The sequence below is a fragment of the Caenorhabditis remanei genome, chromosome X (genome assembly GCF_010183535.1).
Source record: "Caenorhabditis remanei strain PX506 chromosome X, whole genome shotgun sequence".
Taxonomy (NCBI): Eukaryota; Metazoa; Nematoda; class Chromadorea; order Rhabditida; family Rhabditidae; genus Caenorhabditis; species Caenorhabditis remanei.
Window position 1 is genome coordinate 15,925,005 of NC_071333.1, and position 271,412 is coordinate 16,196,416.

The 271,412-nt window shown below is 37.8% G+C and overlaps 65 protein-coding genes across 65 annotated transcripts; 33 read left to right on the forward strand and 32 right to left on the reverse strand.

Annotated features, from left to right (window-relative positions):
- Positions 1 to 5,181: 5,181 nt before the first annotated feature.
- On the reverse strand, positions 5,182 to 6,805 carry GCK72_025181 (uncharacterized protein; the record flags this gene model as incomplete). The annotated part of the gene is made up of 5 exons (XM_003098430.2): positions 5,182 to 5,537; positions 5,587 to 5,736; positions 5,783 to 6,177; positions 6,545 to 6,657; positions 6,713 to 6,805. The coding sequence occupies 5 exons, from the start codon at positions 6,803 to 6,805 to the stop codon at positions 5,182 to 5,184; spliced, it is 1,107 nt and encodes a 368-aa protein (XP_003098478.2).
- A 455-nt stretch (positions 6,806 to 7,260) lies between these two features.
- On the reverse strand, positions 7,261 to 10,971 carry GCK72_025182 (uncharacterized protein; the record flags this gene model as incomplete). Its single annotated transcript, XM_003098416.2, has 13 exons — positions 7,261 to 7,541; positions 7,598 to 7,708; positions 7,755 to 8,038; positions 8,097 to 8,390; positions 8,438 to 8,515; positions 8,639 to 8,857; positions 9,042 to 9,266; positions 9,313 to 9,438; positions 9,488 to 9,604; positions 9,892 to 9,984; positions 10,031 to 10,680; positions 10,729 to 10,857; positions 10,903 to 10,971. The coding sequence occupies 13 exons, from the start codon at positions 10,969 to 10,971 to the stop codon at positions 7,261 to 7,263; spliced, it is 2,676 nt and encodes an 891-aa protein (XP_003098464.2).
- A 1,514-nt stretch (positions 10,972 to 12,485) lies between these two features.
- GCK72_025183 (uncharacterized protein) lies at positions 12,486 to 15,939 on the reverse strand (the record flags this gene model as incomplete). Its single annotated transcript, XM_053736226.1, has 9 exons — positions 12,486 to 12,662; positions 12,730 to 12,849; positions 13,179 to 13,730; positions 13,785 to 13,910; positions 14,277 to 14,541; positions 15,064 to 15,374; positions 15,424 to 15,525; positions 15,577 to 15,669; positions 15,718 to 15,939. The coding sequence occupies 9 exons, from the start codon at positions 15,937 to 15,939 to the stop codon at positions 12,486 to 12,488; spliced, it is 1,968 nt and encodes a 655-aa protein (XP_053579792.1).
- A 3,572-nt stretch (positions 15,940 to 19,511) lies between these two features.
- GCK72_025184 (uncharacterized protein) lies at positions 19,512 to 21,498 on the forward strand (the record flags this gene model as incomplete). Its single annotated transcript, XM_053736227.1, has 10 exons — positions 19,512 to 19,562; positions 19,615 to 19,683; positions 19,733 to 19,780; positions 19,830 to 19,887; positions 20,143 to 20,239; positions 20,294 to 20,482; positions 20,535 to 20,681; positions 20,733 to 20,828; positions 20,881 to 20,958; positions 21,015 to 21,498. 10 exons carry the CDS (start codon positions 19,512 to 19,514, stop codon positions 21,496 to 21,498), a joined length of 1,317 nt encoding a protein of 438 aa, XP_053579793.1.
- A 3,261-nt stretch (positions 21,499 to 24,759) lies between these two features.
- On the forward strand, positions 24,760 to 25,750 carry GCK72_025185 (uncharacterized protein; the record flags this gene model as incomplete). Its single annotated transcript, XM_003098407.2, has 4 exons — positions 24,760 to 24,887; positions 24,941 to 25,055; positions 25,279 to 25,474; positions 25,524 to 25,750. 4 exons carry the CDS (start codon positions 24,760 to 24,762, stop codon positions 25,748 to 25,750), a joined length of 666 nt encoding a protein of 221 aa, XP_003098455.1.
- Positions 25,751 to 30,371: 4,621 nt separating this feature from the next.
- Positions 30,372 to 31,061, forward strand: GCK72_025186 (uncharacterized protein; the record flags this gene model as incomplete). Its single annotated transcript, XM_053736228.1, has 4 exons — positions 30,372 to 30,385; positions 30,433 to 30,534; positions 30,631 to 30,708; positions 30,800 to 31,061. The coding sequence occupies 4 exons, from the start codon at positions 30,372 to 30,374 to the stop codon at positions 31,059 to 31,061; spliced, it is 456 nt and encodes a 151-aa protein (XP_053579794.1).
- A 437-nt stretch (positions 31,062 to 31,498) lies between these two features.
- On the forward strand, positions 31,499 to 35,494 carry GCK72_025187 (uncharacterized protein; the record flags this gene model as incomplete). The annotated part of the gene is made up of 9 exons (XM_053736229.1): positions 31,499 to 31,550; positions 32,788 to 33,293; positions 33,406 to 33,674; positions 34,074 to 34,275; positions 34,325 to 34,504; positions 34,566 to 34,767; positions 34,834 to 35,171; positions 35,220 to 35,369; positions 35,420 to 35,494. 9 exons carry the CDS (start codon positions 31,499 to 31,501, stop codon positions 35,492 to 35,494), a joined length of 1,974 nt encoding a protein of 657 aa, XP_053579795.1.
- A 359-nt stretch (positions 35,495 to 35,853) lies between these two features.
- GCK72_025188 (uncharacterized protein) lies at positions 35,854 to 36,729 on the forward strand (the record flags this gene model as incomplete). Its single annotated transcript, XM_003098422.2, has 3 exons — positions 35,854 to 35,925; positions 35,978 to 36,341; positions 36,404 to 36,729. The coding sequence occupies 3 exons, from the start codon at positions 35,854 to 35,856 to the stop codon at positions 36,727 to 36,729; spliced, it is 762 nt and encodes a 253-aa protein (XP_003098470.2).
- A 4,547-nt stretch (positions 36,730 to 41,276) lies between these two features.
- Positions 41,277 to 41,901, forward strand: GCK72_025189 (uncharacterized protein; the record flags this gene model as incomplete). The annotated part of the gene is made up of 4 exons (XM_003098417.2): positions 41,277 to 41,388; positions 41,436 to 41,537; positions 41,620 to 41,690; positions 41,737 to 41,901. The coding sequence occupies 4 exons, from the start codon at positions 41,277 to 41,279 to the stop codon at positions 41,899 to 41,901; spliced, it is 450 nt and encodes a 149-aa protein (XP_003098465.2).
- Positions 41,902 to 45,068: 3,167 nt separating this feature from the next.
- GCK72_025190 (uncharacterized protein) lies at positions 45,069 to 45,701 on the forward strand (the record flags this gene model as incomplete). The annotated part of the gene is made up of 4 exons (XM_053736230.1): positions 45,069 to 45,252; positions 45,306 to 45,371; positions 45,446 to 45,507; positions 45,642 to 45,701. The coding sequence occupies 4 exons, from the start codon at positions 45,069 to 45,071 to the stop codon at positions 45,699 to 45,701; spliced, it is 372 nt and encodes a 123-aa protein (XP_053579796.1).
- Positions 45,702 to 47,160: 1,459 nt separating this feature from the next.
- Positions 47,161 to 48,807, forward strand: GCK72_025191 (uncharacterized protein; the record flags this gene model as incomplete). Its single annotated transcript, XM_053736231.1, has 6 exons — positions 47,161 to 47,378; positions 47,425 to 47,634; positions 47,681 to 47,936; positions 47,982 to 48,377; positions 48,422 to 48,679; positions 48,730 to 48,807. The coding sequence occupies 6 exons, from the start codon at positions 47,161 to 47,163 to the stop codon at positions 48,805 to 48,807; spliced, it is 1,416 nt and encodes a 471-aa protein (XP_053579797.1).
- A 166-nt stretch (positions 48,808 to 48,973) lies between these two features.
- Positions 48,974 to 50,527, reverse strand: GCK72_025192 (uncharacterized protein; the record flags this gene model as incomplete). Its single annotated transcript, XM_003098442.2, has 6 exons — positions 48,974 to 49,027; positions 49,077 to 49,363; positions 49,409 to 49,919; positions 49,963 to 50,142; positions 50,192 to 50,380; positions 50,432 to 50,527. The coding sequence occupies 6 exons, from the start codon at positions 50,525 to 50,527 to the stop codon at positions 48,974 to 48,976; spliced, it is 1,317 nt and encodes a 438-aa protein (XP_003098490.2).
- Positions 50,528 to 52,786: 2,259 nt separating this feature from the next.
- Positions 52,787 to 55,012, forward strand: GCK72_025193 (uncharacterized protein; the record flags this gene model as incomplete). The annotated part of the gene is made up of 3 exons (XM_053736232.1): positions 52,787 to 52,843; positions 54,742 to 54,795; positions 54,851 to 55,012. 3 exons carry the CDS (start codon positions 52,787 to 52,789, stop codon positions 55,010 to 55,012), a joined length of 273 nt encoding a protein of 90 aa, XP_053579798.1.
- Positions 53,013 to 53,668, reverse strand: GCK72_025194 (uncharacterized protein; the record flags this gene model as incomplete). Its single annotated transcript, XM_003098425.1, has 6 exons — positions 53,013 to 53,050; positions 53,098 to 53,224; positions 53,274 to 53,333; positions 53,381 to 53,446; positions 53,492 to 53,548; positions 53,597 to 53,668. 6 exons carry the CDS (start codon positions 53,666 to 53,668, stop codon positions 53,013 to 53,015), a joined length of 420 nt encoding a protein of 139 aa, XP_003098473.1.
- A 5,381-nt stretch (positions 55,013 to 60,393) lies between the features above and the next one.
- GCK72_025195 (uncharacterized protein) lies at positions 60,394 to 62,067 on the forward strand (the record flags this gene model as incomplete). Its single annotated transcript, XM_053736233.1, has 4 exons — positions 60,394 to 60,564; positions 61,334 to 61,462; positions 61,818 to 61,871; positions 61,927 to 62,067. 4 exons carry the CDS (start codon positions 60,394 to 60,396, stop codon positions 62,065 to 62,067), a joined length of 495 nt encoding a protein of 164 aa, XP_053579799.1.
- A 2,104-nt stretch (positions 62,068 to 64,171) lies between these two features.
- On the reverse strand, positions 64,172 to 65,100 carry GCK72_025196 (uncharacterized protein; the record flags this gene model as incomplete). Its single annotated transcript, XM_003093354.2, has 5 exons — positions 64,172 to 64,217; positions 64,275 to 64,471; positions 64,516 to 64,566; positions 64,610 to 64,750; positions 64,843 to 65,100. The coding sequence occupies 5 exons, from the start codon at positions 65,098 to 65,100 to the stop codon at positions 64,172 to 64,174; spliced, it is 693 nt and encodes a 230-aa protein (XP_003093402.2).
- An 8,461-nt stretch (positions 65,101 to 73,561) lies between these two features.
- GCK72_025197 (uncharacterized protein) lies at positions 73,562 to 74,463 on the reverse strand (the record flags this gene model as incomplete). Its single annotated transcript, XM_003093333.2, has 3 exons — positions 73,562 to 73,708; positions 73,939 to 74,103; positions 74,407 to 74,463. 3 exons carry the CDS (start codon positions 74,461 to 74,463, stop codon positions 73,562 to 73,564), a joined length of 369 nt encoding a protein of 122 aa, XP_003093381.2.
- A 1,692-nt stretch (positions 74,464 to 76,155) lies between these two features.
- Positions 76,156 to 77,814, forward strand: GCK72_025198 (uncharacterized protein; the record flags this gene model as incomplete). The annotated part of the gene is made up of 6 exons (XM_053736234.1): positions 76,156 to 76,239; positions 76,625 to 76,749; positions 76,801 to 77,057; positions 77,100 to 77,220; positions 77,264 to 77,689; positions 77,748 to 77,814. 6 exons carry the CDS (start codon positions 76,156 to 76,158, stop codon positions 77,812 to 77,814), a joined length of 1,080 nt encoding a protein of 359 aa, XP_053579800.1.
- Positions 77,815 to 80,913: 3,099 nt separating this feature from the next.
- Positions 80,914 to 81,991, reverse strand: GCK72_025199 (uncharacterized protein; the record flags this gene model as incomplete). The annotated part of the gene is made up of 2 exons (XM_003093349.2): positions 80,914 to 81,009; positions 81,725 to 81,991. The coding sequence occupies 2 exons, from the start codon at positions 81,989 to 81,991 to the stop codon at positions 80,914 to 80,916; spliced, it is 363 nt and encodes a 120-aa protein (XP_003093397.2).
- A 427-nt stretch (positions 81,992 to 82,418) lies between these two features.
- Positions 82,419 to 82,821, reverse strand: GCK72_025200 (uncharacterized protein; the record flags this gene model as incomplete). The annotated part of the gene is made up of 2 exons (XM_003093358.2): positions 82,419 to 82,508; positions 82,564 to 82,821. 2 exons carry the CDS (start codon positions 82,819 to 82,821, stop codon positions 82,419 to 82,421), a joined length of 348 nt encoding a protein of 115 aa, XP_003093406.2.
- A 941-nt stretch (positions 82,822 to 83,762) lies between these two features.
- On the reverse strand, positions 83,763 to 86,323 carry GCK72_025201 (uncharacterized protein; the record flags this gene model as incomplete). The annotated part of the gene is made up of 7 exons (XM_053736235.1): positions 83,763 to 83,894; positions 83,971 to 84,173; positions 85,518 to 85,602; positions 85,654 to 85,716; positions 85,764 to 86,075; positions 86,123 to 86,242; positions 86,294 to 86,323. 7 exons carry the CDS (start codon positions 86,321 to 86,323, stop codon positions 83,763 to 83,765), a joined length of 945 nt encoding a protein of 314 aa, XP_053579801.1.
- A 768-nt stretch (positions 86,324 to 87,091) lies between these two features.
- Positions 87,092 to 87,444, reverse strand: GCK72_025202 (uncharacterized protein; the record flags this gene model as incomplete). The annotated part of the gene is made up of 2 exons (XM_003093329.2): positions 87,092 to 87,205; positions 87,253 to 87,444. 2 exons carry the CDS (start codon positions 87,442 to 87,444, stop codon positions 87,092 to 87,094), a joined length of 306 nt encoding a protein of 101 aa, XP_003093377.2.
- Positions 87,445 to 88,354: 910 nt separating this feature from the next.
- On the forward strand, positions 88,355 to 88,732 carry GCK72_025203 (uncharacterized protein; the record flags this gene model as incomplete). Its single annotated transcript, XM_003093359.2, has 2 exons — positions 88,355 to 88,402; positions 88,553 to 88,732. The coding sequence occupies 2 exons, from the start codon at positions 88,355 to 88,357 to the stop codon at positions 88,730 to 88,732; spliced, it is 228 nt and encodes a 75-aa protein (XP_003093407.2).
- Positions 88,733 to 90,460: 1,728 nt separating this feature from the next.
- On the reverse strand, positions 90,461 to 90,875 carry GCK72_025204 (uncharacterized protein; the record flags this gene model as incomplete). Its single annotated transcript, XM_053736236.1, has 2 exons — positions 90,461 to 90,635; positions 90,808 to 90,875. 2 exons carry the CDS (start codon positions 90,873 to 90,875, stop codon positions 90,461 to 90,463), a joined length of 243 nt encoding a protein of 80 aa, XP_053579802.1.
- A 1,020-nt stretch (positions 90,876 to 91,895) lies between these two features.
- On the reverse strand, positions 91,896 to 94,199 carry GCK72_025205 (uncharacterized protein; the record flags this gene model as incomplete). Its single annotated transcript, XM_053736237.1, has 10 exons — positions 91,896 to 92,000; positions 92,052 to 92,114; positions 92,163 to 92,447; positions 92,496 to 92,612; positions 92,660 to 92,716; positions 92,769 to 92,879; positions 92,926 to 93,219; positions 93,266 to 93,556; positions 93,604 to 93,914; positions 93,962 to 94,199. 10 exons carry the CDS (start codon positions 94,197 to 94,199, stop codon positions 91,896 to 91,898), a joined length of 1,872 nt encoding a protein of 623 aa, XP_053579803.1.
- Positions 94,200 to 94,948: 749 nt separating this feature from the next.
- Positions 94,949 to 95,291, reverse strand: GCK72_025206 (uncharacterized protein; the record flags this gene model as incomplete). Its single annotated transcript, XM_003093357.2, has 2 exons — positions 94,949 to 95,053; positions 95,100 to 95,291. 2 exons carry the CDS (start codon positions 95,289 to 95,291, stop codon positions 94,949 to 94,951), a joined length of 297 nt encoding a protein of 98 aa, XP_003093405.2.
- Positions 95,292 to 96,313: 1,022 nt separating this feature from the next.
- On the forward strand, positions 96,314 to 96,691 carry GCK72_025207 (uncharacterized protein; the record flags this gene model as incomplete). Its single annotated transcript, XM_053736238.1, has 3 exons — positions 96,314 to 96,361; positions 96,407 to 96,457; positions 96,512 to 96,691. The coding sequence occupies 3 exons, from the start codon at positions 96,314 to 96,316 to the stop codon at positions 96,689 to 96,691; spliced, it is 279 nt and encodes a 92-aa protein (XP_053579804.1).
- A 2,298-nt stretch (positions 96,692 to 98,989) lies between these two features.
- GCK72_025208 (uncharacterized protein) lies at positions 98,990 to 99,346 on the forward strand (the record flags this gene model as incomplete). Its single annotated transcript, XM_053736239.1, has 3 exons — positions 98,990 to 99,034; positions 99,088 to 99,138; positions 99,191 to 99,346. 3 exons carry the CDS (start codon positions 98,990 to 98,992, stop codon positions 99,344 to 99,346), a joined length of 252 nt encoding a protein of 83 aa, XP_053579805.1.
- A 3,326-nt stretch (positions 99,347 to 102,672) lies between these two features.
- Positions 102,673 to 102,940, forward strand: GCK72_025209 (uncharacterized protein; the record flags this gene model as incomplete). Its single annotated transcript, XM_053736240.1, has 2 exons — positions 102,673 to 102,708; positions 102,761 to 102,940. 2 exons carry the CDS (start codon positions 102,673 to 102,675, stop codon positions 102,938 to 102,940), a joined length of 216 nt encoding a protein of 71 aa, XP_053579806.1.
- Positions 102,941 to 104,066: 1,126 nt separating this feature from the next.
- Positions 104,067 to 105,393, reverse strand: GCK72_025210 (uncharacterized protein; the record flags this gene model as incomplete). Its single annotated transcript, XM_003093324.2, has 6 exons — positions 104,067 to 104,231; positions 104,286 to 104,360; positions 104,410 to 104,547; positions 104,597 to 104,734; positions 104,878 to 105,167; positions 105,213 to 105,393. 6 exons carry the CDS (start codon positions 105,391 to 105,393, stop codon positions 104,067 to 104,069), a joined length of 987 nt encoding a protein of 328 aa, XP_003093372.2.
- Positions 105,394 to 106,830: 1,437 nt separating this feature from the next.
- GCK72_025211 (uncharacterized protein) lies at positions 106,831 to 107,211 on the forward strand (the record flags this gene model as incomplete). Its single annotated transcript, XM_053736241.1, has 3 exons — positions 106,831 to 106,878; positions 106,926 to 106,976; positions 107,032 to 107,211. The coding sequence occupies 3 exons, from the start codon at positions 106,831 to 106,833 to the stop codon at positions 107,209 to 107,211; spliced, it is 279 nt and encodes a 92-aa protein (XP_053579807.1).
- Positions 107,212 to 108,334: 1,123 nt separating this feature from the next.
- GCK72_025212 (uncharacterized protein) lies at positions 108,335 to 108,869 on the reverse strand (the record flags this gene model as incomplete). The annotated part of the gene is made up of 2 exons (XM_003093327.2): positions 108,335 to 108,433; positions 108,531 to 108,869. The coding sequence occupies 2 exons, from the start codon at positions 108,867 to 108,869 to the stop codon at positions 108,335 to 108,337; spliced, it is 438 nt and encodes a 145-aa protein (XP_003093375.2).
- Positions 108,870 to 109,545: 676 nt separating this feature from the next.
- On the forward strand, positions 109,546 to 110,713 carry GCK72_025213 (uncharacterized protein; the record flags this gene model as incomplete). Its single annotated transcript, XM_003093353.2, has 3 exons — positions 109,546 to 109,620; positions 109,669 to 109,719; positions 110,537 to 110,713. 3 exons carry the CDS (start codon positions 109,546 to 109,548, stop codon positions 110,711 to 110,713), a joined length of 303 nt encoding a protein of 100 aa, XP_003093401.2.
- Positions 110,714 to 111,395: 682 nt separating this feature from the next.
- On the forward strand, positions 111,396 to 111,805 carry GCK72_025214 (uncharacterized protein; the record flags this gene model as incomplete). The annotated part of the gene is made up of 2 exons (XM_053736242.1): positions 111,396 to 111,627; positions 111,717 to 111,805. The coding sequence occupies 2 exons, from the start codon at positions 111,396 to 111,398 to the stop codon at positions 111,803 to 111,805; spliced, it is 321 nt and encodes a 106-aa protein (XP_053579808.1).
- Positions 111,806 to 113,900: 2,095 nt separating this feature from the next.
- GCK72_025215 (uncharacterized protein) lies at positions 113,901 to 115,157 on the reverse strand (the record flags this gene model as incomplete). The annotated part of the gene is made up of 7 exons (XM_003093345.2): positions 113,901 to 114,074; positions 114,117 to 114,281; positions 114,335 to 114,433; positions 114,482 to 114,667; positions 114,714 to 114,828; positions 114,899 to 115,014; positions 115,065 to 115,157. The coding sequence occupies 7 exons, from the start codon at positions 115,155 to 115,157 to the stop codon at positions 113,901 to 113,903; spliced, it is 948 nt and encodes a 315-aa protein (XP_003093393.2).
- Positions 115,158 to 116,172: 1,015 nt separating this feature from the next.
- On the reverse strand, positions 116,173 to 116,647 carry GCK72_025216 (uncharacterized protein; the record flags this gene model as incomplete). The annotated part of the gene is made up of 3 exons (XM_053736243.1): positions 116,173 to 116,343; positions 116,486 to 116,536; positions 116,585 to 116,647. 3 exons carry the CDS (start codon positions 116,645 to 116,647, stop codon positions 116,173 to 116,175), a joined length of 285 nt encoding a protein of 94 aa, XP_053579809.1.
- Positions 116,648 to 118,199: 1,552 nt separating this feature from the next.
- Positions 118,200 to 119,934, reverse strand: GCK72_025217 (uncharacterized protein; the record flags this gene model as incomplete). The annotated part of the gene is made up of 7 exons (XM_003093335.2): positions 118,200 to 118,439; positions 118,492 to 118,575; positions 118,631 to 118,737; positions 119,124 to 119,357; positions 119,478 to 119,608; positions 119,657 to 119,709; positions 119,854 to 119,934. The coding sequence occupies 7 exons, from the start codon at positions 119,932 to 119,934 to the stop codon at positions 118,200 to 118,202; spliced, it is 930 nt and encodes a 309-aa protein (XP_003093383.2).
- Positions 119,935 to 122,769: 2,835 nt separating this feature from the next.
- On the reverse strand, positions 122,770 to 125,082 carry GCK72_025218 (uncharacterized protein; the record flags this gene model as incomplete). Its single annotated transcript, XM_053736244.1, has 6 exons — positions 122,770 to 122,844; positions 122,892 to 122,996; positions 123,548 to 123,674; positions 123,735 to 123,817; positions 123,863 to 123,958; positions 124,963 to 125,082. The coding sequence occupies 6 exons, from the start codon at positions 125,080 to 125,082 to the stop codon at positions 122,770 to 122,772; spliced, it is 606 nt and encodes a 201-aa protein (XP_053579810.1).
- Positions 125,083 to 125,640: 558 nt separating this feature from the next.
- Positions 125,641 to 127,153, forward strand: GCK72_025219 (uncharacterized protein; the record flags this gene model as incomplete). Its single annotated transcript, XM_003093336.2, has 5 exons — positions 125,641 to 125,742; positions 126,442 to 126,537; positions 126,586 to 126,741; positions 126,795 to 126,902; positions 127,064 to 127,153. The coding sequence occupies 5 exons, from the start codon at positions 125,641 to 125,643 to the stop codon at positions 127,151 to 127,153; spliced, it is 552 nt and encodes a 183-aa protein (XP_003093384.2).
- A 4,140-nt stretch (positions 127,154 to 131,293) lies between these two features.
- Positions 131,294 to 132,173, forward strand: GCK72_025220 (uncharacterized protein; the record flags this gene model as incomplete). Its single annotated transcript, XM_003093328.2, has 3 exons — positions 131,294 to 131,359; positions 131,419 to 131,794; positions 131,851 to 132,173. 3 exons carry the CDS (start codon positions 131,294 to 131,296, stop codon positions 132,171 to 132,173), a joined length of 765 nt encoding a protein of 254 aa, XP_003093376.2.
- Positions 132,174 to 135,324: 3,151 nt separating this feature from the next.
- GCK72_025221 (uncharacterized protein) lies at positions 135,325 to 135,842 on the forward strand (the record flags this gene model as incomplete). The annotated part of the gene is made up of 3 exons (XM_003093348.2): positions 135,325 to 135,549; positions 135,601 to 135,694; positions 135,742 to 135,842. The coding sequence occupies 3 exons, from the start codon at positions 135,325 to 135,327 to the stop codon at positions 135,840 to 135,842; spliced, it is 420 nt and encodes a 139-aa protein (XP_003093396.2).
- A 5,988-nt stretch (positions 135,843 to 141,830) lies between these two features.
- GCK72_025222 (uncharacterized protein) lies at positions 141,831 to 143,805 on the forward strand (the record flags this gene model as incomplete). The annotated part of the gene is made up of 7 exons (XM_003093323.2): positions 141,831 to 141,881; positions 141,960 to 142,072; positions 142,831 to 143,059; positions 143,108 to 143,308; positions 143,353 to 143,495; positions 143,549 to 143,731; positions 143,781 to 143,805. The coding sequence occupies 7 exons, from the start codon at positions 141,831 to 141,833 to the stop codon at positions 143,803 to 143,805; spliced, it is 945 nt and encodes a 314-aa protein (XP_003093371.2).
- Positions 143,806 to 144,378: 573 nt separating this feature from the next.
- Positions 144,379 to 145,154, reverse strand: GCK72_025223 (uncharacterized protein; the record flags this gene model as incomplete). The annotated part of the gene is made up of 4 exons (XM_003093343.2): positions 144,379 to 144,564; positions 144,618 to 144,830; positions 144,873 to 144,968; positions 145,017 to 145,154. The coding sequence occupies 4 exons, from the start codon at positions 145,152 to 145,154 to the stop codon at positions 144,379 to 144,381; spliced, it is 633 nt and encodes a 210-aa protein (XP_003093391.2).
- A 925-nt stretch (positions 145,155 to 146,079) lies between these two features.
- Positions 146,080 to 147,641, reverse strand: GCK72_025224 (uncharacterized protein; the record flags this gene model as incomplete). Its single annotated transcript, XM_003093337.2, has 5 exons — positions 146,080 to 146,280; positions 146,329 to 146,875; positions 146,921 to 147,231; positions 147,279 to 147,533; positions 147,585 to 147,641. 5 exons carry the CDS (start codon positions 147,639 to 147,641, stop codon positions 146,080 to 146,082), a joined length of 1,371 nt encoding a protein of 456 aa, XP_003093385.2.
- A 428-nt stretch (positions 147,642 to 148,069) lies between these two features.
- GCK72_025225 (uncharacterized protein) lies at positions 148,070 to 149,061 on the reverse strand (the record flags this gene model as incomplete). The annotated part of the gene is made up of 5 exons (XM_003093321.2): positions 148,070 to 148,201; positions 148,258 to 148,410; positions 148,462 to 148,548; positions 148,596 to 148,742; positions 148,789 to 149,061. 5 exons carry the CDS (start codon positions 149,059 to 149,061, stop codon positions 148,070 to 148,072), a joined length of 792 nt encoding a protein of 263 aa, XP_003093369.2.
- A 1,922-nt stretch (positions 149,062 to 150,983) lies between these two features.
- Positions 150,984 to 155,986, forward strand: GCK72_025226 (uncharacterized protein; the record flags this gene model as incomplete). Its single annotated transcript, XM_003093325.2, has 12 exons — positions 150,984 to 151,056; positions 151,187 to 151,517; positions 151,989 to 152,295; positions 152,348 to 152,418; positions 152,468 to 152,561; positions 152,894 to 153,220; positions 153,277 to 153,398; positions 153,638 to 153,791; positions 154,228 to 154,367; positions 154,417 to 155,025; positions 155,712 to 155,828; positions 155,875 to 155,986. 12 exons carry the CDS (start codon positions 150,984 to 150,986, stop codon positions 155,984 to 155,986), a joined length of 2,457 nt encoding a protein of 818 aa, XP_003093373.2.
- A 354-nt stretch (positions 155,987 to 156,340) lies between these two features.
- On the forward strand, positions 156,341 to 157,552 carry GCK72_025227 (uncharacterized protein; the record flags this gene model as incomplete). The annotated part of the gene is made up of 7 exons (XM_003093340.2): positions 156,341 to 156,416; positions 156,462 to 156,634; positions 156,684 to 156,752; positions 156,805 to 156,992; positions 157,040 to 157,094; positions 157,160 to 157,409; positions 157,473 to 157,552. The coding sequence occupies 7 exons, from the start codon at positions 156,341 to 156,343 to the stop codon at positions 157,550 to 157,552; spliced, it is 891 nt and encodes a 296-aa protein (XP_003093388.2).
- A 188-nt stretch (positions 157,553 to 157,740) lies between these two features.
- GCK72_025228 (uncharacterized protein) lies at positions 157,741 to 159,240 on the reverse strand (the record flags this gene model as incomplete). Its single annotated transcript, XM_053736245.1, has 4 exons — positions 157,741 to 157,847; positions 157,892 to 158,069; positions 158,117 to 158,437; positions 159,037 to 159,240. The coding sequence occupies 4 exons, from the start codon at positions 159,238 to 159,240 to the stop codon at positions 157,741 to 157,743; spliced, it is 810 nt and encodes a 269-aa protein (XP_053579811.1).
- Positions 159,241 to 159,753: 513 nt separating this feature from the next.
- GCK72_025229 (uncharacterized protein) lies at positions 159,754 to 160,083 on the forward strand (the record flags this gene model as incomplete). Its single annotated transcript, XM_003093339.2, has 2 exons — positions 159,754 to 159,933; positions 159,985 to 160,083. 2 exons carry the CDS (start codon positions 159,754 to 159,756, stop codon positions 160,081 to 160,083), a joined length of 279 nt encoding a protein of 92 aa, XP_003093387.2.
- Positions 160,084 to 163,861: 3,778 nt separating this feature from the next.
- GCK72_025230 (uncharacterized protein) lies at positions 163,862 to 166,084 on the forward strand (the record flags this gene model as incomplete). Its single annotated transcript, XM_053736246.1, has 11 exons — positions 163,862 to 164,077; positions 164,124 to 164,237; positions 164,280 to 164,377; positions 164,423 to 164,924; positions 164,975 to 165,043; positions 165,093 to 165,257; positions 165,304 to 165,469; positions 165,516 to 165,616; positions 165,665 to 165,820; positions 165,865 to 165,975; positions 166,046 to 166,084. The coding sequence occupies 11 exons, from the start codon at positions 163,862 to 163,864 to the stop codon at positions 166,082 to 166,084; spliced, it is 1,737 nt and encodes a 578-aa protein (XP_053579812.1).
- Positions 166,085 to 167,518: 1,434 nt separating this feature from the next.
- On the reverse strand, positions 167,519 to 171,162 carry GCK72_025231 (uncharacterized protein; the record flags this gene model as incomplete). Its single annotated transcript, XM_053736247.1, has 19 exons — positions 167,519 to 167,656; positions 167,703 to 167,757; positions 167,805 to 167,863; positions 167,914 to 167,984; positions 168,040 to 168,127; positions 168,178 to 168,300; positions 168,347 to 168,439; positions 168,898 to 169,155; positions 169,214 to 169,459; positions 169,516 to 169,626; positions 169,670 to 169,750; positions 169,796 to 169,894; positions 169,957 to 170,044; positions 170,087 to 170,208; positions 170,258 to 170,366; positions 170,551 to 170,682; positions 170,727 to 170,842; positions 170,905 to 171,042; positions 171,094 to 171,162. 19 exons carry the CDS (start codon positions 171,160 to 171,162, stop codon positions 167,519 to 167,521), a joined length of 2,196 nt encoding a protein of 731 aa, XP_053579813.1.
- A 1,410-nt stretch (positions 171,163 to 172,572) lies between these two features.
- Positions 172,573 to 182,992, forward strand: GCK72_025232 (uncharacterized protein; the record flags this gene model as incomplete). Its single annotated transcript, XM_003093356.2, has 13 exons — positions 172,573 to 172,580; positions 172,631 to 172,753; positions 172,806 to 173,036; positions 177,155 to 177,232; positions 177,345 to 177,501; positions 178,428 to 179,360; positions 180,144 to 180,197; positions 180,247 to 180,308; positions 180,352 to 180,500; positions 180,545 to 181,182; positions 181,395 to 181,544; positions 181,592 to 182,577; positions 182,917 to 182,992. The coding sequence occupies 13 exons, from the start codon at positions 172,573 to 172,575 to the stop codon at positions 182,990 to 182,992; spliced, it is 3,645 nt and encodes a 1,214-aa protein (XP_003093404.2).
- A 4,958-nt stretch (positions 182,993 to 187,950) lies between these two features.
- On the forward strand, positions 187,951 to 188,696 carry GCK72_025233 (uncharacterized protein; the record flags this gene model as incomplete). Its single annotated transcript, XM_003093338.2, has 3 exons — positions 187,951 to 188,052; positions 188,359 to 188,473; positions 188,536 to 188,696. 3 exons carry the CDS (start codon positions 187,951 to 187,953, stop codon positions 188,694 to 188,696), a joined length of 378 nt encoding a protein of 125 aa, XP_003093386.1.
- A 1,993-nt stretch (positions 188,697 to 190,689) lies between these two features.
- GCK72_025234 (uncharacterized protein) lies at positions 190,690 to 195,067 on the reverse strand (the record flags this gene model as incomplete). The annotated part of the gene is made up of 16 exons (XM_053736248.1): positions 190,690 to 190,866; positions 191,184 to 191,294; positions 191,340 to 191,445; positions 191,493 to 191,722; positions 191,769 to 191,905; positions 191,961 to 192,078; positions 192,701 to 192,803; positions 192,849 to 193,010; positions 193,058 to 193,131; positions 193,196 to 193,314; positions 193,367 to 193,504; positions 193,665 to 193,752; positions 194,167 to 194,395; positions 194,449 to 194,609; positions 194,753 to 194,851; positions 194,912 to 195,067. 16 exons carry the CDS (start codon positions 195,065 to 195,067, stop codon positions 190,690 to 190,692), a joined length of 2,208 nt encoding a protein of 735 aa, XP_053579814.1.
- Positions 195,068 to 196,492: 1,425 nt separating this feature from the next.
- GCK72_025235 (uncharacterized protein) lies at positions 196,493 to 198,087 on the reverse strand (the record flags this gene model as incomplete). The annotated part of the gene is made up of 6 exons (XM_003093342.2): positions 196,493 to 196,527; positions 196,576 to 196,705; positions 196,752 to 196,893; positions 196,941 to 197,212; positions 197,264 to 197,413; positions 198,028 to 198,087. The coding sequence occupies 6 exons, from the start codon at positions 198,085 to 198,087 to the stop codon at positions 196,493 to 196,495; spliced, it is 789 nt and encodes a 262-aa protein (XP_003093390.2).
- Positions 198,088 to 199,936: 1,849 nt separating this feature from the next.
- Positions 199,937 to 204,886, reverse strand: GCK72_025236 (uncharacterized protein; the record flags this gene model as incomplete). Its single annotated transcript, XM_003093347.2, has 15 exons — positions 199,937 to 200,060; positions 200,532 to 200,630; positions 200,674 to 200,742; positions 200,814 to 200,986; positions 201,039 to 201,151; positions 201,272 to 201,384; positions 201,484 to 201,552; positions 201,605 to 201,706; positions 201,759 to 201,934; positions 201,983 to 202,100; positions 203,060 to 203,131; positions 203,487 to 203,616; positions 203,719 to 203,933; positions 204,089 to 204,283; positions 204,741 to 204,886. The coding sequence occupies 15 exons, from the start codon at positions 204,884 to 204,886 to the stop codon at positions 199,937 to 199,939; spliced, it is 1,914 nt and encodes a 637-aa protein (XP_003093395.2).
- Positions 204,887 to 211,996: 7,110 nt separating this feature from the next.
- On the reverse strand, positions 211,997 to 213,570 carry GCK72_025237 (uncharacterized protein; the record flags this gene model as incomplete). The annotated part of the gene is made up of 4 exons (XM_003093331.2): positions 211,997 to 212,185; positions 212,776 to 212,888; positions 212,933 to 213,023; positions 213,370 to 213,570. 4 exons carry the CDS (start codon positions 213,568 to 213,570, stop codon positions 211,997 to 211,999), a joined length of 594 nt encoding a protein of 197 aa, XP_003093379.1.
- A 2,678-nt stretch (positions 213,571 to 216,248) lies between these two features.
- GCK72_025238 (uncharacterized protein) lies at positions 216,249 to 220,307 on the forward strand (the record flags this gene model as incomplete). The annotated part of the gene is made up of 16 exons (XM_053736249.1): positions 216,249 to 216,372; positions 216,422 to 216,581; positions 216,710 to 216,840; positions 216,883 to 217,047; positions 217,095 to 217,159; positions 217,214 to 217,337; positions 217,382 to 217,759; positions 218,159 to 218,280; positions 218,326 to 218,417; positions 218,485 to 218,719; positions 218,778 to 218,899; positions 218,947 to 219,050; positions 219,104 to 219,213; positions 219,259 to 219,362; positions 220,045 to 220,157; positions 220,228 to 220,307. 16 exons carry the CDS (start codon positions 216,249 to 216,251, stop codon positions 220,305 to 220,307), a joined length of 2,229 nt encoding a protein of 742 aa, XP_053579815.1.
- Positions 220,308 to 223,509: 3,202 nt separating this feature from the next.
- GCK72_025239 (uncharacterized protein) lies at positions 223,510 to 225,891 on the forward strand (the record flags this gene model as incomplete). Its single annotated transcript, XM_053736250.1, has 6 exons — positions 223,510 to 223,592; positions 223,643 to 223,781; positions 224,251 to 224,340; positions 224,389 to 224,964; positions 225,021 to 225,723; positions 225,779 to 225,891. 6 exons carry the CDS (start codon positions 223,510 to 223,512, stop codon positions 225,889 to 225,891), a joined length of 1,704 nt encoding a protein of 567 aa, XP_053579816.1.
- Positions 225,892 to 228,828: 2,937 nt separating this feature from the next.
- GCK72_025240 (uncharacterized protein) lies at positions 228,829 to 231,049 on the forward strand (the record flags this gene model as incomplete). The annotated part of the gene is made up of 4 exons (XM_053736251.1): positions 228,829 to 230,199; positions 230,477 to 230,641; positions 230,698 to 230,793; positions 230,843 to 231,049. The coding sequence occupies 4 exons, from the start codon at positions 228,829 to 228,831 to the stop codon at positions 231,047 to 231,049; spliced, it is 1,839 nt and encodes a 612-aa protein (XP_053579817.1).
- A 1,100-nt stretch (positions 231,050 to 232,149) lies between these two features.
- GCK72_025241 (uncharacterized protein) lies at positions 232,150 to 232,688 on the reverse strand (the record flags this gene model as incomplete). The annotated part of the gene is made up of 2 exons (XM_003100190.2): positions 232,150 to 232,324; positions 232,492 to 232,688. 2 exons carry the CDS (start codon positions 232,686 to 232,688, stop codon positions 232,150 to 232,152), a joined length of 372 nt encoding a protein of 123 aa, XP_003100238.2.
- A 4,428-nt stretch (positions 232,689 to 237,116) lies between these two features.
- Positions 237,117 to 242,048, forward strand: GCK72_025242 (uncharacterized protein; the record flags this gene model as incomplete). The annotated part of the gene is made up of 9 exons (XM_053736252.1): positions 237,117 to 237,211; positions 237,577 to 237,717; positions 238,073 to 238,192; positions 238,243 to 238,329; positions 239,022 to 240,065; positions 240,144 to 240,943; positions 240,992 to 241,211; positions 241,297 to 241,574; positions 241,627 to 242,048. 9 exons carry the CDS (start codon positions 237,117 to 237,119, stop codon positions 242,046 to 242,048), a joined length of 3,207 nt encoding a protein of 1,068 aa, XP_053579818.1.
- A 5,326-nt stretch (positions 242,049 to 247,374) lies between these two features.
- Positions 247,375 to 247,779, forward strand: GCK72_025243 (uncharacterized protein; the record flags this gene model as incomplete). Its single annotated transcript, XM_053736253.1, has 3 exons — positions 247,375 to 247,429; positions 247,543 to 247,686; positions 247,760 to 247,779. 3 exons carry the CDS (start codon positions 247,375 to 247,377, stop codon positions 247,777 to 247,779), a joined length of 219 nt encoding a protein of 72 aa, XP_053579819.1.
- A 500-nt stretch (positions 247,780 to 248,279) lies between these two features.
- Positions 248,280 to 251,709, reverse strand: GCK72_025244 (uncharacterized protein; the record flags this gene model as incomplete). The annotated part of the gene is made up of 10 exons (XM_053736254.1): positions 248,280 to 248,426; positions 249,055 to 249,162; positions 249,213 to 249,312; positions 249,358 to 249,524; positions 249,570 to 249,692; positions 249,742 to 250,116; positions 250,289 to 250,393; positions 250,437 to 250,525; positions 251,421 to 251,546; positions 251,616 to 251,709. 10 exons carry the CDS (start codon positions 251,707 to 251,709, stop codon positions 248,280 to 248,282), a joined length of 1,434 nt encoding a protein of 477 aa, XP_053579820.1.
- Positions 251,710 to 261,181: 9,472 nt separating this feature from the next.
- Positions 261,182 to 262,700, reverse strand: GCK72_025245 (uncharacterized protein; the record flags this gene model as incomplete). Its single annotated transcript, XM_053736255.1, has 8 exons — positions 261,182 to 261,360; positions 261,409 to 261,543; positions 261,589 to 261,702; positions 261,749 to 261,883; positions 261,964 to 262,053; positions 262,102 to 262,198; positions 262,279 to 262,443; positions 262,542 to 262,700. 8 exons carry the CDS (start codon positions 262,698 to 262,700, stop codon positions 261,182 to 261,184), a joined length of 1,074 nt encoding a protein of 357 aa, XP_053579821.1.
- Positions 262,701 to 271,412: the final 8,712 nt, after the last annotated feature.

A 271,412-nucleotide genomic window follows, 5' to 3' on the forward strand; every position in this document is an offset into this window, starting at 1 on the left:
ACGCTTAACGTATTTTCTATATCAGCACAATTTCTTCACCACTTCTCTCCCAGTTCCGCAATATTTCCCCCCACACAGCTTCAACTCTGATGCGACCTCTGTTTTCTTTTACTTCACTGATGAATTGAGTTTCTTTCTGGAACATTCTTCACCAGTAACGTTTTTGTATTCTTGCAAGTCCTCCCGGTATCCGCCTAGTAGCTGAGCTGTAATGACTTTTTTAAAAATATTAATACCATCTCAAAAAACACAGCAAAAAGCACAACAAAAAATTAAATTAGTTCAACCGATGTCGACCAGTTCTAGTGATCGACTCCTTCATGTAACCACTTTCTATCATATTAAATATTAGTTCCCACTTATTTTTGTTACAAATCTCCGACTAATTATTCTCTCGAACTGCCACCTGAGTGGTATCGAATGTTCTCCAATCATCTCACTTCTCATTTATAACACTTTTCAATTGTATTTTTCTGGTGGCAGTACACCGTTCTTTTCCTTCTTATGTATTCCATTCTTCTATTGAAAATAAAGTTTTAAAATGTAACTTCCTTCTCTTCCTTTTGAAAAACTGAAAAATCAAACGCGAAATATCATCAAGAAGATGATCTTTATCTTTCCTTTCTTGCAAGATAAGAATCATTTGAGAAAGTCGTAAAACACACTCTCGCAATCGTAAAAATAATCGAGAAGAGTAATTCGGCATTGAAACGATATAAAAAAGATGGAAGTTTTCTACAATGAAACTTATTAGGGGGAAGATAATTGTTAGCTAACAAGAAAACAAATTTTGTCGGATCATTCCGGTTCCTGATACTGATCTTGTTTTGTGAAATGAGGGAAACATCGTGCTTATCCCAAATTCCCAAAATCTTGCATAATATCTTTTGTATGGAATCTCGAAATTTCGATTTCTATCTTTCATCTATCAAACACAAAAAACCCGCTTCCATAATACATTCTATTCTCCGTATGCGAGAGACAGCAGGATATATTGATGTTTTCATATAACAATTATCACCTGAGGGGATAGACAGAGACATGAAAGGAGGAAAAATAGAGTTTGTTAGGTATATAAGACTGCTGTCGAGAAAAAGCAGAGCAGTTTCTCAAAAATATTCTTAAATGATAGCGAAAATAAAATTCTGCCTGTCCCGTTTGCTTCAATGCGCAAAAAGAGCCAGTGGAATTATGAGATATCTGAACTTTTGCTCGAATAGCTCCAAGTCAAGATTGGTTATTAACAGGTGGGCGATTCTTTAAAACTTTTTTTTTGAACAACCTTTGAAAAAATACGAGTATTTGAAAATGTGAATTATTTTCATAATTTCTATTCAGAGCACGAATCAGGACCATATGAATAGTTCAAGCAGCTTCAGCTACGAAATGTGTATAAATTGTTTGTTTTGTTGTATTCCTCTCTCTTAGATTTTATGAAATTATTGGAAAAAGAACTTGAATAAAGATTGTATCGGAAATCTATTTTTCTAGGTTCTGAGAAAATGTACTTTTCCAAGAATTTTGAATTGACAAAACCTTAGTTCTTTTGAATCAGCATATACAACAAATTGTTCAAATTAGATTCTATTCGAGATTGACTCGAGCATCAACATACATGAGTATCGGTCGCACCTTCCCTAATGCACAAAGGACCATGGCCACACACAGAACGTCTTCCGCAAGAGTGGACCACCCAACGCATTCATTACAAGATACGCAGGGGTAGAAACTAAAACGTTTGTGTGTGTTCAGGTCGAACCGATTACACCAAGGAGAAACCACCCTCCTGCATTGGAATGAAGGGTGCAACGGCATCGACCAACATATTTTTTGCTTCGGTACTTTGATGCTATTCAGTTTTCTACAGATTGGCATATTTGGACTTTATCCAATTAACGGTCTAAACATGTTTAGCCAAAAATAATTTGAAATGAATACCATTCTACAATATCTTAGAAAAATCACCGTTTCCTTTCCTCAACTTCTTGTTTTTGCATTTTCTATCATGTTTGACAAAAAGCTCGCTTATAATTTGTCAAGTATGACTAGACCGAATTAATTTCAGAGTTACCCAAATCGACTGCATACAACATTGAATACTATCGACAAGGGAGAGAGTCAATCCAATCGGACGCACGATAAAATCGGGAATGATGGAAAAGACGAACAAAAGAAACGATAGGATCCCGAAGAAAATGACGAAGAGCACAAAGGACGAATTGCAATTCCAGTTATAGTGAGTATTTTATTGAAAACTAAAAACAGAAAAAAGAAAGAAAATACATTGCTTTCCTCAGTTTACAGTCATATATCCCACTCCCAAACTCTCTAAGAATGAGGCAAAAACTATTGAAATAGAACCTCTTACACCAGAATCGTTCAATTTTTCCGAATTCTTATAAAGTTTTTTTTCCAAAAGCTACTCTGGCCGCTAAAAAACGATCCGAAATATTGATGATGGGCGAATTTTTGGTTCCCCAGTTTCTGCCAACAGCATCGTTGACATTTTTCCGACTTTCAATGAAATTTTCTCTCCAAAGGCAACTTTATGCCCTGAAACACGATCTGGAATAATGGTGATGGGCGAATTTTCGGTTCCCCAGCTTCTGGCACCAGAATCGATCACATTCTTCCAACTTTCGATAAAGTTTTCTCTTCAAAAGCTAGTCTTCTATCAAAACGGTCCGGAAGAAAATCAAATCAGTATCTGTATTTTCACTTAATACACTTCTTAATCTTACTGTAGAAAAAAGCACTGTACTTCTCTTCATTAGATTTTTTTGCTTCGTTCGTGTTGTTAATTCTATGCTAAATTCTGTGGCCGAGAAAGAGAGGGACGAGAAAATCAACCGTTGCCGGCCATGATATTTCCATTAGTTCACTTTGGTTTTTCAGATAGATGTATATGTAAACATCCTGTAAAAACACAATTAAAGTTATGAAATAACTAATTATTTTTCAGAGTCACTGGTATCGTGGAAATCATTTGAACTATTGAAGAATGAGCGGGCCAATCAATTTCAAAGTGCGAGAAGAACGGGAAAAGAATAGGGAAAACTCGAAATGCAGAAAGAAGATTTCGAAAAACATGATGAGGTCCAAAAAGCTGCATGACCAGTTGTACTGAGTAAAAGTAGAACAAAAATCGAGCGATATTAAAATTTGGAAGTGTGAAACAGTTGAGTCTATCGGTTCGTTCTCCCAAATAATATCCGAAGCAACTTACCTATTTTTTAAAGAATAAAAATAGCAATAATTTCAGGTCACATGCCTTAATCTTCTCTTCAAGATCTTCAATCGAATCTGGAGCATGCAGAGGACTGATGATGTCAGCTACAACGATTATTGAAAACAAACTGTTCTTGGTGAGTATTTGGTTTGAAATTTTTCAGATGATGGAGATGAAAAAAAAAACCAGAACAAAACCAACCTTGCTACACTTTAACACAACACTTATAAGTTTTAACTACATAATTTGAGAATTAAGAAAGGCAATGTTTAAATTATGAATTCCGCCTAATCTTTTGATTTTTCTAAATTTTAGCATCTTTAGTCAAAAATGAGAAATTCGAGAAAATAGAGTAACTATTTGAGAAAAAACTTCATCCAGCTTCAAAAAAGAAGCAACGATTCGGGTGTGAGAAAATGAGGAATCGTCGAATCGCTTATGAATCTCCTCCAAATCGTTCGTATAGGCCCTACAGTATCTTTTTGAGAAAAAACTTTGTCCAACTTCGGAAAAAAAGCAACGGTTCGGGTGTGAGAAGGTAAAGAACCGTCGATTTGCTCATTAATCAACTCCAAATCGTCCGTATAGGTCCTACAGTATCTTTTCGAGAAAAAACTTTGTCCAGCTTCGGAAAAAAGCAACGATTCGGGTATGAGAAGGTGAAGAACCGTCGATTTGCTCATTAATCAACTCCAAATCGTTCGTATAGGTCCTACAGTATCTTTTCGAAAAAAAACTTCATCCAGCTTCGGAAAAAAAGCAACGGTTCGGGTGTGAGAAGGTAAAGAACCGTCGATTCGCTCATGAATCTCCTTCAAATCGTTCAAATATAGACTAGATTCTACCGGCTTACTCTCCCAAAAATGATCGGAGCAAAATACTTTTTTTCGAAAATAAAAATAGAAATCATTTCAGGTCACGTTATGTTATCTTCTCATCAAGATTATGTGGATCTTCAATCAAGTCTGGAGCATACAAAGAACTGCTGATGTCAGTTAGAACCATCATTGCAAACGATCTGGAGCAATGATTTTTGTAAGTATTTGATTTGAAAACATTCAGATGAAGAAGATGAAGAAAAATCCAGCGAAAAAAATCATACCCTGCTAAATCTCGATCATACACAACACATATATTTACTACGTTTATATTATTAGATTTGAGTATGAATAGATTTGAAAGAACAATTTTTAAATTATGAACTCCGCCTAAAATTTTCGACTTTCATCTCACGTTATCATTCAGTCTAGATTTTCCCTTCGATCTCAACAATGACTGGCTTTATTGAGATTCCGTGTCCGCTCTTTGTCAGATAACTGCTTTTTCAATTTTCAATTGAAAATAGCTGAATATTAGTTCAAATGAAACATTCCTTTAAAAAAAATTATCTAGAGTTTTTTTTTTTCGATCTCAATAAAAACCATTTCAGTCAGATCCCGTATGCGCTATCTGCCACTTGACTAAATTTTTTATTTTCAATCGAAACTAACTGAATATCAGTTCAAATGAAAGATTAGTTCGCAAGATTTTATATAGAGTTATCTTTCAATCTCAACAATGACACACTTGGCTCAGATACCGTATCCGCCATCTGTCAGACAACTATTTTCCAATTATCGATCAAAAATCGCTAAGAATCAATCCAAATGAAAAATTCTTAGAAATGAACTGGGCTTGATTATGTTTTTAGCTCACCAGTGGTACACGCTGCTCAGATACAAAAGGAATGCTCGTTACTGATGAGGCCGCGGCATTCCCTTTATTCTCCTTCACTTTGTACTTCTCTCGTCTAACGTAGCGGCCGAAACGAATTAAAAATGCTGTTCTTTTTCTCAATACCCTGATTACTCTGTTCTCTCAAGAATGAATGTACGGGGAGTTTTTTCTCAGCTTTGTTTCATATGATAACAAACTGAAACGATCAAGATTTATTTAAACTAGAAACATCAGTTTCAATTATCTTTGAAAACACCCAAATCTTCACATACAGACCAGTGTTGTGCCATCACCACCTTCAGAAATTCTCTCTCTTTTTGTTGGAATCCGGGACTTCCGTCATGTTGAACCAAATGTTCCATCGTTGGTATAACGATCCGTTTGTCCTTATCGCACAGTTCGAGAAAGAACAAATAGGCAAAGCAACACATCCGTTGATAGTTGTTTTCTGATGCGAAGTATGTTTGTCCGTGTTTCCAGTAAAAGTCATCTACAAAACGCTTTCGTGCATCTATTCCTTTTGATCCGTCTGCCCGATCATGTAAATCAACCAGTGCTTTGAATCCAGCAAAGTTTGTATTCTGGACGTTCTCTGGAAAATATGAATTGGTTTTTCAAACTATTGCGAGCAGAGTCATTACTTGGTCTCATTCCTTTTTTCATGACTGATTTGATATCGGCTACAAACATTCTGACGCAATGCTTCACAGAGTTGAGAAGGACGTCTCCCATGTTTTGGCTGGAAATCATTGAGGTATCAATCTTACTTGCAGTCTCCAGTTGCATGATTCCTAAAAACAATTGTTTCTTCTATTTTATTTTGTTTTGGGTTCTTACTAGACTCCAACATTTTCTGAATGCTTTGGTTCTCTAAAGTTTTCTTATCTTCCTCTTCTTTCGCAGCTGATTTTTGACCCATCACTACATCGATAATCTTCAATATTTCTTCTCGTTTTTCCTTACTGAATGCTGTTTTCAGCGTCAAATCCACTTCTTTTTCTATGTTTGGCTGAAGAACTTCATCATTCTTTTTAATACACTGTTCCAGCATATCTTCTTCCTCTTTTTCACTTTCTTCTGAATCATATTGTTCCTCAGTGTCATTTTCATTTTCATTGACTTTCACTTTGTTTGAATCACGTAGTTTTAGCAATATATTTTCAAATTGGAGTGCTACCTCAGCGCTCCTGCGAGATTTCAAGTCCACTGATTTCACTTGGCTTGTACTCGCTCTGAAAATCAAAACTTTGTGAAATCTCATCCATTTCGCTTCAATGCAAACCAAAAACTCTTCTCGATTTGTATTATAGATCTTTGTCCTACTATTTTCCAACACTGATACTCAAAAGTCACAACCAAAAAGTTATTTCTGGTTGGATTGACTCTATCAGAAGAGTACATTCCAGAATAATCTGTCAGTCAGCTAGATGAATTCTGGGGATACTAGGGCAACGGAAATCAAGAGAGCAGAAAGAAATAATGAGTGAAAGTGTATGAATAATATGGAAAGGGGGGAATGGGTATGGATATGGGTTAAGCCGTTTCCGGTGTTTCATTTCCTTTCTAGCTATATCTTATACCTCAGAATGGAAAACTCACTGGGATGATTCGGAATCTTCTGTATCAGAACTTTCTGGAGATTGCTGATGATAAATGTGCCAGGATGGAATTGGGACTTGCATTAACGGAAATAAAGATTCTGTCAGTATATTCTGAAAAATAGCGGTTAAGAATATTAAGAAATAGTTGGTTCAATAAGTTTCTTACCAGTTCAGTGGCTCTTGCGAGCAAAAGTTTTATCTCTTCCTTAGTTTGCTCTTTTTCTTCTTCATCTTCACTACCGCTTTCCCAACCAAACATTCTGATTGATTTCTAGAATAAATAGCAATTAAACCTCTGAAACTACACAACGTGTTCTTTTATGAGAGAAATAATAAGAAAACTGAGAGCGAAAAACAACTGCATTAATCAACACCAGCGAGCGTATAATGCGAAGTGAACTCATGCGCCGTTAGTACCCAAATGTGGCGGTTAACACATACGCATGACCCTCGTAGATGAAACGAAAAAGGAGGCGGGGAGTGAAGAAGCAATCACACGTGCATTGGAAACGATGTCTCGTTATTCTATTTTGAGGTGAATAATTGTTGTCACCCAGATTATCAAAAAGGAGTGTTTCTGCTTCTGAAAAAAGGGAGAGAGTACATTTGATGTCATTGAAATCGAGATATGCAATATACTTTATTAAGGCAACATTTAGATTGAGATAACAATCAAAAAATACCAGTGGGGGACAGGCACATAGAACAAAATAATTAAACAGCATTCAAAAAGTCTTTAACTCCACCTTCTTCATGGAATACATCAATGAAGACCATTTTCTCCTTCGCAGAAAGTTCTTCTTTCTTACATTTTGTGAGATCAAAAAATATAGGTACTAGATTTGAATTATAATTTAAAAGAAGACAATTGTAGGCTTCTGTGAGAAAACGGGAATAGTTATTCCTGCTCGGTTTTGTTGCCTCTCTCCTATCCTTGAAGAATGCTTTCACCGCTTGTTTTTGGATCCTGGCGTCTTGTTTTTTGACTGGTTTCTCTGAAAAAAAAAATATTGTGTTGTAGAAATTACTGTTAAATCACCACTACCCTCACCTTTTCCCACCGGTGGACGGCTGGACAAGTCTTTGATGACTTGCCGAATGTTGTTGGTCATATACTCCAACAACGGTCCATCTTTTCTTATTTTTTCGAGCGCGTTGATCCCTGAATTATAAAAATGAGAACGTAACTAGATTTTCTAGAGACTCACTGGAAAAAACACTGGAGACACAATTTTCCACTTTCTCTTCTTCTTCTTTCACGTCGGATGGTTCTTCCATCACATATTCAAAGACGGAATCCGTATCTGAATCAGTTGAAACTCCATCTAACCGATTCATCAGTTCGTCCATATCCTCAGTGTCCTCGACGTTGACTTTCTGGGACCGTGGGAGTGAACTGGACCCTTCATGTGCTGCTTCGACTTCAACTTCATCTTCATTAGGCACAAAAGAGTAGAATCCTTCTTTTTGCGTGGAGTCCAAGATTTGCTTCCTGCAAACGATTTTTGTCTTTATGCTTCTCCACTAGAAAATTGTAAAATTATTATTACCTTCGAGTTTCAAAGACATCATTCTCATTGTCGGGAATGGGCGATGGAGGAGTTTTCTTCTTTTCATTCTCCTCTTTATCCATTATAATTTTCTCCAACATCTTATCGTCCTCCTCCGTAAACTCCACACCGTTCCTTTTCTTGATTTTCTTTTGCTGTTTCCCGGTCTTCTTCTTTCCTTTTCCATCTTTTTTTGATTGGGATGGTGTTGGTTGTTGGGACGAGGACGAGGAAGATGTTATCTCTTCTCCATCATTCTCCGTTTTTTGTTTCTCTTGTTCCATCACAAGAATTCTGAAAAATTGTTATTGAACAACGCATTAACCTAAAATTCTTCTTACTCAGTTGGAAAAGACGCAGTTGTTTCAAGTGGCGTTGGAGATAGTGGTGGAATTGGTGTGAATGGAGAAGACAGTTTCCTGAAATAGACGAGAATAATGTTGTATTACAAGGGAAGATAAAAGCAAAATCAAGTCATCGGTATATTACTAGGCTTTTCACAAATTAAAAACCTCAAAATATCTATTCTATAGGTTACTCACTTTTCCGATTTCTCCTCCTTTTCTTTCAAGAGAATTGGTTGTGGAACATGAGAAGGTGAGAACGTAGTCTTGGAGGCAAATGGAGTCTCTTCTCTTTTCTTTGGTGGACTCTTGGTCTTGGTTGCACAAGAATCTTTTCCATTGCGATTTGTGACGATTGGAAGAATGTCACTGTAGACCACAGAAGCCTTTTTCACAACAATTGTTTTATGCTCCTTTCTGGAATTTTGTTCTTATTTCTTTTGATAACAATGTAGATTTTGAACACAGCCCCCGTTTCAAAACATGAAGTGGAGACACACACACACATATACTTCCCGTTTTTAGAAAGGAAGGAAGAACCAGGTAGGATTATTTAGTATGTTTGAAGTTTGGGGAAAATTGAAATTTGTCTTATTCTCACCTCTCCTGTTTATCTGACGTCCTCGGTTGTTTTTTTTTTGGAACAGGGAGAACTGCCGCAGATTTTTTCTGCACATCCTTAGGAGGAGAACTTTTAGGTGCAGACTTCACAGCATTGGCGTATGAAGATCGTGGACTCTGCTCCGAAGTCAGCGAGGGAAGTGGTTGGACAGTTGTGGTCACATTGATTGTTTTCTGTGTGGCTTCAGGAGTGACTTTTTGTGTCCTAAAATGTCTGATAAATATTTCAGTCATTGAAAACCAGAGTGTACCTGTGTTGCTGTCTGCCATCTGGTTTTTCGAGAAGTGGATTGATTGCCTGTTCTAATTTCTGTCTTGCTGATTGGCAGATTGGTTCACTTCTCAAAAGTGGAAACTCCACAAGCTCGATTACTGTTCTAAAATAATGAAAATGATAAATTGTCCACCGAAAACGAAAATGTTCACATTTCTTGTTTCACAACGGTTTCTTGAATTACATCTGGCACTTCTTCTTCCTTTTCTTCATTTGCTTCGATGGTTGTTGGCAAAGGAACACTTTGTTTCTCCTCACACTCTTCGATTCTAAAATTTCAAACTCATGATATTTCTGTTGAAAATTAAAAAAATTTATGTAAACAATGCACGAACACCCATCCCATTTAACGCGCAAGGTGTGTTTGTCTACCAACTTTCATTTTCTATAAATTGTCAATTAATGACTGCTGAACATTATTTTCAAAGGTCAATTGTTTAATGTTGTTTAATTTGCCGCTAGAGTAGCGCAATAGGTTGAGAGGCAGTATTCCCATTAGAAAAGGATTGGGTTCGACTTTTGGTGGGTGATATTTGATTTTTATTGCCATACTCACTCTTTTGGGCAGTTGTAGTCTTGTTGGTTGATTTCGGAAGAGGCGTTTGGAGTGTTTGGAGAAGATTGGATGTTTTTCGCAATTGTCAAGCTGCTGAAACATTAAAATACAGGATTTTTCTAGAAACATCAGAATTTACCTTGATCCGACAAAACTTTTCGATCCCGATTGTACATTTGTGTTCTGGATTGCATTTTCCGATGGAAGAAGAGTAGCCAATGGGGTGTCCCGGTACCCCGATTCGTAGGTACCATACGTTTGCGAATTGGTGTCTGGGATACGGAACGGCAGTTGAATATGGAGATTTGCAGAATTGTTCGATTCGACTGCATTTTCAATTTTTTCAGGAATGGCTGGATGGACTTCGTTGATACTTTGCTGAGTTTGGTGGCACACGACCATTGGGTTCACAACATGCTGTGGATATTGTTGGAAGTTGTCTTGTGGGATTTGTTGTTGTGGTGGTGCAGTTTCTTGGTAACCGATCGGTGGTTGCGTTGCCGTGTAGAACCCAGGTTGCTGGCAGTATATGGATTGGTAGCCAGGAGGTATTGAGACCCATTGCTGCGGACCAACCTGTTGGACCCAAACCGCCTGTTGTCCAACCTGTGGAAATCCTGCGTGTTGACTTCCATTCGGTGCTCCAGACAATCCAGCTTCGTGATTCAGATCCAGTTGAACTTCAGATGGGTACATCACAGGTTGGTTACCTCCCTCGTAGTATTCCTCGTAGTGTCCGTTTTTCCAATCATGATTGACTTGATCACTTGAGCCTTGAGAGAGGAAGTTCTGAAAAATAAGATTATTCCAAAACAACAGGTACTATAGTAAACATACCACGGATTTTCCTCGTCTGGTGAGAAGAGCATTATGCTCGAACACATGAATTCCTTTTTCCTTTCCTTTGATAATCGAGTTTTGAGTCGACTGGTCCCTCATATTCAGCTGTCTCCAGCTGTTGGCGATCTACAAAGCCAGATTATGGAAAAGGAAAGAGAAGTTTTAGTTTACCGCCTCATGATAGGCGATTCGGTGACGTTGGATATCCACGGCTTGTTGATACTTCGTTTGGAACGGCATTCGGCTAGAGTACGATTTTGTCTGAAATTGTAATAGATGGTAATTCGACCGTTTTTTAAATATAAAAAGCTATCATGGCTCCAAAGTTTCCCATTTTGGGAGCGTGTCACGGTTACTTTGATTGTTTCACAAAATAAACTCCTCATGGATCGCACAGAATGAAAATAGGGCTCCATTTTTGTAGTTGAGAAGTTTTTTGTACGGGCACTGTTTAACAAGTTACGGTTCAGCAAAGTAAGCGCAAAAATTGAGCGATTTTTGGCACTATACGTCTTAAAATGACCATAACACTTAGGGAAATGTCCGTAGAAATAAGTTGTCAACTACAAAAACGGAGCTCTGCTTTTGGCCTATATGAGTCATTAAGAATTTACTTGGTGGGACTATAAGTTATACCATGACACCATCTCAAACTTGACCATTTTCAACTGAAAACGACCAAAATTTTTGGAATAATGGTCGCTACTGTTGTTCAATTTGAAAATTACTAGAAACTGAGAACTATTAAAAAACCAAAAAAATTGCATAAACAGAAAGAAAAGGAAAAAATGCATTCGTGGAGTCGAGAAGCAGTGGAGCGGTCGACAGTCTCCTCCCCCAAGCTATATGGAGTCCCACCATGCATTCCCTTTGCAATGACTCACTTCTCGAGTCGTCCAGAATTTCTGTTAATCATCAGTGAATGGTCAATTTTAATGTGCAAAATGTTGTCGTTTTCCTGATGAGTAAGGGATACTGTTGAATGATAATGGACGGAGACTGGAACGGAGCTACGGAATGGAGTCATTTGAGATTTCTTGATTGTTTCGAGGGACCAGGACCTGAGTGGTGAATTTTGAGATAAGAACACATTTATTATAACGGCACCTTTCTATAATCAGATATAATGACTGTTGAACTCTTGAAGTGACAGTCGCATGACATTTTCGATTTTTAAATCTTGTTTTGCAACCTAAATCTCTTAAATTCCTTCTGAAAATTGAAAACGTATTAATCAAAAACAACACTTGGAGAAAGGTTGGTACTCCAGAGACTATAATCTTTTGGTTCGCCGTGCCATGTTGGTCTGAGTTTAAAAAAAGTTTCCTGAAGCCTCCTGACTGAAAATCTGAAAATCTATTTCCAATTGATTACTTTAGAACCGCGTCAAATCCGTGAAGTTAGAAAAGTCTGAAATTACCACGTCTGAAAGTGACTGCTTCATAAATTATAAACTTCTGATACCTAAACATCAGTTTTTAATTTGAAAAACTTTCCAAAAAAATTTATTTTGAAAAAAAAACGTTATCCGTTTTTATAACACCTCAGAAAAAAAATGCATATAAAAAAGAAACCCGTGGAATTAAGGCAGACATAACAATAGTAAAGTGATACTTGGAACCGGAAAATTATATAAAATACATTAATAATAACAATTGAGAACCTATCAGCAAAATTGGATAATTTTTAACACAAAATACAACAGGTTAATTAGTTGAACAGGGTGGGGGAATGAAAAAAAAGGAGAAATGGGTTCACATCAACTGCTCTGGTAATGGGTAGTCATCATTGCCATATTTATAAAGTAATCGGTCATCTCGTAGTTGGAGCACGAGTTCTACATGACGGTAGTAATTTTCATCCCAATGTTCGATCAGCTTGTCGTAATCCTCATTTTCCCGTTGCATTATTTCTTCGAAACACCTTCTGATCTGAAAATGATTTGACGTTTGTTTTTGAAATAAAAGTTCCCAAGGCAGAAACTGTAGAAAAACTTACAGTGGCATAATTGAGTTTGTTGAAAATGTGGAAGTCCATTCCATTTCTACAAGCGAACGTCCCACATGCACACCATCCTTCTCGAAGCCCTTTGTAGTTGGGCCCGTAGTCGATGGTCAGCTGTAATACGAATAATTTTGGAGAGTATAATGGGGTTATTCAGGTCATGTAAAAATGTATTTTAATACATATTTTACCTTATTCACGAACGGTGAAAAATGCATTCTTTTACACATTTCTCCCCCATTTTTCTACATTTCTCCCCCTTTTTTGACAGTTTTTCTACATGCGCATGTCGAAAAATGCAAAAAAATGGGAAAAACGTCATTAGACCAACGCTAAACTGAGATTTGTGAAAAATAGTTTCTCGACGGTCGTGAATAAGGAAAAAATGTATTAAAATACATTTTTACATGACCTGAGTAACCCCATAATTAAGATTCACTTACTCTCTCTCCTGGCATGATCGATTTCACTGAGAAGAGGACCAATGAGACGTGGCCAGGGGTGAAGTTCTTCTGGTACACCCGGAATGGCTCCAAATTTGGAATACACGAGTGGTTCAGGTGTCTGCCCACATTTCCTTGCCATTTGCAGTCGATGTGCCACTCCTTTTTGTTTATCATTTTCAACACTTTCAGATATTCCGGAGTGAAGTTCAACGACTCGATGATTGGATGCAGGGCTTTGCGGTCTTCCGCGGGATCCGTCAGCTGCATACTGTAGTCCTTCAGGTTTTCCTCGAGCCGGTCAGAATTCATGATCTCTCCTCTGAACTCCATCACGGGTGTTCCAGCAGGAATGTAGTTGAGTGTCCGAACTTCAAAACCAGTGGCGATGTCTGCCCGAAAGACTTCGAGTTGGAAAAGATTTTTTTGCAGAGTGAACAGTACATTGTTGTTGCACCTTCCTTTGCAGGCACACTCCTCCGAACATGCAAATGCGGCATATCGGTAGAATGCTGCAGAGCCAGTTCGGAAGTTGACCGGCTTGAAGGAGGTCTACAAAATGTCTTCACCTTATTAAATTAAACAATCTTGTGAAAAAAAACTTACGAATGACGTCCGACCATCGTTCCCTTGCAAACTCTCTAATCGCTGATTCACCATGGAGCATCGGCAATCTGGGTTGTTAAAACAATTGACTGGACCATTTTCACTTTTACAGCAGGAGCATATTATCTGAAATTCAAAATCCAATGTCTTGATAATAAGATCTCATTATTGTCAAGGCCCAGCTTCAAAAAATATAAACTTTTAAAATAAAATTTTTCATTTCAATTTTTTATCGAAAAGATGCATTTTTTATGGTTTTTCAGAATTTTTATAAATTCTAAATCACAGTTGAAAATTTGAATTTTCCACGTGAATTTGAAAAATTTCGAAGAAAAATTGAATTTTGAATTTAGCCGCCAAACATCCGGACCTTGATTTTTCTATCAATTTTTTTTGATCATCTTATTATAAAAATGTACATTTTGATGATTTTTCAGATAAAATTTGATATTTTCGCAGAAAAAAAGGAAAAAAAACCATATCAAAACTCACTTTGTTTTTTTCTTGCTCCGCCATCCCGATCGCTTCCTCCAGTTTCGGCTCACTCGCTCTATCGATGACGTTCGCACTTATGTAGTCGTAACACAACGACTCCGGAATGTGCACCTCTCTATGGTCCGTTTCGGCGCAATCAGAGTAAACTGGTATCTTCATTCCATCAGAGCCTAAATCTGTATTGCTCAAATTTTCTGTTATCCGCATTCTGTCTCTTGGCGGATGGTATGCCAGTTTGGAGAGGTAAAACATTTCGAATTCTCTGAAAATAACAAGAAATTGTGACTTGAAAATGATGACTCTAATAGAAAAGGTTTTTAAAGGAAGACTGAAGTTTTATTTTTTCATAGTTTTAGAAACCGGCAGAATATTTTCAAGGCCCGACCCGGCCCGAAGGCCCGGTTTCAAAAAATGACCCTTTTTCCCATTTTTTTTTCAAAATTTTTCTAATTTTTCATCGAAAATTTGACCATTTTTGACTATTTTTAAGATTTTCTTCTAATTCCGAATTCAAAAAATTTCAAAATTTTACTCTCGCGCCAATTTGCCCGGGCCTTCGGGCGTGGCCTTGACAACTATGATTTTTCAAAACTTAAGATTACATCTACTGAGAAATATTCGTCATTGGAGCATATGCAAAAATAGCTCTAAATGCTACAATTCGTCTTCTTCTGGCTCAAAATGCGCTTAGATGGAAAAGTTTTTCCCTACTTTAAACGATACCGCTCAAAAGTTTCACCAATTTTGGCTAGATGGGATAGCAAACAAAATACAAAATTCTTACTCTGGCAGTGCACGAGGAGTCAGGCTTTTATCATTCTCCACAAATTTCTTCTTGTTGAATTCCAAAAATTTTACAGCGAGATGGTGACATCTTTCGACGTTTTGTGATGGGGTCTCGCTGTTCATCTTGAAATATTTTTTCAAGTCCTTGCAAAACTCAATTTTCCTTTTCTGTCGAATGGATTCATCGAACAGCAGCCTGTCCTCTGCGTGCCACCAGATTCGTTGTGCTTGGTTTTTCCAGAATTCGAGTCTTTCGTCGATTGTCATCCTCAAGTACTTTTTTTGCATCGCACTGTTTTTTTCGACACTCTGAAAATGTTTTCGTTCAGATTTCTCTTATGCCTTGTTTCCAACGTACTTTAGCGGGATGGCAGTTCCTGTACTCCCTTATAATATCCCAATAATGTGGCTCCAGAGAGGACAATTTTGAGAAGTTGACATTTTTGGATTTTGCTGTGAACTGTAAATTATTTTCTTCAAATTTTTAATCGGGTATGACAGAAGACTCAACCTCATTCCAGTTTCTTTTTATCATTTTGATTTTTGGCGCCGGGAAACATGCATATGCTCGTGTTCTCCAGGTGCGAGAGATTAACTCAATCTCCTGAAAAAAATTTGAAAATTTTTTGCTGCCTGAATTAGTAATCATTACAATGTTTTCTTCCAGAACAACCAGCTCATCATCTTCAACAACTTCATTGATGCGTTGTCTTTCTTCAATGACAACTTTCTCTGCTTTTTTCTTCTTTTCCTGACTCGATGTATAGGACTGTCTGGATGTAGACGGGGCATCAGCATTTTCACATGTTTTCCGAATTTTTCGGGATGAAGAAGCGTTTTCATTGTTATTCGAGCGTTTCATGCCTGTAACCATTGTTTTGTAGTGAAATCAAGAAAAAACCAACAAAAAAAAATCAAAAGAAAATCAGAAGAGAATAACTCGGAAACACACCTACATGCCAGTTTCTCTTTTTCAGGACAACTGCGACTAGTGAAAGTTGCAACAGTAGAGAAATAACGGATACGTCGAGAGAGCAGAATTCCTTGGAGAGAATTCTACACTCTCCGAGTGGTCCGCAAGTGACCGAACCGAAAAAGAAATAGCCTCTGTGAAAAAGAGGCCCAGAAAAGAAACTTATATACTTTGCATTATTTGCTCCGTAAAATGTGTAAAAGATAAGACTTTAAATCTCATTTACGATTGAAAAACGCGTTTAAAAAAAATTCAATTTGAAAGACACTTGACCTAACTTTATTGTCATTAAAGGCTATTAATCTATTCGAGGTCACATTTGATAGCTACAACTAAAGATGGACACTTTTTAGATGTTATCAGCACTCTCTCATTTACGGTTGTTAGACAGATAGTCAGTTTTCACTCTTCCAAGCGAACTAGTAATGAAAGTTAAAATGGAAAAGAATACCCGATCCAATAAACAAGATAAATTGTTCGGAAAGAGTTCATTCAATCACGGTCGCGTCAGTTGTCAGAAAACAACGAATTGACTTGAGTGTTTCTTTCGTCAATACAATTTGACAGAAGGCATCTACAGAAAAGTATGAAAACCAAAAGTCTGTTTGGTTTGGAAAAAAGAACATGTTGAATTCAAAGGTTTTGACAACCATCTGCGATCAATCACATCCTGGACAAACACACTACAAACTGAACTCTGAACGAAAACACCTTCTACAAAATATTCACTTTTGTAGGAGTTTAAATTCAAATTCGGGAAAAAGAGGATCGGAAAGTTAGAAATTATAAGCACTACTGAAGATTTATGAACCTATTCACAAGGTAGCATAAAAACATATAACTAGTTCATTCTACTAACAGAAAACGGTTGTTTTCCTTTTATGATGCCTTGTGAATAGGTCCATTAGTAAAATAATCTTTCAGAGCCATCTGGAAGTGGTCGGGAAGACTCCAACTTCCTGTGTATTAATTTTCGATGAAGTTTCTCTGCTTTCACGCTGACTTCCGGAAAAATTATGAGGGTCACTTGGTTTATATAAACATTTTGCAGATAGCTTCTGAAGAAAATTGATACTTCTGATCAAACAATTATAATTTATATAGAAAATTGTTTCAGGTTGAGATTTTCCAAGAGTTAGATGGTTTTTTTTCAGAAAAAAAAGCATTACAGTTTTTCCTTTCTCAAAAAGTGAAAGATGCTCTTTCCCATTCTATTTTTATCATTTTCCCGTGTTCTCCTCTTCCAAGTATATTCCATTTTTGAATTTCAATTTGATACATTCGTGGCGAGACCCAAAATGTATTTCCACGATGTTCCTTTGACCTGCTCTCTGGCACGTGTTCGTTCTCACATTTTCTTTTCCCTCTCTTTTCTCTTGTCTTCCAAACGGAAAGCGAGCGCAATCGAACCGTCGGTGGCTGCCCCGCAATCGTCTGCTTCTCTGTCTCTAGTCTATAGTAGCGCACACATCATTCGATGGTTTGGCAGTGGCGAGAAAATAGCATGAGGCACAATAGAGGCACCAGACAACGAGAGACAACGGGTTTCATTCACTCACTATGGTTTGGACGAGGAGGGCACACATACACTACGCTCATTCACCACCGCCCGTTGCCTCGAGGCCGTCCGCCGTCGTTTTCTCGTCGATGCGCTGCGCTTGTGTTTCTTTGTTTCTCTGCCATGATCTCTCATCATGTGTGAGCGTACGTGTATGCGTGAAGAAGTGTCAATGAAGTCGAAAACGACTAGCATGACGAAAACGAAAAGGGTTCTAACCGAGGAGACGGAGACAGCGAGAGAGAAGTTATAGAGTGTGCTGGGCCGCGGAGACAGAAAAGAAACTGGATGGAAAGTGAGAGATTGGAAGAAAAGAAAGAAATGAGAAGAAGCGAATAGATGAGCAAACACCACGGAACACTTTTAGACTTTGAACGATACCATCAAAACATCATCAAAACAGAAGGTCACAAATAACTCGTCACAATTGAGTCATAGTTTCTTGACCAGAAGGAACATTCAACAATGAAAACTTGAAAAGAGAAAAAGCAAACACAAAAAAGAAGACTCCCCCTTTTTTATACAGTCTCGCCGTGTCTAGAAACGTCGAAAATTATCTTCATTCACTTAAGAAGTGAAGAAGAAGCGTAAAATCGGGAGACACCAGCTTCTCGTAATGAAGTGCAGATGGAGATCCGGAAAATAGATGCCCAATCGGATTAATATATATTCTTGACGAGGAGCAAACATGGCGAGGCTAATTATGTTGATGCGTTCACGCATGATTGGTCAAAGGTGTTCCTGAAAGAGTCCTGAATCCTGAAAGAACCCTGAAAGAGACCCACGAAGACAATCTGACTACCTGCAAAGAGCTAATCTAACATGTTGTACTCATAGATTAGAGGATTTGGAGTTAACATCCAGGAAACCGCTGCCCCCTCTTCCCTTGCCGGTGTTGTATTATGCAAACAAATTTCACAAATTTCTGGGTTCAGGCATCTCAACAAAACTCAATACGAATGAGTGATGGCTGAGACACAATGTGTTATGCATACGAGAAAATTAGTTTCGAGTATATTTTAGTTGTTTCGAGTATATCGCAATATCTATTCCACTTGTTTGATATGTTTCATATTTGACCTTCTAGGTTTTCAACATTCAAGCAGTTTTGTTGAAATTCGAAATATTCAGATTTTCGATATAATCACATGATCAGATTCAATTTGACCAAACACACATTTCGTATGAAACAAACACACATTGCGTATGAGTACGCACCACGAAATTCTATTTTTGCATTAGGTGTTCTCCAATTCTCAAATTTTACACTCCACCTCCAGAGTACTGTAAAACTGACACAATCTTTCCCGGTAGTATAAAGGTGTACACAACGGGGAGATGCGAAATTTCTCGTCACCATTTTTTAGTTCTATTTGCATCTATCTAGAACAATCTATACTGTTTCTGATACAAAAAGAAAATTTGTCAATTCGACACCTCTCGAATCTTTGAAAAACCATTCCTTTCCCTTCCTTCAGTTCTTTCCCCTTTCCTTCTTCTTCTGGTAGCGTACTACAATATTTTCGAATGTTTCGCTCTTTCATACCACGAGATATCATCTTTATGCTTTTTCCTCTCTGACAGTCCTTCTGATTTCTAGGGACGCGAATGCGCGAGTTATGAGTCAATCCTCTTTTTCCTTTCTCTCTCTCCAGCTCTCTCTCTTTTCATTCAAATTCTCATTCCGTTACATGTCATCCAATCAGTTTCTGTTTACCATTCGTTTACAATCGTTATTTTCTTCTCATTCTTTTCAATTTTTTTCAAATTTAGCAACATCTGGGTAAATCACTGTGTTGGAGGAAGAAGGGCTCACCATGGAGCGTGTTGTGCTCCACAGGTTTCCGAGCAAGAAGGACTGGAGCTATGAGGTAAACAACGGCTATATATTTTTAAAACTTTTAATTTTCAGGGAATGCAGGACACCAGAGTTTTCGACGCGTCGATGCCGATCCTGAGGAAAGCAGTGAGTTTTAAAACTACATAAATTTTTCTTTCCACCCAACTGAATTTTTCAGGTCAAAGAAAAAATCTTTAAGCTGCACCCTGAAGTTGCTGTCCTCCTCAATCAAGGTCACGTCGTTCAAGTGAGTTTATCTTTGTTCCAGATTTTTTCGCATACATATCTATTTTCAGATCAGGGACACGCGCTTCATCGTCAGGTGTGGACGTGCGCAGTGGGCGGTGAGTTGTGAAGAAAAAAAAAGTCGATCAAACTGTTCATCCATTGCAGGTAAAGCACATTCACATCAGCAAGAGGTCGTGCCACGTAAAAATCTTCTGGCCAGAAGGTAAGTGAACTTGTATTCGTTCTTAAGAGAAGGTTGACGGAAATGAGAAAACGGGGGAAAGAGAGGGAGAGAGAGAGAGAAATAGAGGACTAAAGAAATGCTAGAAGCATAGCTCGGGGCATTACCGATAAAAGGTAGTTTTATAAAAGTTGTGCAAATTTCGATTCTTCATCTTTACGCTATTTAATTTTAGGTGCAGCTTTTCTGTTCTAAAAATAACTGATGAAGTCACTTCTTCAAAAAGTTACATTTCAGACAACAATGAGCTGCCGTCCTCAGTTCTCGAGACGAACTGCACTATTGTGGAGGAACCGCCCGCAGCAAACGAAGAAGTTCAAGAAAATGAAGATCAGTGAGTGTTCAATTTCCTAAAATATATGTTCACCAAGGCTACAATTATTTCCAGACCAGCACCACCACATAAGGCCGCCACTCCACCCGTCATGAGCAGCCCTCAAGTTGCCCAGAGCAACTTGAGAGATGGCCAGAGCACCGCTCCAAGGATGCTGGCTTCAACTCCAACTGTGTCATTAGCCGAGGTTGTTGGAAGCGGTGCAAAAAAGGAGAAGTCGAAGAGACGTCAGGAAATCGAGGAGTAAGTGTTCATTATCTTCATATGGCATTTTATTTTGAACGGTTATTTTCAGAGAGAAGACGTCTGCTTCTACTTCAGTGGCCGAGCCAATTGGCCAGATCACAACTCCGATCGGCCAAGATCGAGCTGCAGACGTCGCCGAGACCAGCGCTCCAGTCGAGCAGAAAGCCATGCTCTCTCAAAACTCCACTGAGCAAGAGTAAGTCTTTATATCTTTGCGCTCCATGTTTTACGAATGAATCATTTTTAGGTCCAATGGAAATCACGCCACTCCCAGCTGTTCAGCACCCGTCAATGTTATCCTCACCCCAAAGAGGAAGTACGAAAAGAAAAAGCCGGCTATGAAGTAAGCGTTAAGATTTTTCCTTCATTTTTTCTAAGAAATTTTTAATTTTCAGCATGGAAGCGTTCAACGGCGCGCCAGCTGCAGTGGATTCCACCAAAAAAAAGAGGAAGTACGAGAAGAAGGTCAAGGAGTAAGTGATAACCTTTTAGATTATGTTTTTTAAGAGGTAATAGAGATAATTTTCAGGACGAAACAAAACAGTACTTCTCCAACCGTCCGGGATGTGGTCAGTGCCCGAATCGCAGCATTCCCCCAATCGGTCGCCCACCCAACGGCACCAACTGCTCCAATTCGTCATCCTTTCGCAGCCGCCTTGGCTCCAACCGCTTCATTCGCACCGCCATTATTCTACCGTCCAACCACTCATCCTCATCCATTCATGCCCACTCCCTACGTTCAACATGCTCATCATGCTCATCACGCAGTGTACCGTGCGCACACCGTACCGCTCCCACCTCCGATGGTCCATCAAACTGTACCGGTCCATCAAACTGTACCAGTCCACCAAACGGTACCGGTCCCATCTGTGATTATCCCGCCACAAGCTAATCGAGCTGCTCAAGCCACCGTCCAGGAGCTTCCAACCGTCCAGGAGCCAATTGGAGTCGACAGCTGGGCGAAAACAGTGGATGTGATTCATGAGGCTCACCGAATCCTCCATGAGATCTAGAAGGTGATAATTTTCTTAAATTAGGAAAAAATATCTCAAAGCTTCAAATTAATACTTTCATCAATCCCCCTCCCTCTCTTCCTACCATACTTACAAACCGGGCGAAAATAGGCCGACACATGCCCCGTAAATCGGTAAATTGCTCAAAACGCGATATTATGATCTGCAAATTGATACAAAATAGAGAATCTTAGCGAGGTCTATGTCTGTGACCTACTATGGGTTGGATGGCAAATTGTTATTAGACCGGGGTCAAGAAAAAAAATGCCAAAAACGCAAAACATGACCAAAAATTCATTCTAGCACCGCCAGCAGCACATTGGCAAATGGCTACGTGGCCCGTAGTAGGTCAAGGAAATAAAACTCGCTGAGATCTACACTTTGGTATATTTTTTAGCATATAATATTGTGTTCTAAGCGAGTTACGCCAGCCCTGGTTGCAAGTATGCTTTATACTTTCTCTCCCACATTCCATTCTACTTCTTTAATGTGTTTCTCCTTTCCTCCTTCTTGTTTCTATTCTTCCCTCTTCGAATTATGATAAGTTTATTATCCCAGTACATTTCTACACTTTCCAAGGATTACAATGTGTATTATGAATATCCCTAATTTTGTTTTAAATTGATTTCTTTGATTTTTCTCTCCCGATCCCTGTTTCTTTATATGTTTTGAAACATTCTGCCCTTTTTTCAACATTTACTTTTTGAAAGCAATATACCTTACCCTGTTCATTTTTTTTCTTCTCTCAACCCCGTTTCCCTCTCAATTCTCTCAATCGTGCCTTGTGGACATTTTTCATTTTTTTTTGTATTAATTCCTTTGATTTTACTTTTTTCATTTCCTGTCTCTTTCCATTTTTCGATCAATTATACCCCCGTTCCTCAACCTTTACCCTTTGAAATCATTTCCCTTAACCCCGTTTCCCTTTCAATCCCCATGTCCCGACCCTCAAGCAACTTTACCTCTTTTCCTCAAACTGGTGCAACTAACTTTGTGTGTTGATAGTATTTTTCAATCATTTTCAAAGCGAGTAACCCACATTCCTTCATTTGTCAGGTGTCGTAAGATTTGCTTTCATTTCCGTTCCTCCGTTCCCCTTTTCCCTCCGTTGGTATGTGTACTTATTTCTTCTGGTTCTTTTTTCTTATGATATTCTTCCAATAAAGCGTTCACAGATTATTATTTCATTGTCGGTATCATCAATGTCACGGATACAATGTATTTCTATGTTTGTCATAGTTGTGCAATGTGGAATAGTAGATCCTACACTAATTGGATAGACCAGACAATCCTCTTTATGTTTCCGCTTAGGTAAATAGGATGTCTAAGTTTAGAAGAATTCTCTTCCTGGGAGTGAGAACTTTTCTTAATTGGATAATCCTCCAAACATTATCCTTACGCCGGTACAAACATCTGTGTTGCGAGATTTTCCGAGTCTCATGGTGTCTCAACTAATAAATTGTCGACCATACCCAATATTACATGACAAGTTACCAGACGGCTGTTTTTACAACTGCTCTCTCCGGTATTTTATGAGTGTTTTGCTTGTTTTTCAGGTTTTCACCACGAGCAACTGTTTAGTGTCAATGTTTCCCATGTAGATAGGAGGATTCAAGTTGTCCTGTAAAATAGAATCTCATTCAAATATTTCCCACTCCCCAAATCCGTCACTCACTCAATTTTACAACTAACGTATGGGGTTTGAATGTTTACGAACCCTATAAATGACAAGTCTTTTTGTACCTTCCCAGAAGGAAAGCGGATTCCTTTCAAATTCTCTCCGAAAAGGAGTGCGGTAACCTACTGAACTCTTCCCGACAGATGCATATTGCCGGTGACGGCTCAATTCTCAGAAGTGACAAAAGAAATACGGCGGGGCGGGTGAATGAGACGAGGGTTGCGCCATCACTGGCGGGCGGTTTGAAACGAGAACTAAAACGGGAGGAGGAAGAGGAAAAGTTATGCAATTAGCTAGATGTCGGTATAAAGTTAACAGGCGTGAGTAACGTTTTGAAGAACGCCGACGAATGATAGTCAATGGAGACAGAGTTGCAGGTCGATTTGAGTTTTTGAAAACACGGATATTTTCAAAGAATACGTGTTCGGTTTAGGAATGTTTGAAATGGAAGAAAATTATTTTTATTAGACACAATTGTGCAGCATGGCCAACATACTGGACATTAAAAATGTAACAAATGCAGTTTTCATCTGAAAACTCTCTACTTTGTGAGTGTGAGACGGCTTTCATGATATTCTCACAGTACATTTTTATGGAGTGTATAGATCACAAGTAGAGCTTTATTTTTGTAGTTACCAATTTTTTTGTACGGGCACAGAAATTACACGCAGTCAATGTAGACAGCTAAAAAAAACTCTCCTTTTATCAATTTAGCAATGAAAAAGCGCAACAATTGCGAAAAACTACTTTGACGATTGACAACTTCTTGGGATGTGCCCCTAAAAAAATTGTCAACTACAAAAATAAAGTTCTATTTATGATTTATACACTTCATAAACTATTGACAATATGATACTATCAGGGAAACCATCTCACACTCAAAAATGTGATGACCATTTTCACCTAAAAACTGCAAGTGTCGCATTCTTTATGACCCCGTATAAATTGTACTCTATACGGTATACTGTATGAATTCTACTAGCACATTGCAGTGGGATAAATAAGCTATGGCTTAGTATGGAACTCCCTGGCAAACATTCGAAGTTTCCACATAAAACTGGATACTTCAGATTCTTCAGTATTGTGGAACACGTAGTACCTAGTATGAAAATTTTCTTCAAATATTCTTTTTTCAGATACTGATGAAAGTTATCCAGCTCCTACTGTCACCATCACTACATCACATTTTTCTATCGAGAATCCACCATTTCTCAATCACACATTGTTTTCTGTCACTAAAGGTGATATTCAAAAAAATATCTTCACATATTTGAATTTACAACCTCGACCTATCTCTATGACATCTCCACATTCCAGACCTCTCCCAATGTGACCTATTCACACCTGAAATTCAAATTTTCGCTCGTAAAAAAGCTGTATACTCCCTGATAAGTCTTCTCATCTACGATGTTATTTGGACCCGGCTGTCTTCTGTGGTCCGCGGTCTGCTCATCGCCCTCCCACCGTTATCCCATTGCTCCGCCCACTCGAGACTGGAGGAACTCCTAGACTCCCTCAGAGAACATATCATTCACTTTACCTTGGTTATTGTAACCTGTTGCCTTCATTTATTTTCCTCAATCATGACTAAGATCAAGGAAGAAACTGTTTCTAATGCGATCGAAGCTCGTCGTGTGAAGAAAGAGAAGTCTCGTGAAAAGGAGTTTCATCGCTCCCGGAATATCAACTCCGCTTTTGATACTCTTCAACAGTAAGTAACATATTTGAATTAGGTTTTCCAATCTAATTCATTATTTTTTTCAGACGGATTCCATATTTGAGAGCAGAAGAGAGAAAAAACTTGCCGAAGATTAAGACACTCCGTCTAGCAATGCAGTATATCAACCATCTGAAGAAACTGGTCGATGGAAATGAGATTGTAAGTGAAAAGATGCATGTTCATTATTTCAAATGATGAACTTACCAAGTTTTTAAGTCTGATTTTATATAGGTTACCAGTTGAGAGGTCCGCCGAAAAAAATCCAAAAATATTGAATTTCGGTATCAAACTTCCGGTCCTTGACAACATGGCAAACTCTTTCTTTGAATTCAGCATAAATCCAAATTGGTTAAAATTCAAACTAACATACAATTCATTCCAGACCGAGACTGAATCCAACGAAACTCGTCCCCTGTGCCACACGGATTTCCGAACTACCGTAACCAACGAAATGCGCCTCCGCAACAGCTACCGGGAGAGAGCCCACAAACAAGAAATGGATCCAGTCACTGTACAAAGGATTTTGGCGAGAGAAGAGAACCGCCGTCGTTGCGTGCCTCAACTTGACGAAAGACATGGTGAGGAGTACAAATTTCAAAATCAAAAATTATATGTTGTGTTTTCCAGGAACTCACTTCCAACCAGCACGCCAATTTGGTCCAATCTCCAACAATGTGTACAACTTCCGTCAGATGAATATGAACCAGTTCCATGCCAACTACATGACTTTCCAACTTCCACTGATGGTACCATTCCACCCTTCGATGGAGAACATCCAAAATCAACAAGTCAACTACATGATGCCAATGGCTGACCATTATATGATGGAAAACACCTATCCTTCACCTCAATAAATTTCCTGACTCATGTAACCACTTTTTGTTTACTCTTATTGTGATCTCTTAATAATTCCTTCTCTATTTATACATATTATTGTATAGCTACTTTGCTATTGGAGAGAGACGATACACGTGGTTCTTTACTCTTTACTTTATTAAGAACTGAATTCTAAGGGAAATGAATACTTAGAATAACCGGGGCACGTGACTAGGGTTTCACGTAGGCGTTCCTATACAACACCTCCCCCACAATATGAAAAGTTCGCTCTGTTCGACTTTTCTTCCAAAATCCAGCGAAGCTTCCGACCCGACATGTAAAACCATCCGTCATTGTCGTGACTCGGCAACCAGTAGTTGTTTCTCATTGAAGGTCCGCGTGGTCTCATTCTCCCGACTCCATATCCAATATCACGCCAACTTTGATTGCCCGCTGCTGATCTGTTGTTCCAGGCCGAGCCTGGAATATTAACTTTTAGTGGACACACTCCATGAAAGTTCTCTCCGTTAGCTTCTCTTCTACCGAACTTCTCCTTCTCTTCATGGCTCAGTCGACCTCTCATTCTCATATTCGCACCATTCCAGAACATCTTCTCCGACTGGCATCTTTTCGCAATGTGACCTTTCTCTCCGCACTGGTAACATCCTTTCTTTTCAGCCCAACCTCTTTCTGGAACGTGTCTTCCACCACAACGAAAACATCCTTTTCTTTCGACTATCTTCGAATTCTTCTCACTCTCGGACATCTCTCTTACTTGATTAACTCTTTGACTCGACTGACTCGTCCACGACGTCTGCTCTCCTTCTTCAACTTCCTCAATCTTACTATTCGCAACCATATCCTTAAGTACTGCTTCTATTTCGGGTGACTTACATAACCAACTCATTCCAATCAAATTCATATCGCGATTTGTCACGTACACATAGTCACAGTATGTAACTCCTTTCAACTCAAACTTCACACTCACTCTTCCTTTCACAACCAACTCCGTTCTATTAGCACATGCCACTTTAAAAGGAACCTCGCTCAACGATGGACTTCCCAACTCTTTCCAACTCTTTTCACTAATCAACGTAATCTGACTTCCCGTATCCAAATGGAACTCCAACATCTTGTCTTCAACCTTCACCATCATTCTCGGGCGAGTCTGACCCTCGGTGGTCACTCCATCAACTTGTATTGTTTGAATCGTAATCGTGTTCACTTTCCTACTCTCTGGTTCATTCCGGTTCACATACCGATTATCACTTCGATTCCGCTCACTTGTTCTCTTAGGACAGTCATATACAAAGTGTCCAGGTTCTCCGCATCCATAACATGTCAGGACTCGATTTCCAAAATGTTCTCTTCTTCCTCTGAAGCCACCTCTATAACTACTCGTCCTGTGATCACTTCTTCTCTCGTCTCGCTTTTCGATGGCACAAACATTCACTTCCTCGTGAGGGTTCGCGGTGGTGCTTGACACTACCTCAGTTTGCACTTTCAGTTGCATATAGCGACACCACTCATCATGTACATCTGCCAATTTCAACTTCTGACCATTTTTCTCACTTTGTTCCACGAACTGCATCAACCAAACTTTTGCTTTAGCATCACCAGGCATATCTAATCCACGAAGAAACAGAAAAATCGACCAATCATCACTCGTCATACTCGACAACTTCGCCTCCATAACGGCCTCTCCAACACTATTAGTATATTCCAAAGGGTCTCCATACATTCCACTCGAACGGCTCATCTCCAAGCACTTCTGTCTTCTTATCATCATACTTCTATGTCCTCCAAAAACTTTGTGCAACGCTTTCACAGTGTTCTCATATCCAATATCGAATACATCCGTCTCATCTCTTTGCGCATCTATATATCTCTGGTATGTTGCTTCCTCCAAACATCCAATCAACAATCTCGTACGTTCTCTCTCCGTCAAATCTGCTCCATCTTCCGTAAAAATCAACTCATTTCGCGCTATCCACCTCTTGAAGGAGTCTGGCTCCGACAAGGAATACGAGAATTTTGGAATTCTTTTCGATAACTCGGCCATTAGGCGAGCATTACTCTTCTCACTCGATCTACCTGCTACGGCTCGTTGCTCTGCTCTCAACTCACGATTCTCCTCCATTAACTGTTCTGATCTCTCATTCAACAACGTCAACTGCTGCATTATTCCTCCCAACACATCTTCTGTCTTCACTTCTTTACCTCCACTTGGTTTTCCCATATTGCTCACTGCGTCTTGTTCTTTTGATTCCTGATCGCCAATATTGTATAGCTACTTTGCTATTGGAGAGAGACGATACACGTGGTTCTTTACTCTTTACTTTATTAAGAACTGAATTCTAAGGGAAATGAATACTTAGAATAACCGGGGCACGTGACTAGGGTTTCACGTAGGCGTTCCTATACAACACATATATTTCTCTAGTCCTTGTCCGGCCATAAACTTCCGAGCTCGATGCCATAAAAAGTTGTTACCTAATAAACAGTGTACTTGAGTAAGAAAGGAAAATGTTTATGAAATACGATGCGCTGATCCCTGGTGACCCTCTTAATACCCATTGACATGTGAGGAGAGTTTAGAATTGGAAGATGAGGAGGAATGAACACCAAATTGATATCTGACCAAGTTTGGGGTTGTCCGTAGCGGAGAAGTTAAAGAGAAGATTTTTTTTTTCACAAAAAATTAAGAAGTTTTTTAATCCGGGTAAATCATTCACTAGAGTTCACTGCACAATTCAGATTCTTTTCAAAAATTGATTTTAGTGAAAAAACTTCAGGTTCATGTTAAGCTGGCTCAAGTCAAAAATCAAGGTTCTTAATAAAAAACGTTGTAATTATCACGATCAATGATTTTCCGATATTTTCGACAATTTCTTCACATAAATCGGTTGCCTTGTAGATTCTTTGTTCTTTTTTGTTATTCATGATTAGTTGCAAAATAAATTGGTATACATACATTAGTATACTAAATGACATCCAAAAATAAGATTACATTACAAGATATAGACAAGTTATATACTACAGGAGATGTTTTACAGTCATGATCATATACTGATGTTATTTAACAAGGTGCATATATAGTGATGTCATTTCGCCAAGAAGTACACCGGAAAGCAAAACGAAGTGTAGGTAATCCTCTTCCCGTCTCAGAAGAGAGACGCATGATAGCTATTGCGCAATACCAATTTGTGCCCCTCCTCGCTCTTCCATACAGTATCCTTCTTGGGTGGCTCAGAAAAGTGTATTGGAGATGTACATAGAACTTGATGGAACAAGAATGACAAAATAGGCACCTCACATCTCAATTGTCGAATTTAAGAAATACGAAAGAAATTAAGAACAATTCCTGAAAATAAAAGATGGTTGATTCTGGTAATAAAAACAACTTCATGTTTCGGGTTTTATGACGATTGGCTCCCAGGGTAATAAAATCGTTTCAATAAAATGTTTCACGCTTAATGTTCGCGAAGGCATCTGTAGGGAGCGAAGAAACCATTTTCATGCCTTTCTCCCCGTGCGTGCCTGAACAGCTTCTTTTTTCTCATACAGCTAACGATGCCTCCAAACTCTCAGGTGTGACCTTTCGTGCATCTAGTGCACCCGTGGCTGTTCATTGGCTAGTAGAGGTGATGTCAGCAATGATATTCTTGCATAGTCAGTAAGAAAATGTATATGGGTAGTTTATCTTCATTCCCTCATAAGCAAGTGTTATATTAGCGCGGTTCTTATCCATTTATGCCTTTATTTTTTTCAGTTAGCACATTTGAATGATTTCATACTTGTCAAGGCACGGGCCGGGCCTTGTCAGCAAAGCCCGGATATTTTGGCGCCAAAGTTTATATTTTCTTCGCGAAGAAGTCAAACTTTGGACTGTCATTCAGAACTAGAACAAATTCTGAGAAATCATCAGAAATGGTCTCAATTTCGATGAAAATTTTCCTAATTTTTAAAAAAAAATTGGAAAAGGGTCATTTTTTGAAAAAAAAAAAAATTTAAAGCCCGGCCTGGGCCGGGCTATGACAAGTGTGACTGATTTGAATTGTTTTCTTGTCTCAAAATCTGCCAGCCGATTTTTATATTTACTGAGGACTTCCTTATCTATATATTGAACCATTTCTTGTAACCACGTCAAAAGACTAAATTTCCATATTCTTGGGGGAACCTACCTACCTCTCGCTTCTATGGTTCCTCTGATCCTCTATAATTAAGCGCTGTTTTCATTTCGGACGTGAGTCAAAACGTGTGCCAGTACGTTTCGAGTCGCTCGTTGCCAGGGATTGAACATCGCTGCTCCCTGAGCGCAGATGTTAAACGTCCAAGTAAAAGCTCTCATTAGACAAAATTTTCCTCATTCACTCATTACTCACATATTACTCTCAGGAGAATATAGTCGAATTTTGTGTTTACCAAATCCTTTCTCTTTTCCTCCGCTCACTACTTTTTGGCACCTGGTTAGTTCACGAGTTCTATCTCAAATAATTCTTCATTTTGTTTCTGATTTTCTGTTTTCTTTCTGTTCTAATTCAGAATACTACCAGAAACTCTTATGATCCTGTGAAAAACTTTCCAACATGTTACCTTTGTGTTTTCAGGTTTCTCAAAGTACTCCCATCAAGTCTCCGTTTGATATAACAGGAAGAAATGGAGCACAAGAAGTGAGTAAAGCTTTCTCGAACATCTCAAAACTTTATTTGTGTTACAGTTCTCGTCGAGAATCTTCATCGTCGTCATCGTCAAAGGATTCAGGTCAACCGTCGAATCAATACGATCCCAGAGAGGCGGCGCAAAAAATTGTCCCAAGAAGGTGAACCTCAAATCATAATACAATCAAGAGCAGATATTTTGATGTGTAGAGAGTAGATCACTAATAACAATCAGTCAATTTAATTGAAATGTTTAGACACATCCCAGCAAGAAGTGTTCCCGAAAGACCTCATACCAGCGGACCGAAAGTCGTGAATTGGGATACTAAGGCCAAGTGAGTTCTGGCTTTGATTAGAAGATCTATGTATAACGAATTCCAAAAAATTCATGTGGAAAACATATCTATAAACTTCGTCTTGTTACAGCTCAAAGTACAATGGAATCTCGGAGAGCTACCTACGCGAGAAGTACAACTTCACACGTTTCACTAAAGAAGAAGAGCGGAAAAGAAATGCCGAGGCACAAAAATTGTTCGACATGAGGAAAAAGAGAAAACAGCTCGAGGAGAGCTATCGCAAAAGGAAGAGAGAGGAAGAAGAACAAAAGAAGTGGGAACGATATATGGAACAACTAGAAGAAGAAGCAAAATTTTGGGAAAATTCCGTTATAAGGAGTCTTGACGAGTAAGTTTTTTTGTTGATATTTGAATGACCGTTGAACTACAGTAATGGCCATGATTTAGCAATGTTGGCCGTTTTCAATAGAAAATGTCCATCTTTGTTTTAATGAAGTACTCTGTTAATTAGACAGTCTTCCACATTTGCTCAAATGGAATGTTCCCAAAAACACAATTCAAAAAATCCCGCGCATTTCGACAGTCCCATCTGTCTGTTCTCTACGAGGTATACGGTAGTGACCTAATGACTCTTCTCATTATGGACTCTCTCGCTATGACACAACATCTATCTACCTACTCACACTAGCATGCATACACCTTACATATCCTCTTTTCTACTTTCTTTTTGTCATTGGTTCATAGGATCGTCAATGAATACATCTTTCCTCTTTGTTTTCCACCTATACTTTAGTTTTCAGGAAGCTTAGTAACTGTTCTTCTACTAGTGATGTTTGGATTTCTCCCCAATTTTTTAAACTTTAATAAGGATGATGGTTCTGGTAAGTGTTTATGTTTTCTCAAAACCAATGTTAAAAAGTAGTGCACATTTAGAATAATTAGGTTGGGAAGGTAGAAAAGCATTCGAAAAATTGAATTTCAATATCTTCTTTTTGTGGTGTAGTTGATATGTAAGCAAGAAAACTTGATACGATACATCCAGCGAACCAAAACTCTCAAAAATAGAAGAATTTTTGGTTAAAAAGTGAGATATTTGAGAAAAAAATCAAACTAACCTACTGTATCGTGCAGAACGACCTGAAAATTTCCTTTTTCTGCATAGTTTTCACCATTTTTTCGGTTACGAGAATAGTGCGAGACGTTTTGGCCAAAACATATTTCTCCAAGTGTCAGCATCAATGTGTTCCAACATTGCAGTAAAAGTCCAGAAGTGAATATCACCACTCGGCTGAATCACTGTTGTCAGATACATGTTCATTATCGTTAAAGTCGTCAAATGATATACGAAGAGACTCAAAAGAACACTTTTAAATACTCAAAATCGACAATTTTTTGCAACATTTAGCTGAAAATTGGCGCTATCCAGGTGGCGTGCGACAGGCAACAGAGATGAGCTAGAAATAGATTAGTATGCCGGTAAACTCTGGTTTCCTATAAGACGCTCCATGTTTTCACAATCTAGATTGCTCGACACAACAAAGCATAAAAGAGTTAAAACGATTTGATGTGAAAAATGGGTGAAAATCAAAGCTGAGAATAGCTAACTCACCAAATTTTCTTATATAGTACGGCAAGTCGGTCGATTTTTCGACTCTTCATTTTTATTGCCGGTGTAAGAGAGCCTGCCAGTTTATCAGAGAAAGTACGACGAATCTTGTTACAGTCTCTAAGAACAAATTAACTGTTCAAGAATATCATTTTTACGGTCCTGATAACTTTTCATAAAGTATGTATTTGCGTGTGCCTTTGATCGCCACCGGCTGTTTTACTTGTATTACATCTAAAGTGACAACAATCTTTGGAATTTTCATAAGAACGCAGCTAAACACGCCGAAGGGAGCATGGGTTTCAAAATAATCTCATTCCGACAGACAAAAGTTTACTGAAAACTGAAAACTAATTTTTTAAAATTGGAAGATCTGGCAAGTTATGACAAAAATTAATTGGGAACAATGATATCAAACGCATTTTTTGCTGCAAAAGTTATATAATAAAATACGATAATCTTTTATCTGTGCTCTGCTGTGAATAGTATTTGTTATCTATTGATTATTGCAGGATCATCAAATCCACCACCAGCTAAGAGAGCTAGAACTGACAAAGAAAATGTTCCGGAAAATGACGAAGAAGAGACTATAATTCAAAAGACAGAAGAAGTGCAAGAGGAGGAGGATGCAATAGAGGCAGAAGGGGAAGAACAGAGATTTTTGAGATTTGACCCAGTTGAATACGTTGAATTCGAAGACAATCCCAGAATTCAAGAAGATGATGGAGACGAAGAAGAGCAACAAGTTGATGCTGACATCCCACTTGTCAAGGATGATGACGAAGATATGGAAGATATTGGAACTGATGAACATCAAGAAGGTTCAACTGAAAATTCGTCTGAACTCCCAAAAAGAAGTATGCGAGGAACGACTGTACAGCTAAGAGAGCAAAAACAGAAGGAGTGGAAAAAACAGGATGAATTGGAGAAAAATAAAGAATCAGCACGCGACAGAGAAATGAGAAGAATGCAAGAAAAAGAAGAAGATGCTATGCATGTGGATACCGTCCAGAAACCTGTAAGTTCAACATTGAAATTGAAATAGTTAGAAATAGAGTGAATTCGGTGTAAAAGACATTGATGGATGTTTTTTTTTCAGAACTACGAGTTAGACGAAAATAATGACCCAGTTGATCAAAGAAAGTGTTCAAACAGTTGATTATGATGAGAATGCAACATTTGTTGCCGCAGAAACTCGCCGTCGTCAGATGATTGAAGATGATCCAATGCTGAAGGAACACTTGGAATTTAAAATGCCAGAAACTATTGAACAAGACGTCATTGAGTATAAAACGCATCATGTTATTAAAAATTTGGAAGAAAATTTTGAAAATCAGAAGAAAAAAGTAGCAAAACGGATGAGCACTCAAAAGCCAGGATCATCAAAAACCAACAAAAAGTGAGTGAATCTAAAGTACAGTAATAGCCATAATTCAAACAACTTTGACCGTTTTCTCTAAGAAGCTTTCCAACTTTGAGATTGTGTCATGGTATCAATGATTGTCCTACCAAGTAAAATTTTCATGGATGTACAGATCAAGAGTTGAACTTCATTTTTGTAGTTGACGAGTTTCTAGTATGGGCACTCCTAGTATGGGCACTCCATCAACAAAAATTTCTCTTACAAATATACTATTTTCAGTGCAAAATAGAGCTATTTGTAAATTGTCGTCCTAAAATGATCATAATAGACAGGAAAGTGTCCTTACAAAAAGTTGTATACTACAAAGATGGTGTAGAAAACAAGGAGAAATAATTTTCTTTTGTTTTTAAAAACTTCAGTTAATACTATTTCCAGATTATCGAAAAAGAGAATCAGAATTATGCAAAATATCACTGGAAATAGGAAAGAAGTGATTCCAGTCTACTGTGACATTTCAAGAAATGTCAACGAAGTTGATATTCCACCTTCGTTGACTTACAAATACTCGGACACAAATGTCACCAGAAGAGCAAAACTGGATGAATTGGACAAACAGATTGAAGAGGAAATGAAAAATGTAAGGCAAATTACAAAAATTTCCAATGTGAAATGTATCACACTTTCAGATAAAATGTGATTGCCACGATCAAACGCCAGTAGTGAAATGTTGGGAAAATCCGAGTTGCCCGTGTTATCAGACTAACTTGAAACTAAGGGAAGAATTTCAAATTGGAAAGAAGAAAGATGGAAAGAAAGTGGACAACAAAAAAGATTTTTTGGAGTATGATTACAAACCAACAGAATTTGTAAGTTAGATAGAACATGTTTCCAAGTAAAACGTTTTAGTATATTCAATAAAGTTTTCAGGCCACACACAAGCCAGTCTACCTAAAACCAGGATCTTTCGATAATGTCATTGGGTTTGCGTGCTCTGAGTTATGCCACTGCAAAGGTCACTGCACCAACAATGTGACTCTTCTGGTAGACAAGAAGCTGAATTCCTTTGAACTTGAGAGAAAAAACAAAAATCTTGGATTTCAAGTAAAGTCTCAAAATTGCATACCAGCAGGTTAGTAAGCTTTTCCATAGTTGTAAACTTCAAAGTTCTCGCAGTGGTTTATTGTCTCTTTTTCAGGAACAGTTATCGCAGAGTTCACTGGCGAAGCAGTAAAATCCCATGATCTTGTGGAAAGAGATTATGCGTATCAAGTAGTAAACCCATACCGTAGTGATGTTGTTACAAAGCTGCTGAAGGTCATGGGACATTGCCCAGAAGAATTGGAGAAGTCAATGCGAAAAGCGTACAGGACATGTTTGTACATCGATCCAAAACATATTGGCAACGTGGCAAGGACCTTCAACACAAAATGCGAGTCGAATGTGGAAGTTTTGAGAGTTTATCAAAAAAGCTTTTCGCCCTCCAACATCAGGTTACTGGTTGTGACCACCGAAAGCATATTTCCAGGAGACGAGGTATTTCTAGATTAGAACTTTTAAATCGTTCATCAAACTAATTTTCAGCTAAATCTGGATTATGGCTCAGAATATTCGAAGTATTTACCTGGTGGCTGCAACTGCGGAGCGGTCAGTTGTAAGAATAACGTTGTGGCTTCGTTCCCAAACAAAAAAGACAAAGCATACAAGAAAAATATGATTGCATTGAAGAATAAGGTAAAAATGCATCGATTTTTCACAAATTTTCTTATAAGTGAATATTTCAGATCGCTAAAGAAATCCAAGACAAGCACTCTGCAAAATTCAACATTTACAAGTCACAAGTGTTGGACAAAATCTAAAATATCAGTTTTTTTAAAATTATTGTCACCTAATTTTCAAATCATATCTCATATCTTCTCCTGTAATTTTTTGTCCTCTTCTTGTTATTCTTTTTAATAATTTAATAAAGTTTTTTTTTTCATTTATTTGTTTGTTGATCTTCTAAGGTTTTCGATGCTCTCATGTACCACTGGGCTCCGCCTCTTAGAAAGAATGCAACAAAACGAAGAGAACATGAAATTAGCTCCGCCCACTGAGAAACGGCTCCCACCAGAGGCTCATCCGAAATTCATTCTTCTACAAAAGAGAAGACTCCTCTGGTTGCTTCCGGAGAAACTCCCATCCGACTATTCTCGTTGACGATTGCTGGTTCAAGAAAATGAAGATATTTCTTGCGATTCTTACCTTGGTTGCCGGTCATGTTGCTGCCCAAAAGGCCAAAATAAACGAGGTTAGTTCAATGAAATAGTAGTAAAACTATGCAGCATTTTTCAATTTTTCAGCCTCTCTGGTGGAACCCGAAAATGTTGGAAAAACTTGACAATGACTGGATTAAAAACAATCACATAATTGGTGTAGCTGTCCCGCTTGAGAACAAGACTGTTGCTGTCGAAGAGAAAATGGTTCTTCACTGTGAGATTGGTGGTACCCCAACTCCAATTATACAGTGGACTTACAACGGCCGCCTACTTCAAGCTGATGGCTATATTAATATGGAGGAGAAACTTTTGAATCGTGGACTTGAACCTACTGAGACCGGAGTCTTGGCTTCTTCTCTTCATGTCGGATGCCCGAAATCCGGAGTTTTCAAGTGTGTTGGATACAACGGTTACGATGTTATTGAGAGCACTGCCGAAATCACTGTTGGTAAGTACTGTGGAAACTAAACTAAACTAAAATTAGACTCATTTCTAACTTCTAATTCTCAGAAGGTCAACTCAAGCCTTGTCATATCAACACCGATATCATCGATTCCGCTCCGATCATCACTACCTGGACCGAGTCTCGTGCTGAGAACTTCGGTAACACCGCCACCCTGATTTGCCGTTCCGACCGTCCCAGCGTCTGGACTTGGACCTTCGAAGACCGAGAGATCACCAACCAAGAGGGACGCTATCAGATCAAGAAACGAGGAGACCTGTTCATTCATAACATTACTTTTACTGATTTGGGAGCTTACTACTGTACCGCTAGCAATGAGTTCGGCAATTCTACCGCTGAAACTTATCTTCATATTACCAGAAGTCACTCTTAGATTCCTTTTCTTACTGATGGAAATCTTGTCTTATTATGTACCCTTTTTTTTTTATCTCGCTGTTTTTCTTACCTCAATAACCTACCTCTATGACGTTTGATGCTCATTCCTGGGGGCATTGTTTTTATTTATTGATTCAATACGATCCAGTTAATATTACCTCAAGTTCTGTTGTTTTATGGTCCAATTACTCTATAGATGATTGCTTTTAAATAGACAATAAAGATTCCACTTGTTACTCCGTGGTTCTCTTTTTTATACAGAAAATCTTGACAACACAACGGAAGTCTTGAGTTACAGTAGGAGAACTTTGCTCATTCTCCGGTGGCAGCGCCCATTTGGACGTGATTGACTGATTTGGCGACATTTTGCGGAACTTTTTTGCCGAACATTTGAGGCAAATAAATTGAGTTTCATGCATTCTAACGAGCACACAAAAAGACGTCAAATCAGTCAAAAAGAACTCGTCAAGAAATGTCAAATTTTCCGTTAGAAAATTCACAATTCAATTGCAGTGAAACATTCTTGTTCCGTTTTCGCAAGTTAGCAACATTCAAAAAAGTTGAACCTTTTTTGGGATTTTGAATGAAAATGAGCTAGAAATAACACAAAAGACAAGAAAAACAAATAATACAAGAAATTTTCAGAAAAGCAATCAAATGAAACAAAAATTTGGGACTGAGAAACAATTAAAAAATTAGAAAATATCAAAGATCAAAAACCAAATGGTAGGAGACTCCACCAGTTCTTGACTGACTGTTTATCTTCAAAATTTTTTTAAAAAAATAATCACTCGCGTGTATTGAATAGTGCGAGTTGCACACTTCTTCCCTGATACCCCAGAACCATCTGTCCATATATCCATGTTTCATGAGATCACAGGTAACACGGCGTCTAGAATGACCTGTTCAATAGTTCACTGCACAAATACCACATCCTATCATCAGCTCTCTTATACCTATAATGACCTATTTTATAGCTATCATATAGATATACACCAATCATGGCTGGACAGTAACAACACGATCCTATAACATTGAACATTTAGCCATTGAAGAAATATTAATTCAGTTGTAGCCACTTCAAGATGAGAATTTCAGAGTCAAACATTTCATTAGTGATTACGATTAAATTGAGAAATTCAAATATCAAAAACCGCTAAACCAAAAAGGCTGTCATTATATTTACATAATTTTATTTTTGCACTAACTTCAAATTTGTAGCACTGTAAGCTTATTGGCTTCACAGCTCTTCAATTTTTGTCAACTGATGAAATTTTTCATGAATATAGTTGAAAATTTTTTGATACCTTTCTTCGAAATGAAGATATTGAGTTTTGAACTCATACCTGTTCTTGCTCATCCTTCTCCACCATGTCAGTCTTTATGAGGAAAATAAATCCCTACTCAGAGTAGGATATTTGAGGTTGTTAACAGTTATTGTCGGTTTGTGAACTTTTTCCGGGTGTGTTGAAGGCGCATGGAATTTGTTCGGATGGGCCTCATAGTTGAAATGGGTTGACAACTCTATTTTATGACAATTTTAAACATTTTTACTACGCTTTTTCATGCTTTCAACTACGAGACCCATTGCGACGAATTCTTTGCGTCTTTAAGACCCCCGGCAAGTGTTCGTGAACCGATAATACGTTTTTTTTTCTGTTTCAGAACTGTAATTACACAAAATCATCTCAGACAACATTCTATTTCGCAACTTCTTTTCAGTTTGACCTGATGACCGGTCATTCTTTGGTTTCGAGGGAAGCATCTATTCGTTAGCCAGGAAGAACTCTGAACAGAAACCAACAGAATAGCTTTGTGCCCACAAAAACCGGATTATCTTCCAATTTAAAACAAGAAACAATTTTCTACAACTCAATTCGTTTATCGGAAAAAATGTTCCAACAAGCACGACAAATTGAAAAAAGAAGAAAGAAGAAGCAGCAAAGAAGACAATTTGTTCAAATTGGGTTTCGGACGCATTTGGCCAAAGTTCAAAAACGTTTCAAGTCTGGAACACATAGACCGAATTTTGAGATGGGTGAGGGGAGAGAGAAGGTGGGGAAGAATTCGACCCACTTGAAATCTGAAATTTGATGAGAACATAGGAATCTTGAAAGTTTTTCAAGAATAGAATTTCAGTCATTTGTTCAGGTAACAGGTCAAATCGCACTGCTCTTATAATGGGGTGGAAGAAACATCATTTCTGAATACCGAACGACCTTTTCGAAATAATTTCAGCCAATATAATTGTCATAATTAACATATACAGAACTATACTTCACCATATCCCAAATTTCAGATCTTCGTTCGAATGGTCAAATTGAATACAGTATGCCTATAAATAACTTCTGTTTTCTATATATCCCGATCAAGAAATTTCTCAGTCTCGGTGTTTTGATTTTTTCCTAAAATGCCCCTACCGATGCAATTCTACTTTTTTCCAAGTTTTTTCTTAATCAAACACGAATTCGAAACGCGAGAAATTCAAATTTTTGATAGTCACCCCTGTACTGCTCATTTTGATAGATTTATCATAGTCGGTACCTTTTTGTGACCCATCTGCACTCTTATGCTGATGCACCCCTCACCTCCTCTTTCTCATTATCATGTCTTCCCCTTATTCTAAAAGTGCAACAGTATTTGAATATCTCCCATTCCCTCTCTTTCTTCTCCTCTTATTCTTCCTGCATTTTAATGTCACACTTCTTCTTTTTTTCAATTTTACTCATTCTGAATAAAATAATATGATCACTAGTAATGTCAGAGTCCGTCCAATTTTTGTTTTTGCGAACGTTTCCGTTCTCCCCTAAAAGGCACAACTCTTATGAAAAATCATGACCACACTTGAACTATTTGTTATTAATGAAACATTTTGGAAAAAAAGGTAGACTTCTTGAAAAACAATTAGACTTGAGCTTGGTGGAAAGGGTGGTGGGTTGTAAATCAAGGTTGCGCACAAGAGGCTGACGACACCGATCTCTTCAAAGTTTCTTATAGCCGTCTGATCTTCAAAGTTTTCGTGCTGACGAATGAATTCTCTCCAATTAACGAAAATTTGGGTCGTTGTATTAGCTTAGTCTGAAAAAATTGATACCTGGAAAACCTTCTTGACACAACAACACAAAGTTAAGTCATTAAATTCAAAGTTTTAAGAATAATGAACTCTAATTAGTCATTTCATGAATCCTAATTGAATTATGAAACTGATCTCTTCTCTAGATAAACATTTCACCAGCAATGTTGTAATCATTACCATGGTTTTTTTCCCGAGAAAGTGTCCTTGCCTGAGGAAGTGGCGGACAGAAAATTGTTGTGTAATTTTTAGATGTTATCTCAGAATGTTAGCAATTCAATTAGCAATTTTCACACTCTATAATTGAATTATTATACCATGACCGTGCGTTTTTTCCGAAAACTATAAAACTATAAAACCCCATCGTTTTCATAGTTTTCTCCACCTTCTTTTTTCCGATTCCCATGATACTAAACTGCATTCCCAATTTTGATGGAACCGCACACTGGAATTCTCCCGATTTGTGATCGTGGCGTGATCGGTACTCTCTTTGCAGGGTATCGGCTCTTGTTCTACTTTTTTCCAGCGGTTTGCTTGACTGTTGCCATTGTTACTCTAATGTTCTTATTTTGTGATTTGTTGTGTAACCGGATAAATACGAGAATTTTGTAGGAATTTTACAGTTTTTAGTAACTTTTTTTCAAAAAAAAGGAACGTTTTGACAGACAGTACCGGTTTGATTTTGAAAAAGCAACATCTTTGAATTTGGGATTTTCTTGAACTCTATGTTTTTGTAGTTGGCTACTTTTAGCCAGTTACTGTAGAATCTGAGTTATGCACTATTAAACTCTAGCTTGTTTGACTGCAAGAGACGCAAAGAATTGAGAGTGCCTGACTTCTCTACAATTAACAGTTTTATCAAATGATTACTTAGCGTCAATTACATTTTGTATTTCTGTTTCCGTGCAACTTCAAGATTTTTTTATTTGCTAGTTCAAAAATACAATTTGACTTATTTTGTAGTCATTCACTCGGAGTGTAGATTTCATTTGTTCGGTGTGAATGCAAAAAGAAGAATTGTATTGTAAATTCAAAAATTGGAGTTATCAAGGATAAGAAAACCACAATTTCCCAAAGATTCGTTTAGCGCACGCCCCCCTCTTTGACTGTTTCTGCATTTTCCATCATCCTGAGAAATGAGAATTCAAATCCACTCGTGAGCCATCTGTTCCTTACTTTGCATTTTTGTTCCTCCTTTTTTACTCACTCCATTCAACAGCTTTTTCTAATATATATCTGATTTTCATACCATTTTGCAGGTTTGTTTTGCTAATATTCATTCATTCCAGAAATTTCTCTTTTGTCTTTTGATCATTCAGTTTTTTTCTTCTGTATTTCACAATTTGCCCGTGTTCTCTTGTTGCGTTCTGAATATATTATACCATTCTTTCTGTGCACAATTTGATTTTGGAATTTTCAATAAACGTTGTTTCTCTTACGACATTTCACCAAGCAGAACATCCATATTCCAGATGCCACCAGTCTATTGTGAAGGGGAAATGGCCGAACTCTGCCAACATGCGTACTGCTTCCGTGGTGCACCAACTATTTTGGATTCTTACTTACTCGGTCCTATTGATGCATGTAAGTGAGAATGTTAATTAGTTCTGTTATATATTGCTCTTTTTCAGATGTCATTGCCGGATTGATTCATCATAACAAAAAGTTTCACGGACGCCACTTGGTGGGGCAAATGGATCGCTTGAAGGACATGCTGGAGGAGAAGAACACGTGTGAGTTATATATTTCAGTGTAACCATAGAGTTTCCAACTGTTCCTGAGTATCGTAAAACCTGATAAATAGAAGTTTTTCAGTGTTGCACATTCCATACAGCAGAAAGTTCCTCTCCTCTTTGAGAAATAAAATCTTGCATATTGAACACCAGGTAAGTGCAAACAATAGGGATCACTCAATTTTTTCAACTTTTCCAGATGGAACACAGAGAAGCCGACATGGAACGCTCTGCTCGCAAGAAGGAGGAGGACCGAGGAAATCAGGTCAAGACATTGAACTCGAAGAGAATAGAGCCAGCAGAGGAAAAGAAAGCAACGCCAAAAAAAGCGAAGAAGGCGAAGCAATCAAAGAAGATAAATTAGAATTATTTGTGTGATGTTGAAGGTTTATATTGGTATACTCACATGGAATGTATTTTGACTGCCCCCCCTAAAATACTGATTTTTTTTGCTCATTCGATGAGTTTTCCCAAGACAAAATAACCCGTAAAGGGTTTTCCTGTGACGTGACCTCGTTTTTGAAAAATTGAAATTTTTCGAAAATGCAATTTTTTCGAAAAATTTTTTTCATTAATTTTTTTCATTGTTTTACCGGATTGTTGAGAAAATGGGCTTTGCACATAGTTGTAGCAAATTTTATGTAGTTTTTGACAAAAATATGAAACATATGAAAAAACAATTTTTGGTCCTGAATTAGGTGAAAATGTGACACCCTCCAAAAAAAAATTTTTTTTTTCGAGAATACCGGGGGTTTTGAATGTTTGGTGAAAAAGTACAACTTATTTGGATTATTTTGGTATATAGCAGTATAGCGACTCCCGATCGAAAATTAAGGAAAAAATTGCTCTGAAAATTTTCATTTTTCGAAAAAAGTGACATGTCGGAAATGAGTTCAAATTTCTGACATTGACTAAGTTCTTAGTAAAATTTGATAAGAACAATAATTTTCAGATTATTTTCCACCATTTTCGAAAAAAAATGGACATCCCTGTTAACTTCTCTTGTCATAACACTCGTTCAAATATTGCAAGTTTTCTCATGTGGAGAAACTTCGACTGCTCATAACTCCTCTGAAACTGAAGGAAACAATTTCAAAAACACAGAGCAATTTAAAAATAATTATTGATTTTCAAAAATCATATTTGGAATGTTTTTAGAAAAAATAATTTTTTTCGATTTTTGATAAGGGGGGACCACATGAAATTTTTTTCAAAAACTTGAAAAAATTTTTTTCGAAAATAAACAGAATTGATAGTTTTTAGCTTTTTTTGTAGCTGGATAACTAGTTTTGAGTTGTTTTCGAAAAAAATTTTTTTCAAGTTTTTGAAAAAAATTTCATGTGGTACCCCCTTATCAAAAATCGAAAAAAATTATTTTTTCTAAAAACATTCCAAATATGATTTTTGAAAATCAATAATTATTTTTAAATTGCTCTGTGTTTTTGAAATTGTTTCCTTCAGTTTCAGAGGAGTTATGAGCAGTCGAAGTTTCTCCACATGAGAAAACTTGCAATATTTGAACGAGTGTTATGACAAGAGAAGTTAACAGGGATGTCCATTTTTTTTCGAAAATGGTGGAAAATAATCTGAAAATTATTGTTCTTATCAAATTTTACTAAGAACTTAGTCAATGTCAGAAATTTGAACTCATTTCCGACATGTCACTTTTTTCGAAAAATGAAAATTTTCAGAGCAATTTTTTCCTTAATTTTCGATCGGGAGTCGCTATACTGCTATATACCAAAATAATCCAAATAAGTTGTACTTTTTCACCAAACATTCAAAACCCCCGGTATTCTCAAAAAAAAAATTTTTTTTTTGGAGGGTGTCACATTTTCACCTAATTCAGGACCAAAAATTGTTTTTTCATATGTTTCATATTTTTGTCAAAAACTACATAAAATTTGCTACAACTATGTGCAAAGCCCATTTTCTCAACAATCCGGTAAAACAATGAAAAAAATTAATGAAAAAAATTTTTCGAAAAAATTGCATTTTCGAAAAATCTCAATTTTTCAAAAACGAGGTCACGTCACAGGAAAACCCTTTACGGGTTATTTTGTCTTGGGAAAACTCATCGAATGAGCAAAAAAAATCAGTATTTTAGGGGGGGCAGTCAAAATACATTCCATGTCAGAGTTACGAAATTTTAGAAAAGTCAGTCAAATTTTGAATTATCTTATTACATTAATTTAGACATTTCATCAAAATCCAATATTTAAAAACTCTGACTACACCAATATAAACATATTTGTAAACCGTGCAAAAACGGGCCTATATTCCTGAAATTCAAAGTTATGAGCAGAAAAAACATATTGAAATGTAGATCTTGGATATTTCCAGGGTGGTGATTTACCATGGGCCCGATTTTCAATTTATCGGCCAAAAAGCGACTAAAATATCATACATAGTAAATCATCATAGCCTCTCGGTTTTCTGGTCATAGTTTTAAATTTCAAGCGGAGTCGACCCGTCCTGTCCCGCTTTGCAAGTATGAAGACAATCCCTTTCATTTTTTCCGTGCTCTTACATGATTATATTCAAAAACTGACCAACTGCCGGATCAGACTAAAAAACCAATGTTGTCATGAAATCTAAATCCAAACATCCATTTGGTCGGAACAATTCGAGCAGAAGGTTACGTATTTGAATATAATCTTTTGAAAAGGGTACATTTCACGGTCTGCACTTTATTCTCATCTATTCTATCATACTCTTCTCCCGCTTACTTTTGTGGCTCATTCTTTGTGGTTTTTTCATGCGCTTATTTTTATTTTGTCTAAGAGCTCTTTCAAGTTTTTTGTGATACTCGCTTAACGTTGTTTACTGTAGCTGGTTGTTTTCCATTCTTATTTTATAATTAATAAAGCTCAAGGGATATTATGAAAGTGAATGTTTTTGATTTCACATACCAGGCACCTGCACAATAATATAAAATGGGAGTGCTATCAACATCAAAATGTATTTTTCATTTGAAAACTTGAAAATTCGGCTCTAAAATGTCTTTTAAAGAAGTTTTGAAACATCTTATATATTTTTTAAACAGATTAAATCAAAATTCTATGTACGTACTTTTAGAAACCTTCAAATGTTGTTAATGACAATTACTGAGCACAAAATGTGGAAACAAAAATGAAAGGTTTCCCAAGAAACCTTCTCCAAGCTTCCAATTATAATCCATCCCTCAGTACCTTGTACCTTCTGCAGCCGTCTTAGAGTGCAAGCGTGATCAATCTTTCTCTGCATCTGTTTAACCCTCCTCATCCTGCTTCGCTTCATTTTCGAAATGCAGAACGACATCTTTACAAGGTTCCGACTACATCGGATTGTGCTCACACATGTTTTGTACATATTAGTACATATGACGTTTTTTGGTTGATAGAGAGAAACGTATTTATGGAAACAAATGAAATTGCTAGGTTTCCGTTCTCTTCCGACCACTCTTATTTCATTCATTTCATTTTTCGTTAGCTTTTTGTCTACTTGTTTTTTTTGTCGTTTTTTAAACTTTGAACCCTTGTTGTTTTAAGAATGGGTGCTAAACGATCTTCTAGCGAAGAAAAAGGCAAAAATTATGCTCGCCAGCAATCCAGTCACTACCCACCACCTGAATACCAACAATCACTATGTGACACCGCTCAAGCGTTCCGTAAACCAAAGAATCGTATGTTTGACTCCGAGATGAGTATGTACCTCCTCGGAACATTGAACATTGGTAGGTGTCATTTTCAATTTCTTTGCTTTCAAAAATTTAAATAAAAATTTCAGATAAAATCTCCCAACTCATTCATCACAACAATACCAATCATCAAGGAAGCACAGTTGAACAATGCGGTCGTTTGGTAATTATATTGGATGCTCGGAAGAGTAAGATTTCATATTGTATTTCAAAAATGTTATTTTTTCAGTTTATGGAGAGTATTACAAGAAAAGTAGTGTTCTTAAAGAAGTCATCGAAGCGGTCGAGCAGGTAGGTCAAGTTATTTTCGAAACCAAAAGAACAATAAAAATAACTTTTCCATGTTGTTTTGAACTTTCATCATAAGTTTTTGTACTTTACTTTAGTTCTATTTCTAGTGATGAATGACACTCTTTTATTTTTAGCTCGAAGTGATGGACCAAGTAATCCCTCCACCCATATGCAAATGTGCGGGTGAAGATTAGACAGCTTTCCTCACCTTCTCATCCTACGCGTTTTTATTTATCCGATTATCCGTTCATATTTTCTTTTCTCTTGAATATTTCGAAATTTCAAACAAACTTTTTTGACATTTTAAAACTAATATCTCCGTAAAAGCCTTTTACATATTTTTTCTTGTTTTTCAAATCTTTCTCCTTCATATCTTTCCTGTCTAGCATTTCGAATTCTAAATGTTAACGAAAACAAATCCGTTTTAATCAAAGTTATATTTGGTGTCTCTTTTTGTCTAATTATTATTATTTCCGCTGCGATAAACCTCATAATTGGTAGAGTTCTTGGAACGAATGTAATATGATACTCTTTTCTTCAGACTGATAGGAAACGAGTCAACAGATTCTGGTGCACTATTAATTAAGGTTGAGTAATACTTAGAAAATATTGAGCATAACTTATGATGAACATATTTGGAATAGAGGAGTTATGAAACATAATGGTCTTGTAATAAAATAATTTCTAAAAACAAGAGATACTGTAGTTTCGGGCTGGGCGACTGCTAGATCAGTGACTTTGAACTTAGATTTTCAAAAAATAGTAATTTAAACTTAACAAAAGCACATCAAAAAGTAAGAGGAAAAATTGATAATTAAAAGGGGACTTCGGTATTCTAATAATCAAGATATTTTATATAGATCGACTCAGAATTTTGTAGAAAAGAGAAAAGTCTCTTGGAGCCAGGTCCGAAAATTCGTCTGAAACGAGTTATGAGGCCTCAAAGTGTCAAAAAGGGCTTCTCGCAGTGAAGATTTGCCTTATATTTCAACATTTTTCATGTTCACGGCGAGTGAATTTTACTTTGAAAAATAAGGCAAATCTTCACGGCGAGAAGCCCTTTTTTGACACTTTGAGGCCTCATAACTCGTTTCAGACGAATTTTCGGACCTGGCTCCAAGAGACTTTTCTCTTTTTTACAAAATTCTGAATGTGAGTCGATCCATATCAAAAAAGCTCGATTTTTGGAACACAGCAGTCCTCCTTTAAATAGCTCACAGTTCGAAATCAAAGCCCGGAACAAAAAATAAATTTATCATGTTCACTCTAAATCGTGTTATGTCAAAAACCTGCAACTCAACCAAGAGGGTCAATATTAGTTACTTTGAAAAAAATTTCGACCACGGCAGGATTCGAACCTACAATCTTCTGCTCCGTAGGCAGACGCGTTATCCATTGCGCCACGCGGCCACATTTCGCACTCCGCATTCATGTCACTAATAATCTCAACGCGCCTGAAATAATCTTCTACGGTTATCAATATTCTTCAACACACAATTGGTTCTTTGAACTTGACAGTTGTAGTTTCTGAAACACTACTCTCATTGCAACAGATCGAATGATAACAGAGAAAAACCAGGTTAGTCAATCAATGTATCTTTTTCTCGTCTCTTGAAAGTTCACTCTAAAGATTCTCTTCTCATCAACTAAAAAATGTTTTACGATGTCAACCGATTTCATTTATGCGCTTTCATTACTTGGCAACTCGTCAATTTTGCTGTAGGTCAATATATTTTCAACATTTTTTCAATTCACGTCCCAAAATGGAAATGTGGAGACGGACCGGTGACCAACAACTGCACTATTTATCAGAATTGTCCTAAAAATGATCTATCTTTTGTGGATCCCGTATTCATCTCTGTAGCGATGGAGTAAGTGGTCATTCAGACTATTCTGCAAAAAATTGCAAATTTTTAGTTTTGATTGGGTATGCGGTTCGTCAGTCTATTATCAATCATTCTTCTCATTGATTCAATATTTGGGTGTACTTGTGGGTACTGTCCTGTTTGGAACATTATCAGATAGTTTTGGAAGGAAACCAATTGGAATACTTGTCATATTTATAGCAATTTTTTCAATTCTTGGCACAGGTTTTGCTCGGAGTCGACATGTGTTATTCACAGCAAGGTGAGACTTTGTATCAATTGTTAATCGGTCTGTATTTTGTTTTCAGATTCTTCTCCGGTCTGTCAATTGCTGGAGTTCTTGTTGTCATCTGTGCATGGATCATGGAATCTATATTATCACACCAAAGAATGGTGATCCGTGGATTTTTCAACTGGGGATGGACCAGAGTATTCATAACGGCAGTATGCTTTTTGACTAGAGAGTGGAGATCCGCGTCCTACGTGTGCGCGGCTTGCCTTCTGCCTGCACTTCTTATGATTGTATTCATTATTCCGGAGTCGGCTATTTGGTTGCATAGCAAGGTGAAACGAGTCTTCTGACAGCAAATTCTTAGGTGAGAATTTTAGGGACGAAACACTGAAATGATTGAAAGCGAGATCTTCATGGCTAGAATCGCAGGTGTCATTTATGAACCAAAGGAACACAAGATAATACAATCCAAGACGTTCATGGAGACAATCAAAACCAAGGGACTGTTCCGTAAACTCTCTGTTCTATGGATCATGTGGTTTTTCGTTGCAATTTGTGGGTTTGCAAATGATCTGAATTCAAATACACTGGCAGGAAATTTATATTTGAATCAAGTCTTGTTCGGAATCCTCTTGGTCTTCTCCAAAATAGTTTTGTTGTTCGTGGATTCCAAATATGAAAATTTCAAAAGAAGATCCCTTCATCAAGGATCGCAAGCCGGAATGATACTATGTTTCGCAATATTGGCCATGTTTCTGTACAATGACTACCATGTGAGTATTGACACAATTTTACTTAACCTATTCAGTTTTTTCAGGGAGTTGGCTTCCTTATTGTATACCTTCTGGGTACCATGTTCATTGAATACACCTGGGATGCTGTCTACCTATGTGCTATTGAGTCAATGGAGACATCTTCAAGAGCAAGCGCCACTGGATCTTGTTCTTTAATGGCCAGAATTGGAAGCTTGTTGGCTCCTTTCCTTACTTATGCTAACACCTGGTGGCCACCAGCTGTTTACATCACTGTTATTGTTCTAGGAACCATCAATCTATCTATTTCTTACTTTTTCTTGGTGAGTTGCATTAATTTTTTTAAACACTCAAAACGAGAGACTTATTGCAGCAAGAGACAAAAAATGTGAACTTGGACGAAGTTCATGTAGATGATGATGAAGAAAAAGTCCCCATGATGAGAAGATAGAAATTTCGTCGCTGTTGTAGATTTTGGTGAAGATTAGAAGAATGTTTCGGCCAACGTGTTGTGATAATACTGGTGAACTTGTACTAAATGTGGTTGAGTAGTTTTGAAAATAAAATTTATTTGCGAATTTTCTACTTTGTCTAATAATTATATACATACATACTTATTATTGTCTTCTGATCAGCTTAACAGGAATTCCATTTGATGGTCTTGCAACGGGCTGAAAATGAAAACTCATGTTTTCAGACACGATTTTGAAAAATTCTTACCTCAAACATTGGTTTAGTAGCGCTGAATCCACCCATTGGCTCCAAACGGAAGTTTTTCATAATATAGATTAACATTACTTTCTCATTCATCTGTGCAAACTTTTGACCAATGCAGTTACGGAGTCCAGCAGAGAATGGAATGTAGTCATAAGCATTTCTCTTTGCAATCTCATCCGGCAAGAAACGGTCTGGGTCAAATTTGTCAGGGTTCGGGAAGACTTCAGCGTTTTTGTGAAGAGCCAGTGGAGCAATAGCAACGTTCGCTCCGGACGGAATTGTGATTCCATCTGGAATTGAATTTTTATCACTATTTCATTAAAGTTAATACTCACCAATTTCCATCTCATTGATCAATTTTCGTTGAACAGCTGGGACCGGCGAGATTTGACGTTTGGACTCTTTCAGCACTCTTTCGGTATACTCCAGTTTGTTCAATTTCTCTGATGTCACGTCTTCATTTGGATCCTCTCCGAAAATATTCACCAATTCTTCGTAAACTTTTTCCTGGACGTCAGGATTATGAGCTAAATTCCAGCATGCCCATGACAGAGAAGTGGTAGTTGTATCGTGTCCAGCAAACATGAAAGTATCAACTTCTTGACGAATATCTTCTGCTGACAAGACATTGGACTCTCCACTGTTTAGAAGAATGTCCAAAAAGTTCATCTTTCTTTTCGAAGTTTCTTTCTCAATTTCACCAGAATCAATCGCATTCTTTCTCTCATTGATGACGTCTCCAGTGAATGTTTTCATCGTGTGTAGGTACTCTTCTTTCTGTTTCTTCAGTCCAAGCGCCCAGAAGATTGGCTCAAATTGGTAAAGTGGGTTGATAGCGTGAGCAATCTAAAACAATTATCACAATTTAGAAGTTTAGAAGAAAACTTACAGCCAAACTATTGAACCCCTCCACAGCTTTCGCATAAGGATGCTCATGATAGGATTGGGCATCGACTTTGGTTCCCATTGCAGCACCACAAATGATATCAAGAGCACAGCGTTTGATAAATGGGAACAAATCAACGGTTTCTCCAGAATCCGCGTACTTTTCGAGGCATTCGATCAGAATCTGAAAAAACTCATTTTAGATAACTTTTGACTTTAATCAGTTGACTCACTTTCGATTCACTGTTGAAAACTTCCAGGTATCCCTCAAGCTTAGCAAAATGGAATGTTGGAGTTAAAAGTTTTCTGTGAGTTCTCCATCTTTCTCCAAATCCTTCCACCAAAACACCTCCTCCCAACCATGGCAAGAAGAACTCGTAGTCGTCTCCCTTGTTCAATTCAGTGGTAGATTCCACGACTTTCTGAAAAGCTCAAAACTTTTTTTGAACTATTGGCAAATAACAGAAACATACCGAGATAGCTTTTCCGGTCAATGGCCAAACGTAGAGTTTCCCAAGGATACGGAATTTCATCACACTTTTTCCTTGACTGCGACATTCATCAGCCATTTTCCGGAAGATTTCGAAAACTTCTGAAAAATGAATTCGAAAACAGAAAGAAAAAAGAAATCCGTCGAGCCGGATTCGAACCAGCGACCTAAGGATACCCACTGACTCTACAGTCCTCCGCTCTACCAACTGAGCTATCGACGGTATGTTGCCAGACATCATGTTTCAATATAAAAATGATAACGTTTCACTTCCCCAACTCAAACCTGCAGTGGTCTTGTCCTTGAAAATTGAAGCATTCCCGAGAATAGGGTGGGTAGGGGGTCCTGGTATTTTGTCGTCATATTTTCTGAACTTTCGAATAGTAATAATTGTTTTCCAAAAGGAAACAATAATGATCAGGACCAGTGTGACAAGGATAGGAATGATTAGCGGCATTTTCACAGATGTGATTCCAGTTTTTTCAAGAAACCAGTGTTGACTTATATACACTGGAAGTATCACGTAAACAACGCTCCTCCTCTGCCCACTACACGTGTAGTTTGCCTTAAGTATAAACTGATCAGAGGGTAAACTCTAGGCTGTTCAACAGACAAATGATGCGAAATGGACAGTTATCAGTAATCAGTCATCAGTTCATTCTTATCAACTTTAAAACGAGTTTTCCTGATTCACGTTTTCTGTTTTGACGGGATCATTGGTCTTAGACTAGTCAGAGATTTAATTGAGAAACTGTTTCAAAAAATAATTCTATGCGACAAAAACGGATAGTTTCAGTTACCATTCGAGCGAAACTTGTTGTCCTGATTGCAATCAATTTGAAATTTCTTTAAAATGGTCTATGTATCAAGAATTTCAAGGTTAGATGAAATGTTATACTGTCAGAACCTGACGGACAAACATCAGAATAGACAATAGCCTTGAAGCTAACTGTGTTCTTCGGTCTGAGAAAAATTTTGAAGATTTCTGATGTATTTCACTGATTTGTTGGACAGTTTCTGTTTCTTGAAGACTTATATTTGAGAAATTGAGCGATTCGATCAGAAACCTAGAGTAATTTGAAAAACAACAATAAAATATCTTCTGAAAGTTGTCTAGAGTGTTTTCTGCCATAAGCTTGTTTATTAATGATTTCGATGGATCTAAGCAAATTTCAGCATGTTTATATGTATTCAACAACAACCATTCACCATTTCTAGCTAAAATAATAGCCATCAGTTGTAATTTGCGGTTTTATTAGATTATTTAACTATCCTTGGCTATTCTAGCCCTCCTACAAAATATTCTGATCAACTACAAAAACCAAGTATTACGTTGTTAAAGTGTAACATATAAAACATTTTTTTTATAAAACTATTAATTTCTTCGCCATTACTTTGAAAACAGTAATTTTCAACAGACATAAGCCAATATTAAGATCGCTATAACTATTACTATACTTAATCATCTCCTCCCTGTCCCCATTCGGTGACGTCACACATAGCGCAGATGGTAATCTCACCAATGAGGATAGTCAGGAAAAGTAAGAAGAAATGTAAACTGTTTTAAATGCACTTCGAATGAAATTTTCAAAAATTTATAGAAGAAAAATGAATAGACTTCAAAGCAGCTCAAAATCTGACAATCTGATGCGGTTTTCAACAATAAATTTTGTATTTCAGTGAAATTGCTTTGTGTGTAGATCTCATAGTTTCTTCAGATTAAATTTTTTGCAAATTTTCTCGTGATTATTTATCTCAACCAAATTCAGTAGCAATGTTTGTGCAATTTTCCCCAATCTTCCACTAATTTTCTCTGCCACACAAATCAATCATAATCTGACAGTACCCATTGTATGTCTCTACAATCCTCTCCTCCTTTTTTGTTGTCTGGGTGGCGATATTGATTCTTGCCGTGTGCCGAGGAGATGACGTAATGTGAGGTCTGAGCGCGCGACGATCCACCCGAGGAGGGACTCTTTCTCGCTCGCGCACACCATCGTTCGCATCCGTTCTGTCGGAGAGAGAGAGGCCCACGGAGCGCGACGTCGCCTCCGTCGACGCGTGTTGTGTTCAACACACTCCTCATCTCCTCCGCGGCGTTTTTCCGTCGCAGCCTTTTTCCCCCACACCAGATGCCAATAGTGAAGATTAGAAAGAGATGAGAGAGATACGGGTCTTCTCCCCACAAGATTGGTCGTCGAGAAGAAAAGACGGGCCCTCCGAAGGCAAAAGAAACGCAGAGTAGAGAAAATATCTTCTTCTTCTGTTTAGCCCACACAGATTAGCAGTGTTAAAGGAAAATGGGACAGCAGAAGACTGCGGCGCGGCGGCATAGAGGATGCGCGCACTGCTGGCACCGCATTGCGTTTTGGATGCAACATTCGAGAGGAAAAAGGTGCCCAGTGTAATGTGATAAAAGAGATATAAGAAGTAGAGAAACGGAACTTTATAGAAATTGACAAAAAAGTACAAAACAGCGATAAAATTGGGAAACCGGAAGAGAATTTTTGAGAGTTTCAGGGATATACCGACTATTCATCTGAATGTTATGTAATGCTTTTGGATTATGGAGTAACACATTTGCCGCTGAAGAAATTTGCAACTGAAACAAACAAAAATAGGGAAAATAACAACTTTGAAATTACATACTCCGCTTCGAATTTATGGGAATCTTTACAGTATTCGTTTCCGACGGAGTGGTTTCCAAATTCCGTATTGGTTTCCAGTAGAACTTCACCACCATGTTCTCAATATCGCATACTTTTAATGATGTCACCTAAAAAATTTTAATTTCATCTCTTGGTTGTTTTTATCTGTACACTTACATGCAAGAATCTTGGCTCCTGTTCTTTATTCATGACTCGGACTCGATATTCTCTTACAGTCTGAAATGAAGGGTTGTAAAAATTAAGTATACAAAAATATAAGTTACCTTTGGTGTACGTCCAGACCTAATAAGCATTCGGATGGCTGTCAAGTTCAAAATCTTTTCCATATCCTGAAATTGTGATGTTTATTAGTTTTTTTGCTATTCACAACTTACTTTTTTATCCAGAAAATGCATAGTTGGGTTGAATTGAGTGTATCCTGAGATATTTTGCTGGAAAAATAAAGTAACTCAAAATTTGAAAATTTTATATTAGCTCACTTGATAGCTGGCTTCCAAATAACCGAAATCATACAAAGTGGCAATAATACACGGCATACATCTTGATTCCATGTTGATGTACCTTAACGAAAGAAATATGAAAAAATATCAACAACCAGATCTGCAACAACACGAATATGAGAAAAATTGAATCAGGAGAAGAAAAAGAAAAAGCGCAAGGTGAATTCTCGGAATGGTAATAATGACCAGACATCTCATGAATGTCAGTATCGGAAAACCAAGACAAACGATCTGGTTAGCGTAGAAAAACATCTGTTGCACCGTGGTTCATTCAAATTAGAGTTTCTGACAGCCGAAAAGGGGGGAGACAGAAAAACGAGGAGACTCGTCGAATAATCTTCCATGGAATCGACAATTATAGTATTAGCTGCACCTGGTACCAAATGAAGACGTTGTTTTTGTGATACAGTGTTATTCTAACAAGGGAAGTCTTTGGAGACGCGGCTTCCAAACATTCTATACATCTATTCATAGGTACTGTCGACTAGGGGGGAGTATATTTCTACTATCAAAACCTGCTGGACCCGACTTATAAGCTCTCAAACTTTTCATATGGTTAAGCTTTTTCTCATTGAATTCCAAATCTTCCCCAGCGGTTTACCTGTGCTCGCACGTTGCAAAAATGAGAACATCTTGCGTATACTATTTGCCGATTCGAAAATCCATGTGAAAAAGCTTAACCATTTGGCAAGTTTTGGAGCTCATAACTCGGACCGAAAAGACACATTTAGCCGGTTTTGATGGCAAAAATGCACTCCCTGTAGTCAAATGTACAACTGTGAGTTGCTTGATATTGTTTTTCATTTTCACTTCCAGCTAACTTGTTTTCCATAAAAATTGAAAGAGGTACCAATAAAAAACTAGATTTTTAGTGCAGTAGGATGTCATAAAACAATACACTTTTAATTTGTCGAGAGGCTGCCTGTTCTATCTAGAAATCATTCGCTTGTGGTTTAAATCTTCTTTTCGGAAAACAAGAAACTAAAGTTTAGATTCTCATGCGTTGTTTTCTGACTTCTGCTTAAGGCATTGTAGATACTTATAAATAATGTACCTTAACTACTAACACTGAATATGTTAAAGTAAATTTTAGAAAATATATAGCAAAAACTGTTTTTTTTCAGATTGTGGGAAACAATTTCTATGCACAAGAAGAAGGAACTGAACGATTGTTTAAAGTGAGTTTTAACAGAATAACTCTAAAATGGTAATACTTTAAAAACTTATGTTCAGATACAATCGTTCCGGATTCTTGATCCCGGTCGCACTGTATTGGTGGAATGGGCGTTAAGAAAAAAATCCAAAGCAATGATGGACGCTGAACAAAAGGAGGAGGAGGAGGCGGAGGCAAAGGAAAACAGACGAAAAAAGAAGGCCCCAGTCAATAAAGAATAAAAATGGAATGCAAAAATTGAGTTCTCTGAATTTTTTCTGCGGTTGCTTTCTATGAGCAGCCCACCTGTCTTACAACTGCGCCCCATTGCAAATGAGAGAGTATCGCATATTTCGCGCCGTCACATATTTTTGTCATTTTTGATCTATTATCGTTGGTTTTCATAGTTTTTTCGTGAATTGTTTTGAAAATCAGGGTTAATACATCAAAGTCGCGAAAAATACATATCAGCGCGAAAAATATTACTATGAGTTTCTTGCCGATACTCTCTTGTTTGCGGTGGGGCGCAATTGTAAGACAGGTGGGCTGCTCATAGAAGGCTAATATTACACTTCTAATTTTTCCTGTTCCTCCTCCTCCTCTTTCTGATTTTGCAAGGGAACTCGGTAGAACTACGCAATCAACTTTCGATACATTTTTTTTTTCCATAGTTTTGCAAAAATTTATTCCAAACTTCCCGAATTTCAAAATGATTCCGTAGCACCACCGAGCTCCTTTGTAAAGTAAGAAATCGCTTCACTTTTCTTCCCATCAATTCGCCGTTCATCCCCCATTCAACTTTTATGCCCATTCCACTTTTTCACTCCTCAAAATCGAATCCATTCCCCATATTCACATTCACTTCCAAATCAAATGCATAATTGAAAATTTCAAGAGAGATTTTCAAAATTTTTCGAAAATCTCCGAAAACACCAAAAAAATTTTAAATGAAAATATTTTCGCACAACCCTGATCCAAATATTCCTATCCGCATTCTCATTTCGTTGTCTTTCGAAAACCGTGGCTAATGCAATAATTGTTTCATAGACTTTCTCGCTAGTGTCAAACCCATCTCGCTAATGTCAAATATTTTTTTCCGTTTTCATCGCTTTCTTGTTTTTCAAATATATTATCATTTACCTCTTCCTTTTCTGTAAAGTTGTTTCGATAATTCTGTTTTCATTTCACTGCTTTCTTTGTTAATAATTTATCAGTTGAAACAATAAATTTTTTCCAGTACGTAGTGGTCATGTTTCAGTTTTGAGTCAAACCTAAATGAAAGAAACGAAAATGTCAGTTCTAATCAGGCTTGGTCGAGGTCGGGAAATCGGGATACTCGATTTCCCGATTTTCCCGACTTTTTTCGGGAAAATTTCCCGACGGGAAATTTCCCGAAAAAAATGTCGGGAAATTTTTCCCGACGAGAAATTTCCCGTAAATTCCGGGAAAATCGGGAACAATTTTGTATCGCTTGTTGCTAAAATTTTCATTATTTCTGTCTCTTTCCCGTATTTATCATGAGTATTTGAGCTCTCCAGCAACGAATTCAGATGCAGAACGTATGTTCTCGTCGCCAAAAACTGTTTTGATGATAGAAAGTTATTGAGAGCTGAGAGATGTTTCTTCAGCGAAACCGGAAATTGATGTGGTTCCAACCTCAACAAACGAACTTTTTGTTATTGAATAAGTTTTTATTGCTAGCATTGATGATGAAAATAAAAAATGTGAAAAAAATACGCATTTTTGAGTCATTAAATGTTCGTTTTCAAAAATTCTCGAATTTCTCGAAAAATTCCCGATTTTCCCGGAAAAAAAGTCGGGAAAAAAACCGGGTTCCCGATTTCCCGAAGAAATTTTTCGGGAAATTTTTCGGGTTCCCGATTTCCCGAAAAAAAATTTCGGGAAATTTTTTTGTTCCCGATTTTCCCGAAGAGTTTTTCCCGACCAAGCCTGGTTCTAATACACTTTTTGTGCTTGAACAAATCAGTCTATTGATCTCTTCGTCTTCTTTTCAAAATGTTTCAACTGGGATGATTCGAGCGTGCACATGCTCTTGGTGCCGGTCGGTGTCTTTGCTCTGATATCTCAATCCTGTAATTAGTCCAACATGCCTACTTCCCACGCAACCTTTTTTGAAAAAGAGGCGGAAACTTCAAATTCTGAGTTTCTATAACATGCATTTGATGTGAAACTTTAGTATTCGCTTACGTCGAATTTGCTACGAATTATTCTTGTTATTCCTTGTCTCGAAACTTTTCTAGCGGATTGGGTACTCTACGCATCTTCACTGACCCAACGAAACAAGTGAAGATGTGTCCGAGCGCCCAATGAGATTCAAAAAGTTATATAATTACTTTGAAAAGTCATTTGTTCAAAATTTCAGAGGTTTGAGGTGAAAACTTATTCTCTACATTGACAGGGTTGAGGAACAAAAGTAGGATTTAGTTATCAAATTTCAGTGTAAGCTAGATGAGTATAACCATTCCATCACTTTGAAATTTTAAACGAAGTGCTCTTTGCCAGTGCTTTCTCGTACGCGTGCATCTTACTCCTCATCTCGGCATCATTCTCCCCCAGTACTCATTAACTTTCATTAGTCTAATGGAAAAAGAGGCGGATCTAAATATTTATCCTTTCATGACTCCCTCGATTAGTCATTGTAGCAAACGACAGGTCTGAATGTGTTTTTTATTCTATTCCGCTAGACAAAATCTAATACTCAACAACTCGTGTGGCTAATAGATCAATGTAAAGTTCTTTTAACTGAAATTAACACAATTAGTTAAGGTCAATTCATTGCTCTAATAATTCTTGATTCCATTCAGTGTACCTTAACAAAAGAAGTATAAAAAAGTAGCAACAACCAGATCTGCAACAACACAGAATTGAGTAGAATTGAATGTAGAGAAGAGAAAAAGAAAACGCAAAACAAGGTGGATTCTCGGAATGGTAATAATGACCAGACATGCATGTCAGTATCGGAAAACCAAGACAAACAATCTGGATAGTGTAAAAAAACATCTGTTGCGCTGTGGTATATTCAAATTAGAGCTTCTAACAGCCGAAAAGGGGGAGGCGGGGAGACTCGTCGAATAATATTCCATGGAATCGATAATTAAAGTATAAGCTGCACCTGGTCCCAAATGAAAACGTTATGCTCGGGGTACAGTGTTATTTTAAGTGATACAAAATGACTTTTTGAACAAGTACCGGATAAACGCCTAAGTTACCATACAATATATAACAGAAGGAACATTCAAAGGTCTCTGCTTGATGGTGTCCCCAAAAATTATGTCAAAATATTTTCAGATTATGAAATTTCTTTCAATCTTGATAAAATATATTCTAATCAGAATATAAATTGAAACATTTAGAATTGTTCCTCTTACAAACACATTCAAGGTATTATTTTCTTGAAAACTTTTTTCATCCTCCCAACAATTTTTAGTTTTCACTGTTTGACGAGTTGTGACAAAAAAGAGCAGATTTTCATCACGACTTTTTTTGGACGCTGACGAATAAATCAAATAAAACTTTTTCATTTAATACTCCATCTCATTATCCTGGTTTTGATAAGTGTACGTTAATTTTTTTAGTTTTTGTTGAGATCCGTTTTCCCTCTTGTCAGTCTGTTTTGCTATAGCAGATATGGGATAAGAATAGATGTGCTCTTTATCATTCTTTAACATTCAGGTGCAGTCTGTTCTCAACATAGTCACGGGAGCGTTATCACTCGATGTTAAGATTGGGAATCAGCAGAATCCACGGAGACTAAAACGAATGTACTGTCAGTTTCATACTGTGGCTCTCATGTTATTATAGCTATTCTCAATTTCATTATATACACTCAATACTTTTTTGAGCGGTTGATGCATATCTCTCAAAGGTTACAGTATAACACAATTGATCTACTTAGTGCAGCCAAAGGATTTCGTCACAGTGGGGTGTCTTAATCCTCTCTTTTAAGAACCCGCTCTTCCTACCGTAAAGGTATTTTTGGGAACACCTGTTGAGACCCTATATTTTGTTTGCACAGCACACTGTATAATCTTGATGGTCACAATTGAATGAGGAGGAAGGGCCAACAGTAACAATCCACGTCATAGTATGGAATGAGGGAAAATGAGGCTAACTCATTGCAAAGCTTTGGACTTCACAACATAATTTGTAAATGGAATTGAGACAGAACACGTGAGAACTGGATGAAACAAAGGTGTTACCCTACCGTTCGAAATATCAAGAATGCCATAATATTTTTCTATAAAGTTACCATAATGTTCAAAAAGTAAATGGAGTACCTGGAACTGAAGTTATTTACTATTTTCATATAGTGAGAATTATTAGCAGAAGAAATACTTCAACTTGGAATTTCCGGTTGCCAGTTGGAAGAAATGAAGAAAATGGATCAAATTTTGTTTAAAAAAGAAGTGAAACAAAAGAACAAACATGTCTATAAAAGATGTGCCTACATGTGCCGGAAGTTAAAATGCCAAAACGGAAGTCGGAGAAAATATTTTCAAAACGGAAGTCGGAAATCTGAAGTGGGAAGCAGATTTTTTTGCAAATATTCAAAAATTTCAGGAAAAAATATTATGAAATTTGCAAAAATCAGTGGATAGTTAGTTTTGGCAGAAAAAAGCCTATTTTCTGTTTTTTTAAACCGGGTTTCCGTGAATTTTTGCAAAATTTACACTTTCTCTATTCCATGGTAAAATTCCTTATCCGAAAGAGATTGTCTGTTATAACTTATTTGGTATCATGTTTTTCCGGTTTCAAAATACTTCGTGCTATTCTAATCGAAATCTCTTTTGATTTTTTTTATTAATAGTTTCATTTTTCTAATAAATCTTTGATTAGAATTACTCATTCCGTTCTCCGCCCATGTTTTGCGTCACCCAAATATTGCTCCGCCTCCATCTCAGACACCTATAAATACTGCATGTGTCCTCGTCGATTTACCTCACTCTTGTATTTACCCTCATTGGCACCTCTGTTGTCCATGCATCAAAACGTTCCTAGGTTCCCCTTCCCTTAATGTTGCCCTGTACTACTAATTCAACCCCTCCCTGTATTAGAGGCATACTGTTGGTTCACAAGCCTTTATAGGAAAGCAAGAAGACAAAGACCTAATCTCGACCATAGAAATTTTAGGTCCCACTTTTCAAAATACCTCAATACGGCTAACCTACTGAGTGCTGCCCTCATTTTTTCGAGTAATAGAATAAACTGTTCATATTTATAAATTACATTATACATAAAATTCCATACTTATCAATGCCCGGCCTTCAATTTTTTTTGAAATGCTTTCACTTTTTCCTCGAAAATGTAAACATTTTTGATGGTATTTCTAAATTTCTTTTAATTCTAAAGCATAGGCAATAATTTGACTTTTTCGCGAGAAAAATTTGAAAGTGAAAAAAAATTCGCGAATTTTGAAATTTGAACTTTGGCACCAATCACCCGGGCCGGGCCTTGACAAGTATGTAAATTTCAAAAAACTAGATCAAGTCTCTTCTTCAAATTGTAATTTAGTAGTCGTTTTCTCTCTTTATACATATTAGTATGCAATTCCTTGGTCTTTAATCTCGTCTAACTTGTTTTGAAATGTTCTTCCTCTTCAAATATGAAATTTTTCTCAGAATCCGCAACTGCTCAAATCACAATGGCCCCAACCAAGAAAAGAGTCAAGAATGCTGGAACACTGGCAAAAGCTCCAAGAGCTAGACAAGCTTCAAGAGTTCTCAGGAAAATAATTCTGGGAAAAGTGCCCCAGCAAGAGTGGAAGTTTGATACGGTAAGGTTTTTATTACTAACTCTTGCAGGAATAATCCCCGAGCTGAATTTGTATTTATTTTCCGTGCACAGGTAGTGTCTGACGTAATTATGAATAGATCAAAATTATAGCGGCGTTTTCTGAGGTTTCTCACCGTGATACATTCTTTTTGAAACAATTTATATTTCAACCTTGAAACACTGTAACTTTATGAGTTTTCGAGCTACGAAAATGATTTTGCGCTCATTTGATAGGCAACAATATCGACTTTCGAAAAAATCATTAGAGCAAATGTCCAAAAACATTACTTACTGAACTATGATGAATTTCTGAGAACCGTTATTGTGAGATTTGAATTAAAATACAATTTCGACAATAGGCGGACGAGGAACCACAACTTGTATTGAAGAGTACGCAGGTAGTGTTCCCCTGTTCCCCGATTCTCAAGTAATTGACACTAATCCAAATGTCCCCAGCCGCAATTCGAAAGCTAAAGTTTTTAAAAGCACTTTTTAGCATAATCTTGAAGTTGCCTTTCGAACGAGCGTTAAATCATTACGTTAGCTCAAAAACTCATAGAGTTACCGGCATTTCAAAATGAAAATATCACATTTTTCCACAAAAATATGCATAGTCCCCTTCCCCGGATCTCAAGAGAGCAGCGCTACAGTTTTGAATTTTTCTTATAGTTACGGGGCGGATGCTCTCTGTTATTTCCGGGTCAGTTGTGTTCCGTTTGCTGACCAATTTAAACCTATTTTCTACAATGTAAAATGATTTCTATTTTCAGACTGAAAATATAGTGTATCTGCGCTACCAAACACATAAAATGGAAGAGAGTCTTAGTTACTCAAATGCAAGAACCACGGCAATTCTCAATGATCTGAGAGTTGCCACAAAAGATGAAATTTCCACAAGAGTGAGTTCTTTCATCTCATTGTTTTATTTTCACTTCCAGATTATTGGTTTTCAATAAAAATTAGAATTGACAATCAATTAAAAAAGAGAAACTTTTTTGTGTAGTAGGCTAGTGTCATGAAACGAAACACTTCTAATTTCTCGATAGGCTGCCTTTTCTATTAAGAAATCATACATTTGTGGTTTAAATCTTCATTTCGAAAAACAAGAAAATAAAGTTTAGATACTCATGTGTTGTTTTCTGACTTCTGCTTAAGGCGGTGTAGAAACTTATAAGTAATTCAACTAAATTATTAACACTCAATAAATCAAAATAAAGGATAGAAAATATATAGCAAAAACTATTTTTTTTTCAGGTGGTTGGTGAAAACTTCTATGTAGAAGAGGAGAACACGGGAAGATTGTTCAAAGTGAGTTTTAACAGAATAACTCTGAAGTGAAAATATTTTCAAAAATTATGTTCAGGTACAATCTTTCCGTATCCTTGATCAGTGGGCACATTTTGAGGTAGAATGGGTGATGAAAAGAAAAGCAGAAGAAATGATGGACGAAGAGGAAAAAGAAAAGAAGAACGCTCGTCGAGCTGAGAACGCCGCAGCTCAATAACAGTGAGTAAGCAAACAAAAATTGTTAATTTCTGTCTTTCAACTGCGCCCCATCGCATTGAGTATCGCCGAGACACGCAGTTTTTCACGCCGGCACATATTCTTATCATTTTTGACTTATTATCGCTGGTTTTTATAGTTTTTCTTGTGAATTGTTTCGAAAACAGGAATTATTGATCAAATTCGGTGAAAATATGTACGTATAAGCGCAAAAAATTACTTTGCGTCTCTTGACGATACTCTCTCATTTGCAACGGAGCGCAGTTGTAAGACGGGTGGGCTGCTAATATCAAAACTGCTAATTTTTCCTGTTCCTCCTCCTCCTCTTTCTTATTTTACAAAAGAACTCGGTACAGCCACGCAATCAACTTTTGATACAAAAGTTGTTGAAAACACTTGATAATAGTTTCCACGACCTATCCTAGTAAGCCACAACTCCATCGCTAGCACCACCGACTCCTCTTGTAATGGAAGAAATCGTTCCACTTTTTTCCCATCGATTCCCATTCCTTTCTCTTCACCCATTCTACAATTTCATTCAACTTTTCGGCCTTTTCTTCCAATTCCCAAATATATTTCTACCACCAATCCAATATTACCCTCATTCTTCCAAAAATCAAATCTCTTACATTTTCATAAGATTTCCACTTGAATCCTAACTTTTTGTATTCCGAAATCTTAATACAAAAAATGTAGCAAGACTTTCTCGCTATGTGTCAAACCTCTGTTCGCTAATGTCAAAACCTTTTTTTTCCGATTACATTGATGTGTTCTTTAAATATATTATCAGTTATATATTGTTTCTGTAAAGTTTTTCTATAATCCTGTTTTTGTTTTTACTGTTCTGTTTTGTCAATAATTTTCCATATAAAATAATAAATGTTCTTTCAGTCTGTAGTGTTCATGTTTTAGTTTTGAGTGAAACCTGAATGAAAAAAATTAAAGATGCCAATTCATTTTGATTCTCATTTTGTGCTTGAACAAATCAGTCTCAATATATAATCGGTATTGATTGCTTCGTCTTCTTTTCAAAATGTTAGCTGTAGACTACATTCCAAATCTGACTCTCACACCCCTAATCCAGTATCTCCTTCAGAGCAGTCATGCGATTTCCTTCAACTACAACTGAGTGAGCTGATTCGAGCGTGCACATGCTCTTGGTGCCCGTCGGTGTTTTTGCTCTGTTATCTCAATCCTGTAATTAGTCCAACATACCTACTTCCCACGCAACCTTTCTCGAAAAAGAGGCGGTGTTTTCAAATTCTGAGTTTCTATATCATGCATTTGATGTGAAATTTTTGTATTCGCTTACGTCGAATTTGCTACGACATATTCTTGTTATTTCTTGTCTCGAAACTTTTCTAGCGGGTTGGGTACTCTACGCATCTTCACTGCCACAACGAAACGAGTGAAGATGTGTCCGAGCGCCCAATCAGATTCAAAAAGTTATATAATTACTTTGACAAGTCATTTGTTCAAAATTTCAGAGGTTTGAAGTAAAAACTCATTTTCTAAGTAGACGGGTTTGAGGAGCAAACGAAGAACTTTGTTATCAAATTTTAGAGAAGCTGGATAAGCTTAACCATTCCTTCACACTGTAATCTTCAAATTGCGTACTCCTTGTCGGTGTTTGCTGGTACTCATTCACCTTAATCCTCATCTCGACATTATCTTTACCCAGTACTCATGATCTTTCATTGATCTCATGGAAAAATATGCGGAACTTCACATTTTTCCTTATTACGACTCCTGGACTAGTCATTGTAGCACACGGCAAGTTTGCATGTGATGCTTATTCTATTCCGCTTGAAAAAATCTAATACTCAAGAACTCTTGTGGCTAATAGATCAGTGTTGAATATATTTATTGAATGTTCAAATATTTGCATAGAGATCGATAATGATTAGTGAGATCAATTATGAATAAATGCTACAAGTATCAATTATTGAATGAAACAATATATCAATAAACTATCAATCAATGATAGAAAAGATGATATCAGTTAATAACGTGGGGCAGGGGAAGGCTGGATGAAGTTGGAGTGAAGCAAACTTTGAAAATTGAGAGGTTGAGAAAGTGAAAAAGATTTGAATTCATTTTGAAGTTTAGGTGGATCCATTTTGAGACGTGGATCCATTTTTTGGCGGATTTCTGAAAAGACTTGAATAAATTGATGGTTCTATAGTAACCTAGATTTTATTAATTTACCTCATTCTATCCACCACTCCTTCCAACTCAGCAATCCTTTTTTCATTTTCTTCTTCCAATTCAGAAATCCTTTTCTTTGCTTCTTCCAGCTCTTTTTCTTTCGGATCGATCTCTTCTCTGATTGCCAACCCGTTCGCAAGAACTGAAGGCCATGACACTTCTATCACTTTGGATGATAGAAGTGTCAACGTGTCGACCTTAAACACAATGATGATATAAAATAAAATGATTAATTTCTTACTTTATAGATTTCATCACTATTCAAATTGACAGCGGCCAATTTCGGATGTGCCTAAAAATATGATATCGAAATTATACTTAAAGTAGTAACTCACCAGCTGCTTTACCTCCTCCATCTGACCTTCAAACCTCTTAAACAAATCTTCAATGCGTTTGATTTCGCGCATCTTTTTTTTCAAGTCGTCCGTCAGTTCAATTCTGGTCGGTTGATAGTGGATGCGGGAGGTCCGGTCATCCTGAAAATGATTTTAAAGTGTTATGTGTCAAATGCGTTAATTTTCATACATGGGTCATTCTAAAAAAGTAACAGAAAAAGAAGAAAACAAACCACATATTTGACTTCGAACTCGTATCCATCTGTGAATTCAAAGACGATGAGGAACCCGTCCTTGGTGTGGCCGATCTGGCTGGGTGGGCTGAGACTGGAAGCTCGGCTCGACGATGCTGTCGGGGAGGCCGATTGAGAAGAAGAAGAAGGTGCAGGGAAAGGAGTAGATGCAGAAGATGGGGAACGGGAAGATCGTGGAAGAAGTTGGGAAGAAGAAGGAGAAGAAGAAGGAGAAGAAGATGACGATGGAGAAAACATATCGACCGTAGATATTCTGTGAGAAATTATCTTTAAGAGTTCGATGAAACATTTGTAAACGATATGTGCGAAGATAATATATTTTAATTGATTGAAAGGTAACTCATAGAAATCACCATGTATGATTTACATGGCAACGGAAAGACAGATACGAAAATAGATTCAGCATCCATTGGCTATCTTCTGATATCTCCTCTGACAATGTGCCCTTATCTCTCGCACTCTTCTTTTGGCGAGCTCTTTTTTATCTGTGAGAGATGAGAGCTCTTTCTCCTCTGATTCTCACACTTACTCCTTTTCAAAATCAGTGTAGCGAGAGAAAAGAAGAGTGTACGTGTGGTCACGGCCTACGGTAGATAACCCTTGGAAACGTCATCCGGTCGACTAGACTTTTTTACGCGCATGAAGGAAAGTGGCGGAAATGAGGAACAAGTAAAACTGTCATTGTGAAATGGTATCACAGTCTTTCACAACTATACCAATCATTGTCTGACCTCGTTCTTTACTTGAAACTGTCTAGCTAGGAACTTTTCCAGGTTTTTACGCTTTCCTTATGATAAAAAAATACAACTTCGTTTTTAAATTAGTAGTAAATTAATAGTAGAAACATGTGTCAAGTTCAAACGGAAAATAAAAAGAACTCGATTTAATCTTCGAAATGAAGTCAAAATAATCAAACTGTACAGACACTAATATCAGAAAAATTGCACACTTTCAGAATCAATTTCTCCCAAAAAAAACAGAAAAAAAGAGACAGGAATGCACGTAGTTCTCACAGGTTACCTTCTGATATCCGCGCTGACAACGTGCCCTTATCTCCTGCACTCTTTTTTTGGCGAGCTCTTTTTTGTGCCTGTGGGGCGACCGCCCCTCTTTCTTTCAATCTCACACTCGTTTTGTCTGAAATCTGCAGAACTAGAAAAAAAAAAAAAAAAGGGAGTACGTGCGGCGACGGGAGAACATTGACAACTAGTAGAAACACCAATTTTTGGTTTTTTAATCTTACAAGGAAGATGTAAGCAGTGCATGGTATGGAAGGGCGAAGACTTAGATTAAAACCCAATTAAGTAGTCAAAAAAATATTTCAAAAAAGAATGGGCCGAACCGGGGATTGAACAAGGGACCTCTCGCACCCAAAGCGAGAATCATACCACTAGACCATTCGGCCACAGAATGTATCAAAGAAAACACCAGTGAAACATGTTTCTTTTTACGCTATAACCCTTCCGCGCGGAACCCGAGTCAACAGAACGGGCGCCACCGCGCGGAAAACTAAACAACGGGTTTTACCGCTCTATCCATCATTTTAATGTTCAAAGAAGCTAATCGCGGCCGAATGGTCTAGTGGTATGATTCTCGCTTTGGGTGCGAGAGGTCCCGGGTTCAATCCCCGGTTCGGCCCATTCCTTTTTAAAATTTTTCCATAATAAAACCATCTATCCAAAAAAAGTGCGTGAAAATGTTATGGAGGTAAAAATTCTTGCCTGTATGCAAATATAACAAAAAAGGTTGGGCACGACAATCTCCAGATGTCGGTATAAGTAAGCAGTACCATTGAGATATTTGAACCAGAAAAAGTGTTGAGAGGGCATGAAATAAGTCAAGCACCCACTAACAAGAAAATTGACGCTTCTCACGCACTAACATAAAAACAACATTCGAGGCTCATTAAAAGTTTCAAACCAATTTTGAAGAAATCCATTGAGAGAAGACTATTCAGAAAGATTAAAAATGACTTTTGAAAACCATATGTCTTCCCATATGAATTTTTGAAAAAAGAATGGGCCGAACCGGGGATTGAACCCGGGACCTCTCGCACCCAAAGCGAGAATCATACCACTAGACCATTCGGCCGCGATTATTCTCCTTGGACTTTAAAATAAAGAAAGAAACCCCTTTGTTCAGTTTTCCGCACGGTGGCGCCCGATCTATTGACGCGTCTTGGGTTCCGCGCGGAAGGGTTATTGTGTAAGAAGAAAACATGTTTCAGCGGTGTTTTCTTTGATAGAATCTGTGGCCGAATGGTCTAGTGGTATGATTCTCGCTTTGGGTGCGAGAGGTCCCGGGTTCAATCCCCGGTTCGGCCCATTTCTTTTTTCATTCGATTTAAAACTTCTCTGCAAGTTATTAAGCAGATTTGTCCGTTCAAAAAACTTGTTCAAGTCTACATTGCTTTTTTAGGTGCTTTCCTTATGATCAGATAAAAAATTGAAAAATTAGTTTAAAAAAGTTACCCTATTAAAAGGAACACGTACAGATGCTAATATAAGAAAAAACTGAAAAACTCCAAAATTTGTACATATCTCGTAAACAAACAGAAAAGAGGGAGGAATGCACGTAGTCCTCACAGGGTACGCTCTGATATCTCCGCTGACAACGAGCCCTTTTCTTCTGCACTCTTCCTTTGGTGAGCTCTTTTTTGTGCCTGTGGGGCGACCGCCACTCTTTCTTTAAATCTCACACTTGTTTTGTCTGAAATTGAAAGAACCAGAAAAAGGGAGTACGTGCGGCCACGAGATTACATAGACAACTATTAAAAACGTCAATGCCTGGTTTTGTGATCTTACAAGGAATATGCAAGAGATGCATGGTCCGGGTTGATAAAACTTAGATAAAAGCAAATTTAGTCAGAAAGAAATTTAAAAAATGAATGGGCCGAACCGGGGATTGAACCCGGGACCTCTCGCACCCAAAGCGAGAATCATACCACTAGACCATTCGGCCGCGATTATTCTCCTTGTACTTTAAAATAATGAATAGCGCAATAAAACCCTTTGTTCAGTTTTCCGCGCGGTGGCGTCCGTTCTGTTGACGCGTCTTGGGTTCCGCGCGGAAGGGTTATTGCGTAAAAGGAAAACATGCTTCAGTGGTGTTTCCTTTAGTTGATTCTGTGGCCGAATGGTCTAGTGGTATGATTCTCGCTTTGGGTGCGAGAGGTCCCGGGTTCAATCCCCGGTTCGGCCCATTCCTTTTTCACTTTCCTGGATTTACAATTTCTCTAAAATTTCATTTGTAGATTTGTCAGCTTAGATTTCATTTTTATTTAGTCAAATTTCTTTGTAGTCAACCAAAATTTAGCTCTACTTATTCAACGCCATGATGATGCGCAGCTTAATATCTAATGTTTCTCCCCTTGTCAACGGCCAGTAATAGCCTGCGGAACCCAATATCCTAAAATAGTAAACATGCGAATGGTGGATTCTGTTTTGTGAATAACAGTCATCTAAAAATGTATGCTTATCTGCATTTTGTCAATACGTATTACAAATCAAGAGATATATAAAAAAGACGGTAACAACTGAATAGGTGAGAGGTGTAGAGGTGCACGTTGATAACTGATACATTAAAAAAGTCGAATAGTATGGATTAGAAAAAAAGCCAAGTAAAAGGTGCTGTCTTCGAGGCACGTGAAAATAAGAATATTGACAAAGTGGTATATTCCAAAAAGAATGCGTTTCTAAAACCAGAACAATAATATTAGTAAATCTTACTCACTAGAAGAATCAATTAGAAGGGTGAAAAGAGAACAATACGGTTAAGTGTGCAAAAACGTCGTGGAGGATGAAAATCCATGCCTGTCTCCAAATTAAATTAACAATGGTTGCACGCCCACCTCCAATTGGCGATATAAGTAAGTAGTGCCAATAAAAAATAGAAGAATAAACAATATCTAAACACCGCGTACTGGTGTGCATCGCAGAAAAAATATGCATGGAGTGAGGTCAAACACATAGCGTGGAGAAAATTTACAAGTTCACCAGTAAAAAAGAGGCCACGATTGTGTTCTTTAGACATTAAAATAAAGAATAGCGCGGGAAACTCCTTTGATCAGTTTTCCGCGCTGTGGCGCCCGATCATCTTGGGTTCCGCGCGGAAGGGTTATCGCGTGAAAAGAAAAATGTTTTATTAGTGTTTTCTTCGATAGGATCTGTGGCCGAATGGTCTAGTGGTATGATTCTCGCTTTGGGTGCGAGAGGTCCCGGGTTCAATCCCCGGTTCGGCCCATTCCTTTTTCATTTCACCTGACTCACAACTTTTCTAAAAGCTGATTTGTAGATTTGTCTATTTTGTTGCAACACATTGATTACACTTATATTTTGTCAAATGTTACTGTTGTCAACCGGACATTAATTGTTGCCCTATTGATGCGCAGCTAAACGCTTGTTTCTCTCCTTTTAAATGACTAATCCTAACCTGCGGAGCGGAAAAAAAGACAGTAATATATTGCGATACGTAAAATGACTGTATCAAATCTCCAAATCTGTAAAACACTAGCATTTTTTGAGAATTGTTTGAGAGAAAGAATGGCCTGCCTTGACTTGGCTGAAATCCGCACCGTTAAGATGTTCTCACTAATCTACACTTATTATCTGCAAGGTTTTTTTTTGAAAACTCTCGTCTTCCGAGCCGAGCCGACAGACTTTTTCGAATTAATCTCACCAATTTTTAGCCTTGAACCAAAAAAAGGGCGAATGTGCGGTCTTTCAGAAAAGAAGACTGATTTCGATGACAGCTCACCTTCTACTAATCTCCTGTTTCAATTTCTTGAAACGTAGCTTGAAATAGGGACGTGAGAATAAGAATATTGACGAAGTGGTATATTCAACCAAGAATACATTTTTAAAGCCAGAACAATAGAATTAGAAAATCTTACTCAATAAGAGAACTAATTAGAAGGGTGAAAAGAGAACAATACGGTAAAGTACCCAGAAACGTTATGTAGGTTGAACATTCATGCCTGTCACCAAATTTAATTAACAATTGTTTCACGCTCACCTCCAATTGGCGGCATAAATAAGCAGAACTAATACAAAATAGAAGAATACACAATATCAGAACAATCCGTAAAAACCAATGGATAGTTTGCTCAAAATTATTTTCTCTTTGGCAATTTGCAGACAGTAATTTTTAGCATAACCAGCCTGTCTGCCCCGCCTTCGGCGGTTCAGTCGGCTGGCCTCTTCTCATTTACGTGGCAACCCTTTTTCGAATGTGTCCGCATGGCCGAGTGGTCTAAAGCGGCGGTCGTGTCCATAGCACGCTAGTTCGGTTTTGCCCGCTGGCTTAGTTTCTCTTCTCTTTCCAAAATCGTTGCGGACAGCGCCTCAGACAGACAGACAACGCCCAATTGTCTTTTATATATAAGAATGATTACAGGCACACGTGTGCATCGCAGAACAAAACCTGCACAGTGAGGTAAAGCACATACCGTAGAGAAGTGATCCAGAATATTAACAAGATCTTGTTTACATCAATGGCAATCTTTTTTCCTACATATCAATTTCACAAGTAAAAAAAATGGGCCGAACCGGGGATTGAACCCGGGACCTCTCGCACCCAAAGCGAGAATCATACCACTAGACCATTCGGCCACGATTGTGTTCTTTAGACATTAAAATAAAGAAAAGCGCAAGAAACCCCTTTGTTCAGGTTTCCGCGCGGTGGCGCCCGATCTATTGACGCGTCTTGGGTTCCGCGCGGAAGGGTTATTGCGCTAAAGGAAAACATGATTCAATGGCGTTTTCATTGATAGATTCTGCGGCCGAATGGTCTAGTGGTATGATTCTCGCTTTGGGTGCGAGAGGTCCCGGGTTCAATCCCCGGTTCGGCCCATTTCCTTTTGAAATATCTTTGTGACCACTTAATATTCTATTAATGTAACATTTTATCAACGATTGTTTCTCCCCCTTTTAACGACTAATCCTAACCTACAGGGCCCAAAAAAAGACGGTAATATATTGTGATATGTAAAATGGCTGAATCAAATCTGCAAACCTGGAAAACACTAGAACTTTTTTGTATTAGTTTGAGAGAAAGAAAGTTTTGTCTTGACGTAGCTGAAATCCGCTAGGTTAAGATGTTCTCACTAATCTACACTTATCTTTTGCAAATTTTTTTCCGAAAACTCTCGTTTTCCGAGCCGAGCCGACAGACTTTTTTGTATTAAGCTCATCAATTCTTTATCGCTCGAGGACACTTCACTTTCTACTAATCTCTTGTTTCAATTTCTTGAAACGTAGCAATAAAAAGGGACGTGAAAATGAAAATATTGACAAAGTGGTATATTCGAAATGAATACGTTTCTAAAACCAGAACACTAATATTAGTAAATCTTACTCAATAGAAGAACCAATTAGTAGGGTGTAAAGAGAAAAATACGGTTAAGTGTGTGGAAACGTTGTAGATGTTGAACATCCATGCCCGTCTCTAAATTTAATTAGCAACTGTTGCATGCCCACCTCCAACTATAAGTAAAAAGTATTAAAACATAATAGGAGAATACATAATATCTAAACAACGCGTACAGACCAATGGGTAGTTTGCTCAAAATTACTTTTCCAAGGCAGTAGGAAAACAATCCCTTTTTGCCATAATTACAGGCATATAACCTATTCTCTGTAAGACTCGAGCAACGTGGGTACTAGGGATTTATTTTTGTATTAAAATGTATACCAGGCCATCAGTGACTCATACCATAATTTTTGGGCCCCGGCTCCGGGCTACGGTAGTACGGTAGGTGCTCAAAGGTCAAAAAATTTATTTTTTTGTTTTTCATTTTTAAAAGCTGATTTTTTTCCAACAAAATATGCACAATTAGTATATACTTTTCCCAAATTATCAGACTTGAACAACTTTTTTTCACCGAGTTGACACCAAAATACCCAAAATTTTGAGACATTTTGACAGAAAATCAAAATTTTCGATCCTTATTCAAAAAAACCCCACGACAAAACTTTTGTTTTTCAAATAAGAATTGCAAATTCTTTGATTTAAAAATATATTCGTTCAAAACAACCTCTGAGCAGAAACCCAAAAGTGCGTCTGACTGAATGACAAAAAAATTTTTTAGACGAAAACCAAAAATTCTTTATTGATATCGTAAGATCGTGTTATACTGAACATTTTTTGTACTGACACTTTTTTACCAAACTAAGTCCATCTATGAGAAAATCATGTTCAAGATGAAACCAACGCAAAATTTCTCGTTTCGCACTGCGCATCAAAAGGAAAGTTATTTTCCTTAATTTTCTTATTTTTTGATTTATGTTCTGTAACCAGCAATAAAATAAGTTTGTTTGCTTGATTTCGTCAATATGTTGTTTCAGTAGAAAACTCGAACGTATAGGGATACGTGGAAATTTCATCACATGTTACAGTGAGACAGGAACTCATGTAAAACTCATCTTTATCGTGTTTAACACATTGTTACAAACACTTAATTAAAACTAATTTTAAAACTAAAAAAAAACTTGAAAAAATTTATATTTTAGATGAGTGGTGTAAAATGGAATTTTGCGTTGTTTTCATCTTGAACATGATTTTCTCATAGATGGACTTAGTTTGGTAAAAATGTGTCAGTATAAAAAATGTTCAGTATAACACAATCTTACGATATCAATAAAGAATTTTTGATTTTCGTCTAAAAAATTTTTTTGTCATTCAGTCAGACGCACTTTTGGGTTTCTGCTCAGAGGTTGTTTTGAACGAATATATTTTTAAATCAAAGAATTTGGAATTTTTATTTGAAAAACAAAAATTTTGTCGTGGGGTTTTTAAGGATCGAAAATTTCGATTTTCTGTCAAAATGTCTCAAAATTTTGGGTATTTTGGTGTGAACTCGGTGAAAAAAAGTTGTTCAAGTCTGATAATTTGGGAAAAGTATATACTAACTGTGCATATTTTTTGGAAAAAAATCAGCTTTTAAAAATGAAAAACAAAAAAATAAATTTTTTGACCTTTGAGCACCTACCGTACTACCGTAACTCAGAGCCCGGGCCCAAAAATTATGGTATGGGTCACTGATGGCCTAATGTATATGCACATGCAATTTTTAATCTGTAACATCAATACAGGCCGTACGCCCCTACCTACTGTGACCATGTTCGACTCTTACAGAGAATAGGTTATATGTGTACATAACAGACCAAAAAAAGTGATGAAAAAGAAATATCGTCCGTTCCCATCAATTGTAATCGTTCTTTCTTGATACTAGGTTAACTAGTAAAAAATGAATGGGCCGAACCGGGGATTGAACCCGGGACCTCTCGCACCCAAAGCGAGAATCATACCACTAGACCATTCGGCCACAGAATCTGTCATAGAAAACACCAGTGAAACATGTTCTCTTATTACACAATAACCCTTCCGCGCGGAACCCAAGACGCGTCAACAGAACGGGCGCCACCGCGCGGAAAACTGAACAAAAGGGTTTCCCGCGTTATTCTTTATTTGAATGTCTGAAGAAGCCAATCGCGGCCGAATGGTCTAGTGGTATGATTCTCGCTTTGGGTGCGAGAGGTCCCGGGTTCAATCCCCGGTTCGGCCCATTCCTTTTTGTTTGAGAATCTTGTGGTGAGTTTATTTCATAGAATATATACTTTTTATTGGTTTGTTCCAGAAATTCATATAAATAAATAAATTGTTATGATGGTGTATTGTGGCAGGTTATTTACAAATAATTTCAACGATGACGGATTCCCTTCGATGGTAATTGCAGAGCTGGATCAGATAAAATGTGTCCTTTGTTTTTGATGTCTCGTTGTGTTTTGTTATAAGAGACGTTGTTGAGCAAAAGAATGGATCTCCAGAGTTCGAACTTTTTGTGGTCCTGAAATATATTAATTGAGATATTCACATTTTCAACAAGAGAATACAGTGAGCACCATGTGTTTAGAGCATCAGAAAATGTTTGTAATTGTTAAAAGGTGAACTACATCTGGTATTAAAATCCACCTACATCACCTCCTTTGAAAAAACAGAGATATATATTTCTAATATGTAGGGTACTGTATGTTTCAACCAACTCTATTCTATTTTTTTCTCATGCCAGACACTTACAATATGGACAGCGTGCGGTCCCATTCCCAGAATGACCTTCGATGCATTCACGACACGACGAGCCCTGGTCAATTGCAGCTCATTAAGAGCAGACGATGACAATGGATTGTGAGTGAGATCGTCGATTTCCCTTTCGAAACGCACTTTGAAGCGAGTAATGTACTGCTAAAAAAGGAAAATGGAATGGGATGAAGGAGTAGCTTTGAAAAACTTGCAATCATGAAATCCGACATCTTTGAGAATTCAGTGAATTTTTTCGAGATTCGAAGGAAATGGGTATCTGGAAAATGTAGTTTTGGCAAGTCGGCTATATTAGGAAGTAACAATTCAGGAAGTAAGAAACTTGCAAGACTCTTCAAACAAAGTTCCCAGACAAGTACGCTTATAAAATATTCAACCCAAAAAAAGAAACTAAAGAACTGGAACAGGAAAATGAAAAAGACATTCAGTATTTTAACGAATTAGTACTTTTTTGAGTTTGAGAAGGTGGAGTACGCTGTTCAAAATTCTCAGACGGATGCGCATTTTTCGTTAGACTTTTTATAATCCGCTGCACTAATCCTCCCCATCTTTGTGCATTTCCTTCAAATTTATAATGTAAAGTGAAGAACGCTGTATGACATTGAGGTTAAAAAGATGTGACGTTTCCAGGTACAAAATTTGAAATCGACAAGAAGAAGATATCTAAAAGAGGAGAAGATCTAAAAGGACACAACATCTAAAAAAGGAAAAAATGCACTTGTCTTGTTGAAAAGAACGGAGAAAAAGAGGCTCTTTCGTTTGTGTTTCCTATACCAAATTGTGTTCTATCCAGACTCATATAAACCCTTTTTTTTCACTATTCTCTTTTCTTTGACCGATGTATCAAATTGGCACTTGTTTCCTTATTCAGTAAGAAAAGAACACTCTCTGAAAATCTAGAGAAAAAGAAGAAAAAGCAAAAAAAGTGACGGCGTTCTTTTGGAGAGCAAGATGAATTGAGAGCTGAGAGAAATGAGCTTGGAGCAAAAAAGGGAGAAAAAGATAAATGAGTCAATGTGGGTAAGATGGGCATCTCGCAGATGGGAAGATGCCCTTTCACCAAAATAAGAATAATGGAAAAGTACGAAGAGGGTGTTCGGATTTTTTGTTGGGTTAACGTGGTATGGCAGAGGCGCTTTTAATAGCGGTTTTGGAAATGAAACCGAAAAACCAAACCTTTTCTGGAGAGACCGAAATCTGAATATGAATCTCAACGCAATCTTTTAACCGAGTGAGTTCAGCAGTACAAACCTGATTTATATATTCTTCGGAATATCTAACCTAGAAGTGATTTATAGACATATATAGTGAAACGTCATCAATCTAGTGGTTTTCTCATTTCCGGACTCTTTTTTCCAGCAAATCTGGAAATGAGAGGTTTTGGTGCACACATTCCAATTATATTGAATCACGGTAACATTCATTTTTTTAATTCGTTTTCTCTGACTCTGGAGGTCATTCGATATTTGAAATATATATTATTTGACTGGGAGTCCTACAAAATTTTATGTTGTCTTATTTTGAACTCATCTATTATTCCTTAAGCGAAGACGCGCCGGCAGAATTATTTTGCAAAGAACTAATCAAGTTGATGGTTTTATGTTTTTTTTTCATGAAAATTTCTTCCTCAAACTCAAAAAAATATGAGTCTTCAAATTTTTGCGTTTGCTGGTAAGAGTAATATTCAAACAAATTTTATCATGAAAAACGTTTGGAAATTGAACAGATGGAACAATTGTTCTTTTTGGGACATCAGTTTCCATTACTGCTACTGAAGTTAGAGCTCCCCGTCGTTACGTCAGTGATTTTTTTGATTTTTTTTTGCATGAGTAATCTGTACTTCGTTTAAAATACATTTGTAAGACAGATAGACTGGTTCATATTTTAATCCGCTTCTAACTCCATTTTTTCGTTTTTTTTCGAAAATGTCCTTTTCTAGGTGTTTTTTCTGCTCTAGAAGATTTGTTCCCCAGTTGTTCTTCATGCAATTGCTCTTTCCGTTTTCGATTCTGAATTCATCATAAAATGGGCGTGTGCAGCCATAGAAACAGGGTCCACAGACGTTTTTATCGAGATCCGAAAGGACATTATCGAGCCCATTCTCACGCACCATTATTATATTTTCTTCGTATTCTTCATTCGTAGACATTTTTCTCCTTCTCAACACTCACCTTCCTTATTTTTAGTTATCCTAACATGCCACAAAACGGTGAATCAGATGTGGACGACAGTGCCAGATCGAAACTAATCAAGACAAATTGGCTTCATGACGAGGAAGACGTAAGTTAGTTTTTGTTGAAGATATTGTGATGTGATCTTCAAAAAATACTACCAGACGGTGTACTGGCTACATTAGCGATAAAATTCAAGATTATTTAGATATGAGCTTTAGATATGAACCCAATAACACAAAAGCATTGAATAACCCCGTGATACTCTATTTTCCTTCTTTAAAAATGAAAACCACAAAATGTTTTGAAAATCCCGTTTTTTGATCTACATGTTAATAACCTAGTCTACAACTGTTCTGACTAAAAAATTAGACAAGCATCCGCTCACAGGAATTTCTGATCTCTTAGTACAAATTGGAGTAAATCGGCCCAGGAGCTGAGAGGGCAAGATACATACCACAAGTTTGCGTTCAATAATTGTTAAAAATTATTAGCTGATCAACAACAGTCCAAGTCAACTGGACGGGATCTCTTTCCAACTGGAGCGTTTGAAGAAAAGAGAAGGATGCGAGTTCATTTTCAATGCTACCAAAAAAGTCATGGAGGGAATCGATGAAACGTACGCTCTTCATTTTGTATTCAATCAATCACACAAAAAATTCATTTTTAGTCGCTTGATTTCTACCGCTGCTTACTTCTTCCACCGTTTCTACACTATTCAATCTCTGAAAAAATGCGATCCGATTGACGTTGCAGCAGCGAGTGTTCTGGTGACGTGTAAACCAGAATTGTACCGAACCCCTCTGCTGAATATTGTGAAAATCGTGTGGAATCATAAGTATCCTTCGAAACAACCGACAGACGAGGGATTGCAGCAGTTGAAAAGTCTGGTGATCTTATTGGAAGCTTTATTGTTGAAAACTTTAGGTGGGTAATATAATTAGGTGAGAGACACATTTTCATTTGCAGGATTCGACTTGAATATCCAACTACCTCACTACTTTATTCTCAAAATAATGGGAGAAATCGATCAAGGTAGTGGTCAAAACGTGGAGGTTGTGAAATCTGCGTATTTTCTGGCGACTGAAATGTAAGTTCCACATCCCTATACTTTTAATTATTAATCGTTTCAGGCTGTTGTTCAGTAACTGGTCAGTACGATTCTCCTCCCCAACCATTGCTGCAGCGTGTCTCAAAATCGCTGGTATCAGTCATAGACAAAAAATGTGTGACATCACGGCGGATAATATGGGAGAGGATTGGTACAAAGTATATGAACCTTCCTTGAAGTCGAAAGTAATTAGATACATGACAAGTGAAATCGTGTGTGGCCGAGTGCCAGCAATATATGATCTCATCAGGGAGAAAGATCATCGCGGTTTCAAAAAAATTATAACGGAACGAGAGAATGTTTATATAAGACCCATCAAATCAGAGTGGAGAACTTGTGGACGTAAGAGACATTGGACAACTCAACCTCACTCCTCTCAAAATGCTGCCTCGACATCAAACTCGTCTTCAAACACTAAACATATACCATCACTTCTGGAACTCCACATGTAAGCGTGAAAATTCAGAGTTTTATTTTTTCAGACCCTCATTTTCTGATAATTTCAGACCGAAAATGTCGGATTTCGAGAGACGAAACCCTTCTGTGTTCTCGCAAACATCAGAAGAATGGTGATGATATAATTTCAACTCCTCTTTCTTATATCTAATTTTTGAAATCCTGTATTGCCTTTAACCTTAGATTTGGTTTTCTTCCCGTTTGTATGCGCCTGAATTTTTTGTTAATGAATCGTAATTTTTTAACTCACCTGACCTTCAGACTGAAGTCACTTTCCTGATACATCTATTAGATAATTAGACGGTCTCAACAGTTTACTTTGTTAGTTGAGACTCTTCTAATTATCTAATAGTTGCGAGAAAAATGTATCTACAGTGAAATAGGAATCCAGGTAGCCCTAAGATTAATACAATAGTCGATTGGAAGAAATGTGTAGTCGCTGAGACTATGAGCGTCTGAGCGAAAAGTGAAGAAGGCGAGGATTAAAATAAGAATTTCATACCTCGTGACACCACAAAGCCGATATCAGACGCAACGAAAAATTGTATTATCCGAGAAGTACGTAGACGCTCCTATTGTACTTGTGTACGTTTTATAGATTGGGATATAGGGAATACGTTTTTTGATTTTTGCAATTGATCGGATCGATAGTTCTTTCGCGTGTCTCAATAAGGGAATCGTGACCGTAATAGTCATCGAAATGCGTAAAGTTCTGCCTCAACATTAAATGGTCAGCTACCGATACTCAAAACTTCTACAACCACCAAAAAATACCTTCACTTCCGGATAATCTTTGCCTGCGATTATCGAAATTCTGAGTTTTAATTTTCCAGACCATTATTTCCTAATAATTTCAGACCAAACATGCCTCATCTCGAACAACGCTGAATTCTTCTTTACCTATTGAATTGTCTTTCTTCAACTCACCATGACCTTTAAATTAGTGTCTTTTTTCTGATCCACCTATTAGATAATTAGACGGTCTCAACACTTGACTTGGTTAGTTGAGACTCTTCTAATCATCTAATAGTTGTGAGAAAGATGTATCTGCAGTGAAATAAGAATCCAGGTAGCCATAAGATTAATATAGTCGATTGGAAGAAATGTCTAGTCGCTGAGACTATGAGCGTCTGAGCTAAAAGTGAAGAAGGCGGGGATTAAAATAAGGATTTTATACTTCGTGTCACCACAAATCCGATATCAGACACAAGGAAAAATTTGTATTATGCGAGGAGTGCGTAGACACTCTTATTGTACCTATGCATCTTTTGTAGGTTGGGATATAGGGTTTACGTAGTTGAACTTTTGAAATTGATCTGATTGATAGCTCATTTGTGTGTCTCAATCAGGAGATGCTGAAAAATTTGAAATCTAACTGAAAAACTGAAAAATATAGAGAGCTAGAACTTTGTAAAAAGGTGAAAGGATATGAGTACAACACTTGGTTGTAAAAAGCATTGATAAGAATGATGTTGTTGGCTTAAATTGTTTAACAAGGAAAGTCTTTGGGGGGCGCGGCTTTCTAACTATCTTTAAATTTGGTTATAGGTACTTCCGTCTACAGTGAGTTTATTTCTGTTATGAGCTCTCAAACTTTTCATATGGTTAAGTTTTTTGATATGGAATCTCAAATCCGCAACATATACGCTATCGCGCAGTTTTAAATGTGTGTTTTCAGCGGTTCATTTGTGCTCGTACGTTAAAAATAAGAAAATCTTTGGGTATACTATTTGCCGATCTGGAATTCCATATGAAAAAGCTTAGTCATATAAAAAGTTTGACAGCTCACAACCCGGCTCATAGATACATTTAGCCGGTTTTGATAGCAAAAATGGACTCCTCGCTGTCGAAAGTACCTACAATCAATCTTATAGATCGTTTTTGAAAGCCGCGTCTCTAAAACATCCCTTGTTAGAATTTTCATTTTGATCGGATGGATATTTCCCTTGTGCGGCTCAATAAGGAAATGCCAAGATGTATCCAAGGTGGTGTCATTTTCAGACTAAAATGTATTAGTTCTTCTACTAGCAAATGAGCATTTTGTGGTTCTGTTTTCCTCTGGCCACCACTTGGAGAAAACATTCACCTGATTGGCTATGAGTCATAATACAGTCAGCAAAATGTGTTCGTGCCACCGCGTTCCAACGCTTCGAAACAAGCTGATGGAGAACGCCTGCGTTTTTTCGCCCCCCCCCCCCCCCACAGTTTCATTTCATCATCTCCTCCGGCATTTGTTTCTCACCTCGTCTCATTACTTGTGTTCAATCCTGTTGTGCACTAATAAATACGGTAATTATTTTTCTGAAAATTGTAACGACTAATTAAGTTATTTTTTAGGTTGTCAAAAATGAATCAGCGCCGTCCCCCCAATCGTTCCTCTCCACGTCGTAACTTGAGCAGATATGAGTTGGTAAGCTAAATACAGCCGGAAATAAATAAAAATGAAACATTTTTACAGTATGAGATCCGTACCCTGCTCCATCTTCACAACCATCAGATGTATTTATTTGTAAGTTTCAATTTGAAACATTTTTAGTAACTCAAACTTCAGAAATTGTGTCCTAACTGATTATTTTTATTCGCAAATTTTCTATATCTGACATAATCCTTTTTGAAGCAAAGAAGCCGCTTCACTCACCTCGAGCGTTACGGGGAGTTGGTTTTTATTGGCGAGCAGCTGCTTGTTATCACCGTCCTCGGAAATAGTCCGTACACTCCAAGTGGGGAGGAACTTGTACGCGAAATGATTCAAATGATTCAAAACTTTGATCTCAATTTTTTGTTCTAATTTGTTCTATCGTTAATACTGTTCATCAAGTTACCCAGTAAATCTTCTTTTCCAATCTTCTCTTCTATTTTATTCAACTAACGTATTACAAAAATTCAAATCTTCTAGTAAGTTTATTTAAAAATGAAGGCCAAAAGGGTAATATCCCGCCAAAATGTTGTTTATTGGAGGACGAGAAAGTGACCTTTAGTATTTGAAAACATCAAGAGTGACAAGAAACAATATCGCGCTTCTCTTCTCTTTGAACTTAAAACATGACGATGGTTTGAAAACAATTCTCTCAGCTACACACCCTTTGGCAATATGAGACGAACATATAATTTATGAGAAAATGATGGAGTGAGTTAATAAAGTTTATTTTTGAATGAGAAGAAACAAGTATAACGATGGAAATATACAAATGCTAATATTTCCTAAACAGAATGTTTCTACTCCTCATTCTTTTCCTTGTCATCAGTAGTATCCTCCTGTACAATGACATTATCTTCCTGACTATCAATAGTTTGTGTCTGGCGATCGCAAACCTAATATAAACATGGTTATAACAACTTCAAAGCACAAATCAATCACATTTAAATACAGCAGTGATACAATTAGATTTACTCAAATACAGTTTAGATGTCCTTTGAAAACTTGAACGTCCCAAAAAACACTTAGACGTCCCTTAAAACACTTAGACGTCCTTTGAAACATTTAAACGTCCTTTCGGATCCCAAATATGTTCAAAAATGTTTAAACGTCCAAAAAAACATTAAGACGTCCCAAAAATGTTTAGACGTCCCATTAAATATTAAGACGTCCCTCGAAGTCTGAAAATTTGGTTTTAAATAATTAGACGTCTCAAAAAACATTTAGACGTCCCAAAAAACATTTAAACGTCCCAAAAATGTTTAGACGTCCCTTCAACACTAAGAGCCACTGAAAGTGTTCAAGGGACGTCTAAACATTTTTTGGGACGTTTAAATGTTTTTTGGGACGTCTAAATGTTTTTTGGGACGTCTAAATGTTTTTTAGGACGCTTAAATCTTCAGAACTATATTTTGGGATTTCAAGAGACGTCTAAACATTTTATGGGACGTCTAAACTTTTGAAAGGACGTTTTAAAAAAATTAGAGTTTGAAAAGACGTTCAAGTGTTTCAAGGGACGTCTAAGTGTTTTAAGGGACGTTTGAGTTTTCAAAGGACATCTAAACTGTAATAGAGCCATTAGATTAAACAATTAGATTAAAAGACACTTACCTCAATTTCGTTTTCAGAGTCATCATCTTTATTTTCGGAGTCCTCAACTTCATTTTCAGAGTCTTCTACCGCATCGATTTGTAAGTTTTCGAAATCGTCCTGAATATGCACCAAGCGGTCCAAAGCGGCATTGTACAGTGCGATGGCACGTTCTCTCTCCAAGATGAGTTCCGCAAGCTCCTCATTCAGACGATCGTTTTCCATTAATGCATCTATTACTCCAACTGTATCAATATCTATCTTCGGAACGTTGCGAATTTCTCCCATTAACGCTGTTAAGAAAATAATTAGATTCTTTTAAACTCGCATTAGATAAGAAAATGAAGACGACACGGAAAAGAAAAACGGAAAAAAAGTTGAAAGTGCACAGGGGAGGTGTCGATTGCGCAGAATGGGAAAAAAACATTTGAAAAAGAGTGACGCAAAGAAATGGCACTATCGATGACAGAGGTGGCCGCTAGTTCCTTTTGAAATTGAATGTGGTTCGCAATGGTAAAATGGAAAATATCACTGTACTCTCTTAATGAGCTATGTGAAATGTGATATATATGCAAATAGTTAATTTGACTGTAATGTATTTATTATTAATTTCATTTTTATTCGTTGAGGAATTTGATTAGAAAATAGAATTTTGTAAAAGACCAAAAGTTATTGAATGGTAAGAAAAACGAAAAAACGTTAATTGATAAAATAATCAACCCTGGTTTGATGGCTCCTCTCCCACCAACTCTTCATTATTTCCCTCTCTTCCTGCGTTGTCTTGGTCGTTGTTGTTGTTGAGATTCTAAAAAAAAGCGTCCTTCACAATTGAGCTTTTTCACTGAAAAAAAGCAACTTACATCTTGGATATTGAGATTTTGAAGAACATTGGCAAGATAGTCTTCCAAATCTTGTTTCACTCCATTCACTTCTTCAAGGAACTCTTGGAAGTCTAGTACGAGTCTATCCAATTCTTCTGAGCGGGCACCAGCTTCCAGATTGTCACTCACATAACGAAGATCTTCAACTGTCTCGGTGATAACTCGGTTGCTCTCCAAAATTGCTTGTCGGAGAGTTGCAATTCCTTCGTCTTGGGTTGGATTAATTTGATCAGCCATTTCTGAACTTGAAAATGAAATATTTTTGAAAGAATATAGAGTACATTATCATTCAAAGCAAGACAAGAAAACTGTTTGAAGAAATATAAAAGGAAGAGGTAAAACAAAAAACAATAAGGAAATTCACGAGGGATTTGTTCTAATGTTTATGAAAAGAAAAAAAAGTGGAGAGTGCAACTATTACATGAGTAGTTGGGATAATCGACAGCTGGGTGACCCCGGTGTATCGTTTTTATCTGGGTAAAGATTTCATAAAGATGATACATATGTTGTATTGAGAAAGTTGGATACAAGTATACTTCTTTTTTAGTCGCAAGCATAAAAAGTGATCAGAAAGTTAAAAATGATAGCTGCTTTCAAAACTTTCTCATATTTTTTGTGACATCGTGCACTCTTTTATAACTTTTCTTTGCTCAAAGAAGGTTTTTCAAAAAAAAGAAACGGAGATGTTGAAGGAAAGATGAAAGATTATCAGAATACCTGAAAAACCAAAACTAGAAACCACAGGGTTTAAAACAAATCTCTCGAAGCGGAAATAGAGCACCACAAGTACGTTTATTCTCACGATAAAAACAAAAATTGGCATCTGCAGGACATTTCGGCATGTCTTTTTCGAGTGTTTTCGATAATACAAGAATATGAACAGCTTGTTACAAAAAGTGACGTAACATTTTTCAAACTTTGACTTTACCAAATCTATCTTCACACTATCTGTCCAGAAAACGTCTTTAATCTTCGAAAGACGTGCAAATGATTGAAACAGAATGCAGAACACTTTAATACTATAGATTTATTCAAGCGGAGGTCATTTTGAATATAATAATTATATTCTTACATGAGATAAAAACTAATTAAAAGCTTGATGAGAAAAAGAAAACAATCCCAAAATGAAAAAAAAACAAACACCGGCAAGAATTGAAAAAGCTCTTAACAGTGAGATCTTAATTGTTGTCCGGTACACGGCCACGTCCATCTCCATCGTGATCATTTTCTTCAAAATCTCTTGGCTCCTCCTCCTCCTCCCTGTCCTCAACAGCTTGATGATCATTGTTGTTTGCGGTTTCGTTCAAATTCTGAAACAAATAACAATAGTCACTAAATTCCAAAAACACTTTCCAATGAGTCACCAAAGAATGAAAAATGTATTACCTCTCCGCGGTTCTCATCCCGAGCTTGCTCAGCAGCTTCTCGCCGGTTTTGGAATACAATGTTGAGCACAAAATTAGCATTGATATCCGCGGCCACGTTTCTCTCCGGCTCCACATCAAACCAAACACGATTGTTTGGCATATCGTTACCCGCCACTCTCTCGACACATTCTTCGTTATGTGGCAGGTCTTCCTTCATACTACCTGAAAAGAGAGAAAGTGAAAGTGGTATAAGATCATTTTGAGAGATTAAGGTTGACAGATAGATAATAAGAGAAATAGAAAACCGTGGAGGGGAGAAAACTCTATATAAGACGGGACGGCCAACAAAATTATGATTGTAATGATGATCAGTTTAACCGAAAGTTGCCATTTAATGTTGCCGTGTTGCGGCGAAATACTCTCACCGTCACAATCTATAATTTGCAAAACCAAAACGTATTTCGATCAAGATAAAACTGATCACGTTCGACCATTTTCAAGAAATATAGTGGGAGAGAGAAGGAGAACATTGTTTCGAATTGTGAAGGCAGGACCCGTGCGCCACACAAACCGTTACTCTCTCCACGCCAACACTATCTTCTTCGGTGGGGGCGCTAGAGATAGAGAGAACAGCTCAGAATGACAGCGTTGGATGTGTTTGCTGACAAAAATGAACGGTTTTTGCATGCAAATGAGGTTGGTTGTCGACATCTTGCAAAATCTCTACAATTGTTTTTTTCTGTATTTGTTGCTCAGCTGATAACGGTGCCCTTTTCATCCTACATTCTTATTTCGAGTATCATATCCCATTTTTGTAGTGTCAGTTAACGATATATCCAATTTTCAGTTTCCAAATCTTTTTTCGAACACAAAAAATAAAGTATCTCAGAGACTACATAAGAGAAACTCCCTTTATTGGGATTTTTTCCAAGCCATTATTGATTTTACCCGTCTCCGGGACGAGCAAATTTAACATTTTCTTTTTATCACTACAATTTCATAAACAAATCTTCTCAATTTGAAATAGAAGACGGATATCTGAGGAGAATACTCTGAAAGCGAAGATTAAAATACAAAAAAAGAATTGTAAGACAAATGTGATGTGAGATAAACAATCTACACTAATGAATATGCATATCACAAGATAATATAACGTGGATTTTTCTTCTGGGACCTAATTTCACTTACATGCGTGTATTTTGTTTTCACCATGATCAGAAATCAGAAAAGAAGAAAAGAGTGTTTGAAAAATGTTTAAAAATTACAGTTGTCAGTTCTCTCGGTGATATTCCAAACACCTTTAAAAGAATTCACGAAACTTACTAGTCAGCCAATCCTCGATATATCCTAACATTGGTTTCAAATTTTCCAGTAGAGGTGATAGCCATTGTAAGTGTTATTGGTTCCAAATACCATACGATAGGAAGTGGATATGTGAGGATTTATTAAAAAGATAGATGATTGGATAATCAATTTATTAATAGGTAGAGAAACAGATATTCACAAACAAAGAACAGAACTTCAACATTTCAAAATATTAAAGTGTTTTCTGATATTCCAAAATACTTTTTGTCAATAATTCGTTGATTTGTTCGAGAATTTCCGGATTCCCATCCATTAGATTTGGAGTCTCTTGCAAAGGAGTGTTGCTCTGAAATTTTGTTAATTTAGAATCGTTAGTTTGGTAATTATGAAAACTAACTGTTGTCGGCAAATCACTTGATGAAAAAGAGAAAGGCGTGGCTGGTGGAACTTGGAAAGTACTCTGAAAAATATGAATATAACTTTGTATCCAAACTTAAATGTTCTTACCAAAATGTTGGCTGCCAGTCCATTATTAGCGAAATTTTGCATAATTTGGTTGTAATGCAGAAAATTGGAAATAAACCCGTTAGGTGGTATTGTTGCAAGAGGCGTTGTAGGTGGTACAGTTCCAAAGGGCGGTGTAGGTGGTTCTGTAGCAATGGGCGGTGCTGAGAGTACTCTACCAAAGGGCGTTGCAGTTGGTACTGTTCCAGATGGCGATGTTGAGGGTACTGTACCAAAGAGCGTTGCAGAAGACTGACCAACATCGTGAATTCGTCCACTCTCTGCTTCCGCGCTTTGGCCTTTTGAGTTTTTCTTCTGGAAATGAAAATGAAGAAATGAAAAAGGTATATTCTGAAACTCACCAAATAAGGATGTGTTACTAGGTGTGGTGTCCTCGAATGATCCTTCATGACTTTTTCCGACATATGTAAGGCGTTATTCTGTGTTTCGCTCTTGTTTGGTATTGTTATTGACCAATCATCCTGAAAAAATAGTTTTGGGATCACAATCATATATTCCAATGAGGGAATTACAATCTTGGATGTGTGGAATGGAAGAACCATTTTCCAAATGCTTGTTTTTCTCTGAAAATCCGGATGAAATTAACTAAATACTTGAATGGAAAAAATGAAGAATCAAAAACGGATGTTATACGGATAAGAGAAGGTGTAGTAACACTTTTTTCTAAGAAAAAGGAGAGAAAACTGAAAAATCAGAAAAGACAAGTACTGACGAGGACAAAAGAGAAATGAGATTTAATCTGGTGACAATCTGATAAAAATCGAATAAAATTGTAGTGGCAAAATTATTCCATTTTGGAGAATTTTGAGTTAGGTCACATGTTTTGTTATCGAAAAATTGAAAATTCGTGTCTAACTCACATCAAGCTCTTCAAAGTTTATTATGGTCTAGTTTAACTAATTCGTCAGACTCGCCATGAAACTCAGCCACCCTAAAGAGCAAAGATTTTGAGTTCAATGACGGAGGGATCTGTCCACTCGTAAACAAACTCATAGACCATGAGTTGAAAAAATCAAAAATTACTACGCTGGTGTCTGCTTTATTCAAAATTTGGAAGAAAAATATAGAGGTTGTGTGAGAAAAGTGGGAGGAGCTATAGTTTCCAAAAACAGCATTCGGATGAAAAATACGCCGGTGTGAGGTTGTCATGAGAGGGAGGGACAGGGTGAGCTGGGGTGATAATTGAAATCAGCTGATAAAGTGAGATGAAAGGGGGGGGGGAGAAGAGGTAAACAGGCAGAGAGTAGGCGTGATTAGTTAGTCGATATATAACATAGAGTGGAGGAAAGTCTGTAGGGACATGGAGTTGGTCATTCGTTGTTGTTTCTGTCTGGAGTTTCGTCTGGTTGATCACCTCCTTCGTCCATTGGCTCCTCCGTTTGAACTTCTTCTGCCGCTGGTTGCTCGAAGTGGTCTTCGTTGTTCTGGAAAAAGAAAACATTGAAGATGCAACTGAACACCAAGATCTTACATCCCGAATAATCATCCGCTCAATCATCTGACGTGCCTCCTCTGCTTCCTCACGACGACGACGTAACTCCTCTGCAACTTGCGACAATTCTCGTTGAAGTCGCTCTCTTTGCTCCTCGGCCAACAGCAACTGAATCTGAAGTTCAACGTTGGTGTTTGACTTGATATCCTTGGTGAGTGGGTGCTCCATCATTTTGCCTAAAACAACAAAAAAGTGAAAATATATCGAAATTTGATGATGAGAGTAATTCAGTGAAATGGGAAGGAAAAGGGAAAGAGGGCAGGCGTGATACCTAAAAACAGTGAAGAGAGTGGAGAGAAGTTGGAAGAATGGCTGGTCAGTCTGTACTAATGAATGGAGTATGTTGAGATTAGATATGCACATTCACATTATGGAGAGGAGACACAGACTTTTTCATGTGTAGTCTACGCCTAATGTTGGTAAATTCCGAAATGAAATTGGACTAAAATGGGTGGATCAGATTCCTATTTGAAGTACTAGCTACACACCTGGAATCCAGACCGACCATAGATGACATAGGAAAGATCGCAACTTGTTTGAAACTCGAGATCATAAAAAGAAATAGAAATGCAGATAATTTCGAAAACTGTACGTTTGTTCGACTTGTAGCAGGTTAGATTCCTAGAATTTACCAAAAAATATTATTTTTACAACTTGAAATCCCAGTGCCTTACGAACCTGTTGGTCTTATTCAAAATGGGGCCAGATCACGATTGTTCTCTCCTTCTTCCTTTTATCCCAATAAATTGTCGATGCTCATGAACTACAACAGAAACGAAATTATCATTTTTCTAGAACATAAACAAAGAAAAAGGCACCCAACAATCTATGCAGTGAGTCATCGGAAGAAAAAGATCGATGCAGCGTACAAGTCCGCAGGCGTTTGCGTACCAGCAATTCAAACTCCGCCCCATTTTCTGTTCAGTGCGCCACAGCTTCGGCAGATGGTCTTTCTCCAAACCTGGCACTTTCCTAGAGGCACTTCATCTTTCATTTTCTGTTTCCCTGTCTTAAAAGTAATCTGTTCGAATAAAATAGCTGGAGTTTACAGATTCAGTTGTGTTCCTCTTTCTCGCAAGAAATGGCCGAGCAAAACCTCCCAAACACCAACGTCACTGATTTTGAGCGGGTAAGAAACTTAGATATGTCTTTTCATAACAACCAGAGTTTTTCAAGGCTGTTCTTCAACACACCGTCAATACCATCTGACACTACCGCATTCTTCTCGTATGTTTAATTCTGCTAAAAGAGTTCACAACGCAAAAACGAGGTTTTACAGGCGGATCGTATCAACGGGCTCGAGGAGTATCAGGCGTTGTTGGACTACGTGGAGGACATCGCCATGGCTGTGATCCAAGTTAGAGAGCACCCGGCATCCGAAGCGGCAAGACAACTCGTGGACATCTTCTTCGATGAGTTGTTCAATATGATGCAAATTTTCATCGAACTTTTTAATTGAATTCTGTCTCTGCTTTTTTTATCACTTCTTGTAAGTACCAATAAACTGTAATCATTCAAAAATCTGTGCTATCTCGATGTTAATGTCAATGATTCATGAATAGAGAGTCACGGCTATCCATTTTTCCATCACGAGTTTGGTGTCCCCCCTCCTTCATAATTTTTTGTTTTCTTTCCAAAAGTCTACCAAGTCGGCTACTCCTCCACTACAATCCAAACATACACACGCCGAAGGGGTGATAGGAAAATATCTCTCTAACTCCTAATGCATCTGCGAGCGCCGGTCGTCTTCTCTAAAGAGATTCGGGAATAGCTGCCTGCACTCGGGGACGACGACAAAACAAGATGGTGGGGAAACACGTGTTAACTGTATGTTGGGAACTCTCTGCTTGTGGCCGAGAATGTGATTGTCTCTATATATTATTGCGGCCTTGAAATCTAAATTTTTATAAAATTTTTGTTCATTGTAAGTAAATCTACAAATATAAATCATATATTAGTAGAGATGTGATCACAGGAAGACTCGACGAAGGAAGTTTTCGTGTTAGGCGTAGTGAACCATAAGTTGGCGGATTACTGTTATCCATCTCTACTTCATTGACAGATACTTTTTTTCGAACGGAATGTAGCTGGGGTATACATGAGCCACGCAAAAAAATAATAATTCAAGTTAGTGTTTTCAACCTTCTTTACGTTTGAGCAAGGAGCCATTCTGAAAAGTAACACCGAACTGTATCATCTCGTTTATTCATAATTGCAACATGGCAAGGGAGGACACTTCAAAGGGGTCGGGAATTTTTGAAATGACAATTAAAATGGGGAAAATAGATGGCAACGAGGGATGCACGACTGGGATAGGTGGATGTGGAAAACGGCATTGATAAATAAAAGAAGTTAACTACACTAAAATTATTCTTTCTGGTTGCTAGAATTATTTATATAAATATTTATTGACAGAAATAGAATAACGAAAGGATCACGGTAATGTTGGATAAGATAGGGGGAGGAATTGGGACGATTGATAAGTCTGGTGAGGTGAAGACGGGCACGCTGACGGATAAGATTGTGGGGTGGTTTAGGGCGACGGATGATAAACTTGGGGGTGTGAATAGGAACAAGATTGGAGACAACATCAATAAACTTATCATATATTGACGTTGTTAATTTTTTTTCCCGAGTCGGCTTGCTCTCCTGCTCTCTTTCTCCTCATCGGAAATGTCCATCTCCATTATTTCATCAAGACTACCGGCCATATCTGGAACATTTTGAACAAAGTTCTGTCCCTCATCGGGTTTGTTTAAACAGTCTTCAAGATTGTTGTCTACATTCACATTGTTAAACACAGCAACAGTAGCTTCTTCATCCCTTTTCTTTTTCGCGTCCTGCGTTGTGATTTGATGGAGCGCTCTCTCGAGTGATATTTCGGGATGCGACTTCTAAAAAACAGGCAATTAGTTTACAAAATAACTGACAACACAGAAGTTGGCAGCGAGTGTTGAGACTTTGCTACTGAATAATTATAAAAACGAACCACAAGTTTATTTCTTATGACTGTCTGATTTCATTCCATTGTCTAATTCCACCGATTATTCCTGTTGGCTAATGTGGGACGATTGGTTCTTGGAGCAAACATGTGTTCCAAACTTACAGTCTGCAAAGAAAAAATAAGTATTAAAAAATAATTATTAAAACGAACCACCAATCGGAACGCCGGTTGGCCAATTTCTCTTCATTGTCTGATTGGCTTTGAAGATCCGTTTTTCAATCCTTCTTGGCCATTATGCGATCGGTTCTTGCAGAGAACCCATTTTTCTTCTTTGCTATTTTTGGTTTCTTTTTTCAAGGATTCCTGGTGTTGTGATTTGATGGAGTGCTCTCTCGAGTGATATTTCGGGATGCGACTTCTGAAAAACAACCGATTAGTGTAAAAAATTACTGTTTCTGACAACACAACAGTTGGCAGCTTTGAAATTTCGCTTCTAAATAATTATTAAAACAAACCTGAAGTTGCTCCGCCAGTTTGACCAAATGGTCACGGCTAACTGATCCAATTGATTTTGAAGCTTACTTTCTCACCCATCCTTGTTGGCCGATGTCTCCATGGAGGTGTTTTCAACCTTCTTGACATTTGGACAAGGAGCCATTTTGAGAAGTAGATTCGTCTGAAAAGAGAACGATCGAAGAACGTTGAAAATGTAAAGAAAACTAATGTGAGGAGATTGTGAGCAAGGTTCTAGATCTGGTTCCGTCATTAACTACAAACACAGTAGAAAAGACAACTGATTTTCATTAAATATCTACGTTTGTTTTAATAAATTCTCAAAAACCAACTAACTATTGTGTAAGATGAAAATCAATAAAAATTCGTCTCATAAATGAGTGACCCAGAATATGATATTTTGAAGCTTCATTTTGTGAATACTGGTCAGCTTATTTCGAAACAAAAATCTTAAGTTCACCGATTAAAATAATGAACATGAGTTTAGTGAAGAAGAGCTTATGGAACTGTATAAAAATATTTCATATTACTAGCCGAACAAATTTCGGAATGGATGGCAAGTAAGGTTGCGGAACATAAAAAGGAAGAACATATTCTCTTTTTTTTTTTAAATAGAGTACGACGTTGTCTCCACTTATCTCACAATTAGCTTTTGTCAGTTATCGTCATTCATAATAAACATGCAGACAGCTCAATCAAACTTATAAAAAAGTTGAAACTGTTGAATAATAAAGGAATTTCGAAGAAGAAACAGCAGATAAGAAAAAAAACAAAAAACATTCGGGAGAAAAAAAAGAAAAAAGACTAGCAAGAAATACGGACTTCTCTATTGTTGCCGGTCAATTATCGATCGCGCAGCAAACGGTTTAGGGGCAGAGCGCACTTGCGCAACGCGTGGGCGAGAGCGCCGCGCGCAGGAGACGCAGAGATACGAGAGAATTTTTTACAACTTAAAACTCAGTTTTTCTCCAATTACAGCCCAGAAAAATAATTATTTTGATAGTGTTGCAAGCCGTTTTGTTGGCAAAATCGTGAACTTTAGTGGTATGAGAAATTTTATTAAAAAGATAGATAATTGTATAACTAATTCAACAGGTACCAAAAACAGATATTTACAAACAAAGAACATTACTTCAACAATTCAAAAGTATTAAAAGTGTTTCTGTTATTTCAAAACACTTTTTGTTAACAAGTCATTGATCTGTTTCAGAACTTCCGGATTTTCTTTCAATAGGTTTACGATTGGGTTCTGTTGCAGAACGTTGTTGGTCTGAAATTTTGTTAATTTAGAATCGTTAGTTTGGTAATTATGAAAACTAACTGTTGTCGGCAAATCACTTGATGAAAAAGAGAGTGGCGTTGCTGGTGGAACTTGCAAAGTGCTCTGAAAAATTATGGATATGATTTCGTTTCTAAACGCGAATGTTCTCACCAAAATGTTGGCTGCCGGTCCACTAATTCCAATGTTCTGCATAATGTGGTTATAATGTAGGAAGTTGGAAATGAAATCGTTAGGTGGTATTGTTCCAAAAGGAGGTGTAGATGGTACTGTAGCAAAGGGCGGTGCAGGTGGTACTGTACCACAAATCGGTGCAGATGAAACTGTACCCAAGGACGGTAAGGATGGTACTGTACCAAAAAGTGATGCAGAAAACTGGCCAACATCGTGAATTCGTTCTTCCTGTGCTTTCGTGTTTTGACGTTTTGGATTTTTCTTCTGGAAACGAAAATGAAGAAATAAAAAGAGGTTTATTCTGAAACTTACCAAATAAGGTGTTGATAGGTGTGGTTTTTTCGAATAATCTGTCACAATTTTTTTTGATATATGTGAGACGTTATCCTGTGTTTTGCTCATGTTTGAAATAGTCGTTAAACAATCAACCTGAAAATTAGTTTTAGAATCGCTATTCAAAACAACTTCAAGCTCACAACTGTCAGGTGAGGTGTTGATAGTGATGATATGGGACGTATCTGACTCAGGAATGGCTGAAAGTTTTGTAGTTCTTAAGTCTGATAATCACCATTATTGTAAGCTCACGTTGGAAACTGCTGGAAATATTCCTTTGCATGGGGAGATTTCTGGAGTTGGGAAGATTCTGGGTGTTGGAAACATTCCTGGCTGTGGTTCAAATGTAAGCGGGAGTCTGCTCTGTAAAATTCGTGAATGGAATCTGAAAGCGTAATTTTAATATTACCGTTTGTGGAAACGGACAGTGTTCTTCTGGATCAGAGGTTTGAAGCTTAATCTGGGGGCTAAACAACTCCGGATGCCTACTGATTCCAACCACTGGTGATGCTACAGATGTGGTATGTAGCGTTGGCGCCTGTTGGACAGGTTTTCTCAAAGTGCTCTCGTGGTCCAGTGTCTGATTCCTCGCATTGGACGCTGTTGGAAATACTCCTGAGGATGAGAAGATGTCGGGAGTTGGAAAGATTCCTTGTGTTGGAAACATTCCTGGCTGTGGTCCAAATGTGAACGGGAGTCTGCTCTGTAAAATTTGTGGATTGAATCTAAAAGTGTGGTTCTGATATTACCGTTTGTAGGAATGGAGGGTGTTTTTCTGGATCAGAGGTTTGATGTTCCACCTGAAACAACTCCGGATGCCTATTGATTCCAACCACTGGTGATGCTACAGATGTGGGATGTAGCGTTGGTGTCTTTTTTACAGTTCTTCTCAAATTGCTCTCGTGATCCAGTGTCTGATTTCTCGCAATTGACGCTGCTGGAAATACTCCTGAGGATGAGAAGATGTCTGGAGTCGGGAAGATTCCAGGTGTCGAAAATTTTTCTGACTTCCGTCCAAATGTGAACTGCGGGAGTCTGCTCTGTAAAATTTGTGGTATTGAATCTAAATGCGTGGTTCTGATATTACCGTTTGTGGAATTGCAGCGTGTTTTTCTGGGTCAGGGACTTGAAGTCCAACCTGAGAGCTAAACAACTCCGGAACCCTGCTACTTCCAACCACTGGAGATGATACAGATGCAGATTTTTCGATAGATCTTCTCAAAGTGTTCTCGTAGGCCCGTGTTTTATCCCTCATAAACCGAATTGCGGGATATAACTCCCACTGCTCGAGATAGCCTTCCATATTTGCTGGAAGTATACTCTTCTCAACAACCGCCCTATGAATGAGTTTGAAAAGGCATGAAGTGGCAACTTTATATAAAGAATCTATATCGTCGACTGGAAAATTGAACTGTTTTCTTTCTTTTTTTTAAGTGAAAACTTACTTTTTAACAGTTTTCCTGTCATCTTGCATATTTCGACTCCCACCATTCGATACATTTCGTTTTGGTCACTCGAACGATGAAGCTGTTTTCCAATTTCTTTAATAATCATAAGTTGAGTTGCCGTATCTTCATTATCCAACTTATGAAAGTAATCCGGTTGAATATTATTATATTCCTCTATAGAAAAATCTTCCAATGTGCGGATTGGAAGTTTTGAGGCGTGCACTGGGAGCACCATCTTCCAAAATTTTTTTTTCTCTGAAAAATCCGTATGAAATTAACTAATGGCTTGAACGAAAAAAGAGAAGAATCAAAAACGAATGTTATACGGATAAGAGAAGGTGTAGTAACACCACTTTCTTTAAAAAATGAGAAAGAACTGAAAAATCAGAAAGGCCAAGTACTCTGACAATAATCTCATGAAAATCGAATAACATTGTAGTGACAGAATTTCTCAATTTTGGAAAATTTGAATTTGATCACATGTTTTGCTATAAAAAGATTGAAGATTGGTGTCTACCACAGGCTTTTCGAAATATATGATTGTCTATTTTGACTGATTCGTCAGACTCGCCATGAAACGCAGCAACCATAAAGAGCAAAGCTTTCGAGTTGGGTGACGGAGGGATCTGTCCACTCGTAAATAAACTCAAGACCATGAGTTGAAAAAATCAAAAATTACTACGCTGGTGTCTGCAGAGATCTGTTTTATTTAGAATTTGGAAAAAGAAGAGATAGATTGTGAGAGAAACGAGGAAGAAGCTTAAATTTCCGAAATAGCATTTGAAAGAAATAAAGAAATAAAAACGGAAGGTATGATTATTATGAGAGGGAGGGACGGGGTGAGTTGGGGTGATAATTGAAATCAGCAGGTAAAGTGATATGAAGGGGGGGGGGGAGAGCTAAACAGACTGAGAGTAAGAGTGATTATTCAGTTGAATTATAACATAGAGCGAAGGAAAGTCTATAGGGACATGGAGTTGGTCATTAGTTGTTGTTTCTGTCTATAGCTTGCTGATCAACTCCGAGCTCCATTGGTTCCTCTACTTGATCTGCTTCTGCAACTGGTTGCTGGGCTTGGTCTTCCCTATTCTGAAAAATAAAACACTGAAGACGCAGTTAAAAACCAAGCTCTTACGTCTCGAATAACCATACGCTGAAGCATCTGATGTGCCTGCTCTGCTTCTTCGCGACGACGGCGTAACTCTTCAGCAACTTGCGCCATGGCTAGTTGGAGTCGCTCTCTTTCCTCTTCGGCCAAAAGCAACTGGATCTGAAGTTCAACGTTAGTGTTAGACTTGATATCCTTGGCAAGTGGGTGCTCCATCATTATGCCTAAAACCAACAAAAACGTGAAAATATATCGAAATTCGATGATGAGAATAATTCAGTGAAACGGAAAGTGAAAGGAAAAGAGGCAGGCGTGATACCTAAAAACAGAGAAGAGAGTGGAGAGAAGTTGGAAGAATAGCTGGTCAGTCTGTACTAATGAATGGAGTATGTTGAGATTAGATATGCACATTCACATTATGGAAAAGAGACACAGACATTTTCATGTGTGGTCTACGCCTAATGTTGGTAAATTGCGAAATGAAATGGGATTAAAATGGGTGGATGAGATTTCTATTCAAAGTCCTACCTCTTGCATTTGAACTGGAATTCAGACAATTTAAAATCATCGTATTTAATCACTTCTAGATTGGCGAAAAGAACGTCCAGAAAACCTCAACATTTCTCTGAGAGTTAGTTAAAAACATGATTGCATGCCGTTGAAATACAGTGTTTACGGTATACTACGATTCACTGCAGAGTTTTGGATGGAGCCAAAATGTCAAAAATGGCGAACTGTTTCTAAAAATTTTGCATCTGCCTGACTTGTATCAAGTCAGATACCTAGAATCCACCGAGACACGTTTTCTGAAAAGATTTTGGAATGACAGCGCGTTACGAGCCTCTTGCTCTTATTCAGAATTGGCTCGGATCACGAATAATCACTTCTTCTTCCTTTGATCCCAATAAATTGTAGTCGTGATACTCATGAACTACGACGGAAACAAATTTACCATTCTTCCAGAACATAAACAAAGAAAAAAGAACCAAAAAGTCTATGCAATGAGTCATCGGAAGAAACAGATCGATGCAGCGTACAAGTCCGCAGACATTTGCGTACCAGCACTTCAAACTCCACCCATTCAGTGCGACACAGCTTCGGCAGATGGTCTTTCTACAAACCACTGGTACTTTCCTATAGGCATTTCATGCTTTATTTTCTGTTTTCCTTTCTTAAAAATAATCTGTTTGGACGAAATAGCTGGAATTTACAGATTCATTTGTGATCCACTCTCGCACGAAATGGCCGAGCAAAACCAACCCAATACCAATATCACCGATTTTGAGCGGGTAAGAAACTTTAATATGTCTTTTCACATCAAACTTTTTTTCAAGAATGCTCTTCAACACATCGTCCATACCATCCAACAGTACCGCATTCTTCTCGTAAGTTTAATTCTGCTTTGAAATACATTACGCAGCGAACACGTTGGTTTACAGGCGGGTCGTATTCACGGGCTCGAAGAGTACCAGGCGCTCCTGGACACCGTGGAGGACATCTCCGAAGAAGTCATTCGACTTGGAGAACTTCCAGCATCCGAAGCGGCTAGAGCCCTCGTGGACCTCTTGTTCGACGAGTTATTCGATATGATGCAAATTTTCATTGAACTTTTGAATTAAATTTTGACTCTGCTTTTTTATCACTTTTTGTAAGTACCAATAAACTGTAATCATACAAAACTCTGTGCTATCTCGATGTAAATGCCAATGATTCATGAATAGAAGGTCACGGCTATGCGGCATATCCACTTTTCCATCACGAGTATGGTGTCCGTTTCTCTTCTCCATTGCAATATCACACGGAAGAGGCAATAGGCAAATTTCTCTCTAACTCACTGGAGGCGCCGGTTGTCTTCCCGAAGGAAATCTGCGAATAGCTGCATGTACTCGGAGACAATGACAAAACAAGAAAAAGGGGAAACACGTGTTTACTGTATGTCGGGAACTCTTTGCTTTTAAGACCTTGAAAATGGAACATTGGGTTTAATTGTAAAAACATTAGAAATTAGTTCATTGTGAAAATGAACAAAATCTACAAATATCAAATATATATCAAAAACAGATGTGGCCATCGATGGACTCAGCGAAAGAAGTTTTTGTGTGGGGCCAAAAGAAGCATGATTTACTGAATCTTCTATAGTCTTTCAATTGTTGAAAAATTTAGGAATTTAGGATATTATTCTGTTTAATTATAAAATAAAGCAGAGAAAAATCTATAAGGACGTAGATGTGCTGATCAGTCGTTGATTGCATTTTTAGTTTTGCCTTGTTGACCATCTACAACAGTTTCTACATCTGATATTGCTCTGACGAAGCTTGCTCATAGTTCCCAATCTGTGACCTTTTTTTCATGATCCTGAAAGGAGAAAATATGCGGCTCTATTCCAGTTTAGATGTCCTTCAAAAACTTGAACGTCCCGACGTCCCTTAAAACACTTAGACGTCCATTGAAACATTTAGACGTCCTTTGAAACATTTAAACGTCCTTTCGGATCCCAAAAATGTTCAAGAATGTTTAAACGTCCTTTAAAACATTTAGACGTCCCAAAAAACGTTTAGACGTCCCATTAAATATTGAGACGTCGCTTGAAGTCCGAAAATTGGGTTTTAAATAATAATACGTCCACAAAACATTTAGACGTCCCAAAAAACATTTAAACGTCCCAAAAAATGTTTCGACGTCCCTTCAACACTAAAAGTCACTGAAAGTGTTCAAGGGACGTCTAAATTTTTTTGGGACGTTTAAATACTTTTTGGGACGTCTAAATGTTTTGTCGGACGTCTAAATGTTTTTTGGGACGTCTAAATCTTCAAAACTGTATTTAGGGACTTCAAGGGACGTCTAAACATTTTAAGAATCGAAAAAGGCTGTGAGTTCAAAAAACAATCACGAAAGGATGTAGGGGAGGTCAAATCTGGAAACTTGCTATGAAATTACAAAGAGAATAGGGACACCTAAAAACAAGGAATTCAAACTCCGACTCTTTTTCTGTACAGTTCGCCCAACGGTTTTGACAGATTATTTTATTTCCAACCATGAAGGCACTTTATTTTTTAAAGTGTTGTGACTAGAAAGAAATCACAGCGCGAGTAGCTTTATCAAGAAGCTTGGCAGTGATGTCCAAATAGTTTATAGTTGCGACAGGAGCAATAGGTGCGGGGACTTGAGGTCCATGAAAACATGAAAATCAGCAGCGGATGAGGGGTACTGGATCAGCGGGTCCGCAATTTGAGGCATATCAGGAAGGTGTTCGCAAGAATCGGCCAGTGCGAGAGCCAATTTGTTCTGTCTAGAATAGATGATTGCCCCACGCAGCTGATTGAGCAGTGAGGTGAGGGTAACAACTCGATCATAAAGATTTTTGTAAGCATTATGGGGCACAAACTGCCGTGGGGAATCCTCTTCAGAAAAAAGTCTGCTTCCGTTTGGGAGCAGGGCGATTGCACGTCATTTTTGGTGGTTGTTGTTCCCAATCTGCTCTTTGTAATTCTGGAAGAAAAAATCAGCTCTCTCATATGAATATTAACATTGTTTTGGAGGATAACAGTGTCCCATCACTTTTTCATCAAAAGAAAATTTTTCTTTCAATGGAATGCAGCTGTTATCACATAAAGAAATACGTTTACTACTCTTCTAAAACATAAACAAAAAATACATAACCGACTCAAATTCTATGACGTGAGTCATAGAAAGAATCAGATCAATGGAGCGTACATGCCCGCAAGCGTTTGCGTACCAGCAATAAACACTCCGTCCCTCTCCCAGTTCTGTGCGCCCTACGGTTTTGACAAATTGTTTTTCTACTAACCCTACGGGCTTTTTACAATTCATTTTCTGTTTCCCTCTCTTTCAGTTAACTTTTTGGGAAAAAATAATTGAAAATTTCCAGGTTTTGTTGTGTTCCTCTCTCGAAAGAAATGGCCGAGCAAAACGTCAATGCAGAGGACAAAGATAGACGGATGGTAAGAAACTTCCCATATTCGATATCTTCTCACAACACCCATTCTTTTTCAAGGTTGTTTCCCGAATTATGGTCGAAACCATCAGACGTAACCGCATTCGCCTGGTGAGTTTAATACAGACTGTGAAAGTTTATGAAACAAGCGAATGATTTTCAGACTGAGCTTTTTGGCGGAGTCGTTGATAACCAGCAGTTCTTGGAACACGTGGTGGACCTTGCCGTGGATGTTATCAGATTTGCCGAGCAGCCAGTGTCCGCTGAGGGAGTGGAACTTTTGGACGATCTTCAACCACTTGCTCCAAGTGGTAAATAATATCATTTATCTTCTTGATTATGTTGTGGTAATCATTCCTGTCTCTTCAAGTATTAATGAACTGTTGTCATTCAAACTATCTGTTCTACGTTTGTAAGTGCATATGATTCAAAAACAAAATCCACGGTTATTCTGCGTATCCACTACTCTTACTGCTCTCTTCTCTCGAATCAATTTTTGGTTTTGTTTCCCAAATTCTGGCGAGTCGACCGTTTCTCCACTGCATCCCACACACATCGAAGAGGCGATAGGGAAATTTCTCTCTAACTCGGTGGACGCGCCGGTCGTTTTCTAGAAAGAAATTTGCAAATAGCTGCATGCACCACTCGGAGACGACGACGGAATGAAAAGAGGGCAAAAAAGTGTTAACGGTGTGCCGGGAACTATCTGCTTGTGGCCCCGAATGCGGTTGTCTCTAGATGCCAGAGAGACCTTGAAGTCGAAACTGCTACGAAAGAAACATTGATTTATTGTAATAGTGAACAACATTCAAAAACATAATTTAGTAGTAGAGGCGTAGAGACCACGGGAGGACTAGAAGTCCTCGTAGTACCGCAAAAAACTGATTGTTATGAACAATTCAAGATAGAACTTACAATCGAGATAGGCCGTGAGTTCAAAAGAGAGTATGTAGGCGGCCTGTCAAATCTGGAGACTTGTTCTAAAATTACAAACCAAATAAGGAGACCAGAAATTAAGAAGAGCAGGAACTTCGAGCAGTTCAATATACAAATAAATAGGTCTTCACATTTAAATTGACCTGAACGCAAATCTAGACTTGTTCGCCAATTATTAGCTCAGTTCTGTACTGCTATTAGAGGAAATCAGTTTTATTAGAAATTCGGAAAGAGAGTATGAGTATGATTATTCAGTTGAATTATACGGTATATGTAGTAAAGAAAAGTCTATTGCGACATGGATGTGGTTATCAGTCGACATTTGTTTTTGTAGTTTTGTCGTGTTTTCATCACCGACGTTCATTGGATCCTCTATGTGATCTCCTTCGGAATTGGAATTCTCATGGTTCATCTGCTCTTTGTAACTCTGAAAAAAAAACCATCAGCTTTCTGGTATGTTTTTTAATATCGTTTTGGCATTATACTTCATCGAATGATATGCTTTATTCCAGTAGAATGCAGACAAATTCTATGAGCGTACACGCTCACATGCGTTCGGCTACAACCAATTCAAACTCCGCCTCTTTTTTGTTCAGTGCGCTCAACAGTTCAGACAGATGGTTCTTCTTCCCATCATATAGGCTTTTTACAATTCCATTTCGCTTTTCCTCTTTTTCAAGTAACTAGTTTGGATAAATAGTGAAAATTTCCAGATTCCCTTGTGTTTCTCTCTGGAAACAATGGCTGAGCAAAACGTTGATGCAGAGGGCAGAAGAAGACAGATGGTAAGAAACTTATATATAACCTATTCTCCGTAAGACTCGAGCATCACCCTGTATGTAGGGGCGTAGAGCCCACAGGTGTGATAGTGTTTACCCAGTTTGTGTGCATGTACTATGGGTCTTTGGTAACCCATATGCAAAATTTTGGTGCCCACCTACCGGTCCCTGGGTTACTGTAGGTGCTCAAAGGTGCAAAACTTAAATTTTTTCTTTCAAGTCGTAGAAGCCCAATTTTTTTAGTGTAGTTCATAAACATTTATAATAATTTTTCCACAAAGTTTCAAAACATTTCATAAAAATTTTGTCGAGTTATTCGCAAAAAACCAATTTTTTGGAGCATTTTTTCTGTATTTTCAAAAATTTCGGTTCTTAAAACAAAAATCCCCCCCGGCAAACTTCATTTAAAACAAAAGTCTTTTGATGATTTCACAAACAAAACATATTTGAATAAATTTTAAGTCTTCGCAGAAGTCGAAAAGAGTCCATGTAAAGTACTGAAATTTTCAAAACTAAATATTAGTTAATTTTCTTTATGAAAATAAATAGGGCACAATTTTCTGAACATTTTTTGTATTGCACTTCTTTTAATAACTTTATTACATCCTGCTCAAATTTTGAGTTTTTGTCAAAAAAAAATTTTTTTTTCAAATTTTTTAAATGTTAAGCTTTAATGATGATGATAGTTTTATTGAGCCAAAACCTAGGAAATTGCTTTAAATATGTGTTTTTGTTCTTTCTGAGACTAATGTGTGAGCTGGGAGTAGTTTTTCCTTTTTTGTTAAGAAGAGGGACCTCCTTTTTTGTATCAAGGTAATGACCCAGAATGAAACGCAAGATCGTTGACGATACTTTATCATAAGATAAACCTTAAAGAGATTAAAACTTAATAATATGTTTTAGGAGTAACAACTCCGCTTCCAGAAAGTTGCATACACTTTTCACTTTTGGAGCGATTTTTTGGTGGAGTCACTTTGAGACATTGTAACTTTGTTTATTTTATAGGATTTCATTAAATTTTGACTGTGGTGAAATGGTGATAAAGTTGGCTACAAAAAAGCTAATTGGACCAATCTATCAAAACTGAAACCGGGAGAGATACGGCTCATAACATGAAAATTGACAGTACTCGTGAAATCAGAAAATGGCATCTTTCGAAAAAAGGTCTCTCGTTGAATGAAATGCACTTATATCTTTCAAAACGTCCCATTATGCATTTTAAGGACTTATGGGTCTATTCACAAGATAGCAGTAAAGCAAAAAACTGCTTTTCAAAAAATGTTGAAAATTATCATTTTTTTGACAAAAACTCAAAATTTTAGCAGGATGTAATAGAGTTATTGAAGAAAGTGCAATACAAAAAATGTTTAGCAAATTGTGCTCTATTCATTTTCATAAAGAAAATTAACTAATATTTAGTTTTGAAAATTTCAGTACTTTACATGGGCTCTTTTCGACTTCTGCGAAGACTTAAAATTTATTCAAATATGTTTTATTTTTAAACTCATCAAATGACTTTTGTTTTAAAGAGAGTTTGCCGAGGGGGATTTTTGTTTTAAGAACCGAAATTTTTAAAAATATAGAAAAAATGCTCCAAAAAATTGGTTTTTTGCGAATAACTCGACAAAATTTTTTTGAAATGTTTTGAAACTTTGTGGAAAAATTATTATAAACGTCTACAAACTACACTAAAAAAATTGGCCTTCTACGACTTAAAAGAAAAAATTTAAGTTTTGCACCTTTGAGCACCTACAGTAACCCAGGGACCGGTAGGTGGGCACCAAAATTTTGCATATGGGTTACCAAAGACCCATAGTACATCATAATATGAAAATCTGTACCTATGGCACGCGTTGCTCGAGTCTTACAGAGAACACGTTATATGTCTTTCCACGGCACCCATTCTTTTTCAAGGGTTTTTTTCATAATCATGGTCGACGCCATGAGAAATGACCGCATTCGTCTCGTGAGTTTAACACAGATTATGAAAATTTATGAAGCAAGCGGATGATTTTCAGACTGAACTTCTTGGTGGACACGAGGAATTCCAGCAGCTGCTGGACTATGTGGTGGACATCGCCGTGGAAATTAACAGAATTGGACAGCTCCCGGCATCCAATGTGGGAAGAGAGATGGTGAACAACTACTTACACTACCTACGCGAGGTGGTAGACAATATCATTGATCTTTTGGGTTAGATTGTATCAATGATTTCTGTCTTTTCACATACTAATAAACTGTTATGATTCAAAATATATAATCTCTGTTTGAAAGTGCAGATGATTCATAAACAGAGAATCCACGAATATTCTGCGTATCCACCACTTTTAGTGTTCCTTTCCCTCGCATCGTTTTTTGGTTTTGTTTCCCAAATTCTGGCGAGTCGACCGTTTCTCTTCTCCATTGCAATATCACACGGAAGAGGCAATAGGCAAATTTCTCTCTAACTCACTGGAGGCGCCGGTCGTCTTTTCGAATGAAATCTGTGAATAGCTGCATGCACCACTCTGAGACAACGACAATAAGAAAAGAAAGCAAACAAGTGTTAACGGTGTGCCGGGAACAATCTGCTTGTGGCCCCAAACGTGGTTCTATCTAGATATGAAAGAGAGAGAGAGACCTTGAAGTCGAAACTTTTACGCAGGAAACGTTAGTTCATTGTAAAAGTAAACATGATCTTATGTTAGTAGATTTTTGTCCACGTAATGCGTTTCTCAGGACATTACTCGTGAAGCTCCAAGAAGAGAAACTTACAATTGAAGTGGGTGGTAACTTCAATAGACAATTTCCAAATGTCGTACCGACGTGTGGAGTCTGAAAATTTTTGCGGATGTGAATGGCCTCCACAATCAAACCTAATCACTAGACGTTTTACTCAACTATTAATTACATTCTTTCGCATTTTTACGAAAGGAAAACTCAAGCAGCAGTGAGCTATTTTATACGTTTATTTTGTCCCTTGCGCTCTGAATCGCCCCCCCCCCCTTTCTTCCCTTCCCCAAACAGTGGATAATTACAAACATTTATTACGAAAAAAAAGAATCGTTAACAGAAAAGTCGAAAAAAGGAAAAAACAGAAAAGTGAGTCGAAAAAGGTGAAACGATCGTGATGAAAACAAGTGAATGCGTGTCAGTCACTATTTCATCCAGAGATCAATTACTTTTTTAGAAACAAAAGAAGAATCAGAGAAAAAAACAAAAGAGGAAGTAGAAACAGATGAAAAAACAGAAGAAGAAACTGAAGAAGAAACAGAAGAAGAATCAGACTTTGAAGCAAAATATACCGTATTTTTTGTGATTAGCCGGTTGTATAGTTTTCCGTTCTTAAACGCCTCCATTGGATCCCTTCGCCATCTCGCTCCAGAATTTAAGGAGCGCGTCTTTCATGACACGCTCAAAGAGACCAGCACTGTTTGGGTGGAATGTGTTCACCACATTGGCGACTTGCACCACCTCCTGAACAGCCACATCGGCTCTTGATGGTCCGTTCTGAAACCATCTTCCATAGAAATAATCTTTGTTCGGAAATGTTAAGCAACATACCTGAACCGGACCAGCTGCGAGGACTCCAAAACTTCTGACGGTGGCTGCATTGGCTGGAGGTGGTAATCCATTTCGCTGTAAAGTAAATAAGTAAGAGTAATGCAACACAATTTGGAAATAGTACCATGATTGGAAGATGAGGGGTTTGTTGAATGGCTGCACCCTGAGGCAGTTGTGGTGCAGCACGCTTGGATGCGCGAGCTCTCGCCTGGACTCCTCCGAGAGCCGCTGTTGGGATGGACGGAGTCAAGAATCCATTTCCCTGGAAAGTTAATTCATGAGAGTAATAGAACTAAATCTGAAAGTGATACCATTCCTGATGCCGAAATGGGGATTCGTGGAGTTCCAGCACCTTGAGCCAGTTGTGGTGCAGAACGCTTGGGAGCGCGCGCTCTCGCCTGGGTTCCTCCGAAAGCAGCTGGCATGGTCGGAGTAGAAAGTCCATTTCCCTGAAAAGTGAATACGTCAGAATGAAACATCCAAATATGGAAATGAAACGATGCTTGGTGGGAAATGATCATTTGTGGGAAACCAACGAAAGTTCAGAATCGCTGTGAAGGGACCCAAAAAAAGGTTGAGGACAGTGTCTTACCAGGGGTTGAGGAGTCTGGTTCCGTTGGGCTCGCCTTTGTGCTGAGAGAAGCCGTCGAGCAGCTCTATTCCTGAGCTCCTCCTCCTCCTCCTCTTTTTTCTTTTCTTCTCTTTTCTTTTTTTCGAACCCTTTAAAGTCCTTGAATCGAAAGGCAAATGCCTTGTTGTATGGCCATGAGTGAAGCCACCACTGCATCACTTGATTCGATACATCGCTGGTAGCGATGGCCGAGTTGAGCAGCTTTCGATACTCGGTCTCGATTTTGGAAAGGACATTTTTCAGTATCGCTGCTGAAGATGAATACGTATTTTCTAAATTATCACTATATAACTTACGCGAGAATCTCTTCCCAATGCGAGCATAGACACCATCGCTCACTTTTGAGTACAACGAGGGGTCCGTCGATTTGGTCTTCCACAGTTTACCAATTTCTTCGAGAATCACCTTACGAGTCTCCACGTCGTCATCCTCCAAATTGGAGAAGTTCGACGGAGCAACTCGTTGTTGGGGGTTCATCGAGAATGGGTGGCGGTGAGTAGCGAACACCTTGAAAAAAAGGAAATTGGAAAAACAAAAGAACATTTGATAGGAGAAGAACAGAAGGGTGAAAAACTGGAAGAAACGGTGAGAAAGGAGAAGTGACCTTTTTATGCGGCTGTGAAATTAGAGAGAGGGACGCATCGAATATGATGTCGACAAGTTGTGCATGATTGGGAGGGAGAGAGAGAGAGAGAAAGAAAGCCAGCGGACGGGATCGTAAACGAAATTGTGAGCGAGATTAAAGTGTGGAGCTAGCAAGATAAGTAAAATAACGAAAATTGAACAACCGTGTCTTGCTCGACGCGGAACGTTTACCCTGACTGGTAGAAAAAGGAAAAGCAATTTTTGAAGAACTATCAATCGTTGGCGCACAAAAGACTGGTATCGTGCTAATTTTTGATGTAATGAAAATAAAGTTTTCCTAAACGCCTTGAAACGCCACTCAAAAATCAATGCTGTACGGAACAAATTCGAATCAAAGATAGTTTTTATGTCTTGTTATCCTGAGGAAACTTTCGGAACGTTCCAAAAACACAGAAAATTTAAAAATATTGAAATTGAAATTAGAATTCTGAAGATTCTGAAAGATTCAAGAAAATTCGACAAGAAAATAAGCGTGAGAAAGAATTCCTCTCCATTTTTTATGCGTTATGATAGAAGGAATAGACAAAAGTCGACTGGTGCGCTCTCTTTCTGCTGGTACCGCACTCCTCTCGATCGGTGTCCATTTCTTACTCAATTTTACGTATTGTGAATGTAATGTCGACTGCAATGTCAAATCGCGTGATAGCAAATGTACAAGTCCTCATGTCTAGACGAACAATTCGAAAAGTGCCCACGAGAAGAGAGAAAAACTTGTGACTCTGTTAGCTACCAGAACAAGTTCACGGTTTTCATTCACAACAGAAACGAGGAAACATGTTTTAGAAAAAAAGATGGAAATGAAAATTAAGTTTTATTGAGTTATTTGATGTTTTGTCACTTCTGAATGCACATTTCTTCGAAAGACATGTCATGGTTGGCTATATGCCAAACTGTGGGTATTCGATCCTCTACGACTTCGCTCAAAACAGACTAAAATCAAACGCGCCTCTCTATATTCTGAGCTTTTGTTTTTTACACATCTGTGAAACGCCTAGAAAATTAGAATCGCAAAAGTCTATGCAGTGAGTCACCGGAAGAAACAGATCGATGCAGCGAACAAGGCCGCAGGCGCTTGCGTACCAGCAACTCAAACTCCGCCCCATTTTCTGTTCAGTGCGCCACAGGTTCGACAGATGGTTTTCTACCAACCAATGACAATTTCCTACAGGCATTTTGTGTTTTATTTTCTTTTTTGCTTTCTTAAAAGTCATCTGTTCGGATGAAATATCTTGAATTTACAGATTAAGTTTTGTTCTCCTCTCGCAAAAAATGGCAGAGCAAAACCACCTCAATACCAACCTCAGGGACTTCGAGCGGGTAAGAAACTTGAATATTTTTTTTTTCATCAACCATTATTTTTCAAGGCTGCTCTTCAACAAATTGTCATAATCATCCGGCAGTACCGCAATCTTCTCGTATGTTTATTTTCCCTTTAAAAAAGTGTTTCAAAGCAAAAGCGTGGTTATACAGGGGAATAATATTCACGGGCACGAGATGTACCATGCGCTCCTGAACTTCATGGAAGACATCGTTGAGAGAATCAATAGAGTTGGAGAGCATCCAGAATCCGAAGCAGGCAGAGATCTAATAGACATCTACTTCGACGAAATATTCGAAACGATGCAAGTTTTCGATGGTCTTTTTGATTAAATTCTGACTTTGCTTTTCGGAAAATGTTTCCATAAATGCCTGTAAGCACTAATAAACAGATATCATACAAGAAAATGTGTCATTTGTGTGTTGATGCCAGTGGTTCATGAATTGAGAATCGAGAGCTAGGCTGCACATTCGCTTTTCCAAATCGGAATTCTGAAAGTTCGAGAAAAAAACAAGTGGGAGATACGAACCATTCCTCATTGTTTCTGTGTTATGATAGAAGGAATAGACAAAATCGATTGGAGCGCCCTCAATCTGCTGGCACCCACCACTTTCCTCTCGATCGGTGTGCGTTTCTCACTCAATTTTACGCATTGCGAATGCAATGTCGACTGCAACGTCAAATCTTGTGATACCAAATGTACAAGTCTTTATGTCTACACGAACAATTCGAAAAGTGCCTAGAAAAGAGTGAAACTTGTGACTTTGTTAGCTACCGGAACAAGCAGAAACGAAAAAACATATTCTAGAACAGAAATGGAACAGAAGGTGGAAGTGAAAATTATGTTCTATTGAGTTATTTGATGTTTAGTCACTTACGAATGCACATTCTTTCAAATGTCCATGGTTGGCACGATTCCGAGCATTCGATTTGTTACAATTTGGTTCAAAACTAATCCAAAATTCCTAATCAAACGCGCCTCTCTGTATCCTGTGAATCGCGCGGAAAACTTGAATCAGGTCCGCTTGTACCACTAAAATTCGAGTTGTGAAAAGTTGTGAAGACAAGATGAAACTCGAAAGATTTAATTGAAAAATACGATGAAAAATGAACTTCTTCAACTTTTTTCCTGTTGTATGATGAAAGGATTGCAGAAAAAGTGGGAGCAATCGAAGAAGCATTGGATTCACACCCATAACAGAACGTACATCCAATTTTACATACCAAGTAAGTGCATACAGTGGCGCTCTCCCCCTTATTTCTTCCCATACCGTTAGGTGTGTTTCGAATTTGCCTATTGCGATGACGTCTAACTTGGGTGGCCAGTGGCTATACCACTATTCTCTATGTCATGGTGTGTCTAAATTTAGACTTGCACTTTTTTGCCTCTAATGTGAACAAACTGTTTATGTCACACAAGAAAAACAGAACTTCCATATGAAACATGTATTTGAATTATTCCGGTTCCAGATGGTTTGATTTAGGTCCATATTTAGGTTTCGAAGATGGCTCGGTTGCTTCTGCTGGCACAATCGTTTGTGAGACTTGTGCGTGCTGAAAAATGAAAATGATAGATTTCTACGTAAAGAAGTTATGCAATTTTTCTCTAGACAGAAAATGATGTTATATAATATTTTTTCATAAGACTCACTCTATTCAAGTCCTCACTCCTTATTTGAAATAGTGTTGTACGCATTGACAGCATTATTTCTTCGAGATCTTTGCTCCATTTTTGGAGCAGTTTTTCATCTCCGCGAGCGAAGATCTCAGAGAGTCTCTTCATTACACTCTCTGCGACGGTACAGAGAGATTCATCAGATTTATGCAGCTCCACCCTCACCCTTGTGTCGAGAGACATTCCATTGTTGATTGCGGTTGCGCCTTTCTTGGTTTCAGCGTCCATTGTGGTATCCAATGAGTGATCGATCTTCTGGAGCTTCGATGCAACATTCTCCATATTTTTTCCGTGGCATCTCTTTTGTGCTCTCATCCTGAATCGAAACATTTTGTATAAAAATAGAAAACTCAGTTAAAACTATACAACGGAGAGAAAAAGTATGTATTGGATTGGTTATCGTAAAGAAGAAAAATAATTGGAAAATGGCAGTCAAGTTGAGTAGTGAGGCTGTTACTTTGACAGCTGATAACCGATAAAGAATGATAAAGAACAGTTTCCAGTCGCAGTTGTGTGATCAAATTTATAGTCGACAATTTTTTTTTCATTGAACTCTATTTTTGAATGTGACTGAGCGGTAATAACTTTTGAATTCATATTGAGCAAGTATGTGCCCCAAATTCTATTATCGTTTATAAAAAAAGTGTAGAAAATCAGAAACTCAACAAAACAATTAGTCTGTCGGGTGTTTTTAAGTACACCCCCTCTCCCGGTGCCGTGAATCAAAACATATTTCAGATTTTCAAATGCCGATTCTTTCTTTGTCCTTTTCACATTTCAAAGAGTGCCGCATCGAATTGCCACTCATACATCCGATATTCAAAAACAACTGTGTACTCGAGGGTGCGCGGTACAACTACCAGATGTTACTTCCCAACTCAACTACCCCGCCCAACTTTGGTATATGATTTCGCAGCTGGTGAAATAGTCTCATTGGCACATTTTCATTTCCACTTTCCATTTTCATTCGATTCGATTTGAAATAAAGAAGATGTCGACTATCAACGCCACTGTATGTAGTTCGATTAGTGGAGGAAATGGAACTACTCTCGATGCAATTCAAATGGTGGGTTTCTAGCTGTCTCTCTACCACTCTTATTTTCTTTTAATACAGATGAACGCCTGCAACAAACTGAACGAAGTGAAGCAGAAGATCAGTGAGGAGGTGAGTACATTCGGAAAAAGGGGCGAGGTAGTAAAAACAAACGGGATATATTTTGGATTTGTCTTATGCTTTATTACGCGTGTTTGACCTTCATAGTTGCTTAAGTGACACAACTTGACTAGATTTCCTAGCACCCAACCTTGAATGGTGTTGAACTAGAACAGACACATGTTTTGTATTTTTCCTTTTTTTCAAGGAAACTTCAAAAAGAGATAGCGGAAGGACTTTTGTTGTAATTCAGAAAGACAAATACTTCTCACATGGGATTAACTTGAAATCAGAATCGGCTGTTTGAAGTTTTCGTGGAAATTGAATTACTGCAAGAGATATTTACAATGTTTTCATTTCCCTTTACTGACAACTGACTGTGGTTACTGTTGATTGTGACTTACACTTTTTGTATGAATACTGTGTAAAACGTTCAATTTCAGAAAATCAACAGCTCCCCTGACTGGACCTATTTTGAAGAAATCATCACGAATTTCAAGTTTCTTTCGTTTTTTGTCTTTACCTCTTCAAGAAATATTTATGCAAAAAAGTTGTCAAGAACAGAAATATAGCTTCAAAGTTAATCTTCAATCCAAAAAATATTTTGTCTTATGAGACAATTATAAATGCTAGGTGCGCTCTTCAATTACCCCCAATCCACTAAAAACTATGATTTGCAATATAAAAACGAGGAATTTGCGGGATAGCCTGTTGGCCACGTTTTATGACGAGCCATAACATGGACACCGTTAGTACTGATTTCAATTGTTGTAATGCATATAGTTTAGGCAAAAATAGATTAGTCCACATTTTCATTTTACACTTCCAGAGAAAGGTCGGCATCTCTTCGAAAGTCTTCCCGATGCTCGAACAACAAAAATACTACCTTGCCCAAATAATCCGTATTGGAGCGGAACCCTATTCCACGGAGAACAGTTTTGTCGTCGCTAACAATTATGCATTTGTCCACCACCTGCAATCGAAAATCGACTGCATTCCAAAATGAATCTCTCCATTTTCGTTTTACTTTTTGCCTTTTTTTCTAACATCTCTTTCAACCTCAAACTGTATTCCTCTTTTCGCATCAATAAATAAATTTTCAAATATTCTTCGTGATATGCGTTGCATCAAAAACAATGGCCTCCCTCTTGTCTCTTCCATTTGAACACGTGCAGGCGCAATGAAAGCAGCTGGAGTTGAATTCTGCTCAAAAACAAGAGGAAAGATGTAGGATTCAAAGAAATTTTGTAGGAAGGGAAGTATTCAATTGGGACGAGTTTCAATTCGTATAGTAGTAGCACCTTCGTGTCCTGATCAAAGCACGTTTCCAGATGCATCTAGGAAATTCACATCTTCTATTTCTGGAATCAAAAGTTTGATTTATTGCGGTACTTCTAAAAGGGCACATCCAAAAGTACATATTCAGGGACAGAGTTCACTCTGTTTGTTCAGAAGTCGTATTCTGAAAGTCTTAAACCTACAATTATAACAAAAATTGGAGTTTTTCTGATCGTGTGAACGGAGAACTTTAAGAAGAAAATGTTACAGGAGCTTAGTACGAATGAGATCAAGAAGAGAATTCCGCGAGTCTGATTTCTAGCTCCGCCCCAAAAATTATCATATAAAAGCGGTCCCTAATCAGTAGAGGCATCAGTTGCCTCGCACTGCTTCATCCTCGAAATCTCCCAATGAAGGTCCTTCTTCTCGCCTTGATCCTTCTCCTTCCATTGGTCTTCACCGAGAATGATTTCTCAGCTGCCTTCGATGGAATCATGGATGGAGCCATGGACGGATACTACCGTCACCAGTACCCAGTGCTCTCTCGTCAACGGCGATATCTCGAGACTGCCAAGCAACGACGATGCGGAAGCAAGCTCATGGAGGCCGTCACTGCTGCATGCCAGCGTGGCTGCGAACCAGGTTAGTTAGTTTAAAGACAACTTCGTGTGGTGGAAAAATTATAGCCTAATAACACGCAAACGTACAATTTTCTCAATACTGTCTTTCAGGTTCCGGTGTCAGCCTCTCCACTCTTTGTTGCTCCGAAACTTGTAATTACCAAGACATACGATCGGTTTGCTGCATTGAGAAATTTTGAATGAAGCTCCGGACCAACCACTGGCACAATGACACAATGAACCATGTTGCTTAAATTCTCTTCTGTCGAAATGTTTTTCTCTCTTTTATTCTCATCACTCGAATTTCCATTGCTTTTAATTTTAATATTTGGTTATACCATCTTCTGGAATTACAGAAAATAAAGCAATTGTTAACTCTCCGAAGTAAAACTACTTTTTCAGATGGGATTGGGGAAAAAGAGATGAAATCGAAGCTCACACAGGGTTTACAGGGAATTTGTCTGGTCTCTCATTTCAGGTAAACTGGAAAACGTGTTTTGATTCTATTTGACATAATCAATGGAAAAAGACTGTTTAGAAATGTTTGGCGATTGTTTGGCAATTTTTGACACGATTTTCAAGCTTTCAAAAAATTTGATGAATTTCTGACCGTTTCATGCCTATCTCAGATCAAGATGGTAGACAGTAAAATTAGGCAAGCACCAAGGCGAGGTCTCCATCTTAAAAAATACTCTCCTTCACAGTAATTGGATATCTGAAAACAGACTTCAAAAGAATATTCGGCATTTTGAGGCTCAAACCGTCAAAAAGAAAAGAATGCCCTTTCAGACTTTTTCAGACCTTTGAGCCAAGCGTTCTCACGACGTCGTATAAGTTTTATCTCAGAACTTTTGACTTTTTGGACAGACCAAAGATATCAGTCTTTTTTTCACACAAATGCGGGCGTCAAACCAAAAGTGGAGCAGATTTTTAAAAAGTACATGAGCACTTTTTGTTCGACCAGAATTATTTTCCAGATTTCTTCAGCGGATGGACACCGCCTCAACCGGTACCCAAAAGTTCATGAGCACTTTTTGCTCGTTTTGCTGAAAATGTAACATCAATCAAAAAGGCAAATTACAATGTACATGGAAAAATTTGAATTTTAAAATTATAAAATAATTTCATAGTCAGTATAGGATGCAAAAAAAAGACTATACAATCATCATATGCACTTTATTATGGTGAAGTTCTAAGAATTCTGCAAAATTAGAGTCAACTCATAATGACAGCCGTCATTTTCGAAAACAGATGTTACAAATCAAAAGTATAAGTAGACTATTTGAAAAGATATATAAAGATTTGACGGAATTCATGGTTGGATAGTGTGACCATTGCTATTGTTAGGTAGTCGTAGATATTTCAACTTCTGCGATCTTTAGTATAGTAAAAAACATTACAAATTTGTGTATCAAAAAATGTTCCTGATACATAAGCTACGTGCAAAGACACATTCTGTCAGAAGACCGAATATCAGTAAATTCCACTTTTTCATTGTATCTGCGCGAGTTGTAAACGAAGCTCGTGTCCACTCTCCTTTTTTCACTGGGCTTCTTGCTTGATTGTTTGGAAGGAGCAATCTGGCAAGGTATCATATTTACCACATTCTGTTTACCCTGACCAATAAGAGAGATCAGCTCTCAGTCATCAGTGAAAAAGCAGTTGAAAAAGTTGAAAAAGACATGTGTTTTTCAAAAAATTTGATTTGTATGAATCCTCAGGTACAGTATTACTTTCTCAAAACAAACATTTAGAATTTTTCTTTTAGCTTCAAGTCGAGCGTCTGTGAGAAAATATTGGAATAATCCGTTTCCCACAACCTTTCCATTTCAAATGTTTTTATTCCTTTTGTCATGAGAGTGAAAATGTTTTGTATGACTGAAAGTCAAAAAGTCAACGGCCGATGTGAAACCCCCTTTATTTTTCGAAAATGTGTCAGAAATGTGATTAGAAAGTTTCAGTCATATCGAAAATTTAGAAAATATTACATATACTAGTAATCTTGCAAGCATTCCGGAACATGAGAGACAGTATTTATACGGTTGCGTAGAAACAAGGGGACTCGAAGAGAACTGTCTTCTGACGAATAGAGTCCTCGTGAAATTTGATGGGGTCCTCTTGTAAGCAGTGTCTTGAACACATTATTGCAAGTATTATAGAATTTATCATAATTCAAGTAGGGAGTTAAGAGTTCTCAATAAATGTGCATTTAAAAATAACAAAACGGTGGAATAACAATTGAACAGAGTAATTGAGATAGTTTGATTAAACAATAACAGACTGCAACCAACAAAGTTATGCAAATGTCGCATTTCCGAAAAGGCTGTTCTCCAATGATCTTGTCTTCTCCACAGCTTCAATGGCGCAGCTCATTCCTACAGTAACCAAGAACCCGATAAAGACCCAAACAATCTTGAAGACTTCAGAAATGGCCTCGAACTTTTCATTGGTCATCAGATCAACGAGGACCTAAAACAAGTTATAATTAGAAAGTAAACATAAACTTCTTACCTCCATGAATGCAATGTAGGTGATGGTTCCCGTGCTCAGACCGTTGAGGATGAGAAGGAAAGAGTCCATTGCTTGTGAAGGGGTGCCAGAGACCAGGAAATGACCAAAAAAGCATCCGATAGGGGTCATAATTGAATGGATGAACGATCCAAGCATGGAATGTTTCTGAAAGTATTAGATTTTGAAAAAAAACTGTTATTAGTTCGTTGATCGCTCACTTTTTGTTCATTCAATCCGGCTGCAGCAACGGAAAACGCCTCAAGGAGCTTGTGAAGAAGCATGGGAACAAAAAACTTTGTCATCTCCGTTTGGTCCGTCTGTAATAAACATAGACTTGATGAATCAATTTGAATTCTAAATATTACCTTGTATCCTAGTGGCAGTCCTTCGAACAGTGAGTGGAATGAGAGCAACATTGTGAAGAGAGCGTACTTCATAAGGGTTCCTTTTGTTTTCTCGACAACAACCACCGGGTTGTCACTGGCCTCCGTAAGCTCCTGGGACATTTCAATGTCTGAGTCGCTCACTTCCGGGTCGCTCTTCTTCCAGGCCTGAATTCAAAAAATTAAGTAAACGTTGATATTAATTAACTTTTACCCGGCTGACTGCATCGATGGTCATCATCATAAGGATTCCAAAAACACAGTGCATGTACGGGTTGATGAAGATGCTCACAGTTCCATACTTTTTGTCATACGCTTCGATCACAAGGCTGTAAAATTGGTATAAGATGAACAAACATCAAAATTTTAAGACTATCTGAACTTTCTCCATTTACTTACGGAATCTCGGGAATCATTATCATGAAGGTGACACCAAAGAAAATTCCAGCAGTCAAGCATTGGGCTAGAGTGGCAATCATTTTCGCTTGTTTTGATCCTGCACAAGCAGAAAAACACTAAAATTGAATTGTACTCTGATCTATATAAATGTTATACAAAAACTTACAAAAATGGTGGCTGCACCGGCGAGGAAATTGGAGGCAAAGAGCACCAAACACATTAAAAGCTTCCAGGCACCAATGTTTATGTCGAAATCCATTTTCATGGAAATTAGTTCTGAAAATCAAATATTATTCGAAAAGCTCAGAAGCTACAGGATGATAATGCGCAAAAATAAGTGAAACAAATGGCCGTCCATCGCTTGTAGAGCCCATCGTAAAAGAGAGGCCGTCATTACCCGCCTACGAAAATCGAATATGTGTACGTGCCGCTTTTTACTTTTGTCAGAACAGAACCGATTTGTAATACTCACATGGGAATGAAGACTATGTCTATCCAGTGAAAATTAAGGTGATATACACATATTGAAATATATGACTTAACTTCCATTTCAGAGACTTTTTCATGTTTTCAATTATTTAGTCCAATCTCATATCTAGTTTGATCAGTTATGATAGCTAGAAATGGTTCAATTCAAAAAATTCGAAAAATGGAATTATGTCTGCCTTTCTCTGGAAACTCGAAAGAGGCACGTAAAATTTTTATTTTGTTCTAGTTGAGGTATGGTCTATCACCCAGTAATACACCTTGGGTCCTTTCCAAGTCAGAATTTGAATGAACTGATTGGAAAGACGTTATACATGAATCAGTGGTCAGTTCGCGTGACAAGCATAGTCAAGGACAAAAGTGGAACGTCTTGTTGCTTACGGCAACAAGTTCAAGTTTCTGATAGAACCAAGATAAAAAATATTTTGAAAAAGTAGACTCATTCGTCATAACAAGTTATGAAGGCTTCATTTTTCAAAGTCAAAAATCACAAGAATAAGAGTAAAGAGGACAAACGCACGGATAAAAGACCGTACAACAATAAAAATAATTCTTCATCTCCTACTCTCATCTGCGCAATGTTTTCGAAAAGCTACTAGGTTGAAAAGGACAAAACAATTTTTTGCCTTCTGAAATAAAAAGACTTCTGGATTTACAATAAGCCAGTTTATTTCAATGGTAAACTAAATCCAAGACAACAAGACATCACATCAAATAGTGGAATAAACTGAACAATTGAGAAGCGATGTCGTAGAAAAAGAAGAAATAACGGAAAGTTATGATGTTAATTAGTTGTTAGAATGTTGGAGAGTCCTCAATACAGCGAACAACTTTCCCACGGTGGCGGCACGTTTCTTATCAAAGTCGCTCTCCCCAATTGAGATGATATTGTCAACATAGGTGAGCTGCATTGTCAATTGGTCAAATTTCCTGGATTGGTAGCCATCCGTAGTTTTGGTCTGAAAGAAAATATTGGTCACGGAATAAATTTGATAGTATCTGTATGTTTTCTACGTCTCGAGTTTTAACATGGATTCCTTTTTCATACACACAAGACTCCGGACCGCTACTTTAATTAAACTTTGTCTATCCACCACCCACCATAACATCAATCTCTTCTTGAATTTCAAACCTTCGGTTGTATGCTTCAATCTGAAAATATCCCCCGTTTATTGTTTTTTTGTGCAATTGGAGTCTTACCAGTCGTTCATGCGGCAACGTAGTTTTTCCACTTTCTGTCGTTTCACTTTTATTGCCGGACATATTTCAGTCGCACCTGTACACTGAAAGAATTTTGAGGGAATTGTTTTTAATCAACAAGGTTGCAAGATTTATAAAAGTTCAGAGGACTATAAAACAAAAATGAAAATCGACGGATCTCACTAAAAGAATATAATGCAACAGTGGGTCTAAATGATAACATAAACTATCGATGTTTCGAAACACAGTATATTTGCATATTAGCTACATGGAATCCTTTCGTTTCCAAACAAAATCATGTGACAAAAAGTCGACAATGAAGGTCGCAGCTCGTGCGATTCAGAAATTGTTTTTGCGCACGCAACACTTTTTCATTCCTTGATGACAGCTAAGATTGATTCTTGAATGGGGAGAAAAGAAATGGGTCCCACCTCTTCTCAATAGAATCATGTGCACGAAGGTTTTGTTTGCAAAACCTTCTTTTTTCTCGCCTGTTTCTTTGAATGCACAGAAATAAATTCCCACATATTAAAAAAGTATATGTTTCGTCATCATGAATGGTCTACACCAACTATGCTTGGTCGATTCCCGCTGTTTATTATACAACTAGTACAAAACCTTGCCTCAACATCAAAACCAAGTAAGCTGCCTATTGTAAAATCTACAGTACCCCCTCCCTTAACCTTTCTGAGTTGGAGCAGCTGTTGGTGCTAGCGCTGACTTGTCGCGATATAGAAACTCCGGTTTACAATCAACCGCAGAAAGCAATTATTACACTTCTGTCAGATGTTTCAAAACTCCAGTAAAATCTACAGTACCCGCGACCGTGCTAAGTTGGACCAGCTGTTGGTGCTAGGATGACCTGTCTATTTACGCGATATAGAAACTTAGACTTATGCTAAACCGCAAAAAGCAACTATTACACTTTTGCCAGATGTTTCATAACTCCAGAGCCGCCATATCTTCTTCATTATTACTCTTTATGATAGATCGCCGACGGCACGTAAACATGTGAACAATAAGACAACCGAGCCCCTGACACATTGTAAATCTTGGCTGTCATCAAAAGCATCATCTAAGTTTTTCGGCAATAACAGTAATCGTGAAAAATTAATTTGGCACGTGCACGGCCGGGGGTTGAGGGTAGTGTTGTATTAGACGTAACTACTATGAATCTGTTTATGCTCAAAAATATCATGAATACAAAAGAATAACAGTTAGAAATTTACAATACATTATTATTTGATTACCATTCAGAGAAAAAAGTGTTTCTGAAATATACCAAGTGCAAAAAATTCTAACACTAAACATTTTTACACAAGTTACGGTTTGTATGCACTAAATAATAATATATGAAAAAATATGAATGATCAAAGTAGCAAAAATATATAAGCGGTTCATTAAAGAAACAAAATGTTAGCAAAATACATTTGTGAAGCAAAGCAGGAAAAAATACATTGTGAATGAAAATGCTAAAAACTAATGAATAAACTATGAAAAATATAAAATGAGAAATACAAAAATTGCGTTACAAAAAAATGAGATCAGGGTACGGGTTAATGTAAATATGAACTGATAGAAATCTGCCGAGTCTGTGGGTTTAGTGGTTTTGACATTACTGCTGGAGTGGTAAGTTTTGATAGTAGTGGTTGCTGGAAGAAGAAGAAGCAAAGGTTGGTGGAGTCCAGGGAATGGGACGAGTGGAGGTAGACGGCTCATGTTGGTTGGTGCCGATTTTGCTCATCTGACGGCTTAGCTTGCGTTCGAATGTGTATCGCTTGACGTCATCGAAAAGTTTGCGAAGTTTGAGGTAGTCGAGCTCGATGGTGAAGATTTTGTTGCACTTGATGACAGCCTGAAATTAAAATGATGTGTATTTGAGTATTCGCAACAACTATGAAACTTACATTCTCCAGATGGATCAAAGACAAGGCGTGGATCAAGTAGCTGTGTTGGTCCTCCATCACCTTTTGGCAAACGTCACAGACTCTCTGGAACATGAGAAATTTTTTATGAATTCGCATTCAGTGAAGTCTTAGTGTATACCGGTGAGAAAACTTCGCTGAGAAGAATATGGAGGAGTTGTCTCTCCTCTTGCTCCAAGTTGCTGTACTCCACAAGAATACGTCTTGCCAGCTCGACAACAGAAGACACTGAAAAAGTATTTGAATTATGTTGAAGGTGCTAACTAGGAAAGGTCACAGAGTCAGTTTGGAGTTATGGGACGTGACCAATATAATTGGAAAGCAGAAATCACGCTGATTCCAAATATATTTTTAGTTTGTGCTCTCGAGGGCTGGTACTCTAGAAAATCTGACTCAAAGTTCTAAAATGACGAATTATAACTTTTCATTTTCTGCAAGTCAGCATTTTTTTCTATTTTCCAAAGTTTTACCTTGTTTTTTTCGAATACCAGGCCTCGAGTTCAAAAACTGAATCTATATTTGGAATTAGCGTTTTTCAGCGATCCAATGATAGAGCCGTTCCATAATTCCACACTGACTCGGAGATCTTTCCTGGTAAGACTAGTTACGCTTACATGGTAGAATATGTTCATCCGGAAAATCCCCTCTGATCCCTGTCACGAATGGACAATAGCTGGATGTCGACAAGTTGCTCAAAAAGGTGGATAAGTTGAATGTGAGGAAGTTGTTTGATTCGTATTTGTATAATGCCGCGTTTGGATGGATTTCTGGTAATGTCCATTTCCCCTTGAATTGCGATAATCGCTTCGGCAAAAAGTCTTGGGTGCCGAACATGTCTTGAAGGTCTTCTGCAAATTTAATGACGAAATAGAGATACGACGGAACATGCAGGTATCTGGTTCTTATTTTCTCTTTTGTTTAACGATATATGTCTTTATTTCTATAATGATGAAATATTGCGCACTTACGGATAGTTCCAAAGTATTCAAGAATTCCAAATGATCCTTTTTTGTTGGCCTCGGTGATTTGAAGTCTTGTTGGAAACTTCAATTTCCCCTCGCAGAAGAACTTGAGAACAGATTCCGCCGAGTATGGGCCACTAAAATTTTAAAGATTAAAATGGTTTTTGTGATGGGTGACAACTTACTAGATGCTTCCATTGTATTGCCAAACATTATAGGTTAGTTCGCAGTCTTGAATCTGAATACCAAATCGTTTGTGAGAGTTGAAATGTGTCCTCTTCATAGCAGAGGGCAATCCGTACACTCTCTCAATTCTTGGAAATCCCGGAAGAGCTATTCCCATAGAAACTAGGAGAGGGATGTGCTAATCTTATAAACTCACCGCTGGCATTTTAGCGTATTTGAGATTTGAATAGAATGAAGAAAGATGTGACGCGACCGACACGACCTGAATGGAAAACATTGAAGAGTTGAAAGTACAAATGGAACAGAAAGACAAGTTTTGATGTCATGAAAAGGAAGTATCGAGAATTAAAAAAATAGAAAAGAAGATAGATGAGAAGTTCAAACGCAGTCCGAAAAAGAACAAAGCAAAAAATAATTGATCTTCTAAGTGGCTACATTTTTCTGGAAAAAGAGCAAAATGGATAGTGGAGAAATATATGAGGAGAGAGTGATGACATCAATTGTCCTTCTTTTAAATTGTCAGTGTTGGATTGAAAAAAATTAATCAATTGAAGAAGAAAATGATGAAGAAAAGAGAAGAAAAAGTGAGACTGATGATAATAACCTAGATTCTCTTGGTTTTTTATATCAGTTTTGACGAAATCAATTGAATAGAAGATAGGGTGACATATCGCGGGCAAACATCAAGATTTGCAGAACTTTGTCAAAATTCGACGAAAGAGATGAAAAAAATCGTCGATTTTCCAATAGACATTGATCTTATCTAATAGGGGAATGCGTTAAGTAGGTACACCGTCCAAAAATTGAAAGAAAGAAAAAACCACAGACAGCATTGAATATCTTCAGATTTCATCTATCAAGGTAGGACGGAGTAGAGATTCGATTGAACTGAGAAAACGAAAGAAATGAATGGTGAGGAGGGGAATGAATGATAAATGCCCGTAGATCGGGCAGCATCTTCTCAAGGACAGAATCGTCAGCGACACGATTTTTTCCATGCCCGCTTCTTTTATCTCGGAGTGAGTGTGTGTGTGTGTGTGTGTGTGTGTGTGGCGTGGCGGTGGTAGGCAAAAGAAAACAAAACTCGTTTTTTTATTGAGAACGAAAATTTACAGCAAAAAGAGAGTCTGTAAGAAAATTGATTGCAATGTTCCTATTTTCTATTGTATTCTTGATTCACCGGTGACGTGAATAGAGAGAAATGAAACACGATATGATCAAAACTAAATAAAACGATTCCTCCCAGGTACTAATTACAAAACCCCGTATTATCATCTGTCGTACTCTTATCAATGTTACGGGTACAATACTACGTCTCAATTCAACAGTTTACAATGTTATGACTAGAGTGTTGTAGGCTGTCTAGACATGACTGCTTGGCGCAATGGTAGCGCGTTCGACTCCAGATCGAAAGGTTGGGCGTTCGATCCGCTCAGTGGTCAAATGTTTTTTTTTCCAATTTTTTCGATTTATTTTACGGACCAGGGAACTTCATGACAAGGCGAGTTAAACTTTTACTAAAAATTGAACCTCTGATACTTTCGATCATGCCGACCCTTCCTTTCGACAATTCAGCAATTGAGGAGGTACGCCATTCGGGGGAAAACATTTTGATAGTTAAAGTTTGTCGGCTCATAATTTGGTCCACGTGAGCATTTCACCGGTTTTTCATGCATTTTTGGTATCAACAGGGTCGAAAGTTTCCGAGGTCCATTTTATAAAAAAAATTCAATTTGCCTATCTTGCATTTTCCTTTTTTAAATCGTTTTCAAGAGAATGACCATAGATCAATGCTACCGAATCCCCCGTTTTGATACTCTATCTGTTTTGAAATAGAAAAATGGATCCAAAGACAAACTCATAGGCAAAATAGGAAAAAACGAGAAAGAATGACTTTTTTCGTTGGAAGCATCAAACTCTCGTTCAGTTTTTTTTAAATACGCCACGCCCCCTGCAAATTGTCATTGGCATTCCAAGATGAATCTCTAGCCAATAAAAACTGTAGTCATAAAAACGTCATGGAAAACTTTTCGTACTGCCAATTTGAGTAATGGGGTCGAGTTTTAAACTATGCAGAGCTCCAAATGCATTCTCAAGATTGGTGCGTATGAAAACACAAAATGAATATCTGGGAAAAATGACGAAAATAATCCGCATTTTTGTAGTATCGTCATAAACTTCGTTTTTTGGGAATCATGTAATACAAATCTTTTGGGACTTATCATTTTGTAGATGATCTGAACTTAACGTATGTTATGTAGAAGACGCAATAAAATTATGTGTTATCAGAATACATCAATGACCCAGAAAGCTCACGGAATATCATCTCTATTTTGGTCTCTGCAAAAAATGAAAACAGAACAGAAAAGGGAAATAGTGAAAAGAAATCCGATTTTTCGATTCTCATTTTTCTTTTACAGTCGGAGAATATGGATAACAATAAGCTAGATAATGAGACTTATATGGATAATCAGTTGTTAAAGTTTACGTGGGAAATACAGAAATAACTGGATATGGAATGATTATCTGGTCATGAGCAAGTGTGATCTTACGAAGACTTTGGGAAACTGAACTGTGAGGGAAAACGACTTATAGGAGGTTTTATTCTTGCTAGAATCGGTTAAGAACGGAATCCCGAATAAATAGATTTATGTCTTTTCATAATATCGTACATAGAAATAGTGCAAATCAAGTCGAACACGAAAAAAGAAGAAATATGGTGCAGTAATTAGGTCGCTGTGAAAGAAATAGAGAGAAAAAAAATTAATGAAAAGAGAAAAGATATCAAAAAGGAACAAAACCAAGAAAGATAGATCAGGGAGAAGAAATCACGGTATATCAAAAGAAAATAACACTTCAGAAACACGGGGATGGTCTGGAAACCACACGTGACTTACAATAGAAAAGATAAAAATGAGACATAAACTTGGTATCCAATTATTGGTAGGGAGGGGTCACATTTCTTTTCTATTGTGGTGAAGATAATGAAAAGAACAATAGAAAAAGAAAAATCGTTAGAAAATGTTGCGTTTTGCAGAAGAACTTGAGAACGGTAGGTATGACATGGTTGATGAGATCAAACCCTCATGATTTGTGTTGTCAATGATTCAGATTACTGAGAGAAGATACATTGCACCGCCTCATCGAGTTTCCAGTCGCTACAACTGAGCATGACAACTGCATCCGTCTGAAACTCACATGACAAATTCATAGACTCTAGATTCTTACAGGCACCTCATTGATTCCCATCTCCTTGAGAAGAAAAACTTTTTCCCTGTAAATTTGATCCACGTCCTTCTTGGACTGAGCAAAGTAAGCAGCCCAGTACTTGGCAGTGGCCTGAAACTCTCATTATATATCTTTTCTTTTTTTTATGATTATCCAATTCAGCTTAGAATTTTATGCTACCCTTCTCATTTGTATTTTCCACCAACTGAAAATTTATAGCGACAAAAAAACAATTGTTATCTTAGTTTTTGAAAATTTAATATTCACAAGAGCTTTGCTCAGGGAATACGCTAACTACTATTTTCCATTGGCTAAATACTACTGTTATCTATAAAATTTTTAGTTTGTTTTTGTTATCACTAGAGAATCAGAGATGACTCTTTGTATAGGTGGAGTGTGAATTCACTGAGCGTCTGGAATCTATTCAAGCAAGCCTGTCTATCAGTGACGGCTGAAATTGGACAAGGTAAGACTCTCATTAGCAAATCCTGGTCACTAGAGAATCGTAAGACTGAAATAATATTGATATCTTAAACCACGCTCTTGCGACTATAGTGGTTCAGTAGCCAGATATAAATACTCGACTCTCAATATCAAAATTCCCACGTATTCACACACACTTTTTTCTACAACGTTTCCACACCCAGACACGTTTCTCATACCTTAAACATATCGAAGTTTGTTATATATTGCCTTGCGACAACCGCATCCTGTGGATCCGATGCCTCCGGTGAGCACATCATCGCTTGAATTGAGAGAAGCACCGTGCGAATCGTTAGACTTGCTGCCCTGAAACAACTTTTCTCCCTCTCTTTCGCTTTTTCTCTCGTTAATTTAGCTAATTCTTACCACTTATCCTTGAGGATATCTAGGCAAATGACTCCGGTTTGTGAGCTTATGTTTGGGTGCCAGATACGAGAGACGAACCTCACCTATAGTCAAAATTTTGATGAGTCATTAAAACTAGGTTACGGTACTTTTGGTGGTGCAAATGGATATTGATCCGGAATCGCCATCATAACTTCGAAAATACCATCAGCGTATGGCGAGTCTGCAGGTCCCTTGATGAATCCCTAAACAAGACTTTTTTGAGTTGATCTTTCGAACTTCAATTTTTTCCAGACGTATAAATCATGAATTAGCTAAATCACTTATTCTTTTCAACTACTACTACTACTAAAAGTAGGCTCCTGTTGTGTTCACTTCCAGTCCCGAGGCTAGACACTTTGATTTATTGCGCTGCATTACAACGGTTGTCATTGGAGTGACCTCGTTGCTGGGTGGCGGACAAGAACATGCGACGATTTTGTGGCGGGGAAGTATAGAGAATTGGAAAAGTAGGAACATATGGGTTGAAAATGAACGTTTAAGAGAGGGAACCAAGAAGAACAGTTATTAAATTCATTTGAGGAAAGAGAGGTTGGAAATATAATAGATTTGAAAAAACGCAACGACAGAAGTTTGGCGCGGCATTAAAAAAAACAGTATTTCATGACTCGCTTTGCTCTCCCTGCAAATGGCATTGTCCTCTGACTTAGAATAATGTTGTTGTTGGTCTTTGTCACCGTTTAACAATACACAAATGTTTCCTACTAGCTCTCTTTCCTTGTGTGTCTCCTCATTGAGAAATCGTCCCTCTTCCCATCTTCCATTAACAATACGTGCACTTCATTCATTCTTGTCCATTTCACAGAAGAAAGAAACCTTCTTTTCTTTTTCTAACTGGCACCGGTTTAGTCTTCATAACCTTCGTAAGCCATCTGCTCAATTTCTTGCTCGAGACCACATTAATCCATGCGTTTTTTCATGCATTCGACACGCGTCTGCTCCTCTTCTATTTTCTTGTTTCAGTAGTCCTCTGCGGTCATGGCCCATGGAAAAAAGGGCACCTGCCACCCGCACATCTTAGTCATTCTATTGATTCAGTTATGTTTTGGGCCACTCCGGAGGGACACTATCAAAGCAAACGCGCTCTATTGTGTAATATGCATCCGAACAGTTTTCTATTCTGTCAACTTCCCGCTTCCCATTTTTTCCATTTTTTCCCATTTTTCCTTTTTTTCTGAGGTAAGCTCACCTGAATGTTGCGAATATTGTTATCCGTTAGTATGACGTGAATTCCTGCCTCCGTAATATCCGTTGCGTTAGCCACTTCCCTACATTCACGCATGACCCGGGTCATTGCAAGACTTGCCATAGTTCTGCAAAATTTAATTGTGAGAAGAGTAGAGGAATCCCATTAATCCCAGCCAAAAAGCCAAAACCCATTTTGAAATTACACTTGACCCAAAAAAGAAAAGAGAGAGCACTAAGAAATGCTCATTTACATCCCGACTAGGAATTCATGCTACGGGGCGGAGTGTCGTTGCCTATGTCTTAGGCTCCACACTCCTTTTTTTAGCCGGTTTCTTCGTGGGCTTTCTCCTCCTTCTTTTTCCCCTCTTTGTCGTTTCACCCGCCAAATTCAAGTTCGCCAGCATACGACACCAAGAATTCAAAATAAAAAAGAGAGGAAGAGTTGGGACACACGGACGGGGTGGGGGAGGATGAGAGGAGGAAAAAAGGGGGCTATTTTTCATCTCTCTTCTTCTCTTGTTTTCCACTCCAACTATCTTCTGTTCTCATATCGATACTCTCATTAACTTGAAACTCTTGCATTATCCTCCTCCTTCTTCTTGTCTGTCACTTTCCTTTTCTATCGCTCTGTAATCGTAACTAATTACTAATTGCAGTGAACTACCATCCATCGACAATCATGTCTGGCAACGACTCTCACCGTTCCTTCCTCCAAGATCTAAAAATCGCCCACGATGTCTACACAATTGAAGTCGTTGATGAGGATTCCAAGAAAATTACTGTGAGTATATATAGAAAATTGTGTGAAATAAAAACCATCCGTTTTTTCTAAGGAACGCTGGTACAGAATCGTTCAAAAGGTTGTAAACTTTGGCCGTTTTCTGTTTTAATTGGCCTACTTTGAGAGTGTGGCATGGTAATACTGATTGTTTCATCAAGTAGATTTTTAATAAAGTATACAGAACAAAAGTAAAGCTTCATTTTTGTAGTTGACAACTTATTTGTACGGGCACTCCCTAGAGATTCATGGTTATTTTAAGACGACAACTCAAAAATCGCACAATTTTTCACTGAAATTGGTCAATTTGAGGGAGAAATTACTTTGTTATTTTTGCTAGAGAGTGTTCATACAAAAAAATTCTCAACTACAAAAATAAAACTCTCCTTTTTTGAATACTTCATTAAAATCTACTTGATGAAACAATCAGTATTACCATGACACATCCTCAAAATTGGTCAATTTCAACTGAAAACGGGCGAAGTTTACAAACTTTGTAACGGTACTGTATGTAGTAAAGAGTATATTACGTTTATAGTCTAAATAAGAGCGTGAGGCAAGAATTGTTGAAAACTCTGCTGGTGCCCAAAAGTGATATCTACAGCTCTTGAAAATTTTGTGATGACGCGTTCAGGCATACATTCCTGAGAGACCACGAAACTCACCAGAATCACAATTATCCCATCAACCATGAATTTTCAGCTTCACTTGGCTGGGCCAGCAGGCACCCCATACGTCGGTGGAGTCTACGAAGTGGATATCAAGTTTCCTGCCACATACCCAGATGGTCTCCCAGAGGTAACTTATTAGTTACGGTGATCACATCCACAATATTTTATATTTCAGATCGTTTTCAATGTGCCGATCTGGAATGCGGCCGTTGAACCAAGCACCGGACGCGTCAGCTTCAACAATGAAACAAATCTCAACGTTGGACAGACGCTCAACTACGTCGACGACTTGTTGAAAGTTCTCGATTTCGAGGACGATTCGGAATTCGCAGTAAGTTTACTTTTTATTTCATATGAACTCTGACTAAGAAATGTATTTTTTAGAAGACAGCTCGTTTCTGGAGTGCGGAGTTCGCTGGGGCCATGGGGTACCCAGAATACAATATCCTTGTCGCCAAGGTCCGCAAGGTAGAGGAGATGGGCTTCCCGACAGTAAGTTATCAAGGGTTTTTGTGTAAATTTGAGGATAAATTTTGGAAAACACTTTCTGACTTCATTCAATTGCAACCTGATAGCAGTTATGTTAGTGACTTGATTCTAGTCATGTTAGGAGACAGAAAACGAATTATTGAATTATTCCAAAATATTTACAGAAGGATGCCATCATTGCCCTTTCCGAGTGCGATTGGAAAGTGGAAGATGCTGCCGTCCAACTCATCGACCAAGCCAGCACAGAGTGTTGAGTTAATGAAGGATCCGGAAGTAGTTGAAAAGTAATTGGTTTTTAGTATGAATTGAATCTGAGACACCATTCGTTCTAAAAAATTATTAATTTTTTATTACCCCCTTTCCTTCAAGTTCCGCCAAGTCTCATCCCTTCACTCATTTTCCTTTTTCATTCCATCGATTTCAAATGTATTCCAAACTCATCCCTAGAATCGTCCCGTTCCGGTACTTCATTTGTATTTCTCGGTATTATTTCAGTTATAACCCCATTTTTTTGTAATTTTAAATCAAATGTGCAGTAAAATAATGGATGATTAGATTATTCTTCATGTTACAGAAGATTTACAAATAGATAATCGGGGGTTGTCAAGAAAAGTTGAGAAAACATGACTTACTGGAAACATGCGAAAATTTTGTTCTTTACATCTGCTGAAAGTTTGTTCAACTTGTCAAAAATCACCGAATTGGAACCATTTTTGACTTTCATTAATTTGAAGCATAAAAAAGATAGAAACTGGACTACATATGCTTATTTTTATGAACGAAAGCACAATTCAATCAAGAAATGAAAAACTGCTCGAAACAAGGACAGTAAAAGTTACAGTACTGGAAAGTTAAGGAATAATGGTCTTCTGCTGTTTTCGGAAAAAAAACCAAACTAAAGGTTAATAGGTATGATGATTTAAGCACTTTTACTATGAATTCTTGAAAAATTTCAAAAATTCTGTTAAAAACAGTGTACCAACTTCTGAATCCGGGCCGAGCCGATTTTTGACAAATCTGGGGAAAATGCATTCTGAAAATGTATAGTAGACCACTGAATTTGCAACAGTCTTTGTTTCAGTACAAGCCAACGTTGTCTACCTGAAACGGAGGTAAAAACTCTTCTTCAGATTTGTTATTTTGTTAGACTGTCCAGTCCAATCCTAGAACTCCAATTTTTTATGTTGATAACTGTTTTGATTGAAGACTCCTTCAGAGAATAAAGACAAACAAAGACGGCAGTTTGAAACTCTCACAATACATAGTCACATTAAAATAAGTCCATTTCAGAGAGAAGCTACTGTGGGATTTCTCAGAGGACATATATCAATTGTGCAACTCGTTGTTCTCATTTTACAATTTTACAATTTTACGCACTAAAAGATGAAATGAAATATTTTCACCAGAAATACCTGTCTTGGATGGAATTCTACAAAAAAAAAACTGACTGCAATATAAATTAAGTTTTCTGGAATGATTCAGCATGAACTCTTATGATAAGAGCATTGAACAAGTGTATCGCATTTCTCACTTGAATTGTTGTGTACACAATTTTTCGGTTTGCCGAAGGGTTTTGAAACTTCAAACTTGAACTTCCCTGCAGCGCAAAGTGATAAAGAAATCACTTTTCTACGGGAAGTTAAAAGCCTAGTCATGTTTTGCGAACATTTATAAACTCATGCTTTCCTCAAATTTAAAACAAATAAAGGTTGACACTCTCTGAATTAGTTCACCATAAATGTGTTGAAACGTTGATGAGAAGTTTTAACTAAAAGAGTTAAAAGAGTTTGACCAGTCTCTACTGCAGAAAAGACGAACCGGAAGTCAGATTTGGAGATGGACATATGATGTTCAAGTCTCAGATCGATTCCAGCTTTTTAAAACAAGAGTGCGTGAGAACGAATTCGAGGAAGAGAAAAAGAGAAGATGAAAGTCCAAGAAAGGAAAAGCTTGGCGAGGATCCAAAAAGCAAACTGATTCTCGGCAATCCGGCAAAAGCTATCAGAATCAGTACTTCCAAGAAAGCGTTGGACAAGGCGTATCACGGTGAATACCGTCGATAAGCCCCCAACATCAAAATCAAAGTCGGCGTTAGCTAATCGGTTCTGAGCTGAGACGTTAATTTTGCAGTCTAATGACATTGGACTCAACGAGTAAGTTTTACGAAATAGGTCACTTGAACAGTGAGGTTGATTTAATTGGAAGAAATCCTGCTCGACTTGTATCAAAACCACCTTTTTCGGCTTCGTGAGCCGCCTTTATCAATGTCACACTCATTTTTCCATTTCTCCCAGTACTCAACCCAGTTTACCAATTTTAGTTGAACATTTTCTTTTTTTAATCCGTTTGTTGAGATGGTTTCCTGCATAAAATTAAATTTTGATGCATAAAATCAAATTGTTGGCATACCATTTTCTTTAGTATAACCCTCATACTTCTGTATTTTTTTGTTATCGCAATGTTCATTTCAAAGTTTCTGTCTGAATGAATCCCCCAGATTATTGTCTGGAACAAGTTTTTTGAGAGCAAAAAATATTTGATTGGCTCAAGAGTCTAGACAACCTACAGACACCAAAAGTCATCATAAACTTTTCCCCGAGCACTGTCTAGACATTAGAACGTTTGAAATAAACAAAAGTAGATGGATTAATGAACGATAAATGTATTTCTGGAATGTTCTCTGATGTATTGTGATAAGTTCCTAAAAGAAATAGCAATGAGAAACATGAGCAGGAAGAATAAGTGGTTGTAATGTAGTTATTGTTACGTTCTAGAGATTGAAAAGAAGAAATCTGGAGAAAAGACCCAAATATCATTTTTCAGACAGTTCAGTTGATTTATATTTGCAATCACCGTCGAGAAACAAGTACACACCAAACTGGATCGAAGTGAGAATCTTGATTGTGATAAAACTCATTATGACTATATTCAATATTTTGCAAAAAGTGTGAATATCCCAATTCTCAGTTTCTTTTTAGCTGTTCCTCAATTCTTTTCTTAAATCTTTCTCGGTTTTCGTTTCGAAAATTTTTGACTTTTTTTTTTGAAACTGAATTCAAAACTTCTTCAAATCCTGTAGGAGCCTCGATCTTCATAAAGAACCACAAATCACATGGAACTTATACAGAATAACACCAAAAATCGGAAAACTTGTGTTCTATTAATTGGCGGGTACTAAAGAAACCGGAGCTAGTCAAAGTCAGGAAATTGTTTTGATAATACACGTTATGTTCCCCTGTCAGAACTTCCGTCAATACAAAGATGTTAGAAACGATACATGATCGTGAGATACAAAAAATAGCAACTTGGTTGTCAAGAGAAACTTATGAAGAAAAAATAATGGAAGAATGAAACCAGGGGAACAATCTTGATGGTGCATCTGAATTGACAATCCATAAGACATTTTATGACTGTTTATCAATTAGTTCATGTAATAAGCTTTTCACCAGACTTGCAAAATATGGGCCCAGCCCGGGTCGCCGTCGCCCTGGCCCGATGGAGAAATTAGCCGGCCCAGGGTCAAAAAATATGCACAATTTTTCGAAATTTTTTCGAAATTTTTTTTCGAGATTTTTATTATAAATAGTCAAAAATCTTATGTACGCTTGAGTTTTTATCGATATTCAAAAAAAATTGACTTTTTTGCTGAAAAATTTCGAAAAATTCAAAAACATTCAAAATTTCAATTTTGTACGGTGACCCGGGTTAACTGCCCCGGCCGGTTGCAAGTCTGCTTTTTACTCATTTAGTTATTCACTGTTAGCCAGATTGAAAGTTTGAATTCCTTGACTTCCTTAAAACAATTCTAAAGTTCATTCACATTCACGCAGCCAGTGAATCTGGATAACCTTCTCGACCATGTCATTTTTATTCCCTTTTTCGTGCCACCTGACTTCCACGTCCGTAACCAGTATGCTCGGTTTGGGTGCCCTTGAACCTATCCTGATACACTCGATTAAGACGACTTTAATGATTCTCCTTATCTTCTGTTTCAGATAAAGTATCTTGCCAAAAACGAGTTGTGTTTAGCCTAAACCTGATATCATATTGTGTTCAAACATCCGAACCAAATTTTGTTATGAAAAATCGTATCTAGAAAGGATTTGAGTTCCCCCGAGTATACTTCTCGTGATTTTCTTCTCTATAATCAAGTATAATCATCTTTTTATTCTCTTCGAAAACTTTTCGAAAACATAAATTTTCGATTCTTCGAATCCGCTAATTATTTCTTGCTTGACTCATTCACCAACTCCCCCCTTTTTGCTCGTTAATCCGTTCCCTGGAGTTCAGAGCCGGAACTTTAGCTCCGCCTCCTCCACTTCCCTATAAAAACAAACGTGATCATACATATTTTCAATTGAGCATTCCATTCGACAGAGCTCGGTTCTGAGAAGATGAACTTGCTTCTTCTGTGCCTCGTGGCCGGTTCCTTGGCCTATGTGTCAACAACAACCTACTCGGTAAGTCAACCATCCTCTATAAAAAGGATATATTTCATTGTTACAATAATGAATTTCAGAGATATCGCAACGCCTCTGCTCACGAGTCTATTGTGCTCAACGCGCAACAACTCCGCGAGGAGCCGATGCTCAAGATAACAAGAGGACTGGAGCCACTCAAAGCGTTGACCGAAAAGAAATTGGTGCTCACCTGTGATGTCCTCTACCGTCCTGCTGCAACCATCATGTGGACATTCAACGAACTCCCCATCCAAGGAGACCTGGAAATCTCGATGGAAGATAAAATAATCAACATGGATACACCAGTCTATGAAGCAGGCAATCTTCGTTCCACATTGACCATCGAGTGTCCATCCACCGCGGATACTGGAGTGTATCGATGCATCACCACAAACGGAATCGAAACGGTTTCCAGTGCGGCTTGGATCGAGTTTGGTAAGTAACAATGACTACATGCTCCCAATCAACATACTTGTATTTCTCATATTCAGTATCCTCCGGCGATGAATGCAAATCGAACGGAATCAGTGGTCCTGTCATCACCCAATGGTCCTACTCCAGATTTGAATACCGAGGAAACGCGGCAATTTTGGTTTGCCGTGCGGATCGCCCAGCAGAATGGATCTGGAAGAATGCCGATAATGAGACCATCGAAACCGGGGGACGCTTTGAGATTCTTCCAAACGGAGACCTCTTGATTCAAAACATCAGTTGGGCTGATATGGGACCATACTTCTGCACTGCTCGCAATGAGTTTGGAGAATCCGGAGAAGTCACCTTCCTCTATCCGTTCCGGGCACCAAGACGCTTCTAAATTTTCTTTTGAAACCGTTCTCTTCTTTGTTTTTTTTCTGACTACGTAAATCAGCTTTCATGTGACCCTCAATCTACCCCCATTTCTTCGAGCTCTTTTGCACATGAGTTCGTTTGCTCCTTTCCTTTTTCCCTAGATCTCGCACAATTTACACACACAAAAGAAGTCTCCGTCCAGCCCCCCCCCCCCAAACAAAATAAAAAAGATACGTTAATTCAGATTCTTACTGTCTTCCCATAAGATGAAACTGCATATCCGGCTGGATTCATTAAGCCTAATCCGCACAATGAAGCAGGTGCTCATTAGCTAAAAGCTATGATCAGCCCTGGGGATTGTAGAAAAGAATTTTTTCAGAAGATTAATTGTGGTTTTTATGATAAAAAGGGGGCAAACACGTTAATGCTCAAAGCTCATATCATCCACATGACCAAATATCAGAATCACTCGAGTCATTTGAAGAAAGTGTTCGAGTTGATCGAGCCCAGCGATATCCGTTTGGCAGATCAAGGCCGATTAACGTGAAAGAACCCATTTTTTCGAATTTTTTTTGTGACATTGATTTTTCAGAACTTCTTCTACTGTCGAAAAAATAAAGTTTCGACAAGGATTTTCAAAAAAAATTTCGCGCGCTGAAACGCGCAAGCGCATAAAGTTCTGGGCGGAGCTTAAACTGCAAGCTTAATTAAGCGGCGCGGTTCTAATTCCAGTTGTTTTTTCCAAATTAAGAACCGCGCCGCTTGCAGTTTAAGCTCCGCCCAGAACTTTATGCGCTTGCGCGTTTCAGGGCGCGAAATTTTTTTGAAAATCCTTGTCGAAACTTTATTTTTTCGACAGTAATTCTGAATTGTAGTCGAAAACTTGACTTTTTCGGAAAAAAAAATCAAAAAAGTTTTAAATTTTGAGTTTGTGGGAAAATCATCTGGGTCTTCGTGCCTGGCTTTTCAATTTTGCTGACAAGGCCCGGCCCGGACCTTGACAACTGTGTTTAAAATCAGTTCTAAACTCAGAAGTGATATTGGTTACTGTAGTTTTGAGTCGTTGTTATTTCGAACACTACTTTCTCCAGGTGTTCTCAAAAACTCTCAAAAGTTAGAAACTTTTGGGAAAAACTTAGGAATGGTGACTTTTGTTCTCTGGTAAACCACTATTAGACCATATACCTTCCGTTGTAAATAACCAACTGTCTACCCGAATGTTCCCCCCTCCCCCTTCCGATGACCTCTCATCTTATCTACCTACCTTTTACTATTTTTCTTTTTTCTCTCCACAGAATAACGCTATTTCGTTTGCGCGGCAAGAGGGACTCATTTGAATTTAGACGGGTAGCCTGCCACTACGGTACATAGTAGGTTTTTGAATCTCGGATAATATTTTTTCTATCCAACATTTCGGTAGTTCGTTTCACTTTTTTCGTAAAACTGACAAGGGGGAAATGTTTTTTTCGCTATTTGACATGAGTTTATACTTTTTCTCAAAACTCCAACTCATTCTAAATCAAATTCATTCTTAATTAACGAAATTCCAAACAAATCAAATCAGATTCTTTTTTCTTTCTTGACTCTATTCAATATTCTATTTTTCTTTCTTTTTTCAATTCCATTCTATCCGTTAGCCTACCTATATCCCTTTTCTCTCACCATCTTCCGTCATTCATCTTCTTATCCGCTCTCGCCGGTGTCAGTTGCCAAAAAATTGGGTTTTTTTTTGAATGCCTGCCACCACCCATCGCTTCTTCTCATTCTTCACACAACTCTCGGAAATGTGAGAGTCTAGTTTATACCATGAATCATTTGGTTTGAGGTTAAAAAATAGTTGTTTTTTTTTGGATGATCAAACTATTGTTAGCCGCAGTATCGTAGCCTATTTTCTCTTCTTTCCCGTTTTCTTTCTTCACAAAGCCTAATCAGATTGCTTCTACTCAGATCTACACGATATTCTTTATCCATGTCACTTCTCGACGTTATCTTATCTGAGTGGGGGTTTACGTGGTCACCAAACATGAGTAGAGAAGGACATTTTCCTATGCTGCGTTTTTTTGTAATTAGAGTAATTGCTTCGCATTCACGGTACTTTTGATCCTCGTCATGATCCACGCAACAAAAGTGTCGGCATGATTTCACAGAAGCGGATTTCCTTTTATCGCCACGCAATTATATTAATTGACATCTGATATTTTGACCAGTGTCCGATACAAAAAGATAACACAAAATATCAGACCACACATGTCCATTTGCACAAAACCTGTAGCCTATTACTCTTGTCTTATTTAACCTCCGATTATTTGTGTTTGCCTTGCTTATAACAAAAGGGTCAGCGTGAGTATATTAGTTAGACACTAACGGATATAAATCAACGAACTTTTTTTAAACATATTTCTAATAAAATATAACGATATTGGATAATATATCATGATATAAATGATATCCAATTAGTCAAGTTTACTCAGACCAGGAAGTCCAAATAAGGAATATAAATTTACACACACAACTACTACGCAAATACCTTAAAGATCATATTCCCATTAATTTTCGGTTATTGGGTCAACTGGCCCGGCCGTTTATCACACGACTTTGAAACGCTTGACAACTCGAACCTTCCGTCGTTTTCAACTATCCTTCTCTATTTTTCTCTCGTTTTTATAATCTTCTTCTTTCTCACTTATCAACAACCTACGTGTTTGCTTGTACAACGACTAGTCGGTTTATTTTAGAAAGCTTTCCTCCTCCCAAAACTAACACAAACATTTCATTCTTTTCTGGTGTCAGTTACTTCTTGAGTTGGGTTCGAATTTCATTTCAAATGTTAGCCTTGGGAGGTAATGAAAAATCGACCACTCTTTTTAGTGACCTTGCAAATACATCGAATAAGAGAAATAGTTCATCTTCATCGTAATTCATCAGTTTTTCCATTAATCGTTGCTCCTCCCCTTCGTATCTTCAAATCTTCCGTTCTTAACGTCGTCTACTCCGATCTTATCTGCTTGTGAATGAGACAGTTGGCGCATTGCGGTTATTTTTGGAAAACAGTTGTGACTTGCTAGTTTTGGAGTAATTCCTACTTTATTAAGATAGTACTATCTATTTTTAGTTTAACATCTTTTCTTTCAGTAATTTTTCTTCTATTCCTTAATAATCCGTTCTTGTTATTACAGATGAGTTTTTCACCATTCAGCGAGATCAACAATATCACGCTGCTTGGCTTATTCCGCCTTGCGGTTGAAAAACGATCCAAAGCAATCACGGATCGAAACCAGAACCTCCGATTCCGCACCATGAACACCAAGTTTACTCGAGACCTCCAAATATTCCTAAGAAAGAACCGGGAGATGTATTTGGCTCCAGTGAATCCAAATGCTGCCCAAGCGGCAAGAGGACAGGTACATAAGAATAATCGGTATGGTTCCACTGTCATTTTATCTCATTTTCAGGCTGGTCAAGGCGCAGCAACTGGAGAACCAACCGCTAAGCGCACCAGAATGGAACCAACTACAGTCAACCAGGGAGCCTCTACTTCTACTGCAGGTAGTGCTCATTATCTTGCAATTTGTACTTATTTCTAGTAATTTCAGTGCCACCAAGACCATTCAAAGTGCCAAACATCCTGAAGCGGTCTATGAAGAAGAGAGCAAACACTATAGTCAAGCCGGAAAGAGGAACGCTGAGAAAATGAAGGTCTGTCCAATTGTTTCCGGTATTCTAATCGAAAAACTTAGTTTTACAGGTTTCCATCTACTCCACACCGGGTCAATTGTACAATCTTGTCTTCAACTCTTGTCAACACGTCATAAATTTGAATTTCTGTATTTTTCTTAATCTTTTCTAATTGAATCTCAACGTTTTTAAATCGTCGGTATGATTGTAATCTCTTTCTTTGAGAAGTTTTTTTTAAAATCTGTCTGAGTAAAAATAAACAGGTCATATTCGTCGAGATCTGGGGGCAGATAAGAAATGCATATACAAACTAAGTGTCGGGTTTCCCGTTCTCCTTGGAATATAGTTAGAGGTCAAGTTTTTTGGAAAAAAGTCGCTTCACCTGGGCCGACCAAATTGACCGGGCCGAGCCGGGCCGGGCCGGTGAAAATTTGGAAATCAGCCCGGCCCGGCCCGTGACAAGTATGATCCAATCTTTCATCGTTTTTGACGTAAATTGTCTTGAAACCACACGATTGACAAACATGGTTAGGGTTAGGTAGTATTTGGCAATCGATTTTCAGTTGCAAGTTATTCTGTTTTTTTTTGTTTTTGGTTGTTAATAATAGTTGAACATTTTCAGCAATTATAGTGGCGTGCAAAAGTATACGAACTTGGGCCATTTTTAGTTGAAATTGTCCAACTTAGAGAGTATGTTACGGTATCCCTGATTGTCCCACAAGTCAAATTTTTATGGACCATACAGAACAAAGGTTGAGCTTGTTTTTTGTACTTGTCAACTTTTTTGCACGGACACTCCCTAGTGAGTTAGGTCATTTTAAAACGGCAGCTCAAAAATCGCACTATTTCGCACTGGAATTGCTTGATTTGTGGGAGAAATTACTTTGTCGATATGTAACTTGTTAGGAAGTGATCGTACAAAAAAGTTGTCAACTACAAAAATGAAGCTCTACCTTTGTTCTGTATTGTCCATAAAACAGTTCTTTTTCTTAGGATCTTTGCCACTTTTTTCTCTCTCAATGTCAGTGGACAGATAGTCATTAATGCTGCATTTGGGTCGACTGAGGGTCCCTGCTGCCATTTCGATGCTTGTTGGCTTATTTCTCACACTTTTAATTCTTTGCAACCAATGCCCCCCCCCTTTTTTTGAATTTTTGCTTTGTTTTGAGAGAAGTGTGAAAGGAAGAACATTATGGAGTATTATGGGGTATTCTCTGTTCTCTCTAAGAATTGCTAACTAGAATATAGAATCGGTTTTTTTTTGGAAAAATTTTTATTACAGAACAACTATCAAATTACTGTGGAATATTGGCACGGATAAGCCAAGAGTTGGCACCGGAGAGCCAAGAGGTGCCACCAAAAAGCCAAGAATTGGCACCAAATAGCCAAGATTTGGCACCAAAAAGCCAACAGTTGGTTCTGAAAAGCCAAGAGCTCGCTCTAAAGAACTACGAGATGGCGCTGAAGAGGGAAGAGTTGGCACCAAACCGCCAAGAAGCCTCTTCCAGTCAAACCAATCAGGTGGAGTGTTTTTTGAATTTTCACTTTCATCGACTCACAAAATTAATAAAATCTTATATCCCATATTGCAGCCAACTTAAGGATTGGTCGAAGAGTGGACCTTGGCCAAACGAAAACAGGGAAATCCAACGATCTCGGATGCTTGCGCTCCGTCGCCAAAAGATTATCTTACGGAGGTATTTGACTTTTCTCACAAGAGTGATTTTAGCATGTACATTGATGAAAGTTTCTTCGAGTTGTCAATATGACTTCATTCCTTTTTCAACAATAATGTTTCGGGTACAATTTTCAAAATAGCTAAATTTCAAAAGATTCATTTCAGGAAGAACAAATGGCGCTCATCATGTCGAACAGCGACAACCCGATACAACCCGAGCCTATTATTCCATCATCCGGACAGAAATGCTACCTAAACTGGACGGTCAGTGTTTCTCTCTTTTTATGAATCAATTAAACCTTTAAGTTTTTCAGGAGGAGGAGGTGACGGACGACGCCATCTATTAGGTTGAGTCATAAGTTTCTTTCTTTTTTTGGGGTTGAACTTTGACTTCCAGTTTCTAAGTACTATGATTGTTTATCGACCCAAACTTTTTTGCATTATAATGACCTTTTCAGTGGCTAACAAAAAATGTTTCAAGTTAGTGCACAGACTGTCCACTCGTGAAAACGACAGTTTTTTTCTGTCTCTAATCAAATTCCTATTTTGAAAAGATTTTTGATTCTAGTCGGATTTATATCAAAATTCTGAAATTTTCATAAGGAAACGAGTGGTATTTATAAAGAATGACTTTGTCTTGTTAAAACAATTTAGTTTCGGATAAAACTCTCCAAGATAAAGAATTTATGATCAGACGACTGACAGGTATGAGAAAACAATGTTCTCCTGGGTTTAAGTCGATTACTAAAATATTGGAGAGAGCATTTATACCAAACTATTTGTGAAAGTTAGACAGTAACATAAGCAAGTTATGCAACAAAAAACTGTATAACAAAGTCATTCGAATAAGTGATAAAACTTGGTTGATGTGATTGTTAAGATTTTCACATTTTTGAGAATATTAGTGAAGTAGACCTGAGTGAAGTCTGGGTCTCTTTTCAACGATCACGAACAAGTCTGAAATATTCTGTTACAAGTAATCAACAGTAGATACATTACTCTAAAATTGTGCAAAAGATCTAGTGGATTGATTCAAAAGTACGAGCAGAAGGCTTCATCAAACTCAAAAATCACGTGAATTTGATGATGTTGACTTCGGGCTTCTTGCGAAAAAAGACAAATGGTGTGAATATCCGAAACAAAGTAAATTTAAAAATATCAATGTCTACTCTATTCAATAATAAACATTTCCACTGATATTTTTATCTAGCATTAAAGAAAAATCGAAAATACTCGCACCTCTCTAAATTGCTTATGGTCACCTTTCTTTAAAGACCCGCATTAAACCATCGTTGTTTAGTTCAAATATCTTTATTAGTTTTTTATACATAATTGTTCTTGCTTGTTTTAATTCCGAATGACTCACACATTCTCGCCAAAATTTTATAGGAAAAAAATGAATTCGAAAAATTGTACCAAAAAAGGGTTCCTCAAGTGTTTTGACTTGTCTACGGCTGAGATTAAGCAGATGGCGGACGTCAAGTCACAGATAGAATCACAATGAGTTATAAGTACTGACCAATTATATTTCTCATTATGTGAGTTATTAGCTTTCGAGAAATCGCGTGTCAAAAATCATCTCAAAAAAGAAAGAAACTTATGACTCAGCCTAATACAACAGCGAGAAAGCACCGGCTTTGGAGATGCAATGTTAGATTATTTTAATTATAGATCAGTTTTAAAGTTACGAAAATAAACAACGATAAGCTGGAAAATTAATTTTGAGAGTTAGAAGCCAATCTAGCTGAAAATTGAGCAGGAAGCGGCACATCAACTTTCAAACTGCTCTGTTTTAGGTCACATTTTTATCACAGATAGTACAAAGTCTTCTGATTTCAAAATCAAAAATACATTTCCTGTCTAAGTCAATAAATGGCTAAAATCGGAATCTTTTTTTGTAGAGATATTGGCTAGCGTTCTCCGCCTTCCACCGAACTACGCAGTACTCGACTGTGCCGAGTGCGCGGTGCTCAGCACGTTTTACATGTAAAAATTTACATTCAAAAGTGGTTTGTAATTAGTGGTAAATGATAGAAACTTTGCTAAAAGTGAAATATGTGTTATTGTAGGTGGACAACTCAAAAATCAAACTATTTTACATTGATTTTAGATGATTTCAATAAAAATAACTTTTTCGGTATGCAACTTGCTTGGGAGTGCCCGTACAGGGAAGTTGTGAATTACAAAAATAAAGATCTTGCTTTAATTTTTATGATTTACACAAAACCGCACTCCTAAATTCGGGCATTTCAACTAAAAACACCAAAATTATAGATTCTATTACATTTTATTGTATCTCGATGAACAAACTTTCCGTATTTTTGAAAACCAATGGATTTCATTTTAATTTTTTTTTATTGGGTTATTTTTTGAATTTTCAGGTATTGTCAGCATTGTAATTTGTACTTTGTTCAAGTCAAATTTCAGTTTTAAAATGTTTTTGATCTTTTTAATGTTCAAATCCACTTTTATCACGTTTTGAGTGTGGTGTGAATAAAACTTGTTAATAATATTAAGACGTTTCCAGAATACATTCTCGGCGTCCACGAGAACAGAAAAGGGATTTTGTACTACCATGCTACAAAAAGCACAATTGTCGCTTCTTCATTAAAAACAAACTTTACAATCTACAACATTCATTCTTAAATTTTATTATACTCTCACTTCCAGAATCATCTCTGTCTGCAACTATAGCTGTCGGTATCATTCACTTCTTCCAACACCTGACTTATGCAATACTTAGAAAAATGACAAAGGAGGTGAAGAAAAAACAATACATAAACATTCGAAACACCACTATTACTTCCCAATTTTCCGCACGCAATATCTCATAAAATAAAAAAAACTCGATGAAAACCTCCGTTCCCATGTATGCTCTTTTCAACATTCTCATAATTTGAAACCAATTGACAAAAAACGAATTACCGCAAGGCGATGGTATTGAAGAGACGCAGCGAACACTCATAACAGAACGAACCTCGTTTGCCCGTGAGTGTGCAAGTATTCCCCCCCTCTTTTTGGAAGGTGTTGTTTCAATTATTCCCACTCACTTTTGACCGACCGTTATTGCGTGAAATGTGAATTGTCGTCACACTAGTGAGTTCTGAGAGAATGGTCATGTAGGCTTCTCACAATATGCTCTGTGCACATTCATCGTATAGATAAAGTTCTAGACAGAAAGCCCGATTTTGAAATTGTTATCTACTTGTCATGAGCCAGGCCGGGCCAGAAATCGAAATTTCAAAATTTTTTTATTTTTTCCCGAAAAGGTCAAATTTTCGACTATACATCAGAATTACATCAAAAGTGTGCTATCAATCATAAAATTGGACTTTTAGCTGTAAAATTGAAAAAAAAATCCATAAAATTGGTAAGAAAATTGGTACCTTTTTATCCAGGAGACCGTGCCAGGCCTGACATGTACATATTCTTGTCTTACTTTTTGATATCTCTTTTCATTCAAACCATAAATTCAATCGAATAATCATAAACTCTTTTTTAATGCCTGGAAGAGTGATCGTTCATATTTTTACGATAATACAGAACATTGTTTTTCTTCTTCTGATATTTGCGTCTCTTCAAATTATTTGTGGCAAACTATTCACCCTGTCACAATGTCTTACCACCAGATGTTAGCAAGTTGACTCCTTTTTGCGAATAACATATGCCTCATATCTCTCCGTTCCCTTTCTCATTTTCTATTTTCCTTACAGCAACAACGATTTATTTCAAAAGGTGATAGAGGTCGAGAGAGATATGCAAAAATGAGAAAAGACAGAAATAATGTCTCATTCAAATAAACCTCGTACGAGGGGAAGCAAGAGGTGTCTCAATGCTGCCGTCACCCGGTCGTTCACTCATTTTTCTATTAGTAAAAAAGTTTCATTTCATTTTTCTCTTTAAATAACATCGATTATTTGATTGATTTAGCCTAAGCTTCTTCTCATCTTCACTTTCGATGTGTAATAAGCTGAAACTTACGATAGAATAGATACCATAAAGAACGAGAGAGCATTCACTTGTTTGAATTGGCGCACTACATAAAATTGATTAATTTTTGAGAGGTTAACATTCATCGTATGTGATTTTTTAAACTAATCTAAAACAATTGTCAAATACAGAAATGAAACGCTAATTTTAATAAGTATAGTCGATACAAAATGTGTATTGCGAGTAAATCAGCAACATCGTGAAAAGTTCCTAAAGATAATCATCTTTGACTGAAATTTGTCAGTTAACCTTCTGTAGTTTTTGTTCTCATTGCCTATCTATTAATAATTACAATACCTTTAATTGCAAATGTTTCTTTTTTCCAGCGCAACGTGAAAAATGGAAGGAAACATTGCAGCACCACACTGGGAAGATCTCACTGAAAATGAGGTAACCGATTCTTGTATGTGTTCAATGATTTAAGAAATAATGTCTTGTACTTTATAACTTCAAAAGTTGTTATTTCAGATGACGCGTCTTGCGAAAATCTTGAAACCTGTTGAGATCCACTCCAGAAGGACGCAAAACGCCATCACAATGCATCTAACTTTATTGATGCAGACACTGGTCAATAAGCTACGGTGAGTAAACGTAGTTTGGAATTTGATATAAGGGAACGGCTAAACTCCCAAAATGCTGGCATAGTGGCCTTCACAAATTGCGCAACAAAAAGATTTGAGGTGAAAAAAAAATATAAGGGGAGAATTATCACAGGGTCACGGGATGAGTAGTGAAATCATTCGCGCACACTAGACATTGGCGGCAAATTCGAATTTTAATTTTTTTCAATTCGACGTTAAGCATTACGTTTTGATACGCAGCGTAATCGACCACTTGTTGAGCCAATTTATGTCCGTTTTCCCGCATTTTTGGCCAGGTTTTTGACTGTCTCGCATATTTTCAAGATCAATTCTATTAAATAAATTGATAAAATTTTTAAATAAAATATTTATTTTGAATTTCGCGCTAAAATTTTAGCTGATTACAGCTAAGCGCGTTCGATTTCACTACTCATCCCGAGACCCCGTGAATTATGAGAAAATGAGGTGCGAGTGAAAACAGTAAGAATGAACGAGTTGGTAAATGATGTAGAGCGGAGGTCAAACTTTGAATGTTTTTGGAAAAAGGTCAAGTGAGATTATTTGCAGTCGTAAACAATTATCCACGCCTGTCTGATTTCAAAACACTTGTGAGTAAAAAAAATGGTAAGAATAACCAAATAGTGGATCTGATTATAACTAATTACTTATAGATTAACCATCTTTAGTTTGTGTGTTCTTGTGTTCTTAATGAATAATCTAAAACTACAAATTTGCTCTCAATACTTGAATTTTTTCAGGGATAATGGGATTGATATCAATGGAGTTTACTTGATTGGAGGAGCAGCATCCTATGTGGTTTCCTCCGTCCACATATTCAACGACATCGATTTAATGATGTCAGTCGGAGCTCCGAATGGTTATGAAGAAGAAAAAAAACTGTTCAATTCAATAAGAGATTTGGTGGTGAAGTGCATTGGTCAAATGACCGCAAGTGCAGGAAGTCAGTACTTCCATAAAACACACCTCGTAAGTTTCCATTAAAATCTTTTGATTTTACTTAAAGACATGTTTCAGACCCACAATAATAATGGTGATAGTTGGTCACTTTTAAGCTTGTATAATATGTATGGGAAGAATATTGAGCTGAAGTTTGTTCTCCGTCTCGCAAGAGACTTCATCTTTTCAACGGATTCTATAAAAGTGGACATTTCTCCTCAAGTCTTCGAACTTTCCGGGGAAAATCGGATGACCTCAAGCTTTGGAAATTTAGAAGTGGTATGTGTTCAACCAGTTTTCCCTGATAAATCATAACTTTACAGGCCAAGTATCACATCCAGAATAGGATGATTGATACAATCAACCCTGATCAAATAAAAGGGGGCGGATTTTTGAAATTTGTTCATCTAAAGTGCAAAAAATATAAGGACGCAAAAAAAGATGAAAATCTAGAACAGCTACTCGTGTAAGTTCAATCAACTTTCGATGTATTGTAGACTATTTAAATGTATGTTTCAGAGCAATGACAGAAGGATTTCTTCGAGAACCGTATCAATTGGAAAAGTATTTAGCTAACCATTTTCGTCAGCAAGATGTGAATTATAAAATAGGATTCCTACGAAAATTTTGGGATATTTGCAACAAACCGTGCTTACAAATCTTCTCAGAAGATTTGGAGCGGTTCAAAAATACAGCTCTAGGGTAAGTGATGTCTCGAGTTTTACATCTTTTAGTGGTGCATTTTTTTCAGAATCTGTAGACGACTCGAGCAGTGATGTCGCAGACAATTCTACATGTCTACTCCACAATTGCTATTTTTCTGATTGCTTCATTTGGTGTTTTTACCTTTTTTGTGATTTGCCCACTTTTTCTGCTCCACCACTCCTTCGCTCTCTTTTCCTCGCTCAAAACCATTGTACATACTTTTCTTGACTACTCCCACTCCTTCATACGACCTTTCTAACTTCCCTCATGGTTATTTCTTCTTTCCTCTAAATTGGTTTAATTTATAATATGCAATTTGATACCTTGCCATGATTTCTCTCCTGATTCTCCGATTCTCCTCCTCGATCATTACTTTGTTTTTTTTCTCACTGGTTTTCTTCAAGTTTTCTATCTACTGTTCTCCACATTTCCTCCTCACAATGTTCGATTGTGTTAATTATACGCGTAGATCAATAGTTTTTTTTAGTCACACCCTGTGTATCTGTTTTCCCAATCAATACTTTCCTTCCGGCTTGTATAATAAATGTACATATAAAGATAACTTGACAGAATTTATTTCTTTCTGTGAAAAATGTGGTCAACACTATTCTTACATGTATTCAAATGATACAAATACAAAAAAGTTAAATACGAACGATTCTTGGGTTTTTGATGTCGGTTGGGAGCACCCAGTTGTGATAACTAAGCGCGAACATTGCCAAATCCTCATTGTTCGTAATTCTCACCATCAACCGAAGCTTTCGGAGCAATTTCCTATCATACGGATTCCTGGCGCCCGCATACTTTGTGGCCCAGAACTTGGCAGTTTTCTGGAATAAAATTTTGTGGTTTGGAGGGTTCCGAAGTTCTGACCCCCATCTACCTTAAAGATTTCCTCATGCTCGACGGCTTGTTTGGAAATGTCCATATCGACTGGATGTTCACTATCATATACACTCATCCATGACTGGATAATAAGAAGAGCCTCGAATATGGTCATTGTGACCGGCCACACGCCGTTCCCCACGTGATCAAGACAAACAGTCCCGTCAAAAGGACTAACACAGGGGTTCCAGATTCTGGTAATGAATTTGAACTGTAAAAATACAATATTTGTGAAAATTAGAAGATATCATACCGTCGGAGCTTTGTACGGGTAGGAATCATCAATCGTGATATCCAATTCATACTTTCCACCTTCATACGGAGTTCCAGGCACGCCTTTCATGTAAGCCTGAAAAAGACACTTTTCGATAACAATAAGAGAAAAATACATACCTACCTTGAGGTTCATAAGATCATTATTGACTAATTCTATAACAATCCCAGAATCAGATAGATCATCTCTCACGTAGTTACGAAGTTCACGATGAATTCTCTTTTCGGTGCTGTTCATGTTGGCGCGTCTTGGAAGTTGCATGTGGTTTGAAACTGAAACGCGACTAGTCGTTCCGTGGAATCGATGGACTGATAAAAAAACATCTTCACTCCCTTTTAAAGACGCGTCTCAAACGCTAATGAGACGCAGAGACGGCGAAGAGACACAAAGAAGTAGAAAAACTCAAATTCAACCACTTTTTATTAGACTGATAATCATCGCTTGATGGATGCCGGTCGACTACACCTGTTCTTATCGTTATTCGCAGCAGCCTGAATGACTGGGCCTCTTTTTCTGAGAGAAAGAGAAACAGGCGACACGTCTATCTATTCGTAGGCGAGGAAAAAGAAAAAAGTAATTGGGTTGTGAAGATAGCAAAATGAACAATGATCTTTAGATCCATGTTAGAAAACATTTCGAAAAATTGGATCTGCGTTCGGGGGGAATCGAACCCCCGTCGAATGCTTGGAAGGCATCCATGCTGACCATTACACCACGAACGCACATTATTAATCTGAATCAAAGACTGTCACAACCCGCCGAAAGACAGCATAAAAAAGATGAATCCATCTTTGTAAAACATCTTCATGTATTCAAACAGGTTCCCGACTCGATCCGATGAGAAGACTGTGGATTACACAGCTATAATTGGATTTCTATCGGAATAGACCGTTGAGATAATTCGCGGGATATGACAGTCTTTTATTCAGATTAACAACGTGCGTTCGTGGTGTAATGGTCAGCATGGATGCCTTCCAAGCATTCGACGGGGGTTCGATTCCCCCCGAACGCAGATCAAATTTTTTAAAATCTTTTTTCATCAATGTTGAAAGTTATTAGATATATTCACAGGATGTTATTATCCCTCGGGAAAAATGTTCTATTCTAAAGTTTATCATATTTTTATTCAAGTTAGCTGGTTCAATAAATTACACAATCACAAAGAAACTACCAGGAAGTGTATTTATCAGTTTAAGACGATCCACACAGTTTCTCTTTTTGGCCAATTCACGTCACCAAAATTTTTGTGACAATCGTAGCACTTCATGATATCTTTCCTTGGAAATTCTGAATTGAAGAACCGACACTGTTCAGGGGAGTAACGTTCGGTTGTCAGGTAGTCAAGCATTGTTTGGATGCTGTCTGATTGAAGAAATCTTCTGGAGCCCTGAAATCATATTATTGCAAGTACACATAATAACTTTTTTGGACTTACCTGTGTACCATCTGGAAAACGGAATTGAACAGTTACACAGGTTGGATCGGAGGCTTCGGGTTCCATGGGAAGCTTTGAAAGCAGAATTTTGATTTTTTGATCTTCTTTTTCTTTTTCTTTTACTTTTTCTTCTTCTGCTTCTTGTTGCACTTTGTCCTTTGCCTCTTTTACATTTTTTTCTTTTTCCTCCATTACTTTGTTCTCCACCTTTCGTTTCTTTTTTTCCAAATCTGCTTGAAGACTCGCATCATAATCAGCGCGTTGTTGATCAAAGATCTCTCGTTCCTTCTTTCTCTCAATCTCCTTACTTATCTCGACCAGTTGCTCATGTTTAAACTTATCAAATGCTTCATGAAGACCCTCGAATGCTTCGTTCACATCGCTTCTCCAATTGAATTGGCTGATTATTTCGAATGAGTAGCGCTTGCGGTTCATGATGACTAGTACAGGGAAATCGTCCACTGAACGTGCAAAGTCAGCCAATTCATCACAAACAGCTCTCATTCTTGAGTCTATCATCATTTGGAAAAGCCGCTCCTTGTTTAACCTGACAGCAAAACTTTTATAAATGATTGTTTGACAAAAATCTTACTCTTCAGTAGTGTCCCATGGAAACAAAACAAACTTTTCTCTTAGAAACTCGCAAACCAACGTATTGCATAGAATACTTTTGATGAAATTCTCCGTGTGTCTGCTTTTCTCGTTGTTCAAAAAAAGAGCAAGCGGACGACATAAGTTCTCGTTTTCATGACCAAAGGCGATATCGATGGCGTTTTGTAGAGTATCAGTGTAAAAAGTCGGCATTGTAGTGTCTGGGCTGGTACAATATCTTTCATGGAAGTTGGTTATAAAGTTGTTTAATTGGTCTGGCACCGGTTGGTCTGAGAAGGTCATCAGTGGCTCCTGGATTTAAAAAAATTGATTTTAACTAAACATATAATAAAACTTACTCGAATTGTATGAGAAGCGTTCCAATCACTATCATATCCAGCAGAAATTTCTTGAATATTATCGTGACTCTCTCCAATATTCTCGACAAATCCCACATTGCGGTTATTTTCGGAATTCGATTGATCTGATGCACTCGGTTCTCCTGCATCTATCGAACTAACAATGAAAAACGTTTCAATCGCGCTATCAAGTCTCCAATTGCTGTCAGACAATAGTTGATGAGCAGTTTCCGCACATTTTGTGTTAGTGATTTCCTGAAATGCTTATTGCTTATTACAAAGATGTAATTCACTAAAAAGTTTTACCATAAACTGTTGCACTTTTTCTTTTTCTTCGGACGTTAAGAAATCTAAGTTCGCCATCTTTGCAAATCAAAAGAATATAAGTTATGTGGTCGAGTGAGAAAGAAACTGCAAAAAGATGTAATAGGAGAGGAAGAGAAAGAGAATATACGCGAAGAGACGAAAATCGTTGAAGAAAGGGTAATTCTCTTTTTTCCTGTGTTAATGACGTAATTATATTGAAAGAATGGCGTGTTGAAATATTGTCCGTCTTATCATACTAAAAGTGTCAATAGAAACAAAATCGGTGGAAAAACAAAGCGCAAAAACTTTCTAACAATAAAACAGCGAAGTGAAACGAAGCAAATAAAACATTAAGAATGAGCAATTCATTGTTGCGTCATTCGCAGGATAAAAAAATAAGGAATACTGAAAATGCGTATAGTTTGTTAAATAAATTATCGATTGGTATGAAAAACTTGAGAAAAAAAGTTTATTTCAAAACATAGTCATGAATAAATCCCCAGATAAACAGGCCGCCCGTTTCTCAAAACACCAAACGCGAAGGGATTATCGGCTTTGAAAAAGTAGGGCTCTCGATTCTCAGGGCGATACAACATTCCGGCAACACGAGGAGAGTGCTGAAATAAGGAATTCGTGGCACTCGACATAATTACTGCGTATATGAGTTAACTACCTTATACTTCAAACTTGTTTTGATAGGAGGTTGCAATCCCATGTTTTTCGAATTGATAAGAAGTTGGAGTATGTCAAACTTTGGGATCATGATGTGCACTAATTCAATAGTTGCGTCTTGGTGAAGTTTTTCAAATCGGGCTTTGGTCAGTTTCTGAAAAAGTGCGGATTTTTGAAATGAGAAGTTTTACCTATTGAAAGTCACCTTCAAAGCTTTCTTCAAATTAAAAGATTTTGCTGGGAGAAGAACAAAAAACTGAAGATTCCAATCGTCGTATGGTATAGATATCATCTATAAATTAGATTTGTTATATTACAAAATTATTTAAATACGACTACCTTGAATTGGTCGTCCACATTGAGCAAAACGTGTCTCTCATTTTTTAAATAGACAATTTGTTTTGAGGTTGTTGTAGTTGGATAGAACACTCCAGCGCGTTTTAAAGGCATTTCTGACTCCCAGACACCGTTGAACAAGATTCGAGACTGTAACCTATGTATTAACTCATTTCAAAAACACATCCTGAGTTACCTGATTAGTCGTATTCCGTCTGACATCATTCACACCGCTATCACCACGGACGACGATTTCACTCAAGTTCTTTTTCAAATAATTGTACACATCAGGATCCCGGAACCCATACTTGGTATAGGTATTTAATACGGTTGAATTAAACCCATCCCTGCCCAAAAGAGCTAATGCAAATAGCAGTGACACTGGTGAAAAAACAAATGGCTCTTGGAATTCGATTGAATTCAGTAGATCAAGTCCAAAAGTTGTCTCAATACCCGAGAGAGAGGTCATCTCTCAGAGTTCAGAACACAACTATACTAAATTTTTATCAACTTTTTTTTTCTCTCTCGAGGAAAAAATTGTTACAACATTCGTGGTCCTCGATCTATCATTATTGTTATTTTCCTGGTGCCCAAGTCCTAAAGCGATTGGCACAAGAGGACGGATATCACGAGAGAGTGGAAAAATGTGATCTCTATTAGTCATTTGGGGGAGAAGAGAAGAAGAAGAACACGAAAAATCAAAAAGTCATTACACTGATCAAATGAGATTGAGCTAGGTGTATGAAGAGTGTAGTTTGAACTAGAGGATAGGGTTATTTTGAGAAAAGATTAGTGAGGGAGTTGTCGTAAAGAAAAACACTTCTGGTAGATATATATATACATATATAATGAGACTTACTGATAAACTGATGATATCATTTCTGAGATAAAAGCCGGTTAAATGTTGCTGGGGGCCCAGTTCTCAAACTTTTCTAATAGCTAAGCTTTTTTACATGGAATACCACATCGGGAATAGGATACGCAAAAATTTTCTCAGTTTTGCAACGTACGAGCACAGGTAAACCGCTGGGAAATACAAATGGAACCGCGCGGTGGCGTATATGCTGCCGATTTGGAATTCCATGTGAAAAAGCTTGACCATATGAAACGTTTGAGAGCTCATAGCTCGGCTCGAAAAGACATTTAGCCGGTTTTGATAGGATAAATGGATTTCACGTAGTCGAAAGTACCCAAAACTTAATCTTTAGATTGTTTGAAAGCAGCGTCTCCAAAGACTTTCCTTGTGAGGCAGACAATTATGAGATTTATCTTTTCTAAGATCATCAGACAAGGATTTGCATTGCTGCGTATATTTATTGCTTGAAAATAACCGTTTTTTCATTACCAGTACTAATCAATAGAAACTTCTCGGATTTTTGTCCCATACCCAAAATCAGTTTTGTACTGTTCACACCTTAAAATGTTCTGGAAAACGACCCAATCTCCTTCTGAAAAAAGAAAAAAAAGAAACTTCCCATGCCGGGAATCGAACCCGGGCCGCGTGGGTGAAAACCACGAATCCTAACCACTAGACCACATGGGACTATGAGTGAGCTCTCCGTCAATTTCCTGAAGTACTTCCTGCCTTTTTTCCTTCCATATTGATTACACGCTATCATTTTACTTACATTTCTTGTTCCAAGTGTCAAAAGTTCGCGAAATTTTTCAGAAAAATTATATGAATTACTGTTATAATTTTTAAAGGTAAAAATCCTTATTTATGTGCGTATCGTTGATGTATTCTTTGAAAATTTGGAGATCTACTCCTTCATCGGACCATAAAGATGATATTTTCGCACGCCAGGTTGCAAGCAAGCGGTTGTCAAAAAACAGGTTACAGTGTTTTGAGAAACTCCATTTCTCAGTTTTTCCAACAAAAAAAGTCAAAAAAGAAACTTCCCATGCCGGGAATCGAACCCGGGCCGCGTGGGTGAAAACCACGAATCCTAACCACTAGACCACATGGGACTATGAGTGAGCTGTCTCCCAACTTCTTTATATTTTTCAGCTGACCTCCCGCCGAGTGAAAAGACGAGCGGTACACATAGAAATAGTGTGCACGGAGCGGAGAGCAGGTGTCTGCGTGTCCTCTCTGTGTGGTTTCTGTGTGTATTGCTGCGGGAGGCGACCTCCTCGGGAGGCGCACACATCAAGAGTTGTGTCAACAAATATCGCAAAACACGCAAAGAGCTATTTATTTTTTTACTCTGTTAATTTCTATTCTATAAAAAAGTATATTTTTTCGCACGTTCTCTTCGTATTTTTGTCGCTTTTTAGTAGAAGAAATGTTAAATAATGTTATTGTTAAAGTCTTTCTTTTCCATCTTTTTGTTCTCCACTCGTTTATTGATTTTTGCTTCCGTACATTTGTTTATATCATCTTTTTCCAGAATGCCCAACTCGTCCAGCACTTCTCAACAGGCCAACACGGGCAGCGAAACGGCGTCGACGTCCTATGTGAATTGTGAGTTCTTATCAGTTCTTCAAATTTTTATCATTCATCAGCAAGTTTCATACCCGAAAATCACAAAATAGCAAGTTTTGTGTACTCTCAAAATTCGGAAACTAAAAACATCAATTTATTCATGTTTCAGACGTCGAAATGAGCGCGGAGCAGGAATACTTCCTGTACGAGTTGGAGACAACGGATAGTGGAAGTATGGGGCTGGTCCTGAGAGCGATTTATGATACTGGCGACGTCCAACAATTTGCTCGGGCACTCCAACAGCGCATCTCCCACTACGACAAAAATATCCAGAAAGTGTGCTCGTTCCACTATCAGAGCTTTGTGGATGCGATGCAGGAGTTGATGCAGTTGAAGGAGCAGTGCCAGGATATCAAGGACGAGACGGTCAGCATCGACGGAGAGATTCAGAGAATCAGTCAACGACTCTGCCAGAAGAAACAGGAAATTGTGAGATATCGGTAAGTTCATAACATTTATTTCTCTAGAATCAGTAGTCAGGAGACTCGGGAACAGCTTCTGGTGACCAGGGTTGGAAAATTCCCGGGCAGACTGAAAAATATTCTTCAGCCCAGCCCGGCCGTGCCCGGTAAGCTTGCCTGCAAGACCCGATAGACTTGATCGGCCCGCCTCCTGCAGAAATTTGAAATTTTCTAAAACGTTTCATTAAAAAGGTGCGATTTCTGTGAAGTTTAAAAAAAAAGTCGAATTTTCGACTATGTTTCTAAATATTGATAAATTCCTTTAAGGAAAATTTCAAAAGATTTTGAAGAAACTTGGGAGAAATTGTGCCCATGTTTTGAATTCCGGTCGACTGGGCCGAAACGAGACGGCAAAAACTTTTGTCAGCTCCGGACCAGAATATCCCAACCCTGCTAGTGACCTATCCAATTTATAACATTAATTTCAAACACAGAACAACTGTTTTCCAGCAAGCTCATGAAGAATGCCAAAACCGCCATGGACCAAATCACCGTTTGCTTGCCAGTTCTCGAGAACTATGCCAAACTTCAAGAACAGATGGGAAATAAAAAATACTATCAAGCTCTGAAGACACTGGAAGAGCTCGAGCACACCCATCTGGCTCTGGTCGAGAAGTATCGATTCACCCAAGTTCTGGCTAAGAGCATGACACCAGTGAGACTCGAAATCAAGGAGAAGGCTTACTCCGAGTTCAAGGACTTCTTGGAAAACATCAAGAAAGTTGCAGGGAGAATTGGAAAGCATGCCAGCAAAGATGTAAAAATAAATTACCATGAAATGATAATTTAGATTCTAATGGTTGTTTCAGACTGCTGAACAACACTCGTTTGGTGTCACGGATGCTGAAAGAGCCAGAAAGATTCAAGAAGAAGCTAGAAAGTGAGAAAAAATAATCAATAATAGTAAAAAATATACATATTTGTTTCAGAAATGCTAGCAATGTCGAGATTGAAGTCTCTGCTGATGGCAGCATCGTCAAGAAGAATGTTTCTCCGAAGAGATATCCACAAGCACAAATTGAGGTGAGTATTCGGGCCAATTTTCAAATTTTCACAGGCCCGGCCCGGGTGAAGCGATTTTTTCCAAACAACTTTTTTTTCAGCAGTAAGTTTTGGAGAAAGTAGTTTCTGGGGCATGTTGTGTAAAAATTCAATAGAATTGAGAAATTTAGGTAGTTCCACAGTGAATTCAGTGATGAAAAAGTACTAGAAAAGCATTTTTGGAGTGTAAAAAGTCAAAAACATTTTAGACCCAGACCGGCCCGGGCCGCCAAAAACTTTCCCTTGACCCGGCCCATAAAATGACGAATATGGCAAAAACCGACGAATAAACAGACAAACTTATACTGTTACAGGACGACGAGCAAGTCTCCGCCCAGGATTTGATCGACTTCACCCCGGTCCATCGATGCTGTCAAATCTTCAACGTTCTCGGAGCCAAAGAAGAGTTCGAGCAGTATTACCGGCAGCAAAGAAGAGAGCAATGTGACTTGGTTATTGAGCCATCTCACAAAATGAACAATTTCAAGCACTACGTCGAGTATTTGGACGAGATTGTTGGTTTCTTCGTTGTCGAGGACCAGATTCTGATGACTCAATCGAACCTGTCGACTACTGCTGACAAGGACAAGTTGTGGGATAATGCTCTGTTGAAGATTCGCCACCATTTGGATGCAAGATTTGTAAGTTTTCTTGCTTGTCACATTGCCATATATTTACAACCATTCAAAAGTTTCAGGGAGGATGTCCGGATGTCGAGATGATGTTGAGAATGAAGAAAGTCATTCTTCTCTTTATTCTTACCATGAAATCGTATGGATATGCGGTATCTCCACTCTACGAGTTGCTCCAGAACTTCAGGTGGGAACTGAGCAATTGCAGGGGGCCGGGTCTCCGTGCAAAACTACTGAATTCAGAAGTTTCTATGAAAAAGTCGTATTTTTTACTATATTCCTGGACTTTGATAAAAATACATGATATTTGACTTTTTTTCTCAAAATTTGTGCAAAAATTGGCAAATCTTCAAGCCCAGACAAGTATTTTGCTTTTATACAGAAAGTATCTCAAAGAACTCATTGGAATAACTATATTTCTTTCAGAGACCAGTATAATGAGATTCTCGTCAAGGAGTACTGCGCTCAGTTCGAGAGAGATCTTGACAAAGACAACTACACCCCAATCACTGTCAACACTGAGGAAGAATTCCGTGCCGTCATCCGCCAGTTTCCGTTTTATAAGAGAAGTATGGAACAGGTAAGTATTATGTTTCGATCTTTATAGAAATAAAACAAAAATATGTGAAGTTTGAAGTTATTCTGCTGACAAGGTAAGTCTGTGGAGACGCGGTTCTCAAACGGTCCATAAATTTGGTTAGAGGCATTTTTGACTACGGGTAGTCCATTTACGCCATTAAAGCCGTCTAAATGTTTCTGTTAAATGATTTATGAGCTCTCAAACCCATTTTTCCGTCGTATGGCTACAGGTTAACCCGCCGCTAACCATATGAAACGTTTGAGAGCACATGACTCGGCTCGCAGAGACATTTAGCAGATTTTGACAGCAGAAATAGATTTTCAGGAGTCGAAAATACATGTAACCAAATTTATAGATAGTTTGAAAGCCGCATCTCCACAGACTTCTCTTGTGAGAGGATCCCAAAAGTAGCAAAGCAGCAAATAACAATTTTCAGGAAGCCTTCCCGCGCAAATTCCCATTCTCCCGCTTCATCATTTCGGCTTACACCCAGGCGAAGCAATATTTGGTTGGGTGCTTGAAATTCATGGACAACTTGCAACTGAACACTTCTGTTATTGACGATACTGTCAGAAGGTGGGTTACTTCAAAGTACGAGATATTGTTTGAAAATGTGATCTCTCAGATGTGCAAATGTTCTGCTTGGACGTTGGGCTGGAATCTTGAAGACATTCGTTCACAAACGACTCTCGATGATTCAACTGGTCCAAATCACCATCAACCTTGGATACCTCGAGAAGTCATGTGAATCGCTTGGAGCTTTCATTACCAGCAAGACTAGTGGAGAAGAGGCAATTGGAACAACCTCCCATCAAGTTGTGCTCTCGGAAAAAGTCTTCCGCGATGTCCGAAGTGAGGTCGAGCAGCAAATCGACGAGTGTATGCAGAGCAAAGTGGATGAGATCATTGAGTTGGCGAACTACGACTGGGAGTTGCCTGCTGCATCGGGACAAGCGTCGGATTTCATCACCGACCTGATCAAGTTCCTCCTCACCACCTTCCAATCATTCACCAACCTGCCATCCGGACTGGCGAAGCATGTCTGCACTCAGACCTGCAAACACATTTCGCAGTCACTGTCGGACTTGCTGCTGTCCCCCGACACAAAGTGTATCTCAACCGGAGCTCTTGATCAGTTCTCGTTGGACGTGATGCAGTGCGAGATGTTCACCACAAGATGCCCAGTCACTGGTGTAGACCCACAGACGCTATCAATGACGTTTGCTGATCTTCGGTGAGTTTTGCTTTGATTTTTACTTCTGATTCATTGTTGTTCGGAAATAAAAACGGAAATAAGACCAATGAGAAATTTTATTCGGAAGTATGAAACGGAAAACAATGAGACAAAGCAAAATAGTTGTACTTGTAGTATAACTACCTATCTGGTGGATCAGTGGACCTGAAAAACCAACTGAATTTGGCACGCGGAAGTCGAGAGTGGAGACTTTTACAGGTCCACTCTTTCCGGATAAGTAAAATTTTGGTATTTTAATGGTTGAAGAGTAGTTATAAATTCAATGCAACTAACTTAATTTGTCTTAATGCCGTAAGTTTCATACTGTCGAAAAAAATTTCACTTCCGACTTATTTTGGTTTTACATCCGAACAACTCCTGTGAGATCATTCTGAATCAGTCTAGAACACCAAATTTCCATAAAAGTCCTACCGATGGAAGAAATCAAAAACCAAAATAGGCAGATTATTTTTTACAAACAGAGTGCTGAATAAAATAGTAAATCAAAAGCTCTAGAAGAAACACGGATTCTGACATTTCTGAACTTGACTTCTGACTTCCCCTCCACTTTTTATTGTATTTTTTATTTTTTTTTGTATTCTATTTTCAATTGATTAACCTTCACGTATCGAGCATGCGTAAATAAATAATAATAATAATAATAAATATGAGTTGTTTGTTTACAGACAGCTACTGGATCTAGTGATGTCCTCCGACTGGACTACCTTCAACGCGGAATACGGCAAGGACCACGCCAAATACCTTCGAGTAAAGGCGTCGACTGCTATCGTCGTACTCGAGAAGTAAGCTAGCACACTCTTCTTTCCAATTATAATGTTTTGTTTCCAGAATGATCGAGTACGAAAGGAAAAGTACTGGATTCTTTGGAATTGCTAGAGGAGACCGCAAACGACTCCTCGACACCATCGTCCGCCAACTTAAGCTTCTTGAAATCCAGTAAATTATTGATTGGTTCATTCACTTATGTATGCCCTATTTATTTTTTAAATTCTAGTTCTAAAAATGTTCTGTGATATGATATACTCCAACCCTATTCTAGTTATCCCACACTTTTCCTAGTTTTTCCCCTAAATTATTCATAATTTGGTTTTTTATTGTGATTGCCTCCGCATAATTGATTCTATGTATATTTCTTCTTAGTCAAGAATTGCTTCCCTCTGTTTTTTCAAATCATGTGACTATCGATTGTCGTTCTGTTGACGACATATCAACGCCCATCTAAGAGTGAGCAAACGCAAACCGTGTGATAACCAAAAGTGAACAATTTCCTTTTATTTTTTGTCATTTTGACGACATGTCGTTCCCAAAATGTGGCATTTGCAGTTTTGAATATTCCGATGAAACCGGACACCGAGTACCAAGAACATTGAGTAAGTCATTGGTCTTATTACATGTAGATGCTTCCTTTGTTCCAGAATGTTCGCATACCGTGTGCTCTTCCTGTGCTGGTAAATTGGTCGAAAATTGTGCGATCGAATGCCCATTGTGCCGTGGCATAACCAGCGATATTGTCAATAATGATGTGGGAACCCTTCAGAAGAATTTTGGATTACTGGACTTTATGAGAAATTTGACAGTGGAATCTGATGTCAGCAATTAAGAGTTTTTTACGCGCTCAACAAACACAAACGTTTCAGGTGGTCTACGTCAATTCGCCACCTCAATGTAGAGCTCATTCATACAACTTGGCGGAGTTCGTCTGTATTGTGAGTTATTTTTCCGAAAAGAAAAGACGTTTCTAGTATTTTCTGATTACAGAAGAGTGACTGCACGGCGGAAGACAAACTGATGTGTCGTACTTGTGAAGAGTTTGGAAAACACAAGGGTCACCAGAAAGGATTATTGGTAGAAGAGGGAATGAAGATAAGAAAAAAAGTTGGGGAGCTTATAAATGAGACGAAAAGCCAGAAAGAGCTCATTGAAATTCATCTGGAGAAAATTAAAAGGTACGTCAGATAGTATGAATGAAAGTAATTGCACTAATGTGATTTAGTGTCCAAGACTCGTATGCTTCCAACGGAGATAATTATAAAATGGTGGTTAACGGGGTGAGTTCAACATCTTTGATTGGTGAAAACATGATTGAGACTTTAAACCTACATTTGATATTCAGGTCAACTTGCATTTCGAGTCAATTCGGCGTATTGTTGATGAAGCAGAAGAGAAAGTGCTTCAAGCTCTCCGAGACAAATCCGAATCCGCCACTGACAAAGTTGATCAACTGGCTTCAAACGATGAATTTGATATTGTTGTGTTGAACGAGTACATCGAAAAAATGAATCAATTACTTTTGAATCCGGACTCTGAACTGATTGGAAATAACCCATCTCTGCAGCGTACAAACTTCAATTTGAGAATAATCGGTATGTGATCATTTGTTTCCATATAGGAAGAGGCTTCTTTTAAATAATTTTTTTGGTTTTCAGAGCCACCAAAGCCACTGACAGAAAACGATGTTTTGCTTCCTACCGTTACTCTTAACGAAACAGGAAGTGGTCAGCAATAACTTCACATATCGAAAACAACCATATTTCTTATCTTTGTTGTATGTGTTCTTCTATTCCTCAAACAATAAAATAAAACTGTTTACCAGATGGTATTACTTTATTATTTTAGAAGAAAAGCATGTTTTTATGTAAAAAAAAACAAAATGTTAATCAAAACAGAGCCGTTATGAACTCATCGGACCCTTTTTCATGCAGGTAACGTCGATAACTGATAAGTTTGCTGCGTCTGTTGATTATTTTCTGCATACTTCGACGAAGAACTTTTGAATTGGTTACGGATTATATTCAAGTACTCTGAAATACAACTAATTAGGTTTAGTAGTGAATCAAAATTTCACTTTTCGCAGCCACTCTGTATTCTGTAACAACATACAGCACGATGACAACATCTACAGCTGGATAAAAGTTGAAGGCACATACAGTCGCTCCAGCAGGGAAACTTAGTTCGATATCAAAAAATGGCAGATAGATAACAAGAACTAGAGGGGAGAACAAGAAAATGGTTGGAGTAGAGATCTGAAAATCTTTTTTTTTGTATTTTAAATATTTATGTAATAGATCACTTGGAACACCAAAGTTTTGAATAACTGATTGTGGTGATGTTTCAAAGCAGAAGAAAAGTTTCGCATCTTCTCTTCCATTCCAGAGTACATTGCCCATCCACAATAAATCATAATACCATACTGAAATGCCATTATACCTGTCACAATAAATGCAAACAACCAGTTGACCCATCGGATGGAACGATCAACAGGATCATAGGCCATAAATGCTCGAAAAGGTAGATCATTAATGACGACACTATATCGCTGAAGCAATTCTTCTTTGAAGTATTCTTTAGTGACATTGTCTGGTTCCAATAAGTAATAAGCTCCAATATACCACTGAACACCAAAAAAGAAACAATATACTAACCAAATAGATGATTTCCAACCTTGGAAGTATTGCATGTTGTTCAAACTGAAAATCTTGTGGTTTTGGGGTTTGAAAGTTGTTACAACCTGAACACTGCCCAGTAACGATATATAAATTGAACCGCTAAAAGAGATATGGTTAAGCAGTAAACACCGGCGTATATTCCTGTAATGGTTTGAGTACTTTTTGGTGTGTACAATATCACCTGTTTTCTGTAAGACTTAAGCAACGGGTGTCATAGAAACGGATTTTTATATTAGCAAGTATTATGAGTCTCGGGTCACTCAAGTGCATAATCCTGTTGTCCACCTACCGGTCCCATATGGATTAACCAAGACCCATAGTACGTGCACTCAAACTGGGTAAACACTATTTTACCTGTGGGCTCTACGCTCCCATAGGAGATGCACGAGGCTCACGAAGAACTCTCACTTACCAAGAAACCGCGTCAAGATGTCAGTAGACAGTTTGAAGGGCTCGGATAATGTGAAATAAACGTAACCAATGTTGTAGAAATGAAGATTCTGCCAAATGACTCCTAATGACAGTTTCGTCCTGAGTATCTTACCGGATGAAAAACCACTTCTAATGTTGCCAGTCCTATGCCCATACTAGTGAATATAACCATTAAGTATTTATAAGTTCCAAATATTTTCTTTACTTCGAAGAAGTTGAAATATATTAGAATTAATCCAGAAAATGTTGTTGTAGCGAACGCAAACTTTCCAACCGTCTGAGCAAGAGAAACCCAGAAGAGGTATGTTTTTGTCATTAGTAGGAACGAATAGTAGAAATCGTGTTTTGTCAATTCGTTTTATAGGTAGCTTTTTGTAATATCCGGTACATTTGGGTGTTTACTATATCATTAGGGTATTAGAATTGGATTAAAGGAAATTAATTCTATAGTTCAGTATTATTCCGGTACGTCACGAGTTGTGTGATGTACCGGATCAAGTGTTCAATTTTTATTTTACATAACTTCAACGTCTTACCATGGTATTAAGTTTTTCTTATAATAAAATATCACTGCATTTCACTTCGTTTCAGCCAGCTGTACTGTTTCCCGTTGTTCAATAAGATGACAGCATTGTTGTGGCATGCAAAGAAAAATATGATAACAGAAATATGCACACTGATTGTCAAGATCATACCCGTCTTTTCAATTGTGTTCCTTTGTATTATTTCACACTTAAATACAGTTTGGGTTTTTAAACACCTTCTATTTCTCACATTCATAACATTGCCCTCTTATTTCTAAAATATTGTTGTCTTTCCGCAGAAAAAAATGAGCCAACCAATGAAGCCACTTGAGAGTGGAGCGACGAATCTGCCTACAGGAATAACAACCAGTGGACAACTTTCAGTATATGCTGCCAATGCCATTGCAGGTATCCGTGACAATCGAGACCGCGAGAAAAAAGAGATAGCTGATTTTAACAACCGACTGGCACATTATATTGAAAAAGTTAGTTTTAACAGTTCCTTGAATTCTGTTATCTAAATATATTTGTTTTAGGTCCGATTCCTGGAAGCTCAGAATAGAGTTCTCGAAAATGACATTGGATTATTTCGCCAGGCGGCGCATAATTACTGCAAAATTACTGCAAAATTATAAAATTACCCATCTTCTCAATCGTCATGATTTTACAGTTTTCCTCATTGTTTTTTCCAATCATTTATGAAATCGGCTATTCCTATAAGCCGTAGAATGAATTGCTTATTTTCCGTAGCCATCACCACACATTCCTTGTTAAGTGTACTTGATCGATTTGCTCCCGACATATGCTACCACACACTGTTTTTTTTGCGTATATCTAATAGAACGTGCCCAATGACTGGACTAAAAATTAACAAAAAATCATGAAACATACAATTAAAGAGGTAGTTGTGTTAACGGTGTAAATTTGAGATCCCGGTCTGTTTGAAAAAAGAGCATAAGAGAAAACGCTCGAATCATTAAATAAGACAATTGTTTTGCACACTTTTTTTGAAGACATAGGTAACTACTTTTTGTACTATTATTAATCCTTCTTGTTTTACTTGCTCAATTCTATTCTTATGTTTTCAAAGTTTAAAGTTAAAACCCGCTAGTGCATGCATCGCTGCAATTAGTGGTATGACACGCTAAGAAGACCGTAGTTGTGAGATAATGCGATTGTGGAGAGAACTCTAACACCGAATCCAAAAGTACTTTTAGATTTGTAATACTCTTCTGTCCATTGTCAAAGTAGCACGATTTTCCGAACTTGAACATCGAGTATGTGTTTTCAGCTGATTCTGGATTTTTCCGTCATGATGGAAAATACTCCGAAAAGCTGAGACAAGAAGATTAACGATTTTATAGCAGCAAAGTCCAAAATTTTCATGATTTTAGGTAGAAAGCAACACTGAAGTTCAAATGAAGCCTTTGCTATGGAATTCAGTTTTCTAATTTCTTTTCTAAATCATTAAGGTCAAAATCATGCAATGTAAAGGGATTGATAAACATACTGAATAATGTTCAAATATTTATGAAATCATCAAAAATCATTTCGATTCTCTTAGCAATCAAGGGTTATTCCGAAAGAGAATACCGAAGGCTGCGTATCCAATGTCATTCGAAAGAATGTGGAACTTTTTTCGTCTCCCATTCTTGTTGTAAAAACGGCCTCAAATACAATAGCACCGGTTGTGTTGTAGGTGTCAAACAGTTCGAACGAAAAGTCCATTCCTGTGGGCATAAGCGCATAAGCACGAGTGAATTTTTCTGTAAGAAATTATGAAAAAATACATGAAATTTGAAACACTGAATGCTTTACCTCTGTTTTCTTATAAGCCGCATCTAAAATAAAAGAAATCGGGATGTATAAGGTATTCGATTTTGTCATAATTGCGGGATTGAACAGCAATCATGAACTTGTTTAAGGACCGAATGACGACACGTGCGTCTTCTGGCTGATTTTTAATATCCGGATCATAAACCAATCCGAGAAGATTTCCAGTGAGAAAGAAAACGAAGACAAAGAATTGTAGAAAGAACATGACTCCGCATGGTGAATCTGGACGGCCAGCTTCAATTTATACCCCGTTTTGATTTGATTAGGACACTTTTCCAGAGTAAAAAAATAGCTTGGGAACGAAGAAGCACGCATCATTAGTTTTGAAATAAAAGAAAGAAATAAAAAACATCTGAAAGAGATGAAAAAAACAGTGAGCAAATTTAGGTACTCTGTGGTTTATTAGACGTTCCAATATTTTATGGGATTTCAAGTTATTACTTTATTTATTAAAAAAATAAGAGACAAAATAATATTTACCCAAAAAAAAACCAGATATGCGGATTTGAGAACAATAAAGAGTAAAAGTTAAGCACATAACCATAATCAGAAAATTACAGTACTGATTGTTTGTCACAAGTTCGTGGTATCAGAAAAAAAACGGTGACGAGAACGGGGGGCGATACTCTCCTCTCCGTGCTTGGCGGTGATTTGAAGATGAAGCATAACGAGCGGGATGAAGAGGTGTTTTTCGATTTATTGGTTCACGTCTTGACAGATCATCGTGTCGTCGAAACTCTCCTTTTTTGATGGTTTTCATTTTTTGGTGGCTCTCTTGAACTAGACCGGAACTTACTGGAGGTTTGAAATCAGGATCTCTCCAGTTTGGGAACTTCTTATCTGTCTTCTTATCGATTTTTCCATCGAAATAGGCCAGTTCCTTTTTCACAATTTTTGACACCCAAGTTTTACCAGGGTCTTCTGGGCGTCTGAATGTTATGGACTTTTCCTGTTTTCAGATAAAAATTTCAAACTGTGAGAGTGTTGCATGGTAATACTTATTTTCCCATCAAGTAAATGTTTAATGAATCAGACATATTGAAAGTTGAGCTCTATTTTTGTGGGTGCCCACTTTTTTGTACGGGAGACGAGAGCTCAAAAAATCGCACTATTTTGAACTGAAATTGATCGATTTGATGACGAAATGCCAATATGTAACTTGCTAGAAAGTGCCAGTACAAGTTGTCAACTACGAAAACAAAAGTAATATAAAGGGGAATCGTATTATCTCACTCTCTTTTTATGGGTAGCTTTTGTATTCGGTATATTTGTTTGTGTATTTCTTCTATCATTTCAGTATTAGAATTGGATCAAAGAAAATTAGTTATATACCGGGTGGCGAATAAGTATACGACGCTCTTAATTCTTGGATATTCGGCGGGAAAACGCTTAAATCAACAAAAAAACGTTATTAATAGTTGGAATGTTCAAAATAGATTTAGTATACAAAAGGAATTCGAAGTTGGATACTTTGGCTTTGATACAGGCCATCAGACGTAAGACGCCAAAATCGCCTGTGCGCCGCGTATCGGGCGTGATCTGGACTTATGATAAACATTTTATTATTGAACCTTTTTCCAACCGTCAAAAGCAGAAACTTTTGTTATCAAAAGGTGATAGTAGGTCCCCTTAACGTTACCAGGCCCTTAATTACCTTTTTTCTAAAACTGTGATGGTCTGGGCCGCGGTGACATCTTACGGTAGAACTTCGTTAGTTTTTATTTTTAAAAATGCGAAAATCAACTCGGGGTCTTCCAAAACTTGGTTTTGAAGAATGTTTTGTTCCTCTGCACAGCTCAACACTCTAATGGACTCTTTTTCATCTTTCAACAAGATTGGCTACGTCCCACAGTTCCAAATCAACAAAATTCATCATCTCTCTCATTTTCCTGGCTGCTGGAACAACGACTTTAGGCCTTCCTCGTCGGCGGATCTCAATCCGATCGATTTTGTCGTATGGTAATATTTCGAGAGCGAGTTATCAGGAATCTCCTACAACATGGCCGTTGCTCTCAAGACAGCCCTTCAGAAGATATGAGACGAAGTCAACGTCGACTACCTGCGGCGCACAGGCGATTTTGGCGTCTTACGTCTGATGGCCTGTATCAAAGCCAAAGTATCCAACTTCGAATTCTTTTATTCCGTACTGTCTTTGATATCAAGTTTTCAACTTTATGTTATAGATCTTTCTAAAGCATCTAAAAATGTACTCCTAGTACAACTCCATGCAATTCCTCACACCCTTGTATTAGTCAACGTCTTACCATGGTATTAAGTTTTTTCTCATTATTAAATGTCACTTCGTTTTAATTCGTTTCAGCTGTACTATTTTCCCGTTTCTCACTACGTTGCCAGCATTCTTGTGGCATGCAAAGAAAAAGTTGATAACAGAAACGTAAAAGTTGATAACAGAAATATGCACACTGATTGTCCAGTTCATACCCGTCTTTTCAATTTTATTCCTTTGTTTTATTTTACGCTTAAATATAGTTTTAGGTTTTTAAACACTACCTATTTCTTACATTCATAACATTATCCTCTTTTTTCTAACATATTTTTGTTTTTCAGCAGTAGAAGATGAGCAAACCAATCAAGCCGCTTCGCATAGTTCACAACCCTGTCTTGGCCAGAATTATTGAAAGTGGAGCGACGAATCTGCCTACTGGAGTAACAGCCAGTGGACAACTTTCAATATTAGGTGCCAATGCCGCTGCAGGTATCCGTGACAATCGAGACCGCGAGAAAAGAGAGATAGCTGAGCTGAATAACCGACTGGCCCGTTATATTGAAAAAGTTAGTTTAAACCGTTTGATGCTATCAAAATATCTTTTTTTTTCAGGTCCGATTCTTAGAAGCTCAAAATAGAGTTCTCGAAAGTGATATTGGGTTATTCCGCCAGGCGGCTCATATACATTCTGGCAAAATTACTGTGTACTATGAGGCTGAGAAAACTGTAAGGTTGCATTACGTATCATAGAAAAATACTTATTTTCAGTCTTTGGTAACATTAGTTCGTGAACACGATGCGAAAGTTTCCTCCGCCAAGCAAAACATCCGAAAATTGGAACCAGAGATTGCAACTGCTAGAAAGAAGTAAGTGACTGTACTGACTTACAAAAAAGTTTCCCTGAGTTTTAGCTGGGAAATGTCTCTTGAACACCGTCAAACTGTGAGATCTGAAAAGAGAAGTCAAATGGAAAAGCTATCACATATTGAAGCAGAAACTGCGTTTGTCAAACGTATAATCAATGACTGTGAAGAAGAAAAGGGTCATATCAAATCTGAAATCTCGCGGCTTCGAGGAGAAATCAAACGAGTCTTGGCTCAACGTGATAAAGAACGCAGTGGATTCGCCCGTTCTCAATCAGCCGCTCAAGATTTGCTCAAGAAGTTGAATGGAACAATCAGCCAACACGAAATTGCCATCCGTGAAGAAATTAACAAAGCCAGAAGAGACTCCACAGATAAGAATCGTGACTACTTCCACAGAGAACTTAATTTGGCAATGAAGGAAATCCGTGATCAGTTCGAATCGAATACCAAGAAAACCCGCAAAACGTGGGACGAGTGGTATAAGAAGAAGATCACTGATATTAAGAAGACTTCGGAAAGATACACTCTCACTCAGACTCAAGCAAGAGTGAGACACAATTTTTTTGTGATTATTTTGTCATGATTGATTGCTTTCAGGAAGAAATTCTTCGCATCCGTTCGTTCCTCAATGAGCTTCGCGTCAAGATCTCTGATGCTGATACCTTTGTATTTTTGCAAACACTTAGCAGAATTTTAATCAAAGAATATATTTCAGAACCAACAACTTGCCAAGAGAATCGAGGAGATGAAATATCGCGAGGAAGAAGATCTCAGAATGTTCGAGCATTCATTGAACGAAAAGCAGTACGCTACTGAAAGAATGATGGATGAATGCGCGAAACTTTCAGTCGAAGTAGAACGACTTGTTGAAAATCAAATAGTACGTTACCAGTTCTTGGGACTTATGCATCAGATGTTAATTTCAGACCCTCCGCAACGAAATCGCTTATTACCGCAAATTGATGGAAAGCGCTGAACATATCCGTACAACTCACCAAAGCAACTTTGTAATTGACACCCCTTCCCCACTTATGCGTACCACTTCTTACCATTCCCATGGTTCTGCATTCACCTTGAACGTTAGAGACACTCGTTAGTTGTTTGCGTTAAATTTTTTGGTTATTGTAAAGTCTTACAGAAGATAAAATTGTTCACCATGACAACTATGACATTTCCAACTTGAGTTCCATTAACAGCCAACAGTTCCGCAGCTACAGTAAGGGAGATGTCAAAATTATGGTGAGGAAACCAATATGACCATCAAATTTTGAATACCATAGCTTTCAGGAGCACAAAGACGAGTCAATCGTGATTGAAAACGCCGATAATTATAAGTCAAAGGATTTATCAAACTGGAAGATTCATCACTACGTAGACGGAGCTCTAGTTGGAACATTTATCTTCCCAATTGCCACTCACATTCACCCAAGAGATAAAATTACGGTAGCACAACAATTTTTTAACACTTTATTTATTTTCATATACAGATTCACTCCTTACAATCGTCCAACTTGCTCGACGATCTTGTTGCCCATCAAATTTACAGTTTCGATTTCTCCAAAAACACAAAAACTGTTCTTGTTGACGATGCTGATGAGGTATATATTCTTTGATTCTTAAACTCCTGCATTCCACTATTGCTAATCGTAATATTATCTATGTTTACAGGAAGTTGGATGGTATGCCCATGTCGCGTACAGCCACTGATGACTCGATAACAACTTTGTTCAATTTCACGTTTCCTGGGCGCATCCAACGTACTATGTTTGAGCACTTTTCTTCGGGAAACACGTCATTTTTCTTCAATTTGATATTAACATTATGTGTAACATGGCATTTCTTATCTCCATTTTTCTTACGCTTTGTTGCCAAACTTTTTGATAAACGTTTTACATTGAGTGCATCAAATTTAACAAACGGTATATATGCATAACAATTTTAGAGCAAGGAAGGGAAGTTGTAAATAGAAAAATTTCTGGAAATGCTTTTGCCGAGAAAACTGTATATCTGAAAATATCATACTTGTCACGGGCCGGGCCGGGCCCGCTAAAAAAATCTTCCGGCCCGGCCCGTCAAAATATGGAAAAAAAAAGCTTGCTGCGGGCCCTGCGGGCCGGCCCAGGCCCTGAAATTTTCAGAGGGCCCGGCCCGGCCCGGCCCGGCCCGTGATTTGACAAGTATGGAAAATATTAGAAGTAATGAACAGGTACACAATTTAAAAAAAAATCTGCGTTCGGGGGGAATCGAACCCCCGTCGAATGCTTGGAAGGCATCCATGCTGACCATTACACCACGAACGCATGTTTATATTCACAATATAAATCTCAAGACGAAACAATATGTGCGACTTCCATGCATAAACCTGTTCTGTCTTTCTCCATCTGATATCATCGTATTGCATGAATCCGATCTTATATAGGCTTTAACCAGAGGAATAATGCATGATGTCTTTATCGCAACTACTATTTGTAAATGTGCGTTCGTGGTGTAATGGCCAGCATGGATGCCTTCCAAGCATTCGACGGGGGTTCGATTCCCCCCGAACGCAGATTATTTTTGAAATGTTTTATCAATTGTGGAAGTTGGCAGATTCATGACAGGGATCCCCTTGGAATTTTTTTTTCTATTTTGAAGTTTATTGTTTTTTATTCATGTCAGTATTGAACAATGATCTTAAGGTTCATGTTAGAAAACAGAAAACCTTTCAAAAAATCTGCGTTCGGGGGGAATCGAACCCCCGTCGAATGCTTGGAAGGCATCCATGCTGACCATTACACCACGAACGCACATTATCAATTTGAATAAGAGACCGTCACATCCCGCGGATTCTGTCAACGGCAGATTGAAAAAGATAAGTATAACATCTCCTTGTATCGAAACAGGTTCTTGACTCGATCCGATGTGAAGATCATGGATTACACAGCTATAATTGAATGTTTATTGGAATAGAAACAAGCGTTCGTGGTGTAATGGTCAGCATGGATGCCTTCCAAGCATTCGACGGGGGTTCGATTCCCCCCGAACGCAGATTTTTTTGAGTAAATTTTTAAATTCTTCATACATGATAAAAGTTTATTAGTTTGGAATAAAGAAGGTCAACAATATGTTGAATGAGAAAGCGAAACTGTTTTCTGTATGATGTCATTCCATAAGTGGTTTCAGCTCTTCAACAGATGCAATCTTTGCTGCAAGTCTTGCAGTTGGAAGGGCCAATGTAGACATCACACTGGTAGATGATCGTTTTCTGCTACCTGTTGGGCTATTGTCCATTATGGATACCTGAAGAACAAATACCGTTATCACGATAACGTGAATAAACTCATACTTTTCTGGAGTTTGTCCCAGTATCATCGTCATTGGTGATGGATATCTTTGGTGTTCTGAAAGAATCTTGGTTAGTGAGTAAATGTCTCTATGGTCTCCGTACCTGATCTCTTTCACAAATTGCGTAATTCTCAATGAGTGAAGTAGTGAACTGGTGGATATCTAAAAGAGTTACATAGAGCTTAAGCAGAAATTCGGTTGTGTTTGCTCACTTGCAAGAACCGACATGGCCCGCTGACAGTGAGAGTGTAATCAGGCAGGAAGAAGAAACCAGTGGAAGGTTCTGGAACGAAACATTCCAGATTAGTAAAAAAATGGTGGTAATGAAATAAAAATACCTCTACCATCACGAATACACTGCTCCATTTTTTCCAATATCGCCTCTCCAAAACAGGTCCACGGTCCGCAGTCGAATACCAGGTCTTTCTTAAAATAAATTCATAACGGATTTTCTGTTCGGACTAAAAAGAAGGTACCTCATTGAACTTGATCGATGCTTTTCCTTCCAGTATCAACACGAATCTCTTACTCATAACACCTGCGTCAAATAAATTCAGTGTTCCTGGAGAGGTACTGTTTTTTGGAGGGACTATCAAGACCTGGAAACTCAAATTATGGGAAAAAACTTTGTTGATGTTGTTTTACTTCTCTGATATTCTGCTGAATCAAATTCTCAAAAGCTTTTGGATTCATTTCACTAAACAGAGGTGTCTTCTCCAGAAGCCATTTCTCGGTCATCTAAAAAAATGTTATGAAGTTTGTACAATACTGGCCAAGAATATATCATATTTGCCTTTTTCAGTTGAGATAGTGCTATAGTAAAACACTTTTTTCCTACAAAGTAAATTATTAATGTACCGTACATCAAAAGTAGAGCTCGTTTTTTGTAGTTATCAACTTTTTTGTACAGGCACTCCCTAGAGAGTTACAGTAATTTTGAGTGCACAGCTTAAAATATTTTATGATACACTAAAATGTGTAGATTTGTGAGAGAAATTACTTTTTTTCGATATGAAATTTGCTTGGGAACGTCCGTACAAAAAAGCTCCCAACTACAAAAATAGAGTTCTACTCTTGGTCTTTTTGATCTTTAAAAAAGTTATTTTGTAGGACAGTTAGTTTTACCATGACGCACTTTCAAAGTGGGCATTTTCAACTGAAAAGGCAAAATATGACTGTATATATTTCTGGATTACCTCAAGCATATGAAGTGACAGACGATCACTCTTTTTCTCACTACAGTACATCTCAGCTACACTTTTCTTGGAAGTGTTTGTTCTTCTCTTTTTTTGAGCGTCGTCAGTGATATAACAATCAGTTTCATCTGTGATTTCCGCTTGTAGTAGTTCTTCTGTGATATCCTCCAGAGTAATCAAGCCAACTAGAGTGACTGGGTGGTCTTCAGAAGCTTCCACTGCTGGTAGTACAGTAGCTTCCACGAGTTTCATGGATTTCTGAAATGTTTCATATGAATATATAGATTATTTAGCAACATTTATCTCATATACTCACTAAAATAAAGTTATCCATCTTATCATCCACAAACTTCCCGTTGTGATGTTTCTTCACATCTAACGCCTTCGCTACCATAGCCAAATGATAATCTCCCATCTTAAACTCATCCATCAACGCCGTCAATGGCATGTTCTCATCAACGATTCTTAATCTTCTCTTATTGAATCTTGCGACCGCTTTCACAGTGATATTGTTATCTTTTCCAATCAACGCCAGATCACTTACATATAACAAGTTCTTGACCTATAGTATAGAAGAAATGATTAGTTTTTTTTAGTTCTTTCAACACGTAGAATCACCTTATTTCTATTGTTTCCTTCGTAAACCGGAATTCTTGTATACCCAGAATCAGATACTCTTGTCATAGTCTCTGCGTTTAATACTTGGTCTTCCGACAACATGAACACGTCCTAAATGTATGAAAGATCAACTTTCAGTTTCGAATAAACATACGTCTATATCAGTCATGACGTCTCGCACGGATTTCTTGGTGAGTTCCATTGCTCCAATTGCTATTTTCAGTGTTGATAGGTCCTAGTAAACTGTTGATTCAGGAATTAGGGAATAGTGATAACTTACAATATCACAAGCTTCATTTTCCATATTCATTTTTAACATCTCAACCATTCTTGAACGATTTACCACGTCAATGTCGACACCAGCATATTTGTCAAGAATCTGAATATTTATTTCGTGTAAAATTTTTATACCTTGTTATATTTTCTTTAAAATTGTTATACCTTTCCAAGTGGCCAAGTGATAGGGAATAGGATGAACATGAAGAAACGAGTGATGAATACTGTGTTAGCTCCGACGGCAAGACCATATCTGTAATTTTTGATAATACGGTTAACTGAAACTTTGACTCACTTAACGCATATACTTTGAGGCAAGATTTCTCCAAAGATAACAATTCCAACGGTAGATGCAACAAAAGCGATTAGCCCCTCTGCCATGTCATCAAATAACAGTGTTATACCAGTATTCACAATCTAAATCATATATTTGGGATTGTAGGTCTTATGCTTACAGCTAACATACCACATTCATGATGATTACAGTGCAGAGAAGCCGATTTCCGTGTATTCTCATCGGGTAGATGGCAGAAGCATACTTTTGCTCACTTGGGGTGCCTGAATAATGCTTTTTGCTAGAAAAAGCCTAGTTAGGTACCTGATTTCATTAGAATTTTTAGTTCCTGTGGTGTCAGAGCCATTAATCCGAGGGTTAGGCCTGAGCAGAGAGCTGAGATTGAGAAAAGTAGACAGAGGATAGCACTCTAAAAAAGCAAACAAAATTTTCAAATTCTGTTTACCAAAATTGAATCTTTATACCCCACCTGCGCCCAAACCGGCATATACGTCTCATGTATCCTTTCCACTGCTTGAATCCAAGTTCGATCATCATCAATTTGAATTAACCCATGACTTTCCGATTTCAAACAAATCCTCCACGGACGAGGCCAACTGAAATTATAGGAACAAGTGTTTTCTAACATCTCAATTCTCACGCAATGAATGAATATTTGAACACAATCTTCATATCTTTATGAATGTGAAATGAGCTCTCGGAAATGTTGAATTCTGACGTAACACACACGGAATCGGTGAAGGCTACCATTTCGACCTGAAATGAGAACTTGGTTGTTTTTTTTGTTTTCGAAAATGGTAATTAAATAAAAAAATTACATCTTCCAACCCATGTCCAAATATGACAATGTCCACTGGGGTATCTGCTTCAACCAAAAGTTCACCAGCATCACTATACCCTAAGAATCCCGGAGCATTCACATCGCTTTCAATTCTGACTCCGGACACTATCGGATTCTGAAAAGCGATAAAATCTAAAAATAGCCGCCATATGTATTCCCACTTTACCAATTTTCCATCTATAACCAAATTCTGTATGCATACCAAAAAGAATAGAAGGAGAATTTTAATGGTCATAAAATTGGACGTCGAGCAGTCGGACGATAATGAAGAAGCGTGTGGTGCAAATCAAAAACTACGTATGAGGCCAGTGGAAGGGGGAGACAGGAAAGTTGATAAGAACTATAATTTACATTAGGGTGAACATATCTTTATGACAGATTGTAGGTTAGAAAGAGGAATGTTCACATGACTATTCAATCAATTATTATTCGATGTATGATCTATATTTGCATTTAATTGTTTTCTAATTGGTTATGTTAATACACAGAATATAAATATTAAGTGAAACCAGTGAAGAGCACGATTATGGTGAGTTCTCACTTTTGGTTGTTTCAAATAGGGCATACAGTAGCCACCACTGAAATCTTCTAACATTTTTTTGATTTCAGTGGGAAATAAATAAGTTCAGCATTTCCGAAATTTCTATTTCCCATTACTAAAACTATATTTTTGTAGTTGGCAACTTTTGTTATTCTAACCAGATTCATATAACTATAGGAATGCGATATCATATGATTTCAAAAAAACTGAAACTGTTTTTTCCACAATTTTTCCACAATCTGTCTTATAAAGCTCTGTACAAAAAAAGTTTAATGGTGTTGTCGAGTTGGACTTCTCACTCAACATGATATTGAGCTTACAGTAAGAGTGCTACTAAAGTTTCCAGTAGGCAACATTGGCTATTTTGCGCTGGTAACAGCAAACTGTACACATATCTGATGACAAAATGAATCATTGTTTTTGCCCTCTCTGACATTCCCAATCTTCTATTTCAATTTCCCCCTTAGCTTTTGTTTCTCTCCTTCACAAAATGTTTTTCCTAACCCCCTAACAAACAATATTTGTTCCTCCTCGTCTTCTCAACTTTTCCACATCAGAAGAAAAAAAACTATCACAAGATTCTCGTGAATTGTATCTGATATCAACTCGCGCCTCATTATGACATTTATTATCGTATTTCGATATCATATTGCCTGCTTTCTTTCCGATGCCATCAACATTTCCTCCCATCAAATTTTCTATTTTCAAAGAATTCCTCGATCCCTTTCTTTTCATTAAAATCCAGTCTTCTTTTCCCTTCTTCTTCTTCTTCGTCTTATCCAGTACATTCTTCCCTCCCATAATTTTTTTTCTTCATGTGTGTCTCTCTCCCTCTCTCCCTTATTTTTCTCTGTGTTCTTTTGCCTACACAGTGACGATGTAGGAGAGGAGAGAAAAAACGCGACCGAGAGGCAAGACACGGAGGACCGAGGAGGTTTATTGAGCGGCTACAATAGAGCGTTGGCAAACGAGAGAACACACGCGACGCAACCGGGAGGGGAGAGGGACGCGTTGCGGGCGCATCCGACTATTTTCTGAGGTTTTCTTCTCTCCCTCTCTTTCTGTGTGTACTTTCATTGATTTTTGGCTCCACACCGAGGCGACATGATGAAGTGAGGAAGATGTTTTCTTTAGATGGTGATTAGTTTACTATTGATTTCAGGAAATTCATAAAGAAAGAAATAAAGGAAGAGGAGCCAGAAGAGGATGCACATGTTTTTCAAGAAGAGGATGCACATGTTCTCGGGGATGACGAACCGGACGGAGATATGCCCGAGTTACCAAAGTGAGGAAAAATCGATTGCCAGCTAATCTCAACATGAAATTTCTGTTTCCAGAATCGCTGCCCGACAGAGAAAACCAAAATTAGTCAAAAGACGAGGCAAGACGAGGAAGCGGAAGACAAGGAAAACGAAGTCGAAAACCGGGACCACTAAGCGACGGAAAGGCACCAAAAGGCGGCGAAAAACCACAAAAACCACTCGAAAAACCACCGAAACCGGCGTAAAGATAGGGCGGATCAATCGATTTGGTCGGGAGAAAGAACCAAAGCTGCACATTCGACAAAAGTAAGTTTTGATGTTGTGTAAAATTTGTGAAAACATGAAAGCACCTGAAAACCTGAAAACCTGAAATCGTGAGGAAGTTCGCCAATATGGATGCAGTCATACCATTTGATAGAACACAAAGACCGAATCTATGATTTGTGTAACTTTAAACCTCATTGTTACGACGATCACTGTCTTAAAAGTTTCAAGAGACGACTTTGTACAACATACAACGGCAGTAAAGTCTCTTTTTCCATCTTTGTCTACGATGATGGCTTGGGCAAATTAACATCCACAAACCGCTCGGTCTTCATTTTCAGTTTGACGAGTTCGTTTTTCGTGGATGATGGTGTCTCGTAGTACCATTTCTGAAATAGATAAGCCGGAGAGAGTCATGTGGGGACATTGTTCCCCGGTCTCAATGATTCCTGGTGAACTTTGTCCGCTCTCTCTTATCAGCTTTTTGGGTATGCCGGATACTGATACTGGCTTTCTGCCCCTCATTCGATTTCCGAAATTTTTCATTTTACCTCCGAGAGGCAAATGCGATATACCGTGAGGTTGTAAATGCTCGCTTGACAACATTCGTTTCTCATTTCCGGACCTATTCACGAACATTTCTGGTCTAGACAGACGGATATTGTCCACAAATCAGTAATAAGGTTACTGATTTTTTGATAGTTTCTGCTTTTTGGAATAAAACCATTGTCGATATTCGATATGTGGAGTTCGTTCTCAACAATTGAGCAGTTTTAATAAAACTAGAAGGAAACTCAAAGGCATTGTCGATTTCTGATCGATTTCACAAGAAATCACTCTAGAAATACTAGTTTTTCTCGAAAACAGTGATTCGATCAAAAATTCTAACCATTTTACTTCCGCGAGACAGTTGTTTCACAAATGTAATAAACCGTGAAGTTGTAAATGCTCGCTTGACATTTATTTTTCATTTCCGGACCAACCCACGAACATGTTCGGTCTAGAGAAACGGATGTTAATCGTAAATCAATGAAATACTGATTTTTCGATCAATTTCTGCTTTTCGGAATGAAGCAATCACCGATATTTGATATGTCGACTTCTTTTGTCAGCAAACGAGCAGTTTCAATGAAAGAATGAAAGTGGATGGAAACTCAAAGGCGTTGTCGATTTCTAATTGAATTCTTCAACTATTCATATTTTTATCGATCATCGCGTAAAAAAATTGAGCCTATCTGTCAGATCTTTTTTACAAAAAAGCACTCTGAAGATACAATTTTCATTCGAAACCAGTGGTCTCGATCACTGAATTTTGAAAAAAATGGTTTTGACCCTGATTTCAAAGCAACGAAATGGAATCAATAATGTGTTGAGCGATGGATTGTGAGCTCATCAAGCTCTACAGGTGGTAATTTCCAGACCACCTGTTATTTATAGTTTCTGAGATTGGACGATGAGGTGATGCCACGTTTCTTCAATACTCAATTGATATCTGAAATGGATCATGTTGATAGGAACTCTCGGCTTCTTGACCGCTCCGGGGTCCGGGGAACAGAACATTTGAAGCTTGTTCTCACACCGACAGAGGCAACAGAAAATAATCTGAATTCAGAAAAATTGTTTTCAGAAGGCCAGGTTCGTCCGTGGCAAAGTTTTCTTCACGGAAAACTTATATTTTCTATTAAAAAACGATCCGTTGAAAATGTTCATTTGGTATGATCGGTTTTACAACATAAGAACTCTTTGAAATAAACTAGATGCCTCTTTATCTATAAGATGTCTGCAATATTTTGATTCTCGGGAACAAGTGGTCCTCGGCCGTATCTGAGCCATTCAACTAGCTACTCGCGTGATTAGATTGAAAATGAAGGTCGCCAAATGTTTGTGCTGAAAATGTATCAATGTCAAAGCAATAAACAAATCCGGCGATTCAACTTTTCCATCAACCTTCAAACCCCTCGAAATTGGATTTTGTTCTTCTTTTTCTAAGGAGAAGTCGTTCTAATAGGAAAGCTCATTAAAGTTTCTCTTCGATTTCTTTTCGAAGATGATTCTAACAAACATTGAATCCTTCTCAGTAGTTCGAAAGTAAGAAACGGCTTAAGCTATTTTGAAAAAAGGTTAGTCACTAGTTTCCCGGGGATAGATCTTAATATTGTAGTGCCTGGAACATTTGTTTCGGATTAGATGGAACATTCATCTGCACTATGTTCAGTTGGGAGTGTGACTCATAATTTTGGTGATTCTAAATCAAAAATGCTTATAAACGGGTAAAGTGCATGTCTTCTCAGAACGGATTTGGACTCTACCAGCTTTTTCATACCAAAATCTGACTTTTTAAATGACGCCCGTTTCCATTTGAAAATTTGTGTAGTTCATTATTCTCACTCCTGGCTCGTTGAGCTATTTTAGTCTCGTGTCGTACTATGACGCATTCCGGATAAGGGATTTCGTGTTTTTATATTCCAATGTAGTCGTTCTGAATACATCATCCTACAAATTCCCGTCAAGACAGAAGAACACTGCAATTTCAACTTTATAGCAAACGTCATCCCACGTCTTTTATTATGTCCACATCATTCTCCAGTGCACATTGTCTCTCAACTCGCACGCACTCCAAATTATTTTGAGCTCATTTGAGAAATAGTACGATAACCTCAATTTTAACTTATTAGTGAACAAATTGAGACAATTTGGCAATTTTGGTAAATTGGCTTTGTCAGTGGCTTCCTTCTGAAAAAAGTATTTTAGTCATTCTTGTTTTTGTTTTTTGATGTTTTCAAGAAAATTTTTGTGGCTACAGTAGCCTTTGCATCTGGAGTGATATTATTCTGATTATCGCTTAGTCATTGTTATTTGAATACTGCCAGACAGGCAGCGTTGCGAAGTGTTTTCATAACAGATCTGCTAGAATAACAATTATAACTCCTTCAATTATTTTCATCTCCCTTTTCGCAATACTATACGACTGAATACCCAGATGTTTTTCTTCTCTTTAACAACCATCACTCAAAATACAAAACCGGGTGTATTTCGAATTCATGGAAAGAGCCGATGGAGCCCTGGTCTCATGAAAAATCGGTTCTCGTCCGAAGTGACGTGGGAGATGAGAAAAAAGGAATAAAGGAAAGAAGTGCTCTTCAAATGAGATATCGAATAAATCAATCAAAAAATACGGCGTCCGCCGTCTCCTCTCGTCAAGCTTTTTCCCATCCATAGTGGCATATAAATTGCACTTTAAATTAGAAAGTGACGTGAATGTTACCGTATCCGGGAATCACGTCTATTGGTGGAATAGTGGAATAGAATTCCAATTTTGCGGCGACTCGCGAGGAAAATAATGGGATCCTGGAAATTGGAATACGCTTGTCTTATTGCTATAAAAAGAATGAGAAAGCTCTCTCGGATAGATTTATTTTTGGTGTCACTCTCACATGAGAAGGCTTTTGTGAATCTTGGAACGGATTTCTTGGGGTTTCCTGCATTTTTTTTGTAGTTCAATTGGTTGATGGTAAACCGCAGCGTACCACAGCGTCCGACTCGTAGCTTGCATCGAAACCAAAGTCGTGAAAAAACCATGTCGGAATGTAGGTCTTCAGATGCTTTATGTCTGTGGGCAACTACCGTTCTGGTTTGAGACTAAAATTGTGCAACGATCACAGATTCAACCCCAAAAATGCGAAAAGGAGCAAAAAATGTATAGACTACCTGCCCTGAATCCGAATTGTAATTCACTTTTGGTTTTTCTTCCCTATGAAATATAAATTGTGAAGAAAGTTACATATTGGCCTGTGCCGACTTAACTCATTATCCAGCAGTTCCCGTTTTGCTTATCTTACTAGAATATTCAACATATCATAGTCACTGCCGTAGGGAGATGAACTATTCGTACTTGCGCTCGAAATAGGCAAGTTGAGGCGTCCCGCACGTCACGAATAGTCAAAAACTGTTAAAAACTACATATACATATTCTTGAAACTTCAGAACTTGCGTCCCCAGGTATGTCTTCAGGCTCTGTAAAAGTTTGACTACTCTCCGACCAAAATTGACCGTTTTCCAAAACAACCGGAAAATGTGGGACACTCTGTTTTGAGCGCTAATTCGTACCATTCTCAAGATAATCTCATTTTTTAATACCATTATTCAAGATTACTTTTCAGTGATGATGTCATTGTGTTCGACGAGGAGCCTGAAGAACGCAAACCTACAATCGCGCCACCAGCCCCTCCAAAACCAACGTGAGAACGTTTTTTTCATTTTTTTCAACAAAAAACTTTTTCAAACTCCTCTTTTCAGATTCAAGTTTCCAAAACATTTTTTTTAACTAAAAAAGCAATATTTAATTTTCAGACCTCCCAATATCCTCGATTCCATTCTTTTCGCCCAGGAGAAGTTCATCGGTGGTGTCGATCCGAAAAAGGTAGACGTGAAGAATAAGACGCTCCCGAACGGACGAAGAAGTGTTTGGTTCGTTTTTTTTGTTCGTGTCGTCACGTTAGACTATTTTGTAGGTGACAGCAGCACAACAATGACGTTTTGTGGGGCTCCGCGCTTTTTTCCCATTTTCTCCATTCGATGAAGGATTCTCCGCTCTTCATTTCCGTCTTTTCTCCACTCCCTTTTTTCGAGGCTGTCAGCCGTGAAACACAGAAGTCTCCGCCCCTTTTTTCTCTTCGTATTCTCCTTCTTTTCATTCAAAACAACAACATATCTGCTTAGTGTGCCCACGCTCATTTCCTGTGCACCGCCGGCGGTCGGTCGCCGTGCCCTTCTCTTCGGTCGCCGCCGTCGCCGTGCCCTCCTTTCGACTCGTCGTCGTCGTCGACAGCTCCCGCCCCTCCTCTTGTCCCGGCGCACCAGAAGCGAGGCGAACTGCTGCCTCTCATCCAGTTTTTCTTCTCATTTTGGTCCCGCGCGCACACTTTCTTTCACAAAGCAGCTCACTCGGCACACTCAACATCTTAGAACTGCGTCTCCAGCGAATCTCACGTTCCTTTTCGATTCCATTCCCCCTCCGTTTTTGGTGAGCGCATGAGTGTGGACAGGCGACGTCTTCTGCCGGGAGTGAACGAGAGTCGCAGTCGAAGAGATGAGAGCATTAGAACTCTCGTTCTTCTCTTTTCTATGCTTTATGCTCTACATGTTTAATCTGCATACGGGTGTCTAAGAATTGGAGGTCTTATCCATTACTAGTATTGATCATTCATTTCTTTCTACTCTTATGATTCCTTACGTGTGAATAATATTCTAAATAGTACAAATTGCATCTCCTCTCACTCTCTATCTCTTTCATTCTAATTTTTAACCTTATTTATTATAAAGACATTGATTATTCTTATTTTCACGATCTCTTATCTTACCTCGTTTATGGCTCAATTCCTATTACTCAAACTACTTAAAAACCAAAACTGCATAAAAATAAACTGATTTCAGCGAAGAATGAGTGGACATGATCGGCCGCCACGACCACCGCCGCAGCAACCGCCACCGCCACCGCCGCCACCAGGACAATTCTTCAATCAGGGGCCAAGCAATAGTTCGTGGCCTAACCGGCGCCCTCAACAGCATCATCCATATCCACCTCAACAATGGCAGTGCCCGCAACGTCCGATGGGACCGGGATATGGCCCTCCGAATGGACCACCACAAGGACCACCACATGGACCGCCACATGGACCACCACACGGACAAAATTTTGGACCACCTCACGGACCGCCACGAGGGCCACCTCATGGACCACCACACGGACCACCACATGGACCACCTTACATGGGCCAACGAGGACCCGGGGACCCACGTATGCAAGACCCAAGAGGACCACGACCACTAATGGAAATGTATGATCCGAGCTATCACCAAGCGTACTATGATCATCATTCTCAAATGGCTCATGCACATGCTGCATATCTTGCTCATCAACAAGCCCACCCAGACCAACCTGGACCAAGTCACTATCCACCGTATGCGCCGCCGCCGCCACCGCCAAGAGCTCCTACTGACGAAGTTCCACCTCCACCGCCTCCTCCACCGCCACGAGGACCACAGGAGGTGTTAGGAGATGCATACGGAGGACCGTATGGTTATACCCCACCTCCATGGAATCCACTGAAAACGTCACCAGGAGATGGACCGGTTACGCCGCCACCACTGATCGGTCCGAGGACTCCGCCAAGTCCGTCACCGCCGCCGAGGATTGGTCCGAGAACTCCACCGGGTCCATCACCACAAACGTCGCCAGAATATATTGGACCAACTTATGAGTCACCCCCAACACATGATTCGCCACCGCAGAAAGATGAGCGTGAATCAAGGAAAAAAGAACGTCGAGCTATGCGATCGAATCGTCATCTGGACGGTAATCGAGCGGTGAGTGTAACCAAAGGCACCCCTGTAAAATCAGGGTAAAGAGAAGGGCTCTCTATTTGCATAATATAATATCTTGATAAATAAATCTTGGGTTGATGCAGTACTTTTTAAGCAGATAAGGTTATGGTAGCATAGAAAAACAATCCTAAACACTTTGTTATAAAACTTTACAGGCCAAAAAAAATTATGAAAATATTAATTCAAAAATTATGAAAATATTCAACTTATCAAAAAATATATTTCATTTCTGGATTATCGCAAAAAATGTAAAAAAGTTGTTTAATTTTGTTTAAATTATTTTTTCGAAAATCAAATTCACAAATCCATTTTTAATTTAAATTTTAAACACATTAATTTTTTTAAACAGTAGCATGATCGTTAAACATGAAAACTGACATTCTCAGAAATTAAAAAAAATTAAAATAAGAGCGAGGAATAACTTCAAAAATTATTTAATAATAATTTGTAAATTTGATTATTGAAAAAACAGTTCCTAGAAATTTGGAAAAAATCTGATTTTCAAATTTAAATTTTGGATTTTTTTGAATTGGGAAAACCTGAAAAGAGGTATTTTAATTAGAATGAAATGTTACGTATTTCCTCTGACATAAGGGGTCCTCAATTAGAACCGCACTCTGAAAATTAGTATTTTTTAACAGGATAACCACAATATGCAGCCAAAAATATGTGTACATCATGTTTAATCTGTAAACGGGAATCTTAACGAGCACTAAGAATACCTAAAAATAATGGTTTCTTTCTATTAAATCGAGTTTATTCCAGGTTCCCTACAATATTGACGAAGTCTTGCAAGGACCAGGAGAGAACAACACAACGGTAAAAATATATACTGTTAACATGGCTTTTATGAAAATCAATATTTCAGTGGGGAGTCATCGAGTACGGAAAATATGCGGAACATCTGGTCAATATACAGTTCAGAAAAATGTGAGTCTTGAAAATCTGAAAAATTCAAATTTGTTAATTTCAGACAGTTAACTCGAGAGAGTCACAAACATGTTCTCCGCCAAGTGGCATCTGCTGCAAAACACTTCCGCTTCAACAACTATGAAATTCGCGCTCATCTGATGGCTGGCCTCCGCTTTTATACAAATCGGGAGAGCAGAAACGGTCAACGACGTAAGTTACTTCACGAATAATATTCACATAAAATATATTTTCAGAGTTCATCATTCCTCTTACTGAACGCCCAGCCACACCTTTTCTATGGCTGATTGAAAACCGTATCAGCAGCATGCCACCATCTCCTGTCTATGAGCCTTCAGCTGCGGAAAGAGAAAATAATTTTCCCCCCACCAGTCCTACCTATGCCCCAGTGTCTCCTCTCCGTGGATTCGGCCCCGCTTCATTCATGGAATGGGAGGAGCGACTCATTCTATCCGAGTTCGCAACTATTGGAAGACACTTTGGACAAACTGAAACGGAATGTCCGGCTGTCTACGAAGAAGACGGAGAGCTGACGGAATGGGGAAAAGTGTTGGCTAAAATTGGAAAAGAACGCCAAAAGACCAGAATGTTCACGTACTTCCACATAGAGAGTTATGAGTGGGATGAGGGTGAGGACAGAGGAACCTTCGGACAGCCACCACAGCCACCAAAAGCAGAACAGCAAGGGCAAGCACAAGAGCAACCAGGACAAGAGCAACAGGAGCAACAAGAAGAAGGACCGTCACAACCGCCACAGCCAGAAGTTGCTATTAAAGTTGAAGTCGACGAATCCATTCCGGTAGCCGGTGACGAGGCTGAGCAGCTTGAGCTTCAACCAGGACCATCGAATGCACCGATTAAAGCAGAACCGAAGGTGATTCAGAACTGCAATTTGTTTTCCCAGCGGCATGCTATCATCATCTGAAATATCTATATATCGACTCTTTTCTGGATTCAAATTCAATTGTTATTATAGTGTTTTCAATGGCTTGTATTTCCAATTGCAGCGTTTAAAACATTAGTACTCGTAGCTAGGTCAATAATTTCCACGAAGTATGCTTCATTTCCCAATAGTTATAATTTCAGGATGATGTTGGAGAGTCAAGTGGCAGAGCTGGTGAAGAATCTACGGTGAAGAGGTTGTCGAGGGAAGAGTTGATCAACAAATGGTCGGATAATCATGATGCGAGAGATGATCCTGGTGCAGGACCATCGAATCAAGTCTTTCCTGCAAATGTAAGTCTTTTGAAAGTGAATACGCCATTTAATTAATCCGTCTTCAGAGAGATGACGATGAGGAGGCGAAAAAGGCGAAAAAGAAGAAAAAGAAAAGGAAGTCAAAGAAGAAGAAGAGACGCCGACCGCCAGCTGCCTACGCGGACCCCAAGGAATCTTCATTTACGGAAGACAACACTACATCGTCCTCGCAATCCACTTCGGGATCTTCTGAAAGTTCTTCTTCTAGCTCATCTGGAGCATCGACACCAGTTGAGCGTCAACAGGAACAGGAACCCAACGCTGCTCCCAAAATTGAGGAGATTCCGAGAGGAGATCGATCGCCTAGACCAGCCGAAAGGAGAGCAGAGAGACAACAAGGGTCACCGAGACCCAATCGTATCAACTCACCTCCGCCGGTGTCTCCAAATCGTCGTGGTGCTCGTGAATCCTCCCGGTCTTCTCAACGACCACAGCGCCAGGTCTCGAATCGTCCAATCAAAGCGCGCGAGACATCTCATTTCCCATCAATCGGACAGAATAATCCGACTGGTTGCAATTTTTTCGCGGAAAGACAGATGGAAATTCAGATGCACCTTGAACGGATCGAACGAGAAAAGATTGAGAAAGGGAATCGTGGAAAAGGCGGCCGAAAAAATATGCGAATTCCTTTCGATCAAAACCCAGGCAGAGGATTCCAAGATGGTAACGACAATGGTTTTCGAGGCGGACGTCGAGGACGAAAACGTTCTCGCTCGCGCACTCCGCCACGACATCAGTTCAATCGGCATAACAGTCCACGTGGCAGACGTCACTCCCCGAACAGATTCATTGCTCCTCCAGAAAGGAACCGAAACCGTCGTGATGATCATCATCGTGGATTCAATGGAAATAATCAGAGAGGAAATGATCGTTTCTTCCCTCATGGTGGCAATCATGGTCGCAGAAATAGTCCAGTGGGCGGTCCGCCACGAGACATCCATGATGGACACCGACGGCATAACAATGTGCGAGATGTTCCGTTGAGCGACAGAATCGCATGGCCTAATAATGAGTAAGTGTGTGGGGACCCAGATTAGTACACTGTTATGCATACTTGTCAAGGCCCGGGTACCTGGCGCCAAAGTTTAAATTTCGAAACTTTTCGATTTTTTTTGATTTTTTTTTGCGAAAATGTCAAATTTTCGACAATCATTCAGAAATTGAAGAAATTCTGAAAAATCATCAGAAGTGTTCACATTTTCGATAAAAAATTAAGAAATTTTGAGAAAAATTGGTTCATTTTTTGAAGTCGGGCCGGGTCGGGCCGGGTCGGGCCGGGTCGGGCCTTGACAAGTATGCTGATATGATGAGGGGTTTTGCCTCCGATTCTAATCACACTGGAATTTTTCAGACAGCACGATCGTCGTGCCGACCACCCAGAGCGTCGTGACCGCCCTGACCGTATTAGACAAGCTGATGGCAGATGAGCTCCTCATAGTTTTTTTTCTAATTATACTTACCTATCTTTTCATATTTTCCAGTTTTCTCCTAGCTCCTTCCCGATTTAGTCTGCTTGTAAACTCCGCCCTCCCTATTTCACAAGTCATTTCAATTGTACTTGTTTTCGGTTTAGAAACTCTCTACTTGCCGCTAGACATTCTTCTTTTCTTCAGCTACCTGTCATTAGTCCTTTTCCATTTTTTTCCACCGCCTCCCCCGTGATTCACTGATCCCCCTCGTCTCCCATTCCAAAGTTTTTGTAAATCCGCGGTAACTCTGAAAAATACTAGTTTTAACTGTTCTTATGATCTCCGAAACTTCTCCCCCCACAAAACTTGTGTTGTCCTTAACTTTCGAAAATACAAAGTAATGTATTTTTTGATGTCTCTCAAAGGAATCAAAGTTCCTTCCCCGGCGCCCACGTCCCATAAGTTTTCCAGTGTATTTTTTGTGTTGTGTCACTTCACGCAGTTGACATTGTGTGCATCAATCACACTTTTTTCTATTCTATTCCCAATTCCCTAAGTCAACCCATCTCGTTTCTTCTCGGTAATTTCATTTTGTCCCAGTCATTTTTTTTTCTTAAAGTTTCATTGATTTTGTATATCTGTGAAGATCGTATCTATATATTCATCGAAAGTATATAGTATTTGGATTCGAAATTTGAAAATCGGAAATAAACATTTCATTTTAAAGAAATGAGAATTCATTTATTTATTAGATAAACATAAGCTAAATTTCAAAAGCTAAAAAGAAAATTAAAATACATGAAATAACAAAAAAACATTAAAAATGTTCGCGGCGTAGCTACAGTATCCAAAAGAATAAAAAAAGTGTGGCAGTGTCTGAAATTTTGAAAAAAAAGGGGTTTTCAATAGATTTAGGCCTGAAAATTAGTGCATCGTATATTCATTATATTCCCAAGCTACAAATATATGAATAAAAATTAGCAATGACGTTGGCAAACCTTTTTCAGTACTTCATTTCTTGTGCTATAAAACTTTATTTTGGTAGTGTAGACTAGACCTTAGAAATGTCGGTGGCAAATTTGGCATTACTGTATTCACACACCGTGAAACCTGTAATAGAGGCGCTCCAGCTAGCGAGAGTTTGCAGCATTCTATCTTGGCTGTCTTTGAAGATATAAAACAATTTTCAACTGAAGAAATATTCTACGAATATAAAGCTATATTTTCTCAGTTTGCAACTTTTTGATAACTCCTCTGGGAACAAAGACGTACCGCTGCGAACATGTATTGCTAGGCGCGTCTCTATTACAGGTTTTACGGTAAAATTGTATGATATTTTACAAATAACTGAATCAAACTCCTAACACCTAACGTTTTCCCGTTCTTCTTCGAAAAGGCGGCATTCTTTTTCAACATTCACATCCTTTATATATATATACATATATATATATATATATTACTCCAACCCCATAATTTTTCAAGTTGCCCCTGGTGCCGCTCGGTGCTCGCCTCCATCCTGCCACAAACTCCAGCCTCGAGTCCTCTCGCGCAGCTACGGCACATACATAATCAGATATTTGTCGTAAACGTGAGAACGTTGGGAGAAGAGTGTATGCGAAGACGTCCCCCCGTCGAAGCCGTCTTCTTTTTCTTCTGCTACTCCAGTGAATGGATTTAGTGGGACAGAAAGGGGGGGGGGCTCAAGGTTCTGTTCATGTTGCTTACTCAATACGCAAATTAGGTCTCTCTTCATTCACTTCATCTTGTTTTCGTTTTCACAATCCTATTTTAACCTGTCACCGAAATTTGGATGGACATTCTTTTCCTTTTAAAGATGTAAACATATCAAACAACACTGGTGCCTAATCTTACAGGGAACATTTTCATTCTTTCCCTAACCAAACTCATTTCCCCCTCATTTCAAATTCCAGCAAAATGAAAAAAAATCCTTGTCCAATTTCTCTATCTCTAATTTGGCTTTGACGGCAACACGAAGACGAAAAAACCCGAGACCAAGGAAAAACAACTTTTTTCGTTGTCCCCTTCGCTTTTTTCCGTCTCTCTATCCGTTTCTTTCGGTCCCCCCCCCCTCAATTTGACATGCCCCCAGTCCTTTTTTCTCCATTTTCTCAGCTCTCCCCGTCACTCGTTTCCGTTGGGTTATAATTATAGAGTAAGAAGCGAGAGACATGAAAATATATTACCTGCTGTCGCATTTTGAGTGAGTGAAAGGAAACTTCTTGTGAGAAACCACTTTCCTTCGTCGTTTCCCAGAACATTTCAAGTTTGCCTTTTTGGCACCCTACAATTTTCTATTTTCCTGTTTTCCCGACACTATTCCAATTTTCACAACTTAAACTTCGTTCCGACGACGTAACACTTTTGTATAATAGGATAGGGCACTCACATTCAGTGCTGAAATCGAATACGACACTTTCCTGTCAAAATTAGACTCTTAGAATTGCACTTCCTCCTAGAGGTTAACGACTAGATTTCTTTAACGTAAGAGAAATGTGATACCAAATTTGTAGTACTCAGTAACACGCTCCTCTCGAAACAAACTAGTGCAGACCATCTCAGAAATTCTTATGTTAGTTTTTTATGTTAGTTGCAGTTGGAACTATTGTTTTTGATGTTAGATCTTGTCCATTTATTGCATTTTCACATTTTTAACACATTAGATTCTTCCCAGCAGGAAAAAAAGCTGAGAAGCGGACACAAGTTGCGTCGTCAATTTTTCTCCGCAATTTCTTTTTTGAGCGGAAATTTATCGGATTTCGGATGAGGAAGCAATGATGTATGTGAATGTCTCCCAAGTTTTCTATTTTCTTTTTTAGATAGCTTTCAAGCTGTGAAAAAATTTGGAAAAACAATGTTTTCCCTATTCTCCTTCTGAAAATTTCTATAGATATATATGTTTTGTACATCTTTCTCTTGTTTGTTCATCTTTTTTCTACTGAGTGATGTATTTTTTCCCTATTCACTAAAAATGTGAGGGAGGAGGGAAAGAATGATAAATTTATTGTGCGCTACTTGTCTCTTCAAAATTATTATTTTTCATGTGTTCCCATTCAGTTTTGAGTAGTGTTCAAATAAAATGACGTAGTGGATTTCAAATTTGAAATGAGAAAAAAAAAGACTATTTTTTAATAAAAATTTCAAAAAAAAAACAAGCAAAAAGTAGTGACAAATTGTGCACATTTTTTGAATACGGGCCGAACGTTTTGGTAGTAATTCAAAAAAAGCCGAGTTTAATTTTTTTTCTCTTTTCTGTATGTTCTAATCATGTTTTGGCTAGTGTCTAGGAAACTATTTTACAGTGATTGTAGGGATGTAACAATCTTGTTGAACGTATTCATCAGCAATACAGTAACATCAAAGACGGATCATGATTAATTAATCTTTCAGCTTGAAATTTGACAGTAGTCCAATGAAATCTCTTTTAGTTTATACTGACTTATTTAGTCCCCATTTTCTGATTTCTCAAATGATATTCGAGTCAGCTCCGAAGTAATCCACGAATAATCGAGTATAATTGTATCCTTAGCTTCGTATTTGTACATTATATCTTACAAATAATCACGAGTCCAGACAATCTCAAATTCTTCTTGTAGTCATTTTTGTCACCGTCTGAAAAGTGCAAGTCAGAATGCGTTGACGTAACATGAGAGAATTGAGGTCTATACTTTTAGTGATACTAACTTTTCATATGTGTATGAAAGAACGTAAGTATATAATTGATTCCAATAGTAAGTTCATAAGTTCTTGTAACATCACAAGTTAAGTTGACGGAGTCATGACGTGCTCCTAATGAAAAATCCACAAAGTAATACATTTCTAACTGCAAAACCAGAATCAAAAGTGTATTTTTTCTCTCTCAACTCTACATCAATCTCAAATGCCAAAATAATGACCATCTTCGGACGGGGCACGTCTCCATTTCCTATTTTCTCCCCCTTCTTTCTTCTCTTCACTTATTTATTTATCTATGGGCTCATGGCGTCAGTCAGGCGGACGAAGAGCAAAAAGCTATGACGAGAATTGAGATTCGATGTGACTTTTCCTTGAGAATTAACCAGGAGTCTCTAATAATTGCTTTGTTGTTTTGTTTTTCCTTTTTTCATTGTCCCTCCGAAAATAATGGGGATCCTGATAGAGCATGACATTCTTTACATTTTTGAGGAGATCAAAGCGTCAGAAATTTTTCTGACAGGTTTCTGATATGTTATTCTTTATTCTCAGTCCTTGTCCCAAATCAAAATTATGAAAATAGTCCGATACTTTCGACGTAATTAGCTGCAATTGAAAGTGTGCATTACAGTATGTCGGTTTGTGTTTTGCGAGTCTCTACTTATTAGGAAAATTATGTATTTTTATATTTCGAATGCAGATGCCATAACAACCAAAGCATACCATAAATTACATCGGTTACCAGGTCTTTGTTATCACTAGCAATTTCGTATTTTCCGTTTTCAAATTTTAGTCGATTGTTGGAAGATAACACTTTGATTTTTATGTTTTTTTTTTCTGATTCTACAGTACCCAAATATTCATAATTCTGTTCTAACATTCCGGAAGTTGAAGACGAAAAAAAACCTTGTTTTCCAACCGAACACAAAGAAACAGAACTAATTCCATTTTATTCTGTCATCCTCCTTTTCCGAACATCTTTCTTTATTTTGGATTATCTTCCCACCTAATCTTCCCAATTGCAAAAAAAGAACATTTTCTTCCAGATCCCGACGAAGATCAGGCGAAACCTAGTAACTTGGCTTTTCTCCCTCATTTCGTCGCGGTTCGGTTTTTGCGCTCCATTTTTGGTCCTTTCGTTTCTGTTAATCGAATTCAGTCCCTCCTTCCCCCCTCTTTCTTTCATTCATTTTGTGCTCTTCGGTTAACCGGGACTCCCACAGACACCCATTCATTTGTGTTTGCTCCATTTGCAGTCCCGCCAGTCATTCGTCTCATCAGTCATCATGATGCACATTCATCGAAACGACCTTTTGACGATTGAGAGCACTTCCGCCTCAAAACCAAGTCTTCTGTCATCGTTCTGGAGCATCAACGTCCAAGTTCAGGTAAAAACACGAGAACTAGTAAGACTGACTCAAAAAGTGGTACAGTAAGCCAAAAACCATTTCCTTTCGTTTTCTTTCACTTTTCCATGTTTTGTGATATCATTGTTGACAAAAAGTTGTGGCGGCCGACAAACAACAAACAGCCACACACGCTCCCCTCCTATACTGATCACCACCCCAATGTTCATAAGCATCGGTGGTTCAGTGGTAGAATGCTCGCCTGCCACGCGGGCGGCCCGGGTTCGATTCCCGGTCGATGCAATTCTTTTTTGATTTTTTCAATTTTTTCATTAAGCCGTTTTTCAGAACAATGAGCGTCTCGATCTCGATCCAAAGACTTGCTCTCAATTCTCGTTGCCAGAGGTTGCTCAGAACGACTGTCAAATGGACACAACTCAGCGTCTTACTCGCAGTCTTTCAGGTAAATTGAGAAAATATTGAGCCTTCCCCTAGATTTTAAACATATAACCTTTAAAATTTCAGTCACCGAGCTCTCCACCAAGTACGAGACTCCATCATCATCTGCGGAACTGCCAGCAAACTTCATGACAGAACAAGGCAAGCCACAACCACCACCGTCAGCAAAGGAAGCTGCCTCATGCCGAGTCGCTGATTGGCTCACTAATCTCGACATTAATAAGTAATCTGAGAGCACTAATCGCATCTAACGCCTTCTTCTCCTTTATGTTGACGCCAGAAACAACACACGTCTTGCTGTACTTCTCAAATTGAACACCCACACAAAAATTACTCCGTTTTCTTCTCTTCTTTGTTCAGAACGATCTCTTAGATATTTGTTTCTGTTTCCCCACGGGAAAATTAACCAACTATTGTCGTAAATAAACTCATATCTTTATTACGTAAGAAATGTTTAAAAAAATGACACAAAATGAATAGATTCAGGAAGATATGGCATAACATACCAAACAACTTACTTACATGGAATGTATTTTGACTGCTACCCCTAAAGTACTGATTTTTTTCGCTCTTTCGATAAGTTTTCTCTAGACAAAATGGCCCATAAAGGCTTTTCCTGTGACGTGACCTCGTTTTTGAGAAATTGAGATTTTTCAAAAAATGCAATTTTTTCGAAAAAAAAAAAAAAAAAGATTACTTATGCACATAATTGTAGCAAATTTCATGTTGTTTTTGACAAAAATATGACACTCATGAAAAAATAATTTTTTGATCCTGAAAAAGGTAAAAATGTGACACCCTCCAAAAAAAAATTTTTTTTTTCGAGGTCGGCAGAGGTGACATACATATGATAAGAAAGTACAACTTATGTGGATTATTTTTTCATATAGCAACATAGTCGCTTCCAGTTGAAAATTAAGGAAAAAATTGCTGTGAAAATTTTCATTTTTCAAAAAAATGTGACATGTCGGAAATAAGTTCGAATTTCTAATATTGTCAACGCTCCTAATCAAATTCAATAAAAATAACAATTTTCAGATTATGTTTCACTATTTTCAGAAAAGAAAGTACATCCCTGTTAACTTCTCTTGTCATAACACTCGCTCAAAACTTGCAAGTTTTCTGATGTGGTGGAAATTCAATTGCTCATAACTCCTCTAAAACTGAAGTTTTCTAAAAACATCCCAAATATGATTTTCAAAATTCAATAATTTTTTGAGATGCTCTGTTTTTTTGAGCCTGTTTCCATTAGTTTCAGTGGAGTTATAAGCTGTTGAACTTTTTTCACATGAGAAAAATTGCAATCTTTGAACGAGTGTTATGACAAGAGAAGTTAACACGGATGTGAATCATTGTTCGAAAATGGTGGAACATAATCTGAAAATTGTTATTTTTATTGAATTTGATTAGGAGCTTGGACAATATTAGAAATTCGAACTTATTTCCGACATGTCACATTTTTTTGAAAAATGAAAATTTTCACAGCAATTTTTCTTTAATTTTCAACTGGAAGCGATTATAGTGCTATATGAAAAAATAATCCACATAAGTTGTACTTTCTTATCATATGTATGTCACCTCTGCCGACCTCGAAAAAAAACATTTTTTTTTGGAGGGTGTCACATTTTTACCTTTTTCAGGATCAAAAAATTATTTTTTCATGAGTTTCATACTTTTGTCAAATACTACATAAAATTTCCTACAATTATGTGCAAAGCCTATTTTTTGAACAATCCGGTAAAATAATGAAAAAAATTAATGAAAAAAATTTTTCGAAAAAATTGCATTTTTTGAAAAATCTCAATTTCTCAAAAACGAGGTCACGTCACAGGAAAAGCCTCTATGAGCCATTTTGTCTAGAGAAAACTTATTGAATGAGCGAAAAAAATCAGTACTTTAGGGGTAGCATTCAAAATACATTCCATGTTAGTGATCTTATCCTAGCACAAGAAAAAAAGTTTTACATGACAGTTAGCATAATTTACAGAATTACAGAAAAACTGACCAGAATTAATACGACCACTTTCCAGTACATGTATTGTTTAGAGGGGGAAAGACACATGAAAGTTACAGTAATCGGGAGGGAATGAAAGTCAAAGACGATTAACAATGAAAAATGAAGGAAAATTAAGGAAAATGATAGAAAAAAATGACGTGAGTAGTGATGTAATACAAAGTAATACAAGCTTTACAATTTTTACAGTTGATTTTTTTAAAATATTAGAAAACTCTAATAGTGTTCCTCACCACAAACATCAGGTCATCATCGATGACATTGATTGCGGTGAAGGAGAAAAAAATCGCGAATGCAGATGAGAGGTGCCAAATGTCGTGGTTGTCATAGAAGTTCAGGAATATGCAGGGCTTATTGAGTTCTCGGGATATTGCAGGCATTTTCTGAAATATAATAATTGGTTTTTAGTTTTTTTTCGGTGTTCTGTTTTTAGAGGTCAAATATCTGTTTTCGAAAACAGTACTGAAGTTGGAACACGTCAATTTTTAACCTTGTCTAGATAAGACACGAATAAATTACTGGTGTCTAAATTCTGAGAATGATTTCATGTTTGAATTAACTACTAGAACTATAAACTACTATAAATATTTCATCATGCATAACGATTTTCAAGAATTATTCAACACCGGTAATCTTGTTTCTATCATAATTCACTATGCTAGATTATTGGATTACAAAAATCATGTTGCAAAAAACTCACACTCCAATCCGAAACTCGTTGATTGAACAGAATTCCGGCACATGTCCATGAGATAACTGCGGCAAAAAGGAGAGCCAGCGCTCTTTTTGGAATCTTCTCTCGGTAGATCATCTGGAATCACATGATGTCCGACATTCATCACTTATTTTTTCTTACCTTCATCAAAATGTAATAAATGATGTAGATGAACAGGTTCCCAATGAACGGTATGAGAAGGAACGAGAGAAAATCCTTGGGGTGAGCTTCAAGTCCGTAAACAACTCTGAAAAAACAAGTTTGAACACTTGAATCTTTTGGAAATCAACTCACACTGCAGTATTTACTATGTTTAACATCAGAATCACAAAGAAACGTGCTTTATAGGCTGGCATGATGCATGACAACCGTCTCGAGGAGGCCCAAGCCATGCGGACAGAGTTTCGAAGCTCCCGGATGTTGAGGGTCCAGATTCCTTTGAAATAAAACTCCAAGCTAATCAGCATCATTGATCCAATATAGATGATAGAGAACATAATCCAGAAAATCATGTTGTGAACATACTGAAAAAATCAATGTTTGTCTTGTTTAGCTAGGTTTAAGGCTTACCACTCCCGCAATAGCCGCCATGAGGAATATCCCGAGAAATCCAAATGCGTGGTAGGCGCTAACAACCATATCCGGATGACGAAGCGACCAGATTTTCAGCTTGCCGAGCATTCCAATGACGTACATCAAAGCAGTGTCTGAAAAAAGAAAAATGGTAATTATTATGAGGATTGAGATAACTAAAAAACTTACCAAACTGATAATTGATGTTATTCGGGCAGACGTGGTATGTTGCAGATGAGATCCCTTCCATGATGACAGCCAATCCGATTGCAGTCATAAGTCCACTGTGTTGAGGAAGTCCGTATCTCTGGAATAAGGAATGTTGTTGGTGAAAGGAGAAGTGGTGCGCGAGATCTGAGAATCTTGGCGCAATTTTTTATTTTTTCAAACAAAACTCTTTTGATTGTGGTAAAATGTGCGATGAAAATAACTTTAGGTCAAGTTTAAGTATTGTGTCGTACCAATAAGTAATTCTAGCATTATAGCGAAGTTTAGACATATTTTTTCATATCAGCCAAGCTTCCAAGTAAAGTGACTCCGATTCCTCACAATTTTCAAAACACCGGGAGTTTTCGCTTTTAAATGTAAAATGTCGCTGTTTAATTCATGGGTAATACGACCAATAATTGCTTAGGAAACAGAAAGTGGATGAATTTCAACTCTAAATTTAAAAAACAAAACTGAAAATTGAATATCATGAGTGAATTTTTTTGTAACAGGTGAAATGCGCTTTGGAAGTCAATTAAAAAAAAACATCAATTGTTGCAGATTCAGATAACTTTTGAGTAAACTTTTGTGGTTTTCTTACATTTCGCAAATGTTTTGTCTGTTGCGAGAGGTTTTGCTTGTTTTAAGTGACCGACTATCGCTCATCTAGACGTACTGTTCAACCTTTTTCTCAAAGCATTTATAATAATATGAAAACTCACTTCAGCTAGCGCTGGTTGTACTGCAAACAGTCGTCGGAAACTCCTCTCACGACAATAGTTCATCACAATAATCAATAATCCAAAATACACGTATCCACCATTACTGAAATCATGAAGCCATTAGTTTTTCCAAATGAATAAATCTCACCTAACAACATTATTAAAAGCCACGAAATACCAGAGAGGTCTCGCGCACTGGAAGTTGAACGTGCATTCGTCCAAGTCACCAGACTGTCGAAGACTTCCTGCTTTACTGATGATCAGCTGGAGGACTGTGATATTGTAGAAGATTCCGATGATGGCGAGAGCACTGTAATAGGTTTATAAGCAAAAAAAATTAGTATCCATCGAACTCACATTTTATATACATCATACTTCTGTTCTCGTAGCTCATATGGAGTCATTGATAGGTCTGCGACAGTGAGGCTCGCCTGAAATCGTATTTGTTTGAAATCCGTCACAATTTTTCAATGTGTCCGGTAGGAAATAGCTTACCTTTGCTCTCACGACCATCATATCTTTGCAATCCGTAAGCAGATCGTAGTCCTTCAAGTCATCATCCTCTGACATTCGCTTGAAATCGTAGAAATCTCTAATCCGCTCTTCTTGTGCATCTGGAATGTTGGAATATTTGAATTCAGGTTATTTTTCAGCTATTCAACTCACCATCCTCCAAATGGGTGTACGCTCTTGACAAAAATCTTCGTTCCCAAATCCCGTCGAAGTAGTGGTAGACGAAAACCACGATAGTGACCAGCAGAAGGACACAAGCCCAGAAGACAATTGGAATTGTGTAGTCGAAAACTGTAAATGAATACTTTTTGCAGTTTTAGTAAACAGAACACGACTCACTTTTCATTGAGGATTCGATTGTTACATTGAAAGCTTTCATTCGGAGTGGGAATTTGGTCGGGCCGGAAATTTGACTCATTTTTCGATTTTTTAAAAGGAATCGGTGACTCACGGTTAGGTTTGATGCTCATAATCTCCGAACACAAGTCGTCGTTGGTGTTGACCACAAAAACTACGTAGAAACTGGACATCCGGGACTTCTGAAAGAGAATACTAGTGAATCCGGATGATTTTTGCAGATTTTTCAACTGGGCTGAAACGGGATGATACGATCCGGCGCGTAATTCGCTTAGAACTGAGTTTTATGAGTTGAAAAATATACCCAAATGTATATCTCAGCGATATCTATGGCGAGATCTACTACAAGCTGGATGGCTAATCGTTAACGGGCTAGAGTGGTGTTTTTCGCCATTGTTGCGTTTTTTGGCACTTTTCTCGCCCGATGGTATACTAACAATTTGCCATCCGGCCTGTAGTAAGTCAAAGCCAAAGATCTCGCTGTGAACTACATTTTGATATATTCTTCAGCTTAGAAAACTCTGTTAGAAGCGACTTAGTCCCGGCCGTCAGCCCGTTTCGGCCCGGGTATGGATTTTTGATTTTTTTCAATTTACCTCAACAGGAATAGTTGCCGATGTCGTCATTGTCTGATGTAGTCCCATCGAATTCACGTTGTCCGGTAGGTCAAACACTGGACACCCGATTTTTTGCACTGAAACCGTCATGCACGTTGTGGAGTTTGAATCGACGTGAACGGCGACTGAATCTACATCATCCGGAATATCATAACGTAGGTACACCGGTTCAGACGCACTTGCTGTCACTAGTCGCTTCCCATTATTGCTGAAATTAAAGGAAAAGATAAGATTTGAGCACTGGCGTCCGGGTAAACTCACTACAAAAAAAAATTCTTGACAAGTTCTGCACGGAAGTTGTAACGGACCGGCTGAGCACTTGTAACTTCCACTGTGAACGCTTCTCCTTCTTTATACTCGGTAAACGGGCATAGTGTCCGGGCGACTTGGCTATATTCGTAGTTGTCGACAATCAGGGGTACCTGGAAACATCCATACTTAACTGAGAGAGTCTTGCGGCTGATGTTCCATCAGTTTAGGAGCTTTAGATACAGATTTTACCACAAAATTCAGTAGATTTCAGACGGAACCACATTTTTCAAACTTTTCAACCAAAAATACTCACTTGTAAGCTCAATACAGCCAGTTTCTCTCGAAAGACCGCTAGTAGAGGGTTGTGCTCGGTGCTTTCGTTGCAACTCATGATTATCCTTGCCACTGAGTACTGAAAACGAGTATTTTCAATTTATTTCTCGCTGAATTCTCTCAATTTTGAAAAACGTACCTTTTCTTCAACTTTGAATCGAAATATAGTCAGCGACATGTTCTTTCCAGTTTCTTTTCCGTACATCACATCCCATTTTGCCGGTATTACTTGAGGTAATTGACTTTTGACGACCTCCAAGAAAATCAATAAAAATATGCACTGTGTCGCTTTCATTTTTCCTGAAAGCTAGTAAAGTTTGGGATGAAAAGATGAAGAATACGATAAAAAAAAATCTGACGACGAAAAAATCACAAAATTTCATCAAGAAGCATCTGATTTCGTGGTTTTTCAGAGAAAATAAATAATATTCTTATTGGAGCGCATTTGCTGTACCCGTCAGAAGGGGCCAGTAGGCATATGTATGTGCGAGTAAATGCAGGTCAGATGGGAGGGAAAACGGTGTACGCGCGCTCAACGACATCTCCACGTTGAAGGAGATTAGGAATCTGCTTTATACTGGGACAGAGATTGAGAGAGAGCGATACAACTGTACGGTCGAAGAATAGAAAATGTGCTAATTGCAATGTAAATATTGAATTGCAACACTTATAAGGAAGAAAAATTTGATTAAAGTGGCATTCCGTTTACAGATAAAAATTTAAACAATGATGCACACATAACGAAAATTTCGTGACGTGTGCATGAGAGACTAATTATCAATAAAGCGGAAGGAAGTTTTAAAATATAAAAATCATGTGAAACATGTAGTCTAATACATTTGTACTCAAAAATCAAAATTTTCGAAGATAATTGGATCACAAGTGTACCCAGCCTGCTTCTTTGGAACGTGGTGTTGGTTTTTGCCGCCTCGATCATATTTGATGACATAATGTGGAACTATGAAAACTTTCACGTGTGAAACTGGTTTTCAGTTGAGAGATTTACACTTTGAGTCAGATGTTTAGAAGGGAAGTTACGGCATGGTCAGTTTTCTAGTGTTATGTTGCAGATTGAACCTAAAGTCACTTGTTTTGAGGTTCTTATTTTTCAAGTGACATGTATTTGTACCATAAGTGAGGGTGTAAAACGTTATAACCTCATTTTTGGAAAATTGAAAAGGTTGGAGGTTTTTCCACAATACAAGCTGAAATACTAAAAGGAAACATTTCTTGAACTGTTTATAATGTCTTTTTTTGAAAATCTTACTATCTGGACATCCTTGAAAACAATTTTGACAGTTTTTGCTAATTGGTTTCATTTTTTGACGTGTTCTCTGATAATCATATTTTTCTGTTCCTTACCACTTTCAATGTTTTAACAAGTGTCACGAATCATATGTCTCCTCATGTTGTCTGTTATTTTTAGTATTGCGATCACTGATCCTTTCTCCACTTGTCCACCCACATCTCACCTATCACTTATCACCAGACACTTCCTGCTCAAATTTCTCAGAACCACAAAACACAACAATTGACCATCAAGAATTTATTTGCGCACACGTTATCGGTTATAAGATGTCCGGGACCCATTAATGAAAGAAAATGAAAAACTTTACAAGCTACAGAATAAATGTTAGCGCATAGAGTTAGGTTTGATGACGTTGATTTGGATGATGATGTTGGCGATGTGCATGAGGAAGTTGGGCAGCAGCTATCCAGCTTACTCCTCCTCCTCCTTCTCTCCCTCTTCTTCCTCTGAAAATTATAAATTAGTATTAAGATACAAAAGATGGTCAAACCAACCGGCTTCTGGATCAGCGGCCTCTGGCTCTTCGGCCACTGGCTCTGGCTCTGCGGCGGCAGCTGGAGCAGCCTCCTCTGTCTTGGCCTCCTTGTTCTTCTTGGACCAGTCTGGCTTGTCGTCCTTCTTCTTCTGAAAAGTGAAGTGTTAGGAAGGTTAAAACTAATTATGAACGTACGACGTTGGTGATGGCTTCCATGACGTCTTTCTTGACAATTTTGAGGTTGGAACGGAAATCTTCTTTGGCTCCGGCTTTGGTTTCGGCGCTCTTCTTGAACTTGTTGTCGTACTTTGACACCTTCTTGAGGGATGGCTTGACGCTGAAATCAGATTGGAATGAGAATCAGAACTATATCTAGAAACTCACAATTTTCCGCGGAGATCATTGACTTCAATGGTGAGGGAGTTGATTTCAGATTCGGTTTGGGAGACGACGTAGTTGATGTCGTACTTCTCCTCCTCGAGCTGGGTGAGACGAGACCAAAGGTCGTTGTAGATCTTCTCGAGTTGTTCCTTATCTTCAATGGAGTCAACATTTGGAAGTGGGACAGTTCTGTCGGCAAGAGCCTTCTGTCTCTCTTGCTCCTTGAGCAATTGCTGTCTCTTGAGATCTTCGGCAGCCTTGACCATCAACAGCTTCTGAAATTCGAGAATTGTTAGTAAACTAAAACGGATTACAGTTTAACTTACACGGAGCTTCTTCTTACGCTCTGGTGTCAAGAATCCCTTCTTGGCCTTCTTCTTGTTTCCGGCCTCTTCGAGACGCTTGCGCACCTCGGCCTTCTTGGCCTCGCGCTCGGCGGCTTTACGTTGTGCGTCCTCTCCGGCTTCCTCACTCATCTGAAAATAAAAACTGAGTACCAGAAAAATTATGGTAGAAAAATAGGAAGAAAAGAGAATCGATAAAACTAAAAAGTGATAAAACGAGGTTGGGACCTGTTGTTGGACCTGACACTCTTCTAATTTGAAGTATGGAGTCGCCTGCTGCCAACGAATGTCACAACTGATGTGTATGAAGAGAATCGCTCGAGGTGGCAACAGCCGCCCCGTATCCCGCCTCCCTATTCTGAATCTTTGGGTCTCTCTGACGATTCCCACACAGATAGCTGCTCTTTTCAACCGTCGACCGCGTGTTGTAATGATTCTTCCTACCAATTGCGTTGGCCGAGATTGATAGAATACAGAGGAGAGATAGAGAGTGTGGGGAAAAGTGGCGAAAGAAAAATTGAAAAGATCTCCGGAACGCAACAAGAAGATATTGGCTTCAGATGATGGGGACCCGGCGGCGGCAACGGGTCAAGTTATGAGCAATTCGGTGAATGGGCGCTGGAGAGAAAAAAATTTATGGTGTCGCACCGAATTCAAAAAAATGAGGGTTCGAAAATCAAAATCGTACATATTACAAATTTTTATGCTGATATACACTCAAAAAGTTAATACAATTTCAAACTAACCGCTTTATCAACTGTTTCACTGAGTTCATCTACTCGACTGCTTTTCTGAAGTGCTGACATCTTGGTATCTGAAAAAAATCGATTCTTATGGTGCATGCAATATTATGTAATCTCCATATGTCACATTTCCGGTTTCTTAATCACGTAAGCGAGGAAGGTCAAAAAACAAGAGCTCATCATTTCAACTCGATAGTTTTTTTTGACAAGTTGACAGAAATGATGTGTGAATAAATACAACTAAATTGTCACGGCGGTCGACGAGACCCTGAAATTTGATATCTGTGAAGATAAGCGTTAAAAATGTTGAGAGATGTGGGCAGATGTTTGAGATTTGTGATATGTGGAAAAAAACAGAGATAGGGTTTATGGGTGGCAGAATATTTCGATTCTGAACTCGTATTTGATTATGGTTTTGTGAGGATTGAAGTTTACTGTAAATTTTTGAGCTCGGATATACTGGCTCGTTTCTTTATTATATGTTTATAATTCTACCTTTTTTTAAAATCAAATTTCCAAATGAATATTGCAGAAACTACAATGTTGATATACAGTACCGGACAAAAACAAACCGTATTTCCCTTTTTCAGTTGAAAATGCCTAATTTTGAAAGTGTTTCATGGTAAAACTAACTGTCCCACCAAATGAAATTTATATGAATTGTAGAGATCAGTAGTAGAACTGCTTTTTTTGTAATTGACAATTTTTTGTACGGACGCTATCTAGCAAGTTACATACCGAAAAAGTAATTTTTCCTTTAAATCTACCCATTTCAGAGCAGAAAAGTGCAATTTTTTAGCTGTCAACTCAAAATTCCTACAAGGAAGTGTCCGTACAGAAAAGTTGATTCACTTCGTCACACGTTCAAAGTTGAGCATTTTCAGATGAAAAAGGTAAAATATGATATAATTTCAGCCGGTACTGTAGTTCTTTTTGTCATTTTTCAACTTTCAAACAACCATTTTCCTCTCCAAATACAACATGATTTCAGTACCAAATTTCTGAACATACCGGCCTGAATACTCTCATCGTCAACATTAAATTTCATCTTCCAGTACCCGCACACCCCCGACACCTGCACTATACACAAGTGTTTTTTCGTTCTTTGTATCATTTGATGATCGTGTCAATGATATCTTTTCTCTATCATCTCCCCACCGAAAAGTTTTCCAACCAACATTTTCATCTTCTCTCCCTTCTCGTTATCACTCTTTTCTGCCAATCTCCAAATAGTTTACACTGTTTTCCTCCTCCATCAGCTCTTCCTTTGATACATTGTTTATCGTGACGGAGCCCGAAAGAGAAAGAGAAACATCGAGAAGAAAGTAAGAAAAGAAAAAACTGATGGAGGCGGCGGCGGTGGGAGATGACGATCATAGTGTTTTCAACAAGGGGTCTCGCGAGGGATAGCAACAAAATTTTGATGGATATGTGACGAAATATCTGGTGCTAGAAATATCAGAAAATGAACTTTATTGCACGAAAATTATAAATCACAAAATGAGAACATCAGGAAAATAAAAATGAAATGAAAGCAAGAAAATGAGAAAAGCAGATCGGGAAAGGAAATGGGATATGGAATTTGATGTAAATCCTTAAAAAATCAGATGCTATCGAAAATACATATAAAATTTTGTGAGATTCAGTTTTGGTACCCAGGTGAATAAAAATAATTATGTTGTTTCAGTTTTTGTCTATGTTTAGTTTCCATATAGAAATGGAGAGATACGATTTGACACGTGGTATCCTGTTTCTGTGGGCGACAGATTGCGTACACAATTAGGAGAATTATCAAATGGATAACAGAAAACAACAACTGACGTGAAGAGTCAGGTGTTGGGTAGAGTAACATGAAAGTGAGTTAATAGTAGTCAAATATTGAAAATTAATATTGAAAATTTGTTAGATGATATCAGAGATAAGCAATTTCTTCTTCATCCAAGTCTGTATCTAATTCATCGTCCAGAAGAAGTCCGGTGTCCCCGTTGCAATTTGTGGTGCTATTCCGGAACACATTTGAACTAGATGAGATGGATCTGAAAAGTATTAATCATATATTGATAGTAAAAAGATTTTTGAGCAAAAACAACATTAAACATCTGTTGATAGAAGTACTGGGGGAAAATTCACTGCAGAAACATGTTAAGACAAATATATAATAGTTTTGATACGATTTTTGTTACCTGTTTGCTCTATTCAAGATTTTGAAGCCTAAAACAGAAAAATGATGGGACATTTTAAAGATTTGAATTAACTCGGGAAGGCCTTCAAGTGATCTTGGAGTTATAGGACGTGACCTACATTAATGGAAAGTTGAAAAAACGCTGATTTGAAATTTATTTTCAGTTTTTGCCCCCGAGGCCTAGTATTTGAGAAACACGAAATAAAAAACTGGATCTATATTTGGAATCAGCGTTTTCTCAACTCTCTAATGATACATGTCACGTCCTATACCTCCACGGTCCTTCGATGGCCTTCCCTAGTAAGTTGCTTGAATCTCTACCCACCTGGTCACAGATTTTTGAACAGTCGTGCTAGTGGAGTCACTGTTTCCAGACATGTCATTCAGTAAGCAATTTCTTTCCAGACTTCCCATAGATACATATCTAAAAATTAAACTTTGACTACTTTTCATTATTAAATTCTTACCTGTGATTTTCTGGATGAAAGCTAGTGTCTCTAGGAATTACTTGCAAGGTATTGGAAAACCGGATGTACCTGGAAACAAAAGTATGTTATGCTTACTTGCAGCCCCCACAAAACCCATAGAAAATAAGAAAATAACAAACCGTTGTTTGATCATGCTGCTGATGTCATTTGTAGTCGCCGATTTGTCCAATTTTCTTAGGACGGGTTGCACACGCAATGAGTCGCCGTCTTCTTCAACACATTCGTCCTCATCCTCCACCTCGTTTTGTCCTTTCACTGATGCCAATGATTTGTTACTGGCATATTGCAAAGCCTGCAAATCGAATTGTTGAAACATTTTTTCTTTGTTTGGGTTTCTGGTTTACCGAAACGAGTTGATTGATGAAAGTGGACCTCTCCTTTGCGCCCATTTTGTTTGGTGGCATTTCGACTGGAGGTGTCATGTAGATATCCGATTTTGGGAGTGAACATTGGTCAGCTGGAATATGGAAAAGGGTGAAAAATGTGAAAAATGACAGAGTTTTTTGTAAAACAGAGACATGTTTTCCTATTAGAGATTTTATTAAGTGTCACTAGTCATTATCTTCTATTCCCTTACATGGATCATCATTCTGAACAATTGCTCTGATTTCCGCTGACTCATTTCCAGTGCTGCTTCCCTCCACAGAATCTAACAATCTTTCCTCATTCTTCTGGGTGGTGCCTGTCGATCTGAAAAAAGAAAAAAATTGGAAATTAGTGGAGAAAAAACCGAAAAAAAGAAGAAATTTAATCTTTCGGAAGAAATTTGATTCAATTTACTTTACTTACTTGTAGTGATTGTTGGACGAGAACAAAGGCGATGTTTCACTGCATGATGTACTTTGTGCTCTAACCATTCTGCAAAAAATTGGCAATGGAACAATGAATTGTTGATTAGAAATTTATTTACGTCATTTTGGTACTATGGTTGATTTTGGTGGAGCTGTTTGCAAATCCATATGGGTCTTTCTTCTTGCAACTGAATAGTTTTCGGAAATCAACAAACGCTTCTCTGAAAATAATCCAATTTACATTAAAAACTGGTACCCTGATACAATGAATACCTGAGCTGTGCTCTCATTTCCTTATTCAATGAGAAATAGATCACTGGATTGATCATATGAGTGATGGAATAGAAGTAACTATTGAAGATCATCAGAGCAATCGACTGAAATCTGCTATAGTATGAAACATAGTAGGCCGACATGTAGGCATAGAAAATTAGAGCGACAACTGTTATCTGAAATCAAAAAAAGTTTTGATTCAGTTACAACGTCAGGTAAATAACCTGCAACAGGATCCGTTGCTGCTGACGGTTGGATCTCCTAGCAGCCATTTCCCGGACATCATTTGCTATGTGCTTACTGCCCATTTTCATTGACATTTCCAGCAACATCGTGCTCGCTCTGTTAATAGGAGCGTTGTAAGAGAGAAATTTTGAGAGGGGAGAATTTGATTGGGATAATTTTGAAATTTGACTCATTCAATTCAACCTTGGTGTGTGGAATTTTCAATATAGTGAAAAAATTGTTTGGAAGTCAAATTTTAAAATTCAGCCAAATCCAAATTCATATAAATGTCTACTACATAGTAACTAAAATATGAATTTTACTACAGATAGCAAAAAAGCGGCGTGGCCCGAAACTTAAAATCAAGGAGATAATAAAAATGCTTTTTTTGAGAGGATGTGCAATTAGATATGGAGGAAAATGAAAGAGTTGCAAGCCGTGAAAATGAAATTCATTCCAAGAAAAAAAATCATGCGTTTGTCAGAGTCAGTTGTATATATAGGAAAAAGGAAAAACAACAGTGAAAAAATTGTGAATGTGTGGGGGGTCATGCTGTTAGGAAATGAAGGTTAGAAAGTTTCCACTACTCTAAAATCCGTATTAGTACGCATGCGGGGGGTACTGAAAATGCCATCGTTACAATTCTGCATTTCTGAACGGATTACTGAACCACTAACACTATTCTAGACGGAGAAGTGAATGTTGAACGCAACCTAAAGAATCTCGATTGCTCGTTCGAGTCGCGTTTTTTGACATTCCTGCAAATTGACTGTGGTTGTCTACTGTCTAGTTGATTAAGCGGGGGGAACAGGTGCATAGTTTTGTTTCTCTATCGAAATTTTTTGTTTCCCATTTTTTATTTCACTTCAAAGGTAACAAGAATACTCCCGGTCGTAAATATTGTAAGAAATAAATAAAGGTGATAAAGCCAACAAATTCAAAAACTAAACTCCATTGGTTGAAAAAGAAATAAGACATAGTTAGGAAAGAAAAAAAGAACCACTCCCGATAGGATTTCGGATAGGAAAATAACTGTTAGTACCGAAAAACCATTTGTAGAAGTACATTATACTCACCTCTGCCACTGTGATCGTTGTTGCTTCAGAAGTGACGACGATGACGTGGAGACACTCTTTGTGGTTCCTTGCCTGAATAAGAAACAACGCACTGCACTCTTTACGTGCACAAAAATATGAGATATTATTTAAAATGTAAGAGATGTAATAAATCACTCAAAAAATGTGAGAGTTGAATCAAATATGTGAGTATTAGTAATGTGTTTAGACTCGCCTTTGCCTTAAAAGTCTCTCATAATTTGAAAAATGCGAAAACACCATGCAGACCAAAAACTACCGCGTTTTTATACGGTAATTGCAAAAAAAGTGCGAATATCAAAAAAATAAATCAAATTGACGTGTGTTTAGGCAGAATGAGAAAAAGAAAAAAAGTGTGCCAGAAGAAGAGAGAAGCGATTTGTCAGATGATTAAGAAATCAGAACTTACTGTCGTAATGCTATTTTTCGTTTGTGTCGACGGTACAATTGGACAAGTGTAATGGGATTACTGAATGACAGAATCAAAATAGTCAGGATCTCCACAGGTGTGTAGGTCAGAACATATACATTGAAGTTACCTGAAATGTCATTCCGGTGAAATTTGTAAAATTAGTAAAATCGATGAATCCTTTCCTTATCCATATGTTAAACTTTATTAAAAATTATGAAACCACTCTTACTGTTCTCGGCGTATCCAAAACTGTAGTAGTTGAGCGATTCCAGTGGCCGAATCATGCAACACGCTTGAAGAAAAAATAGCGTGACATTGGTACTGAGAAACAGTGCCCAACACGAAATACTGAATGTTTTGATTCTTTGAACTGTTACCAATACATTATAGCGTCCGTATAGAATGATGGCAATTAACCGATCAAGGCAAATTGCCGACATGTGCCTGAAAATGTTGCGGTTCTATAATGTATAATGTTCCGTAATGTATAGTTCATATTAATTGGAATTCTTACATTCAGTAAAAAGCTGTAAACCCACTCATCCTCATCAAAAGTTAAATGAACCCATTTTGCGGGTCATAAATTCCGTTCCACTTACGTCAGTGTTATCGCCCAAGCCGTCCAGTCGGCGATGTTGAACAGACGGACAGCCATCTCACCAATATGCATTTCTTTGAGTAAAATTGGAGGATAGAAGTGGCACGTGGTCACAAAACCATGGATGACGTCAGCGATAGCCAAGTTTAACATCAGAATGAAACTGTAATCATGGTCTTCTTGTTTGTTCATCTGACTAGATATCTTTTTGTTCGTTTTCTTTTTTTTGTTCACCCTCAGACTTGCAACAAACATGTTGGAGCATCAATGCTTGCACATAATCGTTTTGAATTGGAACGCTTGGGTAAACACATTTTGTTGGATGGTTCTTTAGAAAAAAGGTGGAACTGCCCATGAAACTGCTATACAAGACTGGACCCCCATAATATTCAGAGAACAGAAAAAAGAATAGTTCCTTCTTGTACAGAAAATTTTCATTGCGTGGGAGAATCTTTGCCATACACGACGTTTCATCATTTTTTTTATTTCCAATGTTTGCTGTTCAAAACGATATCCGATTTCATCATCTCAATCTCGCACTTTCCACCACTCGCTGACATGACATTTACTGTTGCACACACGATTTCGCTTACGTCATCACAAAATGGGGTGGTTTTCATAATTTAGGAAGACCCATTATCTTGGACGCCTACCTGGCACGATGCAAATACTTATTGTTGAGCAGAACTATGATCAAAGCCAGATTTCCAAGAATCGCACAGATTCCCAGTGACTCCAAGCCGGTGAAGATGATCACATCCACAAAACTGACCCGATTAGTTGAGTTTGATGATGACATCTGACAAGAAGTAATTAATGATTAAGATATTTGAAAAATTAGGAACTGTGAATTTAAAAAAGAGAAAGTTATTCACGATACAAAAAAACAGACAAGAAAGTTAGAAGAGCTAAAGTTAGTGGTTCTTGGAAAGAGGGACTAGCGAAAAACGTGGTGTTAGAGGTTAGGACGGGACAAATTCTGACCAAGCTTTCTCTCTTTTTGCATTAAAAATGTGACATATGAAATACGGGTACTACACCTAAGGCCATGAAACCAAATGGGTTTAAATTTAAGAGTTAGTTATTGAGTTTGAACAAGTCAAGTCTAGAAGTCAACGAATACTGGAAATAGGAGTTTGGAAGTTTTCTCAACATAATAATAAATGGGAGGGTGGGACTTGTATAAATTAGTTTTTGAAGTTCCTATATTAATTATTTGCTAGGAACTCCCATGAAGGATCTGAGATTCTAGAACTTCAGAGAATCAAGCTAAATAAATAAAACTATGTCATAGAGGAACAAAAGATACCACCTAAACAATCAGGTTGTCTATGAAAATTTAAAAAAAAAGTTCAAAGTTGGAGACCCTAACTGAATATGAAAACTATTGTGCCCAGACAATTGAAAATATACGCATAAGACATATGAATAGAGGATTGAAAAAATACGGGGAGGGTAGTGGACCAATAAGCAGAGAAACAGTGGTAAGAAAAAAACTCGACGATTTCCGACGTTTGCAGGAGGAGGTGAAAGAAAAGAATGTGAAGAATTTATCGAGATATGCGCTATTATGACAGCTCGGTTTGGACTTGAATTTTTTTAAAGTTTCTGTTGCAAAACAATTTCACAGTTTGGAAGCATCTTCTATTTCGAGGACGTTTGTCCCCACTTCCGTTCGATAATTTGATTGGTGCTATTGCACTTAATTATTCGTACCAATTAGAGCAAGAAAGCACAAGACGAGTGAGTATAGCAATTTGAGCTATTCGTTTACAAAAACCTTTTTGCTCTTTCTCTTGAATCTTTTTTCACGTGGGACGATTATTCGAAAGGAGATAGAGAGGAGTGGATGAATATGAGATGGTGCTGAAATATGATGAGTAAGATGAAAAAATAGAAAATGATTCCTTTTTAGGGAAAATATGATTCTTTGCACCGTTGTTTCGATGTTTCAGTAGTAGAAAGTTTCAGAGAAAAAATTTAGGTCAAGTGAGTAAAAATCTGAATGAATATTATGATACAGCTGATTTTGACCTCACGTGGCTAATACTACATGAATATGAATTTTTCATAGTTTCCACCTGTTTCTAGTAATTAGAATATTTGATTTTTACCTAACTATTCTAGCACAAAACAGAATAACGCTCATTACACAAGTGCTACAGTAAAACTTTCTGTTAAAATTAGGAAATTCCAGAAACGGTGAATGAAATGCTCATTGGTCTCTGTTATAAACTATTTTCCAGAAAAGTTTGTCAATAATGTTCAAGAAATGTTTGATATGAAGGAAAAGAAGAGAGGGACAAAATGTGGCCGTTTTTTGGAACGTAATTAGCTAATATTTCTCACCACGGCGCACAACAGAGGCGAAGAGGCAATGCCTTCTTTGTCAGACACTTTGAAGGCCGTAGGGGGAACGAGCTAAAAAATGGGCGGAGTCTGAAGCCCACAAAAATGGGTAATTGTGATGGGTACGAAGAAAAGTGAAGGAAAAAGAAGAAAAAAGAAAGAAAAAGAAGCTGAAGACGGAGAAAAAAGAAGAATTGATGGGAACTTATATGGGTTTTTTCGTTTTTTTCTCCCAATTTTACTCCCAATTTTTCGGAGCGTCATTTTAAAGAAAGAAAAGAAATTTACATGCAATTAAAGTCGTCAGTGTGTTAGATCAAGGAAGTAACACGTCAGATAATGGATTTTCGGGAAATCCGCCCACAGAATGGGGTTCTAGTCATTATTACCGCCGTGTAGTAGAAAAACAATGGAAGAAGATTTTCTGAGCCCTCTGACTGGTTAATGAAAAAGTGAGCAAGATGTTTTCGAGTTTAGTAAAATGAACAATAGGCTTTGTTGAATTTCCAACTTTCTAGAAAAAGTGTGCACTACGAGAAGTCGGAAACTGTGAAATTCTTGGTTTTCCAGCCTACCCATCGGTACCAAGGGACTCTGAGCATGGCTGTTTTCTTCTTAGCAAGACTTGTTTTCGAAAAGTTTCAGAATATGAAATGATCTAGACAATGTATCTGATCTTCACTCTCATTTGGTTCCGAAAAAAGGGCTGAGAGCCGCTTGCCTGCAATTTCCGAAAAAGAAAGGAGTATAAAGATTGATGGAAGGCACGGAAAAGGAATGAAGACAAGGAAGAAAATGGAGGAAAAGAAGAAGAAATGAAAATGAAGACGAAGATGAAGGAGAAGGACAATGAAATTTGAGCGGTGTGCTAAATGCTCTAAACGTTTCTTTTGCCGTCGTAGTCTTCAAGATGCGCTTTTTTTCTGAAAAAGCACGGAGGTACTATTCTGCAGAACATTTGCAGAAGAATCTTACAAAGGTTCAGAAAAAGACAACGCACTATACTATGATGTTGTGTTGTTCTATGTTCCGACGTTCCGGATGAAGAAAGAACAAAGAAAAGGAAAAAAAGCGACTAAATGAATTAGACTTGATTTGTGCAAGAGAAAAAGCTACTAGTTGTTCTTTATCGGATTACAGTACTTTCGTGTGCATCTTTTGTCGTATCCTTGTTTGTTTTTGCTTCCGTACCAGGAACTGGAATGATGGATTTGTATATGTCCTCGCATCGAAAGGAAAAAAAAGTTTTGGGAGCACAGACATCCGTCAAAGGTCGAAACATTGGGGTTACAGTAAATTCCATTTTTCCACTTGATCAACTCGGAGTTATCCTAAACTCACCCTTCCGGAACAATTGATGAGTCTCAAGTTGTATTTAAAATTTATGAATGAGCACAAAGTTTTTTATCTCCAATTGCCTTCAAGACTAGACTATGAGACACTTCTCATTAATTTGGCATATTGTATTAAAAAGTGTGATATAGTTGTTGCGAGTAGATCAAATAGTGAAAACGAATGAGGGAGAAGGATTGAGTCAAAACAATTCTCAAGTAGTTCGAAGGCTAGCATTGAAGGAGGGGAGCGGTGAATTTCAAAAATATATAGATATATCAAATAGAAGGAAAAGAATACCGAGCCAAGCCCCACACAAAGTCTTTCTAGTGTGCGCGGAGGGGCACCTCGTGTGCGCACAAAAATTACATTGTTGCCAATCGGAAGCTCAAATTGCAAAAACTACTTGACTGACGAAACCTATCCTGTAGAGACATGAGTTCAAAAATTGCTTTGTCTCGTTGAATGCAATACTAGACTAGATTACCTGAATTTAGAATTTACTGATTCCAACGGTATTTTTGGAGAATTATTCGGTTGTTCTGAAGACTAGTGGTTTAGAATCAAATTCTATGGTTCTATGGTACCAAGAAGAAAATTGATGAGTTTGTGAACAGTGGTTCGTCCAAAACGAAGAATGGGGAGAACAAATTTTTCAAAAAGTCCATGTTGAGAGTTGGCAAAGAAAAATGTGCATGTGGAATGTGCACAAAAAGACAAATTTCGGAATCTGTCGCTAGGAGAACGTTTCGAGATTTGTTTTCATTTTTATGCCAAAAGTGGATGTACATACATGCACAAAACAACCATCACGTCACTTTTGTGAAAAATGTTTTTTTTTTGTTGCAAGCGGATCTTCCTGGTTGTGTATTGGTGTAGCGTGGCAGATATTAATGATTGTACCGTAATCCGAAATAAATCTTTGGTGCTCTCAAACAGGGGAACAAAGTGAAAGTGAGTTAACAATGTTGAAACATGTAACAAAAAAATAGTGGAGGAAGGGTAACGAGTAATAGAAGAAGACAAACTGGTTGAACAAAAAAGAAAAAAAGAAGAAAAAAGGAGAAACCTATAAGGTTCTTCCCAACCTAGTTGCTCAATTTGTCCACCCCGCCGCGGCGAGACTGACGTGATCAATTTTGTAGGTGCCGCTGGTGTCGGAGGAAAGTTTTCTAGTCAGAAAAGGATATGAGAGAAAAAAACGAAGGGATGAATATTATGATACCTGGAAAGGTTGAGTGAATTTTTGAAAAAGGGAGAAAAAAGTGGAATGAATGAGTGACGAGGTTCATTCGAGCCACTCGAAACACACGTACTCTCGGGATTGAAAGTTAGCAGCCGGAACGGATAAGAATTTTTGATCCACTTCTGTTAAAGAGAAGTGCGTTTTGCAGAAAGAAGAATGAAAGTGAGTTCTGATTGAGTTCTGAGGTGGATGTCAAAGTTGAAAATGCTAAAGCACGTGTAGGTTTTGATTTGTGTCAAAAGATAATTTGGCATAATTTTTATTGTTTTTTCTTGATACCCATGGTTTATCTTTACTTCAATTGTGCCTTTCTCGCTGTTTTTAGCTAATACCGTACTCAAAGACCCGGGTACCTGGCCCGAAAATTTAAAATTCAAAATTTTCGAATTTTTTATCAATTTTTTGACTATCATACATAATTAGAAAAAGTTCTGAAAAATCATCAAAAATGGACACATTTTCGATGGAAAATTGAAAAAATTTCAAAAAAAATTTGGTTCAATTTTTGAAGCCGGGCGTTCGGTCCTTTGCTGGTCTTACCGGTCTGGTTTTGTTTTTTTCAATCAAAAGCACACCCACATCCAGAAAATACAATAACATTTATGTTATGTGTACACTTTTATTAAAAAGGCGCTTCTTTCAAAAATACAGTTTTTTCTTGGAAAGTGCAACCGCATGAGCAAATGAAATCACAGAATAAAAATGAGGGCAACACTCATTCCGAATGAAAAAAAACTCTTGGCGAAATCCGATGCAAAAGTCCCAATCTCCCTCGGGAGAAATTGGAACTGACAACCTGAAACGGCTATTTTTGAGTAGTCCCGCGTCCCCCCGCGCGTGCTCGCGGTTTTCATATGTGTATATGTATATAAAGATATAGGCCCCCGAAAGAAACGGCGCCTGATGGCTTTTGACCGAAATTGAGGATGATGCATGTGATTCATAAGTGAGCGCAAGGAAAAAGATTGGGTAAATGTGAAAAACAAGTCAATTTGAAGGAAGACAAAAAAAAAGAAGAAGGATGCGAACATCAAACAAGTAGATGTGAAAATAATGGATGGCTGTAGAGTTTTGCAGAATAATTTTTTGGCGGGAAAGGAGTTTGGTCATGTTAACTGGAAGATACGGTCTAGTGGAATCAGAAGGTCAGTATTGCTGTATGTAACTTGGCATATGATTCATTTTTGGGACAATTAAGCTATTAAAGTCTCAGGATGCTAATACCAATCGGCTAAACTGTTCAACTTTTTTTCCTCTCTTCATGAAAATGTTCTTTTGGTCGGATGGATCAAGACCACTTTTCGGTCACCGCGCAGGACGGGAACTGTGAACCAAGATAACCACTATAAATAGAAGTAGAGTATATTTGTACACATATCTATATTGAGTCCAAAAATAGGAAAGTGTTTGTGAAAATAGTGAAGAAGAAGGAGGAGTAGATGGAAAAGACGAAGGATAAGACGTAAAAGAAGAAAAAGTAGAATTGGATAAGATAGTATAGGAACAAAGTGGTTCGGGAGACTATGAAATTAAGGGTGGGAGGGAAGAGAGTATTCAATTTTATTTGGGCTTTGTTGAGACAAGTTTTGAGAACTTTGGACAGGAATACATATTACCATGTCTCAAAATGAGTTATGACAGACTGTATGCTCTGTTAATTTGAAAAATCCAATGTAGATCAAAATGGTTCGCTGTTTTCAAAAAATATGGATGAACACTTTGAAAGACACTGAAAAATGGTTGAAGGAAGCGCACACGCACTATTGCAATTTGATTTGTATCCCCCTTCCATTTTTCTTCCCATTTCCCCTCTCCCCGCCTAAATGTGCACTGCTAAACGGCACCAAAACCATCCAACCGAATTTGGATTGGTATTCTTTTCTCAATTCTTTTTGTTCTATCGAAAATTTGTCACAGGATACGGATAGGATTGAGAATGAAAAAAAGCGGAAGGGAAGGGGGAGAAAATCGGTGCGGAACGGATGAAAGAATGTAAACTGGAGAAGGAAATAATGGGGCAGGATATACATTGTTGAAAAGTTCAAAGTCTATAATTTGGAGGTTTGTGGTTTGGATTGATTAGAAGGAACTGTTCTTAACGAATTCACGACATCGTGTAATTTGAGGATCCCAGAATCCTTAATACTTAATTAAATCCGTAATAATCTGTTCCTAGAACCGGTAAATCGTCATTCTGGGAAGTTTTGATATCCAAAATTGACTTGTTTGTTTGCAAACTAGAAAAAAACCGATCAAAAGGAGAAAGGCCAAAAAAGGTTTGAAGAGATATAAAAAAGTGAATAAATTCAAAAACGTTTCTTTCTTTTGCTGCATCTGAGGAAATTGTATTATAGAGCAAGAATTGGCGTTTGAAGTTGCATGTTAAGTACATCCAGGGAGGTAACTCTAATGTAATGGTTTCTCTAATCTATTTTACAAAAAAATACATCTAAAAAGGGTAAAGTACTTCGAAAAACAAGAGAAAAAAGTTGTTAACAAAAAAACTCCTTTTGTTGGGAACGTCCGCGCCAGCCTTCAGATTTTTAGAATACACTGATAACATTTCTTGGTCCTTTGCCTTCTCACTCTCTTCCTTATTCCTCCCTCTTCCTTACTTTTCCCCTGGGTAACATTTCTAATGAAACTGGTGTTGGGACGTGTTGTTTTGTTTTTTCTTCACTCCAGCAGTTGAAATCCGGAAATTCGGCGTTGGTTGAGGTCAAGTAAGCCTTTTCCGAGTAAAAATGTATAAGAAAAAAACATTTATTGTGTGAATATCATAAGTTGGCATCGGCTTTTGTGAACACAAAGCGCCATAAAAACATGAGAAGATTTGAAAGCTATTGCTGAAAAGTTGTGAGAAAAAAGGTTAAACTACAAAAAACATTGTTTACGAGAAAAAGAAAAAAAAACTTTCAGATTACGGTAAATATGACATTTTCCAATTAATGAAATGCTCGATTTAATTGATTAAAAGAACAATTAATCGAAGACCAAGTTCAAAGATTGTTGGTTCTGTCCCTCGGAGTTTTTGACAATGCACTTGTATTTAGCCTCGTCGTCCTTCTGTGGTCCGGTGATCTCGAGCAAGAATTGGTATCCGTCCTTATCCTTATCATCCTTCTTGACAACAGCCTTGACACGATCGGTCATCTTGACTGGCTTGTCGTCCTGGAAAATTTCAATTTTTTGAAAAAAAAAATATATTGAGCCTTTAGAAATAGCATCTTTGTTTTTTGAAACTCTATTCTCTACTCTCTATTCTACTCATTCATCTTCTTTATTTTTGTTCACAACTCAAAACTTGGCCTCTCTATTTTCTTCCCAAGCCTCGTGAAATCAGTCTCGACAACCCAAAACGAGACCCTCCGCCAACTTTTGTCTTCTTTTCCACACTTCTTTACATTACCCATCTTTCCGCTTTCCATTTTGTATTCCCTTGAGGAAGACAAAGAGGTTCACTTCGACTAACATAAATGTAGAAATTAGGACAACTTCTTTTTTCGGTAGAAGAAAAAAAGAGAAAGAAGAAAAAGAAAAAAGAAGACACGTCAGTCAGTCTATCCATCTCCTCGAGGTCCCTTTTTTGGTTTAACTTGGATGAATTGCGAAATGGTGAAAAGAATTTGGAGTTCACCAACGATGGGGAACTTTTTTCTTTTCTCTTTTGTTGTTGAGTGAAATAAGAACATCAGAGTTCAGTTTCATTGGACGGATCCCTGTCAACAGCTGTGGATGGAAAAAAAAAGATAAAGGAATACCTTGAACCACTCGGCTTTCATTTCAAGGTGCGACTTGGCGCGGACCTTGATCACAATCACATTTCCGTTATCTCTCTGAACAATATGTGGCTTGTCGTGGAAATCTGGGGCATCTGCAAAAACATTTTCAGATGGGAATGGATAGTTATTGTCATACTTCCTGCGGTAACGGTGAAGGAGGCACTGTTCTGTCCATCAGCGTTAGCAAAAACTGCTTTGTATTCTCCGGCAAGTGGTTTGTCGAAGTCCTGGAATAAAAATTAAGCAATATGAATTATAACCCTCTGGCGTTGCCTACTCTTGTTTATAGAACATGTTTTCGAGGTAAAGATTATATGTTCTCGAAAACTTTTTCTTTTGAATCACATGCTCCACTTTTCCAGAAGACGGCACTTTTGCAAGGTCCTCTTCCAAACAGAAAAAAAGTCCATTAAATAACAATTAAACGCGGATCAAAACACACATAGACAACAGTTGCAGACCTAACGCAGCAAGGGTGCCATAAAATGGGGCTCGTGAGTCGTTTTATGTGATTTATACGGGATAAGAAGAGAGTGCTCTTCTTGAAACAACTGCCCCTCAAATCAAACTGACCTTGATTTCGGCAATAAACATGGTACGGTTGCCTCCCTCGTCATTGTGCGAGAATTTCAGGAATTCATTCTCCTCGAGCTCGTCGGCTCCGAAGAACCATTGGATCTTGGAGACATCGGCTCCGGTGGCAATGACCTCAAGGAACACCGATCCGTTTTCGGATCTGATCTTTGGTTCTCCGTAAATTGATGGTGGTGCCATTTCTGAAAACCATTTTGTTCTTTTTTATTGTAGTTTTAGGAAAATAAACTCAGGAGTAAGAAAAAAGAACGAGCCAAGAATTTTACACAAAGAGTAGGTGGAATGTTTTCTGATCAGAAAAGAGTGCCGCTCACAGCCGCACACCCAATGAAAAATGATCTGCCAATGTGTTTTTATCATCTCTCTTCTCATAGCTAGAATGTTCTAGAACGGTAGTTCAAAATGAGAAAATAAGATTTTAGGTGGGAGAACTAAGCAAATAATGTTTTTGTTTCTGTTTTCACTAGAGAAGGACAAGTAGGTGGATCTAGACAAGATGTGTCAACAATGTTAGAGTACTCTAAAAAGAACATTGCAGGAAAAAAGGAAAAACGATTGTAAAAGATAAAGATCGCTAGCGAATACAACTGTAGAAAAGTTGGAAAATTCCTAACGGAAGAGATTAAACATTGATGGACATTCTTTAAAACAAGAAACTATCAATCATAATTTCGGACCAGAAAAACATCAAAAATATCAATGAGAGAGAAAAATATGATCGCTGATCTTGTATTTCCCCAACAGACAAAAGTGCCCGAGAGGTCGTCGTCGTTAGAATCCTCTCTCTATATCTCGCTCACTTTTTCGAAGGTGTTGTAATCTTCCCCCTCTCTGCTAAGCAGCTCTTTCTCCGCCTCCTGGTCGCTAGTCAGAACGAAACGACGAAAAAAGATGGGAAAGATGAATGTCCCCGGGAGTCTGTGCTTCCCGCAAGACCCAGAGATTGCGGAGGAGGCGAAAGGTGTAGGGATGGCACTTCTCTCAGCCCTCCTCTACTTTTCGTCGTGTCTCATCTCCAACTTTTACAAAGTTTTTGATGATTAGCAGGAGGGTGAAGGGAAAAGTTGAAGAGAGAAGAAAAGGAGATTCCGGCAGTGTTTTGAAATCGAAATCAATGAGCAATCTTGGAACGGAGTTGAAATGACGCACTTCGTTTCGCTTGAAACTTGGAGGAGGAAATTGAGCTTTTTGCACAAACTTTGGTTATGCACATATTCCAATAATGCATCATGATAACAGGGTATCAAAAGTTCATTACGTCAAGTTCGAAGGATAAAGGTGAAAGTAGATCAAATTTCTTCAAATCGGAAATTTGAAACTTTGTTCAAATTTTTGGGGAAACACCTCTTGAAAATAATGTCGTATTGCCGCCCTCGATCGTAGATCTAAAAATACCAACTAGTTCTCAAAAATTTTTTAATAAACAGAAAATTCGTAAAATACACACAAAAAAGCATTATCATTCGGCATTTTTATCGTTTTTCTGATTCTTCCAAGGTACCATTGAAAAATAATTGGATGACGCACTGCTGCACAGACATCTGGATTTTGTCATAATGGCTTACACTCCTCCATCATCCTTCTACACTTCCAGTGTCTTCAAAAAAACAACGGGAAGACTATGAAGTTGAAAATAAACCTGAATATAAAATTTGAAATTAGTCTCAGAAAACTTGTTATCAAGTTAAAACAAACACAATATATACATTATGGCATTCCTTATCAGTGTTGTCTTGCACCTGTGTGGCGTTTAGCGTCTAACAAAAAGAGACTAACAAAATGTGCCACGTAATACGTCTCCTTGCCATTTTTGCCCTTATTATTTTTAAGTATTCACAAGCTTTTCAAGAAGGAGTGTTGTTTTCAACACCAAATTATCCAAAACCATACACCGGACAGTTGTCTTCTCAGTAAGTTATTTTTTCGCTGAATTGCATCAATTTTTACACCACACTGACAGCGCATGATCTCCATAGACCAAACAATCTTGTGAAAGTCCATCAATTATCATGGATTGATGAGATATTTTTCGGAACCGATATCCCTTCATCGCAGCCATTTGCTAGAGAGGTGTGCCATCTTGACGCGTGATTCAAAATACATTTTTGTGGGGGGAGTTTGTCACGTTCAACGAGAAGATTGGGTTAGAAGTAGTTGGCGAGTGTTCATTGGACTTGGATGAAAGGGCAGAGTTTTTTGATGTATGAGAAAGGACATGGTCAACATAGATATGTGTGAATAACTTTGACAATAACTAATTTTGTTTTGAAAACTATATCATATTTTCATCTCAACTCCTATTTGTCAAGGTCCTACCTGGCAAGACTTGGGAATGCCCGGTTTCAAAAAATAAATTGTTTCAAAGTTTTTGACTTTTTATTCAATTTTTTAATTGAAAATGCAAACATTCTTGATAATTTTTCAAAACTTATTCTAATTCTGAATAGTAGACAAAAGTTTGACCTTTACTTGAAAAAATGTCAAAAATCGAAAAAAAAAATTGAACTTTGAATTTTGGCGTCAATTGCTCGGGCCTTGAAAAGTGTCGTCAAATTAAAAATTTAGCAAATATGCTTAAACACTTTAATTGAAATATCAAAGTTTTCCAAAATTTTAATGATCAATTCCTCCAATAGCTTCTCATCTCAACTTTTCCAAAAGTTCAGGCATCAAACCGTATCTGTCAATCAAAACCAGGGCATAGCCGTAGTCTTTGAGCAGTTTCTTGCAAGTGCACACGACTGTGTCATTGCTTGTCCGGCTAATGAGAGCGGCTGTTCGAGGTATGTTCGACATGTGGTTCCTACTTCCGAAACATAAAACTAAACGTTTGAAACAACAGTTTGTGTGGCGATGCGATGGATCACGGACTTCTCCCTAAAATTTTACGAGTCCCGGGGAATATTAGTGTGACGATCGCATCCTTGGAGCCAAATGACGGATTTCCACATTCTGGAATATCCGGGAAAATGATTCCTTATGGTTTGAAAAGTATTATATATATAGAATTTCTCAGGTGAAAATCTTCCAGATCTCAACACGACTTCATTTTTCGAATGCAACGATAAAGTCGATCTATCATCTGGAGAAACCTATTATTTGATCTCTCAAAACTACCCACTCTCGCCTACCTCCGAGATTACGGGATGCTCCATAAAATTCTCAACATCTGGAAGCCGTCAAGGAATCCGGTTTGCAGTTTATGACTTCTATCTCAACCATCTTCAACACGACTCTTTTTTTATCACGGGGATGAACGGGCAGAACGTGACAATCACGTGAGTAGAAGAGATATCTGATGTTTAACTTTGATGTTCAGGGGATTTGCTACAGAAGATGAACCGGTGGTGTATTACTTTCAAAGTGAGACAGAAGTGACATTTTCAATATCTCATCAAGACCACTCATTCACCCAGAAACGATTCTACATACTAGTGAACTCATATGAAAGTGAGAAATTGAATGTTTCAGCCGAAACCGTTTTTCATTCAGTTTCTACCAGTAAAACATGCGATAGTACTGGAAAATTTGATGTGGCAGTGGGACAAACTATTAATTTCGGAACTAGACAATTTGGTGTGAATCCTTACGACAATAATCTAATTTGTGGGTATGACTATACAAGAACACCTGGGACCAATACTTTGTTTGCACTTGGTAATTATTTGGCAGCTGAGAAATAATGTTAATTCAAATTTGTTCAGCTATCCAATATGAGTCTGAAAAATGTTGTGACACTATGTCGATTGATGGTTTGACAGATGATCAGGTTTGTTTTTAATTTCAAAACAGTTAGAATGTGACAAAGAGTTTTCATTTTCAGCAAATATATCAAGGATTTCAATACTCCAACTTATTCTTCACCGATAGCCAGAATATTAGTTTCATTTTCAATTCAGACCCAATTATGGGTGGGACAGGATTGAATGGATCTCTAGAACATATTGGTATGTTTGTCATTTTTTTAAACATCGTAAGTGTAATTTTTCAGATTGTACATGTAGCCCTGGCATAATTCTAGTAAAAAACAATACTCTTACATCACCTGGATACTCAAACTCTATATCGTATTGTCCTGATCTTCTGTGCACCTCAAAAATAGAGTTTCAAAATGATTTATATGATCTTCAACTGGATTTTACTGATATCAGCCTGAGAAGTTACAGTCTAAACAACGATACAGATTCTGTGACAGTTTTTAATTCATATGACCACCCACTGGTGATTATGAAACCGTCATATTTCGGATTTATGAATTTCTGGGCAACTGTCTCACCAGTCACAGTACAGTTCGTCTCAAAAAGTTTGACTGCGTTCCCATTGAATATGATTGGAAGGGGGTTTTCAATGAACTTGAATTTAGTGAAAAGTGAGTTCGTCTTGTATAGCTTACTAGGAAAGGATTTAGTTTGGAGTTATGGCACGTGAGCCTTATCATTAAAACGCTGAGAAAACTTTGGTTCTAAATATATATATTCAATTTTTGTTCGCGAGGTGCAGCATTTGAGAAAACCAAGATCAAAGTTCGACAAAAATGAGAGATTGTTACTTTTCAACAAAGCAATTTTGCTTTTTTTTTGCAATTTTTAGGTCTACTTTTTCAAACTTTGAGCTTGTATTTCCCAAATACCAGATCTCAAGGACAAAAACTAACTGTATGGTTGGAATCAGCGTTTTCTCAGATTTAAAGTGATATAGGTCAAGTCCGAGAACTCAAATCTAAATTAATGACCGTATCTAGTTATATGTCTGAATATTTGATCTTTAGAAAACTTTGTTACTGAAAAAGTGGCATTCAACGATGGATTCTTTCTGAAGGATATTTCAAAATTAGATCTTGCAAGTGGAAAGACATTTGAGTTTATTGTGACAGGAAGACCAGGAACACAGGTTTGTCTTCATAAATGTGCTAATGTGTATCGAATATAGTTCCAGATACACATGCACTTTTTCACAAAAGTTTCAAATCAAGTGTTCGTTGACATCTTTGATGGAGACTCTATGGACGCCCCTCGGATTGATAACAAGTAAGTGATCGCTGACCAAAAATAGTCGCATTTTTGTGTCCCTGTTATCTACATCTTTGTGTTTTAGAGAGTTGTATTCCAACATCATAGAGAATGGATATTCTATCGAGCTAAGTACAACTTCCGAAAAAGCTGTTATACATATCAGAGGAAATCCCACTTTCTTAGAACCAGGAACCGATTTTCAAGCACTGGTCACAGATAAAAGCAAAACACCAGAATGCGGACTATGGGTGTATACTTTAAAACAACAGCAAAAGGATTCTGAAAAGCTTCTGGTCAAAGGAAAAGATTGCATCAAAGTTAGATTTTTTTTAATTATTATTATTATTATTATTCAAAAATAATGTTTAATTATAGATTCTACATTTCACCGACAGCTCTTATAGTCAGAGCGCGTTTATGGTATTTAGCTATACAGCTGATATTCCTATGAATATTTATTATGGACTTAACGCATCATCAAATAATTTGATTTCCTCGTAAGTGTCATATTGTGCATTATATAACTGTATTTTATAAATAACAGACAAACTTCTGATTTACGTCCTGCTTACCTATTCACAAGTTACCTGGTTCTTCAATATACAGCATCTGAAATGAGCGAGGTCCACTTTTTCTGGGATATATCTGGTAATGCGTAAATATATTTTAACTTTACCCAAAAAATACTGCAAAATTTTTAGGACAAGTCATTCCCGCAGTTATGAACTCGGACCAAACACTTATGCTGATGTCTGATGACTATCTCAAAATTGATTCTGGCAATACCATCCAGCAATTCATAGTAGAATTGGTAAACTGAAAACACTTTTTTTAAATTAAGATATATTTTTATCAGAAAGATTCCAATACTGGAATGATGTGTGAATTTTTGGCCGATTCTGGTAAGGGGACCGGTACTTTGACCTGGTCTTCATACACAAATGAGATAAAGAAGGAAAGGTTTGTCGAGGAAACTCATTTCTGTCAAAAAAGGGAAGATAAGAACTATTTATATCGTCATCAGAGTTCAATAATACAAAAAAGGTTACAGTGAACATTAGGATAACTTTTTGGAAAATGAGATGTATGAACTTTATGTTGTTGTTTGGTTACCCTGCAAAGAGTTCAATGAAACAAAAACTCATGGGACCAGATTGGTAAAACAACATTATCACTTAGTGAAGCTTCGAAAAGTAAACATGGTCAATTCGAGAATCTTCGAAAATCAAAAGATCATTTTTTGAAAATGAATTGACACCTGACAATTGTAGTGGCGATTTGATTGACACTAGTCTGATTGTTTGTTTCATAATTGTTTTTGTTTGCTGACAAGTAATTTGAGAGGCTACAGTAGGATCATGATACCTTTCTGTTTTTGAGGTTTCAATTAAAACATCACTGCTAAATAAAATTTTGTTTGGAAGATCACTTTTCAAAAGTAGTTGTATGTGAATAGTTTTGAATGGCATTTAAAAAATAAGTTGTATTGGGCTGGAATGTATTACAGTACACGCACACGCACAAAAAGCGGTTTTACAGTACATAGCACAAAAAAAATTGAATTTAGCTTTTTTTGAAAAGAAACAATTTTTAACTTTATTTCAGCCTACCATCAAAATAATTAAACACATATTCGTTTCAGCTTCTCTCCAGCCACAAGATCCCTCAAATTCACATCCTGTGCTGAAAAGTTACTTGTTGATTACACTTCTCCAGGTGGATCAGACAACGGACTATTTGTAAAGATTTCTAAAGGTGTGACCTTACGATGATCTTTGGCATTCTTATGTTTACTTTTCTTTAATCTTTTTCTTTCATGTTTCAGCTGATCTACGATGTTCATCCCATCGGTCTATTTCGGCTGTCGTTCTACTTATCTTCTTTATCAGTTCTCTTTTCATTTAACGGACAACAGAAACAACGAGAAGAGAAAGAAAAAGTCGGCCCCGTCGCCCTTGTGCCATTGAGATCACATTTGAAATCAAAAATTACCTCTCTTCTTATCATGCAATCATTTTGAAGTAATAAAAATTGAAATCACAGCCAACTGTCAACAATCTTTAGAAAACAGAGAAGTTAAGTATCATCTCAATGGTCTAATCGGAACTGATGGTCATCACGAAAATGAGAGATATCAAGAGAAAACGCGTACTCTGATATAGAACAAAAAGATATACTCTAAAAATACACTTTTATGAAGCAATCTTCATAGATGGGAATTCCTGTTTTGGAAAAATTGGGTGTACATGTGTGATCAGTGACTTGGGGATTGGGGATTGGACTTTTCAGTATTGAGTTTTACGATTTTTCATCCTGGTCTGCCTATTAGTTTGGTTATGTAGTCCGGAATCCCTTGGCCTCCTTTTTGAAATCCCTTTGAACTTCTAAAACAGAAATCAAAGTGAGGCGGTAGGTGTTATTGTCACCCGCCAAACAAACACCTATCACTTCAATTCGTTTCTTTCAGCTTTCGTTCTTCTGAAAGATTACAACACGTGTCGCGAAATTTTTGACACGTGTCTTCCGACTTGTTTTTGAGGTTTCGAGTTAGGAATGAAAAAAGGACGGCGGTGGTCCTGACGGATCAGGTAACTGAAAAAGTGTTGATGTTTAGGTAGTTGAAACGGTAAGTGTTGTGAAACGTGATATACCTGGAGGGCACTATTTATCATAGTTGTTGATAAACCTGGCAAACTGACCAGAAATCTGAGAAACAGTTGAATATAGTGATTTTCAATTTTGGAAACATGAAAAACTGAAAATAATCGAGTCTACTGTAGTAGTTAGTACCAGACCAAAACATACCGATCAAACTTCTGCAATTGCAACAAATTGTTTTCCTAGTGTGTAGTAAACACTGCTGGAAATTTATATTTTTACGGTTTAGATGACTCAATTTGATGATTAGTTTCTGAAACCTGGTCCAAAATGTTAAAAATAATTCATTCCCAAATCAACAACTCCACGTCGACGACAGATAGTCCGGTTTCTAATTGTTTGATCTCCCAACTATTCGTATGCAAATGAGACAAGGACATCACCACGTGAGACTATAATAATAATCAGGTTGATTCTCAAAGATTCCGGAAATTTCTCTCTACGTCTCTCGGTTCTTTTCTTGATAAGGTCACGTGTAGTGGTCTCTAGTCAGTCGGACGGGGAATCCCCCGTTTTGGGGGAATACCCTTTCCTTTGTATCTTTCCCGTTTCTCACGTCATTCATACAATACGATGTGTTATCTAGATGAAGGGAGAGAGTCTTGGATCATCAGAATAATAATAATTATTAATGAGTATGAAACAAGTAAAGATCAAACCACCAGAAGGTGAACATTGGAGTGAACAATGAATGGGTGGATTGGTGACATTGGGTATTGATTCTATGGGTGATATGGTAGATAGGAAAATGTAATCGTCAGGATCAAATTCTGAGAATCGAGTTTAATATTTGGATAGTTTGAGGTTAAGGCACTTTTAAGCTCCCATTTCTTTGTTGGGCATCGGATTCTAAAATAGAGGAGTTGAATCTGTTCATTTCAGAGATGCAACAGGCCGGGCCAGGCTGGGGAGGTTTAAGATTTTTGACTGGCCAGGCCCGGGTCTCATTACAACCATTTGAAAAGTTGAGTTTTTCCGATTTTTTATTCAAAAAAGTCGAATTTTAGACAATGTTTTCAACTATCGATAAAAAGTCAAGCGTACACAGGATTTTTGACTATTTTCGATAAAAATTTCAAAAATTTTTGAAAAGTGTTGTGGCACAATTGTGGCCGAGAATGTGCAAGTCTGGTTCATTTGCCAAAATATACTGAATCTTCAAAACTCACATTGAACAAAACCACAACAGTGTGTTTTGATCATTTAAAAATAACATCAGGAACTTCTACCACCACACTGTCAACATTCACTTTTTGATCGATTAGTTTGACCTTAAGAGACCATCTTAAAGCCAAACTGTTCCCGAGAAAACAACACGAGTTGAACTAAAGGTCCAATCAAAATATATCTGAAAATATTTCCCCTCTGGTACCACCAATTTTCCTGTTTACATTCTTTTTTCGTGTTTTCGTTTTAGTTCCGACAAGATTTCTTCTTGGATCGAACCTCTTCCTTGTCACCTCATGAAAAAGTCTGTGATGTCACAGACAGAATTGTGCAATAGATAAAAGTGATTTAATGGCTCATATGGCCACATGAGTAAATCTAAAAGGATCAAAGTCAACAAGAAAACATCATTGTGATCTAATTCTAAGATAAGAAGAAGAAAAAAGAAAGAGAAAAAAATGATCTCAAATGAAAAAGCAGAACATGGAATAGTGAAACTGTTGTAAAACCATAAAACAGCGTAGGGAAGATATAAAAAAGAGAAAAATGAACTGGCTGATCATAAAAACAATTTAGATTGAGTATAAATATGAACACTTATCAATACAGTGTTGTTATTTGTTTTTCGAATCTTCATTGGACCAAGAACTGCCATTTTTGTCATGATGACCCAAAAACAGTTCTCTTTATGCGAATTAGAAAAATGGTACTCTTGTCCAGTCTTGGTTACTTGTCGTCTTAACATTTCCCCATTCGAGATGTCATAATCCATCTTGGTCCCTCAAAAACCCAACCGCAGTTATTGTTTCCTTGTCAACACCCATCTTCCAGTTCCGCCAACCTTTTGATTTCAAGAACTTGGTAACAAAAACAAGGTACAAAACAAGATCCGAGTGTGTTTTCATCAGATTTTAAGTATTTAGGAGGAAGCATCTGTTTTCAAGCCCATTTATCATTTTTCAGTATGTTTTTGTTCAAGATTTTGTTCTACACGACGGTTCGCCAGCTCTGAGGTCGGAAAGCGAGACCCCGCGGTGGCAGAAAAAGCTAGAGAGTACACGAAACGCAGAGGCATCATAGTCGCGGCCCCCCGATTGCGTTTGATTGTGTTCTTGCATCAGATTGTCGCCGTCGACCCGCCCCGAAACGCCGCCCACTTATCAATGTCCACGAGGCCTTTATAAAGGACGGTCCATGGCTCCAGAAACCTCATCACTCACACTTTCTCTTGTGTGTTCCATTCTACATTTCCTCTTGGATTCCTCAACGACTTACTGTCATCATGTGCGGCGTCTTTGCTATTTGCCAACAAACTTGCCAAAACCGGCAAAAGTACGACCTCGATGAAGCTCGCAAGCTGTCAAGGTGAGAATTTTCTTAAATTAAGGGCTAGGTCATAAAGAATACGGTTCCAGAAGACAACATCATCGTGGACCAGATTTCAACGGATGCTACCAGGATAAGAAGACCGGAGATATTCTGGTGCATGAACGTCTAGCTATTATGGATCTTGGTGTTGTCCAACCTATACAAGGAACTGCTCCAACAAGACAGGTAATTCTAAGAAAGCATTTCAAATTCGAGTTAACCCACAGTTCACCGCCTCACCTGACTAGTGCGACAATTCAAACACAAATTAGACTTCGCACCCATTAGCATCTACTGTACAATGTTTAGAAGCCTTACAGCCCACACCTTTAGTACACCAACCTATCTAACTTCCCACGGTCGCAACTACTATTACTCACGTGATTTGACATGAATAAACCATGCATAGACCAAAAGTAGACAAAGTACAATTAGTTCTTATCAGTTCTTATCATTCGTGTATCTCTCCTCCTCTCAACTTCCCCCCTTTTCTAATTGAGAAGAGAGGAGAAAAGGTGTAACATAACACACGTCGCGTTCTGTTCTTTGTGCTGATATTAATGACCGCTAGACAAACTTGCAAAGATGCTCTTGACACCTGGTCAAAGATATTAATACTAGTCTTTCCTGAATTTAATTTTTTGAATTTTTCCAGGTTATTCACAACGGTGAAATCTACAACCATCAACTTCTACGAGATACTGAACTTAAGCAGTACAAATTGAAGACCACTTGTGACTCGGAGGTAACACACAAAGATAAATAGTACAAAAACCAAAAAAAAACATTTCAGGTCATCATATTCTTGTACGAGAAGTACCGCGATGGACACATCTGCAACATGCTCGATGGAGTCTTCGCATTCGCTCTCTGTTGTGATGGCGAATTCATGGCAGCTCGTGATCCTGTCGGAGTCAAGCAACTCTACTATGGAGTTGATGCTAGTGGAAGATACTTCTTCAGTAACGAGATGAAATGTTTGGAGGACAGTTGCGGAGACTTCCAAATCGCCTCGTTCCCACCAGGACACTACTACACTCCAAAGACCGGATTCGTTCGTTACTTCAACCCAGAGTGGTTCGACTTCCGCTCAGCCATCCATCCATTGGACCTGAAACTTCTCCAGAAGACAATGATCGCTGCTGTCCACAAACGTTTGATGTCTGATGCACCAATCGGAGTTCTTCTCTCAGGAGGTCTTGACTCCAGCTTGGTCAGCTCGATTGCTTCAAGAGAGATGAAAAGAAGAGGGATGACAGTTCATTCCTTCTCCATTGGAGTAGATCACAATTCTCCAGATGTCATCGCCGCTAGAAAAGTGGCCAAGTTCATCGGAACCACCCATCATGAGTTCTATTTCAGCATTCAGGTATGTTACTACTGTTACTTGACGTTATAATCAATTCTAAATAGTTTTATTTTCAGGAAGGTATCAAAAACTTGCGCAAGCTAATCTGGCATCTCGAGTCATACGATGTCACCTCCATCCGTGCTTCCACTCCAATGTACTTCCTTTCTGAGGAGATCAGAAAAATGGGAATCAAGGTGGTGCTCTCTGGAGAAGGAGCTGATGAGATCTTCGGTGGATACCTCTACTTCCACAATGCTCCATCGGATGAGGACTTCCAAAAGGAGACCATCGACCGTGTTCTCCATCTTTACACTTCTGACTGTCTTCGTGCTGACAAGTCATCCATGGCTCACTCTGTTGAAGTTCGTGTTCCATTCCTTGACAAGGCTTTCTTGGATGCCGCCATCACCTTGGACCCAACATTCAAGCGCCCACAAAAATTGGAAGACGGCAGAAACTGCGAGAAGTTCGTTCTCCGCTCCGCCTTCAACACCGATCAGTACCCATACCTTCCGGATGAAATCTTATGGAGACAAAAGGAGCAGTTCTCCGATGGAGTCGGCTACAGCTGGATTGATTCGCTCATGAAATATTGCGCTTCCAAGATCACCGACAAGGAGTTCTCTCAAGCTTCCAAGTTGTATCCACACAACACTCCACACAGCAAGGAGGCTTTCTACATGAGAAAGATCTTCCATGAGCTCTTCCCATCCGATCAAGCTGCTTTAACCGTCAGAAAGTGGATTCCAAAGTGGCAGAAGAACCAAGATCCGTCAGGTTGGTTTTTTAAAATCCAAATAATTAAAAAAAATATATATTCTTTCTTTTTCAGGAAGAGCTTCATTGGTTCACGAGAGCTCCGTCCACAACCTTGGCGAGGACCTTTGCAACAGCAAGTCACCAATCAGCCAACAACGTATTGAGCAGTGCAGACCACAAGCATAATAACTGTCCACAATATGTCATGACGGATCACATTCCTTTTTTCTTCATATCCTCTTCTGTCAACTATCTGTCGCTTTATGGGAGGTGGTCATGGGCTACACATTTTTCATTGTATTCTGCTTCACGTAGTTTGCTTTTTATTATTATTTTGGGCGCTCTTTTTTCATGCAAATAAATATTTCGTCTTCATTTCCCCTTTTTCTGTTTTCATATTACGAAAAATTATTTATGCAGACACCGAAGAAGAATAACAAAAAATTACTGTCTACAGACTGTAATTGAATCATGTTTTCACAAAATATTGTGAAATACTGCTCACTTACAAGGGAAGTCTTTGGACCTTTCAAACTATCTATAAATTTGGTTATTGGTACTTTTGACTATGTGGAGTTCACTTCTGCAGTCGAAACCGACTTAATGTATTTTCTAGCCAAGTTATGAGCTTTCAAATTTTCCGAAAATTTCAAATTAGCCACATATACGCCATCGAGCAGTCCATAAGAACATTTCGCGTATACCATTCGCCGATTTGGAATTCCATGTGAAAAATCTTAACTCTATGAAAAGTTTGAGAACTCAGAACTCGGCTCGCTGAGACATTCAGTCGGTTTTGACTGTAGATATGGACTCCACGTAGTCCAACGTCCCTATGACCAAGTTTATAGATTGTTTGAAAGCCACTTCACTAAAGACTTTCCTTTTTAGCTGTATTTACATTTTCTATCAATATCTTTGAACCAAAGATTTTGGTTCACAAGAGTTTTACGAGAACCTCTCTGATCTTTTGAAAATTTTTTTGAAACATTAGTCATACAACCTATTCATTTCTTAGAACTCTAATGTATAGCGACCAAAACGAGTATTCGACATCTGTCATTACACCTGAAAGGTTACTCAGATGTGCGATTTTTTCTGCCTGATCATAAAAAGTTCCCTTACTCAACAACGCTTCAGCAAACAACATTACGACCACATACAACATTGAACTTTCGAAAAAAAATTACATCCCTCTCATCTTAATCTTCCAAGTCCTCCCCGGTGCCTGGCACCGCCATTTCGGGAATTAAGCTTCTCCCTCCAAGGTCGACCGAAAACGGATTGACTCAGAGAGCCTACCACGGTGGTTTTATTTGTCTCTGTGCCATTGCCCACCGGTCATTTTGTGTGCGGCTCCGAACCCATAAAAGACATCCCGTCTTACTATTACCAAGGTTTCTTGTTTTTCTGGCTCCGACCATTTCTAACCAGGTATTTTCTTCCTGAAGTTTAGATTATAGCCTGCTCTTGTCTCTTCTCAGACTCCGCCTGTCTGTCAGAATTCGACTACGTATATCTAAAATTTTGAAGCTAGATTTGTAGGATGGCATTGTCGATTCATATTATCTTTCTATACGTCAAATGGGAGGAGTCGTCCCTCCTAGAGAGCGTATAAAAAAACAGCTCCAAACTAATAGAACATCCAAAGCATGAGGGCCACAACGTTTCCTTTCTGCTCACCCCCGGATATTATTTCCCGTTTTTTTTCTAGAGACTGATAATTTCTCACTTCGAAGAAGCTGTCCTCAATCTGATTAATCGCAACATGACGCATCTCTGCTTCTTCACCAGACGTTTTTTTTCATGTTTCGATAATGATTATCGAAGACACTCAGTTCCACTAATCTCTTATCAGATTTTCGAATCCGTCAGTGCCCTCACTTAATCCGGACTTCGAAGACAGGGTTTTTTTCTTCAGCCGAGTTTTATAGTTTTCTGTCTCTAATTCCATACATTCTTTATCTGGAATGTGTCATATATGTGAACTCTTGGTCTAATATTAGAATTGATCTTCTGCGTAATATGGAATGCCCGAACTCTTGAAACCGGACATCGTCTGCTCTGTGCATTGAATTCCTATCATGTAATTTTCAATGCTCAAAGGTTCCCCGTACTATAATTATTCGGAATGTTTTGCAAGAGAGTAAGAAAGGGTTGGTGATTCGCACGTCTTGCTCACATTATAATTTATGTTCATTTTCATTTCAAACCTGAGTGGTTCATAATCTGTGGTCAGACAACCGAAAAAAGTGTGTATTTTTTGCAGTTTTAATCAAGAGAAAAGATCGAACTCTTTTTTGTTTCTCACACTCAATAAATGTAACACCTTGGGTCCTGATTAAATTCTCACCATGGACATTCTCTGATTTTTTGGCTTTTCCCTTGTCACATCGAATTTTTTTAGGATACAAAACACAGATCTCAGAATTTTTTTGAAATGACACATACGTTATGTCAAAAAATGAGAAGAAGAAGTGAATTTGTTTTTTTTTGACCTAGGATGTTGTAAATCCATCTTCGAAATTTTAGTTATAGTGACATCTTGGATTAGTGCATGACTAATCGAATCTCGGAAAGAGAACTTACCTTCGTTGACATTATCCGGAGATTTATGATGCCAATACGTTTTGAAGATTAATAGGAATGCGGATTTGGATTCGGGACGTTGAAACTAATAGAAACCCTATTTTTGGAATGAAAACATCTGTTAAATAGACGTTCTAAAATCACACAAACATAACGCAGTGTGCATACCTTCTATTTTCAGATAAGATGAAGGAAGTCCAGTGAGACCACTTTCCCATAACAAACCTAACTTCTTTACCATGCAAAATGTTCAATACTCACCTAGAGAATAAGTAACTTTCCATATAAATAACTTTCAATTCATTATCACAATGAATACAACTCTCGCACTCATTTGATTGTCCAGATATGTCTTTTTTTTTCGAACACTACTACACATTTTAGATGTAAATAACTTATCTGCTCCATTCCTCCCTTTCAACCAGATATATCGTTCTTGAACACTTTCTTAACTTCAAAAAACTTTCAGTTTATCTCCTGATAACCCAATCCAAAAGTATGACCTCATCGTTTCTACCTCCGACGCTATTTCCGATGTCGACTCTTCTACCTCCTCTAGGACTGCAAGTACCTCTGCCAAGACTGCAAATGCAACATCAAGAGCTTGCTCAACTGCTCCCACCATTGACGGCTTTTTTTCCAACGGTCTTCACACCCCAACAGACTCCAGTTCAACAGGAACCACCTCCTATACAGCAGAACCAACCACCAGTTTTGGAGTTTTATGGAAAGAGCCAATTCAACGATGACTTGAATTTCAAAAAGTCACAGAATCCAGTTCAACAGACCCAACCGCCTCTTTTGCAATTTTATGGAAACAGTCAGTTCAGCGATGATTCGAAATTCAAAAAACCACTGGCCCCAATTCATCAGGGCCAACCACCCGTTCGGCAACTTTATGGAAACAATCAGTTCAATGATAACTCAAAATTCAAAAAACCACGGACCCCAGAACAACAGAACCAACCACCTGTTTTTCCATTTTTTGAAAACTGTCAGTTCAGCGATGACTCGACAATCAAAAAACCACAGACTCCAGTCCAACAGTATAATTCACCTGTTTTGGAATTTTTTGGAACCAATGAGTTCAATGATGACTCAAAATTCAAAAAACCGCGGACCACAGAACAACAGATCCAACCACCCGTTCTGCAATTTTTTGAAAACAGTCACTCAAATGATGACTCGACATTCAAAAAACCACAGAATCCAAGCCAACAGAGCCACCCACCCGTTTTGCCATTTTATGGAAATAGTCACTTTAACGATGACGCCAAATTCAAAAGACCAAGGACTCCGCCGCCAAAACAAAGGTGCCAGCTCAAACCACATAATCCACAAAAGCAACGCTTTCTGCCTATTCAACAACCTCCTAAAAGAAAACCGAAGAGAACTTACGATGAGCCACCTCAGTCTACTCCGATGTTACCGCCATTTTTCGAGCATTATTTTCCGATGAGGCTTGCAAAGAGTTATTTAGATCATTATGCGAAATACTCAACGCAACCTGCTCCTGATGATTCGCCAGATATAATAATCCTTGAAGGACCAACGACTAAAAAACCAAGAATAAACGTGGTGCCGGACGTCCCGTTGGAAACTACCGAAATCAAGCAAGAACCAATTGACACTGGCTGTGCCATCCATGTTTACGATCAAAATCCACCACAGCTTACCCCGATTTCTCCGAATCCATCAGAAATCCAAAAACCTCCAACACCTAAACCTGTAGAATATTCTGAAACGAACCCTGAATGGGCAGCAAAACTAGTTGCAGCCATAGACAGAATGGCTGCAGCAAATCGGACGCCACCACCTGAAGAAGATCCCTCGATCCCTCCAAACACCGCTCGATATATGACAACGCTGATTCCAAATTATATCGAATGGAAGTATCAGTTGTGTGTAAGTTTATTTATTTATTTCACTACTGATGTCATTAATTTTTTCTTCTAGTTTCTCTATTTTTTCTTTTTCCAGATGCATAGAATAATTACGCCGGACGATTTAGATACTCTCCTCACAGATCAAAACAATTGCATATTGAGACGGAGGCTCTCTGGACATTATCACCACATATTGACAGATGCAGAATTACGAAAAATTGATGCGGAATTCAGACAGATCGCGAATCTAGTAACTAGTAGTTGTTAGCAATCAATATCATATATTGAATTTACAGATCATGTTAATTTCGAACAAAAGCCAGAAGAAACTTTTTGCAAAAGAATTGTTAAGCAATTTGAGATTGAGGACAAGCCAACTGCTTAAGCTCAGACGGCAAACTGGATATGAAAATTTCACAGAAATGGTATCTGATTTGATATATGTGAATGAAAGCCAACCGGTGAGTAATTAATACATATTTCCTTTATGGCCAATAGAAATTTCAAAATGTTTCAGAACTTCAACGTCCGACTACCAACACCGGAAGAAATAAACAAGGCTATTGAGGATGCATTCAACAAACTCGAATATGAAGACCTGGACAGTTTTAAGGTAAACTCTACGTCATTCCTATGTTTAATTTCATCAATTTTATTTACAGAAAATGATGTTCATTTTTTCAATGCAATACGACTGGAAAAATCCGGAGGAGAACACTGGTCATATTGAGAAAGTTAGTGAACTGACTCAGTTGACACCAGCCAGAGTCATCGAAATCATGAATGCTGCTCGTGTTGAAATCAGAGCAATCATTGCGCAGCAGCAATACTATTGGTCTATTGATGACGAACTTCCACATTTTGATTAATTTAATTTTGTTGTTTTTTAATCGTTATTTTAAAATGTAATATAGATACTCTTAAATGTAAAACGTTAATATGAGACTCAATGAAGCATATATATTTTTAACTTCTGGATCAATTGGAAGGTAAGGAGAAAATACTAGAGAACATTCAAATAAGGAACAAAATGAGCGGAAGTTTTTAGTCTGACAAAACAATGCTAAGTGAATATGGTTTCCTTGTTTGAGTCATATTATCATAGAAAGTTGAAATAAAAAAGAAACACAGATAATAACTTTTTAGATATAGTCAAATACACTAGTATCAGATATGCGTTCCAAAACGGAATCAGTGAAAGAGAAAGAGACGAAGGTAATATGTAACATAATCACCTATGGATTTTCTATCTAAAAGGAGTGTTATCGACGCTTTTGGATATTTGATTTGAATCGCTGAGCTCCCCCCCCCCCCAAATGCCCCCAAAACTCCGCGCTCACATCTATTAATCCGTTTTTCCGTTTTCACCCAAAAAAAGCTGATAAAAGATTATGTCCATTGAAACGAGATAGAACTTAAAATGACGAAGAGACGTTTCCGATAGCAGCCCAGCCAGACTCCAAAAGTTCAGAACAGAAAGTTGGGTAATTAATTATTCGATTGTTTCAATTATATTTATTCATCATTATGTCGACTTTTGAAATTTTCAAAGAGCGGAAATCTTTTAGAACAATAGATATTAACGGGAACGGTTCAAATGCTAAAAGAGCGAAAATCTTTCAAAACAATTGATATCAACGGGAAAGGTAGCAAAATGAGAATGAGGTTAAATATGTATAAAATGAGAGGTATATGCAGGATAGCAAAGGTTTGGATTCATCATTATGTCAACTTTTGAAATGTTCAAAAAGCGGAAATCTTTTAAAACAATAGATATCAACGGGACTGGTTCAAATGTTTGAAGTGCAAGGATTTTTTTCACAAAACATGTTAACGGGATTGTGGTTCTGGCGTTTTGTCGTGTCTGTCTGAAAAAAAGTTTGGTAAATAAATATCAGAATTTCAACTTCTGTTTCCTAGGTTGTCAATGAGCACTATAAGATTTTGATATTTTTCAAATATAATTACCTCAAACCGGGATTGGGGCCAATGGAAGATTGGCCTGGATATCAACTTTTGGTTTGTCTTCATCCTCATCGTCGTCTTCCTCCTCTTTCTGATGGAAGTTGCTTCTCTCTTTGCATGCACCACCATCAGCTCCATCATCTCCATCATCGCCATCGCCTACCTCTTCTTTCGGGATTCTGAAATTTTTTCCTTACATTTAGTTGTATAGGAAACAAGACACATGGGTTTTTTCACTATTTATCCGCTCGTCACCAGTTTTTATCGGATTTGTAACAAAAATCGTATGTGAAAACTATTAAAAAGAAGCTTGAAAATATTCAATCAAATAGAAAATTCGACTCACTTGTTTCCGTCTTGATCCTCGTTGGGATTTCGAGACGGAGGGATGTAGAACTCCCCTGGGCCAGGGTACAGAATCCAGAGTCCCCGTCGATACATTTCGGCATTTTGTGAATACTCTTCACAAATATGCATTTGACGGTCTGGTGGATTTGGGAGATATTCCACATTTTTTTCTTCCTGGCCTTGTTGATTTGACATCTGGAACTACAAAATAATTATTGATAAGTGGAAGAATGTTCAAGTATGACTGGAAACTATAAAGTTCAGAAACTGCCAAGATTCATCGACGTACTAAAATGAAAATCAAAGACACTGAGGAAAGGATAATTTCACGAATGGTCATACTGCACACATTTCATTCTGTTTTGCATTTTTCCCCAACGCTTTGAAAGACTGTCGCTTGCATTTTGACTGTAATTTGATTACCATCTGAGTACTGTGAGCGGGTGGGTGAACGAAAAATAGGGGATTGTTATTTCCAAAAAATAGAGACAGATGTTAAATGAAAAAACTGAAAAACAAAGTTGCTGAATTATCAAAGTGGAATTGAATGACACTGACGGTCACTGACGGTACTAATTCGTCATTTTCAAAAAAGACGAGAGCCAAGTAAAACGGAATTGAGAATCGTCAAGGAAAAGGCTAGAACACTGTAGACTTAAAACTGGTTTGAGAGAGCTCAACTCCAAACGCCACATAAGGGAAATCACACTTTGCAGACTTTCAGTACAGTATCAACGCAGATTTCCTTTATAGCGTGTGTGCGTGTGGTTTCGAAAACTTTGCCGTCACTATCATTGATCCTTTTTTCCCGTTGTATTCTTCTGCACTCTCAAAGAGAGTAGAGGCATGCGCGCATTATCTCAAAAAAATGAAAGGTAAAAAGGAGGAGCGGGCTACTATGGCAACCTGAAGTTCAAAAGTTAAAAATTGTTGTTTTGAACTGTAAATCTGCGGATGGAACTGTAGGAGAGAAAGTGTGAAAAAAATGATAATCGTTTTGATCGAATGAAAAACAAAGAGAGAACAAATATAAACAGAAGAATCCTGAAAACTGGTTTTATATCATTATTGCATAAAACAGTATTACTGTTCTATTGGAATTTGATTAGTAAAAGATTGCGCCACACTTGAACGTACGCTTCTCGCCACTGCCGTGACATTACGAATAACTCGAAAACAGGATACAACATCCAAGAAATATAATTTCACTGAAATAATTTACTCGAAATCGAAAAACATTCATACTTCAGGATTTTGTAAACATTTTTGGTTCCATTCTAACAACCAAAAAAGTTTCAATAATTTGAACCATCAATAATTCGATTTACACCTCTACGACAGGAGCAACTGGAGTCTCACACAAAAAAGGTGTTGCTACTTACCATTTTCCATTCTTTTGTGTTCTAATAGGAAATGTGGCATGCAATATGAAAACCCACAAACGGATTTGTATCCTCGTTCCGTAATTATCAAAAGTCACAGGACAATCAAACAAAACACTAATTGTTGGCGTAACTGAACCAACATTTTGGTGGCTCATAGGTAAAATTTCAGATGGTTTTTGCTGAAAAATAGAGAAAATGAGAAATTAAAGCAGCTAAATACAAAGTCTCCAAATGTTGAAGGTGAAAATTGAATAGGAAGACAGATATATTTTAAAGTTGAAGAGACTGACAGTACCAATACTTCATTTTCAAAACAAGAAGAACCAAGTGGAAGGGTTCCGTTGAGTCATATTAAATTGAAAACTGTCAAAGAAGGGACTAAAACTCGTTTCACTTAAAGCTTTTTTAGAAGTTCTCAATTCGATACGGGAAATCACACTAATAGAAGTTTTCAACGCAGTCCCTTCATAGTGTGTGTGCGTGTGGTTTTGAAAACTTTACCGTCACTATCATTGATCCTTTTTTCCCGTTCTAGTCTTTTGCACTCTCAAAAAAGGTAGAGTCATACGCGCATTAACTTACAAAAATAAAAAGGTAGGAAGGAAGAGCGGGCTATTATGGCAACCTGAACTTATAAAGTTCAGAATTGTTGTTTTAAGATAAAAAACGTTAAAAACTTCAAAAAAAAAGATTAAACATCTAATAAAAAAAGAACAATATTTTTGAACAACCATGAACAGTACGAAAAATAATCACAAAACAAAAAACTGGAAAGACATACAGAAAACCTTATAGCTAATTGTTATCTTTTTTTTGTTCTTGTGTCGTACTAGAAAAAGTTTCATGATATAAAAAAAGATGCAATCGGGTTGGAATGTGCCATATAAGCGGAGTCTGCTCGTCCTTCTCTAGTTATCAAGACTCACGCCAAATACCACTGAACAAAGCACTATTTGAGAAAAATTACAAAAAATTCATCTTGAACTTTCAGCAATTGAAAAGAATAGCTTACGATTGGAGTTTTCTACAACATACCCAACTTTATTAGAATGCCAAAAACACTCAACAATACAACAAAAAAAATTTCTTCTGTAAAATGATCAAGTTAGCTTGTGGATGATACATAAGGATGAATTATTTCAAAAAATTGCTACCTAGTACGCTTTCCGATTTGAAAATCATAAACTTTTGATTTGCTCATTATAGAAACACTATTGTTAATACATTCAATTTGAAGCACTTTTCAGATTTTATTCTCATCATCTCAGAGTTTCGCTTCCCAGACAGCTTTACGGCTAACAAACGTAGAAAGGTAAAGCTGTGACCCGTTAGAATAGTGATCAGTATGGTGAAATGCTTGTTAAAGTCTGTAAAGTCATCGGAAAAGAGTTAGATAACATTTGAATTACCCAGCTTGTTCTTTAGCTGCATCTGCAAGGTTTTTCATATAAAAACCCTGGATTATGGTTGACTTTTGATTCCAGAACGTGCGTTTTCTCCTTCAGACGATTGAATGTTGCTTGACAACAGCTTGAACCAAGTTTCTGTAGCCAAAGGTTCCTTATTGGACCCCCTTACTCTAAAATTCTGCAAACGCGCTCCAATAGACCCAATTCCTCCGACCTTTACACGCTCTTTCGCCGTCACGTATGCCGTCGCATGCATGCGGTCGCGTAACCGTTTAGGTCATAGTGTCCCTTACCTCCATTCTGACAACGGTCGTCACGCCGATCATCTCGAGACAGTTTTCCTTTTTCCGTAACGTTTAGAGTGTAGTTCAGGTGTACAAGTGCAGCACATATAAGCTCTCCTGTGCCATCTTTGCTAGCGCGAGTATTTATCCGTTTTATACGGTTTTTTATGACATCCGTCTTGTTTTCCTGCCGAATCAGTATTGCCTTTACAGCTCCTTCAGGACAGGACGCTGCCTATAATTCTTGTACAACACCCGTTCTGTCTTTGGTCCTTTATTGAGCTAACTGTTGCTACCCTCACAATAGTTTCATAGAGATTGTTTCATTTTGACAATATTAACTTTGTTAATCTATTCTTGTTTAGTCAGTGTTGCATCAATAAAGTTTTTTCCCTGTTCAACCTCTCACATTCGTTTCTTTTTCCAATCAAATAATGTTGTATTTTGCCAAGAAATCAACAACGTTTGAAGTATATGTTGCCTAGCCACTGCAACAGACTTTTAGCCATTACAGTGCCGTGGTCATCCAATCATTATTGAGGCAACGGACAGTGTCAGCTGCCAGGTCACACAGAACGTCTCCCTGGACCTCTCCAATAGCACTGCACGTAAATGTGACGATGAAGGTCCCTGACTATGGTTGTGTGTAGGCTAGAGAGAGGGTGAGACAGGCCAGTTTCTATGCCAACTACACACAGTTACAATATGGTTCTGGGAAAAAACCTCTTCCGCCTTGTGCGGTGCTCTAACGCACGCATCCAGTCTTCCCCTCCACGATCAATTGTTTCTTACTTGCCAAGAAAAGTCTTTGCAATATCTCACAAATTTCAAAATTAACGATTTAGACAATCTAGGGCACGTTAGGTCTAAGAAAACGTTTGAATGATTAGGTATATCAGCTCTTGATAAGGCTTTAATGCCAATCCTAATTAGTTTTTTGTGGTTTAAGAATGTTATTCCATGTTTAGAATATAATTTTGTAACTTAGCATGTCATTTTTAATGTTAGTTAGTCAAAGTAATCATATTTTCTTTGAAGATAGTTATTCCTAGATACAGAGTCTTTCGAAACATAATTTCTATCTTGAGCTTAGTTTTCAAGGCGCCCTCCTTCAATCAATCTACGTTATTATTTTCTATCCTTTCTCTTTGTTTCTCTGTTTCTTTTGTTTCTCCATCTGTCTGTAATAATACTGTTCAAATCACGAAATATTTACATGTTTCCCATTGTTACACCTCTTCTCCTCTCTCTGACCACCCCGGGTATGTCTGTGTCTCCTCCTTCTCCGCGCTCGCCCAACGTCTACCGAGTGTACGTGTCCTCCTCTCTTTCTTTCTCTATCCCTCACACTCTCTCCCTTCCATCGCGCAGAAAATGCGCTCCTACATACATTTTGTCCGCGAAGGTTTGAAAATGGTTTTTTTCTTACTGCCCCAAGATAATTTCTTACTTTCCGATAATGTCTTTCCTTTTCTAATTGTTTATTTTTATTTTTTAACATTTCTGTCCCATAAATTTATTGACCTTATACATTCAGGCTTGAAAATGAGTTCAACTCACCGTGCAACATGCGTAAAACGACCAACCCGCCAAGATTCATCCGATTCCGATGAAACGTCAATGACTTCTACTGCCAAAAAGTAAGTATTTGTTAAAAATTAGATTTTTATTGTGGAAATCGGGCGGTTTTTCGCAATTTCTACCTTGCGCCAGGTCTATTTCTGAGAAAATCCATTCCTCAAATAACTTTCTTTTTGAAAAAATCGTATCAGATTGACTAATAACTCAAATGATTGTGAACTATCATCGCTCTCGGTCTGGTTCAGGCCGGTCCGGACAAATCAAAGATCGTATGGCTCGTGCGATTTTTTTGAGAGTTTAGTTGCACTTTTCATTGAGTAAAATTCAGAATATCTATCTTCAAAGCTGCCAATCAACCCTGTCCAGCCCGACCTGACCCGGATGATACCAATGAAATACACGACTCAACTGTTTTGTTTTTCAGAGCTCTCCCAACCAAGACTCCAACCGATTCATCGTCGTCAATCCGTTCGACTCGTCGGACGACCGGCGTCAAGCGGCCAGTCTACCACGAGTCATCCTCTGATGATGAGTCGCCTGTGGCTGTGGCTCCTCCTGCCAAGAGGTAAGTATTTGCTAATATTCAGATTTTGATTATGGAAATCGTTTTTGAAATTCCTATCTTGCGCCTGGTCTTTCTGAAAAAATCCATTTCTGCCAGCTTTTTCTTTCTCGAAGAGCTTTTTTAATCGTATCAAGATAATTAATAACTCTCCAAGATCGTGAACTACGATTACTCTCGGTCCGGTTCGGTCTGGTCCGTCCCAGACCGAACGAGCATGACTCGTGCAAATTTTGAAAAATATTTTGGACTTTTCGATGAAGATAATTCAGATTACTTTTCTCTTGAGCCATCAATTAGACCTACCTGGGCCGGATGACATGTGTGAAATACAACACTCAAATTATTTGTTTTTTAGAGCTCCACCCACCAAAACTTCAACTTCTTCATCGCCACCAATGTCCGATTGGGAAAGAGAGATGGAGGAAGCTCCATCCTTTGACGAAGACGAGGAGACTCGACGCTTGGAAGAGTACGCGTAAGTAATTCACCTCGTTCCTTCTAAATTATCAATCTATTTTATTTCAGCAACGAAGGCAAGGTCAATCACCAGAGTGATCTCTCGGTTGCCACCACAGCAAAGGAGAGAGGATCTTCAATGGCCACTCCAAAGCGGTAAGTTAGAAACAAGCATACATGGAATCTGTTCCGATTGTTCACAGCTTGCGAGTTCATTGGCTTTTTCGAAAAATTCCACAGAAAAGAAAACACAAATGTAAGACCTTTTTCGGTGAATGAACCTATTTTTCGAGAAATACGATTTTTCTTTAAAAAATGTGTTTTTCGATAGGATATAAATTTTTGGTGTACCTCAGCTTACCAGACCCCTGAAAATCTGAAGGCGTTGAAAATTTTGGTTTTTCAAGTTTTCGATGGGTGCCGGGCCGAAATCCAATTTATTTTCGGCTCGCTCGGTCCGGTTAGACCTGTTTTGAACGAAAAAATGAATTTTTTGAATTTTTTTTTGAAAAAGTCTTGTTTTCGACTAAAAAATAAAAGTTCAATCAAAAGGGGGACACGTATGATAACTGAAAAACTTCTACTCTAAATTTTCAAAAAAGTTCAAAAAAATTGTGGACTTTGGTTGGTATTAGGAAATTAAGCCAGAAACTGTCAAAGCCGGTATTAAAAAGTTTCAACTGAATTTCTCGAATATTAGTTGCGATCACCGGAAAAGCTTTTGAATTTGTCTTTTTTTTGTGAAATCTACCAAATGAGGCAATAAACTCGCAAATTTTGGGGGAACGATACACTCCATGTTAGCTTTTATTTTTAATTATTAAATAATTAATGACAATTACTTACAGAAAGCATAAAAAGCAAAATCCGGAGTCCACTCGTGCGAAGAAGGAAAAGGAAAGCGGAGTATTGAAGGAAACGGAGAAGACGGACAAAAATTCCGCTAAAACTCCCGCCAAAGCTCCCGTCAGAACTCCCGCCGACATCAAACGAAGATTATCGCTTTACCGGAGCATGTACGGGAAGCAACACGAAGGTGAAACCGATGAAGATTATCTGCGGAGAGTCGAGGAGCTGCCGGATGATGAGATGTCGGAACGGTCAAAAGCCACCCCGAAACGGCATAACGTTCGACCAGTCTTCGACGATTCTCCACCCAGGCAGAAGAAACCGACCACTTCGGATCAAGGATCCAGTTCCAGTTCGTCGGTTTCAAAAGGACAAGGAGAGAAATGGTCGGTTTCCGAGGCACTGGCTCAACTCGGATACTCGACAACATCCTCGAAAACGGTCGTACAGGCAATCGATCATGTTGGCGGATCAAAGAAATTGGAAGCGTTGAAAGCGCCGACACAGTTGGCCCAAACACAAATTCTACACCGTCACACTGCTATTGACAAACCGATTCCCAACGCAGCTCAAGCCACAAACGGCCACAATGGGGGACCAAAGAATGTCGAGAAGTTGGTGATGCCACAGATGGACGAAACACCGATTTTGCCACGCCAGGCTCAACCGTCGATTCGTCCCGCCCACATGAGCCGCAAGGAGGTATTTGAGAGGAGATCGAAATCATCAGAGGAAGAAGAAGCCATTCAACGAAATCCCACCGTCTCCCTTGGAGCACCATCAACTTCCAATCAGACTCCACTTCGATCACGAACAGAAGTTCAACTACCCCCCACAAATTTGCTCTCCGAAGCAGATTACGATTCATTGGAGCAATTCTTAGGTGCTCTTAGGAATGCTGAATTCGGCGAAGATCCCATGGAAAGAGCAAAAGCCCTTCTCACGCCACACGCGAGAGCGTTGGCAGGTTATTCTGCACAGCCAGCTGCAAAGAAATCAGCCGCGCCCGTTGGAGAAGAGGCGGTTGAAGCATCCAAGCCGAGGTAAACTTTTGAGAAATACAACAGATTGCATACGATATATACAAACTATTCAAGTTAATCAAACAAATATTTTTCCAGGCGCAGCAGTCGGATGGTCACCCCACGCTACAACCTGAACAAGGACGACTTTGGAGAAGGCGATAGCGATGAGGATTACGTGGACGAAGATGCGGAGGAGGAGAAAAAGAGGAAGAAGGCTGAGGAAAAGCATCTTGCAAAGCTCAAAAAAGATGCGATACAACTGCTGAAAAATGAGGAGAGGAGAGAACGGAGACGAGTGAAAAAGGAGATTCGGGAACAGGCGAAAAGAGATCAGAGACAGGTGGAGAAAGCAATGAAGAAGAAAAGGAGAGAAGATTTGAAAGCACAAGATCAGGCACGAATCGATCAAGAGAAGGAGGCAGAGAGGACTCGAAAGAAGAATATCAAAGATGCAGAGGATAAGAAACGAAAGGAAGCCGCAGCCATCAGAAAGCTCCAGTCTTTCTTCAGCAAAAGAAATACCACAGCTGGTGAGAACATCAAGGCGATCCAGCGCCTTGCGAAAAGACAGGCTCGTCAAGCTAGAGCTGACAAGAAGCAAGCCGTTCCCTCTTTCAATTCAAAGGAAAGAGCCTCTCGATCATTCTCTGCTGACGGACGTCGCAAGGATTTGGAGGACGTCACCGCTGTCACTGCCACACCACCAAAATGGTTGTACTGGACCATGCTCAGAGATGCCAAGAAGATCATGAGGAGCAACTACGGAAAGGTTGCGAAGTTCGCGATGGATACTTCCAACCTTGTCGAGGAGCATTATCTCTCCTTCCTTCCGGATCCATTCGCCAAGGCAGCTGCTCTTCGCTTCGATTGGGCGAAGGAAACCAATTGGGGAAGCGGTGAGTTAACTAAATCAATCGGACAGTTAATAACATTTTGTTTTTCAGCTCCTGATGCCGATTATTGCCTGAATCTCTCTCCGGAAGAGCTCTACACCGGCTACGGAACCGCCTTCACTCCACTTGATCAAAGCAACAAGGCTTCTTCGTACTCCGGACTGAAAGTCACGAAGTCGGACCACATCTTGAAGTTCGCCCAGTTCTTAAAGATGTTCCCTCTACGAAAAATGGAACTGAAGGTCGTCAAGGAGATCAATTTGACGAAGAGGTAAGTAGTTTTGTTTGAGAAATCTTTTCAAATAATATAAAGCCACAAAATCCAAAAATCTTTCAACAATGATATTCTTTTCCAGAATTCCATCGTTGGAATATTTCGTTGAGAAATTCATCTTCCTATTCAAAGTCTGGAAGATCTCCAATAAAGATACACCCTATCCACGGGTGTATCACTATTTCCTGCACGTTGTCTCCAACATCATGGACATCAAAATCGGAAGACTTGAATACAACGATTCCATTCCAGAGGACGAAGAAACTCGTTTCAACTTGGTCAGGGACCTTCTCTTCTGGCTCCCTCTTCATATCGGTGATCTCACCGACAAAATCCACTCACCAAGAGAGTGCTTTGTTGGTAAGATACATAGTCACCTTAAAAATACAAAATATGCAATTTGTTTTTCCAGGTCTGGCTCGCCAACTACTCGCCGTCTTGGTCGACGAGTGGATCGTCGAGTGCGCCGAAGTGCACGAGGAGGAGTTGCAGGTCCTGTTCCGCCTGCAACTGGCAGCACTCCGACTTGAGTGCTACGACGTCTTCAACGAGGAGACCCCAGTCGACCCAGCGCCGTTCTTCCGTCCTGCCGCATCTCAAAATGGATTCATTGCTGGATGGATCGATCAACAAAGACCGAAGATGTCGGTCATCGAGGCAATGAGGCTGCCAAAGGAATCAATGAAGAGGAAGCTCCGTCGCCGGCATCAAAGTTTCTCCGAATTCAAAGATATTGTGGAGACTGTGGAACCCATCCAGGTGCGCAGAGCTCCCCGGTTCTTTGACCCGGACCCAACCAGCTATTTCAATAGCGTCCGAGGTCAAGAGTTCTAAATTCTTCCCCTCTTCCTCTTCCTATTCCGCCACTTTTCTCTTGTCCCGATTGTCTCGCTTTCATTGTCATGCTCTTCTTAACTTGTTTCATTTTTTATGGCTCTCTTTGTAACTTTTCAATCTTTGTTACGTTCTTTTGTTTTATATGTTATTCATGTACCGATTACGATTACGAATCGAAATCGTTTTTTTTAACCATTTCAACTTGAATTATCCCAATCACTATTTATAATCAATTATGTTTTATCTTATTTAGTCAACTCTCAAAGATCAATAAATCATTATTTTTTATCAAGCTGTGTTTTTTATTGTTTTTTCCAGTTTGAATCAGCTGATTCCGTTACTTTCTAAAATTATTTTTCAGATTTTACTTGAGATGATTCGAAACAACTCTTCAAAATCAACTTCTCCCGTTTATTGATTTTTTTTGTAAAATTTGAATAATAAAACTTTTTAAACCAGAATTTTTGAACAGTTTTTTAATTGGAATATTTCACAGTCAGATATAACTGTGTATGCAATGTCAGAAGATGCAGAAAATGACAAACACAAGTTAATTTCCAGGGATCGATGGCGCGACAACTTTTCAGTATTGGTTCAACCCACGATGACGCCAAGGCTACCAATGCAGCCGCGCTCTATTGATGAAAATGGTATATTTTTGCGTCACGTTGAACATTCAAGTTTATATATCTGGTATAGAATGCGCATAAGCTCGAATGTTCACTGTGACGCAAAAAATGCACCATACTTGCCAATAGAGCGCGGTTGCAAAAATAAATCTGCCCTCGTCGGGCCAACCATCAAGCGAAGCGATTGTTTTATTTTCAGTTACACTAGAAAAATTCAGATAGCTAGACTGGAAAAATAAATTACAAAATAGTGAAAGGGAAAAATGAAGGCAAAACGATATGCAGATGTTTGGGAAGTTGTCGCATTAATTTTAGCGATAAAGGCGGAAAAAAGTGTAATAGCACAATGATTCTGTACAAATTTTGTTGGATTTCAAGAATAATGCGGCAAATCAATTGATTAATTTATCGGAATGGTCTGGCAAGTATGGATTTTCGAGAAAAGTAGGATTTCCTTGAAGAAGGAATGCAGCAAGATGTCATTCAAATCGATATATGTATTTTTTTGTCCTTTCTCATATTTCTCCTTATTTTTAAACGTTTGCAAGGCTTGTCACCGAAAATTATTTCTTCCGAAAAAACAGATGTTGCTATGGCAGCGATTTGAGCATGTGGTACACCCGTGTGTCTATATTCAAGTAAGAAAAAATGGAGTCGGAGAGTGAGAAGTATAATTGGTTATAAATTTTCGTCACGACATATTTCATCGGCTGGCCCGTTATGCACACGGCAAGACGAGAAAATAATAGAGATTTCTGTTGGCAGCGACCCGCCACGACGAATGAGTGAATAAACGAACGACGTTGACGGATAGAAAACAAAAGAAATAAGGTAAGTAAGCCTTTTATATGACAAATCTTTTTATTCTTTCAATTTTTTGTATGCTTCTTTTTAGTTCCGGCTCAGACAATGTAGTGTGACAAATTTTCAAAATTTAGAAAGAAATATATCTTATGCTTCGATAATTTGTGCACCCTACATAAGTTCACTCACAATTTGTTCCACTTGAAATTTTTAATCAGTCACAAAATGTTGGAGAGCCCAGAGCTATGCCTAGGTTTCCAAGCAATTATTTTCGATTTCTCACAGATTGAAATACCACTTCAATTTTCTCAGGAACTAAAGTTTGAAGAAATCAGTCAGGCTTAGAAATTAAGTTTAAAAATATTGAAATCTCACCAGCTTTTTGGATAAGTTTTCATTTTCAGATTTTCTGTGACAATAATTTGAAAATATGAGCACCTTCCTCACGATATCAGTAAGAATAGGCCCTATTAACTCTATTCACATTTCTTTGTCATTTTGTTTTCTGTTATACGAAAGAGATATGAAGATGAATATTCATTAGCTCAGCTACCCACACTCTTTCTTTTCACCCGGCCCAAGAAATATTCGTTAGATTTTGTTGGTTTTTGACGCGAATTAATGAGAAATACGCACGTAGAGTTTGTATGATTCTAATCCAAGGCATTTCTCCACCACCCTGACAGCAATGATTTACAAAGAATTCTCCCATAACCCGATACCACCGTTGCTAGTGATGTCTCAGTTTTCATTTCCTTTTTTTGCTTCTTCTTGATTATTCTAAGCAGCAGATACCCATTAACGCATTGTTTTCGTCGTCTACTGCATGTGATAATCTAAAATTTCAAGTAAGTGTCAACAAAATAATTGTAGTCAATAACAGTTGCCAGATATTAATTGTGCCCTCCTTTATGTTACCTAGTTGATCAGAAATGAGATAAAGTGCGACTTTTCTTTTTTTTTCCTACCAGTTTTAATCAAATCTACTTCCCCTGACTTGTGTAGACTTGTCAGCATTAATGTTTTTGCTGAGGTAGAACTTTATGGAGCTTATATTTTCAGTGCCACAAAAATGTCCTTTATGATTACTTATAGTGATACCCAAATTCTGTTCAAAGAAGAAAAACAATTTTCTTGTTGAACCAAAATTTCAACTTGAACCTTCGACATCTCTACTCGTTTTTGAAGGGTAACATCGTGATTATCCACCTGCTGTAGAAACTGCAGTAGAGCGTGCTTCTCGGAGATTCAAAACTAGTTCGGCTTGATTTAGCTGAGAAGCTCCGTGAAATCCAATCATATTTGGACCGAATATGATTTTCTTCTCAAATTTTTGATTTAGAAGTGACTCGAGTACTCGAGTGAATATAACTTGTAACTTTAAAATATTAAACTTACATTTAAAAATAAAACAAATATAACTTGAATATAACTTGTAACTTTAAAATATTAAACTTACATTTAAAAATAAAACAAAACCAGCTGTTTCTTAGACATTTCCATTTTGACGTTGATTTCAAACATTTCAGAGATGAAATTTTGAATTCAAAGTTAAAAAAAGAATCCTGTTAATGTTTTTGTTCTGGTTTTACTATAATAGTCTTGGAAAAATCTTTATAATCCCTTAAATAAATGAGGTGTCAGTACAAAATTTTGAAAATTTGAATTTTTTCGAAACATTTTTTGATTTTTTGCAAAAAGTTAAATTTTTTGACTATGGTTTCAACTATTGACAAAAACTCAAACGCACATAGGATTTTTGACTTTTTTGAATAAAAATTTCATAAAATGTTGAGAAAAAATTGTGCTCATTTTTGACTGTGGCTCCGGGCCGAGATCTTGCAAGTCTGATTATTAAAGTTTTTAGTATTGGTTTTTATTCTGATTTCACTATAATAGTCTTGGAAAAATCTTTATAATCACCAGTTAACGATTAAAAAAAAACAATTCAGACAAAACAATCCTTTCTCGTTAAATAAATGAGAATTCATGCCTGACTAATTCGACTCCTGGGAGTACACACAATACGACTCCCTAAGGGTTCTTGACGATGGGATAAAGGGTTTCTTTTGCAGTCAGAAGGCACCCGTTAATTTGAATCCACTTTCCATTTTCCTCCTCGTTCTTCTCTCCCTCGACGGCCAGCTGGACACATTTGGTTACCAAGTTAGGCCGAAAAAACTTCATCGTGATCGATGAAATCTCATTCTACATCAAGGTGTATTTACTCTATAGGACACTTTTTTTCGTTTTTGCCATTTCAGAAGCTCTGGTGGCTTACTCATTCCTTTTTCACTCTTTTTCGAAAATTACAAGTTTTCCATTAACTATTCACGTCATTCGCTGCCAAAATTTCATTCGATATTACTCAATTGTCATATTTTGCCATTTTATCTTGTCTGGTCATCCCACACACAATTCTGTTTTTCATAAAAATTAACAAATACGTGCCTAGTCTTCTCCGTCACTCAGACATCGTGTATAGCTGTTGTTAAACAAGAGCGACGGGTTAGAGGCAGCCAAATCCCAGCGCACACCTTTAATTAGTTTTTCAATACACACTTTGTTTGAAAATCTCTTCATATTGATGATTATGGCTGTCGTTCTAACATCAACACCTCTCTAACAATGCATATAATCAAAACATGTTAGAAGCATAGAGTCAGTTGATATATCCGCTTCTGACAATCAACGAGTTACAAAACATTCAATTTTTGAAAAAAAAATTCGAAATTTTCGGTGATATCGTGAAGGTTCTGAAGTCGTTAGTTGACTTCTGCAATAGGAAAACACAGAAACTCGATCTAACGTCTTTGGATACGCGACCTCCAAATGATCTATAAATTTGGTTATAGGTATTTTTGACTACGGGGAGACCATTTCTGCCACCAAAACCGGCTAAATGAATCCGCGAACTGAGTTATGAGGTCTCAAACTTTTCAGATGGTTTGGCTTTTTCACATGGAACCCTAAATCGGCCGGATATACGCCACCCCGCGGTTCCATTTGTGTTCCCCAGTGGTTCACCTGGGCCTGTACGTTATAAAATGAGAACATCTTGCGTATACTATTTGCCGATTCGGAATTCTATTCATAAAGCTTAACCAAATGAAAAGTTTGAAAGCTCATAACTTGGCTCGTACAGACATTTAGCCCGTTTTAGCCCGTTTTGATAGCAGAAATGGACTCCCCGTGGTCGAAAGTACCTATAACCAAGATTAAACATCGTTTGAAAGCCGCATCTCCATCCAAAGACTTCCCTTCTTTTACAGTTCTTTTTTTGTGTTCGAGACAGTATATTTTTCGAGAAACAAGAAGAAACATTTCGAAGAAACTATTAGTTCTTCGAAATTATGTTTTTATTGGTTTCCTATACATATAGTTTGTCCGTACACAAGTCACACGTGATATTTTACTAACTTTCTCTCATTTTCGAAAAAATGATCAATGTTCTTTCTCCCAAGACACTTCGAATTATCTATTGATCAAGTTTCTTTTAAACTTCTGACTTTCCAGCCTAGATACATCTAGTGTCTGTCTCTAACATCCAAATGTTCAGGTTCATATTACCAACTGTCCATTTACAATCGCACCCTTTAATTTGCTTTCTGATTTCATGAAAAGGCTAAAAATATCCGTCTAAACTCCAACCCTCCGCTTTCCATTAGCCACGCCTCCCATTCTCCACATCTTCATTTCATTCCAAGTATATTTTCTGACTCTGACAGTCAGACGCCACAAAATCTGGGTTCCCAGATTAAACTGGTATCCTTCTAAATCTTTTTTTTTGTTTCCCACCAAAACGTGTCCTCAATGCGCTTAATCTCTTCATGTGCTTCTTTTTTGCAGCTCATTCTTCTCATCCTTCTTTTCTCCATTCGACGACTGAAATGGGAAACTGCCTGCGTCTTCTTCTCGACTCCGAATCCGACGTCAAGATCCATGGTAGGTCATCTGTCTAATCCGGTTGCCAATCTTAGAATTGTTTATCAAAGTACATAGATGGGATTAAGCTTTTTAAAACTAAAACAATGAGTTTCTCAAATTGCAAATTTCAGTGATCGAGCCAACCTCCATCAACAATGGAGAGGGATCGTCGGTGGTTACTAGTCAGCCAGCTCCCCAAACTCCAGCGGCAGCACCAATCGCCACGTTGCAAGTCCCGGGACTCCAGAGACCCCGCACTCCGGAGCCAACTGATCGTGAGTACTTCATTATAATCTGTGATCATTTGATAACAGATCACTTGACAATTCATAATTCTCTAATTTCCAGCACGTGTTGCCAACTTGTAATTATCTACTCGTATCCGTCATTCCCTCTGGTCAACTTTGCCGAAATGTTCGTTTCTTCCGTCACATCATTCTTTCGTTCTAACTTTTGTTGTAATCTAATAAACTTCTGTGACTGACAATTTTTAATGATTTATTATCTTCGAAAAAAATATAATACATCTCAAGACGCATAGTCTAGTTTTGATAGTGTAATGAACGTGGGCGGATGTAGACAGAAAACCGAGAACTATGCAATTAGAGACAAGTATCACAGTGGAGAAAACGCTCTCCTCGGGGGGCACGCAACACGGGGGCTGGAAGATTCTTTTTTAAAAGGGAAAACACAAGAACTTTTCACACAAGGTTTAGAAATATGGACTTTAGAAAAACGGATAGGTTTGAGATTGAAATTTGAAAATAAGAAGGGATTTAAGGCAAATAAACATATGAGATTGTTGAATGAGATCATCGAGCAGAAAATTTGAATTGGTCTTATTTTTGTAATTGTTAGATAATAGCTTTTAGATACTAGCTTTCTTCGCAAATTTTACCCAGTGTTCCACAGTTTGTCTTCCCAAATCAAGTACAATCGATTTGGCTTCTCTTTCACTATCGAACCGAGATGAGCCACCACCTTGATTGTGAGCAGACTCCAGTTCCTTAGTGAACTGAAAATAGTATATTATTTTGAAAATATTGAGTGATTCCCAAAGGGTGTATTTCACAGACAAGACGTCACATACTCCTAAATAGAAATAGAAATAGAAATATTATTGACAATGATCAGTTGGTATATTACGTTTTAAACCCGAGGGAGCTATTTCTATTCTCATAGATTTTAAGACAATAGAAACTACGTAATACAGCTAACTGACAAGGGAAGGCCTCCGAATGACCGTGAAGTTATAGGACCTGACCTACATCATTGGAAAGCTGAAATCACGCGGATTTCAAATACATATTCTGTTCCAGCCCTCGAGGTACGGTATTCAAGAAAAAGAGGTCAAAGTTTGGACCACTGACAAGTCATTACTTTTCTGACTTGTGAAAACAACGTATGACGTGTGTTAGTGGTCCAAACTTTGTATCGTTTTTTTGAAATACAAGACCATAAAGACAAAAACTAGATATATATTTAAAATCAACGTGATTTGAGCTATTCAATGATATAGATCAGGTCCTCTGAATCCACAGGCACTCGGAGGTCATCCCTAGAGAGAAAATTTAAGTTTTTGGAGCTTTAAAACAACTTCAATTTTAGTATTTTTGGTTTTTGAACCATGTTTCAATCCTCACCTCTGGCTGGAATGGTTCATCATCACTGCTTTCCCTCCAACCTTCACTCGAATCGTACAAGGGATTCACTCTCATTATGAATTCACACAATTGCTCGAAGTCACGACTCTGAACATACGAGTATTACTCTTTTTGAATACCACTTTTCCAAAATTTACCTGCATCTGCAATGAGTTCCGCACAAAGTTTCCGTCTCGATTCGTCCGACCAGATCTGGCTGATATACGTGTTGATTTCATTCCAGCCGCGTTGGATCGTCTGAAAGTAACACGTTTTGATGTTTAGTTCTATTTTTTCACTCACTTCGATACGTTATGCCTTCCGTGCATTCTGAATGGATGACTCGACCTTCGTTTCCTTATTTGATATCGGATAGCTGCACAAGTCAAGATTTCCTTGTATGTCATTCGCATTCTATCATTGAAATATGCATAAATGAATGGGTTACACGTGTGGTTGCAGAGCCAGAGCTACAAATTAGAATTTTATATAGTTCCAAGTTATTTTCAACAAACCAAATGAAGGATAACCAGCTGCCACCCGGAGAGATATTCAAACGCGTATGGTTTGATGAAAAATAGAAATGTGGAAATAGTGCAGAGAATTGATGGGTAGAAGAATTGGAATGTAAGACGAGCCTGAACATATTCAGGAATAAAAATGAATGACCCTAATTAAATAAGTTACCTGTTTACGAAATCTGTTCGCTGAGTTCTGATTAAGCTTGTTCTTGCTGATCTTCTTCTTTACTTGACGTATTTTGAGAAGGACTAACGTCGAACACACCCATTGTGCACAAAGTCCGATAAGATTAGCAGCGCAGAGAAGAGTGAAAAATAAAGTGGTATGAGGCTTCGGTTCCAGAAAACTGATACTCCACATGGTACGTTGAATACCAATCATAGGCTGTGATAGTGTTCCGACCAACGCTGCAGCTATTCCGATAACCCAGGTACTTGCAGAACAGAGAATTGCAACGGACACCTGATTAAGTGATCTTGCTTTGGTGCCGTAGTAGCAAATTGCAATGCATCGGTTCATTCCAAGCATTGCGTAGCTTATCTGGAGAGAAAAAATTACTTGTCATAAAAGTTTTGTTCCAATTTTCAGATTTTTTAATGGAAATTTGAATTTCATAGAACAAAATAAAATATTCAATCTTTTTTATTCGTCCCTATTATTCAATGAGTCAATTGTGTATTCTGCCTGCTCATTTTGTGCTCAAAACACTAACCACTCCAGCTGTCCATGCAGCAACAAAAGAGAATGAAAGGACCGCGTGAATATTTCCACCCTCCGATTCAGCTGCTGTTTTGGTATCGTTTCGAAGCGTGGATACCTACAAAACAGTGTTAGAAATTTGAATTTAAAAAAGTGTATACCTTGTTGAGTGGTTCTTCCAAACTTGGGATAAATGAAGTAAGATCGTTTGGGTTTGGCCACATCACATCCATTCCACATGCGACGCCGGCTGAATTGATAATTTACTGATAGGCAACGGGTTTAGCCGGGGCGGGTGTCAGTACAAAAATTTAAAATTTGATAGTTTTTTCGAAATTTGTTTGATTTTCTTACAAAAAGTCAGTTTTCAAAAAGTCAAAGCCCTAAGTATGTTTTTAACTATCGATAAAAACTACTTAGGGCTTTTGACTAATTTTGAAAAAAACATTAAAAATTTTCGCAAAATGTTGTAAAAAATTGTGCATGTTTTTCCGGGCCGAGATTTTGCAAGTCTGATTCTTTAGATTTTCAATATCTGATTAGAACAAAATTTTTTAAACTGTCTCAGAAAAAATACGGAAGCATAATAAATACACCTTTCCCATCTCTCTCCGTTAAGTGTGCAACTAATGAACTGTTTGCTTTTCCCGTTTTGCTTTTCACTCCCGTTTTGACCAATGTTTGGTTTCACCGCTTTCAATGTTCATCACCTGGGGGTATAGCTCAGTGGCAGAGCATTCGACTGCAGATCGAGAGGTCCCCGGTTCAACTCCGGGTGCCCCCTACTTCTTTTTTTCAGCAATTATTATTAACACCTATTTTAATTTAGAGCGCAATTCTTTCAGATTCAAACTCAGAGTTTCGAGTATAGCGAGACAATATAGTTTTTGATCAAAAGGTGAAATTTTCCAAATAACTAAATGTAAGACCAAACAATTATGACAGAGAGAAACTAGACTTTTGCTCTCCAAAAGGAGTTTTCTTTGTTTGGGGATCAGGTCTGTTGACCAACTCTTCTCTGCATCCCTCTTTTGATGGCAGAGCATTTGACTGCAGATCGAGAGGTCCCCGGTTCAACTCCGGGTGCCCCCTACTTCTTTTTTGCTGATTTTATTTCTATTCAACTAGATTTCTTATTTACTCACCAATCAACATCACAATGCTATCTGCCAGTGCCACATTTGCCATAATTGTGTATGCTGAGAGGCGGAATACTCGATTGGTCAAGATCATGATCACAGTTGTAACATTGCAGAAAACACCCAAGAGGCCTGCAATAGTGATTTTGTACGCAATTAATTTCTTAATTTCTTAATTGCTTAATTGTTCCTAAAACTCACCAACAGCCGTATAAGCAACACCGACGATTGAGATGTACGAGTCGAATGTGAAGAATGAAATCATATCGGCACGATGTCTGGTAGCCGGTTCCATGATTACTGTTGGATTACGCTATAACATGCCGCGTTGCTGCTTTCAACAATTTCTGTAATTCTTTATATAACACAATTTTTGAAGCATAAAGAAAAAAATGAGCGGAAAAGAAACGAGTCAATTACATTAGCTCAAAATGTGGTATTGAGCTAATGGAGGCGGGTCGGTTGGAGAGTTCTTCAGAGTTGGAGAGGTGCCTATTGAATGTCACCTGCTCATGGTCAACAGTGAATCTTGTGGATGTGAATTAAGTGGAAATGTTTTAAAGTGTAGGAAAATGAAAAAGAATAATGAAGAGGATGACACATCAAGGTGAAGTCAATTTGGAAACTGATAACAACAGCTAGATCGAAGACTGTTATTGAAAAAATTGATCAAATGTGAATTTCGAACAGATAGTAGTTAGTCAATTGCAATTCCCAACTCAAAAATATCATAATCACTAAACCTTATAATTCGAAAATCAGTTTTGTTCGCAAGCAGAAAAACAAGACCTATGTTGCAAAAACAGGTGCAAACTTGACTTCAATAAGCTTTTTTATCAAACTCTACGCAAATTGTTTTCAATTTTCAGAATGAGACAAAACACCTGACCGAACTGACTGAAGACAAGAGTCAAGTGCGTCCGATGGTTGCCACTAGCGCCAGACTCGCATACATACATAAATTCAGCTGGTACAAAAGTTTGAAGTGCTCTACTTTGACGATTTGATTTGAGATGAGAGGAAAACTGGTGACTGTCTGAGAAGCAAGCTATTTTTAGAATTTTGTTGTTTTAGAGTGATTTAAAATGAGGAAAAGGGAGAGGCCGGAAAGAAAACGCAAACTCTCAGTTTTCCAAAACCCGAAAGTGGTTCTCTGTGTGTTGCAGAGGTTTTCTGAGGAAAATTATAAGTGCTGTTCAGAAAAAAAAGGTGACACTTTTCGTATGTCTTGACACCCTACAATTGACGTCTCACTCTCTTGAGAGTGCTCATTCACATTGCGTGACTTTGATCTGTAAACCTTAGAAACCGGAACATAACAATGATCATGATTGAATCACTGCTTGGGCTTGGGACTACTGAAAATAATACTAGTGTTCGTTAATCCTCGAGAAAAAAGTTATATTTAGTAAACAAAGAGAAATAAAAAGCGAGAAAAAAGCAGAGCGATTCAAAGACGTACATATCAAATGTGAGAAGTCTGTGTGAGCGAAATAACCTCACCGCCTCTCTCAGACCTAAATTGAGACTAACATTCAGTGAACACTGTTCCAGTACAGAATTTCAGAAAATTGAGATTCTATATAAATGAGAAATAAAAATTGACACATTCTTGTGGCTTTTTTGTTTTGTAGAACACTCAAGAAGGGCAAACATATCAGGAAGGGCCAAATTTCAACATGGTGGTCGGATATCCGGAGTACCTCTTTCAAAACCGCGCACCGCAAAGTGCATCAAAATTGGAAAGGCTTGTCGACATCGGAAAGAGAAAGCAGTGAATGAATTGAAATATATCCATATGGAAAAGAAGAGAAGAAGGGTTCGTGACCCCTCCTGCCCCGTCATCCTTTTTTTTTTTGATAGACGATGGGAAGAACAAGCTGACTAGCGGAGTTGGATTTGAATAGAGACCAATCGTTTTTCCTTCTTCAAAGTTTTTTGGTTCTTGTCCCCTCTTCTCCATCTTCCGGTGTCAGTTTTAAGTTTGATATGTAAAACGGGAAAACGGGTAGAATGAAGGGAAAAACGGGGAAAGGACAGGACATGTCGGGAAAAAAATGAAAATAGAAATCCTCGCGGACGGACCGAAATCAAGTTTCTTGGGAACGTCACCCCACTATAAGCTTCTTTTTGAGACAGCGCGTGTAAACTTTTGGTCCGAGTCCTTTCTTCCTTTTCCTCTTACTTATCTTCCCACACAGACTCATCGGATCACAAAAACTCTAATTTCAATGAAAAAAGCGGATTGTGAATGTTTTGGTGTAGCCCAGCCATGTTTTGATTTGAGGAATATCATAATACCAGTTGGCTAACTAGCACGATAATAAAAACATAGTGGAAACAAAAATATGAACACATTTTGTTAGTTTACTATGTTTTTGGAGCTAAACGTACGCTGAAAGTGTGACGTCAAACACAATAGGGAGTAGGTTGTTGATCATCAGTTTCAATTTATTTTGTGAATTGAAAATTTGGTTAGGAAACAAGTTATGTAGGGACAGGTGGATTTTTCAGTGTGTCAGCTTATCAATGATTTATTGAATTATTCAGTTTTTTGTATGTATGCTTTTTGTTTTTGAAGAAAGAGGAAGTACCAAAACACGGCAAAGCTAAAGTTTCGTTGTTCAATGTCAAACTAGATTCAGACTTTTCAAATGAATGATGAACAGAAGGAATTCAGTTGGAGGCACTGGAATTACGACTGTAGAATTTTCAGACTGGATATTCAGCCAGGCAGGATTTCAGACTGATATTTTCCGACTTGCAGGTAGGGCAGTCGCATCTGATTACTAAATGGAAAATTGTAATCACTATACTTTCAGAAAAATATGACTGTAACTTATATGAGCTCGGTGTCAAGGGTTATGCCATGACTGGAATATGGCTGGACTGTGTTCTCAGTTTTCAGCAACTCAGTTTTTGAAGCCATAAGATAAACAGTGCCATCTCACCCGGCTATACTGTCCGTCAATAGTAAAACATTCTGAAAATAACCAGAACGTTCCCAAAATTAGAAACGAACATTTACCGCCTTGTCAATTTTTGGGATAAAAGCAAATCAGGGGTATCGGATAGAGAGAAAGAGCAGAAAAAGAAGAAGAATAAGAGATCTAGTTAGGTTCTTCTTTTGCTCCAAGAGCTTCTAGAGGCCTCGAATCTGCTTCTTGAGTTGTGTCGGCGGTGTGGGTACATTTCTTTTACCGACAGGCGATGAATGTCAAGAAGGAAAAGAAGAAGAAAGGAAGAAGGAGGAGAAGAAGAAGACGTCTCTCTCTCATTCAGGACAAGAATAGGAGCATGTAGAAGGACCCGGCTGGCACAGATCAAATCAAACAACACAAGTGAAAAAGGGACTAAGAGAGAGAGAGAGAGGTGGAAGGAGGGAAAGATGAAAAATGAGAGAAAAGGAGATGAATTTAATATCTGTTTTATTTAGTCGCAGCTGAAAAACGCAGATGACCCCGAAAGCCTCTAATTTGTAAATTTCCAATTTTTTTTTTCAATTTTTTTTTTTTTTTTTTCTTCTTCTGTACTGAGCCTCTTCGCGGCGAAGAAGATCAACAGATGTTACACTTCTACAAACCCGGCGAATTCGTCACGCCGGGAGTGAAACATCTGGCCAAGAAGTACAACGTCTCACGCAGGTCAGAGGTAGCGTCGAATACTCTCTGTGACCGGGCGGCTTTAACATTGGTTTAGCAGACCATAGTAAAGTAACTAGAGACACCCAAACCGCTCAAAACAGTATCCCGTTTCTCTGTTTTGTAAATTCATTGATTCTGTTTTGAGGACAGTATCCGATTCATGTTGTTGCTTATTACTCCAGGAACTGTCTTATACCGAGAATGGTGGTATTCCTACTACACCGGCTGAATATCGAGAATCCTTTAGTAGTCTTGTAAAAGTTCATAGTGATGAATAGCTGGATTAATTTCTGAATTACTTTATGCAGTACCAACATTGACTTGTTAGTATCTAACGAGCCGCCTGACTGGTTAGACATAACAGTAATTAAGTTATGTGTTAGAATTTACACTGGACAGTCCATGCTCATAGAGCGCCTTATTTAATTCTAAGACTCTTATTCAGCACCGCCACTACCATTTATCAAAAACCACTCCTTTTCTTTTTATGTTTATTTTTTGTTTCGAACTGTTTCCATCCGTTACCCCCCACCCATCCCATCTCTCTCTCTCTTTCAAAAATAAGAGATAGATAGGATGGAATAGAATGAAAAGCGATTCACAACACTCAAATGAAGATGTCACGGCCACGACAGCTTTTACCCCCCGCTCTCCTTTTCTCTTTTTTCGAGCACTGAGCTCGATTAGAGAGGTCGCCGTGTCGGTCGAAACGACAGAAGAGAAGCAAAAAAAAACGGAGCGGATGCTGTCTAGTCAATCTCAATCAAGAGGAAATAGTGGGAGAGAAGGAGGAGTAAGGATCACCACAGACTGAATTGCAGAGTTCTTATTTTTCGTTCGTTTTCAGACAAATACTCTAACAATTGAGAAGAGAGGGGATCGGGATTTTAGTGGAAACCCAAGGAGAGTTTCAATTATTGTGTCAGTTTTAGGTGTTAACATTTGATTGAGTGGAGTGTGAAGTGCAAGTGTTCAACATAAGTTCAGTAGTGTCTATACTAGAAAAGAAATATGCAACAGTGTATATCTACGTAACCAGAAGTCTTCAGGAATTTTAAAAGTAAGGCTACATCCAATTGGTTTAGAAACTCTTGTCTATAAAAAAGACTTACCTGTTTTCCAATATCCAACTCACAATATTCTCTTATGTTAGTGGAATAAACATCCGTCTGGAAACTGAAAACAGTCTCCTACTATACAGGTGGGTGTGTCCACCCACCTTACCGTGCTCTGGGAATAAGCTATATAATCCCAGAAGTGACATGGATTCAGTAATGTTTTCACGTTTTGACTGTGAACTATACACATGTGAAGATGATGAAATGAATGACGATATACATGATCATGACTTCAAAATTCATGATGGAGCGTGCTTTTTGACGCTTTTCATTTCAGACTGACCAAAAGAGAACTGACGTCATTTATATTCCGGAATAAATTCGAAAGGTTGGAATCTTTGAACGATTTGGATTTCGGATGCAAAATATGAAACAAAGGAGAATCTTATTAGAATCTAGAATTAGGATAAAAATCAAGAATCAGAAAAAGAGAATCTTGACAACCAACTTTTTCCGGGTGGAAACAAAAAAAAACGAAAAAAAGGATTGAGGACGTGGGGACATAGAAATAACATTGGATAATTACAAATTGCTGCAATTTGCGCTCATCTGGACACATCTCTCGTCATCCAAAGATGAGAACCTTTTTTTGAGATATATGTTTTCTGTTTTGTTGTTTTGTGTTTTTGTGTTGATAAGTTAGAAAATAGTTTAAATGTTGATTCCCCCTAAGAGTACTGTACCAATGTCAAAATTTGCCTATTATTGTTTTATATTTCAAATCACTCACCCGCATTTATTTTCCTAAAAATGTGATCTGCTCATTTTAGGTATCGAGGAAAACGAAATTGGTGAATAAGCAAGAACAGCTTGTAAATTAATAAAGAACGGAAACAAAAAATGGTTCGTAGAAATGAACAACGTACGGGAACAAGAGATGCGCGTTCTATTCCCTCAATGAAAATATTAATTGAAGTGTAGATGAACATGAAAAATAAGAAGCAAAAAAGGAAAATATGGATCTAGACACCAAATAAGAAAAAAATTGGAAGGAACTCTACAATTGGTTAATTTGTGTATGCTTGAAAAGTTGATTTATTCCGGATTGTTTTATTTTGAAATAAGACTAGCTTCAATTTTTTGTCAGATTTTAATTTGATATATTGTTTTCTTTAAAACATGTATAAAACATGTAAAAAAAAACAAACAATTGACTACAGTATATTTGCTCTTTGTTGGCCTTGTGATAAATTAGCATTCAAATTGGCACCCGTCTTTTTTTGTCTATTTTTGGTATTCTTCTCCTAAACGTCTTTCTCTAAAAACGGATACATTAGAAGAAAACAAAAGATATATAAAAATTCCTAATTATTCCGTTGATATTTATTTGAAACGTGAATGTAATTCAAATTTGGAAATTTTCGTTTTGGAAATTGAGATATCAAGAAATCGAGAACATCTTCTCTGGTGAGTCGAATGTTCCAAAAGACCACTGGCTAAACTAGAAATCAAGCAGACAAAAAGTTTTCGAGGAAATAGGATGTGAGGGAGTAACAAAAGGAAGAAAAGGGAAGAAGACTCAATGTGAATCTCAAAAAAGAGCAAATCATACTGGTTCCGCATCCGAGAGGAGAGCTCTCCTCGCATCAAAATAAAGTCGTCGGAGCGGCAATGATTGCGATGGTGGCTCCATTGGATTACGGTAGGTAACAAGGAGTCATAAAATGGCCCCGGACGAGAGTCGTTATGTACCTGCCGTATAATGCGATCCGACACTGCATTATAGCAATTGGGGCAATCATGGAACGGAGCTTTTATGGGTTCTGAATCTAGGGGTACTATGTAGGATTACTTTTTTATGGGATCTACTTTTGACTACTGTAATTACTGGAAATAAGAACTACTATAATATAAAGTTGGTTGGTTTAAAATAAATCCTGTCCTCGGAGCAAAAGTTAGTAAAAAAAATTGAAGAAATGACCGTGAAGATCATGAAAAAAAAGAAAAATCAGGACATACCAATAAATAATTAACAACTATCCTGCTCCTTCTCACAACTATTTCCACAAAAAAATTTGAAATCTTGACTGCCGTGAAATCAAGTGTGCTCTCTCGCTTCACCGATTTGATGAATTTTCAATTCATTTTTTTGTACAATCATTAATTTCGGATAGAGAATGGACGTATTGAATCCAAATCCAGAATTGGTAGATATTCATGAGTCACAATGATGTCCGATGTATTCTTGTTCTGAAGTTTTTCAGAAGTGCTCGTTCAGGCGAGCGGAACAGATTTGTGGAAGGAGGAGGCAAGAAGTTTTCGAGGGAAAGAAGATTGGTTTCAAACAGTTAAGTGATTTTGGATCCAACTGTAGGCCCTGGTATAAAGCAACTATAAATTCACAACTCCACTAGACTCCGCGCTCCGAGAAAACTTGAAAAAACAAACCACTTTTTTAATGCCAAAAAGAGGAGAGAGAAATCTGCGTGAGTCAAAAAAGACGGGGGAGGATGTAAAACGATAGGCACCAATGAGAAAGATCCTTTCCCTACAAATGAGCTGCATTCTTTGAGTCGGACCCAACTCGGATTTCAAAACGCGCATTATAAATATCCGAACGCGCTTGTTTTTAAAGCAAAAATCGCTCTGGATATAACGTTAAGTGGGACAACTTAATATTCTGCTAAATTATGAAAAAGGAATAGTTGTATTGCTGATAAAAGTCCAACAAATCATATAAAACAGCGTCACCGCATAAAACAATCGAGTGATATAAGCTTTTGGAAAAATAAATTTTCAAATATCCGGGTATGTAGCAGAGAGGAAGCAAAGTTTGTGTCTTCTCGAAGCTTTGGAGTAGATTTACTCTCAACCCCATAGAAAAAGTCGTAAAAATCGTCGTTGGACAGCATTGAATGAAAAAAAAACAACGAATTGTTTTGAGGTTCGGATAAAAATAGACAAAGTTCACTTTGTCAAGAACTATATTCAAAGATTGTTGAACCACTTGAGTGATAATGATGTAGTGATAAAACACAATGAATAAAACACATCACAACTGTCGAAAAAATAAATGCCCACTTATTTATTACAACCAAAGCAGGAATTAGAAAACGCGAATATCTGGAAAGTGTATTTCGAGAAAAACCTGGCTGAAAATGTTTTGGTTACGCACCACTAGTGCTGTTTTCACATTTTTCAATTTCTGGTAGCCAAATAGGAAAGAAATGTTACCAAACACAAACATCACGTTCCGATATTGCAATAAGAACGGCAACAGAGCCAACTAGTTGACCAATTTCAGTTTTGACTTTCGTTTTTATTTATTCGTCATGGATTCCGGGGCATAACGCGTTTTAACGTTTGAGATTATTAAACAACTATCAATTTGATAATTTTGTTACTAAGCACCAGCGTTTTTAATTTATGTAAATAAAATATTTCCCTTGACTGTATTGATGAGTCTGTCTGTAAAAATGTTAAATTCCAATCTTTTTATTAAATCAACCAAGTTACATCACTTTTTCCGGAATTGGCGGAAATCTCCGTTCAGAGAAGTTCAGTACTTTCGATATGATGGATCCCAATCTACCGATGAGGAAAATCCAGATGAAATATGTTTGCATCTGTCTCATCAAATAGCAACAAAAAAAACGATAAAAATTGTATTATGACGGATCCATTTTTTTGGAAGCATAAGTTGTTTTTTCCATCATCACCAAAAAGTCTAACTCGGATTTGAAAATTCAACAGCTATACTGATTTTCCAACTTCTGAAGTAAAACTTCACTAATAGATTTATTTTCAAACTTGACCTTTTCAGAGATAACACTAATTCAAACGATTCGCGAAATTCCAGACAACATTTTTCCACATTCCAGGCAACATTTTTTCAACACGAGTCATGTGAATGTTACTATCTAGAATTTAAATTCTCTCCAATATCTAATAGTTGGTTTTTAGAAGAAAAAAACTTCAGCAACCCACCAAATGTGCCACAAGAAGCACTGAATTTTGTAAAACATGAGAAAATGTGAAAGTTGTTGACAAACGAATTGCGAATGTCAAAAAAAACAATCAAACCATGATCAAGTAGGCGTCAGAGTTGCGCACAAAGTCCTTGTATATCTCTCGTAAATTATTAAATAATTCCTGTAATTGTCTGATCACTAGCGTTTTGCTCTCCCGAGTAAGCATTTTTTCACCATATTTTCATACGTTTTTGTTACAATTTTACATTCCTTGCCCAGACCACTCATGACATGACCACTTTTTTGAGAATTTTATTTGTTTAATTAATTACATGTGTATCAATATAATTCAACAAATTGAAAGCAATTTGTTGGAAATCACTGAAGTAAAAGTTTCTACAGTATAGAAAATCCCGAGTGTTGACCAATATGTCGAGCGACCAACAGCTTTATTTGTGCAGTGCGGCGGTTTCCAATGTAGACGGAAAAGCTCTTTTCGCTCCTGTTTAGTCGTTCATTTGGTTTCATTGCTTTCATCAGTCATTATGTGGGGGTATAGCTCAGTGGCAGAGCATTCGACTGCAGATCGAGAGGTCCCCGGTTCAACTCCGGGTGCCCCCTACTTCGTTTTGTATTTTTGTTGATACAAAGACTTGAATAGAATAGTTTTTTTTTGAGTGTCAAAGTGAATTACGAATTTTGAAATAGTTCTACAACTATGAACCAGAAACTATACCTAAAAGTCAGAAACAACAAATTTCTATTTTCAATAACCAAACAAAGAGAGAAGCTAGTCTTGTGCTCCGCACAATGAGCTTACTTTGTTTGTGGTCAGGGCCAAGTCTCGTTCTAAACTCTTCACAGCATTCCTCTTTTCCTATTTTGTGTGGGGGTATAGCTCAGTGGCAGAGCATTCGACTGCAGATCGAGAGGTCCCCGGTTCAACTCCGGGTGCCCCCTACTTTCTTTTTGTGACTTTTTCTGATAGAAAACAATTTATTCGATAAGAACAGATAAGTTTCTTTACAATTCATAAAAGCGTTCAATGATATTCCAAAAATTTGATGAAAGCAATGAAATACAAAAAAAGTGCTTTAAACGTCTTGCATAAAAAGCAGGCTGGGATTTGAAAATGATGCTTGGCTGGATCTCCTTGAATTCCGCCGGGAACCTTGTGAAAAGCTTGGAATCGGAAGATAAGATGCAAGGGAACCTCTCCGAAAACTTTCTAATGGTGGTATCCCTAACTCTTTGTCAAGTTGCGCTCGTCTTACTGTAAAAATTTGATAATCTTTGTTACCATTTTCTTTTATAAACTCACATTTAGCTTCTAATCCAGGAACAAATTTCAACTTCTCAACAACTGATGGATACCTTCTGAAGTATAGAAAAGCATGTAAGCAAGCACATATCTGAACTGGAATGAAAGATAGTGCAGATGAAAAGAATGGTGGGCCTGGAACAGTTTTAGTTTTTTGGTAGATCAGAATATAAACGTTACCATAGGTGTAGCTGAACTTGCTTGGCTCTCCAGCAGCGTTTGGTTTCATTCGTGGCGCTAACTCATCATCTACTACGCAGACAACCATTAAAACAGCGATGCATAGAATTATACCTGGAATATAAAAGTTAGTTACAAAAAAACTTTACAAAAAACTCACTTCCACAAATATATGTTATTGAGGAGAACAATGTGTAAAACGACGATCGAATATGTCCCACAACTCCCAGAAAAAATGCGAAACAGCATACAAGTGCACCGCTTACGTGAAGTAAGGCAGGTAAACCAAGTCTGACTGAAAATTTCAAAATTGAAAGATTGAGAAGAAGAAGAGAAAATGGAGAGAAACTAGTTTAAATTGAATCAGGCACTCACTAATTACCGCGAGAGAAGCGAGAGAAACGTCTGTAAGGTCGACTTGTGAGAAGAGAGGGTTCAGGTAGCACTTGTATTCACTCTCTGAGGCTGAAACATCACTTTCAGTAATTAAAAATGTTAGAAATCTATGATTACGTGGTATTTCTAATTCATCGTACATAATTCCAGAATTATTGTTGATATGAACTCGACAAATTTGAAAGTAACCCGTATTGTAGTGAAATGTTGATTCCTGAAATAAATTATTTGCATATATCATTCTGATAGAACGAAACTATAGAAAACATATGAAAACATTCTCAAGACACTCACTAATTGTTCACCGTTTTCATTAGTTTTGTTGATTCCACGAGGTTCGGTAAGGAATACCCAGTTGTTCATAAAAATCGGAAATGTTTGCATCACTAATACGAAACCACCGACAGCCATGGCTCCAGAGAAAAGTATGTTGTCCGTACATCTTGCTTCGATAATGTACTGAAAAATTAACTTTTTTAAATAAGAATTCGACGTAAAGGTTAACAGAATCATATCTATTTTACTTACAAAAAAAAAAGAATAAAGAAAAAACTCACTTTAGAAACTCTTTCACCTAGTGTCATCTCATTGGTACGAATCTGTGGCGGTAGTATCAGTGGCGGCGGTTCAGAATTCGTCGTCGTCTTGCAGGAAGGCGGTGACGACGGCAGCGGTGGGTGGTGAAAATGCTCTTCAACAATTGTGCCAAGAGCCATTTTTGAGCCAATTTTCTTCGGGAGACCAAAAAGGGAGGAGCGGAAGAAACCCAATGAACCGCGCAGGCTCACCCCGAGAGCACACGAGTCTCTTTTTTCGACAACACCAGCGCACAATGATGAAGCAGACAGAAAATTACGAGGAGATACTTCTTGTTTTGTTTCGTTACTTACTCTAAACATGAATGTTTTAATTTTGCTCATTTTAACGGAGGGGTCAGAAGTTTTTTTCTAAATGTAAGTCAGAGGAAGCAAAAAAGTGAGAAGAACGCTTTTTTACTGAAAAAAAAACATATGTAGGAAAGAGGATATCCAGATTTAGAAATGAGAAGTGGGTACTTCAAAATTCTTCAAAGCAGGAACAGCTTTCGTGTTCCAAGGAGAGATATCAAAAATTAGTTCAAAACACAAATTTCAGTTGTGACATTTTAAATTTCCTGTTTGCTAATTAGCAGGAACATGTTTGTAATTTTTTCGAAGAAAACGTAAAGGTGTTTTATATATAAAACACCCTGAAAAACAAAATGTTGCCGATGTCCAACTTTTTTGGTTTTACAATAAATTTTTCGAAAGATATCTTCTATAACATTCTAACACTAAAATCTCAACACATCACTTCAGAGAAAAGGGATACTTGATGATAATTCAATAAAGCATCAAGAAGAGTATATACATTCGATGAGTCCATAGTAATCATTAGCACTCTCTACTCGCAAAACTCCGAACATAAAAACCAAACTCCTAAAAGTTCCTTGTATACTTTATACCAAAAAGTATTGTAACAGATGAAATGAGTATGTCCATGAAGGACCTATTTGGAGAAGATTGAACTACCTAGGGAGAGCCGCGATGGGTAATGCAATGCACGAAGATGAAAAACGGGACAAGCCAACCGACGGTGCATCATCAAACTCGAAGAAGAAGAAGGAAAAGTAGAAGTAGAAGAAGCAGCGGAAAAGATGTCGAAGAGACCCTGAAGGTTGACGAGAGAAGAGACAACGGCCACTTGCCTTCAATAATGTCCAATTCTGGGACAGGGCTCATCTAGCTTTACTTATTTGACCAACATGGGACCACTTCAGTAAAAACAACATGGATATTTGAAATTGAAACATTTGTATTTTCTGATTTTGATAAATAGAAAAACTGTGAGAAATCCAGATAGACTTCATGGTTTACTGTAGGCAACATAAAATAGAAAAACAGCAACATGTCAAATATTACAAAAAATACAGTGTAGAATATGCAAACACCATCAGTGGTCTTCATAAATCTCAGTCACATAAAAAAGACTCAGAAAAATTTGCATACATTTACCGAATGCTTCAAATCGAGTGAAAAACGAAAAAGTGCATATTCTATCTTTTAACTTCCGGAGTCAAATGGTAATAAGACTTCAAGAAACAGAAAGAACATCGTCTGTTCTTAGAAATTGGAAACGGGTGGATGGATTAGTGTTGAAAGGTTAAGCCACCAGTGTGTGATGAGATCATCCAGATCAGAAAATGAAATATCAATCTTTCAGATATTTTTATATTTCAGGTTCCATATTTTCAACGTTGGACCAATCTATCTCTGCTACCTCTTAGTCGTACCTTCCACGAGTCGACACAATTTTCAATTTCCGTTTTTGCTGTTATCACATTCACATTCTCATAAATACCCTCCGAATAAAGATAAAATAGAAGTATGTACACTTTAAAAAAAAAACGACATGGGTTTTATACGGTTCATTTGTTTTATTTTTTATGTCATAAAAGTTCATTTCCCTTTTAGCGCTTTTTGAATACTTAAAAACTATGTACTAGTTTATCTGATCAATTATTCACTGGAAAAAACTTTTTTCGTTACATTTTCATTTTTTGGTTTAAAAATAAAGGAACTTCTTTAAAACTATTATTGTTGGCATGTTTCCATATCAATCCACTATTTTTTTTTAGTTATATTCAATTCTCAGAACCAAAGTACTCAGATCATCAATTAATCTTCTCCCAAGACAAATTACGAACATACAAAACTAATTATCTTGGTGAAACCTTCATTTTCGAAACTTTTTAGCGTTTTTCATCGGTTCTTTGTCCTCTGACAAATGATTGATTTCTGCGAAACACACCTATTTTTCTTACATGTCTCCCTCATGTTCATCACTCCCAATGTTGCTTTTATTTTCAAAGTTTTCGCACTCAACACTCGATTTGAAATCGGAAATGTAAGTTATGTCTTGGAATTGTTTTTGAAATTTGGAATCGAATACGACGTTTAGATTTTATAAGAATATTTATCCCAACATCTCTTTTTTTTTGCCGGGTTTTTAGGTCAGCACCCACCCAGAACAGATTGATTTACAACTTGTTTGCTCATCCTTTTGGATTTGGTTTTTCTCTCTTCATATTCAAATTTCACTCCCGGATTTATTTTGTTTGCTTTGGTTTTTCGGTTTTTTTTGGCAATTTCGCGCGATTTTGAATGTCCAGTAGGAAAAAAACTATTAATTTTGTTATTTAGACCATAAGCCATAACCAACTTTCTGCTGCCCAGAGATATTGACTAGCTTTTAAAAATTTTCCAATTATTCGTCAGATTAGCTTGAAATCTAATTCTAAATTTTCTTGAGTAGTGGAAATTACAAATTAGTTGAGCTCTACTCCAAAATTAGGTTCCATACGGTTGGTTAGGTTGAGAAGTTCGTTGTTTAGGCTTAACCCTCTCTCCGAACACCGCTAAGTGCATTAGGACAAGCCTTCCATGGAGTAAGAACGGTTAATTGCTATTTTTACGCAGGGGGAGAGGGGGTGTGGTCCGTTTTTATGGTCTGCATGGAATATGCGGGTATGGCTCCCTTCTTTTGTTTTTATGTTGGTGTAGGTAGAGACATCTGTTCTGGCAGACATGTATTTCCCAACACAAGAATCTTGGTCCAGCATGTGATTCTGTTGTTGGAACATTTATAAATGTTCTCTAATTAGGGTAATTTCTCTAAAATAACATTTTTCAGATATTTCTGGAATATTTGTTTTTTCAATGCAAGCTTCTCAACATTTCTCGAATACAATAATTGGCCACATCGAATGACCGAATGCATATCTCACGAACACGAAAACATGTTCATCAAAAATGCATAGTGGGATAGCGAACTCAGAATCTTAGAAACTTTTCCTCCACTCTCTTCCTAAAATGAGCTTCCTAAAATGAGAGGAGCACGAATTTTAAATATGTAATAATTCCACCATGCATTTTGAATTGCTGAAAAGATATACACATTTTTGGGAAAGCTAACGGATATGGATGATCCGAACATTTTTCAATTCTTTCGTGCTCTTTTACTCTAGGATGGACAGAAAAAAGGAAAAGAATAAAGAGTGTGTACATCTCCGAACCTAACCTAATACGTTTGAAAGGAAAAAGAGAGGAGTGAAAAAGTATGTAAAGTACATCTAAATGTATATTCACACTTTTTTCTTTTAGTCTTTTAGTATATCTTCCTCTTATTCTTCTTTTTTCTTTCCTTGGCAAGGTTTGGAGTAAATTACTTCTTCGGTGTTTTATTTTATTCCGCCAATGTTTTTGCTGCAATTTCTTTCACACTTGAGAAAACCGCTTTCCGATTTTCTCTTCTTACGCTTCTCACATTCTGTCAATTACCACTACCCGTTTCTTTGTCTACCACTCCCGTTATGTGTTGTTTTTATGTTTTTATAAGCTTGAGAATGAAAGCAACAACCTGGTATGTAAATTTGCAGTCTATATATATGACAGACATATTTACAGTCCAAAAACCTTAGTTATAGAATTATAACTATGATATTTATTTAGTAACTTATTTATTGTCGCTCACTCCTAATATTCATGTTATTTACGATTCAATTAAACAATTAAACAAAAACTGTGGTATTATCTTGGTTTTAAAATACTTTGACATTCTCCCTAGTGACTCTTACTTTTCAGCCTCCCCTCTTCCAATTCCACCTTTTGTTTTCCTCTCGTTTGAAATGCGAAGGAGGTCCAGTTTCCGGACACCTTTTAGACATCCTCTTCCATTCCATCTTCCCCCCTCCTTTGCTTCCATCTCTCAACTTACATTCCATCCCACTCACGAAAAGAGAAGAGCCATCTTGGCACCATTTCCTGTCGGTAATGATGTTGTTCCAAGCGAATTGAAAGATTTTGAGACCTTAGACTTCCTGTAAATCGTGTCATTTTAATTTCTGGGGTCTTTTGATTATAATGATGTGCAATTTGTTCGAATTTTGTAGGATTTTGGATGCTGGGGGCATTTCATATAGGTTCTGTTAAAACTGTCCAAATTAGAATGTGTCTCTGACTTTAGCCTTAATTGAAACCTTAAACTTTTAAAACTGTTGCTAAATTTCCTATGAAAAGATGTTTTCAAACTGAGTTAGGTTCAAATGAATAGAACAGCGTAGGGTGAAGACCCGTTGAAGGACAATCCCGCAAACGAAATGGAGCGAACATGTCTAAATGAATTACCTCGAAAAGTTACCGCTAGATCTCTATTCTCTGTTTCTTTCTGCTGGGGAAGTCTTATTCGTCGAGAGAAGTTTTGGTATACTTTGATTTGTTCTTATTTTCTTTCATAATAGCTCTCTATAATATATCCCTTTTTTAAACTCCGCAGTTTTTTCCAATTCAGAATATTTTTATCTCTTTTCAATTACGTTTTTTTTGGACAAAGAAGGTTCTCACGGCTTTTTGGTTCTTAAGAGGATAGAAATAGAAAAAAAGCAAGCCGACTGACCAAATGGCCACTCTTGGAACCTTCGGACCAATCTGTTGGTATTAGTTTTTTTCGTAGTGCCCCAAGGCGGATAGCCTCTCAGGTTCGTCTTTTTTTAGGATTAGTGAAAAGAAGGTTTAAGTAACGGATTCATCTACTTTACTTTTTTGGAAGAGAAGCTTCTCATGGTTTTTAGGAATTTCGAATTCCAAGTGATTCAACTTTTTTTTCTTGCAATTCTACCTAAAAATATAAAACCATTGGCTAGTAGTGAAAACATTTGCATATCTGGTCACTCATTACTCATATAACAAAGCTTGCGCTTCTGCCGCTTTCAACTTTTTTTCATTTCCTCCGTTTGTCGACTCCTGCTGCGATTCAGGAGAGGTGAGTGTGGGGGAGGTGGCCGGAACTTTTTCAAATAGTTGTAGAACAAAAAGAGTAGTTTTTGTACGTATGGTTCATTCAATTTATTTTGTCAATCCTTTTCTTTCTAATGAAAGAACACAATAATGTGAGATGAATCAGAAAAGAGTCTTTCTTATCAATGAAGCCTCATTCTTTGTCATTCACTACTTTTGATTTATTCCGTTTAGAACTCTTCCGATAGTCCTTTCATAAAAAACCATGAATGGGGAAAAGGACGGCAATTGAAAAAGACAATGCCAAAAAAGGGGGTAAGGATAATCCGGACCTCCGTTTCGCTCGATAAACCTATCCAATTTTATGCGGAAACGGAGTAAATGGGACTGTGTTCGGCTCGCTCAGATATTTGTTCATGCTAATGAGCACAAGTGCTTTCGCAGATGTAGGGAGATCATTATACATGTTGAGTGTAGATCAAGAGCAATGCAATTTTATACAATTGTTTTGCAAATCGACATGTAGTCTCATATATAACTCATGTTTTTGTGTCGTGTTATTTTTGGAATTACGGTATTTTCTAAATTGTATTGGTGAGTTAAGGGACAATCAGTTTTTATATCTTACCGTACCCTTTTTGGAGGGTTAAAATACAAATTCAAAGGGTGTCTCCCAAATGTTTTGTTCTTCGTTATCTTTACTAGACCCTTTCGGTTTTCATATAAAAAATGGAGGGTTCCCACCAACAGGCGGTAAAGAAGCGTGTATGCTTTTATCTCGACGGCATTAACACAGGAGCCTCCACTTGACCCACGACAACAATTAACCGTCTCGTCCGCCCGCCCTCGATTTCTTTTTCTTTTCAATCCGACCTCCTGTCATCTAGTATATATGATGCACTGGGTAAAGAAGGGGCGGTCTGCACTTGAAATCTTTATGCTCCCGTGGTTATCGTCCCTTTTAAGTTGGTTTCAATCTAATTTGTTTGATAGGAGGGTGGCACCTTCTTGAGTGCGCTCGCATCGTTGATTCTAGAAATTCGGAAGGTTTAGTTTGTATTTTGAATCCAGTTTTGAGTATTGTACTTTTCACATGAATATCTTCTGAATTTCAGAATGAAATACGTTTTCATTTTAGTTTCTTTATTTCAATATATCTCGTCACATTGTAGATTTTATCCTTCTTCTTCCCATCCATATTTTTTTGGATGTCCCGCCAAACCCGGTCATTATGTGATCCGTGTTCGGTTTCTGGTGGTAAAGGGCCTTTCGGTTTCGGTTTAATGACATGTTTGCATTACCCTATCCCTCATTCTCGACGTTTAGTATCAATGTTCGCCTTTCTTTCGAAGGCAAAGTACTTTCCATCTTCGTAAAATCGTATGTAATCTCGAAGACCGAGAAAACCGCTTGGCATTGGTGGTACTGGTTAAGAGTAAACACTATTTTGTGAGGGAGGGGTGGTCGATTTACATTACTTACTCCAAACCGTTTTCGGGTGACTGACGGACGTGATGAAGAGGTAGTGCGCAATAAGTGTGCGCATTTTATTTGTCTCCGAATCTGTACATTACGCTTCATTCGGAGAAAACATTTTATTCAATTCGACGGTTTCATTTGATTCGGCTCATTTCACCAATTTTATATCTCATTCATCTTACCGCCATCTTATTTTTGTTTCGGTAGGAGTGTGTGGTGTTGGAATTTTATAAATGATAAAATAAGTCTTCTCAGAATTGTTCTGTAGAAAACTCAATTCATAACTTTAGATATCTAAGTAAAGGGTGTCTCAATGACCCGTTTAGTAGGTTCCATGATAAATGAGAGTTGTTAGTTACCCTCCTAGCCATTGCTCCTCGGAGACTTTCTAGTACCCACAATTTGTCAAAAATCTAGCAGAAAGTGATATTCTCTCGGATTTTGTTTCATTTCTCTTTCCGTTTTTAGTTTCCGAGATTTCCGAAAATATAACTTTGTTTTTACTCTCCGTTTCATTTCCTGTCAATTATGGTCACAGAATATAAAAGAATTCCGGTGATGCAAACACTCATTCATCACTTTTTATCACCGTCTTTATTCAATATATCTTGACAGCCGACTGGCCCTGTTCTTATCTTTTAATCTGTATTCTTTTCCGTTTTCCTAACTGTTTTGTTTGTTACTATCGAATTGATACGATTGACATTCCAATTATGTGTGTTTCTGATTTTTGGTGTGAATTCAGTAGTAATATCAGATTGAGAGACAGTTTTTGGTCTGGGAGATGGATTTCAGAAAATATCTGAAATTTGCATAATATTATCATCACAATTACCAGGGTTGGGAAATTCCGGGCTGAAGTCAAATTTTTGACTGGTTTTTGAGTGTTTTGACTATTTTTAATAAAAATTTCAAACAATCTCAAAAATTGATATTTTGAACATTTTTTGAATGCGGGCGGGAAAAATTTTTTTCCAGTCCGGCCCGGGATTACTTAACCCTGTTACTCACTATAATGACACCACCATAAAGAAAATTTGGAAACCTGAAATAACCTACCTTAAGTCTTACCCTCAATCCCATCTATCATCATTCGCGACCCCTCAAGTTATCTCAAATACAAAGATGGGCAAAAAACGATAGTGCCGACTTGATGTGTATCGCATTTCTGTGCACCGCCACCAACCGCTACCACCAAACACCCGACCACCCGATTACGTCATCATTGTGTGCGAGGAGTCCTTCACCCTATCGCCTCAGAACAGTTTTACGATCCATGCCGCCATGTTTAGATCCCTTTTTGTTTCTCCTACCAACCGATTTCGTGACGAAGTGTAGTAAAATGTATGCAGCTTCAGTTTTATTCCTCTTTTTGAAATTTGTTAACAAGAAGCAATTTTGTTGTTCTATCCTGCTCTTTCGGTTCACACTGAAGCCTCCTTAATCATGCATAGAGCAAAAAAAACAACGTCTTTAATGGAAAACCATGAAGCTACAAATAAAAATAACATCCTTCTTTCCCGTTCTCATTCTTATCACATCTAGTTAATGGCAATTTGATAATTAATATATGAGGTTTATCAGTTTCAGCTATCAGAAACTCATTGTGTTTGTCTTATTAATGTTTCACCAGCACATGTGTTCCTATCCTTGATACATACATATGTTCTGTCCGATCGAAATGTCTCGAAACTCACTTTCCTTCCTTTTTTCGACTTTTTCTATTCCAATGTTCTATTTGAACACGCCTAGAACAAACTTTAACCATTCCTGACTACTGGTTCAACTATTACCTGACAAAGAAGTTGTACACTTTAGGGCGTTTCTATGCGAAAACCGACACCAACACAAAAGGGCTAGGTTCCCAGAACACATAACTAATCCGCTTGTTGTATAAAAACAGATCCCGCTAAATGTGAGAGAGAGAAAGAGAAATAAAATGACTGACCCTATTCCCTATTCCCTGTCACCGATCATGTTATAATAATATCTTTGTGTTATTATACAAATTACTAACCGAATTCAGAAATTTTCGTTATTTTTCTATATTTCCTTCTGTTGAGCCACCACGACCATTTGTCTACAACTAGACCTGCAAATCGACACCGAACATAAACATACACAGACAAAATATAT